At 40.0% G+C, this 235,084-nt stretch overlaps 23 protein-coding genes, 1 non-coding gene and 4 pseudogenes across 40 annotated transcripts; 12 read left to right on the top strand and 16 right to left on the bottom strand.

Moving 5' to 3' along the window:
- Window positions 1-3,505: 3,505 nt before the first annotated feature.
- On the bottom strand, window positions 3,506-5,338 carry LOC115691466 (UDP-glycosyltransferase 83A1-like). Its single transcript, XM_030618097.2, has 2 exons — window positions 4,590-5,338; window positions 3,506-4,399 (listed from the first exon to the last, which is right to left on the bottom strand). Exons 1-2 carry the CDS (start codon window positions 5,092-5,094, stop codon window positions 3,516-3,518), a joined length of 1,389 nt encoding a protein of 462 aa, XP_030473957.1. The 5' UTR covers window positions 5,095-5,338; the 3' UTR covers window positions 3,506-3,515.
- Window positions 5,339-6,106: 768 nt separating this feature from the next.
- On the bottom strand, window positions 6,107-7,548 carry LOC115691919 (UDP-glycosyltransferase 83A1-like; annotated as a pseudogene).
- A 4,218-nt stretch (window positions 7,549-11,766) lies between these two features.
- LOC115694520 (UDP-glycosyltransferase 83A1-like) lies at window positions 11,767-13,801 on the bottom strand (annotated as a pseudogene).
- Window positions 13,802-15,434: 1,633 nt separating this feature from the next.
- LOC115662019 (protein Asterix) lies at window positions 15,435-19,485 on the bottom strand. Of its 3 annotated transcripts, none has more exons than XM_056314243.1 (4): window positions 19,244-19,485; window positions 18,327-18,502; window positions 17,614-17,714; window positions 15,435-15,779 (listed from the first exon to the last, which is right to left on the bottom strand). In XM_056314243.1, exons 2-4 carry the CDS (start codon window positions 18,477-18,479, stop codon window positions 15,716-15,718), a joined length of 318 nt encoding a protein of 105 aa, XP_056170218.1. In that variant the 5' UTR covers window positions 18,480-18,502; window positions 19,244-19,485; the 3' UTR covers window positions 15,435-15,715. The 3 variants fall into 3 exon arrangements, with proteins under 3 accessions (XP_056170218.1, XP_030440061.1, XP_030440065.1); XM_030584201.2 differs by having other exon boundaries at window positions 19,326-19,483; XM_030584205.2 differs by having other exon boundaries at window positions 19,119-19,310.
- Window positions 19,486-23,008: 3,523 nt separating this feature from the next.
- On the bottom strand, window positions 23,009-35,316 carry LOC115692499 (uncharacterized). 3 transcript variants are annotated; one of them, XM_056314918.1, is made up of 10 exons: window positions 35,144-35,316; window positions 30,570-30,927; window positions 28,801-30,339; window positions 27,752-28,719; window positions 27,508-27,623; window positions 25,463-27,244; window positions 25,215-25,263; window positions 24,867-25,114; window positions 24,621-24,728; window positions 23,009-23,713 (listed from the first exon to the last, which is right to left on the bottom strand). In XM_056314918.1, the coding sequence occupies exons 2-10, from the start codon at window positions 30,760-30,762 to the stop codon at window positions 23,485-23,487; spliced, it is 5,232 nt and encodes a 1,743-aa protein (XP_056170893.1). In that variant the 5' UTR covers window positions 30,763-30,927; window positions 35,144-35,316; the 3' UTR covers window positions 23,009-23,484. The 3 variants fall into 3 exon arrangements, with proteins under 3 accessions (XP_056170893.1, XP_030475234.2, XP_056170894.1); XM_030619374.2 differs by having other exon boundaries at window positions 27,752-30,339; XM_056314919.1 differs by having other exon boundaries at window positions 25,463-27,163; window positions 27,752-30,339.
- Window positions 35,317-39,049: 3,733 nt separating this feature from the next.
- Window positions 39,050-46,120, bottom strand: LOC115692520 (uncharacterized). The gene is made up of 9 exons (XM_030619399.2): window positions 45,902-46,120; window positions 44,492-44,851; window positions 41,693-44,283; window positions 41,451-41,566; window positions 40,611-41,132; window positions 40,349-40,397; window positions 40,019-40,242; window positions 39,744-39,848; window positions 39,050-39,598 (listed from the first exon to the last, which is right to left on the bottom strand). The coding sequence occupies exons 2-9, from the start codon at window positions 44,682-44,684 to the stop codon at window positions 39,364-39,366; spliced, it is 4,035 nt and encodes a 1,344-aa protein (XP_030475259.2). The 5' UTR covers window positions 44,685-44,851; window positions 45,902-46,120; the 3' UTR covers window positions 39,050-39,363.
- A 2,956-nt stretch (window positions 46,121-49,076) lies between these two features.
- LOC115694093 (protein LEO1 homolog) lies at window positions 49,077-56,361 on the top strand. The gene is made up of 11 exons (XM_030621222.2): window positions 49,077-49,314; window positions 49,958-50,295; window positions 50,875-51,010; window positions 51,119-51,301; window positions 51,758-51,934; window positions 52,975-53,106; window positions 54,461-54,640; window positions 54,713-54,844; window positions 55,259-55,363; window positions 55,456-55,707; window positions 55,934-56,361. Exons 1-11 carry the CDS (start codon window positions 49,183-49,185, stop codon window positions 56,066-56,068), a joined length of 1,902 nt encoding a protein of 633 aa, XP_030477082.2. The 5' UTR covers window positions 49,077-49,182; the 3' UTR covers window positions 56,069-56,361.
- A 2,655-nt stretch (window positions 56,362-59,016) lies between these two features.
- LOC115694084 (chaperone protein ClpB1) lies at window positions 59,017-63,180 on the top strand. Its single transcript, XM_030621211.2, has 7 exons — window positions 59,017-59,237; window positions 59,706-60,870; window positions 60,961-61,142; window positions 61,240-61,862; window positions 61,960-62,239; window positions 62,335-62,532; window positions 62,620-63,180. The coding sequence occupies exons 2-7, from the start codon at window positions 59,721-59,723 to the stop codon at window positions 62,914-62,916; spliced, it is 2,730 nt and encodes a 909-aa protein (XP_030477071.2). The 5' UTR covers window positions 59,017-59,237; window positions 59,706-59,720; the 3' UTR covers window positions 62,917-63,180.
- Window positions 63,181-64,154: 974 nt separating this feature from the next.
- On the top strand, window positions 64,155-73,642 carry LOC115691937 (chaperone protein ClpB1-like; annotated as a pseudogene).
- A 1,044-nt stretch (window positions 73,643-74,686) lies between these two features.
- On the top strand, window positions 74,687-77,559 carry LOC115694102 (protein CANDIDATE G-PROTEIN COUPLED RECEPTOR 2-like). The gene is made up of 6 exons (XM_030621231.2): window positions 74,687-75,158; window positions 75,411-75,602; window positions 76,731-76,890; window positions 76,968-77,070; window positions 77,157-77,238; window positions 77,344-77,559. The coding sequence occupies exons 1-6, from the start codon at window positions 74,871-74,873 to the stop codon at window positions 77,419-77,421; spliced, it is 903 nt and encodes a 300-aa protein (XP_030477091.2). The 5' UTR covers window positions 74,687-74,870; the 3' UTR covers window positions 77,422-77,559.
- A 4,867-nt stretch (window positions 77,560-82,426) lies between these two features.
- On the top strand, window positions 82,427-85,554 carry LOC115691946 (chaperone protein ClpB1-like). The gene is made up of 6 exons (XM_030618699.2): window positions 82,427-83,564; window positions 83,671-83,777; window positions 83,880-84,352; window positions 84,448-84,727; window positions 84,823-85,020; window positions 85,112-85,554. Exons 1-6 carry the CDS (start codon window positions 82,427-82,429, stop codon window positions 85,328-85,330), a joined length of 2,415 nt encoding a protein of 804 aa, XP_030474559.2. The 3' UTR covers window positions 85,331-85,554.
- A 1,192-nt stretch (window positions 85,555-86,746) lies between these two features.
- LOC115691299 (polyribonucleotide nucleotidyltransferase 1, chloroplastic-like) lies at window positions 86,747-97,709 on the bottom strand. 5 transcript variants are annotated; one of them, XR_004006967.2, is made up of 9 exons: window positions 96,270-97,709; window positions 94,408-96,121; window positions 94,211-94,267; window positions 93,767-93,880; window positions 92,741-93,006; window positions 91,094-91,168; window positions 90,567-90,680; window positions 87,245-87,310; window positions 86,747-87,172 (listed from the first exon to the last, which is right to left on the bottom strand). XR_004006967.2 is itself a non-coding variant. In XM_056314502.1 (6 exons), exons 2-5 carry the CDS (start codon window positions 94,330-94,332, stop codon window positions 91,158-91,160), a joined length of 513 nt encoding a protein of 170 aa, XP_056170477.1. In that variant the 5' UTR covers window positions 94,333-96,121; window positions 96,270-97,709; the 3' UTR covers window positions 90,756-91,002; window positions 91,094-91,157. The 5 variants fall into 5 exon arrangements, 1 of the variants encoding a protein (XP_056170477.1); XR_008817196.1 differs by having other exon boundaries at window positions 96,040-96,121; XR_008817194.1 differs by having other exon boundaries at window positions 94,211-96,121.
- A 12,016-nt stretch (window positions 97,710-109,725) lies between these two features.
- LOC115693617 (histone deacetylase 5-like) lies at window positions 109,726-116,926 on the top strand. 4 transcript variants are annotated; one of them, XM_030620700.2, is made up of 14 exons: window positions 109,726-110,019; window positions 111,255-111,456; window positions 112,108-112,254; window positions 112,360-112,469; window positions 112,754-112,965; window positions 114,184-114,248; window positions 114,478-114,648; window positions 114,758-114,841; window positions 115,125-115,230; window positions 115,323-115,435; window positions 115,548-115,741; window positions 115,900-116,029; window positions 116,155-116,219; window positions 116,344-116,926. In XM_030620700.2, exons 1-14 carry the CDS (start codon window positions 109,844-109,846, stop codon window positions 116,507-116,509), a joined length of 1,941 nt encoding a protein of 646 aa, XP_030476560.1. In that variant the 5' UTR covers window positions 109,726-109,843; the 3' UTR covers window positions 116,510-116,926. The 4 variants fall into 4 exon arrangements, with proteins under 4 accessions (XP_030476560.1, XP_030476539.1, XP_030476546.1 ...); XM_030620679.2 differs by having other exon boundaries at window positions 115,314-115,435; XM_030620686.2 differs by having other exon boundaries at window positions 114,758-114,847.
- Window positions 116,927-118,043: 1,117 nt separating this feature from the next.
- On the top strand, window positions 118,044-121,708 carry LOC115693070 (phosphoserine phosphatase, chloroplastic). Its single transcript, XM_030620043.2, has 9 exons — window positions 118,044-118,238; window positions 118,700-118,930; window positions 119,184-119,316; window positions 119,404-119,508; window positions 120,208-120,301; window positions 120,664-120,813; window positions 120,891-120,944; window positions 121,285-121,552; window positions 121,641-121,708. Exons 2-8 carry the CDS (start codon window positions 118,708-118,710, stop codon window positions 121,408-121,410), a joined length of 885 nt encoding a protein of 294 aa, XP_030475903.1. The 5' UTR covers window positions 118,044-118,238; window positions 118,700-118,707; the 3' UTR covers window positions 121,411-121,552; window positions 121,641-121,708.
- Window positions 121,709-122,042: 334 nt separating this feature from the next.
- On the bottom strand, window positions 122,043-125,484 carry LOC115693079 (mitochondrial import receptor subunit TOM5 homolog). Of its 3 annotated transcripts, none has more exons than XM_030620050.2 (2): window positions 125,297-125,484; window positions 122,043-122,345 (listed from the first exon to the last, which is right to left on the bottom strand). In XM_030620050.2, exons 1-2 carry the CDS (start codon window positions 125,381-125,383, stop codon window positions 122,268-122,270), a joined length of 165 nt encoding a protein of 54 aa, XP_030475910.1. In that variant the 5' UTR covers window positions 125,384-125,484; the 3' UTR covers window positions 122,043-122,267. The 3 variants fall into 3 exon arrangements, with proteins under 3 accessions (XP_030475910.1, XP_056170474.1, XP_056170475.1); XM_056314499.1 differs by lacking the exon at window positions 122,043-122,345 and adding an exon at window positions 123,110-125,198 and having other exon boundaries at window positions 125,297-125,451; XM_056314500.1 differs by lacking the exon at window positions 122,043-122,345 and adding an exon at window positions 123,110-125,230 and having other exon boundaries at window positions 125,297-125,449.
- A 1,121-nt stretch (window positions 125,485-126,605) lies between these two features.
- On the bottom strand, window positions 126,606-130,923 carry LOC115662310 (nuclear transport factor 2-like). Of its 2 annotated transcripts, none has more exons than XM_030584477.2 (9): window positions 130,742-130,923; window positions 129,755-129,999; window positions 128,850-129,153; window positions 128,566-128,771; window positions 128,294-128,468; window positions 127,855-127,976; window positions 127,706-127,768; window positions 127,308-127,371; window positions 126,606-127,196 (listed from the first exon to the last, which is right to left on the bottom strand). In XM_030584477.2, exons 2-9 carry the CDS (start codon window positions 129,938-129,940, stop codon window positions 126,949-126,951), a joined length of 1,368 nt encoding a protein of 455 aa, XP_030440337.2. In that variant the 5' UTR covers window positions 129,941-129,999; window positions 130,742-130,923; the 3' UTR covers window positions 126,606-126,948. The 2 variants fall into 2 exon arrangements, with proteins under 2 accessions (XP_030440337.2, XP_030440340.2); XM_030584480.2 differs by having other exon boundaries at window positions 127,855-127,973.
- A 5,591-nt stretch (window positions 130,924-136,514) lies between these two features.
- Window positions 136,515-136,944, top strand: LOC115691964 (uncharacterized). Its single transcript, XM_030618717.2, has one exon. It carries the CDS (start codon window positions 136,570-136,572, stop codon window positions 136,939-136,941), a length of 372 nt encoding a protein of 123 aa, XP_030474577.2. The 5' UTR covers window positions 136,515-136,569; the 3' UTR covers window positions 136,942-136,944.
- Window positions 136,945-143,952: 7,008 nt separating this feature from the next.
- LOC115690987 (transcription factor TCP5-like) lies at window positions 143,953-146,254 on the top strand (annotated as a pseudogene).
- Window positions 146,255-159,742: 13,488 nt separating this feature from the next.
- TRNAT-CGU (transfer RNA threonine (anticodon CGU)) lies at window positions 159,743-159,814 on the bottom strand. The gene has a single exon. It is a non-coding gene; the product is annotated as a tRNA-Thr (tRNA).
- Window positions 159,815-160,099: 285 nt separating this feature from the next.
- On the bottom strand, window positions 160,100-165,259 carry LOC115662089 (ABC transporter B family member 25-like). Its single transcript, XM_030584273.2, has 17 exons — window positions 164,818-165,259; window positions 164,111-164,182; window positions 163,987-164,022; window positions 163,814-163,888; window positions 163,582-163,706; window positions 163,309-163,408; window positions 162,995-163,166; window positions 162,784-162,902; window positions 162,402-162,512; window positions 162,176-162,320; window positions 161,904-162,036; window positions 161,604-161,679; window positions 161,458-161,523; window positions 161,228-161,335; window positions 160,941-161,048; window positions 160,651-160,848; window positions 160,100-160,515 (listed from the first exon to the last, which is right to left on the bottom strand). Exons 1-17 carry the CDS (start codon window positions 164,860-164,862, stop codon window positions 160,267-160,269), a joined length of 1,938 nt encoding a protein of 645 aa, XP_030440133.2. The 5' UTR covers window positions 164,863-165,259; the 3' UTR covers window positions 160,100-160,266.
- Window positions 165,260-170,971: 5,712 nt separating this feature from the next.
- LOC115691974 (ABC transporter B family member 25-like) lies at window positions 170,972-176,135 on the bottom strand. Its single transcript, XM_056314748.1, has 17 exons — window positions 175,974-176,135; window positions 174,912-174,983; window positions 174,787-174,822; window positions 174,613-174,687; window positions 174,381-174,505; window positions 174,083-174,182; window positions 173,768-173,939; window positions 173,558-173,676; window positions 173,176-173,286; window positions 172,949-173,093; window positions 172,679-172,811; window positions 172,371-172,446; window positions 172,224-172,288; window positions 171,994-172,105; window positions 171,705-171,812; window positions 171,415-171,612; window positions 170,972-171,291 (listed from the first exon to the last, which is right to left on the bottom strand). Exons 1-17 carry the CDS (start codon window positions 176,133-176,135, stop codon window positions 171,043-171,045), a joined length of 2,058 nt encoding a protein of 685 aa, XP_056170723.1. The 3' UTR covers window positions 170,972-171,042.
- A 1,951-nt stretch (window positions 176,136-178,086) lies between these two features.
- Window positions 178,087-180,307, top strand: LOC115693966 (pentatricopeptide repeat-containing protein PNM1, mitochondrial). Its single transcript, XM_030621050.2, has one exon. The coding sequence runs from the start codon at window positions 178,167-178,169 to the stop codon at window positions 179,766-179,768; it is 1,602 nt and encodes a 533-aa protein (XP_030476910.2). The 5' UTR covers window positions 178,087-178,166; the 3' UTR covers window positions 179,769-180,307.
- Window positions 180,308-181,178: 871 nt separating this feature from the next.
- LOC115693995 (cleavage stimulation factor subunit 50) lies at window positions 181,179-186,727 on the bottom strand. The gene is made up of 14 exons (XM_030621087.2): window positions 186,359-186,727; window positions 185,649-185,732; window positions 185,430-185,554; window positions 184,538-184,610; window positions 184,344-184,427; window positions 184,190-184,276; window positions 183,522-183,592; window positions 183,321-183,372; window positions 183,154-183,211; window positions 182,774-182,874; window positions 182,521-182,675; window positions 182,045-182,153; window positions 181,634-181,690; window positions 181,179-181,549 (listed from the first exon to the last, which is right to left on the bottom strand). Exons 1-14 carry the CDS (start codon window positions 186,461-186,463, stop codon window positions 181,394-181,396), a joined length of 1,317 nt encoding a protein of 438 aa, XP_030476947.1. The 5' UTR covers window positions 186,464-186,727; the 3' UTR covers window positions 181,179-181,393.
- A 2,493-nt stretch (window positions 186,728-189,220) lies between these two features.
- On the top strand, window positions 189,221-192,586 carry LOC115693990 (protein COBRA-like). Its single transcript, XM_030621076.2, has 6 exons — window positions 189,221-189,442; window positions 190,149-190,228; window positions 190,468-190,924; window positions 191,349-191,508; window positions 191,629-191,909; window positions 192,005-192,586. Exons 1-6 carry the CDS (start codon window positions 189,340-189,342, stop codon window positions 192,295-192,297), a joined length of 1,374 nt encoding a protein of 457 aa, XP_030476936.1. The 5' UTR covers window positions 189,221-189,339; the 3' UTR covers window positions 192,298-192,586.
- Window positions 192,587-192,663: 77 nt separating this feature from the next.
- LOC115693974 (COBRA-like protein 4) lies at window positions 192,664-195,002 on the bottom strand. 2 transcript variants are annotated; one of them, XM_056314826.1, is made up of 6 exons: window positions 194,805-195,002; window positions 194,624-194,703; window positions 194,064-194,520; window positions 193,819-193,966; window positions 193,361-193,635; window positions 192,664-193,252 (listed from the first exon to the last, which is right to left on the bottom strand). In XM_056314826.1, exons 1-6 carry the CDS (start codon window positions 194,926-194,928, stop codon window positions 192,960-192,962), a joined length of 1,377 nt encoding a protein of 458 aa, XP_056170801.1. In that variant the 5' UTR covers window positions 194,929-195,002; the 3' UTR covers window positions 192,664-192,959. The 2 variants fall into 2 exon arrangements, with proteins under 2 accessions (XP_056170801.1, XP_030476920.2); XM_030621060.2 differs by having other exon boundaries at window positions 193,361-193,638; window positions 194,805-195,001.
- A 1,862-nt stretch (window positions 195,003-196,864) lies between these two features.
- Window positions 196,865-199,079, bottom strand: LOC115690771 (COBRA-like protein 5). The gene is made up of 3 exons (XM_056314858.1): window positions 197,993-199,079; window positions 197,632-197,907; window positions 196,865-197,407 (listed from the first exon to the last, which is right to left on the bottom strand). The coding sequence occupies exons 1-3, from the start codon at window positions 198,015-198,017 to the stop codon at window positions 197,121-197,123; spliced, it is 588 nt and encodes a 195-aa protein (XP_056170833.1). The 5' UTR covers window positions 198,018-199,079; the 3' UTR covers window positions 196,865-197,120.
- Window positions 199,080-207,867: 8,788 nt separating this feature from the next.
- On the top strand, window positions 207,868-210,324 carry LOC115690764 (UDP-arabinopyranose mutase 3). Its single transcript, XM_030617230.2, has 4 exons — window positions 207,868-208,286; window positions 209,049-209,299; window positions 209,392-209,560; window positions 209,727-210,324. Exons 1-4 carry the CDS (start codon window positions 207,942-207,944, stop codon window positions 210,066-210,068), a joined length of 1,107 nt encoding a protein of 368 aa, XP_030473090.1. The 5' UTR covers window positions 207,868-207,941; the 3' UTR covers window positions 210,069-210,324.
- A 2,144-nt stretch (window positions 210,325-212,468) lies between these two features.
- On the bottom strand, window positions 212,469-217,308 carry LOC115690754 (squamosa promoter-binding-like protein 13A). 2 transcript variants are annotated; one of them, XM_030617222.2, is made up of 4 exons: window positions 217,172-217,308; window positions 215,876-216,783; window positions 215,482-215,618; window positions 212,469-213,483 (listed from the first exon to the last, which is right to left on the bottom strand). In XM_030617222.2, the coding sequence occupies exons 2-4, from the start codon at window positions 216,541-216,543 to the stop codon at window positions 212,633-212,635; spliced, it is 1,656 nt and encodes a 551-aa protein (XP_030473082.2). In that variant the 5' UTR covers window positions 216,544-216,783; window positions 217,172-217,308; the 3' UTR covers window positions 212,469-212,632. The 2 variants fall into 2 exon arrangements, with proteins under 2 accessions (XP_030473082.2, XP_056170258.1); XM_056314283.1 differs by having other exon boundaries at window positions 217,167-217,305.
- Between the last annotated feature and the right edge of the window lie 17,776 nt (window positions 217,309-235,084).

Raw genomic sequence — 235,084 nt, 5'->3', positions numbered from 1 at the left:
AACGTTGGGGAGTATCAAACATGGTGACGTGCGAAGCATATAATGGCCTGGAAAATATACGGTCTCATTCGGGCTATTTAAATTTTCGGATTAAACTTTTCAACCTAGTCAGTTGATCCTATCGCGTATTGACATCTTTTAACTATATATAATAGAATGGTTACGTTTGTCACATCTTTGTGGCAATCTATGAATCATTAAGGATGGAACCTCGTTCCAAAACCGTCCTATTAACTTTCTGTTATTCCCTAAGCCCATCTCAAATCCGTTCCGGATGTTGGTACTATATCCCAAACTCGTCTCTCTAAAGTAGTCGGGTACTTGTATGCCGCAACAGTATATTATAATAAACAATAGTCTTATGTTAAATATATAACAGAAAACCTCGTGTTTACAAATACAACAATTTATTCAAAATTCGTGTATGGAAAATCTCCAATCAGAATTCTACGGAGTCCAAAATTTAATTGTGGAAGAATTAAAGGTTGACGATCACAAAAATCCAAGGTCTAATAATAATTAGAAGCTAGGTGTAAAATGTGGGCATCTTTATAAGAAAATCTTATATTATACTGTATCTTGTTATTAGCATTCTCTAATTTTTACAATCAAGTAATCTTGAGAGATTTAACAGAATAGAAGTAACTTAAAAAACCCTCAAAATCTGTAATAAATCCAAATAGAGTTAATAATTATGTATACTTACTCAACTACTTGCGAAATATGAAAGAAACCAATGGCATTTTAATAGTCATACATATTGAGTTTCCCAATTATAAAATTAAAAAAAAAGGAAAAATGACACAAAGAGTCCCTGAACTTTGGTTCAATATGTAATGTGATCCCTGAACTTTTAATTTGAACATTTTCGTATAGTTCAGAGATAAAATTGAACATGTATCAAAAGTTCAGAGATCACATTCCACAATGAGTTAAAGTTTAATGACCACATTGAACAAATTAGAAATTTATGGACCTCATTACACATTAGACTAAAGTTCAGGGACTGTTTGTGTCATTATTCCCCAAAAAAAAATCCATTCCAAATCCGGGATTTTAGCAATTGACACCAAACCCCTTCTGCTTCCCCAAGCCCACTGCCCATTTTTTAACCAGATGTTACCAATCATCGTGAATTTTTAACTTGAGCGGCCTAAATAAACTGCGCTTAATGCATTTTAGTTTTTCCTTAGAAGTGTAATTCGCAATGTGCTCCTTGGAGCTACATAGCATACCTCCCAAGATGGTCAATGTTGGGCTTTTGAGAAAGAAAGAACAGTTCGTCGAAATTATATTGTCGGAGCCAAATTAACCATTAATTTGGTAGAAACCGCTAGATGTCGCTTTGAAGTTTAGTTACTTATAAATATGGATGTGATAGACTCAAACAAAATTAGTCTTTAATTGAGAAAGATCCACTTTGATGTGATTTTTTTTATTTATAAATTTGTTAATATGTCTCTTTTATATTATTCTCAACGCGAAAATATAAAAATTACAGTCATTATTATTTTAATTAATTTTAAACAAATTAAAATTAAAAAAAATAAATTAATCACATCAAATGACTTTTTAAATATATGTTTACCAAATAACATTTCCCTAAAGTTTCCTTCCAAGGCACTTTTCAGTTGCAATTTACCAAACAGCTTTTGCATTTCACCAAACCCATTTCGACTAAAGGCATTTGCATTTTCCCAGAGGCTTTGTCCAAAAGCCAAACCAAACGCACCCTTTGTCTTTTGTGAAACTTCCTTGCTTATGCAAGACTTGTTTATATTAAGAAATGAGGCCTCCAACAATGTTGTCTAGTATGAATGAACAAACTCCAAAGAGGAGTTTCTTCAAGGATAAATCTCGGCCTCGAATTCTCATTTTCCCACTTCCACAATTAGCTTGAGCATTGAAGAGGCAATTTGGGTTGGGGATGGAAACACAGGAAGTGCTAAAAGAAAAACATTGCAAGTCCCAAAATCAAACATCACTCACTCAAACGTTTTTAACGAACATTTTGCCTGTTCAAGGTGTCTTTACAGTGAGTACTTAGAAGCTGGAAATTGATGATAAAAAAACCGAGTAATTTGTTAAAGTAATATGTGTGCTGAGTTTGATTTAGGGTAGACTCAAATCTTTTTAGTATGAGTTTCACTATAAGCACCAATTATGTGATGCATTACAAGATAAATAAGATCAGAGTCCAATCTTAAGCACCTGAACAGAAGCAAAATTCCTCAAGCACCAGTTCTGACTTTCGTCAACCATTTTTTTTTTCTTTTTGAAATGTCATTGATCACATTCTTCGTATTGGATATTTTACCAACTATTTCTTTCGATGATTTAATGATTCGAACGTAATAAGATAATTTTTCTTATCATATAAATGCATGTAAATCAATTTACTTTTAATAACTAGAACCTTAGTACTAAGATAAAATTAGAAAAAGCTACAATACAATGAAACATGACCAGAATCGTAACAAAACGGTTAGGTTATGTTTATTGCATGCAAATAACATCTTCACTTTTTAAATTTTCAGATGTCAATTTATTGCATACGGAAATCTGGGAAAAAGTACATTAAAAGTCTTAAACCTATTGCATTTGTGCCAATTCAGTCATAAACATTTCAATTTGACCAATTTAGTCCTAAACTTTTTTTTACGTTTTGTCAATTGAGTCCATCTAACCAATTTAGACTGGAAATTACTAACATGAATGTCAGCCATCCCACGTGGTACAGCTGGCACTGAGGTGGAATTTTTATATAATGTTTTAATATATCTTTTTTCCTTTCTTTTTTTTCTTTCCCTTTTCTTTTTTCTGGTGGCCAATCCCTCGTCGGCCTCGCTTGGGCGAGGGGAGCCCTCACCGGCCGGCCACTAGTAGAAACAGAAGGGAAAGTAAAATAAAGGAAAAAAAAGAAAAAAATAATTAAAAATATCGACGTGAGTTTTGGCTATGCCACGTAAAACCGCCGATATTCATATCAGCGATTTCTGGTCTAATTTGACCGGATGGACTCGATTGGCAAAATGTGAAAAGGTTTAGAACTAAATTGATTCAATTGAAATGTTCGTGATTGAATTTACACCAATACAACAAGTTCATAACTTTTTTAGTACTTTTTCTTGGAAAACTGTATATGTTTGTTAAAATGTAATAATTCTAATCCTTTTTGGTATTATTTAAATTGTCGTAAGTGGGTAATACATTAAATAATATATAACTTTTTTGAATTCAGTTTTTAAAGGTAAAGCATTAATTGATTCCTTTTATGGCATTAATTGATTACCTGCCGATCATCTTCGTCATTGCAAATTGTGATTTGAAGTTTTGTAAACCTTAACATACCCATAAATAACAAGTTCTATTGTCGTCACCATTTTGACAAAACCCAGAACTTTCTACCAGAACAAACTGGTACTTAACTAAACCAGCAGATAGAAACCACCATAGGACATCGAAGAGAAACAGAGTTCAATCTTAGGCACTGAACTGGACAACAACAAGAACCCTCAAGCCTTCATGAGTTCGATGAAGCTCTGCAGATTCTTCAGGGAGGACCCCCCTTCACTAATACTCTTCCTGGCCATCTCCTTCAACCTCAGGCAATTTGCCCTGATCTCATCACTCCCAAGAACTGCTAATATTTTTTGTCTCACTTCATGCCTAGCTGTTAGTCCATTTTCATCAGAAACAACCCCTAAACCCACCTTCCACGCATCACATATTAAGCTCTTGTTCAGGTACTGATCTGCAAAGTAAGGCCTGCAGAGAAGTGGGACCCCATTGCTCAGGCCTTCCAGTGTGGAATTCCAACCACAGTGAGTGAAGAAGCATGCCACTGAAGGATGTGCTAGGACCTCCTCTTGTGGTGCCCATTGGACCACCTTCCCATAATTCCTCACCCTTTGGAGGAACCCCTCATGGAACTCAGTGACTGGCCCATCAGTGAGGTCCGGGCGTACGACCCATAGGAATGGTCGAGAAATCTGTTCGAGGCCGTGGGCGAGCTCATAGAATTGTTCTGTGCTGAATACTGTCAAGCTTCCAAAGGCAACATAGATGACTGACTGGGCTGGATGTTGGTCTAACCAGTTCAAGCAGGTCGAGTCCTCGTTCCACAGGCTTCCTCTGCGATGGAATAATTGCGTGCTCGCTATTAAAGGACCGATTGGGAGAGCTCCGGGAATGACACCGAGGGCCGATGCCTCTAGTTCATGGAATGAATTGCAAAGGAATGAGTTTGTGCGTTTGCTGTGATGGAGGATGGACAATGCGCATCTAAAAAATACTTTCTGCGTCATTGGATCTTCTGAGCAACTCCAAGGGAGGTCAGTGCTCTTATAGGAAGGAAGGTCCTCCAATATCATGATGAGATCATTCTTCAGAGCAACACCTGCATAAGTTACCGATGCCAAGTTAGATTATCATAAGACTATCTATTCCTACAAGCACATAGGTTATTGGCGTGAATAATGTTGTAGATTCCTCTCTCCTTAGTGTGTGTCAATAAAGCAATTGAGAGATGGCTACACGACATATTTAGGCTTCATGAGACTTTAAGGTTTCTAGATCTGGTCCCTTACCATTGTTGTCTATGACTCCACCCTCGATGAACTTTGAAATATGAAGATCCAAGGCCAGAGACGAAACCGAGGCAGGCCAAAACCCGGCTCGCTCGATTCCCATCCTTTCGGCGACTTCCAGTGCCCATCCAGCGATTAGGTCCGCAATTATGAAGCTGATCTGATCATCTTTATTGTCATTTGACTGCTTCTTCACTTTCTCAATCAACTCCTGCAAGTGACCCGGCATCACCCTTGACACGCTCTCCATCAGCTTAATTGGGTCCTTTCGCTCCTCGTCAGATTCGAGCCCATCCGGAATTGCAACAAACTTAATCCGATTCGATCCCTCGTCCAATCCGGGGTTTGCAGCCACCACTCGTGAGTGAATGGACTTTGTGTTCACAAATGTCACCTTGACTCCATAATCAGCAATACAGTGTGAGAGTTTCAGGAGAGGAGTGACATGACCTTGTGCTGGAAATGGTATGACCAGGACATGTTTTAACTTTGCCATTGTTAACATAGAACAAGGGACAGTTCCTTAGCACACCTTATATTGGCTAATTAAGCTCAGACTTTATCCTTATTGTTTTGTTATGACCTGATTCAGAGGGACTTCGGCACCTGGCTTTGTAGTTTTATCGACGTCTTTTGCAGGCTGTCCGAATATCCTGGCATGGAACGAAAAGAACATAAGCTGTGGCGGCAACAAAGATGAAATGCAACTGGCTAACAATTTGTCTGTGGCTTGTGTTCTCATGTCTGCGTTTCTTATCATTATTCGAATCAAAGCCTGCCAGTCAAAAAAATCCAGATACCTTGAGTTCATGAAGCAAAATTTAAGTGCTAAATGAAAAATTACATACAAGCGCATTGATTCTTTACTCTTATGTTATTTCTTTGCTTGGTATTTTGCTTGTCATATTTCCCATTTATTAACTCCATGTATGTAATTCACATAATTGCATTCATATTTGTGACGTGAGAGAGTATCCCCTTTTTTGGACATGTGAAGTATATAATGGCATAAGAAACATATAGTCTCATTATAAACTTTCAGATTAAGTGTGCTTGTCATGTCTTTGCCGCAATCTCAATATTAATAATGATGGAAGCAGGACAGGTTAGGAACGAATTCCCCTAATTGTAGGTTTTTCCCAGAACCTATCCCAAATCCGTCACAGGTATTGATACAATATCCCAAACTCGCCACACTAAAGTATTCGAGCATCAGCAACCTGCCACAATATTTTGTAATAAACAATAGTCTTATATTAAATAAATTATAACAATCCCATCTTTGCATATGCAACTATTTATTTGAAACTCGTGCATTGTAGAACTCCTATTGTAATTCTATAGTGTCGAAAATATACTGTTGAAAGAATTTAAGGTGGCTGATCATAAAAAACTAAGGTTTAATAATAATTAAAGGTAAGTATGACTTAGTGTAGACCCAAATCTTCTTATATGAGCTTCACTTTATGCACCAATTATGCGGCGCATTACAAGATAAATAAATTCAGATTCCAATTTTAAGCACATGAACGGAAACAAAAATCCTCAAGCACGAGTCCAATGAAGCTCTGCAGATTCTTCAAGGAGGACCCTCCTTCACTCACACTCTTCTTGACCATCTCCTTCACCACAATTTGCCCTTTATCTCATCACTGCCAAAAAGTGCTAGCATGTGTCCTCACTTCGTACCTAAGTTATGGCTGCATTTTCATCATCATCCTCTCCTAAACTAACCCTCCACACATCACATATCAAGCTCCTGTTCAGGTACTGATCTGCAAAGTAAGGCCTGCACAGAAGCGGGATTCCATTGCTCAGGCATTCCGGTGTGGAATTCCACCCAAAGTGGGTGAAGAAGCACGCCACTGAAGGGTGTGTAGGAACCCGCGGTGACTGACCTGTCAGTGAGGTCAGGGCGTATGACCCACAGGAGTGGTTGACCAATCCGTTGAGGCTGTGAACAAGTTCCTAGAATTGTTCTGGGCTGAACATCGTTGTGCTTCCGAAGGCAACATAATTGACTGACTGCGCCAGATGCTGGTTTAGCCATCTCGAGCATGTCGACTCCTTGTTCCACAGGCTTATTCTGTGAAGGTATAATCGGGTGCTCGCTATTAACAAACTAACCGGGAGAGCTCCGGGAATGGCAATGCAAACCGATGCCTTGAGGGCATGTTGCAAAGGTGTGAGTTTAAGTGTTTGCTGTGACGGAGGTTGGACAATGCGCATCCTAATAACAATTTCTGCATCATCAGGTCTTCAGGGCAACTCCAGATGAGGTCATTGCTCTTATACGAGAGTAGAGTATCTTAAGACTACCTATTCCGACACTCACATAGGTTAGTATAGATTTTGTAGACTTATCTCTCTTTAATGTGTATGTCGATAGAGCCATTTGAGGGATAACAAGACAGCATATTTAGGCTGTGAGAATGATTGTGAAGGGTTCTAGTTTAGGTCCCTTGTCATTGTTGTCTATCACTCCACCCTCAATCATCTTAGGAGTTTGAAGTGTCAAGGCCAAAGTCGAAACTGAGGCAGGCCAAAACCCAGCTCACTCGGTCCCCATCCTTTCGGCGACTTCCAGTGCCCATCTGGCAGTCAGGTCTGCAATCACGAAGCTTATCTGCTCATCTTCATTGCCATTGCATTGCTGCTTCACTTTCTCCTGCAAATGACCCAGCATCACTCTTGATATGCTCTCTAGCAGCTTAGGCAGAGTCCTTTCGCTCCTCGTCAGTCTCTTGAGCCCATCGAGAAGCACAACAAACTTAATTTGATTTGGTGCCTCATCCAATTCGGGGTATGCAGCCATAACTTGCGCGTGAATGGACTTAGTGTTCACAAATGTAACCTTAATACCATGATCAGCAATACAGTTTGAGAGTTTTTCAGGAGAGGAATGACATGACCCTTGGGCAGGAAATGCCATGACCAGGACATGTTTTGGCTTTGCCATTGTTGACATGGAACAAGAGACAGATTCCACCATGCCTATGCTTTAGTTCTTTAACACACCTTGTATTTGCTAATTAAGCCGAGATTCAACCGTAATTGTTTTGTTATAAAGTGATTTTGAGGGACTTTGGCACTTGAGCTTTGTAGTTGTATGTCCTTTGTGGGCGGTCAGTATATTATTGGCTAATTAAGCCGAGAATCTACCGTCATTGTTTCGTTCTGACGTGATTCTGAGGGACTTTGGCACTTGGCCTTTGCAGTTTTATCTTTGTCTTTCATGGGTGATCGGTATATTCTTGCATGGAATGAAAAGAACAGAAGCTGTGGTGGCAACCAAGGATACATGCAACTAGCTAGCAATTTGTCCACGGCATGTGTTTCTAATGCCTCCGGGTTTTGGTTGTCCCTTTGCATGAAAAGAGAAAATAGTTGTCATGTTCAACTGAAAGCAAATGCGTTCGACAAAAATGCAGATGCTTTCGGTCTTCCTAAAAGAACAGAACGAAGTGAAAGCACATTGATAATTTTTAACTCTTTTATTTGTTTTTAATTCAATTGTGATTCCTTCTTGTCTTATTTTCCATTTAATGACTCCATGCGTGTGATTCATATCATTTATTCTGGTTTGTAACATGAGATGTATCCCGATTCGTTTGCATATCGGGTTTATAATGGGCTCAGATACGGTCTATTTCTGATTGAAATTTTCAACAAACTCCTGTTTCAGTGCAGATCGATACGTAATAGCTTGGATATATATGACTAGGTACATCTATTACACATTTTCAGCAATCTCATTATCACAAATACAACAGGACAAATATATGAGGATAGAGCGAAATGACTCGGTAAAATTGGCTCATCCTCTTGTGAATTGAATATGCATTAGCCAGTCCAACTCCCCAGGTCATTAAAGAGAGCTAAAAATTCCTGCTTCAATTGACAGATTATTCTAACACTCGGTCCAACATCAGCTGATTAAGAACTGCTTTCATAAGATTTAAAAGAGCCATTTGGTTCTTTTAAATAGTGAATCAAGCCATTGCCATCCTTTGCACCAGTACCAAGAACTTTATTCAATGACACAGGAACCTTCAAATTATGCAGGCACAAAACTTTCATTTTCAATGATGGGAAGGAAAAAAGGCCTCCGCTGAAGAAACTGCCTTAATTTGTTATCGTGAGTTTATGAATTTGAAGCACAGTAAAACAGTGACTTAATGAAAGAGGCCAGTTAACGAGAGCAGATAATTTACAGAGGATTGGAGGAGAATCCAGACTTAAAGGTGCCTTCGGATAGACATTTAATTTTTTTACTGTACGTCCTCGGGAGATAACAATGCAGACTTAAAACTAAATGAACATCCCATGTGCCAAAGTATATATGCCTGCGCGTCAAAGTATTGCACTTAACTCTCAAGCTAAGGCACAACCCACCAAGCTCATTATACTTGTCCTTATTCTGTATTTGATAAGTTCTCATTTCTGCAGAGCTGGACTGGTAGGGCTGAAATAGTTCGTTATGAATCCCATAGTGGCAAACTTGACAAGAGAAAGAGAGATGTAAATGCACATATCTCATTAACAGAACAGAAGACCCAACATCATATATGAAGAGACATGATCCATTACAGGAGGATCAATAGCACCTCATTTGCGGTTAAAAAAAACTAATACAGTAACAGGGTCCTACTGTCTAAGAGTTCACCACCAGGTCCCATATCTTGCAGAATCATTCTGAGAGAACAAGGCAGAAAGAACCACCATAACCAAAGCCCCTCAAGAGTCTTTATAACATCTTGGGCCTAGCATGAGTTCCCAGCCCTCAAGCTTCACAATTAACTGCCACAATCTGAAAAGAGTAGGCCGCTGATCCTGACATGTGGATAGTTACTACTCCTAATGTTCGCACAGCATGCTCTGAGAATCATCCATTTGCAGCTCTTGCTCTGTGGCTTAGCAATTAAAATCACCAATCCCTCTAACCACCTTCCATCAGACTTCCAAATCACCTGATCATGATGTCATTACATTAATACATGGTTTCTGTCTTTTTATTTTGCCAAAAATAAAGACAGTGTGAAAACTAAGGAAAAAACAGAACTTGAGGCAGCCAGTCTAGTTTTTTGAGCAGTGCGAATACGTGTCAAAACAAGAGCACCATTGAGTGGTAGATGAAGATCCTCAAACCATCATGTTGGACTCTAGAAAGAAGACCCTACTTTCAGAGGGAAAAAAACTGAAAAGTTGATGAATAGCGCTGCCAAACTCAATATTTCCAAATGGTCCAATTTCAGCATCATATACTACCCCTATCTACCGGCATTTATTTTAGAAGCTCCGGTATTTCTTTTACAGAAGTCGTCAAGTTAAGATCTTAACAGTATTTCTTTCCCAGAAGCTTCCTCTTCCTTCATCAAGAACTCATTCTTAAAAAATTTGATGAGAAGAGTGAAGCGCAAAGCCCTGACCGCAGCACCCACTTGCACAGGCCCATCCTGTTTTAAGCTTCTAATGTTACAGACACCAAAGCTTGAAGAAAAGCTGTCAGTCATTATGGAATGAGAATGTTCTCTTTAATCTCGTCGTTCCAAAAGCAACTGTATCTTTATTCTTTCACACCTCCCGAATAAAGTGTGAATCTGCATGGGAAAATGGCCATGGTGGATTTAACTGGTGAAGACCAACACTCAATGAACTCCCATCAAGGGATTGCAATGACTTCAAATTGCTGCACACCACTGACAAAATCGTAAACTCCACAATCCACTTTTGAACTAGAATTCTGAGTCAAGCAATCCAATAGGAGGCAGACTGGCAGAGTGAGGAAAGAATACCAACATCTGTTTGGAAGCAGATTTTAATGAGGAAAAGATACCAGCATCTGTTTGCTAGCAAATTTTAATCCCCTCCTACCGAACAAGGAACCCTGGGATCCTAAAACAAAAGGGACATCTTACCAAATCAGGTCTTTAAGACCAAACCAACCAGAGATTTTTCCATTTCAATCCATAATGGATAAATGCCAAAAGCCACCTTCTAACAGACAATCGTCATAGTTGGTCATAGACATTTTGTGTGAACTGAGAGCAGATTCATGCAAGTTTATCATCTATATTAAACTATGAGGCTCCATGCTGCAGCTTTTGGAGTCTAAAATTTAATCGTGTAAACATGTACATGTCCTGCACATAAAAAATAAAATAAAAGAAGTTCACATCATTGAAAGCACATATCAACTATGCACTCACATTTTGGCCATGGAGATCTGTTAGAGATACGTTCTCCATGTTCCTCATGTTAGCTAGCAACTGGGCACAAAATACGATGGCAAGCCATGAGATAAGCTTGTACTGCAAGAAAACCAACAAAGAAAACAAAAATAAGTTAGTCTACGCATACATGATCAAGCAAAATGAATGTCAAAGGATGATCGAAGAGTTTCTTTGCCCAATTAATAAGAACCTGAACCACGACACTGGCAATGCCAAAGACAACAGTGATGAGTCCAGGACAATTGACCGGAAAAACTTGTGGAAAAACCATTGGTGCTTTAAATTTTTGGTCTTCCGAGGCTGCCTTGGATAGATTGCATTGCTATTACTGCTGGGAGACATGCCCGAAACTCATACTGCTTTCCCTGCAAGTGCCAACCAAGATGCTACTTCATTTTATCATTCTCAGGCCAGATTATACTTGGTCACTAGTTTAATAAAGCTTTCATATAATTTTACCAAAAGAAAGTTCACGAACTTCTCAACGCGAATGAGCATATGTGCCAGGTTGCCAGCACACAACATTACTAAAAATCTATATTGGTTGATGTTGGGATAAATAAGTCGAGGGGTGGGATGAAAAAAGTGTAAAATTTCTCTAGGGAAGAATACCCATGACGTTTGTGCTGGCAAATTCCAGAGGACAAATAGTGGCAGAATTTCTTCCACTTTCTTATTCCAGAATCAACTGATTAGAAACTGCTCTAATAAGCCTTAACATACCCATTTTTTTTATTCTGAATAACAAATTTTACTGTCTTCATCCATTTTGACAAAAGTGAGAACTTTGAACGAGGAACAAACAACCCGGTACTTAAACTAGGAACCAGAAAATAAGGCAGACTTCAAAATTTTCATTTTGGGGGAAAATATCCTCTGAAATTGCATTAATATATCATAATGAGTTCTGTTCCGAGCAGAAATTCCATAAATATATATGTTTATATTGTGCAAAGGAATTTTTGGTCACAACAATCAATTGTGCTTGATGTTTTGAAGCCAATAAATCTTGTAGTAAGATTTGTGAATTCATTTCTGAGATTGATAGATTGTTTGCGAGTAATTATGAAAGCTAAATACAGTGTGAGTTGTGCTGCTCCCCGTTATGTACATCGATCAAATCACATATATCTGATATCCGATTTAATTCCTGCTTATTTTATTGTTCGATTGGCTTGCTTTTTGCAACAAGTACATTCATTTGTAAAGGAGCAAATTAGAACACAATCTTAGGGACTGAACAGGAACAACAAGAAGAATCCTCAAGCTGTCATATGTTTAATGAAGCTCTGCAGATTCTTCAGGGAGGAACTCCTTCACTAACACTCTTCTTGGCCATCTCCTTCACCCTTAGGCAATTTGCCCTTACCTCGTCGCTGCCAAGAACTGCTAGCATCTTTGTCCCCACTTCATGCCTTGTTGTGACTCCATTTTCATCGCCATCCACCCCTAGAGCCACCCTCCACACATCACATACGAAGCTCCTGTTCAGGAACTGGTCTCCAAAATAGGGCCTGCAGAGAAGTGGGACTCCATTGCTCAGGCCTGCCAGTGTGGAATTCCAACCACAGTGAGTGAAGAAGCATGCCACTGAAGGGTGTGCTAGGACCTCCTCTTGTGGTGCCCATTGGACCACCTTCCCAAAACTCCTCACCCTTTGGAGGAACCCATCGTGGAACTCAGTGACTGGCCCGTCGGTGAGGTCGGGCCGTACGACCCACAGGAATGGTTGGGCAATCTGTTCGAGGCCATGGGCAAGCTCCTAGAATTGTTCCGGGCTGAATACTGACGTGCTTCCGAAGGCGACATAGATGACTGACTGAGCTGGATGTTGGTCTAACCAATTCGAGCAGGTTGAGTCCTCGTTCCACAGGCTTCCTCTGCAATGGAATAATTGGGCACTTGCTATTATCGGACCGATTGGGAGAGCTCCAGGAATGACACTGAAAGCCGATGCCTCGAGGTCATAGAAGGAATTGCAAAGGAATGAGTTCAAGCGTTTGCTGTGATGCACCATGGACAATACGAATTTGAAAATTGCTTTCTGTGTCACTGGGTCTTCAGGGCAACTCCAAATGAGGTCATTGCTCTTATATGAAGGAAGGTCCTTCGATATCTTGATGAGATCATTCTTCAGAGCAAAGCCTGCATGAGTTATCGATGCCAAGTAAGATTATCTTTAGAATACCTATTCCTACAAGCACATACGATATCGGTGGGATAAATGTGGTAGATTCATCTCTCCTTAGTTTGTGTGTCAATGTAATTGAGAGATGGCGCTACATGACATATTTAGGCTTCATGAGACTGATTGTGAAGGGTTCTAGTTCTGGTCCCTTACCATTGTTGTCTATGAGTCCACCCTTGATCAACTTCAGAAAATGAAGTGTCAAGACCAGGGCCGAAACTGAGGCTGGCCAAAACCCGGCTCGTTCGATTCCCATCCTTTCGGCAACTTCCGGTGCCCATCCGGCATTCAGGTCCGCAATCATGAAGCTGATCTATTCATCTTCATTGCCACTTGACTGCTTCTTTACTTTCTCCATCAACTCCTGCAAATGATCCGGCATCCTCCTTGGCATGCTCTCCTGCCAAATAGTGAAGTCTTTTCGATCCTCATCGGTTTCAACCCCATCCGAAATTGCGACAAACTTAATCCGACTCGAACCCTCGTCCAATCCAGGGTTTGCAGCCATCCCTTGTGCGTGAATGAACTTGTGTTCACAAATGCAACCTTGACTCCATAATTAGCAATACAGTGTGAGAGTTTCAGGAGAGGAGTGACATGACCTTGCGCAGGACATGGTAAAACAAGGACATGTTTGAACTTTGCCATTGTAGACTTTGGCGCTTGGCTTTTGTAGTTTTATCTTCCTCTTTTGCAGGCCATCGGCATACTTTCCTGTAATGAAAAGAACAGAAGCTCTGGCGGCAACAAAGATAACATGCAACTAGGTAATAATTTGTCTATGGCTTGTGTTCTCATGTCTGCCTTTCTTATCAACAAGTACTGGCTCTTTAGATGTAGGTTGTCCCTTGTCATGAAAAGAGATAAGAAGTTGTCGTATTCGAATAAAAGCAAATCTGTGGACAAAAATGCTGATGCCTTGAGTTCATGAATCAAAGTAAAGTGAGTCTTATGTTTTTTTTATCTTAGTTTCTTGCTTGTCTTATTTCCCATTTATAAACTCCATGTGTGTCATTCATATAATTCCATTCCTATTTGTAACGTGAGAGAGTATCCCACGTCGTAGACATGTGAAGTATATAAGGGTCTAAGAAACATAGTCTCATTCCGTCTAAGTATATTAGTATATCAATTCCATTGCATATTAACACCTAATAACTTGAATAAAATACAATTAGGTATGTTTATCACGTCTTTGCATCAATCTAAATATCATTATGAATGAAAGCGGGTTAACTTCTTGTTATTCCAAAACCCATCCCCAACCCCTTATGGGTTTTAAATAATATCCTCAACTCAACTCGATAAAGTAGTCAAACACCCACAAACCGCCACAGTATTTTGTAATAAACAATATTCTTATATTAAATATGTAATAAACAACCTCATATTTATAGATGTAACTATTTATTCAAAACTCATGCCTTGTAAGGCTCCAATTTGAATTCTACGCAGTCCAAAATATAAAAATCTAAGGTCTAATAATGATATAGAAGATAGGGGTGAAATGGTGGCCATCGTTTAAAAATCTTATATAATACTAAATTTTGTTATTAGCATTCTCAATTTTTTTACAATTAAGTAATCCCGAGGGGTTTAACATAATAAGGGCAATTTGAAAAATCCCAAAAACCATTACAAATTCTAGTAGAGGTGCTAACTATGTGTACTTACTCAACCACTTACGGAATATAAAGGAAACAAATGGCATTTTAATAGCCATATTGGCTTTCCCAACTATGACATTATAAAAACCCATTATGTGAACCCTAAAGTGAATTTAGCAATTGACACCGGCTTTCCCAACTATGACATTATGAAACCCATTATGTGAACCCTAAAGTGAATTAAGCAATTGACACTAAACCCACTATTTACTTCCCATTAGGCTTTGGGAAGGTTGGATAACCCTATTATACCTGTCCGCTTCCATTCCTAGATATCATGAATTCAGTAGGGCCGGAACATAAGACAAGCAAAATGACCAGGTAACAGTAAGTCATCCTCTTGGTAAATTTAATTATGCACTAGTCATTCCAAGTAAACCAAAAACGAGATATCAGTGAAAAAAATAAGCTACAGCAATTTCCGCTTCAATTGCTTGATTATTCCTTAGGGCACAACGATGATAAATAAGAACATAATTACCAGAATATCTTGCTCTCCTAATCCAGGGTCACCTGATTAAAAACTGTTACAATGAGCTTTTAAATATACATTTGCCTATTCTGAATAGCGAATTAGCTTGTTCTTTATCCTTTCTGACAATGCCAAGAGCTTTATACTATGAACAACCTGATACTTAACTATGAACTGCCAAATTAGGAAGGCATGAAAACTTTCAATTTGCAGTGATAGGAGGTAACAACGCCCTCTGCTCACGGAACAGCCTCAATCAGCTATCATGAGTACACCAATTTGAAGTAGAGTAAAACAGTAACTTTGTTAAAGAGACTAGTTAAACATTTAGCAGACAATTTACAGAGGAAAGGAAGAGAATTCAACCTAAAAGGTACTTTGTGATCAACATTTAATATTTCACTAGTACGTCCTTGGGAATTAATCACGGAGCCTTAAAACTAAATGAACATCCAATGTGCCAAGATATATATGTCTGCGCCTCAAAGAATCTCACTTAACTCTCAAGCTAAGGAACAACCCTCTAAGCATATTACACTTGTCCTTAATCCAAATTTGATGACCTCTCATTTCCGCGGTGCTGGACGAGCAGGGCCAAAATAGTTTGTCACCAATCCCATAATGGCAAACCTGACATAAGAAAGAGAGATGTAAATGCACCCATCTAATTAACGGAACAAAAGACCCAACATAATATGATGAATCAATTGGAGTGAGATGATCCACTACAGGAGGAACAAAAGCACCTAATTTCCAGTTAGCTATAACTATCAAAAAATAACAGGGTCATACTGCACAAGAATGTCGATATTTTGCAGAATCATTCTGAGAGAACCAGGCACAATAGAAGAACCAAAATAACTGAAGCCCCTCAGAATACTTATAACATCTTGGGCCTCGGACGAGTTCCGAATGCCTCAATCTTATAACATCTTAGGCATTTCTCTAAGAATCATCTATTTGCAGCTCTTGCTCTGTGGCTTAACCATCCCATGTAAGCACCTTCCAAATCACACGATCACGATGTGACTATCGTGTGACTACCTTAATACATGGTTTTCGTCCTTTTTTTGTTCGGCCAAAATTAAAGACAATGTGAAACCCTTGAAAAAAAATAAGAAAAAATCAGCCAGTCTTATTTCTTGAGCTATGCAAAGGGAAAAAAATTAAAGCAGGTGATGAAGAGAGCTTCAAAGTCAGCATCTCAAAACTGGTCCCATTTCAGCATCATATATTACCCATAGCTAGCGCATTCACTACATTTAGAAGCTCCAATTTTCGCACTACAGTTAGACCTACAATAAAGAATCATCATGTTAAGAGCTCAACACCTTTTTCTTCCCAGAAGATCCCTCTTCCTTTATCAAGAATTCATTCTAATTAATCCGGTGAAAAGAGTGAAGCCAAAACACTAACCACATTAACCCCTTGAATTGCCCATCTTCATTTAAGTTTCTAATGGTAAAGAGACCACAAAAGCTTGAAGAAAAACTATCAGTTGCTATGGAACAAGAGTGTTCTCTTCAATCTCATCATGTCAAAACAAATCTAACCTTCACACGTCCCATGTAAAATGTGACTCTGCGAGGGAAATGGTAATGTGGATTCAACAAGTGAAGACCACATCCAAATGAACTCACGCCAAGATGCCAATGACTTCAAATTGATGCACTGCAATGCCAACACCGAAAACCCCCACAATCCCTCTATTTAACTAAAAATTGGGATCAAGAAGTCTAATAGGAGGCAGAATGGCAGAGTGGTGAAGAGAAAAACCCCCTCACCAGCTACCACCATCTGTTTGGTAGCAGATTTTGATAGTGACTCATGCTTCCCACCTATCAAACAAGTCACCAGGTATCCTAAACAAAAAGGACATCTTGCTAAATCACTTGGTCAGACAATCTTAATACAACAGGTCATACTATGCTAGAAATAGCAACTATAACCCCCACAATACCCAAGAAACACATCCCACTTCAGATATTGATGATCAAATGAAAATCCATCCCCACACTAATTGCTTTAATTGAGAAAAGTACGGCAAAGGGTATCAACAGCATGACTCCATTATTTATATAAACAATTTTCTTACTTAATAACATTTTCGTTTAGATTTGTCCAATCTATTAATCAAGTGAAGATCCATTATACCATACTACATATGTAGAAAGAACAATGCATAGAACCAAACTAAACACATCAAACCAACCAAAGATTTTTCCATTTCAGTTCATTAAGGAGAAACGCCAAAAGCCACCTTCTAACATGCAACATCCATAGCTGGTCAAAAATATTGATATGTGAACTGAAGAGCAGATTTATGCAAGTTTGTCTGGTAACACTATATGAGCTTCTGACTGCAGCTTTCGGGGTCTATAATGGGCTTGTGTAGATATGTACATGTCCAGCCAAAAAAAATGGAGTTCACATCAACAAAAGCACAAATCAAATGTACACTCACATCATGGCCATGGAGATCTGTTTGAGATCATTTTCCATGTTCCTCATGTTTGCTAGCGACTGAGCACAAAATATGATGGCAAGCCATGAGCTAAGCTTGTACTGCAAAATAACAACCAACAAAAGAAAAGAGAATTATGTAATTGAACGCATACATTTATCGAGCAAAATGCATATGAAAGGAAAACCAAAGGGACCGTTTCCCCCATTAATAAGTGATGTAGGACAACGAGTCCCACAACAAAAATAAATCTTTAGGCTTCACGCCGAAAGCTCCCTAAGCATCGCACTTAGGGTTTCTTAAGCATCACACCTATGAGAAGAATTGCATCACACAATCCCAAACCATACTTGCAAAATTCAAATAATCATCAATTCCATTAAAAAGAAGGAATTATAACGTTGTTTATAGACTCTCTAAAGCTCTACTCCTAGCTGAAGTAGGAAACCCCTAAACAAGAAACATAATAAAAATAGGAAACCACTGAAAAAACAAATATAATATCTACTTAGAATAGAAAAACGAAACTATATAGAATTCTAATAGTATTCAAAGCCTAGTAGATAAATTTACTAATTTAACTTGAAGAATCTTGATCCTTTCAGCACTCTTGTTTGAGTTGCAAAGTCCATTTCCCGCAAAACCATATAGAAACGTAAATATTTGGACAAATATCATTGTGCATGGATTTGTTGGCTCCATCAAATAAGTACCCGAAACATGACCCCGGCAACACCAAAGACAACAGCAATGAATCCTGTATAATCAACTGGCAGATCTTGGGGAGAAACCATCGGCGCTTTAAATGGTTTGGCTGCCAAGGGCTGCCTTGGATCATTCATATTGCTATTACTGCTGTGCGACATCTCCGACACTCAGATTGCTGTCCCTGCAAGTGCCAAAGAAGATGCTGGTTCATTTCTTCATTCTCAGGCGCGATCATACTCGGTCACCAATTTCATAAATCTTTTATACATATTTACCAAGAATAAAATTCAACTACTTCTTGACACGATGAACATATAAACCAGGCTGCCAACACACGACATTAATAACAATCAACATAGGTCGAGGGTGGGATAAACAGGACGAGGGGGGCGACATGAAAACTAATGCGTAATTTTCCCTGAGGAAAGATATACACTGAGGCAATGCAAATTTGAGAGGACATCTAGCGGCAAGGGACGCGGTGGCCACAACTAGTTATTTGCACAAAACAAGCCATATGCAGGAACAGGAATAAGAAGGATCTTTGTTGCTCCTTCGTCTTCCCTTGTCCCGCAAATTCATGATCTCCATCAACAGCGTGAACTCAATCTGGAACAGCTCGCAAGCCAAAAAATCTACACCGAGAAATAAACGACGGGCGGGGTAGAATGCGCCCCAGAAAGGCCACACAAGCATCGCCGGACAGCATGCTGAACAACGCAACCCAAGAACAAACAGGTATCGAACCCAAGGAGACCGACAAGAAGCCATATAGAAGAAGGAAAGCGGAGACCAACTTCAAAGGGAGACGAGAGTCGCAGCAACGTGGGATCTCCGACCGGACCCAAATCTTGATTTTCAGCACGGATCGCTAGAAGTGGCCAATTTCGACGGAGGGATCAATTATAACCGTAGGATTTACCGTCGAATGTAGATGAGAAAATGAATCCGCCCCCAAAAGAACAAAGACGCGCAAATCAGCAAACAGGAGGAAAACGACTCACCGAGCTACGCGACCGAGGGATCGAGAGAGAGAGAGAGAGAGAGAGAGAGAGGCCACGGACAGGGATAAGATCGGTGAAATCTTGTTTCGACTGGGTCAAGCCGACATGCGCGATCCGATGCTGAAGGGGCCCGCTTTACCTTCGAAGTGATGAAATCCCACGGTCCCAAAATTTAGATTTGAGAATCCCACGGTCCCAAAATTAGATTCGAGAATTCAGACCCACAAAAAAAAAAAAGAAAGAGAGAAATTATTTTTGAGAACGGACGAGGATCGAAAGGGGCAAAATTACTCTGTTGGGCTTTGCTTGTGAATTTTTTTGTACTTTCTTTAATTTAGTGATCGATACGAAAGGGAGTCTCCGGACCGCTCGCCGGACTCGCTCGTGGAGCGCCGATGGTGTATTAGCAGCTGCGTTAGTTGGGAGTGCCGCCCCTTCTTCTTCGGGAAAGTCGACCTCTCTGGCTCGGCTTTCGAGTAGTAGGGTGGTGGCATATCAATGATTGCCTTGGTTTTGCAGTAATTCTTGTTGGTCATTCCATAGAGGATACAAAATTTCCTAAAGCTTCAAAGTCGATGCTCCTTCCTCTCGGCTAGCAGCAATCAATTTCTACGGCAATAAAAAGAATAGCGAAAGCCTGTATTTTTTTTCTTTTTATTAAAGAAAATTACCATTTTCGGATTAAACTTATACTACACTTGCATCCTTTCATTGATGTAATGTAATCTAGATTGAAGATGAATTAAGTGCAACAGAACCCATTCAATTAGCTATCGCTTTCCTTAAATTTAACTCCCTGCCACTATAGGAAGTGATGTTCGCAAGCTAGGCTAGTGAATTGAGCTCTGAGGCTTTCAAACGTGAGATGAGAGGGTCTTTTGGTTTCCTCGGGGCCATATGAAGCTTAACTTGATTTAACAGTCGCGTGAAAAATCAAGTTCGAGCTAGACAAGAGTTGGGTGAATAGGTAGCGAAGCTCAGGTGGTGATACCAGTGCGCGGTGAGCATAATAGCCTCCTTGGGCATGCTCCTTGTACGACAAAGAAAAGAGCTAGTGAGAGCCAAAATGAAATATGTGTGGTGCATAAGCTCAAAACAAGTGTCTTGTAGTTAGCTCAAAACATGTGGGGGATTTTGACTGACTTTTAGAAAGGTGTCCCGTGTCTTGTCTTTCGGACTATGTGTTTTGTAAGTCTCGATGACCGACACTTGCCATTGGAAAATCCCAGAGAATGCTCAAAAGTTGTTAGTTTGCCGTTAAAATTTTTACTCATGTTTTGAAGCCCGAATATTCAAGAACGAAGACCATTTTAATGCTCCTTTTCGCCATGCACAGATTAGATCGACAATCAACCCGTTATATTATTGAAATTAAAATTCAAGGATCGCATTACATATTAAGGCAAAGTTCAGAAAATATTTGCATCATTATCCCATTCATGATTAGATCACATCACTTCCTTTATAAGCGGACATAGAGTTGGACATACACGTGTATTGTGTAGGTCCAATAATATGGCCCAAGCAGCACAATAGATCCGTGTCCCAGCCCAACATAGCACTAAGAATTTCAATTTATTATGGATGGTTTGATTTGGTTGGGAAATTACTTTTATCATTTAAAGTCCTACCAATCAAAAGCATTGTTTCCCGTCATAATTCACTGTTGTACTTATATCCGACACATTAACGTGATGAGAACAACTACTCCAACACCAAGCCATAGCCAGAAATCATTGCATATACATCACGAATCGCTTCATCTAATGAAACGATCGTGCAACTACTGACACAACCCGCACTTAAATTAGTTGCTTCATATTCGGGATTTAAGGATCAACTTATTTGGAATGTATGATGACTTGTCTGGCTTGTGTGATTCCCATTTCATTATTGAAGCGACATGGAAATCTGTTTGCAAATTGTATAGTGCTCTTTTTCTTTTGCAAAGCTATTTATTGCGCTCAGATTGGTTCATTGAAGAATGAAAGTGCCCGGGCAACGTGAATTGTCAGCTTCAATTGGACAAAATCCCCCCACCGGTTGGACAAATACAAAGACAAACCGCTACACCAATATCACCAGCGTGTGATATCAGCCGGGCTTTGTAGAATCGAGGCCACGTAACGAACATCAACAATGCCTTCTTATGACCTGCCTGTACAACATTATCGCATTTTGTCCAAACCTTAAGACATTCTAAAGTATATACCCTATGCTGAAAAGAGTGACACACGGACGCTCGGACTACAGACAGAAACCTGTTCTTCAATAGAAAAGTTAAGGTAAAAGTAAAAGTAAGTCCATGTGTTGACGTGAAATACAATTCTAGCACACACATCCAAGACTAAGGTCTAGCACAGAACAAAAACTTACGTTCTTACTGATTTGATTCATTAAAGACCGGGACACCAGAACCGAAAGGATGCTCGCATCCAATAGCACCCACCAAAACTTAAAAACACCCACCAACAATCAACCAATTTTATCTGAGTACCACCAATAAAGAGTATAACATCCAGGTAGCATATCAGAGAAATGCGTTCCAAACCAATTGAGATCAAGGAAAAAACTCACTGACTTCAATCTTAAAGAAAACAAAGATCCAATGTTCGACCAGTCAGTGATGAATAGGGTACGCAGCTAGTGTCATTATCAGTTAATACCATGCTACCAAAGTGGTGTCGGACAAAACACCGACAAAGAAGTCCCAGAAAGCCCCATTTGTTTTGAGAACAAAGAGAACCTTAGTCTTCGATCAAAAAAGAAAAAAGAGAACCTTAGTCAAAGCCATCTTCTTGCTTCCATAGAGTGTGCACATTAATTTCAAATAAATAGAGTCGGTGGAAAATGCATGGTCATTGCAAAATGTCAAGGATTCACACATGTTAGAAAGAGTAAAAATGAAGTGTAACTACAAAACAAACAGCATCGATGGGAGAAGATGACATACCCCTCATATGATGACGGTGTCTCAAGCAAATTAATCGAAAAGCACAATGAAGACTCACAAATTGTGCTTTGCACACAGGATGGAGAATGGTAAAGTTCTGAATGTAACAAAAAGAACAAAGCTATTCAGTTTTAGTTGGACCCCACAAGCTTTGTTGCTCAAAGCAGGATAAACTGTGCAAGTCCTGCAATGCTTAATTTCATTCTTGTTGATAAACCTCCCAGCTAAGTCAAGTTTATGTATCTCTATTCTCCCATAATATCCCAAACTCCTGCTCTCAAAACCTGAGTCAGACTTTTTCATACTGCTAAACGTTTAATCGAGATCATTGGCTTCGCCCCTACAGTATAATCTCAGCTGATAGCAACCAGTAACAAAAATCAGACTGATAAATGAAAGATAAAGTACCTAGGTGATTCCAGCGTCCAGATAAAAGTCATCTAATTCACAACAAAAACAGATTAGGGACAAAAGGAAGGAATGAAACAGAACGCTGGGTGCTTTTTTTCTTTTTTATTTCAACTCAAGCTGATTCACAAGCCAATGAGCCTGGCCAAATAGCTGGAACATCCAACACTTACAAGAAGTGAAAATCTGCTGGCGCTTCTTTCAGTAAAGATGACACTTGGAAAACCTTGCCGATCTTCTTCCCCTTCTATGGAGACAGAAGCACAATGTTTTTTCAGAAACAGATGGAATTCAAATAATGAACAACAATTAGTCAGAACTATGGCATAACTAGAAACTCGTGTATATTGATTTTTTCAGTTCACTGAACAATTGGCAACCCCAGAGAGAATCTTCTTACCTGCTGTCTCAAGTTGGATCTTCAATTCATGAAATTGGAATACTATTTCAATAAATGAGAAAATTACAGGGAACTTGAACTATGCGTAAGCAATTTTCAACCTGAACGGCACTTTTGTCCTCACCATTTACAGAATTAATGATCGGGTATCCCAGCTCCTTTCTAGGATTTGACTGCAGTATTCCAATATTAGCTTATATTTCTCAGGGAAGACATCAATGGCCTATACGAATTTATCTAAAAGGCCTCCTATTAACTTTTTGAATCCGAACCGCAGACTTCCTTAAAATTGATTCTCATGGTTCTATCCAGTCAACGCACTGCCTTATAGAATCTGCAAGAAAGCAAAGGAGATGGCAAATTGACCAAGAAAATGGGAATACTCCACAGCTAGTTGATCAAAGTGGAAGGCATTGCACTCTGTCAGGGAGGTTTCTCGGGATTGGAAGTGCAGTGACATATCTCTGAGGGCAGACTTTCAGAGCACTAGAAGCATCCGAAGATGATGTCCCAGTCCCATCAACCTGTCCCCTGCCATGGAACTTGGCAAAACGATTTATGACAGAGAACTTCTCCAGATCTTGGCATTCCACTCGCAAGTCAACAATTGAAGATCTCTTGTCCAGTCTGTGAAAAAGAGAGGAACACGCAACAATACTGTGAGAGAGCAGATAATAAGAGCACAGATTAGGAAGACAATATCAGCTAACAACAATTCCAATGATATAATACAGACAACAGTCCTTTACTATATACAGTGTAGGATAAATCGGGCCAATCGTCACTAAACTTAGAAGAACGTTGCAAGTTTATGACCCGCCAGAAAATTGACTAGATTCAGCCCAAAGTGCATCGATCACAAAAAAAAAATTAAAAGTTCAGTGCATTGGGTAATTGATATCAAAGTTCAATGGCGAGATTGTAAAGTCCACCAATGGTGAGTTTATTTTACAGAAAATCAATGATTTGGCAGACAGTTTCCGAAAATTGATTGTTTGTATCAGTTAGAAGATTTAGCTGACAATTAACACCTATCAAATACCTAAATATTTTTTGTTGATGATGATAATATATTTCGTTTATTTGTTTTTGAAAGAGATATAAGCGATCATTTAGGAAGATGTTTTTCAAATTGTAGATTTCCGTGAATTGGATGCACCCTAAGTTTGATGACCATCAGTGCAAATTACCCTCAAAGTGGCGATATGACAATATCGTCCACAAAACTCCATCCTAACACTACCTCTTTTTTCCTTTTGGGGAGGGGAGTACTCATTGTTTCAACCACTCAGTACACATTTTCATCTATCCAAAGCAGATTCTGAATGTCCAAAGAATCCATTACCTCCAAATTCTTGAAAACAGTCCACACACAGCACCCTCTAACATAGATTAGCCCCTCAGGAACATTCTTGTTTATTTAGATTTGATTCTCATTATTTTAAGTTGATCATTCAAACAACAATCAGAGAAATGGTCCTATGCTTATGGAACTTTTATAGGTAAACATCTATGATCAGTGGGAGGAAGGCACCTTGATAATTCGTTCTCCAGGTTCCTTGTTCTACCAACCAACTCTTCCACAACCTTTGTCAAACGCTCATCACCAGGATGCACTGCTTCTTTGGTAATTTTGAACAGGCTAGTATATTACAAAGCAGAAAACTGACTATATTAGGAAGGAAATACCCAGGAAACAAGCAAACATATAATGCTTTAGTAAAATCGAACAGCAGTAAACTGAAGTTGCAATTTCCAAGAACTTTGAACGCAAACTTACGAATTTTCACTTTCAGGGGACACAACAGGAACACTGCTTGAGCAGGAGATTATGCCGCATGTATCCCCCAGTGTTAATCTACTCGTGAAATAAGCAACGTTCTCGTACTGTGAAGCAGCATCTGCAGTGAGAAACAGTGCAGGGGGAGGCCGAAGAATCAGTTGCATCAGTTGTGTAGTCAGGGATAGCCTTCTCTTAGGTCTCTGCATTGGCATTCCATCTTCATTCATGTCACCCTCACTGTCAACCTAGAGGAAAGTAAAGCAGAGCAAGACACATAAGATTGATGAAATGCACAAAAAGAATAGAAGCAGAGATGTTATCAAGGCTAATTATCTATGTTCGCACCTTCTCAACCAGCATATTAGCAGCCATGGCCCATTCTGCGTCTGCCACACTGCAAACAGACCTCAAAAGGTTACAGAAAAATCGCAACAAACAACAATAGGCATACTATTAGGCATGCATCAAAATTGAGAAAACACCCCTCCAGATTTACATTTTTTCCTTTCCGTTTTTCGTTTCCCAATTTTCCTGAAAGAGAGAATACTGAATGTCAAAAGAACATATGAGATAGGAAGGAGACAGCATCGAACCTAACATCTTGAATACTTCTAGCTCCCTCTGCCATTTCTTTATGCCAAGACTGACTTCCACACATGATGTGTTTACGTTTTTTCGATTTCATAAGCATTTTCAAGGCCATGGCTTCTGGAGGTAGCAAATGATGTTCACTGGTTGTTGAAGAGGGAGCCATACTATTGCAGACACTACCAAGTGGACTCGCACCAAAGGCAGCCATCTTCCTCGCATCATACGTTTGCAAGACCTGACCATTTTTCAAGGTCCCGTACTGCTCAAACCACGATGGTGCCATTTGAGGACTAATATTAGGATGATCACCTCTAATGGCAGCTAAGTTACTGCTAGTAGAGGAACTCTGCATCTCATTTCTGTGAAATGCGGCAATATCAGGGGAAGCCGCAGCAATGCCCTGATTATCCCCCGGCTTTACTGAAAAGCTTAACATCGCAGTATCCCCACTGCGAACTGGGGTGTGACCAGCTGAATTTTCTACTGCCAGAGGACCATATCCATGGGAAACATGCTTCTCTCCCCTCAGACTGACTGGCTGAGAATCCAGACAACTCTCTGGACCTTTTAATCTTTTTGTGCTCCGCTCATCATGATCAAAATCACCCTCCATGCTTTTCGTAGCCTGCACCTGATGCAATAAGGAGTACTTTCTGTTTACAAAATCATTAGGCTTCAAATAATGGCCAAATGCTTCAATCTCTCCTTGAGATGAAGCAGGTTTGGGAAGAGATGCATCAGAAACATGCTTTGTTAAAGCTTCGTTCACCTGCAATGAACTCTGAACAGGATCAGGCATCTCAGATGAACATTCTTTCACCGCCTGCTCCTCTGGAACTAGGCCTTCCAACTTTCCAGAAGACGTGCCAGAGTAGCTCGACTCTACCTTACTGTTTGATTTAAGATGGGACTCCAACAACCGTAGAGTATCATTTCCAGGTACAGAGCCTAGTAACTGTTGTTGACTTGAGCTGCCATTCCAGAGGTTGGGCAACACTTTTGAAGATGGAACCTGTTGAGGGAAGCCAAAGTTAACAGAAGATTGAGACAATGACACTGCCTCGAATGGATTGAACTGCTGAGACAATCCACTGTGGGCCTGTTTTGCAGCATAAGGTCGACCTCCCTCAGCAGCAAAAGCATTGTTGGCTTTTGAAGCACTCGCCGAAATACTTGGATCTGAAGGAAGATCAGATTGACTAAGTTGAACTCCATCCCCAGAGATGTCCGTCCCTTTTGGATGCAAAGGAAACCCATCAGAAGATGTGCAGATGGAATGACCTGCACCTCCACCAGCACCGACACATTGATCTTGGAGATGACTTCTCGGAAAAGGTAATCTCTGATTGATAGGCAGACCGAAATTTCCCTCAATGTTAGATGGAGAAGCTCTGCTGCTGATCTGTCCTAATGTACCAGGAACATTACTCCTATACTCTCCTTGAGGTGTTCCCCTGAAAGAAGCGGACTGGATCAAGGATGTTGAAGCCAGTGATGAAAGACCCATTTCTCGAGGATATGGAAAAGCACCCTGTGCAGTGAGAGCTGGTGACGAGCTCTGAGAATCCAAAGCACGATCAGAATTCTTCAGCCATTGAGAAGGAGGGGCCAGCTGAAGACCAAAACCTTGAGAAGCTGGAGATTGGCTTTGCTGAAGGTGACTGATTGATCCATCAGAAGTTTCTGATTCATTTGCTTCATTCCTGTCAGAAGAGCTGAAACGTGATGCAACACCATGCTCCCTCGATAGATCCACCTTATGAAGAAGTTCCAGCATTTTTTGACTACAGAAAGTTCACATTGCAAGTTCACTCACACAAGACAAATTATCTTTAAAAGAGGTGGGGAACAGAAACTTAAATCACAAAAAAAGTGGCACACCAAATGATTAACAGCCATCGCCCAAAAAAAAATGATCGACAGCCAAAAACTATTGAAAACCATTCAAGCAAGTCAATGACACAATTATAACAAGAAAAATAGAACAGGAGAAATTAAGGTGATGCTGAATCAATGGGACTAGCAAATCATAAATAGCTTTCACTACCTTGATTGAGCGTTGTTATTTGAAGGAGTACCAACAGATCTTTCGAGAGGGGGTACTCTATCAGATGTATAGACCGAAGCTCCTTTTAGAACTGCCTCTCCACCTTTTGGGTCAACCTGAACCATGCACAGAACCAGTTTGAGAATAATAGCAAATACATGCTTTTTCTTCTTTTATAATTTGAAAGGGCTTGAAAAAGGTTGACATAACACTTCTTATCAGAAAGGTGTAGCTTAATTATCACCTTAGCCATTCCTGCACTACTCCTATCAGCCCGATCCATGAAGTTTGAATGTCCAACTTGCCCAGGACCAGGAGTTCTTGTTTCCCCACAGACCTGCTGAACCATAGGCCTTGAAAGTGCAAAATGATTTGTTCCATAAGCAGATTCCGAGTCTACATCCAGATTACCCATAGGATGATACTGAAATTTATGAGTGCCAGCAGGCCTTTGACTATAAGCACCCTGACCAAATTGGTTTTGCTTGTCCTCACGTGAATTTCGAGACTCACCAGCATCTGTCCAGACATTATTTCCAAAAGTACCAGTGGACCTATGGGATGTATTCAGACGAAATCCACCAGCTAAATTATCCTTTTTATCGGAGTTCTCCATATCATGCATTCTGTTGTTTACCGGAGAGTCTGAAACCTGAACACTTCTATCCATATTATTACGGTTACTTCCCCCAACCTCGCTTCCTTTGCTTTTCACTGTAGAATCAACGGGTCTCCATAAATCAAAACCATAACTTTTAGGAAGCTGTTGAAGACTTTCTCTAGTGTCTCTTCTGTTGCTCATAGATATGCCAGCATTCTCTAAAGTAGAATCTTGCTTATCAACTGACTTTACACGCTCCAATGCCACGGCAGGAACTTTGTCGGGTCTAGAAATAGCAACTTCATGACCAACTTCTTCATGCATGCGTCTGTTACGATTGTCATCCTGGGAAGACATTAGTGAGTATTCCCTAGGATGGCTCTTTGTATTAGCATGCTCACCAGGCATTGTGGAGTCGATCACATTCCAGCCGTTTGGTCTACTATGTCGATCCCCATGATTTGATGGAAACATGCTCTGTGGATCAGTCCAAGATCCAGAGATGATTTTCTTTCCTTCAGCATCCGAAGCATTAGAAACATTTCCACAGATTTGACTACCATCAGAAGAATGCCTTTGCAGATGGCTCCGCTCGAACAACCTGTTTCCATCTGCAAAATTATGAATAACTCTCTCAGAATCAGCTTGAAAATTCTCAATTCTTTCTGACGAATCAGTTTGCATATTCTCACTTCGTCCGTGGGAGGCCCCCAGATCAGATTGCCACAATCTAGAAGCACCCGAGGATCCGCCACTCTTTGCAATATTATCAGACAACTGCAATGGTCTTGAACTCGGAGAGGTAGTGTGCATGTTGTTATTACTCCAGGCTGATTGCTGTCTCATACCGTCATTTTGCGTTAAAGGCGTCGAATTCCTATTTGAGGGTCGAGCATTCTGACCACTGAGACCACTCCACTCTTCCTGATCTATTTGATTATCGCTAGAAGTTTCTGCCAAGGCAGATTGCATAAGTGCACTCCAACTCCCACTTTGCACAGAGGGAAATCCAGAGAGAAACCCTGTACTGTCACCTATGTTGAAGCCTGCTGCAACTGTGTTGGTTCCTGCACCAAAGGCACCCCAAACATTGTCATCTGCACCAAACAAAATCCTCTCTTCAGTGGGATCCAATGTAGCAACGTCCTGAGAAGGAACAACTGATGATGAAGATTTCCCTTGTGTTGCTTCAGACAAAGGAGCAAACTCTTGCCTCCCATGTAACTCTTCCATTGCCGCATTTCCTTGTGGGGAGTTCGCTTGACGCAAGTTATTTGAGTTAAATCCACTACTTAAACCATGACCCACTTCCCCAGACTGTTTAGGAACCATTGTTCCATCCTGGACACTACCCTGATCTTGTAATGAAGAATAAAGGCTACCTGAAAATGAATGTACATGAGAAGATATCTGCTGCATTGCAGAATTATCGACTTCTATTTGAGAGATTTGAGTTGGATTTTCTCTGAACCCAGAGTGAGGAACCCCGTAAACAGATTGATCAACCTGTTGGGAAACCAATCCCATCGTACGTAAGCCCTGACCTTGTTCGGCAGAAAGGGCAAGACTGCCCGAGGATCCTTGCAGAGCAGCAGGTGCACCCCGCTGCACCCAATTGGCATTTGCTGAAAGCCCAGGTTGCCATGAATAGTTGGACCCATCGTTTACAGGAATACCATTGAGGGGCATAGACGAATGGTTTGTCAAAGCTGGTTTAGCCATGGATAAAAGGTTATTCGAGGAACTCTTTCTCAAAACTTCTTGCTGCTGTAGCTGCTGCCTTTGAGAATCTCGTAATTGCTTGAGCATCAGTTGTTGCTGCAGCAGCTGCATGTCACTAATACTAGTTTGTTGGCCATGAAAAGATTGCAACACTGCAGGATGATGAACTCCCATTTGTTCTTGACGTCCCAAAAGCTGAAAATTGACAGGAGTTTCAGCATTTAGAGACTTTACAGGATTCCTTTTTTGAAGCTCAGTGTCTCTCCCTTGCTGGGAATCAAGAACAGGCAAGCCCCTAGACCCCATATTATGCTGACCAGATTCTGTGTCCATGCCCAACAAGTTTGCTTCATTCTGGCCAGCTGGAAAAAAATGATGCCCTTGTATATAGCCATTCAAAGATGGCAGGTTTTGGAATGGGCTTCCATTAAATTCAGGCTGCAAGTTTGGCTGTGTAAAACTCAAGCCATGTGATACCTGGAAAGAAGTCCCATGTCGTGCATCAATATCTGCTAGGACCATACACAGGAGCAGTTATCAGTTGCATTTACAGCAACAGTACGTAATCAAGAGAAATGAACTTAAAAAGTTAACATATGTACAAGTTTTTTAAAAAATGATGTCATTACACAGGAATGAAACGGACAAGGATAAGCACAAGCAGTAAACAAATCATGTTCCAAAAGGAATTTCATTCAAGAGAACAGGAAACACTCAAGAGACATTTGAAGAACTGCACCTGATTGCTGCACGGTGTAATTCTTTAAATCAGGATTAAGAGGAAATCCACTTTGTCTCTGGCTCCCAGCCAAGAAATTGTTGCTTAGTCCTGGCCAGTTCCTGTCAACAACCTCCAGGCGACCTTGACCCTGGGATAAGTTTTCTTGGCCAAAAAAATTGTGATCCCTGTCTCCAACTCCGTTGCCAGGCATAGATGAACCAACCACAAAATTTTAGCAGGTAATATTTAAAAGGATCACCTAAAACAGATTCAAATGGACTCTGGATTTTCCACATAAATAGGGTTTCATTTCGTTGGCATCAACCTAAGTGGAGCTTTAATCCAACTACCGCGGCTTCACCACTCAAATAGCATCCTGCAACCAAAATACTATGTTACTTTTGTATATACCAAGAAAGTAGTAGTTTGTGGACAAAACACATTAAGACAAGAAAGAAAGAAACCCAATGAGCTACTGGAAATGGAAATGTACTCTCTAACGCATTCTTTCAACTCTAATGCATCAAAAGATCAAACAGAAAACCAAAGAGCAAAATCTTGACAGCAATCTCCATGGCCCCAAAGGTCGGATGTTTGTATTTCTTTTCCGCTTGGCATGTCGACATTTTTAAATAAAACAGAAAAATGGCACGCAAGGAGAGCAGAAGAGAAAGCATCACAAAGCAAGACATCGCACAAGTAAATCGATGGCCAAACTCAGAAGCACAAGGATGGTTGACTCAGTTCATAGGGTATAAACACGCAAACAATAAACTAATAGAAAAGGGGCCGCTGACAGACAGAAACATTTATAAATTCAATGGAAATCCACCTGGGAATAGCGCCACAAACCAAATAACTCATTTATAAGCGCAAGAAAAAAAAAATTAAACACCAAAGCTATGTTTGTTAATTGGATACAGGTATATCCTATGGTTGTTCGGCAATTGACCAAATATTACATGGATACAAGTATATACTATTCGACTGAGTGATCGACCTGTCTGTGAAAAATCTAGATTATATAAACAAAGATTTGAAAAATCCAAAAGAAAAGGCTCAGTATTGTTACTGTCCACTCCACAGTGTACCACACACGACCGCCTTGCAGCAGCGCGGCCACTGCAACGTGGTTGGGGCTTTTGCACAATCAAGATTTGCCGCACAGAGAGAGGTAATGACAGAGCAAAAGCAGCAACTGCTACCACCACGCTGTGGTAACCGTTGCCTGTAACTACCACAATGAGGTGATTGTTGTCCGCAATCCAGATCCCTAATCTGGTTGGAGGGAGAGAGAGACAGAGGTTGCCAGAGAATGGCAACCACCATCCCTGAGGCACCACGGTGGTTACCGTTCACGACTGCCCTTGTCATCGCCTTTCTTTGTCCTCCCCTCTCTTTATCTTCAAAGCTTTGGCTGGGATGTTTCATTTTCTTTTAATTTCATTTCCCTTTTCTTCTCCCCGATAGGAGGTATCTCATATGGGTATATCCCCCACCCTAGGAGGGATTTCTTTTATCCGGGCTATATACGCATATATACAAATTGAGTGTCACACCAGTACTGAATAGGATAAAAAGTATCCTATCCAGAGTTATATTTTGCCCACCAATCAACTACCACGTAACCAACCAACTACAAACTACTCACTGCTAAACCAAACCACAGAGACAAAGAAGAAAAACCACAATATCCCCGGTAATCAAAGAGCCTACGCCAGGTAAAGTAAGTGTGGTTATTTGTTACCACAAAATCCATGATGTGGCTATATGTCTCTCAAATTTAACCTCAAACACTGTTTCCCCCACTGAACATTCAGAATAAAAAAATGTCTGGTCAATGAACACTCAAAAGTTTCCCATAAACATTTCGAATTATGACAGAACTTTATCAGAAAATGATAGTTGAAGGTCGAGACACATGCTTAGAGAAGAAGATTTCCTTCCATGAGACCCAGAGCCACCCGCAAGTATACTAATCTTTTGGTCATTCAACTTTTAGTTACTTTAGTCAGTCAACTTTCAGAACTTTCAATGGATCATCAAACTTCGAGAATGGTTCTTGCTAGCTTTTCACAAGCGCGTGTCTGCTTTCTGTCACTTTTTAACAGGTATTTGCAGAGTCATCTCATTAAAACCACTTCAATAGTATAGTGATATTTTTTAAAAATTGAAAGTTTAATAACCATAAAGGTGAGTTTACCCCAAAGTTGAGTCACTGCCTATAGATCTTACCCAACCATCCACGTAGACATACTCACAAACACACTATGAGGAGTCTACCACAATAAATCCATCACTCATGATAATAGAAGGGCCAACTCCACGGTTCATAATATAGCAGACCTTTGAGCAACATGAGATAACAAATCCAATAGCAAGTTATCTACTTCCAACGTCGCTGGTTAACAATTTGGGAGCTCACCTTTCATAATTCCAAAATGACTTTAGTAAGCATGTGGAAAAGCCTCAACTCATCTAAGACAGCAATTAAACTAAGAGAAGTCCATTTGTAAATAAGAATGTAAGGGTGAATATGGTTCCTGAGAAGTTCTCCGATATTCATTTGCACCGAAATTTCAAAGAGAGAAAAAATTTTGTACTTTCATTTACTCCCTTTCTGGAACTTGAAAAACGCTCATTTTAATTTACTTTCCTGAAATCATATTTGCATATAATTTTATCATCTACATCTGCTTTTCTCTTCATGTTTTACATCCTAATTTTGGTTTAACATAGACATATACGAAAATACCTTCCTAAACTTTTATTGATTATTTCAGTTGACAATAAGTAAAACATGAAAAATCGGACTTCAAATCGGTGTTCTTGTTCTAGTTCAAAAGTAGAAACAACATTTTACTTTTTCTCTAGCCTTCTACAAAATAATTGCCAAATTTCAGAAAATTTAGATTCAAGGGAGCCTGCAAAATGCATTTTTTGTATTCACAAAACAACTTGAAAACTTTTAGACTAAAGAAAAGCACAATATTCCTGTAGCTAACATAATAGGCCAAAGAAGATTTGCCAAAAGTCAAAACCTGTAAAGAAAGGGCAATTCTTTTAAAAAAGACAATAAGCCCCTCAATTACTTAAGGAAGCAATGAAGGCAGCACAAAAGAAAAGCAGCAAAAAGCTGGAAATGATTGATCAATCATATTTTCCTTGAGTCCATCTAGAAAGTAGAAGAGAAAGACAGTTGGCCTATAAATGTCCAGTTAATCATCCCAACATTTGAAATCATTAAAAAACCACATTTTCAACTCATGGGAAAATAAAATCCAAGCTACGAGGATTCAACACCCAATGGTTACACGGCATATTCCAAAGCCCCTATACCAAGAAATTTCCAGCACTCTTACCATATAATTGAATAATCCACCCAGGACTCCCCTCACGCATTTTAATAACAAAACATCTAAGGCAGAAATCTAAATGAAATTTGGCAAGAATAAGTCCCTGCCAAAATCAGATAGAGAAACTCAAATTCATGGGGGTGCTCTCAATCATGGTAAGGACTGTTCAATCCCAGTTGCAGCTACTTCAAGGGTGTTGCAAGAGAGTTGGAACTTCTAAAGCAATCCATTAAGCCATAGCTATTGGAAACCTCCAAATATTGAGAACAAAATCTTGTAATCTGAAGCTGAAGAAACACAGAGGCCGACTTCTAAAAAGTGGCATATGCATACTTATCACGGAACCAAGGGAAAAGACCCGTCATGACCTTAACTTTTTAATTTCCTGTTACACTACCAATGTTGTCCAGTCAAGAGCAGGTAATACAGATATGTGCAGCTCTTTGTGTCACACTTCTTTAAGAGTTATCCCGAAACGATTTACTCATTACTTTCCTTCCCAGCTATGCCTCGAGATATATGAATTGCTACGCAAATTTGAAACTTATCATGCAGATTTCACGATAAAAGCACAGCTAAAACAGTAACTCGCAAACTTCCCGTACTGCGTAAGATGAATTCGTTTCCATTGATGCAGTAGCATTAAGCACAACTAGATCGCCAGAATGCAATTTCTTTTCCTCAGCGAACAATAAATTACATCAACCTCTTAGAAAGTTCAGGAGATGAGTTTCCATCTACAAGTTTTATTACTCAAGAAGTCAGCCAAACTTCTAATCTATTAGCTAATAGCTATTAGAGGATAGGGTAGGCAACTCCAAGGTATTGTCATCCAATAGATTCTAAACCTCTGCATTATAATCAATAACAGCAAAGCAACCAAAAAACTCAAACCACCAACGTTCCAAAGAAAATGCACACTCATTTTAACGAAGGAAAAAGACACTCTCATCATTTAATTAGTATTCATGTATCAGACTAGAAGGTAAGACAAAATTAACACTTGACTTGACTTGACTTCTGATGTTTCAAACAACCGAAACAGCATTCTTTTCGAACTTCAATATTCAGTCGTCTCCTATTCAGGCTTCTAATGCAGCGACAGTCCAAAAAAGAAAGAAAGAAAGAAGAGATGGAGCAATTGTTAGTTCACCCGTTTGGCAGTTGGCACTATCGATTATCTCAGATAAGATGTGACAAGCAGAAGACGCAAGCATTTCATATTGCCCGGCTTACCTTCACCAAGATCTCTCCTGTGGTACTTCTTTGAGGCCAAATGAAGGAGAGATTCATTCCTTACTAATTGCCACTCGACAGCTGTTGATTCACAGCACCATGTGTAGGTGTACACGCGCAAGGTAAACTGCTTATATTTGCCAGATGCTCCGAAAGAATAGAGAAAAATTGAACCTGTGATTAGCCAAACAAAAGGGAGCAGTAAGCACGAAATGCGTATCATCAAGAACTTCATACCAGTAATTAAACTAAAACTGTCCCAATAAAAGCACATATAACTAAAGCAGGAGTTCCAATCGAGCTTATGAGAGCATCAAAAAGTTCAATTCTTGAGTCCTGGCCGTTGCCTCAGAAAGCAACAAAAACCCCCCAAAGGTCCAGACACAGAGTGCGGACCTCTACAATCACATGAAGCAGGAGAAATCTAACTTGTAGGAGCTACTTGCTGTGCTTTCTAAAGAGAAAGGAGCTATGATTTTGGAGCTCAGCCTACAGTCGACCACATTCCATCATTCGACGAGGAAACTAACACTCGCAGCACCAATTCAAGACACAAGGATACCACATCCCTCCCCTCGAAATCCCAGCCACACACCATCATCAAACCACTCCCACTCGAACTTCCGCGAGCAAAAAGTCTCGCCTTCCCTCTTCGATTCATCGGCGGCACGGAAAGGAGAACCCCAAGAAGCCGCAGAGCCCGCCCACCCCCCCCCCACCCCCCCGAGACGCATCGCATCCCGAAAACGCGGACGACAGCTAAAGATCGGAAACGCCACCGCGCAATTACACCCCTCCCCTCCCCCGCAACATCAGCGGGATCAGAAAACCGAGGGACTAAGCTAAAGGGAGAACGAACAACGCCCCAGCCCTAGAATTCGAAACTCGAGCAAAAGGGATTCGACGCTCGAGCGGTGGGGGGGGGGGCGCGCAGGAGGACGGAATTAGGGTTTCTAGGGGAGAGCTTGGGAGATGCGGGAACTCACGCAGAATCCGGGAAGGCGGCGAGGGAGCTTCGGACCGGCGCGGCGGGCCGGCGGAGGCGGCGAATTCGCGGTGATTGAATCGAAGACTGCACGCAGATAGAGCGAGAGAGCGAGACGAGCGACAGAAATTGAAGGGCACGGAGGGGGAGAGAGAGGAAGTGAACCCGAAGTGTGAAATTTTCAACGAACGAAGGGTGGTGGGGGGTGGGATAGCTTAGGTTCGAGCTCCGGAGCTCTGGTTCGGGGGGGTCACGAACCGGGCGGTTTGGATTGTTTTTTTTGTTTTTTTTTTTTAGAGAAGCGGGGACCTAAGCCCACCCGCCCCGAAAAAATGAAGAGGAAATCTGCTTTTTTTTTTTCTTTTTTATTTACCGTTTCATTTAGACATCAAGGAGCCATTCTCAAGGTAGAATCGTTTTCGGAAAAAGAAAAAAAAAAAAGGTAGAATCGTAATTTCTTCTAATATCAAAGAAGATTCGCTTGAAACTTTAAGATTCCATTTGTTTCGTGAAAAATATTTTTTAAATTTTTTGATGTCTGGATCGCTTAGGAAAATGAGTGAATGAAAAATGTTTTCTTACTCAACGGAAAAGGTTTTCCTAGCGAAACTAAAATTAAGGAAAATGATTTCCTTTTTAAAACATCGAAAATCATTTTTTCAAAATATGCCAAACGCCGGAAAATATTGTCAATTTCCTGAAAATGACTTCGGGGGAAACATGATCTAGAAATATGTCGCATTTTCGACAAAATAGATGGAATCTAAGAAAAACCATAACTTAATACCGCATTATGTTACGAGCCATCTCTCAATTACGAAAAGTATTTTGCATTTCCAAGGTATCAATAATGACGGATGTAAATATTAATTGAGAAATATATCATGCAATCATATTATCGGTTGATTACAAACCATCCAAGACACCGAGGTCTCCTTCGGTTCATCTAGGATTTTCGCTTCTCTTCTAATCCTTTAGGGATACGACTTCAAGATGAATCAAACCGAGGCCGAAATACTTTCCCCATGTACTCATCATTTCTTCCTGATACACTTAGCAATCCATCATGATTTTTTGAGCTCTCGAGAAGAAAAATTAAATCTACAAGAGGTCGAAATTCCACATCATCATCACCACCAATGCCTTCAACGCCCATGAGGCCCTTGTTCACCAAGATGGGCATCCAACAACTAATGTGTCACCAATTTGTTGAATCTTTGATTGCATATTTTTAGCTTATCTTTGATTGGGTACAGGTGAGGCACACAACACAAATTCGATCCCATACAGCACCATTATGTTTGTAAGCTATGTTGTCTCACCAACTAGCTAATCAGACCTCGACCAATAAAAAAAAAAACTAACTAATCATACCTGCCAAGAAAAACAGAGCAGAGCTGATAAATCCATGAGAGGTTAACTCTGGTCCATGAGATCCTATATCTACAACTGCTTTTAAAGAATATAAGTGAAGCAGGGATGGCACTGACTTAGAATTCCCCACTACCCATGAGTCGCGGGCTCATTCTTCAACAGGCACGCACTCAAAATCCTGGAACCAGTGAACCATGCGAGCTGCTTAGGTGCATGGATCAAATGGTATAATTCTTTTGCTTTGTTGGTAGGTTGGAGGATTAGAAAGCCCCCTTCACCTTGACTTTAGTCTTGAGTCGGTTCCTTCTTCTCCTTCTTCCATAACCCAAGTTGCAAACGCGTTCAGGTTTGGGCTGCACATCCATGAGACTAGTGGGACATTTCATGCGCTCGAAAATTATTTACTCAAAATAGCTTCCTGGTCACTTCATATCTTAATTTGTATCATATAATATTACCTCCAATGTTTGATATATGGATATCTTTTCAAATGTGTGTATATTGAAGGTAAGGTGCGCACCATGCACATGCACGAAGCGAGATTGCTTTGTATGAAAAGAAAAAAATGTTTGTAGTTATTAAGGGAGGTGAACGAGGTCGATGATCACTTCATACAAAATAAGACCGTATTTTCTTATCTAGTGATTTCGAATAAGTGGATGAAGTTGTTGATTATCACAGAAGAAAGTGGACGTAGTCATTTCACTTTATATGTTTTACTTAATTTCAGATTTAGACTAAGATCATATAACGAAATGGGATATACCCACCATTGTCCCTTGCTACCATTTCCATGCCCACTCCCCTGCAGAAAAAAAACTTAACCAAATCGATGAAACGAAATAAGCATAGAAATGGAGTATTATTTACTAGCATGGACCCCATAAACCGAATCACCCCGAATGCCAATCTTTCTCCCCCATAATAGGCTATAATATAGAATAAAAAATTTGAAATGCCATTTTTCATTTTTCAATTCGCAAGAACTTTGGAGCATGATACCTTCGGACCAAGTCTTAGCCTCCGCGATTCTGCAAATCTTCACCGAGGAGGGAAGACAGAAAATGTTAGAAAAACACGAGGACAAAGAAAGAAAGATTCCCCACAAAAGGTCAAAACTTTGCGATGTGCTGCGGGGAGTGGACAACGCAAAAAGCGCGAATACTTTTAATAAACTCTTTGTATGCTACTTTCCTGTTCAGGGATCGAGTGAAAATTGCAACGTAATGACAACGACACACGTGGATCTGTTCCGGACGTGGATTTTGAGGAAAGAAGAAACGGCACACGTGGAGTCTCGGACAAAAAAGCATATGGTATGGAAAAACCTGCAACCTTTTCGCAGCATATAATCATTTGGCAGATTCAATGAGACGAATTGGCCCCCCATCGTTCTTTTATTTGGCGGGAGCTCGCAAAGTCGCAACGGACAAAGACAATGGAGGTCACTGTCCGGGAAGATCGTATTGTACTTGCTGGTCAGGACCACAAAGGAAAAACACGACCGGTTAGTCCGATGCTGGTTTCGCCCCCCCCACAGTGGTTGGTTCTTCGCTACCGACTTTGAATGATCCTTGTATTTAACATCGATTCTGACCGCAACGGTTCTAAGGTCAGTTTATCATATAATATAAGTTTTTTCGCCAATCAGGTAGGTGGTTAGGCGACGAAAAGCAAGCCGGCGGCACGCACGAAACACTATTTATCTAAAATGCCTAGGATTAACTTTACAAGACTGGCCCTAACATTCGTTGTTGTGATTCTATCCGGTCCAATGCCGCTGCCCTCGTGTAGGATTTGTCAGGAAGCAAAGGACACTGCGCATTGACCAACAAAATGTGAACATTCCACTGGTTATGGATCAAAGTGTGAGACACTGTACTCCGTCGGGGATGCTCTTAGGCATAGGAAGCGCGGTGACGTATCTCTGAACCAAGACTTTCTGAGCACCAGCACCACTGTCGGAGGACGAGGTCCCGGTTCCATTGGTGGCCTGTCCCCGGCAGTGAAACTTGGCAAAACGATTGATGACAGAGAACCTCTCCAGATCTTGGCATTCCACCCTCAGGTCGACCATGGAAACTCTCTTGCCCAATCTGTTCAATGGAGGATGGCGAAAAGCAAATAATTCAGGTCAATAGGTGGAGTAGAGACCTAAGGCAGAGATTGACGATCAGAGCGAAGGATTCACTGTCAAATGAGAAACTTTACAGGTGAGATTGATGGATGGGTGGAAGATACCTTGACAATTCAGTCTCCAGGTTCTTTATCCTACCAACCAACTCGTCAACAGACTTTGAAAAGGAGCCGTCATCAGTCCTCTCCGATTCAGGCATTCTGGACAGGCTGGTATGTTACAAAAAAGAATGAAAACATTTGAGGCATGACATACCCAGAAATCTGCAAACTTAAGTCTTAAATCCTTCAGCAAAGTTCAACGACAGCAAACTGCAACGAAACTTCCAACTACGGTAGATGCATTGTCCAAACAATGAATTAGCTAGATGCAAACGTACGTTTTCTCACTGTTTGGGCAAGAGATGATGCTGCATGTGTTCCCCAGCGTTAGCCTACCAACAGAATAAGCAATATCCTCGTAACGAGAACTAGAATCTGCAGTGAGAAATGCTGCAGGCGGAGGCTGAAAAAGCAGTTGCATCAGTTGTGTGGTCAATAATAGTCTTCGTTTGGGTGTATGGGCTGGCAGAACAAGTTCATTCGGGTCACTTTCATGGCCAACCTAGAGGAAAGCAAAGAACCACAAGAGAGGAAAAAAAAGATTAATAAAAGCACAAAAAAGAATAACCGGAGAGAAAAATGTAACGAGGCTGTTCAAGTGTTCCCACCTTCTCAACCAGCATATTGGTAGCTGCAGCCCATTCTTCTTCTGCCATACTGCACAGAGCTCAGCATATTATACAGAATCGTTGAAATAATTTACCAGTCAAGTCTAGAAACTGACATGAATATACTACCATACATGCACTAACAACTAAACAACCAGCCAATTTACGCATTTTTCCCTGGTCATTTTCCCCCTCTTCCTACAAGAGGGAATATTATATTGTCAAAAATACCAAGCGATAAAGAAAGGGGACAGCATCAAACCTCGGGTCGTGAAGCCTTCTAGCACCCTCCGCTACTTCCTTATGCCAAGCCAGAGGTCCAGAAATGGTACTTTTACGTTTCTTTGGTTTCACAAGCAACTTTGGAGGCATAGCATTTGGAGGTGATGAATGATGTAAAGACATGTGTTCACCTGCTGGAGTTGTACTACTGCAGATATTACTAAGTGGGCCAGCAAGAAAGGCAGAATGAACTTGAGCCACTAAATTGGGATGTTGCAGACCATCAGCAGGCTTTTGAGCAATAACTGGCTGTTGCATAGCCTTCACATTAGCCATCTGCCTTGCATCATACACTTGCATGACCTGACTGTTTTTTAGGGTTCTGTATTGCTCAAACCACGAGGATGCTGTTTGGGGATATTGGTTTCGCTGTGCTTGACTAATTGATCCATCAGAATTTTCTGCTTCATTTGTTTCGTTCAGGTCAGATGAGCTCAAATGCGATGCAGCACCATGCTCCCTTGATTGATCCACCTTGTGAAGATGCTCAAGCATCTTTTGACTGCAGAAAGTACATCATAGCAACTCATGTAAGTCATATTGTCAGGAAAGGAAATAAGTTTCAAAAATAGCACCATGAAATGCTTGATTGTCAAATCACAAGAACTACTGGAAAGCCCTTTACTCAACTTGCCTATTTTATTACCAGGGGGCAAGAATAAAGCAACATCTAACGATAGTTGACTAACAAAGTGCCTAGTATTCCCTCTCCACATCAAAGATCAATGACAAATTCTCAACAAGCAAGGCAGCATCAGCTGAAGGAATCATGGTGACACTGATCTACAGCACTAGCAAGTCATAAATATATTTGGGCTACCTTGACAGAGCATTTTCATTCGAAGGCGGTGAAACAAGAGATCTTTGAAGAGAGGATAAATTATTAGACGTAACCAATATTCCTGGTAGAGTTGCCTCTGCGCCTTTCACATCAACCTGAAACCATGGAACAACCAGTTTAGGAACAACGGTAAAATTTACAGGCCTTATTGTTATTTAAGGATTTGAAAGATCATGAGAAAAGGTCGGTATTCTTAAAATAAGTTTACACATGGTCATCACCTTTTCCATTCCTGCACTGCTCTTATCAGTCTGAACAACAGTATTTGAACTGGCAATATGCCCTTGACCAGGGCTTCTAATTGCTCCGGAGACCTGCTGAGGCATAGCTCTAGAAAGTGAAAAGTGATTGGCTCCATAAGGGGATTCCATGTCTACATTCAGATTACCCATAGGATGGTACTGAAACTTATGAATACCAGTAGGCTTCTGAGCACCCTGACCAAATAGATTTTGTTTGCTCTCTCTCAAATTTCCAAGCTCATCAGCATTTGACCACTCATGTTCTCGAAAGATACCAGTGGGCCTATGAAGGGATGCATTCAAATGAAATCCACTAGCTAAATTCTCCTTTCCATTTAAGTTTTCTCTCTCGTACATTCTGTTGATTCCCAATGACTGCATTGTTTGAACACTTCTGTCCATATTGTTGCGATTACTCCCCTGAACCTCACTTTCTTTGGTGTTCATTGAAGAATCAACAGGCCTCCAGAAATCAAAACCATGAGTCCTTGGAAGCGGTTGAATACTTTCTCCCTGGGATCTTCTGGTGGTCAAAGTTGATATAGAAGCATTACTTAAAGTGGAATTTTGCCTATCAATCAACTTGGCATGCTCTAATCCATCAGTGGGAACTGAGTCAGCATTAGAAACAGCAACTTCATGACTAACTTGTTCATGTAAGCTTCTGTTATGACTGACATTCTGAAAAGATAGAAGTGTGTTCCTACTATAATTATTAGAAACTGCATAGTCACCAGGCATTGCGGACTCGATCACATTCCAGCAACTTGTTCTGTTATTCTGTTGATCCCCAGGAATTGATGAAGACATGCTCTGTTGAACACTCCAAGATCCGCCCATTATCCTCTTTCCTTCAGCATCTGAAGAGTTAGCAATATTCCCACAAATTTGACTACCTTCTGAAGAATTCCTTTGCAGATGGCTCCGCTCTAACCACCTGTTTCCATCCGAAAAATCATGAATAATTCTAGGAGAATCAGCTTGCAGAATCTCAGATCTCCCAGAAGAAGCAGTTTTCACATTCTCATTTTGTCCATGAAGGGCCCTTAGATCTGATTGCTGAAAACCTGAAACACTAGGGAAACCGCCACTCTTCACGACATTATCGGCCAACTGCACAGATCTTGAACTTAACAAGGAAGTGTGCAAGGTATCATCACCCCAAGCTAATTGTTGTCTGGCGCTTTCATTCTCTGAAAGAGGCTTCTGATTACTAATTGAAGGTTGAGCACTCTGAACACTGAGACCACTCCACTCTTCCTGAACTATTTGATTATCACTGGAAGTTTCTGCCAATGCAGATTGCATAAGTGCACTCCAACTACCACTTTGCACAGAAGGGAATCCAGAGAGAGATCCTGTACCATCACCCATACTATAGTTTCCTGCAAGTATACCGGTTCCTCCACCGAAGGCACCCCAAACACTGTCATCAGCACCAAACAAAATCCTCTCTTCAGTTGGATCTAATGTACCAACACTCTGTGAAGACGCAACTGATGATGATGTTTTTCCTTGTGGTGCTTCCGATAAATGAGCAAACTCTTGGCTGCCATCAAACTCCTCTAGTGATACATTGCCTTGTGGGGAGTTCACTTGCTGAGAGGTTCCTAAGTTAAACCCACTACTTAAGCCGTGACCTACATCCTCAAACTGCTTAGAAAACAAATGTACATCCTGGACACTACCCTGATCTGGTAATGATGAGTATAGGCTACCTGGATATGAATGTACATTAGAAGCTATCTGCTGCAAAGCAATGTCATCAATTTCCATTTGAGAGATTTGACTCAGATTTTCTTTGGACCCGGAGTGAGAAACTTCATAAATAGATTGGTCAACCTGTTGGGGTACCAATCCCATCACATGAGGCCGCTGAACTTGTTCAGGAGAAAGGACAAGACCGCCAGAGGATCCCTGCAGAACTGGAGAGGCACCACGCGGCACCCAACTGGTATTTTCTGTGAGCCCCGATTGCCATGAGTAGCTAGACGCATCATTTACAGGAATACCATTAAGTTGCATCGATGGATGGCTTGCCAAGGCCGGTTTCGCCATTGCTGACAATTGACTTGCGGAACTCTTGTTCCAATTTTCTTGTTGCTGTAGCATCTGCCTTTGAACATCTTGTAATTGCTTAAGCATCACTTGTTGCTGCAGCAGCTGCATGTCACTGATACTGTTCTGCTGCTCATGAAAAGATTGCATAGCTGAAAGATGCTGACCACCCATTTGTTCTTGACGGGTCGAAAAATGAAAACTGACAGGAGCTTCAACATTTAGTGACTTTACAGGATCGCGTTTATGGAGATCCATGCCTCTCACCCGCTGTGAATCAAGAAAAGGAAAGCCTTTAGATCCCAAACTATGCTGATCTGATTCAGTATCCATGCCCAAAAAATTTGCTTCATTCTGGGCAGCTGGAAAGAATTGATGCCCTTGTATATAGCCATTGAACGATGTTTGTAGGCTGTGGAACTGGCTTCCAGACAACTCAGGCTGCATATTTGTTTGCCCAAAGCTCAAGCCATGTGTCATATGGAAGGGACTCCCGTGCCGTGCATCAATATCTGCCAGAACCACAAAAGAAAGGGCAGTCAATTTATGCATTTTTAACCAACGGATGTACAAATAAAATCATAAGACATACAAATTTTCAAATTATGGGATCCTTGAACGGGAAGGGATCGCAAAGAGAAGCATGGGCACATCCAATTGTAAAAGGGAACTCATTTAAGAGAAAAGAAACGGCTCTAATGATATTTGAAGCCCCGCTACCTGATTGATGCACACTGTAGTTCTTTAGGTCAGGAATAAAAGGAAATCCACTTTGTCTTTGGCTACCAACCAACAAATTATTGCTTAAGCCAGGCCAGGTCCGGTCAACAACATCCAAGCGACTGTGACCTTGGGATAAGCTTTCTTGGCCAAAAAAATGGTTATCCCTGTCTCCAACTCCGTTGCCAGGCATAGATGAACCAACCACAGCGATTTAACAGGATAGTTTATACAAAAGGATCACCAAGCACAGAATCGGATGGATTGTGGATTCTCCGGATTAACCACCAAATGTAAACTTCTTTTAAGTAAGCGGAGCTCGTCTCTGACGATCATATCCCCACCCGTCAAACTCTGATCCTGTAGACAAACAGTACATTACACGAACAAACACCAATGTAGCAATTCGTGGCCAGAATAAGTCATGACAACAACAGAGCAGTATAGACACAACCACAAACGAGCCACAGATAATGAACTGTACTCTCTTCGCTCCCCGTATCTATTGCATGTTGAATAAAACCAACAGCAAAAGCTCTGAAACGAAATCGACGGGCCAGAAGGTCGCGTGGTTGAAACTTCACCAAAGTAACTGGAGCAGATAAAAACGAAGGGTTCCAACTGGCCACTTTTTGCTGCTAAACTAGTTTATGGATAAAATGGCCATAAAAGCATGGAATGAGTATATGAGCGAGAGGGAGACAGAGACAGAGACAGAGAGACAGAGAGAGGACATCTTTTTTTCTGCTAGCACACGAAGCAGGACATCTAAAAGCCAGATCAAGCTGCAAATTCAGGAGCACGAGGAAAGGCAAAACTTGGGACATGGCACGTATACGAGAAGACACGAGCAAGAAAGGGGCAGCTGATAGACAGACGGAAAGAGGCATAAACTCATAGCTCCAGGCACTCACGGACTTATCAAACTATGGACCCATTGAGCACCAAAAATCTCCAAAAGCTTCAGACACAGAGGGAGGACCTCTCTCCTTGCATGAACCCGAAGAAACCCAACTCGAAGTAGCTAAAATCGTTCCGCTGCCCGATGAGCGAGCAGGAACAACTACGATTCAACAGCTCAACTCACGCACAACCTCGTTCACCGCTAGAACAACATATTGCACACCCCGCGCCGCCGAATTAAGACGGCAAACACCAAACCTTTCGGCCCCGCTCCACGGCTTCGCTCCCCGGAATCGAAGCAACAGATAACGACTACCGAGCAAAGCTTCGCTCTCATCTTCAATTCACGAACCAGAGACTCCCGAACTCGGGACAATCTCACTCTCGCTCGAAATGGCGCCCCGAAAATTGAAACCGGAAGCTCCCGCCGGCGCAATTACAGCTCGACAACATCCTACGGAATCCAAAAAAAAGGAACACGAACCGAGGGGGGACCAGCCGAAGTACCTGAGCTCGGCCTCGCGCTTCAGAATCCGAGCAAGATTCGACGCCCGCGGGGGGGGGAATTAGGGTTTGCGGAGGGGAGCCGCTCGGACGGGGAGCACGGGGCGGGTCCGACTGAGTCGGCTGAGTCGCGAGTACGCGAGTTCGCGAGTCGAGGAGTGGCCAGAGGTAGAAGAAGAAGAAGAAGACCGACAGAAGGAGAGCTCGGGGACTTTAGAGAGAGAAAGGGAAGGGAAGCGAGAGCTGGAGATGAAGTAAGTGAAAGTGAGCGAAATTGCCTCCGAACCTGAGGCGCGCGGCTCGGGTCCGGGTTCGGAAGCCAGGTCCGGGGAGTACGGACCTCGGGCATGTAAGAGGAGCCGAAGCTAACGCCCGGACCAGACACCCCCCCACCCCCAAAAAAAAAAAGAGAGAGAAAAGGGGGGGAAAAAGGCGAATTTTCCGATGGCCACATCCCCCGCTGTAATAAAACCGGAAGCGTGTTTGGTTTTTTTTTTTTTAAGTTTTATTACAGCGCCCGAAAAAAGAAAAAAGAAAAGGAAAAAGGAGAGAGGAAAAAGGAAGCACGTCTCTCTCTCTCTCTCGCTCCCTCCTACGACGCTATCGGCTGTTTTGGCAATAGTGAAAAAAAGGGGACCCGCCTATTTCCACACCGAACGATAGCTACGGGCGCAGCTCTTCTTTAGGCGACGCGGTATCTTGTGCATTTCAAAGTTGGCTCCGGTGATATCGTAACGGGATAACGACGCAAATAGTCTATGAACTTTAGTTCAATATATAATGTGTTTAAATTTTTAATTTATTCGATTTAGTCTATAAACTTTAGCCTAATATTGAACGTAATTCTTGAACTTTTAATTTGTTCAATATGGTCATTAGACTTTTGGTACATGTTTAATGTAGTCCCTGAATTGTATGAAAACATTCAATGTGGTTCCTAAACTTGAATTAATGGAATAACCACATTCAACATTTTCATATAGTTGAGGAATTAAATTGAATGTGTATCGAAAGTTCAAGGACCACAATACACATTATGTTAAAGTTCAATGATCACATTAAACATTTTTATTTGTTCAATGTGATCCGTGGACTTTTGGTACATATTCAATGTGGTCCATGAACCTTTTAGTACATGTTCAATGTAGTTCCTGGATTGTATGAAAACGTTCAATGTGGTTCCTAAACTTGAATTAATGGAATGACTACATTGAATATTTTCATATAGTTGAGGAACTAAATTGAATATATACCGAAAATTCAAGGACCACAATACACATTGGGGTTAAAGTTCAGTAATCACATTGAATAAATTAAAAGTTCGTGGATCATATTGCACAGTGAGCCAAAGTTTAAAGACTGTTTGTGTCATTTATCCAATCATAATTGAAAAATAAGTTCTCATATTTATAAGAATCTTGCACGATTGTAAATTGTGAAATTACACTCACAAAAGCATTAGCAATAACAGCGTTGCTAACATTAATCGGCACAAAGTCGCTAAAATGTGCAAGTTGCATTTAAATTTTGGTAACTACTATCATAAGCGCCTGCTAATGAAATGAAAATCCAATCCTGTGTACATATTTGTTCCTATTAGATAGGACCGCGAAATTTGGGCTTCGAGGAGTCTTAGATTGTTGAACTTGTCGGCACGTGACAACATGCATCTTAAGGTCGATTTGGTCCTTCCAATAAGGAGCAAGTACGCGTTTCATCTCTAAACTCGCGTTCTTTTTTTCTAGTGCAGCCCTCGAACTTGAAACTTGTGTAGCAAGTTATTGAACTCGTGGAATCTATGAATCGTCTATATGTGTCGAAATCAAACAAAATTAAGTTGATGTATCTGTTCAAAAGTTTCATGTGAAAAAAATTGGAGTGATAATAGTTAATCAGTTTGGCCGAGTAAACTGCAGAAATATTAATACAAATAACAAAAATAAGGGAAATTTTCATTAATCATTCCGCGACGACACTCCAACTAAAGCACGGTTTCGATGCACCGCAATCAACGATGGTAAGGCTTGATTGAAATATTCTATAAGTTGAAGGATTTGATTGATAAATTATAGTTTTAATGACCACGTTGAAAATAATGGTAAGTAGAGAGACTAAATGTTGACTAAAGTCTAAAAGAGAGCAGAGAGGGGGGCTGATGGGGTTGCCAAACCACGAAGAGATGATTGACCACTTTCACGAGCCTCAAGCGCAATGGTGAAAGTGAGACCGCAATGGTGAAAGTGAAAAATTTACATCACTTTGCTCTAATCGTGCTACAGTGCTGCTGGGGTTAAGGCTAGCGCAACGTGCACACATAAATAATTGCGCGATTCGCATAAAAAGAAAGTGAGCAAGGAATTGGGTCTGACTGGACCTGAAAGATTTTCCCTATCTTTAAAATTCCATTCGCATTACTAAATCGTTTATTGAATCACCACTTTATAAATAAAATCTATTTTGAATTCTATAAAATAGACTCAATATTCTACATACCTAGTATTCAATTTCAATATTAGTAAAATAAGAAAAAAAAGAGTGTTTGAATAAAAAAATAAAATAAAGAGTAATAAAAGTAATACAAAGTAAGGATTTTCTCGTGAAGTGACTGGTCTGCTCCGGGAAGAAAAAGGGGGTTAAACTTTTATGGGTTAATATCACGAAAAACCCTAAACTGGCATACTTGTAAGAAATTTACCTCAAACTAATTTTTTGATTATCAAAAACCTTAAACTGGTACATTTGCGATAGATTTATTCTCAACTAGTTTCCATTAAATTTGATTAATACCATGAAAAATCATAAACTGGTACATCTATAACAAATAGAGGATAAAATTCCAAACGGATACACCCGTCAACTACCAAGTGTTAATAAAATTTAACGAAAATTAATGGAGGGTAAATTTATGATATATATACCACTTTAGAGTTTTTCGTAGTAATAACCTTTTAAGTAAAAAAGGTGAGCGGGCATTTAATTATCTATGAAATAGGCATGTGCGAGAAAAGGAGAGGAAGAGTAATTAAGGATGCGAGGTAATGGTTCATTTCGACTTAATACATTAGAAGAAATGAGAAGTAAATACAATTTTCTGGTTGGCCTTATTATATCCGGAAGAAATAGAAAAATTCAGATAATTGTCTGTTTTGCTTTTATATATATATGCACGCACGCACGCACGCCATTCGACAACCTCTGCTTCGTCGCCAACGTTCGTGATTTGGAAGGGCGATTCGAGCGACAGCGAAGCTCCGTCACTCCTCCCAGTAGCGAGAGAGAGAGAGATGGGGGGCGAGGAGAAGAGGCATCAGATGATGCAGAACCTGTTCGGCGATCAGTCCGAAGAGGAGGAGGAGGAAGAGATCGATTCCGAGCACGAATCGAACCCTCAGCCACCGGAGCCGGATTACCTCTCCGTAAGTCCAAGATCGATTCCTCTCCCGCTTCTTCTTCCGTCTCCGGCCGCGCAATTCGCGCTCGTTCGCGGGAATCGGGACGAGACGCGAGATCGAATGCGCTCCCGAGCGTCCGGCGATCCGTCTCGGCGGCGATCGGAAGGCTTTACTGCTTGTTGTTGCCCTCGTGGATTTTCGGAGGTCCTAGGGTTTTGAGTTTATTGCGTACCGGGTCGTTTCGATTGCGACGTGTGGTTCGAAGATCGTATGAGTCGCGGTGTGATACGAAGTCCTTTTTCGGCAAATGCGCACTAGGGCAGTCATATGCTATAGTCACTTATCTAATGCATGGTCTTTTGTAATCGGCAAACATTGTTACTGTGCAAGGAGTACAGAGAAGGTAATGAATAAACATAAAAAAGCTGAGGATTGCGATAGACGTAAGAGTGGACGGTCGGGAACACGGAGTCTAGTTGTTTAATTTCGTATCGCATAAGTGCACGGGAGACTTTTGGTTAATTACAAGCAAGGAGGGTGTTAGGAAGTCATTTCAGCTACTGGTCATCTGCATTGCTTTCGTTCTCACGCCGCTTAACCAACTTCTGAAAGCATTAGCGTTAGTGCTATATGCATATATCAACTCTCGCTATGACGTTGTCTGTAGGATGAAGCAGAGGGAGGGCTTGAGCCTGAAGGTGAGGGAGAAATTGATGTCGAGGGCCACGGAGAGGTTGATGTGGAGAGTGAAGGTGATCTGCGCGATGTTGATCCTCATCCAGGAGAAAGTGAAGGCGAGAGAGATCAAAGTTCGGAGGAAGTTATAGCCGGTGAGAGGGAAGAAAGTGGAAGGAAGGAGACAGACAGCGACGAAAAGGAAGAATATGGTCAAAGAGTGGTGACAAGCAGGAGAAGGGATGTAATTGAAAGTGCATCGGAGAGGTCCGAGGAACATCATTATCTTGACGATGAAGATGAAGAAGTTGATCAGGCCAGAAGTCCGAGGTAATTGGGTTCCTTTTTTTTTTTTTTGAATAATCACTATAGTTGCAGATCCTCCGAACCATGCAACCACCTTCTTCCTCTCTTAATTAGAGAGAATGTTAATATTATTATAAGAAAATCCATTGTCTCTCACTGTCGAGCATTTTTCATCAAGCAAGGCGGCTGTAAAGTGAAAATTCCTGTTAATATTTCTGAGGAAGCAGGGTCTTCTGTTATATTAGTTACTGTCATGCTTCCAACTGTGGGCTTCTGTTCCTCCACCTTTTACTATTGTAAATATGAAGGTTCATTTTTGTGTAGCACTACCTATTCCCCTCTTTCTCTGATGAAGAGTTTGTCTCTCTTTTGGCTCTTTTTCTCACCCCTTTTTAACGTGCTAAAGATAAATGAAGTGTTCTCATTTCTGGAGCATATTTCTACTTGAAGTAGTGTGTCCTCCCATCTTTTTCACGATTTAATTTTTTTTTCTTGAGCTGGCTTTACTGAATGAAAAGTGCAAAAATTTCTCGATTATTTTATTACATACATTGTGGTTACGATAATCCGCACTAAGCTTTATTGGAATTTCGATTAATCCAGTAAGCCGCCAGATGAGGACAAGGATGAAAATCTCCCTGCAAGTTCGGCCCCAGAGATACGTGATGTGTTTGGTGATTCTGATGATGAGGAGGAGGCAGGTTATGTTGTCCAAAATGAGATTGAGGAGGACACAAATGTGAGCCATTCGAAATTGTATTTGGTTTCCAAGCTTTATCCTTTGCTGTTCAACATACATGATTCTTTCGCATGGCTTGTGGGCTGATTATTTTGCCCTTCATCATAGAGGTCACCATTGGAAGACGGGAGCTATGGGAGGGGTCTCAGACCCGAAGACATGGTACCTGATGAAGATGCTAGATATGAGTCGGAAGAGGACAATATTGATGCTAAAGTGAAGGAGAAGCCCCTTGGTCCCCCTTTGGTGCTGGAGATTCCTTTACGCCCACCACCGGCTCATCCAGAGAAGGTTTATCTCTCTTAAGTATATTTATCTAGCATCTGACAAGTAACAGGCTCATTGAATCAACAAGTCAGTTGCATCTTATGGTAGTTGGTCCATTTTCTTGTGCCGACCTCATGAGTATGGGAAGCAGCAGATAATGATGGACAAAGAAAATTACATTGAGATCTCTTCTTGCAGATTTGTAGTTACATATTTTGCCAGAATATTGATAGACCCACTCTTCTTGTTCTGGGTGGTACTTATTCATTGAGGATCATGAGAATGAGCATAATTTTGAGTGTCACTGCTTTGATTTTATTTTTCTCGGAAGCTGCAAGCTGCTTGATGTGTTATTCTCTCTTAGCGGAAGCTTGGTGCTGCTTACAAATATGATAAATAATAGTATGCTCTACCATTTACTGCATATATGTATACATTTTTTGGGCATCCGTAGATCGATACTTTGTGTTTTATTTGCAGATGAACATGATCAAAGTATCAAATATCATGGGCATTGATCCTAAACCTTTTGATCCAAAGACATACGTTGAAGAGGATACATTTGTGACAGATGAATCTGGATCTAAGAAACGCATTCGCTTGGAAAATAACATTGTGCGTTGGAGAACAGTTAGAAATCCAGGTGGCACTGCATCTGTGAGTGCGCAATCCCTTACCTCAATGTTTGTTTACTCTTTTGCTTAGTTGTGAATATTATGGGGAAACCACGGCATGTTCTGGCACAAACGCCTTTGTGGATGTGTGTGGAAATTTTCGACATAATGTCAATAAGTTTTGGCTTGATTCAGTTCTTTGTAGTAAGTTAAATGTGGATATCACTGACAGCAATTTCCAAAGTTCTATCAAGCTGTAGAAGATGGCACCTTCGGTCCCATTTGATTTGCTCCTATCTAGATGCAACTGAGGCGCTGCATCAAGATATTAGATTCATGATGTTGATGGAATAAGTAGTTGAATTGAGGATCTCATAGTTAGAAAAGGCAAAAAGCTATAAAAATTATGCTTAAATACGGTTAAAATCTGGCCTTTCAAGGCATTGCCTGATTGTATTGTCACTTTGGCTGTCCATAAGGTGTGGCTGCCGATTTTTATCTCACATGGATTCTGTTAAATGTGTGAAGTTGACTACGATTTGACTTTCTGAAAATGGAAATTCTGTTTTGATGAACGTATTGTTGTGCTTTGAAGGGTTCAGATCAGGCATTCTCTATGCATTGAGAAAAGATGCATATGTTTTTTTTTGGATGAAAATGTAGATTAATGTAGATCTCTGCATCATGTGGTTTAAGTTCTCCTGGACCATTGAACAAATAAATGTTGGAGAGCAAAGATGCAATTGAAGATGCAGTTCACCTTCTATTAAGTGGTAAAAGCTGTCAGCGTTGAGTTGTGATTTCCGTAGTTACACAATCTGCTTCGACCTCCGTGTTTACTTTGCATTATGTGTTGGAAGGGTTATGAGTTTAATAAATGGAATTGTATATCGGCAGAAAGTACAAATCTACCAATTCTCGCACTGCAGAGATCTTTGTCTTTTGTCCATCAAGACTTTTGCTTTGATTATAATTTCCAATAGTATTTTCACTACAATTCAATTTACAGAAGAAAACATGGATATGATCAATGTGTCAGCATATTCTCCAATCTCGTTATATATTTCCAATCTTTCCTTGCAGTATCAAAGCAATGCTCGCTTTGTGCGATGGTCAGATGACAGCTTACAGTTATTGATAGGAAATGAAGTTCTTGACATATCAGTGCAAAATGCACAACATGACCAATCACATCTATTCCTGAGGCATGGAAAGGTGACTTCTGATGACTTTATGATCTGGGAGAATACTTGAGATTGTTTGAACTTGGACCGTTTTCTTTTTTGGACAAATAAATATCTAAGATTTCTTTGAAGTGGTCAAGTTGACGTTACCTGCATGAGCAGCGTTTAAAATGTGCGGCCTCTTCCACTGCTGTCAGTCGTGTTCTTGGTGTACGTTAGTGAAAAGACGTGAAAGGCAGGAATACATCTTTGATTTGGATTAGAAGAAAATAACCATTGTAATAGAGGGAGTATCAGCGGGGTACCTCATATCTTGGTGTAGGCTCCAACACTTGCGAGCTTTCTGAGACATCATGTGGCCAACAAGGTTAAGATGGGCAATGATTTTAGTTGATGACTTTATTAATAGTCAGAAGGACCGTGGGGCAGAGTATCTTGGAAATTCTAATGTGAATGTGCCGTATTTTTCTTGAAGGAGATCTATTAACGCCTTACTTTTTTACTGTTGACTCTATCCTTTTACATATGGTTATTATACATCATTTCGAAAGCATTCTATTTGTTTGCCAATTGTCATCTAGATTCTTTACTGAAAAACTTTTGGCTTGTTTGGTAACAGTCCAAAATGAATAAAGCTGTGGATCGATTTGTGTTTTAATATTTAACCTTTTAGGTCATGGGGAAAGCATCCCTTTACGGTCCTCTACCCTGCCTGATAACCGTTTTTAAAAAAAGAATGGACCCTTTCCCACTGTTTGGGAGACAAAGGGGGTGATGAAAATTTGGGTGGAAAATGGAGAAATTTTTTTAATTATTTGTTAGCGAGAATGGAGGGAAATTTGATATCCCTTTCCATCCCCATGCAATGCACCCCCACACTCCCAAACTCAGCGTTTGGATTTGTATATTCCATATTTAGATATTGGTTGGCATTTGTCGAGAAGAAATGCTAATAGTTATATCTGACGATCTCGTGTATGGAAATTTTTCCTGCTCTTGACAGTCATAAAGCTTGATTATCCGGAGTAGTATGTGAATATTGATTGTATACCTGTAACTTAATGAGAACAGTGTAAAGGAATATAGTGTCTCAGGTACCTCAGGGTCATTGGTAGTCAAGTTCTTATCAGACACCATGCCACTGATTTTCAGCTTTAACATTAATTTCTCAACCTGATTGCCCATGTCGTGCTTGACAATGTATCGCTATTTGTTGAACTGTGAGATGGTTTATTGTTTAATGGTCAATCTTTGGGACCTTTCGCGGAAGTTTACATTTCTATCAAATTCCTGATCATGTGTCTTCAATATGTTTCATGTTCTTATTTTTGGCGAGTCAATTTCTTGAAGACTAATTGGTGCAATTTCTTGTGCAATGGCCTCAGGGATTTCTTCAATCACAAGGAAGAATTTTGAGAAAGATGAGATTCATGCCATCTTCATTAACATCAAATTCTCACCGATTATTGACTGCTCTTGTTGACTCACGTCATAAGAAGGTCTATAAGGTTAAAAATTGCATAACAGACATTGATCCAGAGAGAGAAAAGGAGGAGAAAGAAAAGGTAATTGGTTGAACTGTTGATAGCTTTCTGTTGTGAGGGATAAAGTTTTAATTTGACTTCTCTCTATCGCAGGCTGCAAATCAAAGTATTAGAGCTAATTTACTTCTTAACCGGAAGAAGGAAAAGGTGAATAAGAAGTATGCCCCTGCTGTGGACCGGAGGCGCCAGCTTTCGCCTGGTTTCTTAGAGGATGCTCTTGATGAGGTGTGTACTTTTGGTACTTGCTACTTCTTTTAGTTTTTTCTCCCTCGGGGGTGTATCACCTTGCTGCTTTGTTGATGTTAAACTGGTAATTGACAAAGGACAAAGTACTTATTGGTGTCTAAAATGCCATTATCTTATTCACATAATAGTTTAAAAGTGGAAAATAGTAAAGGGCCAGTTTCATCACCGTCAGTATCTTTTCAATCCAATCCGACTGTCTAAAATTGTACTGCTGACAAAGAAAGAGGTCTTGTTTGGAAAATGCAGACCTAAATTGGGTCAGTTTCAGAGATGATCTCCCCTTGCTGCACAGTGATGTCCCGGTCAACAATGTTTAGGGCCTTAGTTACCTATGTATTAGGCTTTTATCTATTTGAATCTGATTTAGGAGACTCAAATATCTCGCTAAATCAGGAAGAAGAAACAGATTATTACGACTCTCGTCGATCCCGCCGTCGCTTCGAGGATGACCTTGAAATGGAAGCTCAGGCAGAGCGACGCATAATGAGCGCTAAGAAGGTTTGTCATTTTTATGGGGGTTTTGTGCTTTTCTGCTTCTAGATTTACTTGTGCATCCTTATATGATTATCCAAATGAAATAAATTTTCCAGGGACAAAAAGAAGCCCCTCGCAAGTCTTCCGCACCTGCTGTTAAATCTTCAAGGCGGCCAGTGGCGTTCTCAGAGAGTGAACGAGAAGAGTCTGAATATGAAAGTTATGGGGAGGAGGACGAGAGGTCTCCCCCTCGCAGAAGAGCTGAAGTTCCTGAACAAGAATATGAGGAGGACGAGGAAGAAGAAGCCGAACCTGAGGAAGAGGAAGCTGAAGTTAATGGAGCATCTGAGGAGGGGGAAGAGGTGGAGGTATGAGGTCTTCTTTACTTCTGGTTTTTCTCATGGTTATCAAGTACACGCAACCTCTTTCAAATGTTCCTCCACGTACAGTGGCTGTCGGATATTAAATAGCTCATTATGCTGTTGAAATTGGAGACACTTTTTTTCATCCCCTTGCTAGTTTGACTACCATAATGAAGTATCTCTACTCTAATCTTATTTTGTGCTTATAATACCCCCCCCCCCCCCCTTTCAGGAGCCAAGGCGGAAAGGGAGAGATTACGGTTCTGGTCATAAGCGCAAGGAGATTGAGTCAGACGAGGAGTCTCTGCCACGGAAGGCCGCCCTCCATCGCCGGATGGCAGTCGTTTATGATTCTGAAGAGGAATAGGTTGACAACGAAGTCGCGCACAAAAATTGGTACCGCCACAGTATTACTGCCTTAGGTGTTGGTGTTTTCTGGTTGTGTCCTGAGGAGCAGTTTTAAGATTTAGTAGACCCTTCTTCAATGATGTGTGGAGGTGTACTGCACTGGCACATGCTATTCTAAAATGTTTTAGGGCTTAAATTCAGGCAGTTGATCTTAGTCAATTTGCTCCGACACCATCATAAGATAAGTATGGATCTTGTTGATTTTTAGCAGTTGCTAATATAATATTCTGTCCTGCACGTGTTAGAATCGTAGTGGAAGATGGAATATAAAAATAGAAAAGAGGAGGCAGGCACTGGACGTTGCTGATAAGCCCGGCAAATAGGGCAGGAGCAGTAGTAGGATTCGGGCTGCCTGTGCTTCTTGGTGGCCCATCTCAAAAACCAATAATCAATTAAACTATGTTAAATAAAATAAGAGCATTTGCCAGGTATTCTCTCGGTATAAGGACGGATAGCTGTTTGTTTTAACAAGAAAGAGTTGGATTTATGTTTTCTTAGAAAGAAAAAGAAAATCAGCACATTATTTCAATGGGCTGTGCTATTTACACCCTTTATATGATAAAATCCACTCAATTTTTACTAAAAATGTAAAATTTCCCTCAATCATTTAATTACAATTTAAAGTGGTTTTCCTCTTTATAGATTTTGTGTTTCTATACAGGATTTAGTCACCAAAAAAAACCAAATTCCATGTATATTAGAAGGCTCTGTATTTTTTGAACCGATAGAATTATCTTTCATAAAATTAGTTTGTCGAAAAGAGAAATTTCCAAGAAACCTAGTTTTTTTCTACTTCGACAATGAAATTTATGTATAAATTATTGAGTAGAATCTATAAAATAATTTAGCATAGACAATTTTTTAGCACAATCATTTGTTTATAAATTTTCACTTTTGTTCTGCGTATCACATTGAAATCCCTTCTTATCAGTCTTGTTATATGTGTAATGGGATGATCGGACGAAGCAAGAAGGATATTCTTTGAAGATTTTCCAAAATAAAATAACAATTACATTCTCTACCGTGAAACTTTAAAGATTAAATTTAATTAAATAAAAAATTGCATAAAATAAGAAATTTCTGTAAAATGTCAGTAAAATCTCGTTATTTTGGATGAACAAAACTTAATATCATCTACGGAGTGTTTGTGAAAAGATATAATGATGTCTTATTGAGTATAATATTTTTAGTTTATCCTAGATATATCTATAACGTTTTACATGCTTTGTGTAAACATATCTCGCCAGTAGTAAGGAAAAAAAGATAAATTCTTTAATGTAGTTAATAAAGAGACTTTTTATATATTATAGACTAATGAAATTAAAAATAATAAATTCACCCAGAAAGTGATCTTTTGAGATAAGAGAGACAATTCGACAAAAAAAAAAGATAAGAGAGACAAAGAATAGATAAGTTACTATAAAGCAACGATGAAAAAGAAACTTTGAAGTTGTTTATTATATCAAAGAATTTGTCCCTTTTACACAGAGCATGTAAAATGTTATACAAATATCTAGGAGTACACTAAAAAAAATCTTTAATACACTAAAATACAAATCATACAAAGTGCTTAATTATGGCAATTATATCCTAAATGGAAATAGAAAAAATAAAAAAAAGGAGGAATGGGGCCATCACTTTGCAATTGAATGATCGATGGTTATTTTTTTCTTTTTCGTGTAAATGTGGTGAATTTAGTCATATAAGGAGTGGAAATAGTGCTATCCAATTTTAATTAACCATTAGTGTTAACATTTATGAAATTTTACGGATTTTGCAAGCTCAATATTAAATAAAAGTCAAATCTTAAGCAATCAAAATAAAAATCGCAAGTCAAAACGAAAAATACTCACTGGCGAACATATTTTTCTCAAAGGTTTTCCCATTTAGACATTGCTCGTCATTGCTTTGATGAAGAATCGAAAAATAGCCATCATGATTTTAAATAGTTTTCGAAGTAAATGATAAAAAAGATTTCATTCCTTTTCTTTAGAGAAATTCCTTGCTTGAAAGAGAATTCAGTAGATATAATAAGAATCTTATTTTACATATATGGAAATCAGCTAATCGTGGGAGTATTACAAAAAATCTAATTAATCCTTCCATAAATCCATGTGCCTCATATGTGGGAATCAGGCTTGTTGCAATTTTATCAAAAGAAAATGATACTAATAATTTTTGAACTTTGGCAAAATGTATAATGTGGTCTCTAAAATTTTAAATTTATTAAATATAATTCTTAAACTTCAGTCTAATATTCAATGTAGTCCCTAAAATTTTAATTTATTTTATGTAGTTTCTAGAATTTTGGTACATATTTAATGTTGTCCCCGAACTATATGAAAATGTTCAACATAACATTGAACATCATGCTAAACTTCAATGATTATATTAAACAAATAAAAACTCGGAGATTATATTTTACATTAATCTAAAGTTTATGGATTATTTGTGCCATTTTCCTTTTTATTAACTATGAAAAACAAGTGGAATTTTAAAAGATTCTGGCCGAAAAAAGGGCGGGGAGAAAATGATTTTGTCTTTTTTCCAAGCCGATCCGATCCTACGGTTGAGGAGGAGGATGTGCAGTTCACGCTCCAGCAGGCGGCGAGTAGGGCGTAAGCTCGAGGCGACGCCAGGATCCTCTTTCCTACACCAAACGACCCGATTCGGGAAAAACGACAACAATTCGCCACCCCCCAAGCCCACTCGCGACCGTCGCGACTCGGCGCGACTCGCGCGAGTTGTCCGACGTGTAAGGAGGGGTGTGTCGGTTTTTCAAGGAAGGAAGCCGAAGGCAGAAGCAGGATCTAGTAGTTTCCAGCGCCACGTGGCCGTCGATTCTAGACGCCTCTCGTCCCTCGTCTCTCTTCCCGCTTACAAAAAGGGCTACAAGAGCCTCTCCTCTCTCCCACACACACCAACAAACGCACACAACGCTAGACAATCTCGCGAAACAACAGAGCAACTCAACAGAGAGAGGGAGAGAGTGCGAGAATCATCAGCTGCTGCTTGAGAGGAGGAGCAGATCAATATCCGGAAGCGGAGCAAGCGGACGGTCGATTCATTGGAGCTTCGCTCGTGTCCGAGAGCGGTTACTGATCCAGTTTTCTTGTCTGTTTTTTGAGGTGCGTTTTCGTCTCATCTCTGTTCCTTTCGCTATTGTAGCGGGGGCGACGTTGTCCTGAGTTTGAGCGTGGATTTTGTTGTCTGTCGCGGGCAGAAATTGTGGGTTTTTTTTGGTTTCATCTCGTCCATGCAGATACCTCTGCTTAGTTTCGGAAGTCGTTCGTTTAGGACTTATGTGATTGGTTGGGCGTCTAGGTTTTGTTCATGGCGACGGTGATCCTCATGTCATCGCCGCTGTTCGGTGGTGTCATGTGTCAGTGTTTTGGGTAGCAAATCCTGTAGAGAGGTTTCTAGAAACAGTGGTCTATGATGGTGATGATGATGATTGGATTGGGAATTGGGTTTGATCATTTGCTAGAGTCTTATTAGAGGGAGACCGGTGTGACACTGGTGATTGCACAATGTGGATGTTGCTTGCGTGAGTAGCGATAGATTGATTGACGGTTGTAATTGCTCTGTGTGTGCAGGAATAAGGAGGCACTATGAATCCTGACAAGTTCACCCACAAGACGAATGAGGGTCTTGCTGCAGCCCATGAGCTGGCCATGAGTGCCGGTCATGCGCAATTTACTCCTCTCCATCTTGCCGTGGCTCTAATCTCAGATCCAGCTGGAATTTTCAGCCAAGCGATGAGCAATGTTGGGGGTGAAGAAGCGGCGAAAGCGGCGGAGAGAGTGTTTAACCAAGCTTTGAAGAAGCTTCCTTGTCAGAGCCCGCCTCCTGATGAGATCCCTGCAAGCACTAGCCTAATAAAAGCAATTAGGCGTGCCCAAGCTGCTCAAAAGTCTCGTGGGGACAGCCACTTGGCTGTTGATCAATTGATAATTGGCCTTCTTGAGGATTCACAAATTGGGGATCTGCTTAAGGAAGCAGGGGTTGCTACTGCAAGAGTGAAATCGGAGCTCGAGAAGCTCCGTGGGAAAGAAGGGAAGAAGGTGGAGAGCGCTTCTGGTGACACCAACTTCCAAGCATTGAAGACATATGGAAGGGATTTAGTGGAGCAGGCTGGTAAGCTTGACCCGGTTATTGGGCGGGATGAGGAGATAAGAAGGGTTGTAAGGATCCTATCAAGAAGGACTAAGAACAATCCAGTTCTTATTGGAGAGCCAGGCGTGGGCAAAACTGCCGTTGTGGAAGGTCTGGCTCAGAGAATAGTGAAAGGTGACGTGCCTAGCAACCTTACGGATGTTAGGCTTATTGCGTTGGATATGGGTGCTTTGGTAGCCGGGGCGAAATATAGAGGAGAATTTGAGGAGCGACTGAAGGCAGTCTTGAAAGAGGTTGAGGAGGCTGAAGGCAAAGTGATCCTATTTATTGATGAAATTCATCTTGTTCTCGGTGCTGGGCGTACCGAAGGATCCATGGATGCGGCCAATTTGTTTAAACCCATGCTTGCCCGAGGACAACTGCGATGTATTGGGGCTACGACACTCGAGGAATATAGGAAATATGTAGAGAAAGATGCGGCATTTGAAAGAAGGTTCCAGCAGGTTTATGTGGCAGAACCTAGTGTGCCTGATACCATAAGTATCTTGAGAGGATTGAAGGAGAGGTACGAAGGGCACCATGGTGTTCGAATTCAAGATCGGGCTCTCATTGTTGCTGCACAGCTGTCTAGTAGATACATAACTGGTAATTTTTGCACCTAAGTCGATTTAGCAGTTTTGAAAGTTCTCTATCTATCGTGAAGGTAACTGACTATTTTGGTTTATTACCATGCAGGTCGTCATTTGCCCGACAAAGCAATTGATTTAGTTGATGAAGCTTGTGCAAATGTGAGGGTTCAACTAGACAGCCAGCCAGAAGAGATCGATAATCTGGAGAGGAAAAGAATGCAACTAGAAATTGAACTTCATGCATTAGAAAAAGAGAAGGATAAAGCCAGTAAAGCTCGCCTTATTGAGGTAAGTGTGAAGAATCCGCAGAGAAAGTTTCTTATGCTTATTCTGCTTATTGAAATCTGTATTTTGATATTTGTTCTGACATTTCATTTACTTGTAGGTTCGTAAAGAGTTGGATGACTTGAGGGACAAGCTTCAGCCACTGCTGATGAAGTATAGAAAAGAAAAAGAAAGGATTGATGAAATCCGGCGACTTAAGCAGAAACGGGAAGAGCTCTTGATCGCATTGCAAGAGGCTGAAAGAAGGTATGATCTGGCAAGAGCTGCAGACTTGCGATATGGTGCAATTCAAGAAGTGGAAGCAGCCATTGCACAGCTGGAAGGAAATACGGAGGAGAACTTAATGTTGACCGAGACTGTTGGACCAGAACATATTGCCGAGGTTGTGAGCCGCTGGACTGGCATTCCTGTCACGAGGCTCGGCCAGAACGAGAAAGAGAGGTTAGTTGGACTGGCTGAAAGGCTGCATCAGAGAGTTGTGGGGCAAGATCAAGCAGTCAGCGCTGTTGCAGAGGCTGTATTGAGGTCGAGAGCTGGGTTAGGGAGGCCACAACAACCAACCGGGTCATTCTTATTCTTGGGTCCAACCGGTGTTGGCAAGACCGAGCTTGCCAAGGCCCTTGCCGAGCAGCTCTTTGATGACGAAAATCTTCTAATCCGAATTGATATGTCGGAGTACATGGAGCAGCATTCTGTGTCCAGATTAATTGGTGCACCTCCTGGGTTAGTATGTTGATTTATGATTCCGCTTTGTATAACATGCTCGCTGCAAATGTTTGTGGCAGAATCTGATCCTTGTCTTCTCTGTTGTAATTTATAGCTATGTTGGACACGAAGAAGGTGGACAACTAACCGAGGCAGTGAGGAGACGACCTTACAGTGTTGTGTTATTCGATGAAGTGGAGAAAGCGCACATAGCTGTTTTCAATACACTCCTCCAGGTTCTTGATGATGGCAGATTAACTGATGGCCAAGGCCGAACGGTTGACTTTAGGAATACTGTAATCATCATGACCTCGAACCTTGGAGCAGAGCACCTTCTATCAGGCCTGATGGGCAAATGCTCGATGCAAGTTGCCCGTGATCGAGTCATGCAGGAGGTAAGGCATCAATTTTCACTTTATTAATCTGTCCAGCAATCTAATTCTTCCTCGGGTCATAATAGGAAACCTGAAATATCTTTTCAATGGAACAGGTGAGGAGGCACTTTAGGCCAGAGTTGCTGAATCGGCTTGATGAGATTGTAGTGTTTGATCCTCTCTCCCATGAACAACTGAGGAAGGTGGCTAGACTACAGATGAAGGATGTTGCGAGTAGGTTGGCTGAAAGAGGCATTGCTTTGGCTGTCACCGATGCGGCTTTGGACTTAGTTCTAGCAGAGAGTTATGATCCGGTAGGTTTTCAGTATGTAGTTGTCCGGCTCTCTACTTTGTGGGTCTGTCGGGAATCACATTGCTGACTTTGTGTCATTCCATCACAGGTTTACGGTGCTCGGCCAATCAGGAGGTGGCTTGAGAAGAAGGTGGTGACCGAGCTCTCGAGGATGCTCGTGAGGGAGGAGATAGACGAGAACTCGAACGTCTACATCGACGCGGGGCCCAATGGGCAAGATCTCGCGTACCGTGTGGAGAAGAATGGAGGATTCGTGAATGCCACCACCGGGCAGAAGTCGGACTTGCTGATCGAAATTCCAAACGGGCCGAGAAGTGATGCTGCGCAGGCGGTGAAGAAGATGAAGATCGAAGAAATTGAAGAAGATGATGAGATGTATGAGTGAAGGCTTCTAAAGTCTTGAGAGAGCTTTAGATTCTCCGGCAACGCTTTAATCTTGGTGGTTCTGAAATATGCGTTTTGCCTTATCGTGATGACCCCTTTTCTTGATTTTCTAGAACTTGTAAATCTGTTTGGGCGGTCACTGATTGCAATGTTTGGAAATCAATAAGTATGTAAGAACTTGGAGATTTTCCATCTCCAATTGTGTAAAGTCCGCAGTGTTTTGTGCAAGGACCGATATGGTTTTAAATAATGTTTGGTCTTTTTATTTTGGATTTTGTTAATAAGTCTAGGAAGTATTAATCATGTTTTTGAAACTTGTTTTCTTTATTTATTTATGAAATGCTAGAAAGAGAGTAGATCATTAATTTTTAATGTACTATTGTAAGTCATTCTTTTTATCTTTAGATTGTTTTCAAGTATTTCTGAGAGGAAATTCGTTTATTTTTATTTAAATGACTTGGCATAACTACGACTGCTATTATTTATGAGCGAAGCCGGGATAAGAATTTCTTCCGTTGCTCCATAAATAATTATATTTTTAACTTGTTTGGAGCAACTTTAAATTTTTTTTAAAATGAAAAATCGTTTTAAATTTCAATCATATGTAATTGTCCATTAAAAAACTTAAATCATATGTTTATATCACTTCCAAAAACGAACATGCAAAAAATGTTTTTGTTGTTGAACATAAAAATATTTATATATAAATTTTTATCGATATGGAAATGCAGTTGGCTAATTATGTCGAATGATATAAGAAATCATATTAAAAAAAAAATTTAAATTATTTATTTTTCGTAAAATAAACGGGCCAAAATTTGTCCCAATAATGGCCCCTGGTTGGATACTGAGACCCAAGTTGGGTCACACCCAGAGACCAGCTCCGCTGTGCCCGTTCCGGTGAACTATGTTTAGGGCCTTAGTTCGAACTATGTGTTCGGCTTTGATCCATTTGAATCTGATTTTCTAGGAGACTCAAATATTTGCTTGATCAGGATGAAGAGACAGATTATTACGACCCCGGTCGATCCCACCGGCGCTTTAACGATGTCCGGGGAATGGAAGCTCTGGCAGGGAGAGACGCATAATGAGTGCTAAGAAGGTTTGTCATCTTCATGGGGGTCTCGTGATTTTCTGCATCTGGATTTACTTGTGTACCCTATATGATTGTCCACATGACAAAAAGAAGTCCCTCACAAGTCTTCTTCTGCACCTGCTGCTATATCGTCAAGGCGCCCAATGGAGTTCTCAGAGAACAGTCTGAATATGAAAGTCACGGGGAGGAGGATGAGAGGTGTCCCCCTTGCAGGAGGGCTGAAGTTCATGAACAAGAATTCGAGGAGGACAGGGAAGAAGAAGCTGAACATGAGGAAGAGTAAGCTGAAGTTAATGGAGAAGCATCTGAGGAGGAGGAAAGGGTGGAGGTACGTGGTCTTCTCTACTTCTGGTTTTTGGCATGGTTGAGGTTTGTTTTATTGAAATTTTATTCGCCAAGTGCTTCAGGGAGTTCCCCATTCCTTTTGCTCTGCGCTATAAGAATGTGCTGCACTGGCATATCCGATGATAGCTGCAACAGTGGTTCAGCCAAAAAAAGAAAAAAATTGAGCACATTGTGCGCGACACATTAAGGTATGAAGATTGGATGTGCATACCCTGCTTAATTGAGATTCTACAGATGGTTTCTTGCAGAAGTGATGATTCTAGTAATATGTTTGCCTGTTTATGTACTGGACTTATCCCCAAACTCAAGATTTGCCAGACCAATTCGGGTGCAGATCGGGTGCATCCTTTCTGATAAAAGCATTTTTCTCCCGGTGTGCCGTAGTGTGCATAATTTTGGTATCTGTAAAGGGTATACCACATGTGTGCTTGCACGCATCTATACACTGTGGGAGCGGATGCCACTCCGGCACGGCAGTACTAAGATCATGAAGTTTGATTGTCCATTATGCACAACCTCTCTCGTATATTCCTCCATCAGGAGTGGTTGTTGGAGATAAAGAGCTCATTATGCCGTTGAAATTGGAGACACTTTTTTGAAATCCTTGCTAGTTTAACTTATCTCTACTCTGAAATCTTATTTTGTGCTTATGATGCCTCATTCTGATTCGGCAGCAAAGTAAGAAGGGAAATATTACAGCTCCAATTACAAGCGCAAAGAGATCGAGTCAGATGAGGAATCTCTGCCACGGAAGGTCTCGCCGGATGGCAGTCGTTTATGATTCTGACGAGGAACGAGTGGACAGCGAAGTCGAGCATTTGGTCTTCAGCAAAGTCTCACGGTAAAAATTGGCACCACGAGAGTATTTTTACCTTTGGTGTTGGTGGGAGCTATGGTTTATGGTTCTGGTTGCGTACTGAGAAACAGTTTTTAGATCTAGTCCCATTTGCAACGATGTGTAGGTGCACTGCCGTGTACTCGGGCAGTTGATCTTAGTCATCTTGCTCCGACATCATTTTTAAGATAAGTTGTTCATTTTTCGCTGATGGTAATATAATATTCTCTTCTACACGTGCTAGAATCATAGTGGAAAATCGTGAGACAAGAAGAGAAAAGAGAAGACAGATAAATTATTACATATATTTAATTTACTTAGATTGTTATTATTATATCTATTGATAATGTAAGTCTCGCTGTGGGCCTACACACTCAATGGTTGTAATGTTAGTGGTATATATACACTGCTGGTGTATTTGTTTCTCGAAAAAAAAAAAAGATTTGAAAAATATATTTAAAAAAATGATCGTTTGATTCACTTACAAAAATGAATGAACGAAAAAAGTCTTCATCATTCATGAAATTGCTTATCATATAGTTATCGATAACAAAAATATTATTCATTGGTTAATTAATTCAAGCCATACAAGCAATTATATATAAAATATTTTTTAAATTATTTATTTTTTACGAAATAAATAAAACTTGAATATGCCATGTTTTTCCACGGATGATAGGAGTTGCAACAGAGATGGAGCAGTAGGATTCGAGCTACCTGGTGTTCGGGGTCACATCTCAAAAACCAATAATCAATTAAATCACATTAACTAAAATAAGAACGAGAGCCAAGTGTTTTCTCAAGATAAGAACAAACACCCTTTTAGTTTTAAAGTTAATATCACCAAAAATCCTAAACTTATATGTCCATGTCATATTTACTCCAAGTTGTCGTGTCACAATTAATCCCAAACTGGTACACCCAAATCATATTTATCCCAAACTAATTAATGTATCATAAAAAATCCTAAACTAGTACATTCATGCCATATTTACCCCAAATAAATTTTTGTATCACAAAAAATTCAAGATTTTAGCAAATTTTCAAAACTTGATGTATTAGGGAAAAATTAGGAGATTCACAAATTTCCTAATCTAAGATTTCGGTGATTGGGATTTTTGTAACATAAAAGTAAGTTTTGGGGTGATTATAGCATTGTTGTACCAATTTGAGATTTTCTGTAATACAAAAATTAATTTGGGGTAAATGTGGCACCGGTGTACTAATTTAGAATTTTTTGTGACATGAAAAATTAGTTTGAAATAAATATAGCATAGATGTATCAGTTTGAAATTTGTCGTAGTGGTAGCCCTAGTTTTAACAAGGAAGAATTTAATTTAAGTTTTCTAAAACAAAGAAAGAAAAGAAAGGAGGCACATCATTTCATTAACTCTTAGGTTCCGTTTGTTTCGTGAATTTTGTTTTATGGAAAAACATTTTCTTCATTTTTTATCGTTTAGATCGTTTAGGAAAATGAGTTAACGGAAAATCTTAACCTAGCCAATAAAATGCTTATGTTTAAATTTAGAAAAATGATTTCCCCTTCGAAAATCAAAATTCTTTTATCAAAATATGACTAGACATTGGCACTCAAACCGGAGAATTTGTGCTTAAGCAAAGGAATCCCAACATTCTCAGGTCCTTGGTAGCGAGCTCGAGTCTAAAGGTCGAGGTCGGGTCCAAAGAGGCCGAACTCGAGACCTCGATGCCCATGCTCGGCCTCCATTGACCTAGGCCCTGCCTGAATGGCACTGGGAATTCGGGCACTGGGATTTTTAGGTCCAACCTCTATGGACTTGGCCTCGCATGGATAGATTCAGGGTTGGGCGTGGAAACCAGGGTCTCGAGCTCAGCCTTTGCGGACGAGGGGAGGGGCCTCCATCAATAGAGGATCGAGTGTCGGGGTCCTAGGCACGGGTGCTGGGGTCCTGGACTCGGCTTCTGTGTACCTAGGCCAGGCCTCGATGGACCACGACACAAGCACCAGGGTCCCACACTCTTGGGACCGATGCTCGAACCCCGAGGCCCTTGCAACACCTAGGTCCTAGTCCATTTAGGCCAAGCCTAGTTTCATAGAGACCATGCTCGAGACTCCGGTGCTCATGCCCGGTTCCTCGGCAGTCCATGCCCTATCCACTAGTGTCTGAATAGTGCATGATTATTTAGGAAAATTAAAGCATATTTTTCTTTCCAAGCTACCAACAATAATTTCCAATTTGTTTTTCAGATTTTAGCCAAGCATCGGAGAATAGTCATTTTCCTAAAATATATTTTTCAGAAATGTCAAATTTTTTGTGAAATAAACGGAGCCTTATATTTAGTATTTATGAAATTTAAAAATTTTACATTTTTATAATAAATAAAAGCCGAATCGTAAGGATGCAAAATATAAGTAGCAAGTTAAAAGGAAAAATAATCACACAGAAATTTTTCCGTGTAGACGTTGTTCGTAAGCACTATGGTGAATAATTGAACAATAGGAATCATGGTTTTAAAATAGCATTCGAAGTTGATGATCTAGGAAATCGCTCTTCTTTTTGAGAAATTCATTGCTAGAAAGAGAATAATCAGAGTACGAATTTGCATATGTAAGATGTCAATAAAGCATATGAGTCTAAAGAATTGGTGTGACTAATTGCGCACGACAAGTAAAATGACAAATTGAATTAATCCTTCGATAAATCCATGTATGTTATATATGTAATATAAAAGAATCGAGCTTATTACAATTTTACAAATCACGAAAATAGTGGAATTTTCAAATTTTGGGGCGGAAAAGGGCAATGAGTTTCGATGTATTCGGGTATTTATATTTATAGAAGCTTTAGTTTTCCGTGCTTATCCTTAAGCTGGGGCAACTTGGAGGGCGATTGTAGCGACTTCCAACTAACGGTGACTTGCCAGATGTCCATTTCGAAGGAAGGAATCTCCTGAAGATGATGAAACCGCGTCCATTTCGGCTCCGTTTGCTTCTGGTCTGCTTCTCGAAGCTCTCGACTCCGCTTTCCCAAGCATCATCGACCCCCCATACGACACTATAAAACCTCTCGCATCGCAAAACCAAGCAACTCAAAGAAGCGAGAATTGTCAGCTGGTTGGGAGAAGAAGCAGATCGGCATTCAGAAGCAGAGCAAGTGAACACTCGACTCATTGAAGCTTTTTCCCACTTGAATCTTCCTTCGTGCCTGAGAGTGGTCACTGGCGGTTTCTCGAGGTGCGTTTTCTTCTCCTCTCCGTTTTCCCTTCGCGATTGCACCTGAGAACGCTGTTCTGAGTTTGAGCTGTGTATTGGGTTATCTCTGGCGGGCAGAAAATTTGGGAGTTAGTCTCATTTCGTCTGTCTGGATACCTCGGCTTAGTTTCGGAAATCATTCTTCTGGGTTTATGTGATTGGGCGTCGAGGTTCTCTTCATGGTGAAGGTGATGTTGATGGCATTGTGGCTGTTCATTGGTGTCGTGTGTTGGCGTTTTTGGTAGCAAATCACGGAGAGAGAAGTTCTTAAGACGCGGTTCTACTTATCGGTGAAATGATGATTTGATTAAGATCGCGTTAAGATCTTTTGCTAGAATGTTATCAGAAGGAAACTGGTGTCTATGATTGAATTGCGCAATGTTAATGTTGCTTGCATGGGTAGAGAGTGAATGGTATCTAGACTGATTGACAGTTGTAATTCTCTGTGCAGGTATAAGGACGCACTATGTATATTGAAGGTTCGAAACCGGCCGGTTCTAATTCATGGCCATGTGTGAACCAAAATCGCTCCTAGCGGTTCCTGTTCCGGTTCGGAACCGGCCGGTTCCAGTTCGTAATTTAAAAATTAAAAAAATAAATTATGAAATAAAAAAATAATGAATTATAAAATTATGAAATAATGAATTATTTAATATAAATTGTAATCAAAATGTAAATTGTCGGGATAATCGGTTCTCGGTTCGGTCCGGTTCCGCTCGGAACCGGGAACCGAACCGCTAAGACTAGTCCCTTAATTTTAGAACTAGGAACCGAACGGGCAAATTATAGAACTGTGAATGGAACCCTTTGTTCTTAACTAGCAAATGATCGTAACCACAAAAGGTATACAACTTCAAATGCTCATGACTTGGCTTGGGTTTTATACACAACCCCTTTGATGGTCTCTTCATTCCCATTCGATGTGGGACTCTTGGCATTTGCATGAAGACAAGCCAAGAGTCTCACATTGAAGGTATTCAAGGCAAGCCGAGAGTCCCACATCGAATGGGAACGAAGAGACATTAGAATCATTGTGTATAAAACCCAAGTCAAACCTTGTAATTAGAGTTCAATACACCCAAGCCAAGTATTGTAATTAGAGATCAATGCATCAAATTGTTTTATAAAAAAATTAAATAATGAATTTTTTTTTTAAAATTTCATTATTATTATTTAAAAAAAAATAATTTGGAACAGGGACCGGAACCGCCGGTTCCGGGCCCGTGGCCTACGGTTCCGGTTCTGAACCGCGGGCCCGGTCAACGGGCCGGACCCGGGTTTGACCGAGCCGGTTCCGGGCCGAAACCAGCCCGTGGCCATGTCTACTTAGGGCCATGAGCTGGCAATGGATGCTGGTCATGCACAATTCTTTCCTCTCCATCTTGCCCTGGCTCTAATCTTGCAGCCAGATGGAACTTTCCGTCAAGCAATCGGCAATGTTGGGGGTGAAGCAGCCGTGAAAGCGGTGGGGAGAGTGTTTAACCAAGCTTTGAAGGAACTTCCTTCTCCAAGCTCACCTCCTGATGAGATACCTGCAAGCATTGACCTAATAAAAGCAACCAGGCGTGCCCAAGCCGCCCAAAAATCTCGTGGGGACAGCCACTTGGCTGTGGATCAGTTGATAATTGGCCTTCTTGGGGATTCACAAATTCGGGGTCTGCTTAAAGATGCTGGGGTTGATAGATCAAGAGTGAAATTAGAGCTCGAGAAGATTTGTGGGAAAGAAAGGAAGAAGAGCACTTCTGGTGACACTACCATCCAAACATTGAAGACATATGGAAGGGACTTAGTGGAGCAGGCTGGTAAACTTGACGCAGTTATTGGGCGAGATGAGGAGACAAGTAGGGTTGTAAGGATCTTGTCCATGAGGAATAAAAACAATCCAGTTCTTATTGGAGAGCCAGGTGTGGGCAAAACTGCTGTTGTGGAAGGCTTGGCTAAGAGAATAGCGAGAGGAGATGTGCCCAGTAACCTTGCTGATGTTAGGCTTATTGCGTTGGATATGGGTGCCTTGGTAGCTGGAACGAAATATAGAGGAGAATTTGAGAAGCGATTGGAGGCAATCTTGAAAGAGGTTGAGCAGGCCGAAGGAAGAGTGATACTGTTCCTTGATGAAATTCACCTTGTTCTTTGGGTGCCTTGGTAGCTGGAACGAAATATAGAGGAGAATTTGAGAAGCGATTGGAGGCAATCTTGAAAGAGGTTGAGCAGGCCGAAGGAAGAGTGATACTGTTCCTTGATGAAATTCACCTTGTTCTTGGTGCTGGGCGTACGGAAGGGTCCATGGACGCGGCGAATTTGTTTAAAGCCATGCTCGCTAGAGGACAGTTGTGATGTATTGGCGCTACTACACTTGAGGAATATAGGAAGCATGTAGAGAAAGATGCGGCATTTGAAAGAAGGTTTCAGTGGGTTTACGTGGCAGAACCTAGTGTGGCTGATACAATAAGCATCTTGAGAGGATTGAAGGAGGGAAATGAAGCGCATCATGCTGTTCAAATTCAAGATCGGGCTCTCGTTGTTGCTGCTCAGCTGTCCAGCAGATACATAACCAGTAAGTCTTATACCGGTCGATTTAGCATTTCTGAAAGTTCTTTATCTTGATGTGATTCTTAAGGTAACTTACTATTTATGATTTATTCTAATGTAGGTCGTCGTCTGCCTGACAAAGCGATTGATTTAGTTGATGAAGCTTGTGCAAATGTGAGGGTTCGGCTGGACAGCACACCAGAAGAGATCGATAATCTTGATCGGAAGAGAATGCAACTAGAAGTTGAACTTCATGCACTAAAAAAAGAGAAGGATAAAGCTAGTAAAGCTCGCTTAGTTAAGGTAAGTCTGAGGCTGAACAATCAGCTGAAAAACTCTCCTATGCTTATTTTGCTTATTGAAATCTTTCATTTAATATTTGTTCGTACATTTCATTTTCTTGTAGGTTCGTAAGGAGTTGATTGACTTGAGGGACAAGCTTCGACCACTGAAGCTGAAGTACAGGAAGGAAAAAGAAAGGATTGATGAACTCAGGCGACTGAAGAGGAAGCGGGAAGAGCTCTTGCTTGCGTCGCAAGAGCACAAAGCCAATAAAGCTCGCCCAGTTGAGGTAAGTCTGTGGCTGAAGAATCAGCTGAAAAACTCTATTATGCTTATTTTGCTTATTGAAATCTTTCATTTAACATTTGTTCTAATATTTTATTTACTTGTAGGTTCGTAGAAAGTGGCCTGTCTTGGGAAAAAAGTTTTGGCCACTGAAGAAGTGCCGGAAGGAAAAGGAAAGGGTGGATGAGCTCTTGTTACAAGAGCTAGGCTGAGAGTAGACCGGCCGATGTGCAAGTAGCCATTGCGCAGCAGGAAGGAAATACTGAGGAGAACTTAATGTTGACCGAGACTGTAGGACCAGAACACATTGCCGAGGTCGTGAGCCGCTGGACTGGCATTCCTATCACGAGGCTCGGCCAGAACGAGAAAGAGATATTAGTTGGACTGGCTGAAAGGCTGCATCAGAGAGTAGTAGGGCAAGATCAAGCAGTCGCGCAGTTGTGGACGCTGTATTGAGGTCAAGGGCTTGTTTAGGAAGACTACAACAACCAACTGGCTCGTTCTTATTCTTGGGTCCGACCGGGGTTGGCAAGACAGAGCTCGCCAAGGCCCTTGCTGAGCAGCTCTTTGACGATGAAAATCTTCTAATCCGAATTGATATGTCGGAGTATATGGAGCAGCATTCTGTGTCAAGATTAATCGGTGCCCCTCCTGGGTAAGTAGTTCTTTAAGGTGCGTTTGTTTTGCGGAAAATGGACCATTTCTGGAAAATACTTTTCAAGAAATCATTTTCCAGGAAAATGAGTTTATTTTTCGGTGTTTGACTAAAATCTAAAAAATACTTGGAAAGTATTTTTAGTTATTTGTTAAGGAAAATCTGATGGTGAAAATTATCAAAAAATTTTGTATTTTTTAAATTATTTGTTATTTTTAAATTATTTTTATTAAGAAAAGAAAATATATGAATGTTTTCCTTCTTAGAATGAAAAGAAAAGAAAAGAAAAAATATTAACAAATTCAAGATGAGCAATTCCGGAAAGTGTTTTCACCTTTTTAAATTAGGAAATTCACTTTTCTAGTTTTATTCATGAATGTTTTCCTTAACCAGAAAATGCTTTTAGTTGACTTACCATTCTTGGCGAACCAAATGGGTGTAAGTCTAGAAAATGAATTTCCGGAAAACACTTTCCCTCAAACAAACGCACCCTTAGTTTGTGGTTCCGCTTTGTATAGCATGCATGCTGCAAATTTTTGTGGCAGAATCTGATCCTTGTCTTCTCTGTTGTAATTTTCAGATATGTTGGACATGAACAAAGTGGGCTACTAACCGAGGCTGTGAGGTGGAGACCGTACAGTGTTGTGTTATTCGATGAAGTGGAGGAAGCGCACAAAGCTGTTTCCAATGTGCTCCTCCAGGTTCTTGATGATGGCAGACTAACTGATGGCCAAGGCCGAACGGTTGACTTTAAAAATACCATAATCATCATGACCTCGAACCTTGGAGCCGAGCACCTTCTATCAGGCCTGGAGGGCAAATGCTTGATGCAAGTTGCCCGTGATCGAGTCATGAAGGAGGTAAGGCCTCAGTTTCCATTTTGTAAATCTGTCAAGCCCTGTAATTCTTACTGGGTCGAGACTGAGAACACAAACATATGTTTCCAATGGAGCAGGTGGGGAGGCACTTTAGGCCAGAGTTGCTGAATCCGCCCGATGAGATTGTGGTATTTGATCCTCTCTCGCATGAGCAACTGAGGAAGGTAGCTGGACTACAAATGAAGGATGTTGCAACTAGATTGGCTGATCAAGGCATTACTTTGAATTTCACCGATGTGGCTTTGGACTGTGTCTTAGCAGGGAGTTATGATCCGGTAGGTTTTCAGTATGTGTGTCTGGTTCTCTATTTACTTTGTGGGTCTGTCAGGAATCATATCACGGGCTTTACAGGCTTATGGTGCTCGGCCGAGCAGGAGATGGCTCGAGAAGAAGGTGGTGACCAAGCTCTCGAAAATGATCGTGATGGATGAGATAGACGAGGACTCGACCGTCCACATCGATGCAGGGCCCAATAAGCAAGATCTTGTCTATCGAGTGGAGAAGAACGGAAGCAATGAAGAAGATGAAGTAGAAATTGAACATGAAGCTTTGATGTATGCACATAGGAGCAAGACCTAAGAGAGCTATAGGTTCTACTGTAAAGCTTTATTTTTTTGGCTTGAACTTTCTGTACTATAAAAGAGCATCAATTTTAGGTTGGGCAGTGGTCGGAACTTTGTCTGTCTCATAAAAATGTACTAATTTTAAATCGGTTTTTAATTGTTACCCAAATTATTTTTTTCCTTATAAAGAAGTACTTGCTTTCAGTCAGTACCTAAATTCGACCTCTGTTAAGTCGGGAAAGAAATATACACGTGGAATGATATGTATGATCTTGAATGGAATTATTGGATGGAAACTTGACGGGGATCAAGTTCCGATCAGAAGTCAATGCTTTTTTATAGAAAATACGGTTGTACATTTTCAAACCTCAATGTTCTTAATGTGCGTTAAAAAACTTTCTTTCTGTCTTGGGGCTGTTACTCAAGTGTTTCGGGGACATTTGTCAGTAAATTCTTTCATGTTTTACTTGGAATGGCCGGACATGATTGGGAGTGATAAAAGCTCTTGGCTTGTACTTTTGGATAACGAAATTGATTTGACATAATTATAATAATTTTTTTTTACCAATATAAAATAAAGAGTGAGAGATCCAACCAAATTTTGACGATATATGTAACCGATAAACAAACTGTAAAAAGTACAGTTACTTCCACAAGAAGACGTGATAAAGATTTTCTTCGTTTGCTTCAAAATTAGAAAATATTATAACTTGTTAAGAGCAACTTTAACTCTCTTCTTAAAATAAAACAAAATTTATTTTAAATTTTAACCGTAGGTGATTGGACATAACAAAATTTCGAAATCTTTCGTGTCAAGGAAAAGTTATTTATGTAATTTTACATAATTTGATCATGGATGATCTGTCAAGCAGATGAACAAGATGAATTTGAAGAAGTCGTTTTCATTTCCATCCCTCCTTTATTTTTCTCGGACAAAAAGCATTAGCACGTAGGTGGAAGTCAAATGAAATTCTCCAAGATAAACAGCAAGAAAACAACTGGAAAAAAAAAAGTTGAAAAAAAAAATAAAAAAGAAAAAGAAAAACAGGAGAAGCTGCATGATTAAGAGAGAGAGAGAGGAGAGAGAAACGGATAGCATCGCACAGTCGATGCAGAGGAAGACGACAATGGCGCGACGCAATCCGCAAACCCTAATCGACTGAAATTGGCGCAAGCCTTCTTCCCAAATTCGACCCTTCTCTCTCTCCCTCTCTCTCTCTCTCAATCTAGGGTTCTTCCCCCCGGGAATCGCGAAATGCCATCGATTCTGGACCCGAGCACCCATCCTTCGCAGTCGCCCCCGCCCCTGCCTCCCGCCCAGGACCAGAACGCCACCTCCCCACCCGACTTCAGCCCCGTCTGCCCCGGCCTCTTCTACGACGCCGTCCTGGTCGTCCCCGCCGTCGTGTTCGTGCTCTTCCTGGCGTTCCACGCGAAGAGGAACTTGAGGAGGCTGCTCCATGGGCGGTCTCATGTCAAAATCTCCTATTACGCCCTCCTCTGGCTGGTGTCTCTGCTCAACCTCGCTTGGTGCTCGCTTCAGGTGCCTTCTTTGTCTGCTCGTCGGACGGACTCGTTCGAGCTCTACTTTTTTTGGTCTTTCGGTTCATCTGACTGATTGACGGGGAAAGATACATCCAAGATACATCCTTGGAATGTATTCTTTTCTTATCTGTAGTGCCCCAAGCAATTTTATTGTTTTCGGTTCGTTTTCTCGAGCGGGTGGCTGATTTCTGTGCTCCACGGGAGCTCTTGTTAATGTTCTTACTTCTGAAAATTATGCTGAAACAAACAGGCTTGGCAATGCACTCCTGGAAGCGAGACCGGCTGGAACATCTTATCGCTGTTTACCAAATCGGGGCTGCTATGTATGGAGATCAGCTTGGTAGCTTTCCTGCTCCAAGGAAATTACGCCAACGGATTGGAAGCTTTGTCGCGAACTTTCCTGGTCACGGGGATCATCGTTGGTGTCGATATTCTCCTGAAGGTATCAGTTCTTCAATGGCAATCCGTGTATGCATGGTTATCTGTGGATGCTGGGATTTCCAATGGATCGTGTAATTTATAAGGCTGGTAACTTTTGTCATACTCACATGGCGAATTCCATTTTCTGGATCATGTTTAAGTAATCAGTCAACTACTTGACCTGATAAGCGATGAACGACACTTCGTATTCAAGAGAAAAATGATCCTGTTTCTTCATATTATTCCGGCATTGTGCATAAGCAATATGCTTTGTTTAATGGCTTCCTCTTTGAGCTCAATGTTTGATGGCTTGGCTGCCTTGGGAGTTAGAACATGGTACTGGATATGCTGACCCTACTGCAATGCGCAATGTGCATTGGAGTTTTAACTTTTCCTGGTCTATTGTTTACTGATGCTACTTGTGTTACATCTATGGTTTGTACACTTCAGTCCAGGTATATGTTAGCATTGAAACTTCTAACAGGCTGTGAATAAGTCAACGTGGTAATCACAATGGTGGAAATTAGCAAATTCTCCATCCTTTTCCCCCGCAAATTTCTTTCGGAATTTATCGTTCTGGGTAGACGAAGAGCAACGGACATAGAAATACAGCTGATGGGTTGTAGGTTTACTGTCAATGTTTTAATGTGAGATCTGGATGTTTCCTAAATATGACCTTTTTTGTCGGCATGATTAAAAGACTAAGATTACGAGTGAGTTCAAATTTAATGAAGCGGTTGGCGGACCATATTGTAAATTGATACTGTGGATCTGTCGGTGTGGATCTCTTATATGTTAGCAAAACACTCGGATTGAGCTGATTCAAAGGCCTTGGGCGTGCATTTTCGGTATTGTGCTACAGTTCTTCTAGCATAGTTCTTATCAAGAGTCTCAGATGAAAGGCTCAAGAAAGTGAACTTTTGTTTTTCATTGTTTCTCTTGTGAAGTGAGTAACAGGCCCAAAATGGGAAAGTTGCTATTTTCTCTCTTCTTCTCAGTTTTACTGCTGTTTACAACACATGCTACTCTAAAGCAGGCTATTTATGCATCTCTGCTGAAGCATTCTGCTTACATGGTTGGATTAGCCTCCGGTACTTTCGACACATTGAGTAATCATCTAAGCACTTCTTTTTGTGTATAATCCTTTCAGGCTGTTTATGTATTTGGGTTCCGGGTGCCGCTGTTCTTCGATGTTGGAAGTACGCATAGAGTGAAATGGGCATTGTGGAGCATCCATGAAATAGTTATAACTGCAGTTTATTCCTTTGTGCTGTTCATAAGATTCTCAAAATGGGCTGAGGAGTTGCCTCGTAAGTACCAATCACATCTCACGTTCATCCCTAATCCATGAAAAGGTGGTGACTGACACGTAGTATTTCCCCTGCAGCCAGACCAACATTCTACAGATACATTGTTGTCATGTTTGTCATCAATTCAGTTGCTCTACTAGCTTGTATGCTTGCTGGAATTGGAGCTAGCTTTGGCACTTGGTATCTCCAGGCTGATACTTTCATTTTGAGTGCTTTGTCTACTCCTAAATGAATAGACAAATCAAGTATTTCTCCTCTCTATGCAGGTTGTACAGTTTGATAGTGATCTGCTATCATGCGCTATATCTTCCCTTTCTCTATGTGATTTTTCTTGCCGACTTTTTCAAGGTGATTATTGATTACCATTTGTTACATATTTTAATAATTCCATCTTGACGTATGGTTTGCCCGATTGAATTTTGACTTTTGAGCTTTGAAATTTGATGCTTTCAGGAGGAAGATTTCCTTTTGGACAATGCATACTACTCGGAAATGAAGGACGCTGGGTTCTTTGATGCTGACTGGGATTAATAGAGATGCTGGAATATCTATAGATGTATTATACACTGTAGATTAATGTATATGATTCAGGCGCACCAACATTTGGAATGAAAACGTGAAGCGAAAATTGTAAAGAGGGAATTGAGATGTCGGTGCAATTTTTTCTTTCCCTTCTTACGTGTCGATGATTTCATCGCGAATTCTTTGCCAAAGAAGACCAGTGAAAGGTTCTTAAATGCTAAATTCCGGAAAAAAAATCGAATGGAAGAATGGCGATAAGTCGGTGAATATTTGTCCCGACCGGATAGGACCATGAAATTGGGCTTCAAGAAGTCCTAACTAGTTACATTTATCTGCACATGACAACATTAATCTAAGGATGATTTGGTCCTTTCATTAATGAAAAAGTACACATTTCATTGATACACTTGTGTGTGTGTGTTTTTTTTTTTTTTTTATATTTCCAACGTGGTCTTTAAATTTATAATTTGTGGAGCAAGTCATTAAACTTACGGAATCTGTTAATCAAGTCCATACGCGTCAAGATCCAACAAATTGAAGTTGATGTATTTGTTCAAAATTACAATGTGAAAAAGACCGGTATGACAATATGTGATCGATTTGACTAAATAAACTGCACCAACACTAATACTAGAAAAAAAAGCGGAAAGATTATCATTAGCTTGTCATTCCACAATACTTTAGTGATTACCATTTGTCACATCTTTTATCATTCCATCTCAATATATGGTTTGTACATTCGAATTTTGACTTTTGAACTGTGAAATTTGATACTGTCAGAAGGAAGATTTCCTTATGGACAATGCATACTACTTGGAAATGAACATGCTGGGTTTTTTGTGCTGACTGAGATTAATAGAGATGTTGGAATATCTAGAGTTGTCTACACCGTAGACAAGTCTGGCACGAGAACAATTGGAATGAACACGTGATAAGAAAATTGTAGAGGGAATTGTGATGCAGGTGCAGAATGTATTTTTTCTATCATACCTGTTGATGTCTCATGATGTATTATTTGCCAAAGAAAGACCACTGGAAGGTTATTAAATGCTAAATGCTGGAAAAATTCAAATGGAAGAATGGCCAGAAGTCGGTGAATCATATCACTTTCATGCTTTCCCCAAGAATGTGACTATGACCCGCACATGGCTATACAGCTAGTTGGTGTTTGCAAACTTAACTAGGGACTACTTGGGATGATTAGAGTTCGCTCGGCAATTGGGTTCCTATAAAATTATCTCGAAACTGGATTCATAAGTATTAATTGATATCACTGGGCTCAATCTTTTTGGAAATTTTAAATTTGATGTAATATGGACTTTTTTGGAATTTAGAATTTGACATATTTACTCTCGCATATCTACTCGGTTTTCCTCGATGGAATTCTTCTATTTTCAAAATAAAAAAAAAGGTGAAAAAGCTGTCAAATTATTTCAAACAAGAGAAAGATAGCTAATGTTCACGAAAAAGGGTTTGTATGGGCAGTTCAGCTTCTGAACAGCGACATGTAAAGAAACCTAATGGCTATTTGTTTCTCGAAACTATCTCCAATGGGAAAATTGAAGATGTCTATATAAGAGAATATGATTGAAGCCAAAATGGTTAGACGAGCAATACAAAGAAAAGTGTGAAAGTTCAATGCCGTACTCTAAGCTGATATTATTTCATTCTCTTGAGATTTCCAATGTAGTGTTCTTGTTGCATTGTAATCGTGAGAAAGATTAAGTGTACAAGAGTGATAGAAGCAACCGAGTCTTAATAGTGTGATCTAATCATCTGATAGGATAAGTACTTGCCGATTGTAACTTGTTATGCAGATTACCAGTGCAATCCAGCCCGATTTGTAGCTGTTAGTGTGAGTAGTGGACGTAGGCTAGGTAATAAAGCCGAACCACTATAACTTGCTTTGTGCTCTTATTCATTTCACTTTATCTACTCTAGCACATAAGCACCTCGCGATATTTGATATATCTGCTAAACCTGATTTTTATAGTAGTTGATGATTTCTACAAAATCGTCAAAATTTATTAAAATAGCCTATTCACCACCATTTAGATTGTATTGTTAGCCCCAACAAGTTGCATGTGGCAAATCCCAATAATTCGCCTCATCAATTCGGTTTAGAGAACATGAGCAATGTGAACACAATGCCTTGAACGGGTCGATGAATTCGAGCTCCGTGGGGAACAATTCCCACAATTCGCTTATTCTAGAGGAGAACGTCTCCTTCGGGAGCTTTGAGGAGGCTTCCGGCAGTTTGATAATATAGAGTTTCCGCGACGCAGACGACCTCCACTCCTTCACATTCGGGTACATTCACTATTAGTGAGGCGTCGTCGAGCAAATGGTGAGAGATGATATTCGGTCTAAGATGATCACCATTCAGTCAATGTTTTTGAGATGCTGCTTGGTTATAAGTTGAGAAGAAAACCCTAAGGCTACGTTTGGTAGTCGGGATAAAATTCGGAATAGGATATAGGATAAAATTTATCCTATCCGTGTTTCATGTCTGCCAAAAATAGGATAAAGTTGGATATAGGAGGGATATAGCCTAGATAAAATTATTCCATGGGGGAGGTGGGATAAATGTGGATATGATTCTAATATCCATAATATAAAAGTTATTTTTCTCAAATAACAAACTTGCTAAATTAATAAAACTAAAATAATATTTGAATTTTAATATTAAAAATTTAAAATAACAAAGAAATAAAATTCTTTTTTATTTATTCTTATTTTTATTTATATATTCAAATTTCTTTCTATTTTATGATATAAATTTCATACATATTTAAACAAATACATTTAGTATTTATATTTATTACATATTTTAGGTATATTTGTATAGTTTATTATTTAATAAAATTTTATTAGAGAATGATGGAAGGGGAAAAAAGAAATAAAATGAAAATAATTAAAAAAGAGAGGGAAAAATAATAAAAAAAATAAGCAAATAAAAATGAAGTAGGTAAGAGTGTCGTGAGAAATTTTTATCATTTTCGTTTGTGCAATTTTTAAATTTATTTACACTGATATGACATTCATAGCAAATAATGTACATAGTAATATGTGAAAATATTCGGCTTTATTACTGCAATTTACCAAACAGTAGATAGGATATAATAAATCTCTTGAATTTCATATCCTATTCTAGCTAGAAATCCAAACAACCAAACGCAGCCTAAAATTCGGGCAAAGTTGGAAACCCTAATTAAAGCTATCAACTGCTGTTTGTCCTTGTTCAACATGATCCAACAATATTCAGTAGAACAAAAAAGGAAAGGTAGATTTTCTAATTGATGGACCTAAATTCTGGACCTAGGAAAAAATACTGTTTTGTAGGTTAACTTTGGATGAGACATTCCCATTCCTACACACTGAAAGTTTTAAGGATAATCTCAATGGTCTTCTTTGGAACTAAATGAAAAGAGGTACCTTTCATGGCCTTGAACAATCAGAGAGGCCTTGAGAAAAGGTGATTTTCGAGGCATATCTAGCACAAATCTCTCCGGATGTAATTTTGAAACTCTTGGATAATTTGTCACTTTGCTATATATCTTACCTCACTCACTCCCTCTATACAATAGTCTGGTGTTATCAGATTTGATCAAATTTTCCTTTTACATTGACAAAGAACAGCATGCCATTAAGGCCACAACATATTGCAAAGGATGGTCGATTAAGGGAAAAAGTAGTGGATATCTAAGTTTCATTAACGGATGGGTGTAATAACTAGAAACATCAGTTTTCAGAACAACACACATTGATTTGCAAGAGTGGATATTCTTTCTTGATCATGAAAGCACCGATTTAGCATTTAATGTCCCTTTCTTTTTGGATTTCGAAGAAAACAAATATTGGTGCTTGTTTTTTGTTACCGTGAGAGGTCCAGTAACATCTGAATGCCCTAGGATTGAGTAAAATTTTTTGAGGAAATATTGTGAAAAACCACTCTTTTTCAGGCATTGTTGTGAATATATATAGCTTTTCTAGATATAGTAGTATAGCTATAGGTAATCTTTCTCATGACAAGCAATTAATGCAATGCCGTGCATGGATTCTCCTAAAGACATAAAACCTCTATTTATCCAGTGAATTGCCATTTGCATGGTGCTCAATGGTTTTCTTGGTTTATTGCGAAGGGCAAAACAATTTCTAAGACATCCTTTTTCTTTTTATGATATGTTTCAGGTGTGCTCTCATCTTTTTGGGAAGTAATAAGCGCAAAACAATTTCAAGAAGATGACACTACCACCAAATTCACAAAGGTGGCTCTGATACCAAGATAAGAATAATGAAGCGGAAGAAAGAAAATGTGGAATTTGTGTATATTTCGATCTATTTTGAAGAAGGATACATAAGCCTATTTATAGGCTATATTATATGATTACTTAAGGTAATAAGATAAATATAATATCAATATCAATTAGGGAGATGCATAATCAAAGGAGATATATGCAAAATCCTGAAAGATATGAAAAATTAAGCAAATCTTGATGATCCTGTTGGAATTCATCTAACCATTCATCAAAGCTTAATAATCCTTGGGAAGAAACTTTGATCTTCAGCGACGGGTCTGACCACACCTTTTTTTGTCCAGGGACTGATGAGGACTACATGCTCAATTGTCTCGGGCTTTTGTTTGCGGAGGCTACAGAGAGGATCACGTAAAATTTCTCTCCTGCGCAAGTTTTCCCACTCCATAAGAAAATTTGATATGTGACTGCCAAATCTTTATTCATAGTTTCAGAATCATTCGTTTAGGTTTATGTGATTGGCGTCTAGGTTTTGTTCATTGTGGAGCGATTTTCATGGCATTGTCTCTATTTGTTAGTGCGTCGTGTCTGCGGTTTTTGGTAGCAAATCACAAAAGGTGTTCTTTAGAGAGAGTGTTCCGCTTATGATTGGACTGGGATTGGGTTAGATCGTCTGCTGGAATCTTCTTAGAGGGAAACTGGATTGCTGATTGCACAATGTGATGGTTGAATGCTATTGATTGACTCGTTCTCTGTGCATGTACAAAGTGAATCCTGACGGGTTCACTCGCCAGACAAAGGAGGCTCTTGCAGGGGCCCATGAGCTGGCAATGCGTGCCGGTCATGCGCAGTTTACTCCTCTCCATCTTGCCGCGGCTCTACTTTCGGAGCCACCTGGGATTTTCCATCGAGCGATCAACAATGTTGGGGTTGAAGAAGCCGCAAAAGCAGCAGAGAGAGCGTTTAACCAAGCTTTGAAGAAACTTCCTTCTCAGAGCCCACCTCCCGGTGAGATACCCGCAAGCCCTAGCCTAAAAAAAGTAATCGGGCACTCCCAAGAGCCTCGTGACGACATCTACTTGGCGGTAGATCAGTTGATAATTGGCCTTCTCGAGGATTCACAAATTGGGGATCTGCTCAAGGAAGCTGGGGTTGCTACTGCAAGAGTGAAATCGGAGCTCAAGAGGCTTGCTAGGAAAGAAAGGAAGAAGGTGGGGAGTGCATTGGATGACATTTTCTTTCCGGCATTGAAGACATATGGAAGGGATCTCGCGGAGCATGCTGGTAAAATTGACCCTGTTATTGGGCGAGATGAGGAGATAAAGAAGGTTGTAGGGATCCTGTCGAAGAGGACTAAGAACAATGCAGTTCTTATTGGACAGCCATGTTTGGACAATACGGCTATTGTGCAAGGCGTAGCTGAGAGAATAGCGAGAGGAGATGTGCCCAGCAACCTTGGGGGTGTTAGGCTTATTGCGTTGGATATGCATGATTTAATACTTGGAGTCAAATATGGACGGATATTTAAGGAGCGATTGGAGGTGGTCTTGAAGGACGTTGCGCGGGCCAGAGGAAAAGTGATAGTGTTTATTGATGAAATTCACCTTGTTCTTGATGCTTGGCAACCACCATGGACCGTTGCGGCCAATTTGTTGAAACCCATGCTCGCCAAGGGGCAACTTCGATGTATTGGCGCTATGACATTTGAGAAATACAGGAAGTGTGTAGAGAAAGACGCGGCACTTCTTAGTAGGTTCCGACAGGTCCATGTGGCAGAACCTAGTGTGCCTGATACTATAAGCAGAGGATTAAAGGACAGACATGAACGGCACCTTGGTGTTCGAATTCGTGATTGGGGTCTTGTTGCCGCGCATCTATGCAGCAAATACATAACTGGTAAGTCTTGTACCCGGTCGATTTAGTAGTTTCGAATGTTCTTTGTCTTGCATTAGGAGATGTGGTTGTGGAGGTAACTAATTATCTATAATATATTCTAATGTAGGTTGTCATCTGTCTCACAAAGGGGTGGATAGCCAGCCAGGTGGGATCGATAATCTCATGCGGTGGAGAATGCAACTAGAAGAAGCCAGTCAAGCCCACCTAGTTGAGGTAGTCTGATTCTGAAGAATCAGCTGAAAAACTCTCTCATGCTTATTCTCCTTATCGAAATGTCCCATTTAATATTTGTTCAAACATTCCATTTACTCGAAGGTTCGTGAAGAGTTGGATAACTTGAGGGAGAAACGTGAGCCACTAATGAGGAAGTACAAGAAGGAAAAAGAAAGGATTACCGAGGTGAACTCAATGTTGACTGAGACTGTTGGACCAGAACATGTTCACGAGGTTCTGAGCAGCTGGACTGGCAAACCTGTCTCGAGGCTTGGCCAGAATGAGAAAGAGAGGTTAGTTGGACTGGCTGAAAGGCTGCATCAGAAGGTGGTTGGGCAAGATCAAGCAGTCAGTGCTGTTGCGGAGGCAGTATTGAGGTCAAGAGCTGGGTTGGGAAGACCACAACAAACAACTAGCTCGTTCTTATTCTTGGGTCCGACCGGTGTTGGCAAGACCGAGCTCGCCAAGGCCCTCACTGAGCAGCTCTTTGACGATAAAAATCTTCTAATCCGGATTAATATGTCGGAGTATGTTGAGCAGCATTCTGTGTCAAGATTAATCGGTGCCCCTCCGGGGTAAGTTTTTTAGTTTCTGGATCCGCTTTGTATAAGGTGCGTTCTGCAAATGTTTGTGGCAGAATTTGACCCTTGTCTTCTCCGTTGTAATTCAGTTTTGTTGGGCATGGAGTAGGTGGGCAACTAGCCGAGGCTGTGAGGCGTGGGCCCTACGGTGTTGTGTTATTCGATTGGGTGGAGAACGCACACGTAGCTGTTATGAATAAACTGCTCAAGGTTCTTGATGACGACAGATTAACTGATGGCCAAGGTGTAACGGTTGACTTTAGGAATACCGTAATCATCATGACCTCAAACCTTGGAGCAAAGCATCTACTGTCAGGCGTGATGGGCGAATGCACAATGCAAGTTGCCCACGATCGAGTCATGCAGGAGGTAAGGCATCAGTTTCCACTTTATAAATCTGTGGAGCCTTCTAATTCTGACTGGGTTGATGATGAGAATACTAACATATGTTTTAAGTGGAACAGGTGAGGAGGCACTTTAGGCCCGAGTTGCTGGATCTGTTCGACGAGATCGTAGTGTTTGATCCTCTCTCGCATGAACAACTGAGGAAGGTGGCTAGACTACAAGTGAAGGATGTTGCGAGTAGATTGGCTAAAAGAGGCGTTGCTTTGGCTGTCACTGATGCGGCTTTGGACTTTGTCCTAACAAAGCGTTGTGATCCGGTAGGTTTCACAGTATATAGGTGTGTGGTTCTCTACTTACTTTGTGGGTCCGTCGTGAATCATATTGCCGACCCGTGTCATACCGTCACAGGTTAACGGTGCTTGGCCAATCAGGAGATTGGTGGAGCAGAAGTTGGTGACGAAGCTTTCGCAAATGCTCTTGATGGAGGAGATAGACGAGTACTCGACTGTGTACATTGATGCAGGGCCCAATGGGCAAGATCTTGCGTACCGTGTGGAGAAGAATGGAGGCTTTGTGAATGCCTTCACTTGGCAGAAGTCCGACGAAGATAGAAGAAATCGAAGATGATGATGAGACGTACGAATGAAGGCTTTGAAGTCTGGACATAGGAGTGAGACCTGAGAGATCTATGGATTCTCCTGCAAAGTTTTAATTAGCTGGTTTTATCACGTCGTTTGCCTTAATTGTGACCCCTTTTCCTGATTAATTAGGTAGAATCTGGTATTGTAATGTTTGAAGATAAAGTTGGGAGATTTTCAATCTCCAATTTCGTATGCGACTGTTTCAGTATATTGGCCTGAGACTAAATAATATGGTTGTGAATTTTTAAACTTTAATGCTATTTAATCTGCATTAAAAATTTGTTCTTTCTATCTTTGATTGTTATCAAGTGTTTTCGGGATGCTTCATAATAACCTGAAATGGTTGAACACAACGAAATTGATTTCACTCCCAATTCTTAGGTGGCTGTTGCTGCGAACGTGTGACGTCAACTTAGCTCGGTCAACACATATAGGGGTTTCAGCCCCAAAAAACAAAGAGACTTTTATATCGTGAGCTTTATAATATTATCATTTTTTTTTTATCTTTCATTGCATGCTGTTTCCAATAAAAGAGTTAGGGTTATTTGGAGTTGGTCCCGGCCTAAAAGGTTCTAATATTTTGGAATTATGGAACCAAGAACCGAAACGAGTAGTTTTGGAAGTTCATGTGAAAGATCATGGTTTGATTCTCTGTGTACACAAAATGTTTTTTTTTTCTCTAAAAAAATCTGTAAACTGGACTGCAGAATTGGTTGACGGATGGAACCGCGGGTTTCGGCTTGTAATAGACTTGAGTAGTTAACTGGTTCTCCCTAGAACCGGCCTTAAATCGACCGATTCAATTTGGTTCTCGGGTTGAACCGGATCCTATTCATAGGATTTTGATATTGAAAAATACAAAAATAATATCATTCGGAAACTGCACTTCCTAAAGTTGGTTTTTATTTTGGAATGATCAAAATATGTCCGGTAAAAGTAAAGAAGATGTTGAAAGGAAAAATTATGTCCGGTAAAAGTTTTACCAAATTTGTGCAAAAAATTACATAAATATCGTTTTTTTTTATCTTTCCCAAATTGATGATTCGAAATGCTTCGCAGAACTTCTTGTTAAAAGTGCAAAAATAGAGTTGAGCGGACCTGATCAAAGTTTAGCTAAAATTTTGTAGAAGTTACATAAATATCTTCAAATTTTTTCTCAATTTGATAATTTGAAATGCTATAAAATTACATAAATATCATTTTTTAATATTTTTTCCCAATTTGATGTTTTGAAAATTATGTAATTTTCCCACAAGTTTGGCCAAATTTTAATTGGGTAACTTTTCCGTTCGACATCCCATTAACTAGATTTTTTACGTAGTTGTACATAAGAAATCTTAAAAATTTTCACATCAAATAAAGGACACTTTGAATTATATAATTTATATAATTGAGTCTTGCATAAAGTAGACAAAACGGAGATGAATTTGCATAAAGTACGTAGAATGGATGATGCCACCAAGATTACCTAGTAAGAGGTTTCATAAAAAAAAGAAAATGAAACATCACTATCCTAGCTGACAAGCACGTAATTTGTCTCTTGCTGGGAGTGCTTACCAATCAATAAACTCTAAAGTGTTTGCTCATACGTAGTCCTTGGTGCTTGACATCCAGCACAATTAGGAGTTAGTACTGTCCCTAGCCATTATAGATTCTCGAAGAACAATTGTTCTCTGAAAATCAGCCTGTTGCATGAGGCTAGCAATATTGGGCAACGACTGTCGGCTCGATGGCCTATATGGCCTTTTGCTAGGTCTTCATTGATATGGCTTGCTTCCAGCATCTAGCTTTTCAACTGATTTCAATTTTGTTCTTACCACAAAAGAAACTAGAAGCAAGAACGAGTCAGGAGCTAGTTAACAATTTTCTACAGAAACTATAGTCAGGGATATGAATATACCAAGAATCCGCTTTCGACCATCCCTTACTTGTAGAAGTGCATTCCTCATAGTCGGCAATGTTATACCTGCTACCAGTCAAAGAAAGATGCATACAATTAGCAAACATCACTCTTGCTCCCCTGTTAAAGAATTTTAAGGAGAAAATTATCAAAACAGTCATAAACCTATTGCAATTGTGTCAATTCAGTCCTAAACCTTTTGCATTTGTGCCAATTTAGTCTATTCAGCCAATTTTGGCCTGCCGGTGCTGATGTGGACGCCGGCCGATGCTGACGTGATAATTTTTTAATATTATTTTTTATTTTTTCGAATTTTTTTATTAATTTATTCATTTTTTCTTTTCTTTTCTTTTTCCTTTCCTTTTCTTTTTTTTTTTCCCTTCACCTTCATCTTCAACCTCTGGCCGGTCGCCGGTCCGGCAACCGGCCAGAGGCGGCGGTTGGCGAGGTCGACCTTGCCCGCCCCTGGCGAGGGGTCGTCCTCGCCAGAGCGACGGCGAGGACGACCCCTCGCCAGAGCGACGGCGAGGACGACCCCTCGCCCAGAAACGGCGAGGTTGAGCCTCGGCCGACCTTGCCGGCCCTCGCCTCTGGCCGGTGGTTGAAAAAAAAGAAGAAGGAAAAAAAAAGAGGAAAGGAAAGGAAAAAGAAAAGAAAAAATAAAAAAAATAAATAAAAAATTTCAAAAAAATAAAAATAATATTAAAAAAATGCCACGTCGGCATTGGCCGACCGGCCGGCGTCCACGTCAGCGCCGGCCGGCCAAAATTGGCCGGATGGACTGAATTGGCACAAATGTAAAAGGTTTAGGACTGAATTGACACAAAAAAAAGGTTTAAGACTGAATTGACACAATTGCAATAAGTTTAGGACTGTTTTGGTAATTTTTCCAATTTTAAGAAATAGTCATTTCTCCTCAATAAATTGTACATCCATCCCCAGGAACACGAGTAACCCAAAAAACAGTAGTTTCTCCCTCAAAAGACAAGAATTGTCATGGAAACACATGAATTTCTCTAAACTAGCAAAGTTAATCTTTCCGCTATTTCATTATTTAGGTCCTTTTCAGGCCCAAACCTCTAGCCAATAGAGATATAGCATTTGTAGGTCCATTTTCACGGTGATGAACTTATTCATGGGTGTTGGGCGATATTTAGGTTTTAGGGTGGTTGTGCCCCCTATCCTTTTGCGAGCAGTGCAGGTTAGAAGAGGGGTACTGAACCAGGGACTATTGACAAGTAAATAACAGATACCTATATGTCCATCCGAAATGCAGTCATGCCATCTTCATTTCCAGCTACCTGGAAAAGAAACCAAATGGACATAAACCCAACCAATCATACTCATGTTTCTATAACAAACTTGATCCACCAATATGATCCCAGACGAATGCCATCGATTAAACACAGAGCTGCTTGGACTTTTGCATGCCTTGTTGTTTGCTTATCCCCAAAATCCTGTCCTGCTAACCTAATCCTCAATGATCTCAAATTGAAAAATAGCTATCTACTTATTTCATTGGGGTTTGCAGCATCAGCACTTTGGAAAGTAAACAAATTAATGAGAATAAGAAGTCCAAGAAACAACAATAACACGAGAAATCATCTTAAAATCCATGTCTCCAGATGCATCTTCAGAGCCACGAATGTCAGAAATAATAAGAGGGGTGCCATCACCACCAAAATATCTATGTATCCAACACCATCCCCATTGCTATCCCCGCAGAGTTCTTAATTGGAACACCAGCATCTTGCAAAGCTAAGCAGCTCTCGCAAACAGATGCCATGCTGTCGCATTAGAGAACATTTGAAGAGAAAGGAGCATCAACAATTAAAGGTCCATGAAGGATGAGAAAGTTTATGTGAAAACTAAGCCAACGTGTTTTCAAGTGAATCTGAACTCAAAAATATACTCAAGAACATGGATGCATGTGATGCTTTGAGGAAGATGACAATTAGATCGCCTCAAGGAACCTTTGCTTCCAGTGATGGTACTCCAAACGCGAATGGTAAAAGGGAAGTCATCTTTGGAAGGAAAAACAGGTTCTAGTGCTTTCTCAGCAAGCGTTCCATGACCAATTTTTTGCTAGGAGAGTAAAAGAACACTAAAATCAGAGCAGAATTGTTAAAAGCCTTTTTCAAGTTCTGGACATTTTTTATTATCATGCTGCTTGTTATAAACTCAAAATGACATTGTCAAGCAAAAGACACCAAATTCATTGTCGCGCATACAGATAGGGAGTACAAAAGAAACCAAAGTGCTCATTCTGTAATTTAACATGAAATTTAGCCTAGTGCCAAAACCTGCGTTTAATCAATATCTATACTATCATGACAACTACTATTCAAGTAACAATTCATCAACCTTGCACCTTAGACAAGGAGAGTATGTCAGATGCTTCTTGATTCACTAACACATGCAACAAACATAGGCTTAATCACCCATTTCAAAGATTATTGATGTATTGTGAACTCCATGAACATGTCTACAAAGACCTGAAGTTAGAACCTCTTCAATTCATCGTCAACCACGAGGTTGTCCACCCATTGTGCCATTCGCTTATTACCAAGAGTAACCACTGGTAATGACTGAAAAAACCAAATAAAGGATCTGATAAGTAAAAGCCAAGATAGCACATTATTATTGCCGAAATGGACGATATTATCCCCAGCATCTGTATAGAAATATCAAGATAGACTGTTTTAGTCATATTAGAGTTACTGAAGCTTCTAGTTAATAGATAAGCTCAAAACTGAAACAACAGAAGAATGTTAAACATCTCAGTGGCCATAGGAAAGAGTAAACGGGGAGTTCATTACAGGAAACAGAACAGTTCCACCTCAACAACAAAATATGGACCCAGGTAAAACGGGTTCGATATTTTGGTGCATGTGCATTGCTGCATTGATCATTAGAATGTATCCTACTTAATCTAAACCAGTCAATTTGTAGTAACACTGAATTTGAAAGTACAAGCATTCAGGAGACTAACAGTGCACGAAATTCAAGTCCCAAGAAGGATATATCTCGGTCTGTGCCAATTTTTGTACATGGCACTAGTTCAACAGAAAATCCATCCCAAGATCTCAGAGATGACAGTACATGCAAAAGTAGACTAATAAGGGTGCAGGGAACTGGCACATGAATGAGTGCCTCCAAGAAATATACTAACTAGATCTACCTTTAGCAAGCTGCAGATGGAAGAGCACTCCAAAAGAGAAAAAGAAAGTTCCAGCAAAAGTTAGAGGAAACTGTTTCCATCCAACCAGTAAAAGAGAAGCTACTGGTTCATTTTCATAACAGAAGTATGCATATGGCAAACCTGTGTTTCGCCATGTGTAAAAAGAGCACTTCCATGTGCCCTAGGAAGCAATCCACACCTTGAGTTAATTGGCCTTATTCCATCAGGGGTTCGACCATCACTCCGCTTTCCTCCCTGCATCAAGTCCAGAGAACAAAGGTTTTGATAAGAGAAGAAATCTTTATAAGAGAAATACTGCAATGAAGACTAGCAAACTATATCCTTAGGGGCTAAGTATTTTCCCAATAGGAGAGGTGAACTTAATCATCCTTTACAGTTTATGTCGTTAGAATAAGCTGTTTAATATGTCAAAAGCAATATTATTATCAAATATTCACTGGGGTACAGAAGGACACAGAAGTTGTCTGCGCCTTGCCATCGAGAATACCCATTGAAATGCAAGATATATGGTCCTCATAAGTATCTGAAGATAGAAGTTTGCATTTGTCTGCACATACTAAAGACAAAGGAAAGAAAAAGGAAAAATTAAGCATACTCCCCAGATCTCCTAATAAAATTACTCTTTGCAGGAATGGGAGGACTCATACCTCGACCGTACGTCTCCAGAAGAGCTTTGATGTAACTTCTTTAAACACCAGCTTCACATCGACCTCAGAGAGAAACTAGAAAAGGAAATAGGAAACATAATCACTTCGGTACGACAAGATGCGACACAAACCTCGAGCAAGTTATGCATCAAGTGATTTACATCTCATCAGAGGATACCCCTATTCATTCTTCAGGTGAAGCATTTTCCCCCTGTGAGATTTTGTAGGACCACTGCCAACTGTTCTAAAAACTTAAGTTGTTAGATGAAGGGATGGTTTAATATTTAATTACTCTAACACTCCCTCTCATGCTTAGCCTGGTCTTTTTGCCTAGTACTAAGCGTTGACATATTTAATTGAGGAGCCAAATGAGGTTCGGAAAGATTTAAACTCGGGACCTCCTGGTTCTAATACCACGTGAGATTTGGTAGGACCACTGCCAATTGTTCTAAAAGCTTAAGCTGTTAGATGAAGACGTGGTTTAATATTTAATTACTCTAACACCCCGTTAGACTTAAAATAATGAGGAGAAAACTACCAATTCCACTGAGGTCAATCTGTTTCTGTTAGCCAACGAATCTTGGCTCTTAACAAAAGAATGCTATCAAGAAAAGGCAGAAATCACTCAACTAGATGTTCCAAAGTCATGAACATAATGATACACAGACCACGAACACATCATCCCATCAGAGAGAAAATAGAGCAGACCTCTCTAAGAAATTAACCATAATACTAGTCGAGACTAGTGCCTTCAGAGGCCCAGCGAGAGTGCACTAAGCTCTACTAAGACATCTAGCAGTAGGTCAAAATTTGCAAGTTGATTATGTAAACTTCATATGAGCAACTTGTCTCAACTTTTGCAGAAATTGCAAAAGAATATAGCACGAGAGTTCAAACCTATAACATATACCTGCAATCCAATTTAGAAGAGTACATGGCGATCATCCCTCAAGCATGGATTCAAATACAAGCTGTATGCCTTTTACTTCAGTTTCGCGAACAGAATCCACATCAATGTAATTATTGTCCATAATCAACTTTCAAATTTTATGTACCTCACCATCTTCCAGATTATAAATCTAAAAAATGCTCTTTTATATTGTAAAACATACAAACTTTCATGCAATTCCCACCACACATAAAAGATTTAAGGGACAAACAAATTTAGTTACTTTATTTTACTCTATTTCTGTGTTGCATGCGATAGCAAAAGAGATAAAGGCAATGAAGACTTGATTGCTGAACACTAAAGTAGCTTGCTTGTTCGAAAAATTTGACAGAAACCAAGTTCTCTCTCCTACATCCAGGCTTGAAGACAGTAAATTACAGTATCTGGCCATCCTGTGTCAAAAGGATTTTCAAACATTGATATTTTGGGAGAGATACAAAAATTGCTGAAAATTTCGAAATGTTTGGATTCAATGGCTTTGGTTGCTAATATTAAATAACCAACTGACTCTGACATGAACATCCAAAAAAGATGCACTCTGCACTACAATGACAACCACTAAGCCTTAAAAGCCAGACTCTGCTCTATGGAGAGAAAAAAATGGACTCAATAACAATATAACAAGCGAAGATCACCACTATTCCAATGGCAATGCAAAACCTAAGGGACAGGAAAGCACAAATTGACCAGAGTTTTACCAGGAGTGGATTTTCGTGAGACTGGCTTTATGTGGACATCCCCTTCATCAATTTCTCTGTCAATAACAACTTCTTCCTCCTCATCTTCATCCACTACCATGTCTGGAATCGTTCCAGCAGCAATAAAAGTTGCATCTTTACTATTATATCCCTTTTCTGTAACTACAGTCAGAACCTTGTCCTCTAAAGATGCTAGTGACTTCCTCCTAGGGGCTTTTCCCTTGATCTGCAGCACCTTCAACAATTCATTCCCAGCAAGCAATATCCTGAGTGTTCATAATACAGACAAGTCACATCTCATGATTCTTTGAATCCTCCAAAAGCAGCAAATGAATTTGCATTAATGCTGCTGAAAGACAAGTACTAACAAAAATCAAGGCAGGGAATGAATCTCGCAGAAAAAAAATTGTGTATTACAAAATTCATTTCTTCCCTATCTCTAGTAGGCAGATCTATGTTTCAATGCGCATTTTTCAGAGTAAGATCGAGATGACCACGGGGAAGGACCAACTTGGACTTCTCAAAGTTGTCATTGAGTATAATTTTTTGCTAAGTGAATCCACCAGTTTATAGTTGAGGAAATAAGAGATGAACAAGAGCTGTAAGACCACTTTTCAGGACAAAACAAACAATTGATATAGCAAGGAGCTTGCATCTCCAATGTATCCTGAAATCATCAAGTGGGTCAACAGTGGAACAAAGGTAATCAAACTTGGCAGGTTATCTGAGAATCTCTTTTACAATATAACTTCATAAGTCATTCTTTCTAGCAAACACAATTTTTTTTCAGTTTTAAGTAGTCAGTACATCAGACAATGTTTGTAGCGTCTTCTAGTAAGACAAGTACTTTTTGCCTTGTACTCTTCAATCGAACTATAGCAGCGCGAATGTAATGCTAACAACTAGAGCCAAATCCATAAAAAACTCATCATACAACATGAACATGTCAATTCCAGCCTCCAGGAAAATGACAGTAAACATCAAGTAGAGCTCTAGTGCAATTGAAGAGTTCTATAGTAAATTTACCTCAACATGCTTATATAGCTCAGGAGGGGGTAATTTAATTCCGTCAAGCATTTTGGGCTTCCCACACTTCTTGACCAAAGAATGCACCTCTTTGAAAATTGCTTGCGCAGCTTCCTGATATTGATCAACACAGGGAGAATTATCATCAAAATGTCCGCACCAGTATTGTTTATAGAAAGAATAGCTAAAGTTAACAAAGAAACCAACAAAAGTTTCAGCAAAATGAGAGGTAGTAGAACAAAAAAGTAAATGAGTGCAATTGAGAATTTTCTTCACATATTAAGACAGAAGTAGAGTTAGTCAAATCCAGAGTCTAAGAAGTTGTAAATTGCTTGATCTTTTGAGGAAGAAATATAAGTTAATAGTACAGAATTCAGACATCTCAAACTTAGAAGACACAAATGATATGCAGACAACTATCAAGAAATATAATAAAGAAACTACCTGCCCAGCTTCAACAGCTTGCAGCAACTTCTCTTCCAAGAGAAAATTGCAGTAACCCTGCAATGCATGATCCACTTGGTCAGGGAGTTGAAATCAGAATAACCAAGAGCAGGATTGAACATGTATACAATAACAATACAGAATAACCAAGAGAAGGAATGAATATGTGCGCAATAGCCTTCGAATTCGGCACTTACAAAAGAGCTCTGTTGTACTCAAAGAAGCAGGATTGAACATGTATTCAAAATCCCTTCTTGTATATATTAAGCCATCGGCAAGTGCCAAGTACAAGTGGTACGCAAGCAAGATCAAAAAACTTACACTGCTATTCCAGCTGCTGTGACTGCTAAACTATCAGGGGTATTCAATTCGTCATAGCTCAAAACCCAAAAAAGCAAATCGAAGAAAAAGGTCAAAAGTAGAACGTAAAAAATATGTTCTTCAACATGCCAAGAAACAATCATCGAGAGAGCAACAAGGTGCCCTCGTTTACATCAAGGATTTACTATCAATGATTAAACTGCACATAAGTTCAACTTCAGCCGCTTAAGACCTAGTAAACAATCCCACTAGCAAGATCAGATATCACTGTCTAAGACCATTGACATTACCATTCCATCACCTTATAGGTTTAGGGGGCATTCACTATAGCCATTAAGGAAGAATGAAAGCATCAAACATTACTCTAATAACTAAAGGGAAACTCAAACTAAAATGTTGTCAAGCTTTTTGGCAAGATATTAATTTGCAATATGACTAACTTCATACATCTTATCAAAGCACATGTTACCATCAAGATTGTTACAGCTATATTACGGGCCTATTTTGATTAACCTGTACACAAAGCAATAATGTTGTGAGTAACAGACATTTCCAACATTAACAAGTGTTGCACCCACCCACGTTAATTTTTTTTTTCATTATAAAAATGACTGTTGTATGTAATTTTAAGTTAATCATCTGATCGGTATGGTATGACAAACATTATTGATATAGTCAGAATACTCAAACACAAATTTATAGACTTACTTATCCATAAAAAGAAATTAAACTGCCCAACATCAGATTGTCCTACAACAAAACACAAAAGTATCTCAGATTTATTTGCTAGTAGTAAAAAGTAACCAGTATGACTCAACCAGATTTATTGTGGTTAAATAGTACCTTATTCACACCATTATGTTTGTCAATTTTGTTACTTCTAATAGACGGCATCTTTTTGTTAATGAAATATATATCTTTTCTTACTTTCAAGTGAAGAACAAATTTACCATAAAGCATACGTATCTCCATTAACAAAGGAATTGAGAAGACTTGAGCCGTAAGGGACTCTGTAACCACTTGAATGGATTGAATACAGGGAAACTAACACCATAATTAAAGCAAAGACCCAATTTCGTGATTGGCATTATTGGACACAAAATCCACACAAGTGACAAAAAAATGAAAGTGTATCGCAATCATGGCTTTTTTCATCTAAAACCACAAAAGGAGTTTTCTAGGCCATAATTATCATAATAGACCTTAGACATAGACGAATACATTAAATCAAGTAATACAGCAGGGTCCCATACAGAATTATCAAAAAGCATCTGCAATAGTTCCTTTTAATATAAAAGCGCAATAAAATTAATTTGTTAGAGACTTTGTTGTCATGTCACATCTTAAAAATAACCGCGGATATCTGAAAGCACCCAATACACAGATGTAGAATTATAAGGATCTAAGGCAGAGATCTTGCAGTTGTCGTGGACTGAGGTCACATAATTAAACCAGGAACATACTTTCACAATCAAATAATCTCAATACACTTATATCTAACAACTTACGCAAAGAAAGGTCTTAAAAATGGACATAGTTTATTTAGGTCATGCCTAGAAAAGTTGGTTTATGAGGTAATCATGTGAATTCCTACAATAAAAATATATCAAGAGATATAAGTGACCCAAAAAAAATCAAAAATCAAAATTTAAAAGTGGGTCCTGAGTGTGTTGAACCAAGAACCCGCCAGCCATCAGAAAACCAAGCATGCAATGAGCAATGGGAGAATTATCCATACCCAAGATAGAACTTGAGTTTCATGGTACAAGCCCTTCGGCATTGTCAGACGTAAAGGCCTATCAATCAATCTACAAATAAGAACCTACAAGTAAAGAAAAATAACAAAATAAACAACAGTAATTTCTTTTCAAGAAACACCAAATAAGGACTTCACTTTCCTTCCATATGTTTTTGCTAAATGTTGAAAATGGAGGCAAATCATCGTTGACACACATTTTGTGATGCTTACAACTTCCAAAAAGGTGCAATAATGTCATAAAATAAGGTTATTCCCTGGCCAAATGATAATAGCATGTTCTGTTTGTTCTACCTTGTTGCATACGTGTCTGCTATCAGGAATAAAGCACTAAATTATCCTTCATCATAAACATGACACAATTATAAAAACACATCATGAATGCAGTAGAGATACCAATTGATTCCCCCCCCCCCCCCCACTATTTCGAAAAAAACCTCCACTGAAAGGGGCAAAGAGATTTAAATGCAACTTCACTTACAAGATGCAAAATTAAACTTCTCAACAAAATCGTGGAAACTGTGTCACAAACCTTGCCCGCTGTGCTGCCAAACATCGTTCTTGATAATTTACATTAAGAGGAAAAAAATCAGAAGGCTCTTTTGGAATGTCCACCAAACAAACAGATGTATAAATGATCGACAAGAAGAAGCCTGTAATGTATTAGTTCTCATCATTTAAGACAGTGATCTCTCACCCTTCCCTTAGACATAAACGCAAAATATTAGGAAGAAAGTTCAGTAACTACGTACAGATTGATTCAGGGCCTTCAAGACCGTTCCAAATGCGTGAGTAAAGTTTATAAGGTGTTGTAATTATGGCAATGCTAAAAATTTGACGGTAGTCGTTTCCGGACAATACACCACAAAATTTATAAGAGTTAATAATCTCTTGTCTCTTTCCCCTAATTTTTGCCATTATAACTGTCCTCAATAATATTTTTGTTTCAGCTTATTACTGCCATATTGCCTAATACGTTTCTAACAGTTCTTGTAGGTTGCATTGCTAAGAGATTTTATGAAAGCTTTAGATAAGTTCATTGACATATTACTAGGTAGAAGCATATTCCACAACTTGCAGTCTCCCCATCCATCACCGTAACAGCCCCATTATCTTGTCTCCCCATATGACCAGTCTCAACTAGAATCTGCAAAAATAATGTGACATAATGAACAATCTTGAGCATCTATAATCGAAACTACATGAAACTAGACACAAAAACTCCACAAAAAATATGGTATTCTTTCATAGAAAGGCCCATTAGTTTTCTTCACCTGAACAAAACTCGGAAATGACAGTTGAAGATATATGAAAACATGGAAACAGGACAAGACAACCTAAAAGTTAATTACTATTAATGCAGTGAAACTTCATTAGCATCGAGAGACTTATACTTGTGTGTTTTTGTGAATTTTAAGACAGGGACCCATCTAAGACACAGGTAGAAGACTTATCGTCCTCATAATGAGATATGTGAACGGAAGAGACGTATCTCGTTTTGCTCACATTCGTTGATCCATTAACCCACCATAAATACAACAATCCCCCACATTAATGGATCAACAAAACATTTTGACTCGAGGAATTGTAAGTGTGCTCCTGGAAATACATTGTATCAAGATAGATAGCTTTCACTTTGAACCTTTTTTAGTGAAAGCCTATCGGACATACTTAACCAGTCAGTGGACTAGGCCTTGAACCATCAGTTATTGGTGTAAGCCCAAACAATAGACCTCACACAGAGTTTCTCCGAATCAAGATTGGTTTTCGGTTGCATTCATTCTTTCGGTCCTGACCCTCTCAGAATTCATGCGTGTAGAAAATCTAGCCTTTAAAGATTTTCATAAAGTCGGCCAGCTCCACGCATATAGGTGCATCCCTATTGAAGGTATCCTACCATACCTTACTAGGATGTTGAATTCCTAATTATAGGAATCATTAAACGCATATCGTACCCTTAAAACGCTGTACGAAGTATTGTTGCATCATAGGAGTGGGAGACAGTGCACACACTAAAGTTTCCAAAATTTGCGTTGTCCTATTGAACCTGGTCCATGGGATCTCCAATCGTTAGGTTAGGTTTCCACCCTGGAACCTCTTTATTGAGTTAAGGCTTTTAAACCCATTCCCCTCGATGCGCAATTTACCTGCTCTCTCGACAAATCTTTTGTCAGAGGATTCACAATATTTTTCTTTGACTTCACAAAGTCCAAAGAAATTATTCCATTCGAGAGCAACCGTCTTACGGTATTATGTCTACGACGAATGTGTCTAGACTTACCGTTATATATCATGTTTTGTGCCCTTGCAATTGCTGCTTGATTGCACAATGAATGCATATCGGAGGCATAGGTTTTGGCCACAACGAAACATCCTCTAGAAAATGTCGAAGCCACTCTGCTTGTTCAGCAGCTTTATCCAAAGCAACAAACTCTGATTCCATTGTGGAGCGCGCTATTAGAGTTTGCTTTGAGGATTTCCACGATACCGTGGCACCTCCTAGCGTGAACACATATCCGCTAGTCGATTTCGATTCATCGGAATCCGAAATCCAGTTGGCATCACAGTAGCCTTCCAAAATAGATGGATATTTGCCATATTGCAAAACATAGTCTTTAGTTCTTTGCAAATAATCCAACACTCTCAAAAGAGCATTTCAATGCTCATGACCAAGATTACCTGTATACCGGCTCAGTTTTCCTACTGAGTGCGTAATATCTGGTCTAATGTAGTTCATGATGTACATAATGCTGCCGATCACTTGAGAGTACTCCAGCTGCCTGATACTGTTTTCTATATTCTTTCTTAAAGTTAGGTGTGGAAGAAAATGATTGTTCGTATCTTTAATACCGAACTCTTTAAACCTCTTAATTACCTTTTCAATGTAATAAAATTGTGTTAAACCTAGACGATCAGAATTCCTTAGAATTGTGATGTCGAGTATAACATCCGCAACACCTAAATCTTTCATTTCAAAGTTATTCTTGAAAACATTCTTGGTGATTTGAATAATCTCATCGTTATCTCCAAAAATCAACAAGTCATCAACATATAAACAAATAAGTACACATCCAACGATTGTGGATTTAGTGTATACACATTTGCCACACTCATTGATTTTATATCCATTTTGGATCATCACACGGTCAAATTTCTCATGCCATTATTTAAGAACTTGTTTAAGTCCATACAATGATTTGACAAGTTTACACACTTTGTGTTCTTGTCCTTTGACCTTGAATCCTTCATGTTATTCCATATAAATCTTCTCGACGAGATCACCATTCAAGAATGCAGTTTTCACATCCATTTGATGTACTTGCAAATTATATAGCGAAGCTATAACAATTAACATCCTAACATATGTTATTCTCGTTACAGGTGAATAAGTATCAAAGTAGTCTAGACCCTCTCTTTGTCTAAACCCTTTAGCAACAAGCCTTGCTTTATACTCATCTATGGAACCATCAACTTTACGTTTTTTTTTTAAGATCCATTTACATCTAATTGATTTATTTCCTGATGGAAGATCAACCAATTCTCAAGTGTGATTACTTAGGATAAAATCAATTTCATTGTCAACAGCTTCTTTCCAGTAAGGAGCATCTGGAGTTGACATTGCCTCTTGAAACATTTGAGGCTCACCTTCTGTCATGTATGTCGGAAAATCAGGTCCGAAAGATTTTTCAATCCGCGACCTCTTACTCCTTTGAAGTTCGGCTTGTTCGGCCTTAACTTCTTCATTCTCAGATTCTGGATTTTTATTTCTCTTCTGAGAAGGTTCACCTTGATTTCTTTTCCCGGGATGTACATCCTCAAAGAATTCAGCATCCCTTGATTCTAGGATAGTATTGGCATGGATTTCCACATTTTCAGATTTATGAACCAAAAATCTATAAGCGACGCCGTTTTGAGCATAACCGATGAATATGCAATCCAACATTTTAGGTCCCAACCGAGTTTGTTTAGGAGGAGGAATTGCCACCTTGGAGAGGCACCCCTATACTTTCAAAAAATTGTAGGATGGTAACCTTCCATTCCATAATTCATATGGAGTTTTACCTGTATTCTTGTGAGGCACTTTATTTAAAATGTAGTTTGCAGTTAAAACTGCCTCCCCCCCACAAGTTCTGAAGTAAACCTGAACTTAAGAGCATGGCATTATCCATCTCCTTTAAAGTTCTATTTCTCCGTTCAGCAACTCCATTTTGCTATGGAGTATAAGGTGCACTTGTTTGGAGAATTATTCTCAAACTAGCACACAACTCTTTTAAATTGGAAGAATTATATTCTCTTCATCTGTCAAATCTAAGCACTTTGATTCGTCTATCGAGTTGGTTCTGGACCTCATTTTTTATACTTGATAAACATGCTCATAGCCTCATCTTTACTAGTTAATAAATAAACATAGTAAAATCGAGTACAATCATCTATAAAAATGATGAAGTGCTTCTTTCCACCTCTACTTTCTACAAACTTTAAATCACATAGATCACTATGGATTAGTTGCAGAGGTTCACTCGTTCTTTCAATCGATTTGAAGGATTTCTTAGCAAACTTAGCCTCAACACAAGTCTCACACTTGTAACGAGCATCCAACTCAAACCTTGGAAGTAGCCCCAAGTTTGCTAATTTCTTTATTGTACCATAGTTTACATGTCCTAATCTACCATGCCATAGATAAGGAGACACAACAGTGTAAACTGAAGACTTTTCTTTATTAATAGTCTTTAGGTATAAGAATTTAGAGTTTACATCAATGACAATCACATTGACTTTGAACATGTCATTATACAAGTACCATTTCCCCACATACATTCCCCTTTGAAAAGTACTAACTTGTCATATTCAAATACAATTTTGAAACCCTTCTTGACAAGTATAGGGCTAGAAATGAGATTCTTTCGGATCTCCAGTACATATAGCACATTTTGCAGGATGATTTGCTTTCCGGAAGTGAACTTCAAGATCACTTTTCCTTTTCCGACAATTTTTGCTAATATAGAGTTAGCCATATAAATCATATCATCTTCATCAGCTTTCTCGTAAGACGAGAACATGTGTTTATCCACACAAATGTGATTTGTGACACCTGTGTCCAACCACCAATCGATATTGTTTGACACCAAAAATACCTCAGATACCACCATAGCAGTCAGTTTCTCATTATCTTCCTGCTGCCACTACTTAAAACCCACACTGGTGAATTTCTCCGGTTTCTCATTCGGTGTTACTGGAAGTAGTACCATCAAACTAGGCAAAGCATGTTGAACCATTCCTCCAGAAATTGAACCATAAGCTAGGCCTACACTGTTTTGAAAAACAATCCTAGGTATATCAGTCAAACGACTTGCACCCATACCACCGTAGATGGTTTTAGCCCCGAAGGCTCGCAGCATTTGCTGCCACAACACCAGGCCACGAGATATGAATCTCACCGGTCGAAACGACCATAGGAATGTCTCCAGAAATATTCCGGACATCATTGGGTACTTTATTGTTATCAACTACCTCGATTTTCAGATGAACCCAACAAATGGTAAATTCCAAGCTAATCGCCTTAGGATTGTTGGAAATTTAGATGGACAATGAAAATAAGAGTTTACGTATTGGGGGAAGAAGAATACGTAACATTGTTTGTTGTAATAAAAAAGAACAATAAATCCGAGAAAGTGATAACAAAATAGAACCAGGAGGTGAGGTACGGCTAACCGAATCTCCTTAAGGCGATTAGTTCCTACCAACGGTGCTAAGAAGCTTCACAAACTATGCCTCTCAAGATACCGCACCTCGAACCTGTTTGAATTAGCACTATGCAAATAAGACTTTATCAAACATTTCTTGAAACCAGCACACTTAGAGAAAATGGAAGAGAGGAGATGTAGGTGTTTTTGAACATTGCTTAGAATGAAGAATTTCAACTCTATTTATAGAGTTTTAGAATTCATGTACAAAAACGATACATGAACTAAAAATTAAATAGATACAAGAATCCAGGAGATACATGAATTAAATAGATACATGAATTAAGTAGATACACGAATCCAAGAAATACATGAACTCAAGAGATACATGAACGGAAGAGACGTATCTCGTTTTGCTCACATTCGTTGATCCATTAACCCACCATAAATATAACACTGCAATCGTAATGTGCATTGCACATAAAAAAACATTTAAGTTTGCTTGCAGCAGGTATCTTGTTGTTTGATGCTACTTGTGTCACGTCTATGGTATGTACCCTTTAGTTTAGGTATATGTCAGCATTGAAACTTCTAAATGGTTGTGAATAACTCCTCCACATGGTAATCACAATGGTGGAAATTAGCAAAGACTTTATTTTCCCTTTTCCCCACAAATGTCACTTGGAATTTATTTCTCTGGGTAGGTGAAGTGCTATTGACATAGAGCATGTATCTGATGGGTTGTCAGTTTTCTATTAATGTTTTAATGGGAGTCACGGATCCAAGGATCTGGATTTTTCCCCGAATATGACATTTTTTGTCAGCAAGATTTAAAACACTAAGATGACACGGGAATTTAAATTTGATGAAGCCATCGGCAGACCATATTGTGAACTAATACTGTGGAGCCGTCGGTGTGGACCTCTTGTCTGTGAGCAGAACATTCGGATTGAGCTGATTCAAAGGCCTTAGGTGTGCATTTTCGGCTTTGCGTTAGTAGTTCTTCTAGCATACTTCTTATCAAGAGTCCCGAAAGAAAGGATCATGGAAGCGAAGTTGTATTTTCTTTGTTTCTCATGTGAAGTGAGCAAAAGGCCTCAGAAGTGAAAGTTGTTGTGTTCTCTCTTCTTGTCACTTTACTGCTGTTTACAACACGTGCTACTCTAAAGCGGGCTATCCTATGCTTCTCTGACGAAGCATTTCGCTTACGTGGCTCGATTAGCCTCTGGTACTTTCAACGCATTGAGTAATCCTTCAAGCACTTCCTTTTAAGTGTAATCCTTCTAGTTCGTTTCTGCATTCGATTTTCGGGTGCCGCTGTTATTCGATGTAGGACGTATGCATAGAGTGAAACAGGTAGTGTGGATCATCCATGAAATAGTTATGACTGCAGTTTATTCCTTTGTGTTGTTTAGGAGATTCCTAAGTTCGAGTTCCATTTGAGATAGGAAGATATAAGGACGAGGTGGTGTGTGATATTGTACCTATGCAAGCGGGCCATGTTTTACTTGGTAGGCCATGACAATATGATCGGAAGGTACATCATGATGGGGACACTAACCGATATTCATTGGTAATGAATCAGAAGACTTATACCTTGGTGCCAATGACACCTAGTGAGGTGTTTGAGGATCAACTGAAACTAAAATGTGAGGCCGAGAGGGAGAGAAAAGGTGAGAGAACATAGGGTTTGCGAGGAGAGACCGAGACGCAAGGAAAAGGAGAGATCGAGGGAAGAAGAGTGGCAAAAGCCGAGGAAAAAGGAGAGAGAAAAGAAGAGAGGCAAAAGAATTTCTATGCAAAACCGAGCGAAGTGAAGAGAGCTTTAATTCTAGACCGACCGATGCTTGTACTTTTGTACAAGGAGGCATTGTTTACTACTAACGATCTTAACCCAAGTTTGCCTAACTCTGTTATGTCTTTATTGTAGGAATTTGAAGATGTCTTTCCTGATGAGCTTCCTGGAGTGTTACCCCCAATTCGAGGCATGGAACATCAAATCGATTTGATACCTGGTGCGTCATTGCCTAACCGACTCGCATATCGAAGCAATCCCGAGAAGACAAAGGAGCTTCAACGGCAAGTTAGTGAACTATTGGAGATCGGGTATGTGCGAGAGAGTCTTAGATGGTGTGCCGTCCCTGTTTTGTTGGTGCCAAAGAAAGATGGGTCGTGGTAAATGTGTGTTGATTGTCGAGCAATCAATAACATTACGGTAAAATATTGACACCCTATTCTTAGGTTAGATGACATGTTGGATGAGTTGCATGGTGCTAGCATATTTACTAAAATCGATTTAAAAAGTGGTTATCATCAGATTAGGATGAAAGAAGGGGATGAATGGAAAACTGCATTTAAGACCAAGTATGGGTTGTATGAGTGGTTAGTCATGTCATTTGGATTAACTAATACACCTAGCACGTTTATGCGACTTATGAACCATGTATTGCGTGCTTTTATTGGTCAATTTGTAGTTGTCTATTTTGATGATATCTTGATATATAGCCGAAGCCTTGATGACCACATTGAACATGTGCGAGCTGTTTTGCAGATTTTAAGGATCAAGCAATTATATGCTAACCTAAAGAAGTGCTCTTTTGTGACTAACAAATTAGTGTTTCTAGGGTTTGTTGTTAGTGCTGATAGTATACAGGTTGATGAGGAAAAGGTGAAAGCAATCCGTGAGTGGCCGACACCTAAGACTGTGGGTGAGGTGCGCAGCTTTCATGGCTTAGCAAGTTTTTATCGACGATTCGTGAAAGACTTTGGTACCATTGCTGCACCTTTGACCGAAGTTATCAAAAAGCACATGGGTTTCACGTGGGAGAAGAGCAAGAGAGAACGTTCAATCTGTTAAAAGATAAGTTGACTAATACTCTTTTGTTAGCTTTGCCAAATTTCGGTGCTGCTTTTGAGATAGAGTGCGATGCTTCTGGTACAGGAATTGAAGTCGTGTTAATGCAAGAAGGACGTCCCATAGCTTATTTCAGTGAGAATTAAGTGGAGCAACATTGAATTATCCTACTTACGATAAGGAGATGTATGCTTTGGTGCGAGCCTTGGAGACTTGGCAATATTATCTATGGCTGAAGGAGTTTGTGATCCACACTGACCACGAAACCTTAAAGTACTTGAAGGGACAGCAAAAGTTGAATAAAGACATGCAAAATGGATGGAGTTCATCGAGACCTTTCAATATGCAATCAAGTACAAGAAATGTAAGGAAAATGTGGTAGCCGATGCACTTTCTCGAAGGTACACAATTTTAACTACTCTAGGAGCAAAGGGTCTAGGTTTTGAGCATATGAAGGACTTATTTACTGATGATGAAGACTTTGGAAGAGTGTTTGAAGCTTGTGAACACGCTGCATTTGAAAAATTCTATAGGCATAATGGCTATCTTTTTTCGTGAAAACAAGTTATGTTTGCCTAAATGTTCTTTGCGTGAGTTGTTGGTGCGAGAGACGCATGGTGGTGGCTTAATGGGATATTTTGGCATTAATAAAACTTATGAAGTGTTGTATGAACATTTTTATTGGCCACACATGAAAAGAGATGTCACACGTGTTTGTGAGAGATGCATTGCATGTAAGCAAGCTAAGTCTACAACTAAACCACATGGCTTGTATATGCCTTTGCCTATTCCGAAGCATCCTTGGGTTGATATTTCTAAGGATTTTGTGTTAGGATTGCCTAGGTCTAAGCATGGTCGGGATTCTATTTATGTGGTTGTTGATCGGTTTTCAAAGATGGCTCATTTTATACCCTGTCATAAAATCGATGACGCATCGCATGTTGCTGATTTGTTCTTTCGTGAGATTATGCGTTTGCATGGCATGCCTAGGTCCATTGTCTCTGATCGAGACACTAAATTTTTTAGCTACTTTTAAAAAACATTATGGAAGAAGTCAGACACACAACTTTTATTTTCTACTACTTGTCATCCACAAACTAATAGTCAAACTGAGGTAGTTAATAGAACTTTAGGGGTATTGTTGCGTGCTATAATTAAAAAGAACATAAAGTCTTGGGAAGATTGTTTGCCACATGTTGAGTTTGCATATAATAGAAGCATGCATTCTGCTACTAAATTTACACTGTTTGAGGTTGTTTATGGCTTTAATCCTTTAATTCCATTGGATTTAACCCATTTGCCTGTTGATGAGCGTATGGAGTTAGATGGTTAGGCCGAATTTGTCAAGGCATTGCATGAGAAGACACGGTTGAATATTGAGCACAAGACCAAGTAATATGCAAAGCAAGCCAACAAACGGCGCAAGAAAGTAGTGTTTGAGCCCAGCAATTGGGTTTGGGTTCATATGTGCAAGGAGCGTTTTCCCGAGCAGCAACTTTCTAAGTTACAACCGCGAGGGGATGGACAGTTTTATGGTGTTGGAGAGGGTTAACGATAATGCCTACAAGCTTGATCTTCCAAGTGGGTATGGTATTAGTGCTACTTTCAATATTTCTGACTTAAAGTTTTTCGATGCAGGAGATGATTTGAGGGCAAATTCTTTGCACGAGGGAGGGAATGATGTAGACATCGCGCCATATCGAGGAGGAGGTGCTAGGGACCCATTGTCCTATCCTCTTGGTCCGATTACTCTAGCGAGAGCGAAGCAATTCAAGCAAGCTGTTGGCATCATGGTTCGAGATCTTTGGAGTGGAAGCGGTCTTGGATCGGGACTTGAAGAATCTTGGATCTCTTGGTGCAACACGATCAAATTTGGTTAGCTGCAAGGAAACGGGCCACTGATCAATACTCACCGCTAATGCCGTGACGAATGTCGTTTTTTCGCGTTTTGTGTTTCGGAGTAGTTTTGATGGTTTTTTTTAAGTTTTTTTTTATTTTGGCGCTTTTATTAATTCTAGTGGCGTTTTCGTAATTTTTTTGCGTTTAGGGTTAACACCATATAAAAAGGGTGTTTAGGATTTCTCTGGGACAATTATTATTCACCTTAATACAACGAGATGTTTTTTTCTCTTCTTTGAGTTCTGTGTGGACTTGACCTTATCAAAGCCTTCCTTGTGGCAGTCGATTCGACTAATTGAGCAGGATAGCAAATTCTCTTGTTCGTGGCGTCTATAACGTCGATTGGTTGACACAAGTTTGTCAACAGGTCACGTTTATACCGAGGTTACCAATCATAAGTTCGATTGGGGGTCGAGGTTTTGTGATTCGCACTTTTCATATCTTCGTAAAATGATCAACTTCCGCATAGATTCACTTCAAGTAGCTGCTAGAGTTTCGCCATTTTGTTTTGAATTTGAAGTAGTTGTAGGAGGAGGTGATTTGACTCCTCTTAAAACAACATCCCATTGCAAAGGGTCAATGGACTTGATGAATGCCTTCATTTTGTTTTTCCAGACACAGTATTCTTCGTCATTGAAGTATGGTGGTCTGGTGTTGCTTTGTCCTTCTACTAGACCTGGAGCACTCATGCTAGCCATAAAGATCGTTAGCTCAGAAGTAAAAACACTTCAATGAACGAGCAACCTTGCTCTGATACCAATTGATGAGACTAGCAAATATCACATAGAGGGGGGTGAATATGTGATTCGAGCACTTTTTGATCAATTTAAAGCGGAAATAAATGATTACAGGTAAAGTCTGAACAACGTTCAGATTTTGGTCTGACTTTGAATGGAAAACAGTTAAATATGCAATAAAGAGATTTAGGGAATAGAGAATATGCACATAAATGTATAGTGGTTTGGCTTGTAGCAAGCCTCTGTCCACTCTCCCACGCTGACAGCCTACTGGCTGGATTCCACTAAATGATCGATAAAGAGATTACAAGTTCTGGGTAATGTTCAGAACTATCACTCTATCTCTCCTACAACAAGTCTCTTAAGATCACAATTTTAAGCTCGAGAAAGACAAGTAAAAAACTTATCAGAGTTTGCTTAGACTTTGGAGTTGATAATTCTGGATTTTGTCTCTCTTCAGCTGCTCTTCGACGATTTGTCTCCTTTTATACTCTTCCACTTCCAAACTAGCAGTTGGACAATCTTTAGATGATCATTTTCCAATCTTCACCTTGGACAGATTTGTATAGAAAGGATTGAGTAGCCGTTGAGTGATAAAATCAAAATCCCGCTAAATCTGATCGCCCATACAACTAGAGATTTGGTTTCCATAAGTAGAGCTTCTCCATTTTAGAAATAAACTTGTCGTGGGATTTGATTGTCAATCAATTTTGGGATATCTTGCTATATAAACATTCCTTGCAAAATACCCTTCTAAGATCGAATCAATCGATTCTTTCCATTGGTGAAATCCAAACCAGATCACTAGCCGTTGTTTACGTTCTAAGTAAGCGATAAAGTATGGATAAGGCTCTTCTGCTCAGAACTTGACGTGAAGGTGGTTTGTTCAGTGAATTCTAAATATATTGATTCCAGTATATAAACCGAGGTACTTCAACTTCTTTGTATGAAGTCTAAATTCTATCTTTTGCAGTGTAGAACTTGGATTTTTTCTTAAAGTCTGGACTTCCAAAATGTAATTGTTTGGACTTAGAATACTTCAAAAGTATATTTCAGACTTTACTCATAGATAGTTTTGTCATCTTCAAAATATATTAGGAGGTTTGCTCAACACTTTGCTGCTAGGGTTGTGTTATAAGTAGCATCGACACCGACACATGACGTGCGACACGACACATTACTGTCGTGTTTGTCATCAATTCAATTGCTTCACTAGCTTGTGTGCTTGTTGGAATTGGAGCTGGCTTTGGCACTTGGTACCTAGAGCGGGATATTTTCATTTTGAGTGCTTAGTCTACTCCTAAATATGTAGAGAAATTTAGGTGCTTCTCATCTTTATGCAGGCGGTAAAGTTTCATATGAACCACTTGCGATGATTCGCTATATCTTCCCTTTTTTTTTGCCAACCTTTTCTGGACTACATTAAAAATTTTCCATGTGGACAATGCTTAGTGCTTCGAAATGAAGGATGCTGGGCTTTTTATGTTGACTTTGATTAGTAAGGATGCTGATGGCTAATTGGTATTTGCAAGCTGGTTTGACATTGGGTTCTCATAAAATCATTTCGAAACTTTAAACATATCGGTCGATATGCACCGAGCTCTTAACATGGATTCCCACGTTTGAGATGTTAATCGATCACTGGATTGACTAAGCAGGGTTTGAGATACTCTTGGAGCTTCTTTCACTGATAAATAAAAGAGAAAAAATGACATAAAAAGTCCTTGAATTTTGACCTAATATGCAATTTCGTCCATGAAATTTTAATTTTTTCAATGTAGTCCATGAACTTTAACCTAATATTCAATGTGGTCCCTGAACTTTTAATTTATCCAATGTGGTCCCTGGACTTTTGGTACATGTTTAATTTAGTCCCTGAACTATATAAAAATATTCAATGTAAAGTCCAGGAACCACATTGGACAAATTAAAAATTTAGGGACTACATTAAATATTTAGTTAAGATTTAGAGATTACATTGAATAAATAAAAATTTCATGGATTAAATTGCGTATTGAACCAAAGTTCATAAATTATTTACGTAATTATCCAACTAAAAGGAGCTGTGAACAAAAACTGGCCCACTGACCAAGAGGAAGAAAGTGTACGAGGCGGGCGGGATTCACTTTCAAAACAACGAGGACCAAAAAGTCACTGAGGTTGGCCTCTGTCCACGTGGCAGCATTTCATTTGCTCATTTCGAAGGAAACGTATGGCCAGGTCACGGGATTGTTGTCGTTTCTGTTCGAACTTTCCTTGATCTTCTTCGTTCGAACATCCTCGTTTCTTCTGTTCTCTCTCCTTCCTTTCTCTCATTGACGTGGTCGCGAAGATAGAGAGAAGAGAGAAGAGGGAGGGAGGGAGGGAGGGAACAGGGTAGCAATGGAAGGTGTGGACTCCGGGAGTGGCGGCACGAGCAGGAGTCAGCGAAGAGTCGGGATACTGTACGATGAGAGAATGTGCAGGCACCACACGCCTGACGACGAACCTCACCCTGAAAACCCTAATCGCATCAGAGCCATCTGGAGCAAGCTCCAAAGCGCCGGCGTCGCTCAAAGGTTCCGACTTTACGCGCGCGTGCGCATATCAGTGTTTCCTCGGGCATTTCCCGGCTTTGTCATGTTCGAAGTTTCATTTTCCTTATCAATTTGCATGTGAGGTGGAGGTTGAATGACGTGCTGTGTTTGATCGGTGGACAAAGAGGTGTCTAGAGTCTTTTTTTTTTTTTTTTATAAAAAAATTGGCACTGACATAAAGGGTTCTTTTTTCATTTGATCTGGCGGTTTGATGAGGTGATCAATGTTCATATGGATTGTTGGGAGGATGGAGATGCGTACGCATTTGCCGAACTGGGCTCAATTTCAGTGGAGAAGTTTGATTTGAATTGGGAATTTTCTGTTGAAGTTGTTATGTTTGGTAGAGTGAAGATGATGGATTCGAAGGAAAGATTTTCTCTGTGAGCGTTTAATATGCTGGATTGGATTAGCTGGGTAAATGGCATGGTTTAAGAGTTGTCTCCGCTCGTTCACTGTGGAAGTACATTTTTACAAGATTACCGTTTCAAACTCAGATACTTGTTTGAACTTCATATTTAAGAATACAGCGGCATTATTTAGTTTCGGTGTTTGGATGTATCAATTGTGGAAAAGATATGACACTTTTGGCTTTTGACATTTACTTCTGATTTTGTTCTTTTTTCTAGACTTAATGAGCTGACCGAAGAATTAATGTAAGCGGCATATTTAACTTTTCATGGGTACAACAATGCATGATAATTAACTTTTGTTACAGGTTTCATGCTCACTTTATTCTTGAATTTCTTTTTGTTAATTCAATAGTGGTATAGCGAGTAAATTTTACCAGTGATCGCTAAACTTTAATGGGTATTCCATGTAAGTCAATTAACTTCGATCTAACTCATCGGCTCTCTAAATTTTCATTTTTTTATAACTGATACACTTTGACCAGAATTCAACATTTTTTCTCGTGAAGTGTTGACATAAGAGACACGTGGCCACGATGTGGTGTTCAATATATTGCCCTTGTGTTGGCCATATGAGCATTTCTCTGAAAAATAGGCCGGATTCCAGTACAAGAGCATCAGTTACATTGAAAAATAAAGTGCACTGGACGATTGAATCAAAGTTCAGCGACTTGATTGTATGATAAACTAAAGTCAGCAACTATTGGTGAATTTTACATTTGTTATAGTGGTAGTAAAGCGGTACGTGATAAAACATTAGTCAATTGCTCTATCATTTTAATGTATGATTTACTGCTTCTTTTTATCCAGGTGCGAGGTTTTGAATGCCAAAGAAGCTGAAGATAAATATATATTGTCAGTCCATGGGAAAAGTCATGTTGATGTGATTAGGAACATTAGTTCCAAACAGTTTAACTCGCGCAGAAATAGAATAGCTTCAAAGTTCAATTCGATATACCTGAATGAAGGGTCATCAGAAGCTGCTTATCTTGCTGCTGGTTCTGTTGTGGAGGTAATTTGTTTTAAAAGCCTGTATGCTTATTGATTGCCGCCTTTTTTAGGTGGTGAGTAATAATTTTCCACTGCTGAAAAGCCTCTGAACTGCTGTAATTATCAGGTCAATCTGCCTGTAATGTTTACAATGCTCTTTACTAAGTACGTAAAGTAATGGATTCTTTTATTAATCACGTTAGAGTGCACATAGATATGTACTTGCCCTATACCTGAAAATCATAAAAGATTGTCTTTCTCTACTGCCTAATCATCAGGGTTTGTCTCTTGACCAAAGGAGAACTTGTGGGGTCCTTCCATGTTTGCAGAAGTATCTTGTATCATGGCCAATTGTTTTCTGGCCTTGATCTTCTTACTGATTGAAGCCTGATGTGTTTCCAGGCTATTCATCATGGGGAGATTTATTTTCTTGGCAGAACTTTCACTTGAGTTATACCTACATAATTGTTTGACAGTAGACTTACTGCAGTTTCTGAAAGTCAAGCAATTTTCTCTTGCAAATCGAATAAATAGCCTATCTAGTCTTTAGCATGATGACGAGCATTCTGGATTGTTGCAATCCATCTGCAACAGTAATTTGTATTTCTGCTTCCGTGATCATGTGATTGCATCTTTCAATTGTGAAGTTTGACCAGAATATTTATCCCTATAGGTCGCTAAAAGAGTTGCCAAAGGAGAATTAGACTCTGCTTTCGCTATTGTAAGGCCTCCTGGACACCATGCTGAACATGATGAAGCCATGGGATTTTGTCTCTACAACAATGTTGCTATTGCTACGAATTTTCTTTTAAGCGAGAAAGTGAGTGCTGGTTACCTAGTAACAGTTCATGGTTTACCTTTCTCTGTCTAAGTAGATGTCTCCCCATGTAGTTTTTACTGTTTCCCATGTTTTTTTTTTGGGCAGGAATTGAGCATCAACAAAATTTTGATTGTTGACTGGGATGTTCACCATGGTAATGGTACTCAGAAGTCATTCTGGAAAGATCCTCGAGTTCTGTTCTTCTCTGTCCATAGGTATAGAAACTACAGCAGCTTTTATGTGATCCTCATGTCTAGGAATAATAGCCTAAAATCTCTTACGACTTTTTTCTGAAGATAAAATTGTATTAGGTGAGCAAGTACTAAACATGTTTCAGCTGCGATTTAGCAGCTCTTTTTCCCTTCGTGAAGTCTTTCCTCATTAGAATCTTAAGCTTGTAGACAAGCCCCGGGTTAATGGCTTAAACTTGAAACTCACTGAGGTACTCTCACAATTGACGTTTGATCCATAACTGAAAAGTATCGACCTCATATTTCAGGCATGAGTTTGGGTCCTTTTATCCAGCCAATGATGATGGTGACTATACAATGATTGGAGAAGGTCCCGGTGCTGGGTATAATATAAATGTCCCGTGGGAGAATGGTCGGTGTGGAGATGCAGACTATCTAGCAGTATGGGACCACATCTTGATCCCTGTTGCTAAGCAATTTAATCCCGACATGATACTAATTTCTGCAGGTTTTGATGCAGGTCTGTTTATCATATATCTGACGAGCAATTCTATGAAGGGTCATTGTCACTATTCTTTTAGTTTCTACGTTTTTCCGGTTTTTTCTTCGTACTTTAGTTTAAGTTATGAGTTTGGTGTTTCCACAATTTTTTCCTCAGTTCATGTTAATGCACTGGCACCCTTGGTGACTAGAAGTGATGTGATGTGCTTGGCTTTGTGACTAGTTTCTTTGCAAATGCATCAATGAGTGGTTATCTTTATTGACTAGAATTTCATGGAGAAATCAAATAATAGATGGTATAAAAGATTGTAGCATTTTATAAAAGTTACATGGGTTGCAGAAATAACAATTAGTCATAATAGGTGGAAGCTGATATTTGACTCAGAATGTGGTCTGTGCAACAGAAATGTAGGATAGAGATCATACTAGATAATCAAATAATATGCCTTCTTAGTTATTGTCCACAGAAGATTTTGTTGGGCTCTTACGTGAAGGAAAAGCATGTAAAAAATTCTTGTAATCATATTGTAAGATGAAATAGATGAAAGAAAAGTTATTATCATGTTTCGTTCACGTGATAAAATGTAAGCCCTGAAACTGAATTCATAGATTGACCAGAATTAGAAATTCATGAGATTATTGTTATGTTATGTCTTAGTTAATGATGGCCTATTTGAAGGTTGATTACGCATATTCTTCATCCGTAGCTTTTACTGCACGATTAGTGCATAATAGGTAAATTTCAGAGAGGGGGTGTAGCTGCACTGGCCATGCCTACCCACCCTCTTTACTTATGAAAAGAAAAAAAAAAGAAATTTTGTTTGGGGGGGGGGGGGGTTGGGGAGATAGAAGAGGAGGAAAGCAGAATCCAACGCTCATGGGCTTTCACTTCTCTATCATCTTTTTTCTTATCCTTGTTGGAGAAAGATAAGGATCTAAATTCCAGGATTACTGCCTAAAAGGGTTAGCATTAGATTCTAAAGGACTCTTAGCAAATCCAAACTTTTGATGGTCCACTACAAGATAGCTTTGGGAAACCACTTTAGGGAGGTATCCCTATGACTGATTGGTATGTTCTTGTTAATGTGCATTTGAGCTATAAAAGGGAATAGCATGCTCTGATTTTGGGTTGTGATGTTCTGTTAGTGCACTTCCTGTACTTCCTCTATGTAGTATGTATGACGGTGACTATTTAGCATTGAGTTCTACTAATTTAATAATTTAATGCTTATAACAGCTGTTGGTGATCCCCTGGGAGGTTGTTGTGTCACTCCATATGGATACGCGATGATGTTAAAGAAGGTTAATTTCTATATAAGTTTCTCTCAATTTTTCAGTAGCTGGAATCTGTCTCTATCCATTTTATGTTTGAAATATTGTGAATAATATGTAAGTCAAGTTAGTACCATAGGAATTTATCTTCTCAGGAAATCCTCTTCCCTTGTTTGCTTTGTGTTATCGTCATAAATAGTATTTGATTGGCTTTTTCCGATCCTTACAAGGTATTAAGCATGTCGATGTTTCTTTTCAGTTAATGGACTTTGCGCGAGGTAAGATAGTATTAGCATTAGAAGGAGGATACAATCTCGCCTCAATTTCAAATTCGGCCCTTGCATGCATGGAAGTTTTGCTGGATAATAAAACCGTCACTGGTTCTACTGAAGCCTATCCTTTTGAGTCCACATGGCGAGTAATACAAGCGGTAAAATGTTTATTTTCTGGGTGGTCTGGCAATTTGTCTCACCGAAATTTTAGGTGCATTTTTATTATTAATCAAATGAAGTATGCTAATAGCAAGCTAACTTTCTCAGGTCCGTCAAGAACTAAAAGCTTTCTGGTCAGTACTTGCTGATGAATTGCCAACCAAGTTAACAAGTCAAAAAGCACCCATTCCGGTGATGGTTCTTGAGCTGTTGATTACTTTTATGCAAGCATTCTTATGTCCTCGAAATCTGAATGCTGGAATATTTGTGTTTCCTGGAGGCAGATTTTACTTTTTTCAAAGATAATCCTTCTCAATCTAGAGATATAGTATGTTACTGACTAGTTCCTGTCACAACCCATTCTTTCTTTATCTTTGACAGGGTCTATGAAGTGAGTTTTAGAAGTTAGATGTTCCCTTTTGTTTATATCATTATCATGGTTCCCATTACTAAAGGAATCATCATGTTGTTCCAGAAAATTCTCATTTCAGGCTCTGACTCTGAAGCTGAAGATGTTGAGGAGCTTCTGCAGGATGTCATTCTACCGCTTTCAACTCTCAGGGTTGATGTAGATCATCACGGTAAAGAAACTTACCATCAGTGGAATTGTGAAAAAGTAATTATGAATTTTATTAAATTAATACAATCTTTAAATCAAATGTAGTTCTTGCAGAATCTGCTTCTGTGTCCTGGAGATCAGATCTTACGAAAATTGACATCTGGTATGCCACCTTTGGATCAAATATGTGGAAGCCTAGATTCCTCTGCTATATTGAAGGTGGACTGGTAATGCACCTTAAACTTGCCTTTGTCAAGCCTCAGAACATCAATTACCTAACATACTGACGTATCATGACTTTCATGATGATTGTAATGTGGTCCTATACACTGATTTCAGGTGGATGGCATGCAAAAGCCATGTTCTGGCTCAATGGACAAAAGCCTGCCTAAAGAGATTTTGTGGAAGACCTTTCCTCATCGATTACTCTTCGGTAGGGAATCCTCACGTACATGGGGTTTGGGAGGAGTTGCTTTCCTTCATCCTGAAAGCAAGAACGAGGATATCGTGCACATGTGCCTGTATAGGATAACGTACGTCTTTCTCATGTTTGTCTTTCTCCTCTATCCTTCCTTCTCTCTGTTGAAGAGAATGCTCTCTTGAGAAGGATGGAGTGGAATCATAACAAAATTGACAAATGTATGTTATACTGCAACTATGAATTTTTGTCTTTTCAACTTTCTCTGATCAGGTTAGAGCAGTTCAATGATGTCTTGCTTCAGGAAAATGTTTCCAGCTATGACATGAGTTCTCCTTTGTTTGATCTTACATCTTTGGACTGCATTAAAGAAAAAGGATCCTTCAACTTGGAAGCTGTCAAGGTATTTCCTTTTGATCTCATCCAAATACTATCGTGTGCACCCGATAAAGCCTCAACTTTATCTCGTTCTTTTTCAGTTATCACATTCTGATCTTTAATATTTCAAGCTGGTTGATTTGTTTACAGAAGGGTTGGTACCATAACGTTGTTTACTTGGGAATGCAGCAAGACATCCCTATACTGACAATGACGTAAGCATATAAATTACCTTTGTCCTCCTCTCCTAGAAGTCACGCATGATCTCGAGACTATCTGCCAAACAAATTTCTTGGTCCACAGAATTAATACCATGTTCTGACTTGCTGATCCATTTAGGTGCGATACGTTGGTTATCGAAAACTTCAGATCAGGGAAGGTTCCTCTGCGCGCTCCGAGTGAAGACTATGCCAACACGTTGGTAAGAGGCTTGGTAGAAGGAGGGCAGCTCTCAGAAGAGGAAGCCGTGTCCTACATCAAGGATGCTGCTACAAAACCATTGTAGAATGCAGACATTACTTATTTGCTCTCCACTTATCGTGGATATTTACTCTTCTTTTTCAACCTTGCTAGATTCTTTGGAGCAAGAGTGACTCCAAACAAATAGCTTGGCCTCTTAGGTAGCACTTTCTAATTAAAGGGGACTAATGTAGGCTTTGTGTATAATCTCATCAAGCTAGTTTCTCTTGTATATAATCTTCCATAAGCATTGATTCATGGACTATATTTATAGCTTGAGAGGTCTCTCATGCATTCTCAAGACTGTCTAAGGTCTATTGCCCCTTCTGGTTGTCATTTGGAATTTGCTGCTTATCTATCTCCCCTCAGTGAAGGTAGTAAACTAGAGCCTCCATTCTATATACGTACTCGCTGCCGACTATGCAATGTGAAGTGGACCAATGGAAAAGGTTGATTTTGTCAATTAGTTTTTCTACTGTATGTGACAGATCATAATTGATTTGAAAGTGTGAAAAGAAAATATATGCTTTGAAAAGGCGAAAATGATGAGTCTTTGCATGTTGTTCTCTCTGCAGTGTGCAGGTTTTCTGTATGCTCGTTTCTGATATGATTAGTACATGTTTCCAGTCTTAAAGACTCCTAACATAATTTTGTGAGTGTTTTAGAGATTCTCGTAGATGCCTCTTCGATATTTCGTTCTTCTTTGTTCCGTGAAATATTTTTCTAACTTGATTCCAGCAAGAATTATTTGTTTTTGCGAACAATAGATGGGGATTTCATTTGGTATGTGAAAGTTAATTCAAAATATAACTTTATTTTACACCCAATATTTTTCTACCTTACACATTTTAATGAACACTTTCTTATTTATGATATTCCCATACTCACTGAACGCACTCTGCCCAAAAGAAATTTCACTAAAAGCGCTCATCATACATTTCTTTTGCTTCCTATAGGTCCTATCTTCCCTAACGTACGTCTCATTTCTATTCAAAATTTGGAAAAGAAAAATAGCTTATCTTTGTTTTCTATTTTTTTTTTCAAGGGTTGATACCACGAAAAATTCCAAACTGATATATCTGTGATAAATTTACCACAAGCTAATTTTTTTACCACAAAAAACTCCAAATTAGTACACCCGTGACAAATTTACTTCAAATTAATTTTTTGGCCACAAAAAACCCTAAATTGGTACACTTGTGATAATTATGTCATTTGTTAGTTTCCGTTAAATTGAATTAATATCATGAAAAATCACAAACTGATAGACCTATGACAAACAAAGAGTAAAACTACCCGTCAATTGCCACGTGTCATCCAATTCAGCAATTTGACAACAAAATTTAACGGAAACTAACGGAGGGTAAATTTGTCACAAATGTATCAGTTTGGGTTTTAAATTAGTTTGGGATAAATTTTTCAAGATGTATTAATTTTGGGTTTTTTTCTAGTATTAGCCCTTTTTATAATAAAAAAACTTTTAGATATTCATTTTGTTTAACTTTGTAATACTGAAAATGTATTTGGAGTTTGGACCGCACCAACATAAACAGGCAACGAATCCGACCAATAGTGAAAGACCTCCTAACCTTGATACATCTGGCAAGGAAAAACAGAACCGTACCAGTTTCACCCACTTTCTTCCACCAACCTCACGCAGATCCGAATATTGCAGATCCAACACAGCAAGAACGCCAGCGAAGGCAAAACGAAAAGGCAAAAGAAGCGCTCGACGCCCATTGCAGCCGAACGAACAACGGGCGTGAATTGTATCAGTGAGTTTCGTGCTCATTCTTCTCTGGGTGTTTTGATTCTTTTCGCTTTGTGATGTGTTGAGTCGAGGTGAAAAGGCTTGGGAAATGACAGAAAGATCTAAACTTTAGCATTCTGGATCGTCTATTCAAGGTGTCGCTCCTGTTCTTTGCATTACCCTTGAAAGTTTCTCATTCAGATGGTCGCTAAGTGTTGCCTTTTCAATGTGAAACTCGTACCCTTGTCACTCCCATTTCGTAGTCTCTTGGTTAAGGTCACCAAATTCACTTGCGTTTGTTTCCTTTGCATTTTGCTTGTGTGTTATGTGGTTGGCTTCAAGTGGGGTTGCTCGTGCTTGTTGGTTTAAAGCTCATGTATGTTGTGTGATGGCTGATTACGTGGAGCCAATTACATTGATGGAGCAGTGACACCATGTTGGCGTTTGAGTTCCATTTCATTCATTTCTTTGATCTGCTGGAAACAGATATATTCATGGAAGGTTTGAAGTGCGTACAAAGCGCACCTGTTTATACCCACAGAAGCCGGCATCTGTCGCCTCTTGTTCGGACATCTACGCTGAGATACGTGCAGACTCCATACAGAAACCGAGTGTGGATGACCATGAGCTCAATGTCATTTAACTCGGTTTCTGCCTCCGTTCATTCACTGGAGGGTTCAAAATTGAGTCACTCTGACAACACATTGCCATCTAAAGGTTATATATACAGTGAATGCCGGTATTTACAGAAATCACTGTTGAACTTGAGTTGATGCTCAGTTCATATTAATCTGGGTTTATTAAGTCATAGTCTAGAAAGTGAGTTAAGGGAAATTGCTTGGTTGCGTCTAAACTGCATGCTTCACTGAAAACATAACTGGGGGAGTCGAGTGTTTGAAGCTTGAAAATAAATAGGTGAACTCTTAGCTTATTACTTTTGATGATTCTGAACTGTCTGTTGTATGTCCAGAAGTTCTGGACCTTTGGAGAAATGCCGATGCTGTATGCTTTGATGTGGATAGCACTGTGTGTGTTGATGAAGGCATCGATGAGCTTGCAGAGTTCTGTGGAGCTGGAAAAGCTGTTGCAGAATGGACTGCGAGGTAAGTTGTTTCTTATCATTAGTGTTGTTTGTCCCATATATTTTGTACATTAGCATCGGTCATTGCTGCATAATCCAAATATTTTAGAGCAATGGGTGGTTCAGTTCCTTTCGAGGAGGCCTTGGCTGCGAGATTATCTTTGTTCAATCCTTCCTTGTCCCAAGTCCAAGATTTCTTAAAAAGGCCCCCGAGGTACGTTAACTACTTTATTTGATCTATTGCTCCTACCTAGATCTCTACAAGTATTATGCATGAGGATATCCTTTTAGATTCTTCACATTTACCGTTTCTGTCAGGCCCCTAGTGGAGTGAGTATGATTTTAGTTGACCTATCATGCAAGATTAATTTTGTTGATATAATGACCATAAAGCTGGATGTTTCCACAGTAAAATTCCAGTTTTCCGAGTCATAATATGGTAAGCAACATTGGTGGGTTTCAGACTCTCAAAAACTTATGCACTTTGAGACAATTGGAACATCCCGATTTCATGGAGCCTAGTTAAACCGTTAATATTATTTGTAGTCAGATGTGAAGTTAATGTTTCTGTATGTTGTATGGGGATTATTGGTCAATCCATCAAACGGATGTGTCATGTTAAAATAATTAAAACTAACAAGTGTGCTACTTGAATTTTATGCACACTGTATATGGGTGACGGCTGGCGCGAAATTCACTCTGTTGATTCAAATGGAAAATATAACAAATGATTGACCTGTTAAGTCACTGTTATTGGTTTGATGCATCTTGAAATAGTTTTTGCCAGATGGGTATATTTTGGTGCAGATATTTTGTAATTTTCTCTTTCATTAGAACCAATTTTGAAGCACGAAAACTTTTCACTGTTACGAATGAAGTACGTAGATATCATCATTTGGCTTTCTATTGGCAGGATTTCTCCTGGTATAAATGAGTTGATCATGAAGCTGAAGGCCCAAAAAACAGATGTTTATCTCATCTCTGGAGGATTTCGCCAAATGATCAATGTATGGTACTACTGCCTGCTGAATCCTGTTGAGGGAAAATTATGCATTTTCTGCTGAGTCAGTGTCTGTCTCCCCGTCTTTCTTCACTCTTGCATTTATTATATCGCAAGAAACACTTTCAAATGCTATGCACAATGGGAGCAGATGAGTTACGATTAAGGGTATAAATGGATATTAAGAATAGTAGATCACCTTTCATGTGATACCATCAAATGTTATGCTCAATTGTGATGGGTTACAGTTATCGAACTTGCATAGCTTCATATGTTTTGTTTTTTTCAGTTTTGTAAGGCAACCCTATATAGTGAAGCAAAATATGCAAGAAAATGCATTTTCTGATTCTTTGAGCAATTCTTCTGCAGCCCGTTGCCTCAATTCTTGGGATTCCTCCTGAAAACATTTTTGCCAATCAACTGCTATTTGGAAGTTCTGGGGAGTTTTTGGGGTTTGACACCAATGAGCCTACCTCTCGAAGCGGTGGAAAGGCCACTGCAGTACAACAAATAAGGAAGGTCGGTTTTGATAGCAAAGGTTTGTTTAATTGTATGGCTTACTACTAGCAAACCTCAATTTAAAGCTTTCTTGACAGGCCCATGGATACAAAGCTTTAGTCATGATCGGGGACGGTGCAACTGATCTCGAGGTTAGTGACATCGCATGCACTTCTTCGGTTAAGAAATATCGAGGAAACAAGATAGGCATTCTCCTGTTTGCCATGTTGAACAAATATTGAATTATCATTTCCTATTAAATGAATCTGGCGAACTCCTTAACTTTATGTTTCATGGATTTTCTTGTGCATTAGTAGTCTCGTCCTATCGGACTGTAACAGTGACTGGATAGAAATGGAAGCAAAAAAGGTTACTTGTAATGGTGGTTGTGTTTTGGTGGATTGGCCATTGAATCAAAAAAGTTGGATGCACATTAGGTATATTTAGTTCTATGCCTGTTTTCTTAATTTGTTTCTTTTGTTCTTTTCACAGGCCCGTAAGCCAGGTGGTGCGGACTTGTTTATATGCTATGGAGGCGTTCAACTTCGAGAGGCTGTAGCAGCTAAAGCTGACTGGCTGGTGTTCAATTTTAAGGATCTGATAAATTCCTTGGACTAAAGTTGTTCCATGTGATGCATCCGCATTTTTCAGACCTCTTTCGATTGTTGCGATAAAATGTATATATTTCACATGAGAAGATGATGTAGAGTGAAAGAATATCACTCTCTTCGACATTCTTTCATCAGCTCGACTTAGTGGTGTAAAAGTGATTTTATATCAATTTCTTCTTGAATAACATTAATTTTGCATTTTCTACTTCCTTGCACTATTATGTTTACACTCATTAGAGATGTTCGTTCAATTAATTGGTTATGTTGATGCTTGCGAAATTAGTAAGAGATTGAGATTGGTATCCCTTTGTCAATAAGCCCCCTAGGAAGTTTGATGATGGCAATGATCTATTCAAAGAACCAAGTATCTCTCTCTAATCCGCCATAGAAATTGCAAAGACAACCAAGTTGCTTGTGTTGCTAATGTGAATCAACTGAACATATCCAATGTCTGGAATCACTGAGAACGTCAAGCAAGAGTAGCATTCAAAGGCCCCCAGAGAATCTTGTCTACTTTTGTCCCGTTTTGCCCTCCGTACTCATTTTCTAATTAACAACAACCAAGCCCCCCAACTGCTACTGGCTAATTGTTCATTCAAACAAGTTACCAGTAAGGACCAATACTTGCAACAGCTAGTATTGTTCAGACACAACCATAAAAATCGTCAGCTAAAGCATGAAGCTATCTGTCTTTGCCAGTGTACAAAAATTGCTTCAAAAACTATGAATGGAGAAATTCTAACACAATTCTGAATGAGTAAGATGGAGACAACAGGACGAGCTTCAGCTACATATCAATTCATCCTATTTCATCAAATCCGGGATGTGATATGGTTCCAAAGGCATATTGACTTCTATTGATCATCACACGGCCATAAGGTCACCATACTGCCGCATCAGGAAAATAGACCCCGCAAACAATCCAGCAGCTCGCAGCAGTTTCTGCAAGAAAGGGAGTTCGAACCAAGTTTAAGATGCTATCAACTTACTGAACGGTGAATCCCCATAGACCATATATTTATACTTCCTTCAGAGGAAACAAGCAAGCAGTAAGTGCCATTGCTGGTATGCATCCACAAAACTATAAAAAAACATACATTAAACCATAATCTGTCCACTGAAAATTAAGCAATGCATCTAAAGCATGAATATCTCATGGAATAGGGACTAATTGCAACTGCATGGAATGAGGTCATACTTTCCAGAATATGCTAATACGATATAAAACGAAAACTTTTTAGAAATTAACAGCTTCCAGAGGATGTTAATACGATAACCGAAAAAAACCTATCGAGAAATTAACTACTTCTATCCAACCTTGAAGCTCAGGAAGATGCAATAGGAGCTATTTTTAACTATTACAAAGGTAAAATGAAGCTTGCTCACATCCAACAGACACAGACGTTGAATAACCATGAGTCACTTGATTATTCATAAACCATACTATTCAGTGGCATCAGTCCAAGGTTTTATCAGAAAACACATCTTTGCGCACCATAAAGAGAGTGAGGGGGGCAGCATATTAACAGGTACATGACCATCAATCTCCACCGCATAAGTTCAGTCAGCCTTCAATACACAAATACCAATATAAACAAAAGCGAAAGCAACTGTCCATCGTTCATTATCAATTTCATGATTCTTTTTTTCCATGAGTCAGAAACAGAAGACCAGTTAATCACTCATCAGAAGTTCCAAATCCAAACTAAATCTTATGTAGCTGCGACCATTCCTATGGATCTTGCTCCCTGAAAAAGATTTATCAGACTCCCGTCTGAAAACATTATATATACTCAGAAAGGTATGAAGATGATACCATACCTGTTACAAATTCAAAAAGATGGAACGACTACAAGATTATCAAGAAAAATCATAACACTCATACCACCAATTATCCAAGGCTACAAAAAGGAAAACGATGTATTATATGACACTCTTCTCCTCCTCCCTGATCACCCTCTATTTTTAACCTCTACTTGCTCCAGTCATAACAGGATTAACAGGTCGACAATTTATTGTCAATCTGATTGCCAGAACATCCAATCCAGCTCAGCCCAGGGATTCTTTTCTGTCTACCGTCTATTATCTCATCTCTCAGTTTCTTCACATCAGACCATCTTCCATCACTAGCATAAGTTTTCGAAAGCATCACTCTGTAGGCACCCTTCTCTGGCTCCATTTGAAAGAGCTGCTGAGCTATAATACCAGCCATTGTGGAATTACCACACATCTCACAACATGATAGTAGTGCACCCCAGACCCCAGGATCCACTGGTTGTGGCAAGGACTGAACGAAATTGAACGCTTCTTCCAACTCTCCAGCGGCGCCAAGAAGCTTTACCATGTAAACGTAATGCTTGGTCCCAGGTTGGAGGCAGAACTCATCTTCCATTCTCCTGAAAATTTGCTTTCCGTCTTCTATAAGGCCAGCGTGACAGCAAGCACAAAGGAGAGCAGAGAAAGTACATTGATCAGGATATACTCCAATGCGAAGTATTTCCTCAAATAATTGAAATGCCTGGGAAGCTAGTCCATGGAGCCCAAGACCCAAAATGATGGAATTGTACGTAATGATATTCCTATCAGACATATGCTCAAAAATGTGCATTCCCTCATCCAAGAAACCACACTTTGAATACATATCTACGAACGCAGACGAAACCATAATATCGGATTCCAATCCATGGCGGAGAACAAAACCGTGTATCTCTTTACCGGGCCTTACATTTGCTAATTGTGCAATTGCCACAAGCACACTAGAGATCAAAACACGGTCTACCATCCTACACTCAATTGTCAACTTTCTGAAAACCAGGAGTGCCTTTTCACCATCTCCACATAGGCAATAGCCCATTACCAGAGCGGACCATGCAACTAAATCAGGCTGGGACAAACCTCCAAAAACTTTACATGCCGAATCCATGCACGTACATCTTGCATACATACTAACTAGAGCAGCACCCACATAAGCATCGGAGTCTAGACAACTTTTCAAACAAAGTCCATGTATACTTTGCCCGACACCTATCAAGCTCATATCTGCCAAACCAGAAATCAACCCAACCAAAGTATACCCATCAGGTAACCTTCCCAGGCTTCTCATCTCACTAAACAATTTCAACCCCTTATCCCACTCACAAAGATGCCCATAACCAGAAATCATGGAATTCCACATCACCAAATCCTGATCAGACTCGGGCATAGCATAAAACACTCTGCTTGCTTCATCAACATGGCCTAACCTTGAATAAGCAGTCACGAGGGCACTACTGCAGATTGAGTCCCAACCCAAACCAGAAACTACAGCCCCTCCTTGCACAATTTTCAGCCTACCCAAATCAGCCCTGTCACAGCATGCCCGCGTAAGACAAGCATACGTGAAATTATCAGGCCTTATCTCGCTCCTAACCATCTGCCCGAACATTGAAAACGCTTCATCGAAGTCGCCCGCTCGCGCGTAGGCACGAATGATGGAGTTCCACAGAAAGACGCTTCTCCGAGGCGTTTCATCGAACAGCCTACGAGCATAGGCGAGGCCGTTGCTCATGGCGTAGCGTTGGACCACCCTGGTGGCGTAAAACGGGTCGCTGGAGAGATGGGTCCTGGTTATCACGGCGTGCAGTCGCTTGGTGGACAAAAGGGTCTGCGGCGACACCGAGAGCTCCGCGAGAATTGAGCGGAAGTTGATGAGCATCTTCTACGCATGAAATAATGGGCATTCGCATGTTCTCCTGCTACACTCGAGAGCCTAATCCCTGAACCTGAATCGCAACAAGGGGCCCTCCTATACCGGACCTTGAAGACATGTGCGACGAAGATCACACGAGCTAAAGCTATAATCTAGCAGATATGTTCGAGAGAGAGAGAGAGAGAGAGGGAGAGGGAGAGGGTACCATGTTGAAAGCCCAGTTTTCGTCGTCGTGAACCTGGGAACGCCAGAACGCCTTGAGCTTGTCGACGGAAATCGCAGAGTCCGCCATTGATGATGAGACCGAGCTCAGGCTCAGGAGCTTAGGGTAGGAGATTGAAGAGGTTAGCAGACGAGCGGAAATGCCCGTGTTTACCGGACCTGCAAGGGTAAAATTGTAAAATACGAAATGGGTAGTTTTAGCTCATTTTTAGAACTGTGCTCTGGCACTTTCATTTTTTTATTTTATTAGCATAATCCACCAAAAAAACTTTAATTATATACCAACCCATTTTATTGATTAAGTTGGTGGAAAATGAGGACATATAATTATTTTATTTTTTATTGTTTTGTCAATAGTTAGATGGCGCCAGCGAATGTGGACACGTGTTGCCTGTACCTAAAAAGAAAGAATATTCGAAAAATTAATTAGAATCGCCTTAGTGCGAAAAATTTGAAATCAATAAGTAATGGATATATCGAAATACATAAGACAAAGATATCGTATTGATACACAAGTAATGAGCAAAGTATTGCATGATCTAGAATATTTTACGAAGGTTGTTATAAATTCGAGCTTTAAATATGATATTAGTAAGAAATGAAGTAGAATTTCTGACTTGCATATTTGCTCATGGACGTATTAATAAATGATATTTGAGGAGAAAAAAAATGATTGATATCACTTAAAAATAAGATATTTTCTTTTGTTTTATATAATAGTATTAATTTTGACCCAAAAAATATATATAATAATATTAATTATTCGAGTCTCAAGTCAAAACTTATTTATATGTTACCTTAAGCAAGATATTCGAGACTCATAATCATTGGAATTCTATCATAACATACACCATGTTTTACATAATGTCATAAACCATACAAGAAACATTTAACCCAACAATTTTCCTAGTCAAATCATATCCTAGCCATCGAAATTGGCAGTCGAATTCTGTCTAGAGATCCAAATTTTTTCACTTCTAAGTTTATATTCGGCATGACTTTACTTTTCTTTAACTTATTTTTGTTCATATATTTCAATTCTCATAGCACAACTTTCATTCAATGCGAAACAAATAATTCCTTTTAAATCATACTAATATCGACATGTGAATTTTTTGTTGCTTTTTTACGGTACTACTCTTTGCTTTCCTCGAACAAAACCAAACGAGCATGAAGAAAGTAAAAAGACCCTACAAAATAAAGGCGCCAACGATGGCAATTCTTTAGAAATAGAAATGGAAGCATCGGAAGATGAATATCAGACAAAGTAAAGGCGAAAACGACGACGATACTTTAGAAGTCAAGATGGATGCATAGGATATTAATGATCATCACGGGAAGATGACTAGAGTCGAGGGTCAATCACAAAACTCAATTGTAAGTCTCAAATTGATCAATAGATGGACCTACTACAAGCAGCCAGAGGTTTGTCTACGAGGTATTGTACCGAGCAGAGAAACCGCTGGTGGCCAAAACAATTGCACGAACTGCAATATTACCCAAATAACTATACTTTTGTTAAAATTCGAGACAAGAAAAAACCGCAACGAGAAAAAAAGATCGATCAGAACAACTCTCTACTCTCAAAATTGCTTTGCCTACTTACTACTACTGTCATGTCACGTCGATGTCACTTTACACAGCACCGGCCATTCGATTTGCACCTTCACGGCTGCCCTTTGCATTCCCATTCTGATAAGCACGTTGATAGCCATCTCCACCACGTCCCATCGGACCCCTCAGCCGACCCGAGAATTCCCCCTGGTTTCGGAAGTCGTTCCTTCCATATCCCCGACCACCGCCAAAGTTCCCACGGCCCCTAAAGCTGTCGCTCCTGAATCCGCCTCTTCCCAAAGAATACCTCCCTCTTCCACTGTTCGCCACTGAACCAAAGACCAGAGGGTTAGTTAGCTTCCAACATAGTGAGCATATTAGGGTTCAAGCTTCTGAAGTAACCCTAAATTTGCCTCTAGGTCTATATCTATGCATTTCACCTCGGGTAGTAGTTCTCTTCTCTTCGATTACCGCTCGATGATCCCTGATAGTTATTGGTGATGCCTGCAAATTTAGTGTCAAGTAGGTCTGGTTAAAGAAAAGTATGTACCAAGCAATGACTGAAGTAGTCCATCTGATATGGATGCCACGCTAGTTTGCTTGTGAACTGACATACAAAGTACTCAACTGAATATTCATTCAGGAAATTTGGCACATGAATGGTATGACAAATAATACCATTCGGCAAGTGCTCGAGAGTTTGACAATGACTCACAAATTTCACAAGCTATCGGTGCCTTGCCACAAAACTCTATGATATAACCAGCTAACTACTGCACCAATGCCAAATAAAGTTTAGTTGTATTTCTTTCCCAATGTGTTCTGCAGGAGGAAATACCTTAAGAGCACTTTGCATGGAACTTGATGTTTCAAACTCGATGAAGCCAAAGCATGAACCTTGCTTTAGAAAGGAAGAGAATAGGGGGTGAGAAAACTACATTGAAAAATTAGAAACTGAGGAAATCACATAACATTCATATATCTCACCTTAGAACTCCTAACTTGAATGCCGTTACTCTTGATAGGCCCAAATTGTTTAAACTCCTCCTCAAGTTGTTCGACTGTTGCGTCAAAAGGCAAGTTCCGGATGAATATCGAATGACTCTCTGCTGCAGATAAGAACAAAATCAATAAAATAATAAATAAATAAATAAGAGAATTTTGACATTTATGCAAATAACAACATCAAATTTAATGCTCTTTAAGAAAAATCTTGTTTTTCTAACTGGATAAATTTTTTGTTGACAAAAGGGAATCAACACAACTCTAAAGCTTGTCAGGGCTTGACCAACGCTTTGCATGACCAAAATTGCAGACATGCTCATTCCATTCCCATTTCAATTGCCAACATGAGTGTGTATGTGCGCACCTGCACGTGCAGTGCTACAAAGTAGCAAAAGAAGAAAACCTAAAGAGAGCTACAAACCTTCTTCATGAACATTGCTGCTTTCAGGGACAATGTCAATGCTAGGGTTGGGAGTTACAACAGAAGCTTGCACAGATAGCTGTTGAGTATCGCTTGCGGGTGGTGGTGGAGTCCTTTCCGTTTTGGAAGGAACAAATACTTTGCCAGTCACTGCATGTCCTTGCATTACTTTGACCTATAAAAGAACCATAAATTTATTTTGATAAGAAAATCAGGGTCCTTACCCAGGAGAAAAAAAAGTTCAAAAATAACATTTAACCGCACAAACTTACAATTGATGCATAAGATTTCTTTGGAGCATCCTCCTCACTTGCAAAGGAGGAATCAATCTGATGAGGAGTGGATTCAACAGCCTTGTCTTCAATCACATATCCTTCATTGCCAGAAGGATTAAGAATCTCGGGTCCATTATTAAGCTCTTCCTCCTCCAAGGGAGTCAACAGTTTGGCTGCAAGTTCATCAGGAACCTTGGCGTGCTCTGTGCACCAGAAAATGACCCCCTTCTAAATAAAAAGAAGATACAATGGATAAAACATATTTATAGAATATGCCCAACCTTGTTCTGGAGGCAAGGCAGCTGTTGTAGTGGCATTACTTATGCCATTGTTTGCAGTAGAATTGATTGGTAATGGTTCATTCTCCTCGAGAAACCTAAAAACATCGTTCAAGACAAAGTATCCTTTTTCTTGAGGAGCTAGAAAGAATGTCTGAGTGAATTTTCTCCTCACATGGTCCTTTCCAGTTAAGCATCCAGTTACCAAAACAATCACCCCTTTACCATAGGACTCCTGAGCATCTGCGGTTTCTATCTCTGCTGTATAATCCTCATACTTCAAAGATAGTATCTTTTCATTGATAGCCTGATTCAGTAAATGAAGGTGCAACAATGTGTTAGCCAACTAATTTCTTAGCATGTCAAGCAAGCTACTTGGTTGAAAAAATGATGCAGCAGTAATATGTCTCACTATATTAGATGCCACTTCTTGCATAGTAGAAGAAAGAGAGAAAACTCGAATACATCACACTTTAAGCTAATTTTCCAAAATGATCAGGAATTTAAATGCACGCATATATGAAGTAACAAATAGTTTTCTGAGAAATTAATAGCTCACTGGATAGTTGTCCTTACATAAATCATAACAATATCTGCATTGCAGATATATCACATACTCCTAAAAATCACATCCTTAGCTGATTCGTCCCCCATAGTTAAGGTCAATTGAAGGCTTTTCCATGCACGCGCAAGGCACACAGCATGCACGACTTGCATTAAATGCGTAAGGCCCAAGCAGAAAAATTGGAAAGAGCAGGAGAAATATTCTGAGCCAAAACCAGAAGAAATATTATGAAACTTGCATATCTTCACTACATTTGATATAAGAATAATGCCTAACATTTCTCAGCAACATTAGTGATAGTTCCGGATCCAATAAAATCAGTCATCCCAAGTGATGCACTTACTTGCGTCGTTGTAACTGTTGTTATGTTGCCACTGACATCTGGCCGACTTAGGAAACTCGAGTCCTGGTAAAATCTATGCACCAGACCAGGAGACTGGTGAAGGATGTGGTAATACTGCTCCACAAAGGCATTACCCACAACTTGCGCGGTGGGAGTTGGGGCCGAACCGGCTTCTTGGACCGCCATCTAATAATTAGAATTCAACCACCAAACTTTCCAGCAAAAGTCCAGGCCAGACGTGTCAGCTGTAAAATTTAGCCAGCAAGCTTCCGTTATGAAAGGTACGAAATGATACTTCCGACAATCCGATTGCATACAGCAGCTCACAGAGAAATGACACTCCCATTACGAAAGAAGCGGAAGTTCAGAAGAACTGGTTACCTTTATAGCTGACCAATGCCAATACATCCAATACCCAAAAAATACAAGCGGAAGTATGTTAAAGCGAACACCGCATTTGTAGTCATGCATCGGATCAGAGAGTGTCACAACCATTCATCAAATCCAACCAAACATTAAGCGAAGCACCACATCGGCAGCACTAAAGTACGTCGTGAGGCATTATTCTTAACAAACAACAAATGATTATCAATACAAAGAAAAGAAAAAAAGCAATGTCAAACACCAGATACACCACAAGCAAACCGCTGCCCGCACGCCGCAACGCCAAACCCATGGCAAACAATTCAAGGGCGGCAGAGATACAAACCTACCGAAAAAGATTCAACCCACACGACCGAATCAACATCTGGGTTAGACAAAACATGTAATCTTGAAAAATGAATTTAAAGTAATTTGCCCACAAATGACGAGAACGACACGAAGCAAACGAGGAAGGGCTGTACAGAACAGAAACACCCGCGAGCCAAAACAAGAGCCGTACCGTACGAGATGGGTGGAAAGATTAGATCTTTACACCCGAACGAGAAAACCCAAGAAAAGGGAAAGATGAGAACGAAGGCCGGGGACAGGAGGAGAGAAAAGTACCTGGTTGGTGATCCGAGCTTGAGAGAGGGAGAGAGAGGGAGGAGGAGAGAGATCCAAAGGGTTGCTTAAAGAGCAGAGAGAGAGAGAGAGAAGAGAGAGCTGGTGCCGGAAGAAAACCAGAGGACACAACAAAGATTCTGAAGGAAGGAAAGGAAGAAAGGCCTCTCTTTTTACTCTTTGCGTATTTTGGGTTTTGATACGATGATTTCGAGAGCCAGCCATGATGACTTCGGACGCTGTCCCCCTCTTTTTTCTTTCCCCCACGTGTCTATTTATTTTTCGGTTGATTCGTTCATTGTTGTTATACACATTTGGGGGAACATTCCATATAAGTACATGAAAGTTTCCTTATTTTCTTAAATAATGACTTAAAGTGAATCTTATTTCAATTGAGAGTATAAAGTGACCATGTCAGTGTCAAAGTAAAATATAACCTCATCGCCTGTGAGGTGTCGGCCATGGCTGACGGGGTCACCGGCGCCGGCAACGGCAACACTCACTGACTTGAGGCGAGGGCCATGCCTGGAGAGGGTCGCGACCCTCTCGCCTTGTTTATTTTGTGTTTTCTTTTTAAACAAAAAATTAGCCTTTTTCATTTTTGTGGGACATTCTCTGTCACTTCTGGTTCGAGGTTTTTGTGTTCAGCTTCCTCTTGTATGTTTGCGTTGAAAAGTTTAATACATCTCAAAAATTTAAAAAATTTAAAAAAAAATGTAGAGAACAAAAATACCCTTTGACCAGCCGGTGATGTCAAATCCTTTTTTGAGATTGACATAAAAACTTTAGGCCCTTAATTGAAATAAGGTGCACTTCAAGCCCTTATTTGAGAAAATGAGAGCACTTCATGCCCTTAATTGAAATAAGATCAACTTCAGGCCCTTGTTTGAGAAAATGATGACACTTCATGCTCTTACTTGAAATTTTTCCTACATAGTCGTCTCGTTTACGACTTCTTAGTTGCCATTATAAAGCGATTATTGTCTAGGTCCCGATTGTTTCGCAAAAAATAATTAATTTGTGAAATATTTTCTCAAAAATGACTACTTGAAATAATTAGTTTATAAAAATATTTTTATTATTGACAATAATTTCATTGGTGAAAATATTTTCGTTTGTTCATTCATTTTTATAAGAAATAATGCGGAAAATGAATTGCAAGGGAAATATTTTGTAGATGAAAAAAATATTTTTTATTTATTTATTTTTGTAAGTAATATAAATAATCAAAAAATATTAATAAATAGAGCCTGGGGAGTGATCCTACACTTGCCACAAGGCGAGCAACGCCACGAACAAATCAAGATTCCTCAAGAAGGATGGGCGATTGGGACCAGAACTCGTGCCTAAGAAGACCCCTACCCGCACGAGAATTAATATTTAACTAACTCGGCTATTCACTTTAGTGGTAAAAAGTAGAGTAATTTAGAATGTAAGTAAGGCAAATACCACAAAAAACTCCAAATTACGTTCATTATGTCATAAACATTCGAAACTTTTTAAACAGTTCATTGAGACACAAATATCCTCAACTTTTTTTTTGTGCATATATACCCCTCTATTTCAGTTTTATTCGGGGGTATATTTGTCAAACTGATATAAGATCGGGTTTTTACGTGACACAAATTTTTTTTTGAAGAATTTGTGTAGCAATGGGTAAATTTAGGGTTTTTACTGACACAAAAAAAAGTTCAGCGTATTTGTGTCACAGTGGACATAGTTTGAGGTTTTTTATGGTATTAACCCATCCAAGTAAATTGGTTTTGGTAAATTTTAACACATGACAAGATTCGCCATTGAAATTACGTCAATTTGGAGAAGTGATTTTTGTGATAAATGAGGGAAAATTGTCCAAAAAGTTTTAAACATATTGCACTTTTGCCAATTTAATCTTAAAATTTTCAATTTTGCCAATTGAGTCATAAACCATTTTACATTTTGTCAATTGAGTCTAGCAGGCTACGAATTCGTTAACGTGGATATCAATCGTCTTACGTGGCACAACCGCTACTGACGTGGACAATTTTTAATAATATTTTTACTATTTTTTATGAGTTTTTTTCCCTTCTTCTTCCTTCTTTTGCTAGTGATTGAGCACCAACCATAGGCGATGGCCAGGCGGGGTTGGTCTCACTAGGAGAAGGTCGCCATCGCCTCCACAGGTGAGGCCTGGCCAAGCGAGGGCGAGCCTCGCCAAATCTAGTGAGGTCGCCCTGGTTTGGGCGAGGGTTGACCTTGCCCAATCTAGCAAGGGTCGACCTCGCCTAGGCCTGATCTAGCGAGGCCATCCCTCGTCAGGGCTCACCCTCGCCCAGGCGGGCCTTGCCTATGGTAGGTGACGACAACCCTTAGTAGGCGAGGCTAGCCCACCTAGCTATGGCCGATCATTGGCGAAAGGAAGAAGAAACGAAAAAAAAATCAGGAAAATAATAAAAAATCAAAAAATATTATTAAAATTCGTTCGCGTCAATATCGATTATGCCATATAGGATAGTTGATATCCACGTTAGCGAATTCAGGCGAAAATTACCCATATGGACTCAATTGGCAGATTGACAAAGGGTTTATAATTCAATCAGCAAAATTGCAAATGTTTAAGACCGAATTGGCAAAAATGTAATAGGTGTATGATTTTTTGGACAATTTTCCCGATAAATGAAGATCCTAAATTAAGTGTACTGTATAGGTAATTAATAAATGCTTCTATGTTAGACTCGAGTTTGCTTAGAGTGATATTCGTGCCAAGTTTTATGATATTTGTATTTGTCGATAGAATTCACAAAATAGTGCAGTTGACTTTTTTTTAAGTCAAGAATAGATAGGGAACATCTACGCGCATCTTGTTGTAATATCTAAGTTCCTAATATTATCCCCATTATGCAATACATCCCTTAACGATCTCACAACTTTTATATGTTGCTTTTGAACTTTTAATTGGATTTACTTAGATAACTATTATAAAATTGTTAATATTGAAAACCCTTAAAACCATGATAAAATCGCTCATTCAATTAAAACAGTGCATCTGACATTGTGATCTTCCTTCTCAAAGTTGAAATCAAGTTAAAAAAAGAGTGAAGAAAGAAAATTAGGTTCCGTTTGTTTTGCAGAAAATAACTTCAAAGAAAATGTTTTCTAGATTTTCCGGCATTCGATTTGCGAAAAATATTTTTCCTCAATAAAAAAAACAATCTCAAAAGTGGGGAAGATGATTTCTTCTTTTTGAAGAGAGGAAATCATGTTCCTTTTCTTTTTAATTATTTTATTTTTCTTTTGTTTTCTTTTTTTCGTTTTATTTTTCATTTTCCCTATGACCAAAGGCGAGGCCGACGAGCTCGTCCCTTGCTTGTGGCCGGTCGCTGGTCGTCACTGTCACCGGCAACCAGTAAAGGAAGAAAGAAAAGAAAAAAAAGAGAAAAAATATAAAAAAATTATTAAAATTCAAAAATAAAATAATTAACAATTCGAATTTTTATAAAAATAAAATAAAATTTATTAAAAGGAATACAAGGAGGAAAATCAAATCAAATTTTCATAACGAACGATAGAAAATAATTTTCAGATCTCAAACGAACATCGAAAAATATTATTATTTTCTTAGAAAATGACTTTCCGAAAAATATTTTCCAAAATTATCATATTCTCTGTGTAACGAGCGGAGCCTTAATTATCTATACCCATCACAAAGAACAGATTTCAATTCTGATTTGCTTGATTTTCTTGTGTTTGTATGAAAATTTATATGATAAAATAAAACAAAAAAAAGCATTATTCAAGAGGATTTTTTTTAAGTCTTATATTCCAGAGGATTTAGTGAGCGGGAACGCCTCTCTAAAGTGATTGAACAAAGGAATGTCTAATTTTATAGGTAAAAATGGTGCACACGTTTTTTTTTCCCGATTCCAAGTGAATATGTACGTGCATAAAACTTGCGCATAAAATTTCTTCCATTCAATGTTATTTTTGTTAAATCGGTGCTCACATCAGCAAATTTCATTAATCCGATTTAGTTAAAACACAATAGTCAAAATTCAAAATGGCTTTAGGGACTTGATTGAATGATAGAGGGTTCGAACATGACATTAATTACACGTTGGGTGATAATTTAGGGACTTAATTGCATAAATTATATAAAAGATTAGAGGTGGGGGCTATTTAGACAAAAAAATGATCCTCAAGTGCAATTGCCCCCACTGAAGCGATCTCATTGAAATTAGAGGCGATTGATTTCTCGTCCAAACCGATTCCACCGGGGAACCGAGAACCGAATTAGAAGGATTGATTCCCGATTTTTGGAATCAGGGACCAGATCAGACCACTGGTTTGATTCGGTTCCAATCTGGTCCAATGGAATCGGTTACTTATTGTACATAACTTATAATAGTTATTGCAATTTGAGTTCACATCAAGAGTCCGTTTATTTTGCGGAAAATGGACCATTTTCGGAAAGTACTTTCTAGGAAAATGAGTTCATTTTTCGGTGTTTGGCTAAAATCTAAAAAAGAAACTTGAAAAGTATTTTCAGTTGTTTGGTGAGGAAAATATGATGGTGAAAATTATATAACTTTTTATATATTTTTTAAATTATTTCAAATTATTTTATATTTTTAAAATATTTTTATTAAGAAAAGAAAATACACGATTGTTTTCTTTCTTAGAAAGAAAAGAAAAATAAAAGAAAAGAAAAGACAAGAAAAAATATTAACAAATTCAAGATGAGCAATTCCGGAAAGTATTTTCACCTTCTTAGATTAAGGAATTCACTTTCCTAAAATTAAACATGATATTTGTATTGACCAAAAAGTATTTTTCGTTGACCAAATCATTTTCAAAGAATCAAACGGATGAAAGTTCGAAAAACACTTTCACCAAAACAAACATACCCCAAGTTTCATTATGTTTACAACGGCTAGGTACGTACATTTTTCCTCTTTGAAATCAATTTTGTAATTTTGTAATAATTGTTTTAGTGGAGAAGAGCTCTCAAATATAAATTTTTTTTGTGTTATTACTGAAGATGATATAACTTCTGAAAGTTTTTTTTTTTTGGTCGAAAACGAGACTTTTATTTATATCGTATAAGTTCTAACCAACGGGGCCCGCAGAGGGAGCATCTTTACATAGCAAAGCCCAAAGGGCTTGTGGGGGAAAAGAAATCCAGTCACGAGGGAGACACCGCTTCTTATGAGATTTCGCAACCCAATCAGCCACCATATTTGAACTTCTTGGGCCGAATTCAAGCCTAATAGACGGAAGGCCCGCGAGAAGGGAAGTGCATTCCTTGATAAGCAAACGCGCGTCCCAGGGGAACTGATCTGCAGAGGTAAGAGCACGTATCAAATCTAGTCGGTCTGACTGAAGACAAACTCTACCCAAACTCCTTCTCTGTACGAACCGAAGACCTTCGATCAAAGCTAGGGTTTCGACTTGCACCGGAGTGGAGGCCTTTACCGATCTAGTGTGACCGGCGACGAGGCTCCCAGTAAAATCCCGACATATGCACGCAACGGCACTGTCAGTCGTTCCCTCCCCAAGAGCGCCGTCAACATTAATTTTCAGTTCGCCTTTCTGTTCTTATCAGTTTAACTTCTGAAAGTTTGGGGGAGGAGGATTGATTGGGAACCTGACCAAACCGGTTTGTTCGGTCCGGTCCGGTCCGATCCGGGTGGTTTCAGATTCGGCCGGGCCTTCTTGCTTGCCCTTGGTTGAAATCACGGGGAGCTACCGAAACGACGACGCTTCTCTTCAGTCTCACACCTTCACCTTCGCCTCTCCCTCCGCCTTCACCGCAACTCTCTGTCTCGCTCTCTCTCTCTCTCTCTCTCTCTGCAATGGCGAAGATCGTGCAATCCCTAAAGCGCTACTTGAAGAAGCCGTGGGACATCACCGGCCCGTGCGCCTCGCCGGAGTACAGGCCGTCCATCCCGAAGGCGACGGAGTACCGCGTCCCGAGCCCCGCGACGTTCCCGATCCAGGCGTGCGTGCCGACCTCGGACCCGGAGACGGTCTACGACATCAAGTACTTCGTCCGGGACCAGCGCCGCAACCGGCCTCCGATCCGGAAGACGGTGCTGAAGAAGCCGGACGTGGAGAAGATGATGAAGGAGAGGACGAGCTTCTCCCCCGAGGAGTTCCCCCCGGTTTACCTGACCGCTAAGGTCGAGGAGGATATGGACACGATCGGCGGCGGTTACCAGCGATAGGTACGTGATTCGTGCTCGAGATTCGAAATTTGTGAGGTTTCAGTGGGTGATGGGGATGGTGGTATGACGAGGGAATGTTGAATTGAATGGGCGAATGATTTCTCTGATATCCGCTAATATGAACCTAACAGTGAGATGATTTTGGGGAATCGGAAACTAATATGAAGGGATGCTGGGAATCGTCTCTCTCTCTCTCTCTCGCCCTGCGTGCATCCGTGCTTGCGAGCGAGCTTTATGGTTTCATGAATTTCTCTTGTTTATATAGCGGTGCAATGGAATGTGGTATCAGAAAGATGGATATTGTTCCTTGCTTGGACAATACATATGAGGACGAATTTCACTGAGAATTATTTTGTGGGTGGCCTACGCGGGTTAAACCGACGTGTGGTTTGTTTCGAACCTGTTCATTGTCATGCTACTTGGTCTTATCATTGAGAAAGAAGATATAGAGTCAGTGTGAGTGGTCTCCCTTGGGCTTCTGGTTGTTTGGTGGGGATTGGTTCTCTCTCTATGTCTGTCACCAAGGCGACTTTATTGCAATACATGACCGTCCAACCTGAAGTAATTGCCAAAAGGCAGCCGTTTAACCAATGTGATGCAGTGATTGTATAGTTTTCGACGTTATCAATGATTGTTGTGTTGTGGATACTTCTTTGTACCGTTTCACTGGAAATGCAAGAATTGGTAGGTTTGCCAACCATATGAGGGAGATTAGCATAGTTTCGAAAAATCAAGGGATGTGTTATGTAAAAAAACTGATTGAGCATGGATTGACTTTGAGGTTCTCCTATTCTATTCTTCAGGGATTCGGGCCGTTTTAAACTCATTTTACCTTAGAGAAAATGTGAAGTTGGATGCTTCATGATTTGTTCTTTGTCCATAGATCACTTGGGAGATAAGAACTGTTACATTCTTAGGATATCACTGATGTACATTAACTGCATTAGATTACTAGGAATCTGGCTACCTTGTGTGGGGAAACTATCATATAAGAAATGTGACAAATGACTAATGAAATATCATCTCCCTTCTGGATTCTGTCATCAACTTTCTGGCATTTCAACCTTTCTACATATTGTGATTCGTATAATCACCAATGGAGCAGTTCTTGAGAGAAAAGAATCCTTTTGCTTTATAGATTGTGCGTGGAATCCATTAGTAAGTTGCTAAGGAGCTAAATATGGTTTTTATGTCTGCCTGGGGTTAGAAAAAGTGCAGTGGAAGGTCCAAGGCTTGATTGGATGAAGATTTCAAATTGAATGGTGGTTTGAAAAAGTGAAATATGCTGTTGAAAAGGTTTAAACTTCAATAGAAAGGATATGCTTAATATACATTTCCATTGTTTAATAGTGGCTTGACTTGGAAAATTTTAATTCTTCGTCTCAAGCGAGATCAAGATTGCGAAATTGAAAGGCGTCTAGATGTGGCTAGTAATGAGAATGGAATGCAAGCTTCTGAATAGGGCCAGGTTGACACTTATTCAAACAGTGCAGGGGCTGGAGCCTGGAAATCCTCTTTTTAAAAGTTGTCTTGTGATGCGTTAAGGTTTTGTGTAAGTCAATTGGTTGCAGACTGCAATGTGCAGTCTGAAGTTGTCTTGTGAAATGTTAGCTGTTGATGACACTTGGTGTCCCTTATTAGATCAAGTCAGAACAGAAGCTGAATAATAATACCTTATAGACGAATTCCTTTTTTCTCTGTTGCCTCACAGACTATCCAGTAAACTTAGAAATGATGTATATGTCTCTTGAGGTACAAAAAGACTTTCATGCAATTCTGATTCCCCAAGACAAAGTAGATTCTGCCTAAAGGCTTGGAGAAAAATTGTTTTGGGCCCTCTCTTCTTGAAGCTAAATGCACAAGCGCAGCCCAGTGATCTTGCCTCTGTTGGTTTCTACTCTCGTGAATTAAAAGCGATTTATTACCAAAGGTGGTGTTACAAGACAAGATAACTGCACTTATTGTATAGCCTCATTATAATCGCCATTCAAACTTTTGTTCATGAATCCTGCTTTTTGACTAGCTATCTTGACGTGGTTTATGTAGCTGATTTATGTTGAGGTTGTCTCATTGGTTAATAGGGCCTCTGTGGTCAAGTTTTACTGTTTCTTAAAAAAGTAGAGACTGGATGCATAGCAGCATCTTTCCCTTCTCTAGTGAGCTTCCGGTATTGCAATCTCAGGATCGCCTCTTAAATGATGTATGTGTTAATTTATTCCAATTTTATGTATTTTCCTGATACTGACACTCGTGTTACCATTGAGTATATATTTAGCACAAGTAAATGCGAATTATTATATCCGTTGTACAATATATAGGAAACTCCCTGATTTGGTCTCCACTGATTCACCACAAGCTTTTCTGTGACTGGCAATTCTCATCCAATTTGGAGGCTCATGGATGGATCATGATCTTGATAATGTAGTGGTTTCCACATTATGAAATCCATTTCAAAGAATTGATTATGCATGTCATGGGGGAATTTCTCATTAGTCAACTGTTTTATGAGTTTTCTAAGGGCATTCTTTTACAAAATTATATATGTGTGTGTTGTGGCTGCATTTTATTTTGTGCGTGGTAAAAAATTATTTAAGTCTGAATTTTTCTACTTGGAGCAATGATGAAAGTTGAAGACAATTTGACCAAGTGATTGAATACTTTCTTTTATGCTATATAATTATTTGAATACTTGGTAATGAAAGTTGGTGCCTAGAGGAGATCAATGGGCACACCTGAGCTGGGCCATGCTGAGCCGAGCCCATAGGCCGGGCCTAAAGTGTTGCCCAGGCCCATGCATAATAAAAAAGAAACTTGTATAAAATGGTTGGGCCGGGCCGTCACGTGCCCAGCTGGGCTGGGCTTTATAAGTGGAAAACCTTGTCCAAGCTTGCCCAAAAGTGCCCTTCGGTTTAATGTGGCGGGGGCAGGCCATGGTCTACCAGGCCCATGACCAGGTGTATCGGCGCCCAAGTAATTGCAAGCTAAGATGGCATTCGACTGTGGAACCCTTCATGCAAGGGGTGGCTTATGATGTCTACTGATATGTCTGCGGGTTACTGTCTTTGGTAAAGCCTAGAGAGAAAAATGTTGAGCATTTGAGAGAAATACGTGAGTTAATGCCAGGCAGCCACATAGTGAGATGTATGTAAGTTGGCACCAAAAAACCATCAAAGAGAGTATGTAAGTTGTGCGTGAGCATACGTAAACTCAGAGAGAAAGAGAGTTTCATAAATATTTTTTAAGGTAGTTTTGGAGGGAAGTGCATCAAGAAATATAGTAGAGTTTGTTTGCCCTTAGCAATGTTTTCACAGCATTTTTCCCCACCTACCTGAAAAGAGAGAGGAGAATGAGAGGAAGAAATGAGATTAAGGATGCTGGTAGTTGTAGGACACTTTAATGGAAGACTCAGAACCCACCTTTACCTTTAGAAGTTCAGACTGTGGAACAATTTGGAGTTGACATCCTAAACATTGGGTTTGGGAGTTATGGAGCATATGCACAAGCTTTGCATCAAGTCAAGCTATAACTGGTTTTCGTTTTGTTCCCTTAAGTTATAGTGTGGTTGTTAATGTGTCACTTAACACTACAGACCTTCTAGACTATCCAATCTGAATGGAAACTAATTACTCCAGTTGTAGAATGTCTGAGAGAGAGAATTAGCTTGTCATGATATATTGAAGCATTTCCTGTTCCGTAAGTAGGAAAATTCATGACTATCCAATCTGAATGGAAACTATTTACTCCAGTTGTAGAATGTCCGATAGAGAGATTTAGCTTGTCATAATATATCGAATCATTTCCTGTTCTGTAAGTAGGAATATTCATGTTTTGGCCAGTTATTTGCCGGATGTTTAGATAATATAGTTATGGAAAATACCAACGCATTACACAGTTCTTTAATTAAAAAGTTTAAGTTTATGAGGCCCTAGGTTCAACTCATTTTTCCTCTTCTTCATGTCTGCAATTTTTCTAATAGCCAGCTATGCATGTATCTTTCTGGATGATCTATCCTCTTTTCTATATGCATTGGCCATTCTCCTCCTGTAAATTGACTAACAAAAGATTTGCATTGTTCTATAGATGGCTTGGAGATTTGTGCCAACGGATTCCAATGTGCTCGTTGCAGTTATTGTTAATTTCCTTCTCCTTGAAGAGCTCCCAACTGATATGAGCTGATCGAGTTGTTTTAACTTCAATAATGGGAGTTGATGGGACAAATTAAGACCGTGGCTACAATTTTATTGTTATCCTGTGCTTGTATAAAATCCAAACGCTTTTAGCAGTTTGGTCATGGATGATTCAATTGTTCCAGATCTGTAAGATTTTCTCTCCTCTAAAAGTTACTGATCGGCTGTGACAGTTCCGTTTCCTGACTCATAATAATTGATTAAGTTCCCTATCATCATCTAGACGTAGAAGCTGAGGTCGTAAGTTTCCAACCTATTTCTTTTTCCCTACTTACCTGCAACAATTATGTATGGACGGACTAAACACTATAATTTGACTTGATGAATTGTGTGAGATTAGCCAACGGAATGTGGGGATACTTCGCAATTGGTTGCTGACCTTGAGGTCAATTTTAAGCAGGAGCTTTTAAGCCATTATGCACTTCTTTCTCTCGTGGACATATTACTCCTTAAACTCTTCTTTAAGCCATCATATATAGAAGAAACTCGGACCAATACAGTTCATTGGGAGCTGAAAAGTGCTATTCATGAGATGCTGCACTGTTAGACCGTTTAAGTTGTGTGTTTACCATTTGCTTCAGAAGGAAAAAGAAAGGAATAGTGTAGTTTATATTTTTATAGTGTGTGGAATGAGAATGGAAGCTATGGCTGGTAAGTTACCTAAGAAAAAAGCATCGATGACATTGGAAGAAAAGAGAGGCACACAATGCGAAAAATGTCGCCATTTTGGCCTTAATGCGCTGAGTCGTCTGATCTGACAGGAAGCAGAATACGCAAAAGGGAAGAAGCAGTGGACTGGGAGTTGCTCTCTGGGTCTCTTTCTCTCTGTTGTCTGAGTAATGATATACGGGTCTTGCAGTTGCACTACAGATGCTGGGCAATCACATTAACTTAGCTGCAGAATCTGTAGAAGTCCTCAGACATCATTTCTTTGTTGGTCAGACCCTCCTGATAAGCACAATTAGGGCTGTTTAAGGACGAAGCCATCAAGCTGACCAGTGAATAATATGCCGGTCTGTGTCAATTAGCTGGTCAAACTCGAAGCCTTGAGAGTTCATACCGTGAAACCTGAGTTCTTGATGCACGATTTTTCGGAGAGTACGAATTCTAAACTCCTTTTCTGGGGCCGCGGAATTAGATAAAGGTTGATGGTTATGTGTTCTTGATGGCACGCAACTTTACAATGTGTTCTCCTAAAAATATGCCGTGAAACCGGAGTTTGATGTCTAGTTAAACGATCTTGTCTTAAATTTCATGCTTCAACAAGTAAGTCGACTTATTGGGTGGGAATCTTGGTGAGAACTTGGGTAAAAGCCAAAAGTTTCGGGGCTGTTCACACAGCTCTTTTTCCCTGCGTTGCATTATTTCCTGCATACTTTGCCTGTGTGTTTCTTCTTCTTAAAGCTATTCGACCAGTCGCTTTCTGGGGCAGGAGGTGTATAATAACTTCATCCTTCGGAAATCCTCAAGAGGCCAAAACAAGGAGAAACTGAGCCCGTGTATGAATTGCTTCTTGGATTAGGGAACATGTTAGAATCCACATATACACCCGCGCAGACACTTGGTGGTATTACTCTTAGATGGTATCCTCCTATATGGTCCTCAAGTACAGGACTTAATACTTCTCGATATGATTTTCTGACCGCTCTAGTAGTCGTCACTTACTCGTAGATTGCATAAATTTAGGGTATTCTCAGTAATGTTGTGCAGAAGATGGAAACCCACTATTTACATTGGAACCACATTTTGGGCTTAAGGTTACCCTCTCAAATAGTTGAGCTGGTGTCGAAATAATAAAGAAAATACTACGTTCATTTTGATCAACAATGTTGTGCACGAGATGGAAACCTACTATTTACATTATATCCGTATTTTAGGCTTAAGGTTACCCTCTCAAATAGTTGAGCCGGTGCCAAAACCATAAAGAAAAAAACTACTTCATTTAGATCAGTTTTTCATAACCTGAGCCGGCAAGATAATAGACTCTCTCTCTCTCTCTCTCTCTCTCTCTCTCTCTCTCTCTCTCTCTCTCTCTCTTCGGTTGGCTGAGCAAATGCATAACACAAGAACTCAGCAGAAGAAAAGTTTAGGGCTAGCTCTAAATTCAGAAAAGTTTGCTGTTCGATATAGGTTAACTATGCGAACCATGCAAACATAGTTAGGGTAAAGTAAGTTCAAAGGTAAAAGGAATAGAACACTAAAAGATGGTTGGCTTCCCAATGAACTTAGACCAGCAAAAGAAGAAGAAAAAGGAAATAGTAAATGAACTAATCTGCAATCACTAGAACAATTATACTAAACAGATGGTTAAACCCAATGAATTGGCACTGTCTAGTCCAAATCTCACTGCCACATGCATTTGGTCCCTCTCCTCTGAGTGATAACGCTTTCAAGAAACGGCCTTGCCCTTGGGTTCTTCCAAAACATATAGAACCACAATTTCCTCTTGGGAAAAAAATATCTCTATTAGATTTACTTGCTCTACCATCTCATATGGTTGATACCAAATAGGTCAATGTCAACTTCGGCCGTTAACTGCCATAATCAATGAAACTTCAGCAGCCGAATCTACTAAACCTTCTTTTGTAAACTTCTCAATGTTTCTGAGTTAGGGTTTCGTTAAGGTGCACAATGTGAAATCGACATCTACACACATAAAGCTATCTACCATGTAATTGTCGATAAAGCCGGAAAACCCTTGTTCTTCAAATGGTCCCCAATTTTATTAGATTTTGCAGTGTCGCTTGACGATGAACTCTTAACAGTAGATAAACACGTGGACGCCGAAGCGCCTCACCTTTCTCATCCCATAAGCATGAAACATTACAGAATTTCCTGCGAGCATCACATGCTTTTTCTTCTTCCATCCCCAGAAACCTAGTTTCACTGGTTGAAGTTATTACCCTAATGTACCCTCAACCCCAAGCACTTTCTTTCAGCTTTCACTAGATCGAGAGAACTTATTAAAGAGAAGGATTTTCACGGCGTGACATTTCCTTCTCTAATAATGTTCCAGAACACGCTGATCTGCCGCTTGATGCCTTGGATTCTTTGCCTGCAGAAGCACTGAAGTTCTTTTCCAGGTGATTGGTATAGACTGGATAATAAGGTAAATGATCATCATTCTTAGAAGATAAAGACAATAATGCTCCTTTTGTTTTCATCTGTATGGAGGTTTTCTTACTCACAAAACTTTAGGTTAGACCCTTTCATAGGTTTTTCCAGTTGCCCTAAATTTCAGCCCAAGCTCCAGTTCAGGATCTTTTCTCTTTTGTTTCAAGAACAAGTTGTGTTGTAACTGATGATACTATTAACTTTTTCCATAGGAGAAAATATATGAAAAGGGTAACAATTAAACTCCTCTTAACACTAGAACTAATTATGTGTCTTGGATTCAGCTAAATGTGTTGCAGCAAGAATATGAGACATAAGTGAGATGATGACCAGCTCAAGAGAAATCGAAAGAAGAACGAAGTGATATTGTTACACTTCGAAATCACATCCGTGAAATAGAAAAACAAAAGAAGATGCAGCAGGAGAAAAAGTTAGGTGTTCCTGAACCTTCCCAGGAACCTCCTTCTTCCCACATGGTTTCAAATCCATTAGAGGTTTTTTTGCGAGATCAATACCAACAGAAGTTGCAAGTTATTGCTACAATTGATCCATCACAACAAAATATCTCTTCCAACTCTGAAACAGCCTCTTTTTCTTCAAAAGATCAAGAAACGAGTGTAGTATGCGGTGACCATTCGCGATTAAACGGTTTTCAAGCCAAGGAAGTGGGAGAGAAAGGCGGTAGTCAGATCTCAAAGGTGGTGCCGTCAAGTTCAAGGCGTTGGACATTGGAACTTTGGAATAATCCAAGGGTTGTTCGCATCCCACGCACTTTTGGAGGTAAAGACAGGCACAGCAAAGTCCGCACTGTAAGGGGCTTGAGGGATCGGCGAATTAGGCTTTCTGCACAGGCTGCAGTTCTGTTGTATCATCTTCAAGATAATCTAGGTCTGAGTCAACCGAGTAAGGTGATAGATTGGTTGATTGAGGCTGCGAGGCATGATATCGAAAAGCTTCCACCTCTCCAAATTCCTCAAGGATTCAGCGAAGTGATCAACCAACAATTATCGTTTCCTCAGGAATTAACGACTCCCTCAAGGTCACCATTCTTTGACACAAGTCTTCCATTCACAAAGCATGGACTAATTAGTCCTAGTCTCACATTACTAGCTGGCGGCGCGAAAATGGACACCAATGATAATTGTGTTTGGAGCGCAGATGATAGAACAAGGCTGAAGTCGAAGTACTATTGGGATGGGATCTCAGAGGTGAGAGAAGCAAGCAACAAGTTTGAAAGAGGGTGCTATTCCGATAAGAGCAAGCAGATCGATCTCAATGTTCGAGAAAACCAAGAAATTATTGGTTGCTCTGGAACTCGGCTGGTCTCGGATCAAAATTTACTTCCAACTAGCCTGCTGAACAATACCATCGAATACCAGCCCCATATTCCTGACAATCATTTGGAGCCCTCTTCCTACAATTTATCTTTATCCCCATTTGGAAGCTATGAATCATTATCACAGAGAGCAAACCTCCCCAACACCAATGACGCTTGTTTCTTCCCGTCTTCGGCAATAGGTCTCAATTCAGAGACTCAATTTATTCTCGGTCCATCTAAGATGACAATCCCTTCTTCGATTCCTTCATCTTCACCGTGTTGGACTAGTGCTAGTCCTATCGATAATGAACACAGAAAAGTGAACCATAGCTCAGGCTCACAATTGCCTAGCTCCGCCCCGGCTTCACTTAAACTTAACCATGCTGCCCTCGAGACCAAATATTACTCTTCTTCCACGAGATGAAAGCCGAGCAAATGACAATGATGGTAACTGTTGAAATTAAGTGCTTGAACTCTCATGTCTTTTGATTGACATATTTACTTGGATGATGTTATTTCAGCTTTTTGTTGTATTTCTTCTATGGGAAGCACAAACTTTAAGCATAGATTTGGCAAGCCTGTTTTTGCAAAATTAATTGTGTACTGGAGTCATGATTGCAGGTTAAGCAGACACTAAAAGATGTGCTATTGTATTAATTTCAATCCAAATAAAGTGTTTTCTTTTTTAGATTTATTAGGATCCGGATCAGTCGGAACTTCCAGTTGTTGCATTTAATATCTTTAGTTCCATGTAAGCCTTTTCTACACAAGGTATGGTGATGTCTGTCTATGGAATTTGCAAGTCTATTCATTAATCCTGTTTATGGTGCATAATTTTGTGTAGTATAATTTTGATGTTGGCTCTACGTTTTCAAGATCAGAGCAAGTTATAAACGGTGTAAAGAACCACTCGAGCTTTGATTTTTCTCATACATTAACTAAGCCAAAGTACAGGTGACCAACACTACAAAAAAACATGTATTTTTATTATAATTAACTTTAGGTGTAAGAACAAATAATCACGGTTGTTTATTTCCGTCGCAAATTTGCGACAGAATTTGCGACGGATGAAAAATCCGTCGGAAATAAAAAACCGTCGATAATTCCATCGCAAATTTGCGACGGAAAAAAGTTCGTCGCAAATTTCCGACGGAAAAAAAAACCGGCGCAAAATCCGTCGCAAATTTGTGACGGAAAGAAGTTCGTCGCAAATTTGCAACGGAAAATAAATCCGTCGCAAAAAATTCGTCGCAAATTTCCGACGGAAAAAAAAACCGTCACCAAATCCGTCGCAAATTTGCGACGAAAACGAACGTCCGTCCCAAATTTGTAGTTTATCAGCCCGTGATATTCCAACCCTATCTCTCTCTCTCGCTCTCTCTCGCTTTTCTCCCTCTTTCATATGTCTGAAATCAGCAAAATCCGCGCACGCACATATTAATCTCAGTGAAGCTTTTGTACCGGTAAGTATCATAGCTAGCTTCATGACTATTCATCGTTGAATTGTAATTTCTTTTTATTTTATATATGTTTATGTTTGTTTTTTTTTTCGTATCTGCATCACCGGTTTAACGACCGGCGACCGGCAACACCTCGCCGGCCTTTGGATGAGGCCGAACGGCCACGCCGTTTTGCGACGGAAATAGTTTCCGTCGCAAATTTGCGACGAATAAATGAAAATTCCGTCCCAAATTTGCGAGGGATCCTTGATTCCGTCGCAAATTTGCGACGGAATCAAGGATCCGTCGCAAATTTGCGACGGAATCAAGGATCCGTCGCAAATTTGCGACTGAATCAAGGATCCCTCGCAAATTTGCGACGAAATCAAGGATCCGTCGCAAATTTGCGAGGGATGAATTCCGTTTCCATCGCACATTAAAAATTATTAAAAAATGATTCTTAAATGATTATTCTTTTTGGGTATGTGTCTAATTGAAGGTTTTGCAATCCAAGTGGACGTTGCAATTCTCATCAAATTGACCACTTTCTCCTACCAATATTTCAGTCAAATATTTGGGTAAGTCTTCTTTACATGGTAATTTTTTCTATTTCATATTAATTGTTGCGCGAATAACAAAAATTATAATTTCCAAAATTTTATGGTTTTAATTAAGAACAATAGATATGATATTTTAAATATTTTACCAGAATTTTTTATTTTAATACAGACACAATGCAAAGAGAAAGGGCTTGGATGTATAATAAGAACTTACACGGACGTCAAGGATTGACAGATGAGTTTAAATCTTGGGTTGGAACTATTTTTAGACTTTGCTAGTAGTAAATATGAGTTCATGGATGGAAATAAGTTAAGGTGTCCGTGTAAAAAGTGCGGTAATGATAAATTTCTTGTGTGTGATCAAGTTAGAGAACACCTTACTAGATTTGAGTTTAGTCCGAACTATTATAATTGGACTTCCCATGGTGAACCATTTATATCTGATGAAGGATATGGAAGAAGTGACCAATTTTCAGTTAGGGAAGAATGTGGCTATTATGAGCAATTGAACCCATACGAGAGGATGGTGATTGATGCAGCTAGTTATAATTTTGTCACAGAATCAAATCATGCAAGTACTAGTTTTACTCCTACACGTGAACAAGTAGGTACTAGTCATGCTTCACAATTGGAAGATATAGGAGTAACGGGTTTTGATGAGAATGTCTATAATGAAACTTTTCAATCTAATCGGTTAGGGATGTGTTGAAACGACGAGATGAACCTTTATGGGTAGGTTGTGAGGACCACACTAAGTTATCGGTGACAGCCCAGGCTATTAAATATCAAGGCGAGCATAATGTGTTCTGCGGATTGCTTCAACTCTTTTGTTGAAGTAATGCGGGAATCATTGCCTCGTGATAACATCATGCCAAGTGATTTTTATGATATGAAAAAGCTAGTGGATAACTTAGGTCTTCCGGTTGTAAGGATTGATGTATGTAGTAGGGGTTGTATGATATATTGGAGAGATGATGAAAATGCAGAATCTTGCAAATTCTGTAGCCAACCTAGGTACAAGATTAACAGGAGGCCGGATCGTAATTAGAAGCGTAGACCATGCAAGCAAATGTTTTATCTGCCCTTAATCCCCAGATTGCAAAGGCTTTATGCGTCTAAAGCCACTGCTGAACACATGACTTGGCATGCAAATCATGAAACAGAAGAAGGTCTAATGTGTCATCCTTCAGATGCGGAGGCATGGCAACATTTTGATAGAACATACCCTGAGTTTGCGATGGAGCCTCGAAACATCGGGGTTAGATCTCACGTCTTAGATGGATTTGCTCCATTTGGGAAAACAGGAAAAAGTTATTCATGTTGGCCAGTTATCTTAACGCCGTACAATCTTCCACCTGGTATGTGCATGAAGACACCTTATTTGTTTTTGACATTGATCGTGACAGGGCCGGAAAATCCGAAAAAGTTGATAGATGTTTATATGCAACCATTGATTGAGGAGTTACAACGGTTATGGGTTGAAGGTGTCCCTACGTATGACGTTTCTACCGATCAAACATTTGTAATGAAGGCTGCCATTCTTTGGACGATAAATGACTTTCCAGCTTACGGAATGTTATCTGGATGGAGTACAGCTGGGATCTTAGGATGTCCGATATGTTTGGAGAGGTCAAAGTCATTTAGATTAAAACATGGAAAGAAGCCCAGCTATTTTGACTGTCACAGATAATTTTTACCGCCAAGTCATCCTTTCATAAGGAACAAGAAAAAGTTCACCAAGAATAGGACTGAAAGAACGCGTCCACCATTGAGGTTGACCGGCGATCAAATTTGGGAGCGTGTGCAGGACTTTCCAACTGTTGTCGAGAACCCGCACGGCACGACTTTTGCGTACGGAAGTACACATAAGTGGACAAAACGCAGTATATTTTGAGATCTACCATATTGGAAGGCCCATCTTATTCATCATAATCTTGACGTTATGCACATAGAAAAAAATGTTTTCGACAATGTCATAATACTGTGATGGATGTCGCCGGAAAAACAAAAGACAAATTGAACGCAAGAAAAGATAAGAGAGATATTTGCGATCGGCCAATACTAGCTGTGGATGCAAGCAGCAAGGGACCAAAACCGAAAGCCGGTTTATACATTGGATAAGGAGCGGAGGCGAGTTGTTTGTCAATGGTTGAAATCGCTGCGGTTTCACGATGGATATGCTTCGAACCTCGGGAGATGTGTTGATTTGAATGAATGCAAGTTCACGGGTTTGAAGAGTCATGATTGTTACATCCTGATAGAAAGACTAATTCCAATAGCTTTGAAGGAAGTTCTACCGAACTTTGTATGGGGCGCCATTACAGAGTTAAGCAATTTCCTCCATGATATTTGCTCGACAGTGTTAAAAGCATCGCACATGGAAAAACTAGAGAGAGATATTCCAATTATTCTTTGCAACTTAGAAAGGATATTTCCTCCAGCGTTTTTTGATTCGATGGAGCATCTCTTAGTTCACTTGCCTTATGAGGCCAAAGTTGCAGGTCCCGTCCAATTTCGATGGATGTATTCATTTGAGAGGTAATGTTTTTTTTTTAAATACAGTTCAAATTAGTTTATCATATAATATGTTCCTATAAGCTTCTTTCTATTTCAACTAGATTCTTATATCATTTGAAGAAAAAAGTGAAGAATAAGGCACGTGTTGAAGCTTCAATTTGTAATGCATATATTGTGGAAGAAGTGACAATATTTGCATCATACTATTTTGAGCCGCACGTTCAGTGCAAGAGGCGGAGAGTAGGCAGAAATGATGAGGGCCCCATTGATCCCAATTGCACAGCATTCTCTATTTTCAATTATCTGGGTCGACCAAGCGGCGCATGTCAGTTTCGTTACTTATCAGGCGAAGAATTTCATGCAGCCCGTACTTATATTTTACTGAACTGTCCAGAAGTCGAGCCATACTTCAAGTAAGTGAAAATTTGCAAATATATGTTTTGTGTGTCAAATATTTGCTAATATTTATATGATTTTTAATATTAGGATTTTCCAAACTTCAATGTTTGGACTACAACCAAATGAGTTTGACAGTTTGTGCGATGAACAATTTGCAGCATGGTTCAAGACATATGTAAGTTGCCTATGGACCAAAACCAAGTTATTAAAATTATATACATCATTTAGTATAATATATATTATTGACTTTGCATGTGTAACCTTAGGTTCACAGTAATTATGATGAAATTGGAGAGCAAGGATTGCTATATCATCTGTCATGGGGTCCACAGTTAAGAGTTCAAAGTTGGCCAGCATATTTCATAAATGGATATAATTTTCATACTCAAGAATATGGAATAGGAAAATCCACAATGAATAGTGGTGTGTCTGTTCGGTCATCCAATGGTGGCAGTTCAGAAGATGATTTTTATGGCTTGTTGGATGAAATCATAGAGATAGAGTACCTTGGACCATTAATGATGCGGGTTGTGTTATTTAAGTGCACGTGGTTCGACCCCGTCAAAGGAATGAAGGTGCATACGAAGTTCAATTTGATTGAAATAAATCACAAGAAAATGTATATGAAGTATGAACCATTTGTCTTGGCACAACAAGCAATTCAAGTATGTTATGCATCATATCCTAGTTTGAAACGTGACAAAGCTGATTGGTGGGCTGTATGTAAAATCAAAGCATGGCGGAAAATCGAGGAACACTGGAAGGATAGAGCCTACCAACAAGAGGAAGTGTGTAACACTGTTGAAATTGAGGAATATAACGTACCAACTTTACGAGATTCATGTGGAGCAATGATAGATGTAGATCCAACTGAAATTTGCGAATTAAATGTACAAGAATGTTCAGAATATGATTTTCAGACAGATGACGAAGACGAAGATGAAGATTAAAATTTTTGTCACAAAACACTACATATGTGTAATTATTAATGCTACAAGTGCTATTTTGGTTGTTATCATTATTGTTCTTGTTATTATTGTTATTGTGCTTTTTTATTATTGTTATTGTCGATTATTCTTTTTATTTTAATTGATCGTCCGAAATTTTGTCCCTGAATGCCGACAAGTCAAATATTATTAACGTACCCTAACATTTCCGATATTCTAATTTCCATTGCAAAATTTGAGATGCCAAAATTTTGGACTGAAAAAAAGACGTAGCAAATTTAGGACCCAAATAAATGAGATGCTAATTTTTTGACCGAAAAAAAGACGTCACAAATTTACAACGATCATGTAGTATGTCCATATTTGCGACGGACTCAACCTGTCCGTCGCAAATTTGCGACGGATTTTTATTTCCGTCGCAAATTTGCAACGGATTTTTTTTTACGGCGCAAATTTGCGACGGATTTTTATTTCCGTCGGAAATTTTTCGTCCGTCGCAAATTTGCGACGGACTCAACCTGTCCGTCGCAAATTTACAACAGACTATAGTGGTCCGTCGCAAATTTTGCGAGGCAATTTTTACCGTTCGAAATTTGCGATGGATAATTTAATCCGTCGCAAATTTGCCACGGATTTTTTTTTACGTCGCAAATTTGTGACGGATTTTTATTTCCTTCGGAAATTTTTTATCGGTCGAAAATTTGCGACGGACATAATTTAATCCGTCGCAATTTGCGACGGAAAGTGGAGTTCCTTCGAAAATTTGCAACGGACTATACTGGTCTGTCCCAAATTTTGCGAGGGAATTTTTACCGCTCGAAATTTGCGACGGATAATTTAATCTGTCGCAAATTTGCGACGGATTTTTATTTCCGTCGCAAATTTGCGACGGATTTTTATTTTCGTCGGAAATTTTTTTTTTGTCGCAAATTTGCGACGGACATTAGGTTCGTCGCAAATTTGCGACATTATTACCCCCTCCTCCTCCTCCCCCCCTTCCCCGACGCCGCCCAAGCGCGATCTGCGCAGCTCCCCCGCTACCGTCGCCGTCACAGCCATTGCCGCCCAGCCTCGCAGCTGCCCCGCAGCTCCCCCGCCCGTCGCCTGTCGCCCCGCAGGCCGCCTCGCCACGTCGACGGTGGCGGGCCCGGCCGCCCCGCCCATGACCCCCGCCCGTCGCCCGCCCGCCCCCCGGCGGTCGCGCCGTCCTCGCCGTCGCCGTCGCCGCCAGGCCTCGTGACCGCCCCGCAGCTCCACGCCCGTAGGCCCCCCCGCCCATCGCCGGTCGCGAGCCGGCCGCCCGCGGCCCGTCGCCGCCCCTCACTTCGGTCGCGCCCCCGCCCGGCCTCGCCGCGTCCGAGTAGCGGCGCGAAGCCCTCGCCGCCGCCGACCAATAGCAGGCGACGCCTTGAAATGCGCCGCCTCGCCCGCCGCGGAAAGCCGCCCCACGCGCCGTCGGCCCAGCGGCCGGCTGCCGTCGCCGCCCACCATCAGCCGGCCGAGGCTCTCGCCAGGCTGACCCCGCCCGTTACCGCCCTCGCCGGAGCACGGCCCTGCATCGTCGCCGCCGGCCCGGCGCCCGCCCGGCCCATGCCGGCATGTGCCTGCCAGTCACCGCCCGGCCAGCCCGGCTAGCCGGCCACCCGCCTCCCGATCGCCGGCCGACGCAGTCGCTCCGCGTGCAGCCCGCCGCTGCAGCCGCGGCCGCGCCGTCACTCCTCCCGCCTGCCGTCGCCGCCAAGCCGCCAGCCGTCGAGCCGCCGCCCGACGCCGTCGCCACCGACCGACATCGTCGCTGCCGAGCTCCTCCGTCGTTCGCCCGGTCGTGGCCGAGCACCTGGCCAACTAGTCACCATTTGGGCCCACGCCCGCGCCGGGACCGCCACTGTTCGATCGGCCGATTTTTGTTGTCCTTGAACCAAGTAAGCAACTCCCTAAACCCTAGTTAGTATAATTAGGTAATTAGTCGGACTTGTTTAGGGATTATTTAGGATCACTTTTCGTTGGCTAAGTTACGGGTCGATTTCAGGATTGCATGTGGCTTTAATCGATGGTCGACTGGTTAATTTGTCTATTATGTGGATGATTAAGCGTTAAATGACGATAGGGTGATTGATTAAGCGTTTTCACAGAAAATGCTCGAAAATTGAACAATTCTATAAAAAAATCATGAAAAATTACGGAAAATAAAAAAAACAGTATATGTTGGCAACAAATATGAAATTTGACCGTAAAAGTTTTTTAAAATTTTTAAAAAACTAAAATTTCATAATATCACAAAATGGCAAAAATTAATAGTGACCACCCATTTTTAGTGAAATTTAGATTTTTTAACGTTCCGAGACAAAAAATATTAAAATATTAAAAATTTTCATAACCTTATAAAATGGCTTAAAATAAATGTGGTCACCCATTGTGAGGGAAATTTTTATTTTTTTTGGGTGAAAAAAAAATTAAAAAAATATAAAATTTCAAAACTGCATAGAATTGCCTAGAAAACATGTGGCCATCAACTTGCAGTGAAATTTAAATTTTTTTAGGTGGTCAAAAAAAAATTAGAATTTAAAAATTTTCAAAACTTCACGGAATGGCTTATAATACCTGTGGCCACTCACTTTTAGTTATATTTAATTTTTTTAACGTGCCCTAAAAATTATTAAAATAAAGAAGGACAAAAATTTTGGAAACTTACCACCCGCCTGGGTGGCGCTGCTGGAAAGGGCACTCTTCCTCTCGCAAAAGGTTGAGTGTTCGAATCCCAGGCGTCGCAGGGTGACTTAACCGGTGCACGTGTGTGGTGGCTAGCACGTGTCGCCCCCAGGGTTTACCTCCCGGCTGTCGGCCGTGCGGGGGTTCCCTGGGTTACAAAAAAAAAATTTGGAAACTTTACCTAATAGCTTAGACTACCTGTGATCACCCAATTTTAGTATGGAAAATTTTTTTTATTTCAAGGAAAAAATTTTATATTAAAAAATAATAATTTAAAAATTCTAAAAATTTTTAAATTTCAAAACTTTACAGAATGTCTTAGAATATCGGTGGCCACCAACTTTTAGTGAAATTTTTTTTTTTAGGTCCCAAAATAAATTTAACAATAATAACAATTTTTCTCTTACAAAACTTTACAGAATAACTTAGAATACCTGTGGCCACCCACTTTCAGTGAAATTTAAATTTTTATACGTGGTCAAAAAAAATTTATTCAAAATGAATGCGATTCATATAGTGATGTTTGATACCTGTGGCCACCCATATCGTGCTCATATATTGATGTTTCATATCAAAATGAATGGGATTCATAGTATATTTGTTCGTAGGAAATTACACGTCATAAGCACTCGACATTGGCTCATTTAAAGGAAACATTTTCTCAGTCTTTCCATCAAAATGGTAAGCTTCGTCATGTACATCATTATGTGTCTGTAATACGTGTCAATAGTTCTTTACATATTCGCATAACCTTCCTACTTGTCAGTATAAACGTGGAGGTCATTCGTATAGAAGACAAGCCTTTTCCTCGTCCTCGTCCCCGGCCCTTTCCTCTTCCCCTGTCCCGTCATCTAACCCTCAACCACAATATGGTCCGTCACAATATGGACACGTTGGCCCTTCCTCCAACACTCAACAACATGTTACGGGACTTGGCCACATGCGAACTGAATCTCCTCCAGTTCAATCTCCTTTAGCTCCCTCTCCTTCCGTTCCACCCCATTATTCGGCGGAACAATCGAATATTGACGGAAACACAGGTCAAGAAGATAACCGATTCTTCATATGCCCATTTGGAGATTCGTAAGTACTTCATTTTTATTTTAGTATATGTAATATTTAGGGCTTTAGATATTGATGTCAACTGAATTGTCGATGTTGCACAATATCCATATGATTGCAGATTCACGGATGCTCCGTCTGTTGTGAGGGAATTGAACAAAATAGTAAGAAACTTTTGGATGGGAGAGTATATTACTTACAGAAGTGTTCCACAAGAAGTGAAAGAAATGTGGTGGAATGAGTTCAAGGTAAGTTTTACATATTTTATTTTCTCACCAATTAAGTTTGGTGTAGTATATTGATGGTCAAGAATGATGTAAAGGGACTAGAACAACTCTGTAGTTTTCGATACCTAAAGGACCAGATATTTTCCCCGACATGAACTTTACAAAATCTGTCTATATTTGTCTGGTGCATGGTTATGGATATGTGATCATCATAATAACTTTCAATTTGTGTTTTTATTCATTGCAGCGGAAGTTCAAGTGGGAGGAAGCGGAAGACAACGAAGTGAGAAGAATTTTCGATAAGAAAAACGGTGATTTTATGCGAAATGTCAGGAATAGAGCGAAGATCAAGCAAGTGAAGCCGTCTTTCTTTACAGCTGACAATTGGGCGGCAATTAACAGATTTTGGGCATCTGAACAGAGTCGGCAACTACCTTACCAAAAAAAAAAACAGAGTCGGCAACTCTGTGAGCAGAATAAGAAGAATCGATCTTCTAGTTCTAGTGATGGGTCAGCCACATATGCTGGGGGCTCTATCAACATTGCGGAGCATCGCAAACGACTGGTAAGTCTGTTAAATGAGTTATAAGTTAATTTAATTCAATTACTCATGTTTACATTTTGTAGGCACAAGAATTGGGGACGGAACCGACATTTGCAGCTACATTTGAACGCACATTTTAAAAGAAAGATAAGACATGGACTGGCGATCGAGCAAAAGCTGTTAAGGTATGTAAGGTTATACTTTGGCTTATATGTAAACTATAATGAAAACCGTGAATGCTTTCAATATTATAGTAGATATATATATAGTGATTTTATTTTCATCTATATTGTTAATGTAGGAAAAATATGATGAACTTTTAATGAGCAGTGCTAGTGGTAGTGATGATTGTCCTGAGTCCGGGCCATCAGTTGATAATATGGCATTATGGATGGAGGCAACGGGTGGGGTGAAAAAAGGGAAAATATTTGGGATGGGATCGTTATCAAGGATGTACATGCCGAATAATCCTGGAAGTTCATCATCCACTGCGACTGGTCGAAGGAGGTCACGACAAGACGAGCAATTGACCCAAGAAGTGCATCGTTTGAATAATTTACTTGTTCATAAGGACGAACAAATAAATAACTTGGAACAACAAATGAGACTCGTTATGCAATACCTTAACCTCAATCGCTATGACGATCCTCCTGTACCTCCAGCCAATCCAATAGGTGATGGGCACAATGATGACCAACACATTGATGCCGAGAATGCTGATGATGATGATGATGATGATGATTTTCTCCAGACTTTCTAGTTAAAATTCTCAAAATCGGGAGTAAGCTTGCTTCATAATCTTGATTTTTCATAATTTCACTCATATTCATATGTAAGAACATTTATGTTCGTCCTGAAACGTATTTTTGTTAACCGTCTTGTTATTTTACACCTAATTCCACATCCATGCATAAACGCTTCTTTTATATTCTGGACTGATTTATGTATCGACATTTCCTCAGATCTCGACAAAAGTGACTACTTTTGGTGTCCTACCATCGTACCAAAGCTGCGTCTTCTTGTGTATGGTTTTTCTGCGTCTTCTATGGTTGTCCCGTCTCTTAGTTCATATTTTGAATGTATTGTAAGATTGGATATCAAATAGCATCATGTCAAACTCTACAACTTTCCTTCAGTTATTTGTTTCAATTATATGTCATTGTGGCTGGTTTGTCAGAATCTATGGTTTGTTCGTTTTTCTGTTTCAATTATATGTCATTGTCTCCTTTGTTTGATATGGACAAGAATTTATGGCCGAAATGATGTAAAAATAGCGACGAATATTTTAAGCCGAATTTTGCGATCATTACAGTTCGTCGCTAATTTGCGATGAATACATTTTGCGACGAATTTTGCGACGAAATTTGCAACGAATTTTGCGACGAAATTGCGACGGTTCGTTGCAAATTTGCGACGAAATATTTGCGACGGATTGTATTCGTGGCTAATTTGCGAGTAATTTTGCAACGAATTTTGCGACGAATTTTGAGACGATTTTGCTACGAAATTTGCGACGAAATTTTGCGACGAAATTTGCGAAGAAATTTGCGACGAAATTGCGACGAATTTTGCGACGGATAGCGTTCGTCGCAAATTTGCGACGAAATATTTGCGACGGATTGTATTCGTGGCTAATTTGCGACTAATTTTGCGACGAATTTATTTTCGTCGCAATTTTGCGACGAACTTTTAAATTTTCCGTCGCAAAATTTTGCGACGACCTAGTAGCGACGGAATTTTTTCCGTCGCAAATTCGATTTGCGACGGATTTTTCCAAATTTTCCGTCGCAAATTTCGTCGCTAGTCCGGTGTTTTTTTGTAGTGCAAGGTAATCATTATTTTTATTATAATTAACTTTAGGTGTAAGAACAAATAATCACGGTGTTCATAGACTCTGATCATGTGTGAGCTATCTCATTATACTATGAGTCCTTTTGTCGTCTTATAACGTCTAACTATGAGGAGCCTAATCACCCACTTGTTTACACTTTCGTCAGATTTTAATAGCGCAACTCTATCTTGCTTAATTAGAAGCCAACTAGCAGAATAACAATAATTACATGAATCAGCACTTCAGGAAGTTTGTAAAAGAACAACTTCAATGCTGGACAGGTTATATAAGATCAAATAAAGCAATTTCTATTGCAAATTGATCTAAAATATCGAAAGAAACGAAGGCTAGGGGTCTAGCTAGTGTGTGCGATGAAAAATACTGATAACGATAATCCGGCAAAACTGAATTACTCACTAGAACTAGTTCTTAGTCCTCTAAACAACACTTGAAGTTTAGTGCTTGATCTTCAACTTCTCTTTCTCTCTCCCCAAACAAACATGAACCATAATAGATTTGCATGATCCTTAAATAAAAGCCCTGCAGCCATAGAGAGAATTTTGGAATGAAAAAGTGAAGATCTAGATGAGTATCTGCCATTGCAGCAGCACAGACAGAGGCTTTCACCGTCAAAAATGTCTTAAAATGGATCCAAGAAAATTAAAAAAATGGGCAACAATAGAAGCGGTTTGGTGGTTAAGGAAGAAGCTTTGTTTTTTTTTTTTCAAGATAAATAGATGGCATGTACATAAAGAAGACAGAAGAAAGGCATTGAGTGACTGTCGTACGTGGGGATCCTCAAAAGATTAAATGAGAGCATCACCCCATAATTGCGACTGCATGATGTATTCAGATCCGATTCAGACATTATTGTTGATAAGTTCAAGTACTCGTGAATTTGTCAGAAAATTACTTTTTTATATATAGCCACTTTCACACTGTTTCTATAATATACTTTTCATGCATAATTACAAACTCCGAACATTAGAGCAAATAAAAAAGGGTCGCACTATTTTCACCATTTGTATAACTAAATCCACCCCTTTTTTTACTAAAAATGCAAAATTTCCCTCAATCATTCAATTGCAATTTAAAGTGATAGCCCATAATCTATTTACTTTCCTTCTTTTTTGTTTTTTTTTTCTATTTTTATTTAGAATCTAGTTGCCATAATTAAATACTTCACATGTTTTGTGCTTGTTTAATTGGCTATCTCGTGTATATTAAAGGCGTTATCTTTTTTTTACCTTTGTTTCATCCATTTTTGTTTTACTTTTGTAGTGCATATCACCATCAAACCCTTTCTTTCTTATCTTGATATTTTTTTGAAAACACTTCGTGGATGATATTAATTTTTGTCAATCCAAAATGATGAGATTTCACCGGCATTCAAAAAAAAATTTATTTTATGAATGTCGTGATTTAATTACATTTCATTTTTTAAAATTTCACATTGGATAATATAACTATGCTTTTACTTTAGAAATTCTTCATAGAGGTTTTCTTTGTCTGTTTCATCAATCATCCCATTATATGTATACATGTATAAAAGACAACTGATAAGAAAGATTTTAATGGTGTTACACACAACAAATGTGAAAGTTTATAAACAAGTGATTGTGTTAAAAAAATCTCTACGTTAAAGTGTTTCTAGATTCTACTTGTTAATTAATCCAAAAATTGTTAGACAATGTAGAAAAAAATTAGGTTTCTCGAAAATTTCTCTTTTCGACAAAACTAATTTCTACATAAGTAAGATCTAAAAATAATTTGAAAACATATTTTTAATATACATGGATACCCACAAGAAAAAAAACAAGTGAAATACTGTGGTAACTAGATCCTACATAGAATTAGAAAAAATAAACAGAAAAGGAAAGTAAATAAGTTTGGGCCATCAATTTAAATTAAGACAAGAGCAAAAAATAAAAAAATGGACGAAACAAAAGCCCCCAGCGAGAATCGAACTCGCGACCTTTCGCTTACGAGACGAACGCACTACCACTATGCTATGGAGGCTCAACGGTTGTCAATTCGCATCTAATTTTTTTTAAAGAAAACTTAGGTTTTCTATCTCAAGTTATAGAGGATCCGCATTTGCGTTTTACATTATCAGAGATGAAAGATGAGATTACTTCTGCAGAAAGAAGGTGGCCTGGGCATTTTCTTTTCCTCTGTTTCTTGTTTCGGTTCGTCCTTCGTTTTTGCTTTCATTCAAAACAGTCGTGGTATGGTCGACAATCGGGAAGCAAAAGGAATGATTGTTATCGATAGCATCGTGTCGAATTATAGTAGACTTTGCGGTGAAAACCGAATCGGATTCAGCTCGTTAAGACGATGCTCAAGGCTGCTGGCACTTGATATTAGGCCAAAGTCTAGATCCATTATAAGCTAACAAGTGATATTGGAGTAGTTCGTCACAGCATTTAACATACACATGAATCGCCTACTGCTACGCAATGCGTAAACTACTATTTCTCTGTAATGTCGGTTCCATTATCGACCGCCTCGATCGTCTTGATCTCGCTCTTGGCGCCTTGTAGCTGCCTTCGGACCAGTGCAGTGTAAACACCGTCTTTGCTGAGGAGATCTTCGTGAGTGCCTCTCTCGACTATCTGGCCATCGGAAACGACCGCCACCGTGTCGGCGCTCTTCACTGTCGACAGCCGATGGGCTATCACGAGCACAGTCCTTCCCTTCATTAGAGAATCCATCGCGTCCTACATCATCGGAAGCCGATCAACCAATGAAGTGAAAAGTTTTGTGTCTCGGATATAAAATTAGAATATCCAACTTTAAAAACGTATGCGAAATTCAAGAGAAAGATATTGCTCATATATATGTTTAAGTGTCACCTGAACCAGGTATTCACTTTCGGCATCGAGAGCACTTGTGGCTTCATCTAGCAGGAGAATCTTTGGGTTCATTAATAAAGCCCTTGCAATCGCTACTCTCTGTTTCTGACCACCAGAGAGCCTCACCCCGCGCTCTCCGACATGGGTTTGATATTTTTCCGGAAACTCCGATATGAACCCGTGGGCATTGGCCATTTTCTGCAAGATTCACGTCGTTATAGTGATGAGTTCCAAAAGGTCGAAGTGTGTAGTGTCCCCAACTCTTGTAAAGGGAGATATGTCAGTCTTACAGCTGCATTTTCCACATCTTCGATGCTGATTTTGCCATCAAAGCCATAGGCTATGTTCTCCTCTATGGAGCAGTTGAAAAGGACAGGTTCTTGGCTAACTATACTTATCTGCCAGTAAATTATCAGGATATCAGCACATATCGGTTAGAAACAACCATACAGTAGATGTGACAATGGCATAATATGGTTACTATGGTACATCTGCATCCAAAAACAAATGGAATTTATGACTTGAACTACCGCTCATTGGACGTGCAAATGCAAAAGATCTAATAGACGATGATGACCTTTCGGTGGAGATGCTCATGGGATACTTCTACCAAAGGAACCCCATTTATCAGAATCTTTCCCTTGATAGGGTCATAAAACCTCTCAATCAAGCTTGCGATTGTGGTCTGCAGAGCACGTAGAAAAAAGTTAGTATTGCAGGTTGAACAGCATCACCTGGAAATTATTATTACTCTGAGAGCGGCAAACTGGGTTTTGAGAGGTAAGACTTCCCATAGGAAGAACTTACCTTTCCACCTCCACTAGGACCAACTAGAGCAACTTTTGAGCCGGGCTGCAGTTTTAATGTTATTCCCTGAAATTTGCAGATGTACAATGTTCTTTACAGTAGTAAAACACGAGATGGATCTTACTATAAATCGAGAAATTCATTACCTTGAGCACCATATGGCTGGGACGGGAAGGGTACGCAAACCACACATCGTCTAACTCCACCTCTCCATCTTGGTCACTACAAGACGAGACACAGTTCATGGTCAGGTGTATCGGTCTGATTTTTACATTCATTGCATGTTCTTATGCCAAAATATCTAGTAAACAAGATTTGTGGTACTTGACTTCCACCACCGGATTCACATTAGTGTAGAAGATGAGACTTCCTTTTTATTTTTGGCTGTTTTTTAACACAAAATCTCGAAAACTTCCACCAGAGTAAGAGAAAATAGAGGAACTAACCCCAAGGGACACTTATCCCCTGACTTAGGCATGGATGAAACACGGTCCAGAATTTGAAAGACCCGCCTGCTGGCTCCTGCAGCTTTCATTGCTACAGTGTACAACCCAGATAATCCAGAGACAGAGGATCCCACTGCAAGAACAAACCTAAATTAGGCATATTGATGAGTATCTGATATGTAAGCTCAATGCTCAACTCCTGAAAACTTGAAAGACAACAGAAAAAATAATTTATATGTTGGAATTTTCAGCAAATTGACCAGGAGAAATACCAGTGAGACTATAGAGAATGAAAGAGGTGAGAGCACCGGGTGACATATGACCCATAATGGTCAGATTGGCTCCATATATGACAACAACAATCACTGACAGTGTTGAGGCCGCATTTAGGCTTCCGAAGAAGATCCCAACAACCCTCTGTAGCAGAAAGAAAGGTAAAATTAAAAGCTGTTGAGAGTGAGGAGAACTGGAGGGAGGGAAGAACAAGGATGAACTCACAGCTTGTTTGATTCCAAGCTTCAGTGTCTCATCAACTTTCTCGGAGTAGCGTGACACCTCAAATCCTTCTTGGGCAAAGGATCTCACTGTGCGTATCGCACCGAAAGACTCCTACAATATTCTGTATATGAGCTTCCAACTTTCTCGAGTAGTAAGGAAGAATAAAATGAATATGCTTCATTTTTTTCAGAGTAATTCTACTCGAATCACTAAAAATTCTACAGGTACATACAGCATCATATCAAAAGCAAGATACGCAGGTCGCTAGGGTTACTTTGGTGATTAAGATAATCAGCACACGCCTATGGACAAAAGATAATTGATTGACAAATTTTAGCTGAATGAGCGAAATATCTAAATTCTTAATGCTATCACGCCATACCTCAGCAATTGAGGCAGCTACAGCAGCCGCAGCTTGTGTTTTATGGGACAGTTCGCGAAGAAAGCGGCCAAACTTACGTACAGCAACAGAAATAGCAGGCACAACAGCCAAAGCCAACACTGTGAGATAAACAGAAAGAATGGCACAATGTCAACCAGCAATCAGAGCATTTCTCTAAATATATTTATATGCACTTTAATGAACAAATTACATGTCAATTTCCAAGATGTTGTGAACATGAAGCCAAGGCCAATAAATGCAGTTGATAGATTTTTCAAGGCCTCGGACAGATTGGTGGTTGCTGCATTTTTTATAATCTGAGTATCCTCAGAAAGTCTGCTCAACAGCTCCCCTGTTCGAGTGACATCAAAGAATGCTATTTCCTACAAGAAAATGCAAGCCACTGTAATTAAGAAGCTGTGCACAGAGCAATTAGAACACAGTTGCCTTCCCATGCATGAAGCTCTAGGTCTCAGCGATTGCGCTACATGGTATTCATACACCAATACATTGGATGAGATATACCTGATGAATAAGGTGACTGAATAAGTTCTTTCTCAGTCTAGCAACGACCCGTTCACTAGCAGAGGAGAACAACCATGCTCGGAGTGCTGTGCAAACAGAACTGGAAGGTCGACAAAGAGAGAAGCCTTCATTATGGGGAAACCGTTCAAAAAACATTGTGATTTTCATAACAAGATAACTTAGATTCTAACAAATTTGACAGTAACTTTGTCGCTGGTAGGAGACAAATTCTTCACCAGAATGGGAGATAATGAAGCAAATGCAAGTCCTTACCCAGTCACAACAATTAAAAATATCTCCAGTATGGTTCTGTTGACAGCCTCCAGCGCTTCAGCTTTCTGTTCAGGCGATATCATCTCTCTTGACACAATATCTATTATCTTCCCACCAAATTTTGGCTGTGAATAATGGTCAAACACATTTCAATCAATAGTCCAATTTCTCAAAATGCTTCTTGCAACATCAACGTTAGAACTTTCGAAGGGAGAGGGATGACAGAACCTACAATTAGTATGCTTGAAGTGGATGCAACCAAGAGAGCAATAGTTGCAATGATCAACTTCCCAGCATCAGGCTTTGCCTATGAACCAATAAAATGCCATTATCTAATTTAATTGTTGGATCTGCCCGAAGAGTACTCAAAGATCAAAGAACTGTTTAAACATAAGGGAGGTTTACCAGCGAGAGTACTCTGCCAAATCCTACATTTGCAGCCTAAGGAGTTACCAAGAAGAAAATTGTATCATGAACTCGAATCTCATTAGATGTCGGTAAGAAAATATGAACAAGATGGCATTCTCACCGGTACAGCATCTCCATGTTCCAGGTCTGTCGAATCACTATTGATGAGAGTATCATCTCTCTTTCTTCCTCCCTGCAATAAAATCGGGAATAAGATCGCATGATACAACCAAAAGTACAAAAACACCAACATTAAAAGGGAATTAAGATGAAAAGTACACTGTCGAGTTTTTCTTTCACAATTAAGCCAACAGGGCCAAAGCACCCAAGAACACTTCTCAAACAATCCTTAAGCCTTCACGAACTGAACATTTAACCAAGACTAGACTGCAAGATGACCTGGGCTATAATTTTCTCGAATCTGCTCATGGACTGATCACTGAAACCCAAGTGAATTCACTCTTTCCATCACTCTTTTCAGTGGAAACGCAGGGTAAAAGTAGATGTTTAACACTACGCAACAACAGATTAAAGGAAAAAAGAAAAAGGAACCCAATTTAGCTTGAAACCCAATTATATAAATTTCTTCTAAACAGATTGGACTTGACCCTTAAACTCATTTAAACATCTCTTTCCTTAACCGAAACCACCACAAAGATTGCACTCACTTCAGTCATTCAAAGTGGACATACACGAGTGGAATCAAATCAACTCCAAGAAATTTCACATTTCAAGTCCAAAAAGTACAAAAGAAACTGAAAAATTTTGCCTAAGATCCTCAACAAATTATGAAGAGAAAAGAAAAATCCCAAATTCGAAAAAACATACTCCTCGTTGCAGCAAAGGGACTCTATCGCTTCCGACGCCGTGCATCGTTCTTGCCCTTCGACCAAGCAACGAGAACAATCAGTGCGAAGCAACAACGAAGCCAAGAAAGAAAAACGGTGGGTCGTCTTCTTTTCCTCTCAAGATTATATTATGATTGACGTGTGCCCCAAGAAGAGAGAAAACACGTACCAGAGGCGACGAAGACGAAGAGAGACTCGCCCAATTTACAGTCGCGATGACTTCGAGAGGTCGTTTTTAATTGTTGTTCCCCTAGTGACTGGTGTGACCCTTGACTTTCTTGGCGGGTATTGGACGGATGACTGTGTCTTTTGCGACAGTATGAATTTGCTTCCGTCACCGCATACATCAGGCTCTCTGTTATCATAGCGAAAGTGGCCACAATAATTTCTCACACCCCCTTCGTATTCCGAAAGTGGCGACGTGATTGGATCGACTGAGTTTTTCTTGGAGCTGTCTGGCGAGCTGATTCACGTGCTCCGCAGAAGAGAAACGAAAAGTTCGAAAAAAAACAGTGAAGTTTTTCAAGAATCTAGACACTGTGGACTTTGATATCCATGTTCATGTTCATGTTCATGGTCATATATGTGTAGACGCACGTGCACGCTGGGCGACTTGTGGCAGAAGCAGTGTGTCTCGTCATGGTGAGCTGACCGGTAGTTAAAGGTCATTTCAAACGGTTTTTAGGGCTGCGTTTGGTAGCAACACTTCGCTTTCTCTATTTTTCTATTCTTCCATTCGAAAAAAAAAAGCAAACTGCTTGAACGTTTTGTTTTTCATTTCCTAATAGAAAAGTGCTAGCAAAAATAGATTTGGAGCAGAAATAAAAAGTAGAAAAATCTACTACTTTGTTTCTAGAAATAGAAATAGAAATAGAAATAGAAAGGTCCGGTCCTCAACGCGACCTCACCTCCTCCTCCAACCTCCGTCGTCTGCAAACCTTCTCAAAGCACTCCATCCGGTCCACTCTCAGCGGAAATAATAAAAAATTATAAAAATTAATTAAATTATAAAAAATTCCAAAATTCATAAAAATCGAAAAATTCTCGGAAAATCCATAAAAATCAGAAAAACTCGAAAACCCATAAAAATTTGCAAAATTACGAAATTGAAAAAATTAAAAAATTCATAAAAAGCTTTAAAAAAAAAAGGAGACAAATTTCGGGAAAGTAAAAAGTTTTAATAAACTTTTCCCCAAAAAAACAAAAATAAAAATTCACATAATGGCTTAGAATAAATTAAAAATTCCGAAAATTCATAAAAATTAGAAAAATTTCAGAAAAATCCCATAAAAAATTAGAAAATTAAAAAATTCCCAAAATTCATATAAATCGAGAAAACTTCCGAAAATCCATAAAAATCAGAAAAACTCGAAAACCCTTAAATATTTGCAAAATTCCGAAATTGAAAAATTAAAAAAATTTCATAAAGAATTTTCGAAAAATAAAAAGAAACAGATTTGGGGAAAGTAAAAATTTTAATAAATTTTACCCCAAAAATATAAAAAATTCACATAATGGCTTAGAATACACCACTGTACCACTTTGAAATGAAATTTAAATTTTTGAGGTGCCCAAGTGGTATTTTTGAAGATTCCTTAGTTTAGGAATTAAAAGGGTTTTAAACCCTAAAAGGATTAGACAAACCAATAAATCATGCTTATTGGTTTTTTTCACTATAACTTGTATTTATAGTTAAATAAAAGATATAGATTTAAATGCAAAAAATTGGGAATAGAAATTTTGTGCGATTCCAAACGTATTTCTGTTTTTTTAGGAATAGAAATTTTGTGCTGAATACCAAACGCATTATTTTGCTCGAAAACTCTTCCAGGAAATAGAAATAGAAATAGAAAAAACTATTTCTGAAAAGAAATTGTTCCCAAAAATAGAAACGTTACCATACGCACCCTTAACAACCGCAAGTTTGTTCACACCAACAAATAAACTTTAAGTGGTATATTTTTTTTAAAAAAAAATTTCCTACAAAGACATAAAATACCGATATTTTCTCGAATAAGAATATGAAATTAACATTATTTCAAATAATGACATAAAGTGTCATCATTTCTTCAAGTAAGAATATGAGGTGGATCTTAATTCAAATAAAAGACTGAAGTGACTATATTTATTTTAAAGAAGGGCATGACTTTTTGGATTGTTAAGGGTAATTTCGTTATATACCTTGTAATTTTTTTCCCCTTTTTTCCCTTTTTTTCTTTTTCTAGTTTATTGACACCCGAAAAGGGTTGGTCAAGGGTAGCCCTCGCCTGATCTGGCAAGGGCCACCCTCGCCATGGGCGAGACCGCCCTTGTCGACCATAGGTGAGGTCGACCCTCGCCAGCTACTAGCAAGGCTACCCTCGAAAGCCACAAGTGAGGACCGACCTTGCCTGGGCGAGGGATTGCCGGCGAGACCCTTGCCAAATTGGGTGAGGGTGAACCTTGGCCAGCCCTCTCCGGGTGTCGCCAATCAGCCCATCGATGAAGAAGAAATAAAAAACTAGAAAAAAGAGAAAAAATAAAATAATTTAAAATTAAAATAGCATTTGGACGAAAATGCCCTTGATCAGTTGAAATATATAGCCGGCCGGCAATGTCAGACTCTTATTTAAAACTATCATGGCCACTTTAAGCCCTTATTTGAGACTGATATGGCTATTTCAAGCCCTTATTTGACACAAAATCTACTACATGTCCTTGCTTAAGAAAATGAGAGCACTTCAAGTCTTTATTTGAAATTTTCTTTTTTTTTGTTTCCTCGTCAAAACTTCAATTTTTAGAAATTTAAAATAAATTATATACAAATTCACGTATCAATATTTGAGGGTTGTCGATACGTAAGTGTTGTGGAAGTTTCAGAAATTTGGGAAAAGGTCAAAATGTGTGTACTGTTGGATTTAAGTTAGTTAAAAAACAAAAATAAAAATAAAAAGTCAATTCAATCAGCCCAACGAGTAAAGAAGTGGTTTTCATGACCGATCCGGAACTCCGGAATCAATCTTACAGGCAAACTTGATGAATGAATAACAACAGACATTTGGTAAATATAGTTAACGAGGGGTATTTCGATTTTTTAAGAATTGATTACATAAACCCGAGAAAAGATGTCATGAAAAACTACAAACGCTCCTTATTTGGTTGCTCATCAAGCGTTGTAGGGACAAATGTTAAGAAAAGCGTCCAATCATAAGATTTGGTAATGAGTATCTCATGAGCACTAATGAAGGTATTAAATTAAGAAAGATTGTAATTTTCAAGACATTGTTTCTTTAGTAACAAATGCTATAAGGATTGAACTTCCTTCATTAAACGTGTTTAACCGATGCCTTAAGATACTCGTTAACAAGTTCTCTCATTTCTTCGACAAGCTGCAAAATGAGCGAGAAGACATGACCCATGAATCACTCCACTCTTACATGAAGTCGCCAGTTCCAGGAATCCTAGTTTCCAAAAGTCTTCGTTCCTTCCCAGCTGAATGCATCATTCATCATCTCCTGCTCAACGAGTTCCAAACGTTAAACAGTCACGAGGGGATGTGTAATGATCAGTCCGATATGATACTTGGGAAAGGAAAGCCCTAGAGCATCTAGCTCCTTATCGTGGATCCTCTGTGGTTCTTCTTCAACTACGTATCCTCTCATGAAGAGAATCTTCAGCTGTTCCCAGTTAAAGTAGCGAGCTAAGCTATACTCTCTTCAGAGAAATAAAACCACAGAACACTGGCATGCATTTGACATAGCCATTGCGTTGGCAAGAGCATTCGGAACTTCCACCCGCTTTTCATGCAAAAAGACATGCAATTGCACATATGAAAATCATAGGATCAGTGATGTTTCTTTGTGCCCGTTTTTCATTCTCGTCACTAATCCTAAGAGATCGGAGATTATAACCATCGCCACTAATAGGTACAAAGTTTCGTTGCAAACTTTTTAGCAATTTTTAGTGACGATACGTTATTTCATTACTCATGACGCTTCTAATGATACAAGAAACGGAGCCCAAAAAAGAAAATCCGTGGCACTTTGTAATCGCCGCCGATGTAATGACACCAAAGCCAACTGTGCCGGTGCCCTTAAACCTGGAGTGAACTTTATAATAAACTTCTAATTTAATTTCAAAGGAAGCCATACCGATTGATGGATTCATTATCCCGTAGTAGGGATCAACCAAGACGAGCCAATAAGTCCATGTCCTGCTCTCTATCTCTGATCTTGCCTTTCTACACGATTTGTGTGAATTTGATGATTTAATACTTGCCTTAATCTTGGAATCTTAACTCGCTGGAAAAGAGACTTAATGGTCTTCCAGCCTTCATCTTTCAAAGATCCGCCTCTTACTTACCCAATACCCACCTTACCTGACTAGTGATGCAGAATCTATTAGTGGTGCGTTTTTGGACCGGTTGGACAGGCAGAAGTCCAAACGGAAGGCGAAACGGTGATGCGACTAGAACCGACGGACCCGGTTGACGACATCGGATCAAGCTCAAATTCGGTCGTTTGAAGCGAAACGGCGATCTGAACAAAACTCACCGCCTTTGGCTGTGACTAATGATGGATTTTAGCGATTCGAGATCGTTTATATGGGTTTTTCTATTATTTTAATATTTTTTATGGGTTTTAATTTTAAGGGCAGTTTTGTAATTTTGATATTTTATGCTTTATAGTCCTAGTAGGGTTTGGTTTAGGGATATATAAGCTTGTTTTAGGGTTCTTTTTGAAGAACATTATTATCATCAATATTGAATTTCGAGATTTATTTCTCTAAGCAAGATTTTGCTTGAATTATTCGCTGAACGCTGCGTCAACTAGCTAGTTTGGTTGGTAGCTGTGAATACTCTCGTTTTGGCTCGTACATAAAGGCCATCCTTGAGCTCGCGCTATCTTAAGTTTCTTGTGTAAGCATCAGTGTTTGCAATTATTTTAGCTTTATATTCAGATGCAATTTTCTTTTTGAACTTTTTTAAAACTTTTAAGAGAACACAAAGCATCTCATCATATTTTTTTTACAGGTTAATATACAAAAATGGGGAAAAGTGCCAAAAAAGTCCTAAACTTTTTTATTAAGTTCTTTCTTTTTTTTTCTTTTCTTTTCTTTTTTTTTCTCTCCCCTCCTCCAGCCGGTCACTGGACCGGCGACCGGCCGGTGGCCAGAGGCCAGAGGTAGGCGCCGGCGAGGCTCTCCGGCCGGCCACTAGCGAGGGCGGCCTCGCCGCGGCTCTAGCCACCAGGTCCAGACCGCCAGGAGGAGGGGAGAGAAAAAATTCAAAAATTCAAAAAAATATTAAAGTTGCCCACGTCAACGCGCCGGTGACCGGCCGCCGACACAGCGTCCACGCAAAAATCCGGCCAAATTGACCGGCAGGACCGAATTGGCACAAAGACAAAAGGTTTAGGACCTGAATTGGCACCAATGCAAAGGTTTAGGACTCAATTGACACCAAAAAAGGTTTATGACTAAATTGGCACCAATGCAAAATGTTTAGGACTGAATTGGCACTAAAAAAGGTTTAGGACTAAATTGGCACCAATACAAAAGGTTTAGGACTTTTTGGCACTTTTCCCTACAAAAATGCATCGCATTATTTCAATTTAATTGAGAATTTGAATGTGATTTACTAATCGGTTTTAAGCAAAATGACACTTCTAGTCTAGCTTCTCCCTTTAATTTTTCGTTTTACCTCTAATATTTTCCCACTTCTCTCTCCAAATTTCATTTTCCAATCTGACAAAGGCATTAGGTCTTCCCTCCTCTCTTTACTTTTCTCCCAATAGACAAATGCATTAGGTCTCCAAGGAACAACCATCTTCTTCTCTCAATTGACGCCTCCGATGAAGTCTAGTAAAGATAAGTCCTCCAGATCAGGTCACCGCCGCCGCCGATCGCTCCGAAAAAGTTTCATCAAGTCGAGTTGTCCTGATCTAGAAGGAAGTGAACTGTGTAGTCAAAACTCGTGTCTCTTTTCGTTCAAGATAGTTGCGGAAAGAAAAAAGAAGATTGTCATTAATAGCATAAGTGTCGATTTACAATAGACTTTGAAGCGAAAAGTGAACCAAACACGGCTCCTTAAAATAATTCCCTGGGCTGGCACTAGATGTATGCCAAAGTGTAGATCCATTATAAGCTGACGAGTGAAACTCTCAGTAGGTCGTGCCGCATGCAATGTACCATATAAATCACCAACGTCAACGCAGTGTGTAAACTACTATTTGTCTGCAATTCCGGTTCCAGTATCAACTGCCTCGGCGGTCCTAATCTCGCTCTCGGCGCCTTGTAGCTGCCTCCGGACCAGTGCGGCGTAAACCCCGTCTTTCGTGAGGAGATCTTCGTGAGTGCCTCTCTCAACTATCTGGCCATCGGAAACAACCGCCACTGTATCGGCACTCTTCACTGTCGACAGCCGATGGGCTATCACCAGCACAGTCCTTGACTTCATTAGAGTATCCATCGCGTCCTACAAACCATTGGAGACTGATCAACCGATGAAGTGAAAAGTTTGTGTCTCGATCTCGAATTAGAATATCCTGCTTTAGGATAGTATGCGAACTTAAAGAGATAGATATTGCCGATGTGTCACCTGAACCAGGTATTCGCTTTCGGCATCAAGAGCACTCGTGGCTTCATCTAGCAGCAGGATCTTCGGGTTCATTAGTAAAGCCCTCGCAATGGCTACTCTCTGTTTCTGACCGCCAGAGAGCCTCACCCCGCGTTCTCCAACATAGGTTTTATATTTGTCCGGAAACTCCGCTATGAACCCGTGGGCGTTGGCCATTTTCTGCAAAATTCACATCATCATTGTCATGCTGAGTTCCAACGGTCGAAGTGGTTAGTATCCCTACTCTTGTAAAGGAGATATGTCGGTCTTACAGCCGCATTTTCCACGTCTTCGCTGCTGATTTTGCCATCAAAGCCATAGGCTATGTTTTCCTCTATAGAGCAGTTGAAGAGGACAGGCTCTTGGCTGACTATACTCATCTGCACGAGTAAATTGTCGGCATATCAGCACGTATCGGTTAAATAATCACCATTTACTGGATGCAACAATGGCATATTCCGGTTACTTAGGCACATCTGCATCCAAAGATAGGATTGTTCTTCATGACTCGAACTACCGCTCATTGGGAGTGAAAATGTAAAAGATCTAACAGACAATGACCTTTTGGTGGAGATGCTCGTGGGATACTTCGACCAAAGGAACCCCTTTTATCAGAATCTTTCCCTTGGTAGGGTCATAAAACCTCTCAATCAAGCTTGCTATTGTGGTCTGTCTAACGCGTAGAAAAAGTTAGTATTGCAGGTCGAACAGCATCACCTGGAAGTTAATAGTACTTCATAGCCGTCAAACTGAGTTTCAAGAGATAAGATTTCCCATAGGAAGAACTTAGCTTTCCACCACCACTAGGACCAACTAGAGCAACTTTTGAACCCGGCTGCAGTTTTAATGTTATTCCCTGAAATTTGCAGATGTACAGTGTTCTTTACATTAGTAAAACACGAGCTGGATCTTACTATAGATCAAGAGAAATTCATCACCTTGAGCACCATGTGGCTGGAACGGGAAGGGTACGCAAACCACACATCGTCTAACTCCACCTCTCCATCTTGGTCACTACAAGACGAGACACAGAACATAGTGAGGCGTATCATTGTAATTTATACAGGCGTTGCATGTTCTTAAGCAAAACTTTCTAGCAACTAAAATTTGCTATACTCGACTTACTTACAGCATTAGATTCGCATTGGAATAGAAAATGAGACTTCATCTTTTTTACTTTTGGCTGTTTTTTTAACATGAAATCTCGAAAGACGCCAACAGAGTAAGAGAAAATAGAGGAACTAACCCCAAAGGACACTTATCCCCCGACTTAGGCATGGATGAAACACGGTCCAGTAGCTGAAACAGCCGTCTGCTGGCTCCTGCAGCTCCCATTGCTTCAGTATACAACATCGATAATCCAGAGGCAGAGGATCCCACTGCAAGAACGTACCTGAATTAGACATATGGAGTAATATCCGATATGTAAGCTTAATGAGCAACTCCTGAAAACTTGAAAGTGACGGACACATATTTCATTTTTTCGATTTTTCAGCAAAATAACTAAGAGCAATACCGGTGAAGCTATAAAGAATGAAAGAGATGAGGGCACCGGGTGACATTTGACCCCTAATGGTCAAATTGGCTCCGTACATGACTCCACCAACTACCGAGAGTGTCAAGGCCGCCATCAGGCTTCCGAAGAAGATTCCAACAACCCTCTGTAGCGGAAAGAGAGGTGAAATTTAAAGCTGTTGAGAGTGAGGAAAAATGGAGGGAGGGGAAGAGCAAGGAGGAACTCACAGCTTGTTTGAGTCCAAGGTTCAGTGTCTCGTCAACTTTCTCTCTGTAGCGTGACACCTCGAATCCTTCTTGTCCAAAGGATCTCACTGTGCGTATTGCACCGAAAGACTCCTACAATATTCTGTATATGAGCTTCCAACTTTGTAAAGTAACGAGGTAGCATAAAATAGATTTGTTTCATGCTTTTTTGAGTGTCTACCTGAAGCACTAAAGATTCTACAGGTGCATATAGCATCATATATAAAGCACAAGATAAGCAAGTTACTACTGTTAATTTGGTGATTAAGTTGATCAGCATTAGCCTACGGACAATAGATAATTGATTGACGAACTCAAGCTGAATGAGCAAAATATCCAAATTCTTAATGCTTTCATGTCATACCTCAGCAATTGAGGAAGCTACTGCAGCCGCGGCTTGTGTTTTATGGGAAAGTTCGCGAAGAAAATGGCCAAACTTCCGTATAGCAACAGAAATAACAGGCACAATGGCCAAAGCCAACACTGTGAGATAAACGAAAAGAATGGCCCAATGTCAACCACCAATCAATGCACTTCTCTAGATATAGTAATATGCACTGCAATGACCAATTACATGTCAACTTCCAAGATGTTGCGAACATGAAGCCGAGGCCAATAGTTGCAGTTGATAGATTACTCAAGGCCTGGGACAGATTGGTGGTTGCAGCATTTTTTATAATCTGAGTATCCTCGGAAAGTCTGCTTAACAGCTCCCCTGTTCGAGTGACATCAAAGAATGCTATTTCCTACAAAAAAAATGCAAGCTGCTGTAATAAAAAAGTTGTGCACAGAGCAATTAATACAAAATTGCCTTGCTATACATGAAGCTCTATGTCTCAGCAACGGCACTACATGGTGTTCATACACCAATACATTGGATGAGTTATACCTGATGAATAATGTGACTGAACAAGTTCTTTCTCAGTCTAGCAACGACCCGTTCACTAGCAGAGAAGAACAACCATGCTTCAAGTGCTGTGCAAACAGAACTGGAAGGTGGACAAGGAGAGAAGCCTTTATTATGGGAAAAAGAAATCTGGTTTGTAGCTACCACAGAGTCTACCTAATTTGTCAGCTCACGAGGAAACAGTTCAAAAATGCTACGAGTTTACAAGAGACTTTGTCGCCAGATAGGAGGCAAATTTTGCACCAGAACTGGTGATAATGAAACAAGTGCAGGTTCTTACCCAGCCACAACAATTAAAAATACCTCCAGTATGGTTCTGTTGACAGCCTCCAGCGCTTCTGCTTTCTGTTCAGGTGATCTCATCTCTCTTGACACAATATCTATAATTTTACCACCAAATTTTGGCTGCGCATAATGGTTAAATGTATTCCAATCAACAGTCCAATTTCTCAACGTGCTTCTTGCAACATAAAAGATAGAACTTCAAAAGGGAGAGAGTTGACAGAACCTACAAGTAGTAAGCTTGAGGTGGATGCAACCAAGAGAGCCATTGTAGCAACGATCAACTTCCCGGCATCAGGCTTTGACTGTGAATTAATGAAATGCCATGATATAGTAAATTGTCCGATCCGCACAAAGAGATTACTCGAAGATCAAAGAACAGTGTAAACATAAGGGAAGATTACCAGTGAGAGTACTCTGCCAAATCCCACATTTGCAACCTAAGGAATTACCGAAAGGAATATTGTATCATGAAGTCGGATCTCGCTAGGATGTCACTTAGAAAATATGAACAAAACGGCATTCTCACCGGTATAGCATCTCCGTGTTTGAGGTCGGTGGGATGACTATTATTGAGAGTATCATCTCTCTTTCTTTCTCCCTGCAATAAAATTGGGAAGAAGAGGGCATGACACAAGAAGTAAACTGAAAGTACACAAACACCAACATTAAAAGGGAATGAAGATGTCAAGTACAGTACCAAGTCTTTCTTTCACAATTTAGCCAAGAGGAAAAAAGCACCCAAGAACATTTTCCAAACATTTCTTAAGCTTTCACGAACTGAACATGTAACCAAGACTCGACTACAAGATGACCAAAGCCAGAATTTTCTCAAATCTGCTCATGGACTGATCACAGAAACCCAAGTGAATTCACTCTTTTCCATCAGTCTTTTCAGTGGAAACGCAGGGTAATTAAACGTTTAACACCATGCAACAACAAATTTAACGAACAAGAAAAAGAAACCCAATTTAGCTTAAAACCCCAGTGTGGAAATTTCTTCTCAACGTATTGGACTTGAATCCTTAAACTCATTGAAACATTTCTTTCCTTGACAGGAACTATTTCAACAAAGATTCCACTCACTTCAGTATTCTAAAAGCATTACCAATCCAAAGTGGACAAACACACGTGGAATCAAATCAACCAAAAATTCTTTAAATTTGAAGTCCAAAAGAACAGTTAAAATTTTGCCTATAATTTTCATCAAATTCCGAAGAGATTAAAAAGAAAAAATGCCCGACTCAAAACATACTGCCTCTCTTCCGGAGCCCTGCATCACTCTTGCCCTTCCGCCAAGTAATGCGAATCAGTGCGAAACAACAACGAAGCCCAAAAAATAGAAAACGGTGGGTCGTCTTCTTTTCCTCTCGAGATTTAAATTTTCATTGGCGTGTGCTCCAAGATGAGAGGAAACACGAATCAGAGGCGACGAAGACGAAGAGAGACTCGCTAGTCTTCGTCGCGATGGCTTTGAGAGCTCGTTATTAATCGTTGGTCCAACGGTGACCCTTTTAACTTTCTTTGGCGGGTTTTGGAAGAATGATTCTGTCTTTTGCGACTGTGTGAATTTGCTTCCATCACCGCATACATCAGGCTCCCTGTTATCATAGCGAAAGTGGCCACAATAATCTCTCACACCCCCCTCATATTCCAAACCTGGCGACGCGATTGGATCGACTGGTTTTTCTTGGAGTGTCTGATACTGCAGACTTCGATATCCATGTTCATATGCATACATGCAGACCCACATTCACGTTGGGCAACTTATGGAAAAAGCAGTGTCTCATCATGGTGAGTCTATTGGAGGTTAAAAAGGTCATTTCAAACAGTTCTTGTAAGACCCGCAAGTTTGTTCACACTCACGAATAAGTAGTTTATTTTTATTTTTTTTTTCTCGCCAAAACTTACAATAGTGTCCGATTTTTAGAAAATTTAAAATAAATTATATACGATTTTACGTATCGATATTTGAGTGTTGCCTACATGTAAGTGTTGTGGAAGTTTCGGAAATTTGGGATTAATAGAAAGTCAAAATGTGGGAGCTGTAAAATTTAAATTAGTTGAAAAAAGAAAGAATAGAAGTCAATTCAGTCGGCCGAACGAGTAAAGAAGTGGCATTTCCTCCGGAATCAGTCTTTTGGGTAAACTTGATGAACGAAAGTCACCAATTACTTTTTAAACTAATCTTGTTATTGCGTACCGACAGACATTTGGTAAGTATTTTGATTTTGAAATAATTACATAAATGGTCCATAAACTTTGACTTAATATGTACTATCACGCTTGAACTTTAAATTTATTCAATGTGAACCGTAACTTTTAACTCAATGTGCAATATCGTCCATGAATTTTTAATTTATTCAATGTGTTCTCTGAACTTTTAGTAAATCTTAAATACAGTCCCTAGACTACATGAAATATCTAATAGTTTTCTTCCATTATGTTTAGTTCCGGTACAATATTGAATATTCTTATATAGTTTGGGGGTTAAATTGAACATGTACAAAAAAGTTCAGGGACCACATTGAATAAATTAAAAATTTGGGGCGACACTGCACATTAGACTAAAGTTCATAGACCATACTAAATAAATTAAAAGTTCAGGGATAACATTGCATATTGAGCTAAAATTCAGAGATTATTTATGTCATTTTCCCTTCAACTTTTTAAGAATTGATTACATAAACCTGAGAAAAAATGTCATGAAAACTTCAAACACTCTTCCTTATTTGGTTGCTTTATCAAGTGTTTTAGGGGCTTTAAAGATTGCCTTCTTGATGTTTGACGAGAGCATTTTCATGTTATATATTTTAGGGCTGTGCAATCGGATCAGTTCTACCTAGGAACCGGATCGAATTGCCTTGAAAATCGGTTCGGTTCCAAGCTCCCTTTTATAAACGGTTTGATTCCCGATTTCGAGTGAAGAACCGCTCGGGAACTAGACCGATCGAACCAAATTTAGAACCAATTTCATAAAGTCTAAAAAGTTTGGTATTTCTTTTGACATCTTTTCCTCTATCTCTCTTTTTACCTCATTTTTCTCCTACCTCACTCATACACTTTACGACTCTCTCTCACTTGCTCGCGATTCACACTCTTGCTCGCTTGCTCTCAATTGTTCAAGCCTCACAACCCTCACTCGTCCCTGACTCGCCTTTGCTCGCTCGTCCTCGTTCATCTTTTACTTTGAACCGTTTTGTTACTCATCTTATTTTGTTGTAAAAAATGAAACTAAATAAAGGAACATAAGAAAAATAGGTTTTCAGTAAACCTTGGAACCGAACCGGAAAAACATGGTAGATTCCAAGTTTTAAAAACTGAGAACCGATTCTAACAAAGTAGGTTCCAGATTTCGGGTTTGGCATCGATCACCCCTAATATATCTACATTAAAATTGGAAAGCCTCCGCACACGATCCTTTTCCTCCTTGCACTCAATCCATGTGAATCAAGTGAATCACAATCGTTAGATACTTCGGACATCGTGGGTCCCATTTGAAAGACAAGTGATCCTTAATCTCGGGCCGGAGCAAGAGTTTTTGCATCGCTCATCATGAACATCATAGTCATCGGTATCGGTATTGGGCTCACATTAATTCTGGCCCAACCCTAAAGATCGCTTTAGGCCCAAGACGGCCCATAATTCACGCCAAATCTGGGCCCACTAAGTCTCTCTCTCTCTCTCTCGCGGCGTAGGGTTCTTCACTTCTCGTTCCTCCTCCGATCTCTGCAACTGCGGTCGCCACCGTCACTCTCTCACTCCTCCGCCGTCTCTCAGAGCAATGCCGCCGTTAAAACCCTCGCAGCTCAGGACGCTCCTCCTTCTTCGCCGCCTCTCTCCTTCCCCTCCTCCTCCTCATTCCTCCGGCGCCCAATCTCGCCGCCTCCTCCTCCTCCACTCGCCTCCCTCATTTTCTCCGCGCGCCGCGCCGGCCTGCTTCCCCAGGTTCCCTCGCTTCTCCGATTTCTCGCTGCGCCGGAACTTTTCGTCTGCCGTGGACGCTGCGGATCGAAGCGGAGATGGTGACCGGAGTCGCGACGAGGTCGCTCGGTCTCTCTCCGCGGAGCTCACGGCGGACGCGGACGCGGACGCGGACGCGGACGCGCTCTCCGTCGTCCAGCGCCTCGCTCTCAACTTCTCTCACGTGACGCCGGACCCTGGCCTGGTCCTCTCGACGCTCAATCTGTCGGCGGATGCCGGCCGTACGGTGCTGGGGTTTTACCAGTGGCTGGCTCAGAACCCTGGTTTTACTCGCACGGATGAGACGCTGTCGATGTTTGTGGATTACTTTGGGCGACGCAAGGATTTCAAGGCGATTGACGAGATATTGAGCGATGCCAAGGATGTAGCGAGTTCTAAAACCCTGGAATCTGTTATTGATAGGTTGGTTCGGGCGGGGCGGTCCGCTCAAGCGGTCGGGTTCTTTGAGAGGATGGAGAGGGATTATGGGCTGAAACGTGACAAGGAATCGATGAAAATGGTAGTGGAGAAGCTGTGTGAAAAGGGTTATGCCAATTGTGCCGAGAAGATGGTCAAGAGCTTGGCTCATGAATTTTTCCCAGATGAGCATGTTTGTGATTTGCTGATTAAGGGGTGGTGCGTCGACGGAAAGTTGGAGGAGGCCAATAGGTTGGCAAGAGAGATGTACAGGGGAGGCTTTGAGATTGGCACAACGGGCTATAATGCTCTTCTCGATTGTGTTTGTAAGCTTTGTCGTAAAAAGGACCCATTTCGGCTAAATTCGGAGGCAGAACACATTTTGGTCGATATGGATTATTATGGGGTTCCGAGAAATGTTGAGACTTTCAATGTGTTGATTGGGAATTTGTGTAAAATTAGGAAAACGGAGGATGCGATGAAGTTGTTTCATAGAATGGGAGAATGGGGCTGTTATCCTAATGAAGAGACGTTCCTTGTGTTAATTAAGAGCTTGTATCAGGCAGCAAGAGTGGGAGAAGGAGACGAGATGATTGACAGAATGAAATCTGCAGGGTATGCCTTGGATAAAAAGGCGTACTATGGATTTTTGAAGATCTTATGTGGGATTGAGAGGATTGATCATGCTTTGAGTGTTTTTAAAAAGATGAAGGCCGATGGCTGTGAGCCGGGTATTAAGACATATGACTTATTGATGGGAAAATTTTGTGCCCATAATCGTCTTGACAAGGCTAATGCACTCTTCAACGAAGCATTGAGGAGAGAAGTGCCTGTGGAACCTAAGGCCTATAGATTAGACCCCAGATACATGAAGAAGCCCAAGGCCGAGAAGAATGAGAAAAAGCGAGAGACGTTGCCTGAGAAAATGGCTAGAAAAAGGAGACGCCTTAAGCAGATTCGTCTAAGTTTCGTTAAGAAGCCAAAACGAATGATGCGAGGATACTGATCCACTTGAAGCCTTGTGCCCCGTTTAATTGGATGGAAGTGTGGCAAGGCAACTTGAGGTTCTTTCTTGTACTTCACATATTTAATCCTCTGGAGTCATGTTCAAAGATTGTGTGCCGCCTTGGTATTGAATAGGGAAAGGATCAAAATTGTACTTGCTAAAGGGTTCTTGAGGTTTGGTAGTAATGGTTCCCTGGATCATGTCAATCTTTTGTTTGAATTTACAAATGGCAATAGTGGGAATAGTGAGAGTAGTTTTATCCTTGCCAATTTTGCTTCTGGATCTTGCTTTCCATTAGCTAATTGATTTTTCTAGGTTTCTACTTCTTTATGCGATGGATGTCAAATAAATATGATGTTCACTAAACAAATGCCGGCATTTTTCTCAATGAGAACACGGGCTTGTACTGAACAAGGAACAGTATCGCACGTGCGGAAGTCCTCTTTCTCTGGTTGTAATTTATGTTTGGCTTGAAGATACTCTGATCCTTGTTAGTGAAAATCTAATATTGCTCTCCTGGGATAAGAATGCCTTTTTCATGGTCTGTGCAATGTTATGAAAGCCAACCCTTATGTATCATGTTTCATGCCGTCGTCCTGCTGCTTGGTCTTGTTATTCTTACTTCGTAGACCTTTCTCCTTTGTTTTCTCTGCTCCAGACTCCAGTTATTCTATAATTTGTGACGGAAATTATTGGAGGTTTGAGTTCATCTCTCCTTTTGCCTGGTGAAATGATCCTTGGAATGAAAGCCAGCTCCAATCATTTCTATCTTCAACTTGACAAATTTCTTTTACTATTCTTACAGTAAAATTTCTTGCTCATGGATTTATACCGACTAGCACTTCTTTTGGTGAATTTTACTGCCAATCGATTCTGCTGGAACATGCAATAGTTAACCCAGTGGGATCAATGTAAGCTTGTATAATCTCCTCACTGGATCAAGATGTATCACAGACAATGAGCTTGCTCGACTTTGTGGCTGAGAAGTTTGTGATTGTCAATAAGAGCATGTGAAAGGGTAAATATCGGTGGAGCTCTTAGTATGAGTGGCCGTAAATTTTAGCTCACAAAGAAAAATCGAGTTGATCATGTTTCTAACAAACTTTTTTCCAAAATTATGTTCAGTAAAATGATGATGCCTCGATACGCCAATGGTCTGCTGCGCATGCTTATCTGCTAATAATATGGAAGTTTATGCTTATCATCTGCAGTCATCGTACACACCATATATCTGAACATTTGTAGGTTATCTTGACTTATATTCGCAACAAAACAAATGTGGTAAACATCTGGGGAAATTACGCAACGCTCACCCAAGCTATGGCGTAGTACATGTTTGCGTCTAAACTTTCAACCGTTAAATATTACCCTCTTAACCTTTTAATTGTAAAATTTGTGAGGCACGTGATGTTGCACATATGCAAAACTCAAACATCAAAACTCCAATAGAGGTAGGATTATGAGTTATTGACAATGCCTCCTCAAATACCTTACATGTTCCTTACAAAGAAGGAAATAAATTTGTGGAGGGGGCAGCGTATTTGGTGATCATCCTCGAGAATCAAATTATGATCACTTTTAGGATGTTCGAGGCTGCAAAGATCACGGCTGTCTCGTAGATCACCCTAGAGAGTTTCCTTCCAGAATCGGACTGATCTGTCAGTTCCGCAGGATACAAAAGCTGCTTCTGTGGGCGAGTGCTCAATCCAACGAGGAGGGCCATTATGGTTGGACGGCCATCTTGCCACTTTTTCTACTGTCATGGCATCCCAGACCACTATCTGCAAATACAGGAAATTCTTGGCTCAAACCTAAGAGGAGTAACCACTATGATATAATATATAAAACGAGAAGATTTCACAAACCTCATTGCTGGGTTCATCAATGGATAGAACAAACTCTTCTGTATTGTTGAAGACAGCCTGCAGAAGGACAGCTGGTAATTTCTTTGGTGTTCATTGGGTTAAAGCAGAAAGAAATTTAATGACGTTTCCTAGTGCAACTTACAGGAGCGATGTGCATTAGCTATTGAAAACCATGTCTTAAGACTGCTGCAAAAAAATGACTTGATTTCACTCCTAGTGCAGATCTACATATGCTTACTGGGAAAAATAGCATGAGGAGAAATGTCGAATTTGCACATGATTTTTATTTTTTTTGGTCGAAGAATTTGCACATGATTGGTACATCATATTTTATTGATATTTAGGTATGTCAGCTACGACTAACTTTGACCATGTACACGCCAGAACAGAATTTTTAAGGCAGAATAATACCTGGCATCGCAACTGCGTGTGAGTGGCTCCAAGATATTGTTTGACCAATCTTCCTGTGCCAACTTCCCAGAGTTTCACAGTAGAGTCCTTCCCACAAGAGAGTACATATCTGGAACATGGTAATCACTATAATGGTTAACAACTGAACTGCATCCAGTTTAAATGCACTGTACGGTCTCCTTCAAAAGCTGTGGTGCTTATAAACTCCACTGCCGTTAGACTAACTATGGTAGTGGCCAATATCTAATATGCGATATGTACCCTTTCAAAGTTTAGATAAAGCTGAGAGATGCGTGCATAATCATGCATACATTGGAGCGATTGTGTTATTTTCAGAAGGAATTGGCACATAAGCCCATTTTTAGAGCCCCTTTTTCAAGACCGTGGTAGTTGTGAACCGTAATATCCAGAGGCCATTAAAATAGTTTTACAAAACAAGTCTCGGAAGACCATTAAAAAAATTCTTTTGTCTGTACCTCTGATCCTTTGTGAAGTTGGCACTAGTTACTTCAGCTGCCCCATGTGCACCCACAATGGAGCGAACACAGTTGGCCGATACCCCATCCCAAAATCGTATAGCACCATCTTTAGATGCTGTAACATACATGCCACCACTAGATGAATATCTTACCTACATGAACATAAACTCGATATTCTTAAGGGTCTGCCATTCAGCCCACAGTACAATAAGAAACTATAAGAAAAGAAAAAACAAAGCAGGGGATCTACCTGGTTAATCGCCGCATTAACTGCAAATTCTGGGACACTTGCAGAAAGATAGCATTGGAATGTGTTGACATCATACAAGTGTGGAATTGGATGATCAGTCCCTGTAATATTATTTAACCAAACTTTTCAGGTAACATTTATAGGAAAAAGGCACTCGTTAACTTGTTATTGGAGTGATGCCAGTATCATGCATAACACAAAAAACAAGGAATTTATTAGAAGAAAAGATGAATGGGTGATATATTCACAGAAAAAGAACTTATTGCCCTATGGTATCTAGTAAAACTTCTACAGCTATACTAGTACAGAATCACGTGTCAAGGTAACCATTTCCAACTGACTAAAAAATACAATAAACACAAAAGCGAGAAGATAATCACCAGCTAAAAGAAAATCGCCAGAAGGATGGAAAGCTACTGAACGTACATTGTGAGTATCCTGAATAATTAAGATCAAGGATAAGACGGACACTTAAAGAATAACATCATATTGATACTACCGAATTTAACAACTGTTCCACAATCCATGATAAAGCAACAAAAAAAACCTGAATAACTCTGAATGCTCTCTTTGCTGTAGCTTTTGAATAATCAAAGAACCTGAAGAGTGACACGAGTATTAATAAAATAGCACAATTTCTGCACGCTATGTAATGGTTGTTTTCACTATACACATGAAATCAGCAAATAACACTACAGGATCAGACAGATTTGTTGAAGTCAAGCAACAAAAAGACAGATGGACATACTTCACTGTATGGTCTTTGGCTCCAGATATCAGGACAGTATTTTGAGGATGAAAGTCCAAGTCATTTACAGGCTGAGATTAACATGGAGAAACATCCTCAAATTAACAAAAAAAGAAGAAAGAAACAATGACACATAGATATAGTCGGAAATGGAATCCCTATTAGTAGCCATGGTAAAACATAAGTTCCTTAGCAAATTGATACAAGTGTCATACAATAGCAGAAATCCGCATACCAGAGTTAAAAACCTTGATGTTAGATCAAATAGCTGATAGTGTGCAAATAGTGAGCACTTCCTGTGATAGAAACTTCCCAGTTTCTTTGCATAAAATTTTCTCGAAAAGTCCAAAATGAAAAACTGCATACAATTCCTCCCCCCCCCCCCCCCAATAAAAAAAGAAAAAAGGGGAAAAAAACGAATTTGCACAGAGCTTCAGGATTTTATTAGAGTATGCAGTAAAAGCTGCATGTTCCCAGGATATAGTCACAGCTATTGAACCGGGTATGTAGTTCTTACGCAAGAATAAACAGGAAGATTGTTCAGCAAAGAAGTTAATTGCAGATACAGCAAAACTCAACCATTCCATCATAGATGCTGTGTGTAGACAAAAACTCAAACAGTGATTGCCATCAGTAATATCACAGCCGTGTGGGAGAGGTGGATTTACATGTGTATGGTCATAAAATGTCCGTATAACAGCTCGTATAGCGCCATCTGTAGAATCTGGTAGCATCATTTGCTTTATTTTTGAGACCTACAAAATACAATAAACTTTAGAATGTGGAGGCCAAAACTAAAGTTTAAAACAATAAAAATCCAACCTCAAAGAGCTTAATTGAAGTGTCAGCACTTCCTGTTGCAAAAAACCTTCCATCAGTGCTAAACCTTGCACATCTGGCAACATTCTACAAAATTTTTACCTATTAAGTCCAAAGATAGAACTCCATAACAAATTAAAACACGAAAAAATTGTCATCACAAATTCACTATCTCCTTTCGTCATTCTGATTGGTACCTTGTGGTCTGAAAGATGCCTGGTCTCATGTTTAGTGAAACTCTTTGACATGCCCTTTGTGTCTTGCACAGAACTGATTTGATAAGCGAAAATTAGTTCTAATACAAAAGAGACTACAAAATGGCTTAAGAATAGAGATAATAATTTCTTTGCATCCTGCAAGCTAATCAATTAACTGAAGTTATACCGAATAACTCTAGTCTATAGAGCAAAAGCAAAGTGGAATGAGCAAATTCAGCATAAAAGTCAACTCCCAAAGGGCCTCTGCTGTCTGGTTCTTGGAAAGGAATGGGCTAATAAAAAAGGTGAGAAGAAAAACGATTCTGTCTATAAAAATGTGTCCGCCCAAACACAACGTAGATCTAGGAACAACTGTCTCAGCTGTATCTCAGCAAAAGTTGCAGGGAAAAGTGCAGATTGGCAACTTAAGTGTAAAACTCAGACTGTCAGAGGTTTGGAAAAGATGTAATTGTCCATGACTAAATTATGAAGGCAAATACTGCCTTGTACAGCTCTAAACATAGCATAAATGCAGACAATTATGATGGTTCTTACATCCTCGGGAAAATTATTATATACCAGCAGGCAGATCACTCTAAGTAGTTCAAAAGAAGAAGGACATAGTCACTGATATCTCAAAGGAAAATTGTATAGAAGTCCAAGTACACATCAAACCAAATTATATAGAACAAAAACTCAATAACATTGCCTGACCATCATCATATGTACACCACGAGTCCCCTCTCCCCAGGCTCTCTCCCTCTCTCTCATCAAATCTCTTACTGACTCACATTGCAATAATTAATTGGTCATACAGGGAGAGTAGCCAACAACATCAGCACAATGACATTATTAATAGCCACCAGTGAACACATTCAGAAGCCGCATTTACCTGAAATCAACAGCGGTCAAAGGAGCTGGAACCAAGCCATATGAAGCAGGTATTGATCCACCCAGATAATTTGTCCCAGCATGAGAAACACCTCGCAATAGTTCACCGTTTTCCACTGCAAGACCCTGTTAGTACCTTAGCATTCCTTTCATTTACATGACAACTGATAAGAATGAACTATGAAGAGCAAAGTAAAGGCATAACAAGTCGAGCAGAAACCTTGGCAACCAGCTCAAGAAGCCTATTTCTTGGGGCTTCAACATTCAAGGGCGTCATCGTCGCTGAAGCAACCGCACTGGCTGCCTGCAAAGGAAAGCATTATGAGTTCTAAGGTTCATTGTTTCTTAATAAAAGATGAGGAAGGCGAGCGTTTGAAAGAGATCTAAGTTCTGTTACAGATACAATGAATTTACGCAATAAAGATATCAACTTCCACTGAATTCTGGCGGCCTATGACTTTGTATATGTTTGAAGTAAATCTCCGTGACCCTGAATACAATGCAATGAGGACAACATCGGAAGCTTTAAGCTTTCTATTCCACAGAACACTTTAGTAAACCAACCAGGAATCCTCAAGGATCATCAAGCCTCCTTTAAGACTAAAAAAGTAAGTACATCAGCACAGAACACCGGGAACCTCTGAGATTCGAACCAGAGGAAGCCATGGAACTTATAATGATCATTTCCAGTCTTCTTCCGCAATTTATCGCAAATTGAAGAACAGTTTAGAGGCAGCCTTGGTTATTGACCAACCCCATTTCCCCAAATACCAGAAAGTGCCGAACTTTACACGGGTCAACCGAAACGGAACACATCACTCCCCATCATTTCCCATTTTTCCTTCCACATTGAAAACGATCATCTTAAGAGACCCAGGAGTGAGAACGAAACAAAATACGCGAATCCTGTCCTTAAAAATCGTCGCTTGCCTGAGTGAAATTGCTGTCGCGAAGATGAGCGACGATGAGCGAATTGAGCTGCCTGTATATCCTCCCATCTTGCAGCGTCTGCTCCAAATTGCTGTTGCTTTCCATCTTCCACTCCAAATCAAAAACCCTAACTTCCAACCGCCACCTAAAATTTCTCTATCAAAGACAAGTTTTTTGCTTTCGAATTGGGACAATCAAACCCTAGAATCGAGCTCCGTGTTCATCACGAGCCGAGAGATGATCGATTCTCTCGCGGACTCCATTAAAACGTTTCCAGAAGGTCGTCCACCTAAAACCCTAATTTCCTGCGGAGCCGCCATTTTTTGCAGGTTCAAAATCTTTCCGTGGAGTTTGCCCCAAAACACAGAAAAAGAAAGAGAGAAAAAAAAATGTTATTATTACGAAAAACCTAAAATTTGTACATTTATAATAAATTTATCCTAAACTAATCTTTTGATTACGGACGTACATGATAATCATTCTGTTTTTTGTTTTTCTGTTCCCGGTACAGGTTTGGAACAGAATTCCTTTTACTGCGCAATTTTATTTTCTATTTCTGTAACGAATTTTGATTTCAGAAATATGTTTGGAATAAAAATGAGAAGTAAAAAAGGTTTTTTAGTTTTCTATTTCTGAAACAGAAATGAGAAATAAAAACCCTTCTCATCGTTCGCTCTCGCTATTAGTTGCCCGTCCACTTGTCGCCCGCCTCCCTCTGTCGCTGCTCGACGCCAGTCGCCTCCCACCACTACCTGCTGTCCACCCACTCACCGCCTAAGAGGGAAAAATTTTATGTCGTTATTAAACGCGTATTTTTGCTCAAAAATATATTTCTGGAATAGAATAGTTATCATTCACATCATAAAAATCCCAAACTGGTACATTTGTACTGAATTTATCATTCGTTAAATTCCTTCAAAATTTACCATCAAATTGTTGAGTTAGATAACACGCGACAGTTGACGGATGTACCATTTTGGGGTTTACTCGCCGTTTGTCACGAGTGTACCAGTTTATAATTTTTCGTGGTATTAATCAAATATAACGAAAATTAACAGACAGTAAATTTAACACAAATGTACAAGTTTTTGGATTTTTGATGGTCGAAAAATTAATTTCGGATAAATTTAGAATGTGTATACAAGTTTGAGGTTTTTTATAGTTAAAAAATTAGTTAAATGACCAGAGCGTTTAAAAGATGAAAAGAAAAGGTCTATCATTTAGCAAGAGTCATGGAGTTAATAATTAAAAAATCACCAAGAACAATAATAACACAATTAACAAATTTGAAAAATTCAAGCACACCTACTTCAAATACAAATATTAAGGGCGACCAATATTCTCTAACAACCAACTTATGAAAATTAAGATTTCCCCGAAAAACCTCGTCGCGGTGGATTAATGCTTATATAGCCTCGAATTCGAGAAAATCGCCTACTTCAAGTAGAAACATTAAGCGCAACCCATATCCTTGGACGAGCGCCTAATGATATTTTCCAAATTTGTCCAGAAAAATCTCGCTGCGAATTAACGCTTCAATTAGCTCGAATTCGTGACTGCTTAGTCCTCCAAAAGCACCTACTTTCAAATAGAAATATTGAGCACAACTCATATCCAAGCGCCTAACAATATTTTCCAAATTCTTTCCGAAAAATCTCATATGCGAATTAACACTCCAATTAGCTCGAAACTCGTGACTATCCAGTGCTCCAGAAGCACCTAACCCCCATCATTTCGAGAATGGATTAAAAAAAAAAAGATCCGACCTCGTTTTGTTTGCTTGTGCGTGCGAGAGACGGAGAGAGAGAGAGAGGGACAATAATTGGTAGAAGAAGCAAATGATAATTTACGAAATTGGATGTTTGATTAGTATGGTTAAGATGGCGGTGGTGGTTGCATAGCAAGACAATTGGGAAAAGGACCAAAGCACGTCGCTGTCCTCGCCAGTACACTCTCCACTGATACCGAGTCATTCTAGAGAGAGAGAGAGAGAGAGAGAAAATGAATTATTAAATTACGCGTGTTTTTTTTCTTTAAATTTAGAAGACAATTATAATGCTTTTTGTATTGTATTGCCACCGACAGTGTCGGAATTGCCCACGTTGGACCGCTGTCTCGCCTCCCCGATTTTCCATACCCTTGCATGGTTTGCTCCAAGTCCCTCTTTCCGTGTCATTAATTGCACGGTCGTTCGTGTGTGTGTGTGTTTTCAGACCATTTTTGGGTCGAATTCCCACAATTATCCCTCGCCGTCTCTGTGGCCACAACCCATCTCGATTACAATTAATCAAACCCGAAAATGGAAATCATATATAGTTAATTAAGAAAAATCCAAAATTGAAAATATAAGAATGGAAATTGGCGAACCCATCTCGATTATAGTTACAAAGTTACAACCCTCGATGAAATTACCCCGGACGATCACGACCAATTTAACCTAGACCACAGTATATCGAATCTTAATAAACATCGTGATGCACACGAGATTGATTCCTATAAAGTACTTTTCAAGCTTTTGATATTCTCTTAAATTGAATGGAATTCTTTTACTAGGACGCTTCGTAAATAGCTCAGAAGAGAGCATGTAGATAGATAGATACGTCGTGGATCGTTAATGATTCTTGTGCAGTGATGATGAAGATCGAAGACTAAATCACCATTGATTACTACTTAAGAATTCAATGATAGAGAGAGAGAAGAAGAAGAAGGGTATTCTTGGAAACCCCACGACGACTACTCGTGGAAGCAAACACCGCGGTAATATATAGTAACTGTCACACCTCTGTCTCTGTGCTCTCTCTCTCTCTCTCACAGAGACTTTTACAAGTCCACTCGCACTCAACAAAAGCTTCTACTTCCCATGTGAAAGAAAAAGCCAGCACCCTTGTACATCTCTCTCTCTCTCTCTCTCTCTCTCTTCCTCTTCTTCTCCATCTTTGCTGTGCAGATCTTGAACCGGAGGGGCGAAATCTGCATCAAGAATGGAGCCTTCCTTGCGCTCCACCGACGGCTTCATGTCCAAGCTCGGTGGAATCGCGGTCTTGCTCCTGTTGTTGCTCTCTTGCTCCTCTTTCCCATCCACTGGTAAGTGCCCCCCCATGATGATGCTCCTTTTCGCTTCTTGCTCGTCAAATTTCGGTTTCTTGAGGAGCCTTCTCTTTCTTGTTTCCTTGTTCCTTTTTGGCTGTTGCCCTCCCTTGATTATGTCTCGAACTCCGAGGGAGATGCGAGAAAATCAGGGTAATGTGCATCTGGGTCTGTTTCTTGATTCTCGATCTCTCGCTGTTCTTGACCGGCTTGCGAAGTCGGTTGAAATCAAGTTGCCCCTGCGATCTGAAGAGCCGTGTAATTTCCCTATCTGTTTCCGTAATTAGTTCCGAAAGCGGCATGTTGGGCAGTTTTTTGGTGGTTAGATGGTTGCGTTCGTTAGAAATTTGAACGTGTGTGAAGGCTATGTTTCTTTTTGAATTCTATCTTCAAGAACTTATCCGGGGAAGTAGTTAAGAGGAAACAAGCGAAGGTGTCTTTGTGTTTATTTATTTCCTCAAGTGATCTGTGTGCTCTCTTTACGGATTCCATATGCTAATTATAATGGCATCGAAGCTGATAATGTCTCTTGATGTGTGGCTAAGATGGCAGTTTGAACCCCAAATTTGCGAAATCTTGTGATTATCTTTTTAATGCCTTCCTCATGTGTCATGTGATACTTTCAAAAGTAACTTAGTGCATGCTCTGGACTTATACTTTCTGATTGATGTCTGTCGTTTTCTTCTGATGCCCGATTTTGCAGAAGCGTACGATGCACTTGATCCTAATGGGAACATCACAATCAAGTGGGACGTAATGAGCTGGACTCCCGATGGTTACGTGGTATGCATTAGTTGTTAACGAGATCTTCTTTAACTCATGTGCGTTTTTGTGAAAAAAGTAGTTTGCTATCGTTGTTGATCCGAGTCCCATAAAGACAATTTGAGGGGGTATGAATTATGAAGAACTTGAGGCTTAGTCAGGAAATATTTTCCTATCACGAAGAGTTTATATTTTTTCCCTGGCTCAAGTCTGGCTACAATCCCGCTTGTCTCATGACATTTTCTGGTTGAGTTCGACAGGCTGTTGTCACAATGTTCAACTTCCAACAATATCGCCATATACAAGCTCCGGGATGGACATTGGGGTGGACGTGGGCAAAGAAGGAAGTTATATGGAGCATGATGGGCAGTCAGACCACAGAGCAAGGTGATTGCTCGAAATACAAAGGGAACACCCCTCATTGCTGTAAGAAGGACCCGACAGTCGTCGACCTGTTGCCAGGAACTCCTTACAATCAGCAGATAGCAAATTGTTGCAAAGGTGGAGTTATAAATTCGTGGGTCCAGGACCCAGCAAATGCGGCAAGTTCATTTCAGGTCAGTGTAGGATCTGCTGGAACAACTAACAAGACCGTGAGGCTTCCCAAAAACTTTACACTGAAAGCACCGGGACCAGGATATACTTGTGGACCCGCAAAGATTGTCAGACCGACTAAATTTGTCTCTGCTGACAAAAGGCGAACGACCCAAGCTTTAAGTAAGTTATTCGCAGGTTTCTTCAAAGCAATTACATGTGCATGATAGTCTTTTTAGACAAAAATTTGAAATTCTTCGGCACTACATAGTGGTTGCATATGAGATGCATTATAAACATGCAAGCAATTCCTTAAGATAGTATCAACTATATGCATGTTTATAAAGTATCAAACATGTGAATGACTTTTACTGCTTCTGGCCCTGGGATATGTGAGTAATGCAATGCGCACATCTATTGTGGGATCTTTCCAAAGTGTGAACAATATCTGGCTGTTGTACCTAGGGGAACTTATTTAATCTACATGTGAGTTTTGGAATGCGGACAACAATTGCGACTTTTGATATCTTGCTCCGAGTTGATTAACTTTCATTCAAGCATGCAGTTATCTGACTTTCCCTGACCTTAGCTGCTTGATCTGTTGCAGTGACGTGGAATGTTACTTGTACATATTCGCAATTCTTAGCTCAAAAGACTCCAACCTGCTGTGTCTCTCTCTCCTCGTTCTACAATGACACAATAGTAAATTGCCCTACTTGCACTTGCGGCTGTCAAAACAATGCAACAGATACCGGCGGCTGCGTAGAGTGAGTTATCACACTTACACGAAGATTTAGTTATCTCTGAACTTGTCTTATAGAGTTCTCGTTCAGTGTTACGTGGAAACAATTGATTCATAACCATATGTTTCTCATCTGGTCTTTCAGGGCAAATTCTCCGCACTTGGCTCAAGTTGTATCTAACTCGGGAAAGTCTGGCAGCAATGCACCGCTAGTCCAGTGTACTAGCCATATGTGTCCAATTCGAGTCCATTGGCATGTGAAGCTCAATTACAAGGAGTATTGGCGGGTGAAGATCACGATCACAAATTTCAACTATAGAATGAACTACACCCAGTGGAATCTCGTTGTTCAGCACCCCAACTTCGATAATCTCACCCAAGTTTTCAGCTTCAACTACAAGGCACTGACTCCCTATGCAGGATTAAGTAAGCAATATTATACCTGATTCGCTTATAATGGTCCTGTTGAATCTGCTGCTTTTTTTTCTCACAATGTTGCAATTCTGGTTATTTAATTGCAGATGATACTGCGATGTTATGGGGAGTCAAGTTCTACAATGATTTTCTCAATGAAGCTGGGCCATATGGGAATGTGCAGTCCGAGCTATTATTCCGAAAGGACCAATCCACCTTTACATTTGAAAAGGGATGGGCTTTTCCTCGGAGGATTTATTTCAATGGCGATAACTGTGTGATGCCGCCTCCGGATGCCTACCCATGGTTGCCAAATGCCAGTCCTCGGCCAATTTTGCCTGGACTTTTCACGTTCATACCAATTGTGGCATCTACTCTGTTGTTTTTGGCTTTCGTGTGAGGACCCCAGGGACAAACTGCTAAAATGGCTGCTCTGCTATTCCTATCAGGTTTACACCAAACCACAACAGGGTTATAGCATGATTTGTCCATGCAATTGTAACACGTTCTTGTGACAATAGCAGGTGCGAGTAGAGACGGAAACAGGGTGCTATAGAATCTACTACTGCGAGGTCCCTGCCACTTAGCTTATTTATACATCCGGTGATAGAATCATTTGTAATCTCCTTCTGAATAATCTTTTGCTATGTTATACTGTTATTTATGTGGATCAATGTATGTTAAGAGTATCCGTGACCAAAATGTTGTAAGCTATTTGATTTTGAAGAAATGAAATACGAGTACCATGTTTGTCAACCATACAGAATGTAGAAATGGACGGGTAAGATTACTTACACAGCTTGAGAGGCTTGTGAGGAACAAAAGCAGTAGTACTCAGTATCGCATGACACAGACACCCAAAACCGTTAGTACTTGAGAGCGAGCTTTTGCGTGATTTTTTTTACAAGCACATTCTTTCTATCTTCTGTTGACGTTACATGAAAGCTCTAGTTGGAGGTCCAGATAGGCTGTATGATATTTTACCTGATGAGGGTGCAGCTTACGTCTGAAATCGCTTGCAAATGTCTTTGCTTTCAAAAAATTTCTGAAATGGGTCTGCTTCTAGGGAGATTTCTGAATGAGCAGTATCAATATAGCCATGGAGGTCACAAATGTTGACAAGGCTACTAGATTCACTTGGGCGGAGCTTGGTAGAAATGGGTATTTGTCAGGTGGGGGAAGCATACATTCATCTCCATTGAAGTATACTTTCCTTGGAAACGCCCATCCTTGTCTGAATGTAAATGTGTTCTTGTCTTTCTGAAGTAGCACTTCGGACTGGACATTTCCTTGTGGCCCTGCTTCCATCAGTAGATCATTGTAAAATTTCATTCCGTAGAACATACCCGTGTCGTCTGCGCAATCAGAATCACAGATTGATTAGAAAGTTAGCCCGATTCTTGCCCCGAAATTCCCAACAATTTAGGTAGAAAAGACTGATGAAGTGTAGCCTTAGCACTCACTTATCGATTCGTAAGCAATGAGAGGCTTGTAGTCGAAGCTGAAGACTTGGGTGATGCTGTTGAGATTGGGGTGCTGGGCGACGAGTGTCCACTGGGTGTAGTTCAGTTTGTAGTTGAAGTTCGTGATGGCGATCTTTACACGCCAATAGTCCTTGTAGTTGAGCTTCACATGCCAGTGAACCCGGATCGGGCACATGTGATGCGTGCACTGCAGAAGTGGAACGTTGTCTTTCCTTGGTGTGTTTATTCCCGCCTTGTGTAGTAGTTTGGAGTCGCTCCTGGCCACATCAGGTCATGAGCCTTTTTGTTTTATATATTTTTGAGAAATCTATAAGGAGATCTTGCACAAACCGCTTATACCAAGTTTAATAGAGCCGTCACCAGGTATATGATAAATTTTCAGTTAGATTCCACATAAGTGTATTACCCGAAGAATAAAGGAAAGTCATGGAACTTACGCAATGCAGTTGTTCTTGTTATGGCAACCACAGGCACAAGACGGGCAAGGCGTGATCGAGTTGTTGTAGAAAGTCGAGAATGAAACACAGCAGCTTGGGTTCTTAGAAACCAAGAACTGTGAATAAGTGCAGGTGACATTCCAAGTCACTGCATACAAAGTATGATCACGAGCAATGGAAAAAAAAAACACAGCATTGCCTACTTAATTAATCAAAAGTATAGTCCACTTGAAGAAGAAACATACTCAAAGCTTGAGTCTTCCTCCTCCGGTCAGCTGTTAAGTACACCGTCGAGGGCACGATTTTTGCGGGCCCGCAAGTGTATCCCGGTCCCGGGCCAAGCAGAGTGAAGTTCTTGGGGAGTTTGACCGTCTTATTGGAGGTGCCGGCTAGCCCGACACTGACCTGGAAGGCAGAGACCGAGGCAGTCGGGTCCTGGCCCCACGACGCGAGGATGCCGCCTTTGCAGCAGTTGCTGAACTGCTGGTTGTAGGGGACTCCGGGGAGAAAGTCGACAACTATCGGATTTTTCTTACAGCAATGTGGTACATTGCCCTTGAACTTGGAACAATCTCCTTGTTCTGTAGTTTGTGCTCCAACCATTGACCATATCACTTCCTTCTTTGCCCAGTCCCATCCCAGTGTCCAACCCGGAGTCACGATTTGCCGGTACATTTGGAAGTTACTCATTGTGACAGCAGCCTGGTTTTTAAATTTATTAACGGTCAACAGAATATTTACAGCAGTATTCCAAGATATAATCTTCAAAGTACGGCAATCATCAATCCGAAATGATTGCACTCACCACATAGCCATCAGCAGTCCAGGACATTACATCCCATTTGATCGTTATGTTACCGTTTGGATCTAGAGGATCATACGCAACTGCAATTATGAAGAGAAGGACAAGGGATAGTTAATTACCACCAGAACTGTGAGGTGAAAAAGTTTGAAATCCATGCATTCAACATGCTGACAAGGCCAACCTGTATGAGGAATCATTAGCATAAAAATGGCTGCCAGGAGTATGAGCTCAAGTCTTGGGGACAATGAGCTTTTTCCATCTTCATAAACTTTCCCTTGACAAGCGAAGAGACCTTCAGATTCCATTTCTGGTGCCTCCAGATACACTCAGTCTTCAGCCAACTTACAAGCGATGGAATGGTTTGTGCGAGGAGTGTGTTATATCTTGTATGGAGGAAAGATGAGACTATGTAATGTGTCACCTACCAGTTGGTAAGCTTTTCTTCTGATTTTTCCAAGTTTCGCAATCATGCACAGTAATTTTCCTTGTTCCTTCAATTCTGTTTCTGCATCTTGAAGCAACATGCAGGTGAGAATGATGGCGACGCTGGAGGCAGATTTTCCTGGTTTGGATGAAAATAACATGTGAACAGTCAGTTCCTTGTCTGTGACCGTAGCCAAAATGATCCCTTCTCTATAAGTTAGGCGACTGATTATATTTTTTTAAAAAAGGAAAAAAAACCTTTCTCAATCTCTTCTCGAAAATTATCAGCAAAATGAACTTCCGGGAAATAAATTGGAGTGTTGGAAAATGGATCAGTAGCCTTAGTTACATAAGTAGAGTTCTGAGTTAGGAAATATGGGTACGGCATACATGGAACAGACTAATGCAACGTAGTTGGTAAATGAGATTTCGAGCGTTCAAATTGGAAACTGAAATCTGAAGCTTTTTTAATTCCGTGACAAATGATTGTTTGCCATCAAAAGCCAGTTAAAATACTAGGAAAATCAAAAGGAGATGCATGTTCAGTAAAATTCAAGTCTTTTTCTCAATCTCCAATACGGCCATAACTCGGCTTGGAATGTCCCACTCGATGCCAGGACAGAAGAATGCCCCTCTTACCGTCTGCTCAAATTGGTGGTGATGGAAAAAGCAAATTTATTCTTGTAACTTAAGGGAGTTTCTTATTCAGCCTGCACTTTCTATTTTTGCTCGCTGTGATTTTGTTCTACACGCTATGCTTCTTCACGCTACTAGGAAAGAGTAAAGACCATCAAGCATTAATTACATGGTACACCCAATGGCTTCAGCAATCTGATAGTCAAACCCATCTTGTCAGCTGATTGACACCTTTCTATTTGTGTTTTATGTCTTCTGTTTGTTTCTTGAGCCCATTAATTTGGTTGACTCTCATCTTCAAGTACCATACTAAGTTGCTTTTTTATCTATGAATTTGCTTCTCCGCTTAGCTCGGTTGCTTAGAAGGCCATGCAAGGACAAGTGAGATCAGATCTCTCTATCTGATAAATGATTCCCATCTGCCAGAGCTAAATGAGGTGACTAAAAGATCTTAGACCTAAGTGGTTAGAAGACAGAGTACAAAATGGAGAAAGCAAATTCCTATAGCTGACTAGAATCTCATGATTTGACAGGATTAGAGCTTAAGTACGACTGTAAAATACACTCTGCAAAGCAAAATATGTTAGAAGATGATGGTGCACCATGACGGAAATAAAATTTGACTCGCTAATAGGTTAATGGAAAGAATTGAACAAGTCACTGTATTGACTTATTCATAACATAAACCGGTTTATACAGACACTAGGACATCAGTTTTGAAAGAAGACTTTTTTCCCATTGCTCATCACTTGCATACGACATTCCAACTTCTGACGAGCATTCTGCCGCTGCGCAAGTTGATTTAATTGCTGCTGCCTCTGAAGGACCTATAGGGTTGAATTGACTAGAATAACCGCTACGGGCTATATAGCATATGTGACTTGAGCAGGATTGTTTAACCTGAACCAACTTGATGAAGACGTTCAAAGAAAGTTATTTTACTTATGTTCTATATTGACTAGAAAATTATCGGTAAAATCCTTTGATTCGCACAGATTAAGCTACCAAATGGAATGGACTTGTTGCCTTTCTAGGGATCATCCATGGACCGAATTTGCATTTGGCCGGCTTCTGCAACAAGCTCATTAGGTCATAAACATTATATTATGCCAAAGGCTTCTTCCATCTAGTATCTCACCAGATTTAATTACATATTAGGCGCACCGTTGCTAATTTAATCAAGATAGTCCTTATCTTTCTCACATAATTGTACTTCTGGACCCTTTTACAGATTTCACGAGCATATACACATTTTGACTGTAGACTCAATATCATATACTCTGTACAGTTCTTGCATATGCCTTCCCATGAAAATCCCTTAGAGCAACAGCACTTCTTCGTTTCAGAGCTACCAGCCTCTCTCTATGGCAGAGGCGACTTCGCAATCATCTCAGGTGCAAGTAGATGGAGATGATGAGTATATATGCTGCCGTTCACATCATAGTATCAGCGGCATCAGTTCCAAGATGAGGAAGAAAGCCAAGGCTGAAGCCAAAGAACGATTCGAAGGTGCTATGCTTGGTAGAGAAGGATATTTATCAGGAGGTGGCATCATGCACTCGTCACCATTAAAGTAGACTTTTCGAGGAAACGCCCAACCGTGATCCCATGTAAAACTACTTATGTCTTTCCGAAGAATCATCTCCGATTGAACATTTCCTTCTGGCCCTGCTTGCATTAGTAGGTCATTGTAGTACTTTATGCCATAAAACATGCCGGTGTCATCTGCATATAAGGCAATCATGAGAAACGAGATTAAAATTTTGTCAAGTCTATCGACTCACCAAATTATGACTATGCGCGTTACTTTATCGTGGAACGTATGCGGTTTGACCATGTTCACCTATCACAACAATTAGGCCAATTTGTTGAAGATCAACGCGCAGAAAAAGCTAAAATCCAATCAAAAACAATGACAGCGTTCTTTTCTATAAAGGCCATGTACTCACTGAGGGAACCAAACGCATCGAGTGGCTTATAGTCAAATCTATAGACTCGAGTGATGTTGTTGAAGTTCGGATGCTGTGTGACGAGTGTCCACTGTGTATAATTCATCCCGTAGTTGAAACTGGTGACTGTGATCTTCACTTTCCAGTATTCTCTATAATTGGCCTTGACGTGCCAATGTACCCGGATAGGACACGTGGTTCGGGCACTGCAGCAAAGGCGCATGGCCTTCAATGGACGGTTGTGATCCCACCACACTCTGAATCTTGCTCTGGCTCCTGAGTCACATTCCAGAATAAGAATCAGTGTCCTAAATGCAACCACCAGGCAAGCAATTTTACGTAAAAGTTGTTAAACACTTACCTGATGCAGTAAGCTGTTCCGTCATAGCCACAAGCACAAGACGGACAAGGAGTGATCATAGAGTTGTAGAAAGAGGACAAGGAAACGCAGCAGGTCGGGTTCTTGGAAAAGGCCATTTGCGAGTAAGTACAAGTCACGTACCATGACACTGCAACAACAATTAGAAGAGAATTCAGAAGATGGATATGACTTTCGAATCAGAGTGAAAGAATTTATTCAGCGGAAACTTTTGATATTCACGAATATAATGCTTTAGACATTGGGAGATGATTAAAGGATGTTCAGCTTCAATCAAGCAGATGACAACAGACACATGGAAAGTCTGTCAAAAACAAATAGTTCCTAAACCAAGTAGTCATTTTGGGACTCCAAATCTTAGAGACACTCAAACAAATTGAGCACCACCAGAAACATAAAATAAAAGCTTCTAACTCACTCACGGCTCGATTTCTTCTCCGTCCGTCAGCCGAGAAGAGTACTGAAGGCGGCATGATGGTTGCAGCGCTACATGTATAGCTTGGTCCAGGCCCGAGCAGATAAAAATCCTGGGGAAGTTTCACAGTAGTGTTTGGCGTACCTGAGAGCCCGACACTGACCTGAAAGGCCGAAACCGTGGCTGCCGGGTCTTGACCCCACAACGCAACAACGCCTCCCTTGCAGCAATCAGTGTACTTTCGATTGTTGGGCACTCCTGGAAGCAAGTCGATGATAGCAGGGCTTCTTTCACAAGAGTGAGGGATGTTTCCCATGAATTTCGAGCAATCCCCTTGATCAGTCGCCTGCGCTCCCACGACAGACCATATTGTCTCTTTGCCTGCCCAAGTCCATCCCAATGTCCACCCAGGGCTCGGGATGTGCCTGAACATTTGGAAGTTGCTCAAAGTGATGGCTGCCTACAAGTTATCACACTAGATTTAGTCAGTGCCTTCGCTACTATGTTCAGGATCGGTTCATTGCCCAAACTTACAGAACAAGAATTCAACGAAAGCACCATTCAGTCACATGCCTTTGGAACAGCGATTCTCACCACGTAACCATCCGGCGTCCACGACATAACGTCCCATTTAATGTTAATGTTTCCATGAGGATCGAGCACGTCATAAGCCACTGAAAACAAGACAAGAGGAGTTAGAAAAGGCGAGAACATTGGCACATGACAGTATCATTGCTAGGAAATAAATTTTTTGTCTTCACAGCTGAATTCTCCGAGCTAGAAGCTCACCCGTTTGAGCCAATGCCATCATAAAGAGAATGACCGCGACTCCGAGGCGATCGAGGTTACACGAGGACATCCTCAAAGTTTGCTATTATTGTATGGAGGATGGTGAAGATGCAAGGATCACTAAGATCAGTGAGGTCCTTATATAAGAACTAACTCAAAGTGGCATCAGAATACAGCTCAAAAAGTACAATTCTGTTGGGTCCTTCATGTTAGATACCCTTAGCAGATTCTTTGGCTCCTTCTAGGGAAAGTGATGGATGTATCAATTGTTGAGGAGATGACATTTGCAAAGTTCTTGCACAAGCCATGGAAAAATTGAAAATGTAAACTTTGATGGGCCAATCATGCAATGTCCTCAAATTGCTAGAATTTTAGTGCATTAGTTCATCTAATTAAGTTCCAAATGATGAGGATTTCTGAACAAACTCGAGCCACGGACAGAGCGGCAATAGGAAAAATAAATAAATAAAAATATGGGTTCTTAAGCTTGCGTCGCCGCAGAATTAAGCGCTTGTAGTAGTAGAATTAGATGGAGAAATTCAGTAAGTTTACTTTGCACAAATGGAATGAAGTTAGCCTAATTATGTCTTAATATGAATTGGTCAAACCATAGAAAATGGACAAGGGAATCCAGCGATTGTGATTTTGTACTAGAAATTTCTTTCCGATGTTCAATTGCCACTTGTCTTTGTTTTTTTTTAACGAAAAGTTGAAGTTTGTCACATAGTTCAAATGGAAAAAATTAGATTTAGGAGTAAGCGGTTCCCGATCCGGTCCAATCCAACTCAAGAACTGGGAACTGGACCGGGAGGACCGGTTCCCAGTTTCTAAGATCGGGGACCGAACCGGCTAGTCTTGGGATCGTAGACCGGACCGGACTGATAATCCGGTCCGGTTCCACCAATATTAAATATTTTTCGTGAACCGGAAACCGATTGTTCCATTCTTTCCTTTGTAGGTATGATTTGATCCCATAAGGCCATGGAAAAAATTGGAAAAATATATATAATATATGAAAAAATTGAACAATCGGTTCCAATGGGACCAATATTAAATATTTTTCATATATATATTAAATATTATATATAATCGGTCCGGTCCAGTTCCCACCCTAGAACCGGGAACCGGACCGCCCAGAAATCGGTTCCACTTTTAAGAACATGGAACCGAACCGATATTTCCGAGAACCAGACCAAACCGGTCGATCCGGTCCGATTCCGATTTGGCCGGTCCATCATGCTCACTCATAATTAGATTGGTTTTCGTGTGTTCTATAGTACCAGCATCTTTTGACTGTGATTCTTCACTAAAGTCAGACATACCCTGAAAATAAAATGTACCTAACTTAGCCAAGTTGACTTTCGTACCATAACATTACCATGCTCATCTCGTTTACATAGACCTGTGAAACGGATAGATCGGATCGGGTTCAGGCAGGTCGACGATGAATCCAATCCAAATTGATGCAGTTAATCATGTCGACCAAATTGCATGTGATACAATTTCAATGACTCACACCCGACCCGACTCGGACTTAACTCATACCAAATCCAACCTGTTTATATGCTAAACGATTTACCCAAGAAGCTAATTTGTTAAAATGCTAATCAAATTTTAGAACCCCTATTACAAGCTCATGGAGCGTGCTCCAAGAGTTCCAATTTAGGTTAGCCCCAACTTGGACTTTAATATCATTTTTGGTCATAATCTAACTCTCATTTCAATCAATTATTAAGTGAATTAAGGTATTCGCCGGCTACTCATGACGGACTTGCCCATAAGATATCGACCCTGTTCATATCAAACTCGAGCGGCCTGGTTTTCATAATAGTTAATTCGAGGAATGTACAAATTCAGTCTAAGAGTTGACTTTCTAATTGAATTCAATGTCACTGCACTTTCGCAGGTCGAGCCTAACCCTACTTATATAAATTTCGGAATACAGAGCTCTACTAGATGCAATTCGGGTTTCCGCCATAGTTGTTTTCTTCTTCTTCTTCTTCTTTTTTCTCATGATCAGTTTGAACACATCAAGCGCTTCCTCGAATCAATCTCGAGCTTTGAAAATAGATTTACATCGAATTTGAGAATAGTGTCTGGAATTTTCTAGTCACGTCGCCTCCAACCGTGTGCTCGACTCGACTCGACTCGATTACGCACCCCCTGACCATTTCCAAGCATGCGATGCTGATCCCAGCTCAGTGCATGGGCTCGAGATGCGTGTTCGGGTCTCGGATTCTTGAACATGGATTGATGTCCACACCTAGACGAGGCCCACAACACACCCCACCAAGAAACAGTTGGGTCAGGCCCAATTAGGCCCAATAAGTCCACATTGGGCCTAAGTCCATGACTCGTGTATGAAGTTTGTTGGCTTAATGGGCTGTTATGTTAAGCCCATGATTCCCGAATCATTTTCTCCGTATATATATTTCTCGAAATTTGAATATGTCTCGCGACCCGAAAGAATCCGAGGGAAGGACCGCTATGCAATTTGCATCGGTAGGCTGAGTTCTACCTCCGAGCACCGCGACCTTTCTTTCAAGTTCAGGTCAAATGATATTGCTCCGAAACATGTCGATTCGCATCATCGCACGAGCTACGAATGTCGTGCCAATTCATATCGCATATGGACCGTCAATGACGGGTACTCAGCCCGCCACTCTCTCGATGCAATTAACGGTCGGAAATTAACGCCCGAGGGTACGATATTCATTTTCTCTCCTTTATTCAATTAATCGACTTTATTCCGGATAAAAAATAAATAAATAGACAAAATCTCCTATTTTTTGTTGCATGGCATGCTTAATTTCGAATTCGAAAAAAAAAAAAAAAAGCCGAACGTTCGTGTCGGTAAAGGCGTCCAACCACGGCCCAGTCGGTGCTGTCGGTGAGCGAAGTCCTCGTCCTCCCTGTTCGGACCTCTCTCTCACATGTCCTCATGTTTTTAATTATTGTCCTTTTTTTATTTTATATTTTATTTTTTACTTTATTTCAAAAAATGAATTGGCTCTTCATCACAAGAAAAGTAGGGAAGCATTATTGACCTTGAAAGCTTAAAATAAGATTGACCACGATATGAGTGGCCCATGTGAGCCTTTCCGCTGTCCATACTATGAGATCTTCAATCATCATTTGCTAGCCCAACAGCTTTTTTGACTCATATAATCACTTTTTTCTCCTTTTTATTTTCGGCTATTTTGAACCAAGGTCGCTCGACTCCCCCCTCCCCCCGGCGGCCCAAAAAAACAATAAGCATAAGTTCATCAAAAATCATGAAACTTGTCACGAAAGCGCAATCAAGTCATAAAATTTTCAAAAAAGTGCAATTAAATCCTAAAACTTGTCAAATTGGTTCGATCAAGTCCTTCTGATGATTTCACTTTCTAAAAGTTTTAGAACCCGATTGCACTTTCGTGACAAGTTTTAGGATTTGATTGCACTTTTTGAAAGTTTTATGACACGATTACACTTTCGTGACAAGTTTAAGGGCTCGATTGCACTTTTCGACAGTTTCGGGACCCGATTACACTTTTATGAAAGATTTTAGGACCTAATTGCGCTTTTTGAAAGTTTCATGACTCGATTTTACTTTTACGACGCGTTTTAGGACTTCCAGTGTACTTTTCCTTAAAAAAAAAAAAAAAAGAAGAAAAACGAATGTCGTTTCGCAAAACTTTCACTCGTTAAACACGCAAGATCACCCGCTTCTTCGACGCGATAGATCATATTCAATTAAGAGCTCAAACTGTTACCATCTCGGGATAACATACTCAACATGAAAAAATCGGTATTTCCCTTTTTTTAATTTATTTACTAAAATAATGCACTAGAAATTGATTAGGCAAAGCAGCATTTCCTTCCAAAATGAGGAATATGCTTTTGGCCAATAATGGACTTCGATTCGATCCATACGAATTTTGCCTGTCTGTGCTCGTGCTGCCAACTGTGATCTGACAACCTTGAACTCCATCATCGCCAACAGGATACGAACGAGCTTCCCCCTACGGTCCCAATGTCCCACGACAAAATGAAAAGCCTCCCCTTTTTGACGCTTTGCATCGTTCAAGAGCGTCCGATTTTTCCTAGCATCAATACTTTCATTGGAAAAAGGTCAATCCCTGGGATTTTATCGAAAGGGAAATCCATAGATGGATGGATCAAAGAGAACGCGAGGAATCGAACCCGTATACCGAAACCTAATGATCATTACCGACACGAAACCGACTGCGCATAACATGGATTCCGGAAGCCCGAAAGTGTTAGGATGCCGGAACGGAGCATACCTTATAGCCAAACCGATTCATGTTTATCGAGTGCGAAATTAGTCGAAGCATTAGGGCCGGACAAATGAGTCCGGGTCGAGTTGCTCGATTCGAAGAAGCGACGGCACGAGGGTGGGTTTTTTAGCTTGTTCTCTTCACGGTTTCGTCTCTTGCCCCCTTAGAACCTGAGATTGGAAGCTTTGGTCTTATACGCATCATTTCTCTTTCTTTTCTTTAATTGCATTCTCTCCTTCCTTTCCGGGTCATTGTCTAGGGTTACAAAACGCATATCTCCAGGCCTAGACATTTGACCCGGTTTCGGGGACACATGGGCAAGTCATCTCGGCATACCACTGAACAGAAGGCATGACAAAACCAAAGCGTCGCAAGCGTTATCGCGTTCATCTCGTGGTATCGTATAATCCAAATTTCGAAAGTACGTATACAGAGCACCTTCCCTTTCTCTCTCTTCTCTCTCATCGATTTTTGTCCGAATCCTTGTATTCTTTCGAGGAAATGGGGGAGGATAAGGATCTCCTTTCGATCTCGAAACAATTCAAATCATCAAGGAACCCTTTGACCGGAACCTCGATCGTCGGAGTCAATCGAGTCGGGAATTCGAATATTACGTGACGCGTGAAAAACGAATGAATTTTAAAAAAAGGAAAAAAGAAGTTGGTGGGGGCAAGCATTTTGCAAAGTAGTGTGCCCCGTAGCGGCCCCCCATGATACAGGCCTCCTAGACGCAGGTCAGGATCCATCCCACTTGCTAATTGGACTTTTTCAATCAATATGCGTTGCGAATATGCCCTTCGCCCCAATTAGTAGATGGCGAAAGACCAGACGAGATCCGTAGCGCAAGTAGCAGATGCAGCACGAAGAATCAAACCGGTGGTGTCATGTTAAACATCAAACGAAATTCAACGGTTAGCCCCCGTGCCAAAAGATTTAGACTATATAGTTCCCTGCATATTTCCATGTGCCAGCGGCGGAAATTCCCCGACCCAACCCCCCGCCCCCCCGCCCCTTGGGATGGTAAAAGAAAATAATAATGAGATCGGTCCCGCCGTATCGGGTCGGACGGCTTCGCGGTACCGCGTTTCAACCGTACACCGTAGATTTTCCGCCGTTCGACGGCATTCGCATTGTACTTTTTCGGGGGGTGTTTCGGGAGGGATGAGAAAGGATTCTGAAAATGCGGTCGTGCGTGTGTTTTAGAAAAAAGGGAAAAGATATCTACATCGCTGCACCACCATCGAATCATTCACAACGTATAAAAATACGTAAATCGTATCTTAATCATTTACGCGATAAAAATAAAAAGGTATGCAGAATCTCCTAATTATCCCTAATAGAGTAGAGGAAATGATATGATTTTTGGAAGTAGCTTATATAATGGGCATAGATCATTCCGGTAGACATTGTTGTTGGATTTCAAAAAATGATAAGTATGCATTGAGATAGATATATTTAAGGTATAAATAATTGTACAAGGAGCACAGCACGATGCAGAACGCAGAACGCACACCAAGACAAAAGAAATTATAATTCTACAGATGCAGCGTTAGGTTAATCGATTTGTCTTCGCTAAGAGAGAATCGGCCCACAACGAGATTTGTCTTCTCTACCCATTTCGTCACGTTAACCGACGATCAAAACATCACAGGGAACCGAGGGATCCCTCTCGCCCCCGATAGACGGGAGGGATTTGCAGGTTCCGTGGCTCGATCCGCGCTCGTCCTTTCCCGAAAGGAAGGCGGTTTTCAGGTCCCGATCCTCCGATCGCGGCATTCACGCCAGATGGACAAGCGCGCACGGGGAAACCGAAAAACCGAGCCTCCGTCGATCACTCGATTCCCTCGCGCTGATGGCCATGTTTTTTTTCATCCCCCAGAATCTTCACATTTCCGGACACGCCCCCCGTACCCCATACGTTATTAAGATCGTTACGAAGTCACGTTCCGAATGCATGCGAGCGGCCTAACATCATCGCCAGCCCTTCCCCCACACGATTCATTTCAGATTCAATTCAATTTTGACCGTTTCCTCCCCCACCCCCCCCCCCTACCGCTTTCTGGCCACCCACCGAACACGTTCGAAGTCCACCCTTTTTTAGGCCGCTGCTCTGATTGGTGGTCCTCGCCCGCCCCCACGACCCAAGACCCAAGACCCGTCCCAGTCCGAGGGACACGTGTCGGCCTGGGATCGGGTGGGCCCCGCGGCGGATCGTTGCCCCGCTGCGGGCCCCCACCTCCTTTTTTTCCCCTTTTTTTTTCCTGATTTTTTTTTGAAATTTTCCGAAAGGCTCCAAGAATTTAAAACCAAAACGGGGGGGGGGACTTTGGAGGAGCCGCCCCCGCCCCGAGACACGAGACTCCTTTGAGCGTCCGACGCGCGTCCCCCCCACCCCACTTCGCCGCCCTGCCTCTCCCGTGCCGACCCCGCCGGTTCTCACGTGCCCCCCGGCCCTTCCCTTCCCTTTCGGGTCTTTCCCTCCCCCCCCCCCCCCCCGAAATTTCCCCTTTTTTTTTTTTTTTCCTTTTAGTAATTTTCCATTGACGACGTTATTTTTTTTCTCTCCACCTTGCACGGGAAAAAAAGAAACGCTGCTGATCTCCATTTTTTTATTTTATCTTATTTTATTGTTTCGACACGAGGTGGGCGCTCCAATACGATATCAGAGAGCCGGATTTCATTCCAATCCGTTTCACGCAGGATGTCCCCCCCCCCCGGGCTTGTGACATTCACGTTTGTAAGCTTTTGGAGAGATGACTTTTCAAAGGTAACGGGATTAATTTTAGCTGATCGATCGAGGGTACGCACAAATCAAGAGAGATATGCAGGCAGAAGAGATATGAAAAGAAATTGTATTTATCTCTATGGTTTTTCACGAGATAACTTTTTCATATCCATTTAGATAAGGATTTTCCTTTTGGCCAGCACGGCTATGATAAGGTTGGAGGATGTGAAACCTCGTCCCTTTGTTAGCTCAATCGGTACATCTCAGATGACTCTGAGTTTTGTCCATGAGCTCTTTTTCCGTGCATAGAACTATCTCCTTCAAGAGCAGCGTAGTTTTTAATTTCAAAATATTCGCTTTTATACCGATGGGGATCGGCGGATTCTTTATCAGTTTCGTACGAGACTTCACCATATTAATTTTAAATAGATAATTACCTAATATATACAGACTACTCGTTGAATTTGGAAATTTCTCAATCGGTGTCGGAAATTGTAAAATTTGTTTTTGTCCTTCCATTTGGCCCAAACCCCCATTGGTGGAGTGATGATAAAAAAAAAAAAAAAAGGTGACATCGCAATGAAAACTGACGAATTATGCAAGTTATTTATAGGAACGATATTTATTGCCTTAACAAGGCAGTTTTGAACAATCAATTAAAGAGCAATGCTAACTCCCTAATGTTAGCTTGCATTGGTGTTTTTTCTCCCTTAAACTCTAATTAGCTATATTAATTTTATTCATATTCAAGCGATTTTTATTTTTCATGTTATAGTCATATTCATTTTGTTGTCCAGTTTTTTTGTTTTTACAAAAAATCAAGGTAAAGGAGATAATTCTATTAAAAATTAAGATGAGAATATATATTTACTCTTTAAATGTTACATACATTACACATACAAAAAAAAAAATTTATGAGTCAACGTATAATAAAAGGTAACAAATTAAGGGTGACTACCTACATCTAATTTATGGTAATTTCGTACAAAAATCTCCCCAGAAATGAAATATGATGGTTCCTTTTTAGGGTCAATATCACGAAAAGTTCCAAATTGGTATATCTGCGACATATTTACCTCAAATTGAATATGATCTTTCCTTTTTAGGGTTAATACCACGAAAAACCCAAAACTAGTATACCTGTGACAAATTTACCCTGAAATAATTTTTTAACCACAAAAAATCAAAAACTAAGACATTCTTGACAAATGTATCATTCGTTAGTTTCCGTTAAATTGAATTAATATCACAAAAAATCACAGACTAGAAAACTCCAAACTGATACATTCGTCTACTGTCACGTGTCATCAAACTCAACAATTTGATTGTAAAATTTAACGGAAATTAAAGGATGGTAAATTTGTCACAGGAATATCAATTTGTAGATTTTTTGTGGTCAAAAAATTGATTTGAGGGCAAATTTGTTGTAGTGTACCGATTTAAAGTTTTTCGTGATATTAATCAATCTTTTTTTTTAGGGAAAAAGGTAAAAGGGAGGTGGAAGCATGCCAACGTGGCACCAATGAAACCCCGTCCTACAGCACGATGCTTAGCTGGACCACACACGCACCACCCCACCCCCTCGCACGTGCCACCGCACCATATATAAACCCCTACAAACCCCGTCTCTCTCCTCTAACTCTCCCTCATCTTCCCTCCTCCCCGTCGTCTCCCTCTCTCTCTCTCTCTCTCTCTCTCTCTCTAGCTCCGAAGCTCTCGACAATGGCGTCGGCCTCCTCCTCCGCCGCCGCGGCCGCCGTCGCGCCGACGCCGTTGCTGAAGGACGAGCTGGACATCGTGATCCCGACGATCCGGAACCTGGACTTCCTGGAGATGTGGCGGCCCTTCTTCCAGCCCTACCACCTGATCATCGTGCAGGACGGCGACCCGTCGAAGGTGATCAAGGTCCCCGAGGGCTTCGACTACGAGCTCCACAACCGCAACGACATCAACCGCATCCTCGGCCCCAAGGCCTCCTGCATCTCCTTCAAGGACTCCGCCTGCCGCTGCTTCGGCTACATGGTCTCCAAGAAGAAGTACATCTTCACCATCGACGACGATTGCTTCGTGAGTCTCGCTCCTCCTCCCTCCTCCCTCCTCCCTCCCCCTCCTTCCGGTGGTTTGGATTTCGATCGTGGTTGACCGCGACTAGCTGAATTGAGAATTAGTTGACCGTGTTTTACTTTTCTTTTCTTTTTGTTTTTTGTGATGTGGAGATCTAGTTCTGGTTTCGTTCGTTCTGTGCCGATCTGGTCACTGTGAGTTGGTCGGTGGTTGTTTGGGCGGGCTGATCTGTGTTTTGACTCGAGTAGCTTGACGAGGAGGTTCTGTAATTTTGATTAGCAGACTTCGGTAGCTGATGTCAATTTAGGTTTCTCCGAGAGCTTAGTACTACTGCTCTTGGTCGTACGGCTGGTGGCGGAGAGTTGGGAAAGGTAGATCTGTTGATTTTCTGTAGATTGAGCGAGTTTGATTAGGGACATTGTCGTCATTCTCTTTGTATCAAGTTTGAATTTGTATTTTTCTCCACCGTGGAGACTTAGATCCTAGCGAAAAATCCTTGCTTTGCTGTAATTTTGTACTTTTTGTTTGACCGTCCGCGAGATCTGAGCCTTTTTCTTTTGTTTTGTGTAATGTCCTAGGCTGCATGATCTGGACTAGGTTTGAGATTGAAGTACGAGTGAAGCTATGGGCATGCTATTGTGATACGGATATCCCATAGAAAATAAGCGCCATTGCTTCTGATATCATGATGCATTGGTTGGCGAGTCAGGGTGAAAATTGGTTTATTTGTGGCTTTGTTTGTTTATGTCTTTGTGAAAATGGCAGGTTGCTAAGGATCCAACTGGCAAGGACATCAACGCGCTTGAGCAGCACATTAAGAACCTTCTGACTCCATCCACACCGTTTTTCTTCAACACCCTTTACGATCCATACAGAGATGGTGCCGACTTTGTTCGTGGATATCCCTTCAGTCTCCGCGAGGGCACACCAACCGCTGTTTCCCATGGCCTCTGGCTCAACATCCCTGATTATGATGCCCCCACTCAGCTCGTCAAGCCTCTTGAGAGGAACACTAGGTTTGGACTTTGTACTCTCTGATCTGTGTCTGTATAAGTGCAATGCATGCTTCATCATGGGATTATGATTACCTTGTGCCTCCTTATACCAGGTTCGTGGATGCTGTCATGACAATTCCAAAGGGAACTCTCTTCCCTATGTGCGGGATGAACTTGGCATTCAACCGTGACTTGATCGGCCCTGCTATGTACTTTGGCCTCATGGGTGATGGTCAGCCAATTGGGCGCTACGACGATATGTGGGCTGGCTGGTGCACCAAGGTAGTTATGTTCCATGCTGCTCTTGTAATGCGTTTTTCAGAAATAGCTTGACAGATGAGATTTACATTTTATCAGCATCTGAGAAATGGGACTGGACATTATTTGATTTTGATTTTCGTCCGCCTGATTAGAGAAGCTAAAATCAGTCATTTTGATGACTATGCAGGTCATCTGTGATCATTTGGGATTGGGAGTGAAGACAGGACTCCCCTACATCTGGCACAGCAAAGCCAGCAATCCGTTTGTGAACCTCAAGAAAGAGTACAAAGGCATCTACTGGCAAGAGGAGCTGATCCCATTCTTCCAGTCCGTGACCCTTCCCAAGGAGTGCACCTCCGTCCAGAAATGCTACATCGAGATCTCTAAGCAAGTGAAAGCCAGGCTCAGCAAGGTTGACGAGTACTTCAACAAGCTGGCTGATGCCATGGTCACATGGGTCGAGGCATGGGATGAGCTCAACCCATCTGGGAAAGAATCTGCTGCCGCACCCAACGGCGCTGCAAAGTAGAGATTTGTTTCTTTGACAGGCATTTTTCTCTCGAATAGTGCGGATCCTGTACCTTCAGTCTTATTATTGCCGTCCTGGTTTTTTACCCTTTTGACTCTCAAGAGCATCATTTACATGGCGGGTTTGAAGCCTTCTTTTTGTCTTATTTATTATATTTATGTTACTATGAGATCAGAACAATAAGGTTATTTAGGGATTCTGTACTGAATTAGATTGGGCATTTTGATGAGATTTAATTTCAATATGATTGAGATGAGATGACTGCCTCTTTCTGTTTCTTCTTTTCTCTGGTTTGATTTGTTGCTTAACGCCTGTGTGGTTGTTCTTCCTTTTTAAGGGGCCTTTCTAGTACAGGGTCATAGCTCGTTGACTTTGGAGTGTTGGAATCTTAGTTGGTGGGATCTTGGAGGGAGTGTGAAGTTTTAAGTGGGAAAATGTTGTGGATGGACTCGATCTACATATTTATAGATCCTGTATAATTTTTAGGCTATCCCAAAATTGAAATGCCTGACCTTTGGTCGGTTCGATGGCAAAGCATATACGATTCTGCTTTCCACATTGTTTGATTAGATTTGTACATGGAAATGTGGCATTTACATATAGTAGGACTTGGAACTCGGTCTTGTCGATGAGCGTTCTTGACACACTTATTAAGCATACGGAAATGTTTTCATTTTTGAAGCACTGACTATATACCTTAGGCTTGTGATTACATTATTTAGGATCATATCATGATATTGAATGGATCTTTAGCTTCCTTGTTCTGCACCGAGGTTCCCTGTCGTCTTAAAGAAGTTTATAACCGAACGCAATTTTCGATGAGTCAACACTGACATTAGGCGTTATGTACTCCAATTTCTTCGTAGGTTTTGAGATTAGAGAACAGATGATGGGTATCGCGAGAGCCCCAAAACATAAGGGACATTGGAGAGGAAAGCTGCACAACAAAACCAAAGATCTACCATCTGGATGCAGTAGAATCTTTGGTATCAACGAATTCCTTCGTCCACAATGTATAAGAAAGACACTCTACTTTAACCTAACTGCTGCTTTGGCTCTTTTACAACAAATCACCACCTGCACTCTGCATTTTCCACGCGCTGTAGGTGTCGGTGTCCCATGTGCAAAAACCCAAAGATTTTTACCAACTCTTTTTTTTCCTTTATTAATTATGAAAGCTTCGTGTGCAAGCGGCCAGTTCAAGTGCCAGTTTCAAGAAACACAAACACCTTCCTCATGAATTGATCTGAATCCAGCCCACATACTTCAGTACAGAGCCTCAGATGAATCTGTGTTTTCTTCTCCCCTGTTTATCACATGAAGAATCGATGACTCCAAAATCTGTCAATGCCAATGTCCTAATATTGAGAAAATGACAAAATGCGGTTGCATGCTGGGCCTTGCAATTCTTCTGCATAGTTGCCACAGAATCAAAGCCACAAAACAAGCCGACACAGACACGACATCGATGTACAACGCGCGACAAGTTCCCCATGACCAAAGTCATGGAGAAGTTGGACCACCGTCACCATCAGAAAGCGGGAAGAACAGAAGAAGTAGTAGCTATAAACCAAATTAGTGGTTTGATACCCTTTCGCATGAGGATTTTTACTCGATCCTTGATTTTTCCTCGTTGGACCACCATTACTAACACCTTCATAGACTAAATTCACTACTCTTTCCCGCTTACTGCTTGGACCAGAAAAAATTGCAAAGTTCGATAAATAATTTTTCACTTGATTGGGTGTACCACCGCCTTCCGTGGCCATCGAAGAATACGGATTTTCCCTATACTGCCACCATTAATCTCTCCCCCAGGATAAATAAAAGTCGATCAGCCAATTCTCTGTTTTACCAAGGCAAGATCACGAACTCGAGCCAGACTAGCAGAAGAATCGAGAAACAATGCAGAAAACATGCAAAGCTCCAAACTGCTTGTCGATTGTAACTGCCGCGAAAATAAGAATGCATATGTTGCTAAAAGAACTGAACTGCAACATTAAGTTTGACAGCAGTAGACGAAAGAGAGAAAGATATCAGTTCCAGATTTACTTATGCCAGCATCACCCCCGTTTATTTTGGTTATAGCAATCTTGGCCCAAACATCCTCTCATCTCAGACAAAATAAAACATTCAGGTGAGAGTGCAAGTCGCCGGTCTATATATATAAATAAACAGAGCCAAGAGGCGAGCAACTTTGCCGAGAGAAGGATGAAGGTTGCCGTAAAATCGACAACACTATGCAATTGGGTGGCATCACGAGTAAGACACTCCAATTCCAGGAGGGACTTGATCCTCATTTATCAGCTAGAGCCTAGCGCAACTTAACGCTCGGTGCCAAGACGAGTTCAAAGAAAAAACCTTGCCAAACAACATCATTTCATGTAAAATAAGCACAAGTGGGAAAAAATAATCAAATAATTTCTCCTCATAGTATATACAGTTGATTTCCAATAAAGCGAATGTCGACAAAGCAAACTGAATACGAAAGAAATACAGGCGCTACCTACCCATCGAGTAAATGGAGTTTCCAGGATTTCCTCTTGTACCTCGCGTTGGAGTGCTCAAGTGATCCTGGGACAACCGAAAACATCATTTTGCTCCTTCAAATGGATGGATTGCCTTCGATCCTCCACACGGTGAAGTTGTGATGACAATTGAAGCAAGTTCATTGTAGTACCACCACCTTTAGGAGAAAGATTGTCCCTGGAGTTTACAAAACCAGATCCCTGCAGAATCCCATCGGAGATCTCCAAATCAGAAATCATGGTATGACCTGGGAGGTTTCCTTCTGCAGAGTCCATCACCGACGAAGACAATTTTTTCAACTCCACCCCTATGGAAGCATGCGAACTCAAATCCACTAGCTTGTCGGATGCTTCGCACAGAGAGGAATGATAGTCGGCGCCTGCCATGAACAAAGACTGAGCCATGGGAATTCGGGAGCGGCTCGAAGAATTTTGAGATAGAGATGACAGAAGAGAGAGAGCAAGGCCAGATTCTACGATCCCCGATATTCCTTGTACAGTTGATGCTGTGTCGAAAATAGCAAAGTCCTCACTACCGAAGGAGGTGTCTTGAAAAGAGGAATGTGAAGAGTTTTGCCCACCCAGCTCACGTGGAATCTGATTATTTTTACTGGAAATGCCGCATGATGTGGATTTTACTCTGCCTCCATCGAAGAGGGAAAATTGTCTCTCAAATTTGTAAGGAGAGATCAGTGATATCGCATTCGGATGCCTGTTTGGGATGGGAATAGCTGATGGAGGACCAAGACCGGTTTCATCTTCAGCTTTGATGCGCTCATACCAATTATTCATTCCATATAGCCCAGAATTCAGAAACTTTTCGCCAGCAAGTGTATCTTGGCAGATGAAGGAGGTTGGCGCTAACAGATTCCTCTCAAGCCCGCTACCTGCAGTCATGCAGTCATTTACAATGTCATTATGATGCATAAAACAAATGGGAGGATTTCTCTAACGCGAAGTGAATTTCTGATTAAGACATAGTCGGCAAGCAATTATTACAACAGGAAAGATTCATACTAAGTTTAGATCAGGAAGCATGACTGGTTTCTCAATGTTCATGGTTTAAATAAAAAAAGCAACATTATTCAATTATGCAATGCAAAGTGAGAGCTGTCAGTAGCCAAGCTAGAGAGAACAAAAGTAGAACTAAACACATCTTAGGGCTCGTACAATAACATAATCCAGAGTTCCAATTCCGTCCCATGTAGAGACTGGCTTCGGTTATTTAACGGGACATCTTGCATTTCTCTTATGGGATTTAGAATATTCAGATGCCGCACAAGTTGCACCTCGAAAATTCATCAGCAGATAGCACATGAAACTGCCATCCTGTCTTCTTCCATGTAAAGGAATTGGCTATTCCATCCAGTTTAAAGAACCATGTGAAACCATAAAAGCAAATGGGACTTGGGACTGTGAGTACGTTCTATTCCTTTCCCTTTCTATTGGAACATGTGATAGGGTTAGCTGAGAAGTATGCTGAGAAAATTGTGCTATCGTAGTCTGTAGTAAAGGCAAATCTCGAGGCATTTACCTTATTTTAGGTTTATACTAGTGTAAGCTAGAGCTTACCAAACACATCTATTAGAAATATTATACATCGAAACTACTGACATAATTCAAAAAGAATTAAGACAATCTCACTTTTCACATTTCTTTCATAACCTCAAGGTATCTTGGAGAGCCAGAGCTAGTTGAACCCAATCAGAAGACTGATCTTTGTGGCACATACAAGTAGAGCCATCGGGATAGTACGCGAAGATAGCTCATTCAGTTATATTAACAGGGGCTCCAAGTTTTTTATTGCAAGCCTATAGCTTAAACTGAAAAGAGCGGATGTTCATAGTTCGATAGTCTATGTCAGTCATTAAACATAGTTGTAGCAACAGAAGAAAGCGAAATATATACATCATATGCGAGACCCTCAAAAAACTGCAACATTTAGGTTAAAGAATGTGAAGGAAGAACCATCTCTTTAGTAGATTGTGGAGGGAGGCAGAATCAGCTACAACCTGGTAAACAGGCGATTTTGAATTAACAGACACAATGCATGCTAGAGTTGAGTACCCTGAAACTCCTAGTGCACATTTAGAGCCAAGATACAGTACACATTTTTAATCTAGAAAACAATGCACATGATTAGGGAAACCTGCAAGCATGTGCTAATTCAAGCTTTCATGACAGACACTCAATCTAATGGCCATGTCCTGGTGACTTTGGCAAACCAGTGTTCATTCATGACAACAAGATTGAAGTAACTTCAAGTCACAAGGTAAAAAGCACCGGAGAACTGGCTTTGGATAAGATCCTCTGGTTGATGAAAATACAGACCTCGCAACTCAGAATGCACATGTTAGTTCTCCTTTATAGTTGAGAGGAGTATATTCTGTCAACGGGCAAACCTGCTCCATATCTTAAAAACACGACGCATCATTACATAACAGAGACTAAAACAAAATAGCAGGAGACAGCGCAAGGAATCATTAAATTCTCGAGTTCAAGAGATCGCATCTTGACTTAATGATGTTTTGAATTGCATAAGGAACTCCCCTGATAATGGACAGACATCCATTACTGTTCAGCCTAAAGTAAGTAATGCACCTCCTTTCTAGACTTACTGCAAACAAAGTTTAGATATTAAGACAGACTATTCTTGATCCCAACTATCCGCAAGACAATACCATAGAAAATTGCAAATCAGTCGTTATGGTGAAGAAACAGATCAATTTCTGAAGCATCTACATTTGCTGTGGTAAGTCAACTACCTGCACTCAATTATGTCATACTCTCACCTGCATGCATGCACGCGGAGAGAGAGAGAGAGAGAGAGAGAGAGAGAGAGAGAGAGAGAGAGAGAGTCTAAGTAAGTAAAAGCTTTGCAGTACCATCGTATGACTGCAACAGCCTGCCAACACTACCAGACTGAACACCAACATGAGGCTTCCGGCGACGCTCATTGTGGACACTGAGACGTTTACGACAGCTGCGCTTACCGTCATCAAATTCAGCTAGCAAATGAAACCTGGATGGTCAAGTAGTAGAACATACACTATCAGCAACAAAATCAACAACGAACTAGTCAAGGTATCATTTTTCTTAGTCTACTATCAAATTATATCAACACAGTAAGATGGTAGAGAAAACTTGGGAGATTGACAAATATTTGGGCTCAAGCAATGTTGTAAAGTTATCTTTTCCTCCCCTTTTATTTATGAAGCTTTCCGCGTAATTGCTCACGATGAGAGTATATCCAAAGATGTATGATGGGAGATGACAAACCTGCTACATTGCTGGCAAAAACGCTGTTCAATTCCATTAACAACTACTTGGGCAGTCTTTGAGTGAACCTCACACACTTTGTGCCTCTTGTGGTAGTCTTTTGAAGAGCTGAGATCTTTGTTGCATCCATAAACTTGGCAATAAGCGGTATGGCAATTCGCTGCACCAGAGCGAGCTCGCTTTGGAGGTGTCGATGATTCAGAAGAAGATAAAACCTTTTTCCCTCCTTGAGGAAATTTTGCGCCGAGCACTTCCCTGGATTCACCAAATCTTCCCAATTTCAAGTCAATGAGCAATGAATCTTGGGTACTGCAGTCAACCCCTGAAACCGATAAATTTGAAGTGGACTCCTCTTCTCCCCCAAAAGCATCCAAGGTAGCCATAATCTGACTCGCACCATTTCCGTCATCAAATTTATCAGTCAAGACATGCCTGGGGGACTTAGGTTGAACTTGCTTCCTGATTATTTCTTGAAAACCAAGTTGGCCGAAACCTTGGCCAACATCTGCTTCTTGACCCAAGACGACCACACTATTGCCAAAACTAGGCGGACTTCTTAGTTCCCAATTCATGACGGCATTTTTGCTCCTTGCAAGCAAATCAAATTGCGAGACAGTCTCATCTGATACAAAAGCCTTCCCTTCAGAAATATAGCTCCACGACTCCATTAAAAGAAAAGGACTTTCAGAATTAAAGAATTCCCACAAAATTTCTACCCCGACTCCACCCACAAAAGTCTTATTTCTAAACTAAAATTCCTGCCTAGAAATTAAAGAACCCACTAGCCAGCTGAATTAACATCTTGAGCACTGTACAGTAACTCCCGGAGGCTCAAGCTCAATCCGAGGTGGAAAGTGCCACAGCACAGGCTTCCCTTCTTGGAACCCGAATCCGAGAATCTTCAGATCCTGGACAAAGATTATCGTTTGAGAAAAGGACCATGCGTCCAAGAAAACTCCGAACTCACAACTCACAACTCACAACTCAGGCAACAGAGAAAAAGGGCACAAAAGCCAAGAAAAATCTCTTCAAACCCACGTGAACCCAATCTTGAAGTAACCCCGGTTCATACACTACCAATCACACTCGACGAAAGGGAGAACAAGGGGAAATTCAAGAAAAGCAGATGAGAGCAAGAAAACAAAAGAGGGGGGTGAGGGGGGGTTGGTGGTCCCAGTTCCAAGAACGCAGCGAAGAGTGAAGAGGGGAGTAAGACAGTTTCAGCGGAGCAAGAAGAGGAATAAATGCAAGAGCTGTTCTCAAAATGATACGAAAGAGAGCTTCGTCGCACTTTACCAATCGGGACTAACTCGACGCGTACTTGTGGCCGACAGAACCCACTGATGGAAAGTTAACAGCTCCAAACTCCATGGGAGAGCTTTTTGAGCCTCTGTGATATAAATTTCTATAGAGAGAGAGAGAGAACGACCAGAGGGAAAGAGGGAAAGATGGGAAAAGATGTTTTTCCTTTCTTCTTTCTTTTTGCCATTCACGTGAATTCTCTAAAAAACTCTCCACTTTAAATCAAATTTCAAATCTGCCCCTAACTTTTTTTTATTTCAAAAAAAAACTCTAAACTTTAGATCCAGTCCTAAATTTACCACGAACTTTTTTTTTGTCTCATAAAAAACCCCAAACTTTAAGTTCAGTCCCAAATCTACTCCGAATTTTATTTTGCGTAAAAAAAATCGGCAAATTTTAATTTATTTTCAAAAATATACCCCCGTGATCCAGTCCCGACTTGACGTGGCACTTCCACGTTAATAACAAATCCACATTAGCAAAGTAATAAGGCGATAGGTACAGACCGACATTGTATTTCCACTTCGATAACAAATCCAACCCAATAAAATTGTAAAACCATTCTAGAATATGAAAGTTTGGAACGATAACAAATCCACTCTAATTTTTTTTAATTTAAAAAAAAAAACCAAAATTTTAAGTTCAGTCCAAATTTGCCCCGAACTTTTCTTTGTCTAAAAAAGAAGCCCCATTACTTTATTGATGTGAATTTATTATCAATGTGGAAGTGTCACGTTAAGTTGAGACTGGATCACGAGGGTATATTTTTTAAAATAAATTGAATTTTGGTGATTTTTTTTACTCAAAACAAAATTTTGGGCAGATTTGGGAAGTTTGGGGTTTTTTCTTAGACAAAAAAAAGTTTGGGATAGATTTGGGACTGAACCTAAAATTTGGAGTTTTTTCTGAGATAAAAAAAAGTTTGGAGTAGATTTGGGACTTGACCTAAAGTTTGGATTTTTTTTTTTAGGGAATTAAGCTTGTTCTGATGTGTTTAACTTCCTTTTGCTGGCTGTCCGAGGCAATTTTTCCAACTACTTCTAATTTTTTTTTCTATATTTTTACAAAAATTTATTTAATAAAGTAGTATTCAGACCTCAAAAAACTGAGAGATATTATACGTCACTCTACATATCAATACGTATATATTTAGAATATTTTAAGTATTTGGTACTGTACAAAAGTAAAAAAAATACAATAAATTTCCTAAAATTTTATAAAAAGTTGAAAAAAAATTTAAAATCACCTTCAACACCACAATCTCAATTGCTAATTCCACCCCTTTTGATTTACAACTTCCAGGGTTTTATTAGGGTTTGTTTCAAGCTTTTTCTTTTGTACTGTTTACTGCTTTTAACATTTGGAGTTTCTTTATTATTTGTATTGGACCTCCCAAACAATTAAAATATCTTCTTTTTCCCTTTTGTCAAATGTGAAAAGAAAGGAAATGGTACTTGTGACTTTTCTTTTCAAAATTTTAAAGCAAATATAAGAAAGTTATGAAGCAAACCGACACCATTCTACTCGTCGATGTCAATAAAATTTTGAGTTGTAGGTGCTTTTGATCAAATAACGAGAACCGAACGATTTAGAAAAGCCAAGATGTTAAAATTAGAAACCATCCCAAATATTCAATTATCTTACTAAGCACCAAAGGAAAAAGATCATGAGAATTCATATACACTAAATCAACTTGCGGGCTCAATAAAAATTTCTCAATATCTGTTTACACCAAAAAATGGCCAACTTGTCAACATGGGAAATACATGACAGAGGCATGAATTACACGTCCCATTGTCGACGATTGTAGAAAGTGATATTCATTTAGTGCATCAATGATGGTTCAGTCATGATTGATGATTGTTTATACCAAAGATCATCAAGGGACACATGGCAGAGGCATGAGGTAATGTGGAAGCAAATATCATCAAGTTACCAATATAAATGATACATGTCAGAGGCATGTGTCATGTGTATATGTTTACACCCATTTTTGGTTATTATCGACAAGATCGGGAAAACGAGCAAAAATTTCAGTTCTGTGCCAGTTTAGGAAAATGGTCATAACTTTATCGATACATATTGGTTTGACCTGATTCCAAATCCAAAAGAACAAAGACTCGTGGATCTACAACTTTTATGTTTTGAGATTTCTCAGAAAATCACTGTAGAGTCATCTATTTTGGAAGGAAGTGGACAGTCGTGATTGGTCAGAATGCAGAAATTTCAGTTCTGTGCTAGTTCAAGAAAACGGTCATAGCTTTATCGATACATATCGTATTGACCTGATTCCAAAGCCAAAAGAACGAACACTCATGGATCTACAACTTTTATGTTTTGAGTTTTCTCAGAAAAGTACTGTAAAGTCGTCTATTTTGGAAGGAAATGAATGGTCGTGACCGATTAAAATGCGGAAATAAGATAGGAACTTTAGTCAAGAATAGCCAACTTGAACAAATCGACTAAAAGTAGAGTCGACAATCTTGGATACATCTGTCGAAGAAGTAATCGTCAATGTAGTGGAGTCGAAGTAACCGCCAACGTAGTGAAGTCGAATAAACCGTTAAGGTAGTGGACTCAACACAACCGTTGGAAAACCGCTACGGAGCACGCATGTATATTTTGAGAGAACAGTTACTTGGAAGCATGATCATGAAGCAATTATCATTTTTAGATAAGATCGTGAGATAGTCATCTTAAAAGCAGGAAGCATTACATGAACATGAAGACAAGATTTTCGAAATGGAAAAATATGGCCACAACTGTTGAAAACCGCTAAGGAGCAATTATCACACGACCATTATAAACAGTTATCATTTTTAGATAAGATCGTGAGATAGTTATCTTAAAAGCAGGAAGCATTACATGAACATGAAGACAAGATTTTCGAAATGGAAGAATATGGGCACAACTGTTGAAAACCACTAAGGAGCAATTATCACACGACCATTATAAACAGTTATCATTTTTAGATAAGATCGTGAGATAGTCATCTTAAAAGCAGGAAGCATTACATGAACATGAAGACAAGATTTTCGAAATGGAAGAATACGGGCACAATTGTTGAAAACCGCTAAGGAGCAATTATCACATGACCATTATAAACTTTTTCTTTCAATTAACATGTTATCTTTCAATTATCTTTACTTTTCTGTACCGCACTTTTTCTTTCCTTAGCTGTAACTTTCCTTTTGATTCGCGTCATCGATTAAATTTTGACATGTATCTCTATTCCGAGTGTTGCGTCGTCAATTAAATTCTGGCGTTACATTTTTGTGTACGTGTGTGGCTGTATTTTCAAGCTTTGTCGTCGATTAAATTCCGGCACGGTTTGTACTTATAGTTCGGTTCAAAAATTCCGGCACGGTTTGTACTTATAGTTCGGTTCAAAGTTTGAAGTAAATCTATTGATTTCTTGTCTTCCTGGATATTTCCTGTCCGGAGTCGCCACTGAACCCGGTCATCTCTCACAAAAAATCTGATATCATTCGGGGTGTCATGTGTATATGTTTACACTAAAAAATGACCCATTTTTGGTTATTATCAACAAGATCAGGAAAACGAGCTGAAATTTCAGTTCTGTGCCAGTTTGGAAAAAATAGTCATAACTTTATCAATACATATCGGATTGACCTGATTCCAAATCCAAAAGAACGAAGACTCGTGGATCTACAACTTTTATGCTTTGAGCTTTCTTAGAAAAGCACTGTAGAATCGTCTATTTTGGAAGGAAGTCAAAATGCGAAAATTTCAGTTTTGTGCTAGTTCGGGAAAATGGTCATAGCTTTATCAATACATATCGGATTGACCTGATTCCAAAGCCAAAAGAACGAACACTCATGGATCTACAACTTTTATGTTTTGAGTTTTCTCAGAAAAGTACTGTAAAGTCGTCTATTTTGGAAGGAAATGAATGGTCGTGACCGATTAGAATGCGGAAATAAGATAGGAACTTTAGTCAAGAATAGCCAACTTGAACGAATCGACTAAAAGTAGAGTCGACAATCTTGGATACATCTATCGAAGAAGTAACCGTCAATGTAGTGGAGTCGAAGCAATTGCCAATGTAGTGGAGTCGAATAAACCGTTAAGGTAGTGGACTCAACACAACCGTTGGAAAAACTGCTAAGGAGCATGCATGTATATTTTGAGGGAACAATTACTTGGAAATATGATCATGAGGTAATTATCACTTGTTGATAAGATTGTGAGACGGTCATCTTGAAAGCAGGAAGTATTACATGAACATGAAGACAATATTTTCAGAATGGAAGAATATGGGCATAACTGTTGGAAACCACTAAGGAGTAGTTATCACACGACTATTATAAATATCACTGGCCATCTACTGGAGAGCCTCATGACAAATCAAACAACATGTTATTTTTCAATTATCTTTACTTTCCTGTACCGCACTTTTTCTTTCCTTAGCTGTAACTTTCCTTTCGATTCGCGTCATCGATTAAATTCCGATGTGTATCTCTGTTCCGGGTGTTGCATCGTCAATTAAATTTCAGCGTTACATCTTTGTATACACGTGTGGCTGTATTTTCAAGTTTTGTCGTCGATTAAATTCCGGCGCGGTTTGTACTTATAGTTCGGTTCGAAGTTTGAAGTAAAGCTATTGATTTCTTGTCTTCCTGGATATTTCCTGTTCAGAGTCGCCACTGAACCCGGTCATCTCTCACAAAAAAGCCGAAGAACGACGTTCGGTAAATTATATTTCGTCGCGGGAGCATTTCCGGCGAAACAATAACTTAACGAGAATCCATGTCTTCATTTAAATGTGCTTGTTTATCATAAATCTTCGAATGTCAAACAAGAGCCATGCTATGATATAAGTAATTGATATTTTAAAAGAAATTCCTATGTATCTCGGAAGGATAGTATTAACGCTCTAGCCAATTCATTATGCTAATTACAAATACAATGCATTTTATTAGAGAAAATACCACAAAAAATCTCAAAGTATACTTACCGTAACAAAAATATCCCAAACTTGCCCACCGTGATACAAATACCTCCAACTTAAACTTATACATGTGAAACATATCTGTAATATATTTGCCACATAGGTATAAATTCAGGATTTTTTATGACACGAAAAAAGTTTAGGGTATTTATGGGGGAGTTTAAGGTTTCGAGTGACAAAAAAAAAATTCGAGATACTCGTGTCACGGTTGATATAGTTTTGGATTTTTTGTGGTATTAATCCATTTTTATTACTTCTCGAAAATAAAGCTTAAAAATCTTTTAATTTTGATGCGACAATGCGTATAATAATAATAATAAAAAAAGGGTTATATATAAGTGTGCATAAAGTTAGATTGAAAAAGAAATGAAAAGAAAGTTAGATTGAAATGAAAGGGTCCAAGAAGACCTCTCACTCTCACTCTCTCTCTCTCTCAATTATGTTGGGATCAAGAAGACAGGCCCCACTCCCCCCCCCCCCACTCGCATTCACTCTCTTTTGTCCTCGTCCGACGGTCGTGTCCTCCCACGCGCAGTGGCCAGCGCGTGGTTCTATCTTCGCGCGTGGGGGGTCGTGGTGGTAAGAGAGAGGAAGCTTCCCCATGGCAAAAGACAAAACGATGGGGTTCGGAAAAGGACGGGACCTCTCCCTCCCCTTCATTTCCAGCTCAGCATCGCCTCGACTTATATATATAGTCACACTTATTTTCTTAAATTAAATAATTAAATAAAACAAGAGAAAAGACAACACTATGCCTTGCAAATTAGACAGTTTTTATTCTTATATTTTTTCAAGATTAATACCACGAAAAACCCCAGGCTAGTACCCCTATAATAAATTTATCCCAAACGGATACGCTCATGACAAATTTATCCCGTATTAGTTTATGTTAAATTTTACCGTCAAACTGCCGAGTTGGACGACACGTGGCAGTTAACGGGTGTACCGGTTTTGGGTTTCACCCATCCGTTATTCACATGTGTATCGATTTGTGATTTTTCGTGATATTAATCCAATTTAACGGGTGGAAAAATTGTCACAAGTGTACCAGTGAAAAGTCACAAATTGTTAAGCTCGCAAATAAAAGATGTGTAAATTTGTCACAAATGTACCAGTTTAGTGTTTTTGGTGGTCAAAAAGTTAATTTAAGGTAAATTTATCACGGATGTATCTGTTTGGAGTTTTTTATGGTAAAAAATTTAGTTTGGGGTGAATTTGTCACTTGTGTGCCGATTCGGGGTTTTCCGTGATATTAGCTTTTTTTTTTTTATGCGTGTCTTGTGATTTTAATTTAAAACAATTCGATCTTAAAATATATGAATTTTTAATCCCTTCTACCCAAATTGGAATTTCGAAAAACAAAAATCAATCCAACAAATAAGGTGCGCAATGGGCAATTGAAAATTTCCTTGATTTGATAAAGTGATCCGACAACTCCTCGGTGAAATACTTGCGTGATCATGGAGTGTTTAATTGTATCCTTCAGTGAATAATCAGGATAGGCAACTCTCCAATAGCGCTCGGCACTACCAAGGTTCCGCTTCCATGCAAGCTCCACGTTGCGGCCCGACCGCGAGCTGTTATCGCCTAACAGATTCGCCGATTTCGAAAAGCCCCCTTTTCCCCCCCTCGCGAGTCGGTCATCAATCGGGATCCGTCCGAAGCGATTAGTAGATCAATTAATTAGTCGATCAAATCTCAGTACCGGGTTACAAAACCCAGGACCACTTTGATGGGGACGATCGTTGCTTTTCCAACGTGAGAATTCAGAGCATACGAAAGGAGAACATGGAGCCACCGCAAAGATAGATTGATCAGTGGTAGCTCGGATAACGTCAAAATACCGTAAAGAACAAAAGGAGATTAGATACCAGAATCATTTGCCAAGATTTCTTAGGTCACTAGCGCATAGAAGCTTTGCAAAACCATGCAATAAAATCTGGGACCTTATCGAAAACTACAAACCCTATGTTCCCTTTAAATATCAAGAGCATAGTCAGCATTAATTGACCTAATCCGCATATTTGCCACTCGTGACCAAGATAGTTTGATGTAAACATGGGAAAAAGTAGGCATGTTCATGACAAACCCCCGAAATTTGTCCCGATCAAAATGATCGTAACCATGATTAAATCTCAACTGATCCATTGTCGCCCGTGACATGAATGCACGAGCCGCCAAAATTTGCACTATAATTTGCTCGCGTGCCGCTCTCCCCCCTCCATTCCCCCTGGCCATCTCGACATTACTTCGTCTTGGATCGGAGTTTGCGAAGATTGCGATTCCGATGTATGGATGGCATGGACATGGTTAGAGAAGCAATGAAGTGGGGCAAGTTCGTTCATTGCATCTTGGGAACTCTTGCCCCGCGTGAAAGATATGGAAAGATCGAGGAACAATCAAGGACCATAGGCTGGTCTACTACAGTGATATTTTTGTGAATTAAACTACGCATAGTAGGGGCAAGAAAATAAGGTAATTTATTACTACCCTTTAATGAAAATCGCGCATGAAAGCTACATATCACCAAATTCAGAGACAACCACCAAGAGCTTTATATATATATATATATATATATATATATATGTGTGTGTGTGTGTGTGTCTTGTAGCCAACTACTCATTATTGATATGGTCCCCAATTAATTACAACCTTATTGTAAGGCACTTGTTTCTGCGTGGGGGAACTAACCCCCACATTCTGCTCCTCGCAGTGGTTAGGGCTAAAGATCGATTGTGACCCGCTTTGTGTATAAGGCAATTTGGTCCAATCTCAATTTGTTTTTTCCAAATTACGGGCGTATTTGTTTCACCGAATAGTTCATGATAAGAGAAAATTTTTTTTTTTCAATAAAGACCGTTTCAAAGAAAACCGTTAGTTTTCATTTGTTTAGTGGTTTAAGGAAAGTGTTTTCCTTCGTGCCAGAATGAGAAGCCTTTTTTCTCCTCAATCTAAGCTTATTATTTTCAGTCCGTGGAAAACATCTTCCGTCGTCCAAACACCGGAAAGCCGGAAAACGATTTCCCGAAAACAGTTTTTCGCTTCGAATAAACTGACCCCACTGTACAATAAAGTCCGACCTAGGTCAATGTTGGGTGAAGGCCCTTTTTGGGTTGATGACATGGGCCCTTGGTTAGCTAAGCTCAAACATTACATATGGGCAGTTCCTTAATCTAAGGTCATGCACATTGCTATTTCAACACCCACCATTGCCCTTTTTTTCCGTCGAGCTTGTGCATTTTCTATGTCTTCAAAATTTTCCCTATTGGGGAAAGTGCACGTGCACGCATCGCATTGGGAATGTGGGAGAGTAGTTTTAGGGCATTCAACGAGACTCTGCTTGGGAAGATTTGGTGCGTGGGAGTTGATCTAACCCTTGTCCAGAGCGGAGGACACTTACCATATTGACATTTTCCTTTTGCTTTTCCAAAGCTAGGGAGTTTTGCGAATGCAGCCCCCGTTAACGCACCGACGGTTGCAATTACGGGGTACCTTGACTTCCTGTGAACGATAAGATAGAAAATTGCGATTTCTGTCGCCAATGGAGAGGACTGCTCGATTATAGAAGTGTGCGGTCTCCAGAATAGTATGGAGTTTGAGATCAATTAGAGTCGATAGGGCAGCGAACTTCTCCGCAGTGCACCGGGGACCGTCTCATTAGCTTCAGTGCACATGCATCCATCAATAGAAGCAGCACTTGGACCGCATCTACTGCATACGATGAAGACTGTCTTCGGTGTTCAGTTTTGAGGACCACGTCGCCTCGCAAGTACTTTGCCGGCAATTATTATGCCACAGAAGCATTTGTCCTTGTAAATCACTCGTCTTTAGCATAAGCCTCCATTAAATTGGGAGATCAAGAATGTACGGATATACGAAATTCGTCATTGGAGGCCACATCGTGCACCTACCGGTCCGCTGCCCCTTGCCCAGTTGACTTGACGGGCAAAAAGCGAGCGGCCACATAAGTGATTTCCTTTTCTTTAAAGTGGCATGCTCATTTGGATGTATTTCGTCCGGTCAATTTTATATTACAAATTTAATAATATATGAATTATATAGGCATATATAGGGTCGAGATTTTTATCTTCGGTACTAAGTCGGGCTTACCCGTTGGACAATTTACACATCATTTGTAACTTTTCATCATATATAGCAAAAATCATGCGAGTGGGAATCACCTAATCAACTCCTCGGATCAGTTGAATTGGCAAGGCAATCGAGTTGTTTTGCATTTTAAAAAACGCGATGTATCCAATTCGATTCGCATTCATTGTAATCTCCTAAAGTTATGACATAAACGAATGTCTTTTAACTATATATTTTTTCCTAATTACTTCTTCTAATCTGTTGGCCAAGCGTGTCTCGATTGTGATTAGGATGGGAGAATGGTGTCACCTCAAGTGCAAACCGCACCCAAGGGAGGTTGGTGCTCACCAATCGACCCTTGTGCTGCTATGCAGGTTTACATAACAAACGGTCCACTTCCTGTCCACAAGCTAAACTGCAAAGGGATAGCAATCGTTCAGACTAAGAAGATGAACATCTTGCCCCCGAAGGTGACCCAAGAGCAACGAGCTTGCCTTTGGTTTTCTAACTGAGGAACTTCATGGGCGTATCAGATGGTGGAGAGACGACGGAGTCCAAAGAAGTCGATGCATCGTACTTTGCGGGTGGGCATTCGACCGCCCATATCGACGTCCAAACTTCAACGAGTTTCGGCTGTCTTCTCGAGTAAGTACAGATCCGAAAAGCCTCCCGAGAGAAACCCTAGGTTCATGCCCTAGTCCCTCTCAAGAAGGGACTCTCAACCTTGTGAACGAGAGGACAAGAAAATGACTAAAACTTAGACCCCACCATCTTTCAATTGAAACCCACGACCGAAAGGCCAAGCCAGTCGGAGAGATTGTACTTTCGTCTTGTTTAGTTGTGTCGATTGTCAACATTGATCTCATTACATTGCATCTAAGCTACTGCTTTTAGATGCTATAGAGTACAGCTTTGTCATCTTCTGTTATATGATTGGTTTTATACCTTACGGGTGAGAACATGAGAAACCTGAGGAAGCTAGTGTCTTTCCGGTTCGTAATCATTACTCAGGTTTTACCAAGTCTGCTATTGAATTCTTATGTGGTGTGCTAGCGCTGATTTGAATTTTTCCCTAAACATCTCAAGGAATATGATAGTTTAAAGTTCGAAAAAAGATGCGACGTACCGCAATGAAATGAGCACATCATTCGCATCGACTCATCTTGTGTTTTGTGCGCATTCGACATGTGAATGAGATGTCATGTGGATTCCGAGCGCCGAAATCGTGTCACCATGAAAGTACGCGTATTCGGGATGTCTCTTTTCAAGTATTTGGCTCGACTGGAGATCCCAAGCGGATCAAGAGATGCCATTTTGCAAAATAGAGGAGCGGCTTGACATGTATCATCTGCAAATGATAGCGTCAGAATACCGAGAGGCTAAATCGACTTGATTCATCCCCCTTAAAATCGACGTTCTTGGCTGAATTTTATGGTTGGAGTCTGCTTACCAGTTATAGAACTAGCCGCTTCGACCTGACGATTGGGCTTCGGAAGGGTCAATCGGAACGGAATCAGAGGTTGAACCATTGAATCTTTGATATGAACTGCTCTGTTAAATTCCGTTGCTCAAATTACTTCTCAAGAATTCGTCTCTAATGTGCTCAAACTCATTCGAGGGCTATGATTTGTGAGCCCGAAGGTCAAAGGAAAAAGGCCTTTCATGGCCCAATTACTAGAGTATCGACAGGCTCTCAGAAACGGGCCTTAATTAGGACTCTTTGGAACAAGGAAACAGTTCATTTTCTTTCTTTTCCCTTTAGATTTAAGGGTTAATACCACGAAAAACTCCAACCGGTATACCTGTAATAAATTTATCTCAAAATAATTTTTTGACCACAAAAAATCCAAAACTGATATATTTATGACAAATTTACCCTTTGATAGTTTCTGTTAAATTGGATTAATAACACGAAAAACCATAAACCGGTACACCAATGACAAACAAAGGGTAAAACCCTAAACTGGTATACCCGTTAACTGTCAAGTGTTATTCAACTCAGTAATTTGATGGTAAAATTTAACGGATGGTAAATTTATCACGAGTGTACCGGTCTGGGATTTTTGGGGTGAAAAAATTAGTTTGTGATAAATTTGTTACAGGTATACCGGTTTGGGGTTTTTCATGGTATTAACCCTTGATTTAACGATTTAATTATTTCAATTTAGAGATTAGAAAAATGAAATTTATCGCAATTGAGAAAGTGGTTTTTTCTGATTGTGCGAGGTCAACCTTCTTAATGGGTCTAGAGAGCAGGAGCTCATGCTGATTAAGGAATAGGATGGGCCATGTTGAGTAATTAGACAATGGACATCGAGCCGCCCCTATTAAAATCGATTAGCAGCAGTATGTAAAGTTCTTTGCACACTCCACAAGGGTGTTCAATGCGTACCCGACATCATTTTGAGGTTGAATTATTGGGGATAAAGACTTGGTCTTGAAGTTATGTGATAGAATGGGACAGATCTATAACAAATTTATTTTTTATTGGACCAAATATTTCACGAAAGAGGGGTGTTCTGTGTCGTGTAAATTCCGCGAAGAAGTAGACAATGCCCTGACCCGATGTGATTGCCGGGACATGAATGGCAAGATGATTGGCATCTCGGGCCTCGATAAGTGTGAGGCTCCACGTTCGAATGATACCGACGGATCATATCGTTCCAACGTGAACGACTTGCCTTTGACCAAACTATAAACAAACAAATGCCATTTTGTATGATGATCGATACATACGCATCACGGATGCACTAATTCAGTATTTCATGACGCATAACAAATCTTCTTAGGGTTCTTTTATAAATCATAGTGCGTACTTAGCACACGTACACGATACAATACACAATCTCAGAAAGGCAAATGTTCTTTCGCAGGTTGTCTACGTTATGAAAACCCCAAGACCAAACACGTTAAAAACGACAAATGAAGGAGAGTGAACCCTCCAATTGCACCTGCTAGGAGTGCTGTGGCACCCAGCATCGATTTGACATTTAGGGTTTCGTGGTCATCAGCAATTTAGAAAATGGAAGAGACGACCCCACCTCCTCCACGGTTCCACCGACACCACGGCAACGTTTTTTCCTCAGTGCTAATGCATTGATTGATGCTGGAGCTATTGTCGGCTAAAGCTTAACCCGAGATCGAACCAAATTCCACGCCGAAAATGATGCTGATGCGGTCATCGTGCCCCAAATAAAATCTCAAATCAACCCCCTCTTCCGCTTTTGGCCTAATGGCGTGCAGAAGGGGGTCGAGCTCGTGAAAGATGAGGGGGAATACTTCCAAAATTAGGCAGGACAAGGAGTGTTGTCGATGGCACTCGGAACACGAGGGGTTTCTTATCGTCCAAAAGCTCGAACCACACACGTTCCGTCAACTTGATCGCCCCCACACTACGACCTAGAAGAGTAGTACATCCTCTTCTTCTTTTCGGAAAAACATAATAATCAAGAAGAGCAAACGTAGAAATGGGCCTCCATAAATTAAGATCAAATCGGGGATACCCTCGAATCAAACTAGAGAAAATGAGTGGATTTTAGGGAAAACAACGATCGACTTGAAAAAATCGGGAATGCGTTTAAATCGCTCTATATAGGAACTAATTTGTTCGTAAAAATCACTCCAAATTTAACATTATTTCTATTTGCCATCTCTTTATCTACCTTTGCTTTTATGAATAGTGAAAGAATGAATGGTTTCAACCCCCAAATTAAAGGGTGGATAAAGCGCTTGTGTAGATATCAAGGTATGTATATATGTGTGAGTATGCATAACATGAGAAAGACAATGGATTGGGAATTTCAAATTTTCCGTAATTATATAATTGTTAATGGAATATCTCTCTCTCCTATATATATATAATGTTAGACGAATGGTCACGGTGTTATATGTGCAATGATAGGATTTGGCTATGGGAACGTTTCCTTCGGGCCCGTTGTCCTCATTTTGTTTTGTCTGTCTTATCTCTAACTCTGCTCACTCTCTGACTTTTGCTTTGTCTCTTGCAGAGCGCTGGAATTGAACTCCGCACCTGTGATACTAACATCCTCATCCCCCAATCCCTTTATCTGCAGGATCGCTTGCCTATTTGCTGTTGTTCCCATTGATTATCCCGCTTTTAAGTTAATTATAGTCCTATGATTAATGCTCAAAACACTTGTTTAATATACTTACGTGCTGATTCCCCAACTCTTGTCGAAAAAGATTAATTTTCAACGTTAAAATTAGAGTTCGTAGTCCAGACAGCCCATAATCATTTTGTTTCTAATTTAATCTTGTTGGCGCGCTTTCAAAACCCTAATTTTTTCCCCTCCATGACATGTAGTTATGCTCGTTTTATATTTTCAGCGGCTAATAAACAGTTGTATTTGGGATGTTATCTGTTCAAAAGATAGTCATTATAAGGTTATGGCATTGTACATGTAGACAATATATTTTCACTTTCTAGATTCTAGGGTTCTTTATTCTTCCACCGTTAATAATGATGTTGTAATGTACAAATCACTTGATATATAATTGGACGACACGGAGGATAAAAATGAGCAATTGTAGAAATTAATGTCTAGAAAATGTAAAATTTTGGAATCATACCACAGTGTGTAGGACGTGGGTCAAAATTTTCTTTACTTTTTTTTTTTGCTTGTATACCTTTTTTAGGAAAATTATCAAATCGGTACTAAATTTATTGAACGGATATCAATTCATTCCTAAATTTTTCAATATTGCCAATATAGTCTTCAATCTTTACATAAAATTTCAACGTAATTCTTCCGGCCAATTGCCCCCGGAAATCGTTGACATGACAATCCACATAAGACGTTATTCCGAGTAAAGTTATCCACGTCATGTGCCACGTAGGACGGTCGATGATAGGGGTGAGCAACGGGAATTGGACTGAGTAGCCAGTTCTAGGCAATTCCAATTCCTAAATTTGGAATTGATGATAATTAGTTCGGTTTCCGGTTTCAAGTGTGGACCGAACCACCTGGACTAAACCGATAGTTTTTTTTTTTATTGCCAAGAGGCTGGAGAAGAGAACAAAAACAACGTTGATAGACACACTTGCACTCTACAACAGTGCTCCATTTCCTGCAAGAGTTTAAAAACAATGTTCTTTCCAACCTCTTGTCCGGTTTCAATGTTCCATTTCTTGCTAGGGAATAGGTAAAAAAAAAAAAAAAGAGAGAGAAAGAAATCACGCTAGTTCTCCAACCCACCCTAACTAGGTGGGCCAGTTTCCCATTCCATAAATAGGGAATTGGCCCTTCTGTTCCGGTTCCCGAGTGAGAATTAGCCCACCCATCTCGGAACCGATCATCCATGGTCAATGATGATTAAACGTCATAGCAACAGCTGGCTATAATAACTATTTTAAAATTTTCGTAATAGTTTAAAACTTAATCGGTGAATTTAAAAAATTGAGAACTGAATTGACACGTGGACTTACTGTGTAATTAAACCAAATTTTTTTATATTTTTTATACTTTCGCTGTCCAGCTGAAGTATTTAATGTTCGTGGTACACACGACCCGTTGCGAGCGATCCCCGGGCATGCATGCATCTTACTGCCGGTCCATGCGCTCCCCCCCCCCCCCGCCCCCCGCGTTTCGACACGTGTCGTTTTTACAGAGTGTTTTTCCTGTAACCAAATGATTAAAGAATTAAAAAAAATCCCTCGTTCCATCAGTCCACTTCAAATTACCTGCAGACTTTCCGAGCAGATACGTGCTGCTCAGCCACTCACCTGTCGACACGTCACCTGTTAACGTGACTTTCTGTCTGCATTCTTTTTGACAGCCGAGATGCCTCCTGGGTTATAGGATCAAGAGCTCCCCATGCCAGAGCCAAATGCGACAGATTATTACACTTGCTACTGTCCTCCTTTTTTTATCTAATTATTCGGGAAAAAGATTAATTACATCAGTTTAATTTTTATAAACCAGTTTTAGTGCAATCAAACATTGTAATGCATATAAGCGATATTAGGTATTGACATGCATGCTCCCGAAATATGAGAAATTGTGACTTTAATCATCAATTGAGCTTTAGACAATATCTACCAAATCGTTCTTCAACATTTTGTATTTATAGTGGACAGGATAAAACTTTCTTCTATCATGAAAGCCTTACCCGTATTACCGTGTTTTCAGAGGACACGTCTCTCGTTGTTAAGAGAAATTGGGGTTTTTAAATAATTGAACATCTGTTATTAAATCCCTATGCATTGAAATATATCTCCTTATTAATTTGCCAATACGATCAACTGTCGGATCATGCAAGCCTTCCGTAGCTTAAGAGTTTCTTCATGAGTTAGTAGCGATATCAAAAAGTCTGCACGTTAAATAAATGACCGGCTTGATGATTTAAGATGCGAATTTTTGCAGAATTCGGTGCATATGAAGTTGCCTTCTAATTAATTCCTAGAGTAGGGTAGGATCAAATGAAATTTCATGATCACCTATCAATGTCAAGAAAATTCATCAGTCCAATTGGACTCTGAGCTAGTAGAGAGCTTGCCCTACGTATGCATCAATGAAAAATAGCCTTTCGAAGTAAATGCACCTTCTTGTCCAAACATAATAGACCTCCAAGATCACGATGTGCTGGTCAAAACCATAAGAGTGACCTTGAAAAAGATTTTTAGGGGGAAAAATTTGTTCATCGCCCAACATGTACAAAGTTCACCGTCTAATTTTAGGTGCGAGTCTTTCGTGAAAAAAAATCAATTACCTAGAAAATATTTTCCTATAAAATAATTATTTATATCGCTTAAAGAAATCGGTCAAATAAAAGTATTTTTATTATCGTCAATAACTAAACATTTTCGTAAAAAATGAAAGTACTTTTCGTTGATTCATTTTTTTAAGTGACAAAAGTAATTATTTTAGAAAAAAATATTTTCCAAATGGTTGATCTCTCTTCTGAAACAATGACACTAGGGAGATTTATATTTCGCTTGTAGTGAGATTAATTTATTAACCGCATAGTCTCTTTTGCATAACATATAAGTAAACGTCGATCTTCAAAACTTAATTTGGAAGATTTTCCACACCCCATTTACCAAACCCTAAGCACGAGTACTCTTTTCCTTATATTTGTTAGGGTTATCGTCTAGTGCTTTCGGGACACTATCAATTGCACTTAAATGAAGAAATTTTTTTTATTTATTTCCAATATGCTAGTTGAACATAACACAAGGACGCGGTACATAGGAAACAAAAAACATTTGTTTTTTTATCGAGGTGTTTAACAAGTAAACAAAATCCTACATTCTATAAAGCTCGGTAGAGGAATTATACAATGGGGAAGAAAATAAGGTCAAGTCTTTCTAAGACATATCACAAGTAAGCATTGAAGGATGGCCCTGATTGCAAAAGTTTGCACAAATTTTGTGTTGGTTGCAAAAGCTCCAATTATTGGAATCAACAATTAATGGTCAAACAATTATTGAAGTTTACCAAATGGTCTGTCGGGGTGGGGCCTTTTGGGAAAATGATGTGCCATTAATGGCAACCTATCTTTCCATTTACAACTTGTTTTTTTTTCAGTCATCATTTTGAATGGGCCCCGTCGTGGAAGGGTCAAAATTTTTATTTCATCCCCAATCCTAAATAAAAGTTTCCATAAAAAATTGCATCGAGACGGGTTGGATGATTAAGATTCATGACATACTTTTTACTACTGATCAAGAAAAACTTGAAGGGCAAATAGATGGATTTGATAGAAAGTCCTTATCAACAGAAAAAAGAAACTTTCTTTATTTCCATTGACGAGATTTTGTTAAGAAATGTCCGGGAGATACTTGTTAAATATCCAAATAAAAAAAATTCTGACAATTCCAAACCGATGTTTCGTCCCGTGTCATGCACAATCAATGCATTGCAAATACAAATATTTCATTAATTATTAGGTACGGTTAACAAGTGTTCCGAGGCACTCGTTAATATACATTTATCAATATTAATGAATTCCACGAAAAAAAAAGTCTTACAGCAAGATTGCTTCCTTCCTTCTTATGAGAAAAACCTTCACGCGGAACCATAACTTAGCAAATATTTGTATTGTTTCGATAAAATAAAAATATTTGGATTGATAATAATTCATACACTCCCTAACCTACATAGTCATCCAAACTTAAGTCAATTTTCAGTGATGTACTATTTATGAGATGCGAAGTTATTGCACATGCCTTGCCTGAGAACTAAATAGATCTAAGAACACTGTTGCAAACTCACCTTATGTCCTCAACAAGAAGAAACAAAGGCACAACGGAGAAGAAAGATCGGAGAGTGTAGTATTTTGTTATGTACACTATACATTTTCAGTTGCACATGTGATTCGATTTCAACAAACGTCTCTAGAAATAGAACTTTTCAATTGAGATTTCAAAACCGGCACACGTGATCAAAGGGAAATTTACTCAATTGGTCCTAAACTTATTGTATGGATGTCTACTCGGTCCTAAACTTTTTATATTTGCCAAATTTATTTTTGGACAGAAAGTGAATTACTTCATTAAGCTAGTGAAAGATAGTAGGGCCTGAGGACAAGCTTCGCTACATAATAAATCTCAAAGGCTGCGTTTGGTTGTCCAAATTTCTAGCTAGAATAAGATTAGATATGATAAGATATAAAAATCCAAGGGATTTGTTTTATCCTATCTACTGTTTGGTGAATCGCAGTAATAAAGCCGGATATTTTCACATATTACTATGTCCATTATTTCCTATGAACGTTATATCAATGTAAATGAACCTAAAAATTGCACAAATTGAGATAATAAAAAATTTCCACGACACTCTTACTTATTTCATATTTATTTATTTATTATTATTTTTCCCTCGCTT

The sequence above is a fragment of the Syzygium oleosum genome, unplaced genomic scaffold, assembly GCF_021117445.2.
Source record: "Syzygium oleosum isolate NSW1041296 unplaced genomic scaffold, Sole_v2.1 Sole_v2.09, whole genome shotgun sequence".
Taxonomy (NCBI): Eukaryota; Viridiplantae; Streptophyta; class Magnoliopsida; order Myrtales; family Myrtaceae; genus Syzygium; species Syzygium oleosum.
Note: the sequence above shows the minus strand (reverse complement) of the source record. Positions and strands in the feature narration are given on the sequence as shown.

What these genes read in the sequence shown, in the direction of transcription:
- LOC115693617 (XM_030620663.2), top strand. Translation starts at nt 109,844, where the DNA reads ATGGAAGGTGTGGACTCCGGGAGTGGCGGCACGAGCAGGAGTCAGCGA. An exon ending in CTGTTCTTCTCTGTCCATAG is followed by an intron (nt 112,470 to 112,753) that starts GTATAGAAACTA and finishes CTCATATTTCAG; the next exon opens with GCATGAGTTTGGGTCCTTTT. An exon ending in CATGGCGAGTAATACAAGCG is followed by an intron (nt 114,649 to 114,757) that starts GTAAAATGTTTA and finishes TAACTTTCTCAG; the next exon opens with GTCCGTCAAGAACTAAAAGC.
- LOC115694093 (XM_030621222.2), top strand. Translation starts at nt 49,183, where the DNA reads ATGGGGGGCGAGGAGAAGAGGCATCAGATGATGCAGAACCTGTTCGGC. An exon ending in TAGAGGATGCTCTTGATGAG is followed by an intron (nt 54,845 to 55,258) that starts GTGTGTACTTTT and finishes TCGCTAAATCAG; the next exon opens with GAAGAAGAAACAGATTATTA. An exon ending in AGGAGGGGGAAGAGGTGGAG is followed by an intron (nt 55,708 to 55,933) that starts GTATGAGGTCTT and finishes CCCCCCTTTCAG; the next exon opens with GAGCCAAGGCGGAAAGGGAG.
- LOC115693070 (XM_030620043.2), top strand. Translation starts at nt 118,708, where the DNA reads ATGGAAGGTTTGAAGTGCGTACAAAGCGCACCTGTTTATACCCACAGA. An exon ending in GTTGCAGAATGGACTGCGAG is followed by an intron (nt 119,317 to 119,403) that starts GTAAGTTGTTTC and finishes CAAATATTTTAG; the next exon opens with AGCAATGGGTGGTTCAGTTC. An exon ending in ACGGTGCAACTGATCTCGAG is followed by an intron (nt 120,945 to 121,284) that starts GTTAGTGACATC and finishes TTCTTTTCACAG; the next exon opens with GCCCGTAAGCCAGGTGGTGC.
- LOC115691974 (XM_056314748.1), bottom strand. Translation starts at nt 176,135, where the DNA reads ATGTGGGTCTGCATGTATGCATATGAACATGGATATCGAAGTCTGCAG. An exon ending in TCAGTCACATTATTCATCAG is followed by an intron (nt 173,940 to 174,082) that starts GTATAACTCATC and finishes TTTTTTTTGTAG; the next exon opens with GAAATAGCATTCTTTGATGT. An exon ending in CATTCTTTATAGCTTCACCG is followed by an intron (nt 172,812 to 172,948) that starts GTATTGCTCTTA and finishes ACGTTCTTGCAG; the next exon opens with TGGGATCCTCTGCCTCTGGA.
- LOC115662019 (XM_056314243.1), bottom strand. Translation starts at nt 18,479, where the DNA reads ATGTCGCACAGCAGTAATAGCAATATGAATGATCCAAGGCAGCCCTTG. An exon ending in TTGCCGGGGTCATGTTTCGG is followed by an intron (nt 17,715 to 18,326) that starts GTACTTATTTGA and finishes GTTATTTTGCAG; the next exon opens with TACAAGCTTAGCTCATGGCT. An exon ending in CAGATCTCCATGGCCATGAT is followed by an intron (nt 15,780 to 17,613) that starts GTGAGTGTACAT and finishes TTCTTATGTCAG; the next exon opens with GTTTGCCATTATGGGATTGG.
- LOC115691946 (XM_030618699.2), top strand. Translation starts at nt 82,427, where the DNA reads ATGTACAAAGTGAATCCTGACGGGTTCACTCGCCAGACAAAGGAGGCT. An exon ending in ATGCAGCAAATACATAACTG is followed by an intron (nt 83,565 to 83,670) that starts GTAAGTCTTGTA and finishes ATTCTAATGTAG; the next exon opens with GTTGTCATCTGTCTCACAAA. An exon ending in TTAATCGGTGCCCCTCCGGG is followed by an intron (nt 84,353 to 84,447) that starts GTAAGTTTTTTA and finishes GTTGTAATTCAG; the next exon opens with TTTTGTTGGGCATGGAGTAG.
- LOC115691299 (XM_056314502.1), bottom strand. Translation starts at nt 94,332, where the DNA reads ATGTTCAATCCTGCTCTTGGTTATTCTGATTTCAACTCCCTGACCAAG. An exon ending in AAGCTGTTGAAGCTGGGCAG is followed by an intron (nt 93,881 to 94,210) that starts GTAGTTTCTTTA and finishes GATCAATATCAG; the next exon opens with GAAGCTGCGCAAGCAATTTT. An exon ending in AGCTATATAAGCATGTTGAG is followed by an intron (nt 93,007 to 93,766) that starts GTAAATTTACTA and finishes ATGAACACTCAG; the next exon opens with GATATTGCTTGCTGGGAATG.
- LOC115693990 (XM_030621076.2), top strand. Translation starts at nt 189,340, where the DNA reads ATGGAGCCTTCCTTGCGCTCCACCGACGGCTTCATGTCCAAGCTCGGT. An exon ending in GATACCGGCGGCTGCGTAGA is followed by an intron (nt 191,509 to 191,628) that starts GTGAGTTATCAC and finishes CTGGTCTTTCAG; the next exon opens with GGCAAATTCTCCGCACTTGG. An exon ending in GACTCCCTATGCAGGATTAA is followed by an intron (nt 191,910 to 192,004) that starts GTAAGCAATATT and finishes ATTTAATTGCAG; the next exon opens with ATGATACTGCGATGTTATGG.
- LOC115693966 (XM_030621050.2), top strand. Translation starts at nt 178,167, where the DNA reads ATGCCGCCGTTAAAACCCTCGCAGCTCAGGACGCTCCTCCTTCTTCGC.
- LOC115662089 (XM_030584273.2), bottom strand. Translation starts at nt 164,862, where the DNA reads ATGCACGGCGTCGGAAGCGATAGAGTCCCTTTGCTGCAACGAGGA. An exon ending in TCAGTCACCTTATTCATCAG is followed by an intron (nt 163,167 to 163,308) that starts GTATATCTCATC and finishes ATTTTCTTGTAG; the next exon opens with GAAATAGCATTCTTTGATGT. An exon ending in TAGCTGCCTCAATTGCTGAG is followed by an intron (nt 162,513 to 162,783) that starts GTATGGCGTGAT and finishes AGAATATTGTAG; the next exon opens with GAGTCTTTCGGTGCGATACG.
- LOC115692499 (XM_030619374.2), bottom strand. Translation starts at nt 30,762, where the DNA reads ATGCCTGGCAACGGAGTTGGAGACAGGGATCACAATTTTTTTGGCCAA. An exon ending in TTACACCGTGCAGCAATCAG is followed by an intron (nt 30,340 to 30,569) that starts GTGCAGTTCTTC and finishes TGGTCCTAGCAG; the next exon opens with ATATTGATGCACGACATGGG. An exon ending in CTAATATGCTGGTTGAGAAG is followed by an intron (nt 25,115 to 25,214) that starts GTGCGAACATAG and finishes ACTTTCCTCTAG; the next exon opens with GTTGACAGTGAGGGTGACAT.
- LOC115694102 (XM_030621231.2), top strand. Translation starts at nt 74,871, where the DNA reads ATGCCATCGATTCTGGACCCGAGCACCCATCCTTCGCAGTCGCCCCCG. An exon ending in GTGTCGATATTCTCCTGAAG is followed by an intron (nt 75,603 to 76,730) that starts GTATCAGTTCTT and finishes TAATCCTTTCAG; the next exon opens with GCTGTTTATGTATTTGGGTT. An exon ending in ATGGGCTGAGGAGTTGCCTC is followed by an intron (nt 76,891 to 76,967) that starts GTAAGTACCAAT and finishes TTTCCCCTGCAG; the next exon opens with CCAGACCAACATTCTACAGA.
- LOC115690764 (XM_030617230.2), top strand. Translation starts at nt 207,942, where the DNA reads ATGGCGTCGGCCTCCTCCTCCGCCGCCGCGGCCGCCGTCGCGCCGACG. An exon ending in CCTCTTGAGAGGAACACTAG is followed by an intron (nt 209,300 to 209,391) that starts GTTTGGACTTTG and finishes TCCTTATACCAG; the next exon opens with GTTCGTGGATGCTGTCATGA. An exon ending in GGGCTGGCTGGTGCACCAAG is followed by an intron (nt 209,561 to 209,726) that starts GTAGTTATGTTC and finishes ATGACTATGCAG; the next exon opens with GTCATCTGTGATCATTTGGG.
- LOC115662310 (XM_030584477.2), bottom strand. Translation starts at nt 129,940, where the DNA reads ATGGCGGTCCAAGAAGCCGGTTCGGCCCCAACTCCCACCGCGCAAGTT. An exon ending in TTCAAGTTAGGAGTTCTAAG is followed by an intron (nt 127,769 to 127,854) that starts GTGAGATATATG and finishes TCCTTTCTAAAG; the next exon opens with CAAGGTTCATGCTTTGGCTT. An exon ending in GAAGAGAACTACTACCCGAG is followed by an intron (nt 127,197 to 127,307) that starts GTGAAATGCATA and finishes TCTTTGGTTCAG; the next exon opens with TGGCGAACAGTGGAAGAGGG.
- LOC115691964 (XM_030618717.2), top strand. Translation starts at nt 136,570, where the DNA reads ATGGCGAAGATCGTGCAATCCCTAAAGCGCTACTTGAAGAAGCCGTGG.
- LOC115691466 (XM_030618097.2), bottom strand. Translation starts at nt 5,094, where the DNA reads ATGTTAACAATGGCAAAGTTAAAACATGTCCTGGTCATACCATTTCCA. An exon ending in TGGAGTCATAGACAACAATG is followed by an intron (nt 4,400 to 4,589) that starts GTAAGGGACCAG and finishes TAACTTATGCAG; the next exon opens with GTGTTGCTCTGAAGAATGAT.
- LOC115693079 (XM_056314499.1), bottom strand. Translation starts at nt 125,097, where the DNA reads ATGCTCATCAACTTCCGCTCAATTCTCGCGGAGCTCTCGGTGTCGCCG.
- LOC115690754 (XM_030617222.2), bottom strand. Translation starts at nt 216,543, where the DNA reads ATGGAGTCGTGGAGCTATATTTCTGAAGGGAAGGCTTTTGTATCAGAT. An exon ending in TTTTGCCAGCAATGTAGCAG is followed by an intron (nt 215,619 to 215,875) that starts GTTTGTCATCTC and finishes TTGACCATCCAG; the next exon opens with GTTTCATTTGCTAGCTGAAT. An exon ending in GCTGTTGCAGTCATACGATG is followed by an intron (nt 213,484 to 215,481) that starts GTACTGCAAAGC and finishes GCATGACTGCAG; the next exon opens with GTAGCGGGCTTGAGAGGAAT.
- LOC115693995 (XM_030621087.2), bottom strand. Translation starts at nt 186,463, where the DNA reads ATGGAAAGCAACAGCAATTTGGAGCAGACGCTGCAAGATGGGAGGATA. An exon ending in CTTCAATTAAGCTCTTTGAG is followed by an intron (nt 184,277 to 184,343) that starts GTTGGATTTTTA and finishes TGTATTTTGTAG; the next exon opens with GTCTCAAAAATAAAGCAAAT. An exon ending in TGGCGATTTTCTTTTAGCTG is followed by an intron (nt 182,875 to 183,153) that starts GTGATTATCTTC and finishes ATAATATTACAG; the next exon opens with GGACTGATCATCCAATTCCA.
- LOC115690771 (XM_056314858.1), bottom strand. Translation starts at nt 198,017, where the DNA reads ATGACGGAACAGCTTACTGCATCAG. An exon ending in GGAACAGCTTACTGCATCAG is followed by an intron (nt 197,908 to 197,992) that starts GTAAGTGTTTAA and finishes AATGTGACTCAG; the next exon opens with GAGCCAGAGCAAGATTCAGA. An exon ending in CGATGCGTTTGGTTCCCTCA is followed by an intron (nt 197,408 to 197,631) that starts GTGAGTACATGG and finishes CCTTATATGCAG; the next exon opens with ATGACACCGGCATGTTTTAT.
- LOC115693974 (XM_030621060.2), bottom strand. Translation starts at nt 194,928, where the DNA reads ATGGAATCTGAAGGTCTCTTCGCTTGTCAAGGGAAAGTTTATGAAGAT. An exon ending in GAGGAAGACTCAAGCTTTGA is followed by an intron (nt 193,967 to 194,063) that starts GTATGTTTCTTC and finishes CTTTGTATGCAG; the next exon opens with TGACTTGGAATGTCACCTGC. An exon ending in CATTGCTTACGAATCGATAA is followed by an intron (nt 193,253 to 193,360) that starts GTGAGTGCTAAG and finishes CTGATTGCGCAG; the next exon opens with ACGACACGGGTATGTTCTAC.
- LOC115694084 (XM_030621211.2), top strand. Translation starts at nt 59,721, where the DNA reads ATGAATCCTGACAAGTTCACCCACAAGACGAATGAGGGTCTTGCTGCA. An exon ending in GTAAAGCTCGCCTTATTGAG is followed by an intron (nt 61,143 to 61,239) that starts GTAAGTGTGAAG and finishes ATTTACTTGTAG; the next exon opens with GTTCGTAAAGAGTTGGATGA. An exon ending in GTGATCGAGTCATGCAGGAG is followed by an intron (nt 62,240 to 62,334) that starts GTAAGGCATCAA and finishes TCAATGGAACAG; the next exon opens with GTGAGGAGGCACTTTAGGCC.
- LOC115692520 (XM_030619399.2), bottom strand. Translation starts at nt 44,684, where the DNA reads ATGCCTGGCAACGGAGTTGGAGACAGGGATAACCATTTTTTTGGCCAA. An exon ending in GCAGTGCAGGAATGGAAAAG is followed by an intron (nt 41,567 to 41,692) that starts GTGATGACCATG and finishes CCATGGTTTCAG; the next exon opens with GTTGATGTGAAAGGCGCAGA. An exon ending in CCAATATGCTGGTTGAGAAG is followed by an intron (nt 40,243 to 40,348) that starts GTGGGAACACTT and finishes GCTTTCCTCTAG; the next exon opens with GTTGGCCATGAAAGTGACCC.